At 34.3% G+C, this 288,358-nt stretch overlaps 27 protein-coding genes and 3 long non-coding RNA genes across 53 annotated transcripts; 15 read left to right on the forward strand and 15 right to left on the reverse strand.

Moving 5' to 3' along the window:
• The first annotated feature begins 1,599 nt into the window (after positions 1-1,599).
• LOC140813828 (adoMet-dependent rRNA methyltransferase spb1-like) lies at positions 1,600-7,221 on the forward strand. Of its 2 annotated transcripts, XR_012114013.1 has the most exons (12): positions 1,600-2,123; positions 2,619-2,666; positions 2,732-2,887; positions 3,017-3,063; positions 3,373-3,529; positions 3,636-3,697; positions 3,797-3,980; positions 4,397-4,486; positions 4,800-4,942; positions 5,029-5,155; positions 5,236-6,502; positions 7,152-7,221. XR_012114013.1 is itself a non-coding variant. In XM_073172579.1 (11 exons), the coding sequence occupies exons 1-11, from the start codon at positions 1,650-1,652 to the stop codon at positions 6,238-6,240; spliced, it is 2,493 nt and encodes an 830-aa protein (XP_073028680.1). In that variant the 5' UTR covers positions 1,600-1,649; the 3' UTR covers positions 6,241-6,514. The 2 variants fall into 2 exon arrangements, 1 of the variants encoding a protein (XP_073028680.1); XM_073172579.1 differs by lacking the exon at positions 7,152-7,221 and having other exon boundaries at positions 5,236-6,514.
• Positions 7,222-7,378: 157 nt separating this feature from the next.
• Positions 7,379-9,484, reverse strand: LOC140813639 (probable pinoresinol-lariciresinol reductase 3). Its single transcript, XM_073172247.1, has 5 exons — positions 9,236-9,484; positions 9,027-9,161; positions 8,356-8,593; positions 7,903-8,106; positions 7,379-7,613 (listed from the first exon to the last, which is right to left on the reverse strand). Exons 1-5 carry the CDS (start codon positions 9,413-9,415, stop codon positions 7,447-7,449), a joined length of 924 nt encoding a protein of 307 aa, XP_073028348.1. The 5' UTR covers positions 9,416-9,484; the 3' UTR covers positions 7,379-7,446.
• Positions 9,485-10,503: 1,019 nt separating this feature from the next.
• Positions 10,504-12,145, forward strand: LOC140814163 (syntaxin-112-like). The gene is made up of 2 exons (XM_073173046.1): positions 10,504-10,684; positions 11,189-12,145. The coding sequence occupies exon 2, from the start codon at positions 11,202-11,204 to the stop codon at positions 12,090-12,092; it is 891 nt and encodes a 296-aa protein (XP_073029147.1). The 5' UTR covers positions 10,504-10,684; positions 11,189-11,201; the 3' UTR covers positions 12,093-12,145.
• Positions 12,146-16,259: 4,114 nt separating this feature from the next.
• LOC140814823 (transcription factor bHLH63-like) lies at positions 16,260-19,003 on the reverse strand. Of its 2 annotated transcripts, none has more exons than XM_073173915.1 (7): positions 18,308-19,003; positions 17,923-18,168; positions 17,652-17,786; positions 17,494-17,565; positions 17,200-17,400; positions 17,021-17,120; positions 16,260-16,505 (listed from the first exon to the last, which is right to left on the reverse strand). In XM_073173915.1, the coding sequence occupies exons 1-7, from the start codon at positions 18,701-18,703 to the stop codon at positions 16,468-16,470; spliced, it is 1,188 nt and encodes a 395-aa protein (XP_073030016.1). In that variant the 5' UTR covers positions 18,704-19,003; the 3' UTR covers positions 16,260-16,467. The 2 variants fall into 2 exon arrangements, with proteins under 2 accessions (XP_073030016.1, XP_073030015.1); XM_073173914.1 differs by having other exon boundaries at positions 17,200-17,409; positions 18,308-19,000.
• A 22,702-nt stretch (positions 19,004-41,705) lies between these two features.
• Positions 41,706-42,776, forward strand: LOC140814537 (protein RADIALIS-like 4). The gene is made up of 2 exons (XM_073173558.1): positions 41,706-42,044; positions 42,597-42,776. Exon 1 carries the CDS (start codon positions 41,790-41,792, stop codon positions 42,015-42,017), a length of 228 nt encoding a protein of 75 aa, XP_073029659.1. The 5' UTR covers positions 41,706-41,789; the 3' UTR covers positions 42,018-42,044; positions 42,597-42,776.
• Positions 42,777-46,634: 3,858 nt separating this feature from the next.
• On the reverse strand, positions 46,635-48,244 carry LOC140814461 (transcription factor RADIALIS-like). Its single transcript, XM_073173459.1, has 2 exons — positions 47,899-48,244; positions 46,635-46,914 (listed from the first exon to the last, which is right to left on the reverse strand). The coding sequence occupies exons 1-2, from the start codon at positions 48,156-48,158 to the stop codon at positions 46,890-46,892; spliced, it is 285 nt and encodes a 94-aa protein (XP_073029560.1). The 5' UTR covers positions 48,159-48,244; the 3' UTR covers positions 46,635-46,889.
• An 11,868-nt stretch (positions 48,245-60,112) lies between these two features.
• On the reverse strand, positions 60,113-61,110 carry LOC140815121 (glycine-rich RNA-binding protein-like). 2 transcript variants are annotated; one of them, XM_073174233.1, is made up of 3 exons: positions 60,893-61,110; positions 60,457-60,655; positions 60,113-60,402 (listed from the first exon to the last, which is right to left on the reverse strand). In XM_073174233.1, exons 1-3 carry the CDS (start codon positions 60,998-61,000, stop codon positions 60,299-60,301), a joined length of 411 nt encoding a protein of 136 aa, XP_073030334.1. In that variant the 5' UTR covers positions 61,001-61,110; the 3' UTR covers positions 60,113-60,298. The 2 variants fall into 2 exon arrangements, with proteins under 2 accessions (XP_073030334.1, XP_073030333.1); XM_073174232.1 differs by having other exon boundaries at positions 60,113-60,655.
• Positions 61,111-63,131: 2,021 nt separating this feature from the next.
• LOC140813837 (phenylalanine--tRNA ligase alpha subunit, cytoplasmic) lies at positions 63,132-71,484 on the reverse strand. 3 transcript variants are annotated; one of them, XM_073172592.1, is made up of 19 exons: positions 71,356-71,484; positions 70,526-70,786; positions 69,850-69,972; positions 69,386-69,475; positions 69,186-69,242; positions 68,685-68,740; positions 68,440-68,532; positions 67,470-67,560; positions 66,929-66,966; positions 66,801-66,839; positions 66,064-66,140; positions 65,903-65,987; positions 65,730-65,826; positions 65,164-65,260; positions 64,716-64,787; positions 64,225-64,291; positions 64,027-64,152; positions 63,798-63,852; positions 63,132-63,366 (listed from the first exon to the last, which is right to left on the reverse strand). In XM_073172592.1, the coding sequence occupies exons 2-19, from the start codon at positions 70,670-70,672 to the stop codon at positions 63,316-63,318; spliced, it is 1,461 nt and encodes a 486-aa protein (XP_073028693.1). In that variant the 5' UTR covers positions 70,673-70,786; positions 71,356-71,484; the 3' UTR covers positions 63,132-63,315. The 3 variants fall into 3 exon arrangements, with proteins under 3 accessions (XP_073028693.1, XP_073028694.1, XP_073028692.1); XM_073172593.1 differs by having other exon boundaries at positions 70,526-70,764; positions 71,352-71,483; XM_073172591.1 differs by having other exon boundaries at positions 71,352-71,483.
• Positions 71,485-72,928: 1,444 nt separating this feature from the next.
• LOC140814398 (NADH dehydrogenase [ubiquinone] iron-sulfur protein 8-B, mitochondrial) lies at positions 72,929-76,747 on the reverse strand. The gene is made up of 7 exons (XM_073173360.1): positions 76,600-76,747; positions 74,774-74,827; positions 74,584-74,675; positions 74,253-74,366; positions 73,639-73,706; positions 73,453-73,564; positions 72,929-73,366 (listed from the first exon to the last, which is right to left on the reverse strand). Exons 1-7 carry the CDS (start codon positions 76,655-76,657, stop codon positions 73,271-73,273), a joined length of 594 nt encoding a protein of 197 aa, XP_073029461.1. The 5' UTR covers positions 76,658-76,747; the 3' UTR covers positions 72,929-73,270.
• A 12,817-nt stretch (positions 76,748-89,564) lies between these two features.
• Positions 89,565-93,114, forward strand: LOC140815046 (probable receptor-like serine/threonine-protein kinase At4g34500). Its single transcript, XM_073174152.1, has 7 exons — positions 89,565-90,215; positions 91,411-91,515; positions 91,596-91,718; positions 92,017-92,187; positions 92,268-92,397; positions 92,473-92,682; positions 92,877-93,114. Exons 1-7 carry the CDS (start codon positions 89,638-89,640, stop codon positions 92,994-92,996), a joined length of 1,437 nt encoding a protein of 478 aa, XP_073030253.1. The 5' UTR covers positions 89,565-89,637; the 3' UTR covers positions 92,997-93,114.
• Positions 93,115-94,968: 1,854 nt separating this feature from the next.
• Positions 94,969-98,466, forward strand: LOC140815017 (glucan endo-1,3-beta-glucosidase 7-like). Of its 4 annotated transcripts, none has more exons than XM_073174111.1 (7): positions 94,969-95,180; positions 95,571-95,945; positions 96,023-96,306; positions 96,777-97,100; positions 97,449-97,644; positions 97,910-97,968; positions 98,275-98,466. In XM_073174111.1, the coding sequence occupies exons 1-7, from the start codon at positions 95,114-95,116 to the stop codon at positions 98,464-98,466; spliced, it is 1,497 nt and encodes a 498-aa protein (XP_073030212.1). In that variant the 5' UTR covers positions 94,969-95,113. The 4 variants fall into 4 exon arrangements, with proteins under 4 accessions (XP_073030212.1, XP_073030213.1, XP_073030214.1 ...); XM_073174112.1 differs by having other exon boundaries at positions 97,449-97,629; positions 97,913-97,968; XM_073174113.1 differs by having other exon boundaries at positions 94,970-95,180; positions 97,910-97,982; positions 98,288-98,457.
• Positions 98,467-101,357: 2,891 nt separating this feature from the next.
• On the forward strand, positions 101,358-105,538 carry LOC140814314 (ras-related protein Rab7-like). Its single transcript, XM_073173258.1, has 7 exons — positions 101,358-101,558; positions 102,288-102,314; positions 102,450-102,549; positions 103,327-103,473; positions 104,035-104,115; positions 104,474-104,619; positions 105,308-105,538. The coding sequence occupies exons 1-7, from the start codon at positions 101,506-101,508 to the stop codon at positions 105,372-105,374; spliced, it is 621 nt and encodes a 206-aa protein (XP_073029359.1). The 5' UTR covers positions 101,358-101,505; the 3' UTR covers positions 105,375-105,538.
• Positions 105,539-105,778: 240 nt separating this feature from the next.
• On the reverse strand, positions 105,779-111,518 carry LOC140814313 (SWI/SNF complex subunit SWI3D-like). 3 transcript variants are annotated; one of them, XM_073173256.1, is made up of 7 exons: positions 110,984-111,518; positions 109,872-110,419; positions 108,437-109,042; positions 108,101-108,267; positions 107,605-108,026; positions 107,026-107,216; positions 105,779-106,438 (listed from the first exon to the last, which is right to left on the reverse strand). In XM_073173256.1, exons 1-7 carry the CDS (start codon positions 111,420-111,422, stop codon positions 106,133-106,135), a joined length of 2,679 nt encoding a protein of 892 aa, XP_073029357.1. In that variant the 5' UTR covers positions 111,423-111,518; the 3' UTR covers positions 105,779-106,132. The 3 variants fall into 3 exon arrangements, with proteins under 3 accessions (XP_073029357.1, XP_073029358.1, XP_073029356.1); XM_073173257.1 differs by having other exon boundaries at positions 105,779-106,443; XM_073173255.1 differs by having other exon boundaries at positions 105,779-106,510; positions 110,984-111,516.
• A 6,108-nt stretch (positions 111,519-117,626) lies between these two features.
• LOC140814400 (uncharacterized) lies at positions 117,627-119,517 on the forward strand. The gene is made up of 2 exons (XM_073173362.1): positions 117,627-119,243; positions 119,389-119,517. Exons 1-2 carry the CDS (start codon positions 117,627-117,629, stop codon positions 119,515-119,517), a joined length of 1,746 nt encoding a protein of 581 aa, XP_073029463.1.
• Positions 119,518-121,693: 2,176 nt separating this feature from the next.
• LOC140814111 (mediator of RNA polymerase II transcription subunit 32-like) lies at positions 121,694-123,230 on the reverse strand. Of its 4 annotated transcripts, XM_073172987.1 has the most exons (3): positions 123,118-123,230; positions 122,762-122,872; positions 121,694-122,339 (listed from the first exon to the last, which is right to left on the reverse strand). In XM_073172987.1, coding segments are annotated over exons 2-3 (465 nt in total). In that variant the 5' UTR covers positions 122,764-122,872; positions 123,118-123,230; the 3' UTR covers positions 121,694-121,876. The 4 variants fall into 4 exon arrangements, with proteins under 4 accessions (XP_073029088.1, XP_073029089.1, XP_073029086.1 ...); XM_073172988.1 differs by lacking the exon at positions 122,762-122,872 and having other exon boundaries at positions 123,118-123,228; XM_073172985.1 differs by lacking the exons at positions 122,762-122,872; positions 123,118-123,230 and adding an exon at positions 123,027-123,048.
• Positions 123,231-127,322: 4,092 nt separating this feature from the next.
• LOC140815170 (uncharacterized) lies at positions 127,323-128,418 on the forward strand. Its single transcript, XM_073174282.1, has one exon. It carries the CDS (start codon positions 127,332-127,334, stop codon positions 128,253-128,255), a length of 924 nt encoding a protein of 307 aa, XP_073030383.1. The 5' UTR covers positions 127,323-127,331; the 3' UTR covers positions 128,256-128,418.
• Positions 128,419-136,533: 8,115 nt separating this feature from the next.
• On the forward strand, positions 136,534-140,393 carry LOC140814190 (ABC transporter I family member 10). The gene is made up of 6 exons (XM_073173090.1): positions 136,534-136,897; positions 137,235-137,321; positions 138,146-138,271; positions 138,360-138,482; positions 139,224-140,202; positions 140,351-140,393. Exons 1-5 carry the CDS (start codon positions 136,646-136,648, stop codon positions 139,434-139,436), a joined length of 801 nt encoding a protein of 266 aa, XP_073029191.1. The 5' UTR covers positions 136,534-136,645; the 3' UTR covers positions 139,437-140,202; positions 140,351-140,393.
• On the forward strand, positions 139,960-142,667 carry LOC140814192 (NADH dehydrogenase [ubiquinone] 1 beta subcomplex subunit 9-like). Of its 4 annotated transcripts, none has more exons than XM_073173094.1 (6): positions 139,960-140,202; positions 140,351-140,392; positions 140,763-140,844; positions 141,356-141,411; positions 141,976-142,063; positions 142,369-142,667. In XM_073173094.1, exons 1-5 carry the CDS (start codon positions 140,074-140,076, stop codon positions 142,015-142,017), a joined length of 351 nt encoding a protein of 116 aa, XP_073029195.1. In that variant the 5' UTR covers positions 139,960-140,073; the 3' UTR covers positions 142,018-142,063; positions 142,369-142,667. The 4 variants fall into 4 exon arrangements, with proteins under 4 accessions (XP_073029195.1, XP_073029193.1, XP_073029194.1 ...); XM_073173092.1 differs by having other exon boundaries at positions 142,476-142,667; XM_073173093.1 differs by having other exon boundaries at positions 141,976-142,049.
• An 815-nt stretch (positions 142,668-143,482) lies between these two features.
• LOC140814336 (small ribosomal subunit protein bTHXm) lies at positions 143,483-144,040 on the reverse strand. The gene has a single exon (XM_073173286.1). It carries the CDS (start codon positions 143,931-143,933, stop codon positions 143,658-143,660), a length of 276 nt encoding a protein of 91 aa, XP_073029387.1. The 5' UTR covers positions 143,934-144,040; the 3' UTR covers positions 143,483-143,657.
• An 890-nt stretch (positions 144,041-144,930) lies between these two features.
• LOC140814492 (epimerase family protein SDR39U1 homolog, chloroplastic-like) lies at positions 144,931-147,538 on the forward strand. 3 transcript variants are annotated; one of them, XM_073173502.1, is made up of 4 exons: positions 144,931-145,081; positions 145,856-145,931; positions 146,200-146,267; positions 146,776-147,032. In XM_073173502.1, exons 1-4 carry the CDS (start codon positions 145,013-145,015, stop codon positions 146,800-146,802), a joined length of 240 nt encoding a protein of 79 aa, XP_073029603.1. In that variant the 5' UTR covers positions 144,931-145,012; the 3' UTR covers positions 146,803-147,032. The 3 variants fall into 3 exon arrangements, 2 of the variants coding, with proteins under 2 accessions (XP_073029603.1, XP_073029602.1); XM_073173501.1 differs by having other exon boundaries at positions 146,200-146,259; positions 146,776-147,030; XR_012114117.1 differs by lacking the exon at positions 146,200-146,267 and having other exon boundaries at positions 144,931-145,931; positions 146,847-147,538.
• Positions 147,539-156,614: 9,076 nt separating this feature from the next.
• On the reverse strand, positions 156,615-159,439 carry LOC140815059 (arginine decarboxylase-like). The gene has a single exon (XM_073174162.1). It carries the CDS (start codon positions 158,990-158,992, stop codon positions 156,839-156,841), a length of 2,154 nt encoding a protein of 717 aa, XP_073030263.1. The 5' UTR covers positions 158,993-159,439; the 3' UTR covers positions 156,615-156,838.
• Positions 159,440-168,432: 8,993 nt separating this feature from the next.
• On the reverse strand, positions 168,433-170,021 carry LOC140815158 (uncharacterized). Its single transcript, XR_012114276.1, has 3 exons — positions 169,765-170,021; positions 169,337-169,394; positions 168,433-168,638 (listed from the first exon to the last, which is right to left on the reverse strand). It is a non-coding gene; the product is annotated as an uncharacterized lncRNA (long non-coding RNA).
• Positions 170,022-174,208: 4,187 nt separating this feature from the next.
• LOC140815269 (uncharacterized) lies at positions 174,209-175,707 on the reverse strand. The gene is made up of 3 exons (XR_012114317.1): positions 175,570-175,707; positions 175,142-175,199; positions 174,209-174,443 (listed from the first exon to the last, which is right to left on the reverse strand). It is a non-coding gene; the product is annotated as an uncharacterized lncRNA (long non-coding RNA).
• A 10,502-nt stretch (positions 175,708-186,209) lies between these two features.
• Positions 186,210-191,880, reverse strand: LOC140814371 (protein XAP5 CIRCADIAN TIMEKEEPER). Its single transcript, XM_073173320.1, has 12 exons — positions 191,618-191,880; positions 190,683-190,748; positions 190,545-190,609; positions 190,343-190,452; positions 189,442-189,520; positions 189,266-189,342; positions 189,112-189,173; positions 188,862-188,993; positions 188,675-188,728; positions 187,761-187,826; positions 187,152-187,226; positions 186,210-186,497 (listed from the first exon to the last, which is right to left on the reverse strand). The coding sequence occupies exons 1-12, from the start codon at positions 191,786-191,788 to the stop codon at positions 186,447-186,449; spliced, it is 1,008 nt and encodes a 335-aa protein (XP_073029421.1). The 5' UTR covers positions 191,789-191,880; the 3' UTR covers positions 186,210-186,446.
• Positions 191,881-192,540: 660 nt separating this feature from the next.
• Positions 192,541-196,013, forward strand: LOC140814038 (transcription factor bHLH121). The gene is made up of 6 exons (XM_073172895.1): positions 192,541-192,815; positions 194,201-194,316; positions 194,787-194,914; positions 194,996-195,475; positions 195,559-195,716; positions 195,833-196,013. The coding sequence occupies exons 1-5, from the start codon at positions 192,574-192,576 to the stop codon at positions 195,709-195,711; spliced, it is 1,119 nt and encodes a 372-aa protein (XP_073028996.1). The 5' UTR covers positions 192,541-192,573; the 3' UTR covers positions 195,712-195,716; positions 195,833-196,013.
• A 1,229-nt stretch (positions 196,014-197,242) lies between these two features.
• On the reverse strand, positions 197,243-199,824 carry LOC140814402 (zinc finger BED domain-containing protein RICESLEEPER 2-like). The gene is made up of 4 exons (XM_073173363.1): positions 198,699-199,824; positions 197,776-198,633; positions 197,611-197,690; positions 197,243-197,380 (listed from the first exon to the last, which is right to left on the reverse strand). Exons 1-3 carry the CDS (start codon positions 199,822-199,824, stop codon positions 197,629-197,631), a joined length of 2,046 nt encoding a protein of 681 aa, XP_073029464.1. The 3' UTR covers positions 197,243-197,380; positions 197,611-197,628.
• A 2,705-nt stretch (positions 199,825-202,529) lies between these two features.
• Positions 202,530-204,643, forward strand: LOC140814039 (uncharacterized). 4 transcript variants are annotated; one of them, XR_012114062.1, is made up of 5 exons: positions 202,530-203,333; positions 203,529-203,613; positions 203,765-203,934; positions 204,059-204,255; positions 204,421-204,643. It is a non-coding gene; the product is annotated as an uncharacterized lncRNA (long non-coding RNA). The 4 variants fall into 4 exon arrangements; XR_012114060.1 differs by having other exon boundaries at positions 204,082-204,255; XR_012114061.1 differs by having other exon boundaries at positions 202,530-202,728; positions 203,211-203,333; positions 203,765-204,255.
• Positions 204,644-211,305: 6,662 nt separating this feature from the next.
• Positions 211,306-214,327, reverse strand: LOC140815107 (type III polyketide synthase B-like). The gene is made up of 2 exons (XM_073174219.1): positions 213,120-214,327; positions 211,306-212,796 (listed from the first exon to the last, which is right to left on the reverse strand). The coding sequence occupies exons 1-2, from the start codon at positions 213,295-213,297 to the stop codon at positions 211,799-211,801; spliced, it is 1,176 nt and encodes a 391-aa protein (XP_073030320.1). The 5' UTR covers positions 213,298-214,327; the 3' UTR covers positions 211,306-211,798.
• Positions 214,328-253,666: 39,339 nt separating this feature from the next.
• LOC140814486 (flavonoid 4'-O-methyltransferase 3-like) lies at positions 253,667-254,999 on the forward strand. The gene is made up of 2 exons (XM_073173493.1): positions 253,667-254,469; positions 254,575-254,999. The coding sequence occupies exons 1-2, from the start codon at positions 253,699-253,701 to the stop codon at positions 254,872-254,874; spliced, it is 1,071 nt and encodes a 356-aa protein (XP_073029594.1). The 5' UTR covers positions 253,667-253,698; the 3' UTR covers positions 254,875-254,999.
• Positions 255,000-267,247: 12,248 nt separating this feature from the next.
• On the forward strand, positions 267,248-269,729 carry LOC140814560 (uncharacterized). 3 transcript variants are annotated; one of them, XM_073173583.1, is made up of 6 exons: positions 267,410-267,683; positions 268,346-268,437; positions 268,528-268,635; positions 268,735-268,998; positions 269,103-269,216; positions 269,310-269,729. In XM_073173583.1, exons 2-6 carry the CDS (start codon positions 268,399-268,401, stop codon positions 269,598-269,600), a joined length of 816 nt encoding a protein of 271 aa, XP_073029684.1. In that variant the 5' UTR covers positions 267,410-267,683; positions 268,346-268,398; the 3' UTR covers positions 269,601-269,729. The 3 variants fall into 3 exon arrangements, with proteins under 3 accessions (XP_073029682.1, XP_073029683.1, XP_073029684.1); XM_073173581.1 differs by lacking the exons at positions 268,346-268,437; positions 268,528-268,635 and adding an exon at positions 267,248-267,391 and having other exon boundaries at positions 267,471-267,683; XM_073173582.1 differs by lacking the exons at positions 268,346-268,437; positions 268,528-268,635; positions 269,103-269,216 and adding an exon at positions 267,248-267,391 and having other exon boundaries at positions 267,471-267,683.
• The last annotated feature ends 18,629 nt before the right edge of the window (positions 269,730-288,358 follow it).

Here is a 288,358-nt window from a genome sequence, read left to right on the forward strand (position 1 = left end):
CTGATAGATTTTAAAATCTAATGACTTGTGTAAACTGATCGACTGAAATACTGGGAATCAGTTATGACTTTTATCAGTTCAGCTATGGACAGAACTGAACTGATATCAACTGAAATGTTGAACTGATCAAATCGTTTAAGAAACACAGTTGAACATTTAATACACAAAACATGTTTATGGATGTTCGGAGACTTAAACTGCTCATACGTCACCCCTTCTACCACCTCAGGTATGATCCAATAAAAGACTTTGATTTTTACAACACCTTGTACAAACTCACCCAGCTTAAGACTTACCCACTGCCTAACTGAACTTCTAGTCTAGACCGAAGGCATCACCTTCTAGCCAACACTTATTTAACGTCTATGTATCAAAGATTACATACACAAGTTTTACGTCTTTGTGCAAGACGGTATTTGAGTGGAGGTGAGTATGTGTGTGAAAACTGATATCTAAAAATAACCCGTAAGGTGTTCTCACATACTGAGAGAAATAAGATTCTACACTAAACTGATATAACTTTGAAGTGTTCAATTGACTGGGCTGATTGCTTCTTTGTAAGTTGATATGCAATAAGCGTGTCTTTCTTCTCTCTCTTGCTTTTCACCTCGTTCATGTGTTTGTTGATGGTATTGGTCTGTATTTATAGCAGTAATGCGACCGTACATCAAGACTCATCACATGTGATCGTTGCAGCTTGAATGCGTTCTTGAAATTTGTGTATCGACTTTTCCGACAACCATTCTTTGTGCACAACTGAATCTCATTGAATAAGTTTGTCAAGTCCTGCAACTGATTGATTTTAACTGATGTTCTGAACTGTTAAGTAACCAGTGAGGTGAAATCAGTTGACTCGTCAGCTGAACTGATTTCACTGATTCAGTTGAATTGGTAAGTTGGGTTCTTTATCAGTTGAACACTCCATCAGCTGGCCGGGCATCTGAAGGTCTTCTGCTGAATCTCTTATCAACTGGACAATCAATTAAATTGATCTTGATAATTCAGTTGTACTGATGCAGTTCGATCAATCAGTTGACACTTTCAGTTGCATTCTTCGATAGCTTCAGTTTTGGCTTGATAACTGACTGCGCACTGAGGTAAAACATTAGAAACAAAATAAAAAGTTTTGTTAACATTAAAATCATGATTACAACATGAAATGTTCCATATATATATATATATATATATATATATATATATATATATATATGTGAAATAAACTAACTCGATCTATATTTATAATGAAAAATAATATTTTTGACTTAACAAATAAAGATCGGGTTGGAAATATATCTCACAAAATTAATATATAAAACGATTATAATCTTCTAATTATATATATATATATATATATATATATATATATATATATATTAAATTATCATCCGTATATTTTGTCTTTGTCACATATTTTCTTTAAACCAAACGGTTGTATTTGTGTGTCGGAAATATTACAGTGTGTGTGCAACATTACAATTGCTAATAAATAATTTGTAATGGCAAGATTCAAACCGGTCTAATAAAATGCCTTTAGATTCAAACCCGAAACGCAACCCACCAAAACGACCCAACCCGCTCTACCCACCCGTTCAAATTCAATAAACCCCCTGGAAAACCCTAATTTGAGACCACAGCAGAAAGGCCCGACCATGGGGAAAGTGAAGGGAAAACACAGGCTAGACAAGTACTACCACTTAGCCAAAGAGCACGGATACAGATCACGTGCCGCCTGGAAACTCGTCCAGCTCGAGTCCAAGTTCAGCTTCCTCCGCTCGGCTCGTTCGGTGCTCGACCTCTGCGCCGCGCCGGGGGGATGGATGCAAGTGTGTGTCGAGCGAGTTCCCATCGGGAGCCTTGTTATCGGCGTCGACCTGGATCCTATCCGACCTGTACGTGGCGCTGTTTCATTGCAGGAGGATATTACCGAGCCGAAGTGCCGAGCCTCCGTTAAGCGGATAATGGCTGAGAATGGATGCCGGGCGTTTGATTTGATATTACATGATGGATCGCCCAATGTTGGTGGCGCGTGGGCAAAGGAGGCTACTAATCAGAATGCGTTGGTTATTGATTCGGTAAAGCTTGCTACGGAGTTATTGGCTCCTAAAGGAACATTTGTTACTAAGGTGTGGATTTTACTTTGAACTAGATTGCACCGATGTTTATGCTAAGGAATTGCTATATTTTCCATGAATTTGTACCTGAGTTCTCTCCACAAATCGAGGCTTTAGAATCGATGGGTAAAACATTAAGTTGAAATGGATTGTTCTTTGTTAATTTTAATTCAGAGGGCATGACTGCTGCTATAAAATCTGGCATCATGTTTAGCTTGTGCATTGGGAAACCATTGTGGTGCTGAAGGACCATAAAAGATGGAAATTTTGGCAGTTTTTATTGCTTATTTTGGTTCTGCATTTTAGAATGTTTGTTTGGTGTCTATTCAATAATCAAACTATTTTTCATTGATCAATTCCTGACCATTTTGTTGCTTACGCTGTATTTTTACCATCTGAATCATGTTGTACCCTCTCTACCTCTATTGGGATATCTGTGCAGGTAGCCCTGTTTTGAAATAATGAATAAACTGGATATTAGCTTCATTATGAGCTGTTTACTTGTAGGTTTTCAGGTCCCAAGACTACACCGCAGTTCTATATTGTCTTAGACAGGTAACTATTATTTTGTTGGAACAATTCCAAACGAGGCATTTTCTGAGCTCCGAGTCTCTATGCAGCTCTTTGAAAAGGTTGAAGTAGACAAACCACAAGCTAGTCGATCAACGTCAGCTGAAATTTATATTATTGGATTGAAGTATAAAGCACCTGCAAAGATTGACCCTCGTCTTCTGGATGTAAAGCATCTATTTCAAGGAGGAAAAGAACCTCCAAAGGTAATTTGACATATCTCAGAACTTCTTTCTTTTTTTTCTTTGTATAAAAAACTTCTTTACATCTTCATATGTTCGGGTATGCATATAATTTTTGTGCCAGACTCATGTTTGTGGTATTGAAATCAACAGGTTGTGGATGTATTAAGAGGAACAAAGCAAAAGCGTCATCGTGATGGGTACTTATTCCAAACAAGCTTTTGGGTTTGCTTATTAAAGAAAAAATAAGCAAATGCTGTATTATTATGCTAAACACCCTGATTTTGTTAGATAATTTTTATTTTTTCTCAAAAAATGTAGAATATAATAATTCTCAATCCGGTACTGATTATGTTACCTGGTATTTTGTCATGTTTGTATGTATCAAGTCTATTCTTTATGTTATTATTCTTGATTATTTAGGACCACTTCTTGACACACACGAGAATTATTTTAACTTTTTTCCATTTCTTTTGTTCCTAAATTTGTGTATGTGGTTTTGTTCAAAGGTACGAGGATGGAGACACAACTCTGAGAAAGCTGTGCTCAGCATCGGAGTTTATTTGGTCCAACTCTCCTCTTGAGATTCTTGGTTCAGTCACTTCTATAACATTTGATGATCCTGCATGTTCACCAGTGAAGGAACATACTTTGACGACAGAGGAGGTATACCGCCTGATTATTTGTGAGATGATTTAATCTTTTAAGACAACTATTACCTGGTATCTTGTTCAATAATTTTCCAGCCTGTATTCTTTAAATTGTGTGACAGGTTAAAGCTCTATGTGATGATCTTCGTGTTCTGGGAAAGCAAGATTTCAAGCATCTTCTAAAGTGAGATTTTAATGAATAGATAACATATCAGAAATTGTACAACAATTGTGTCCCTTGATAGTTGTTCAATTCCATTAATTCTTCTCTTTTGTCTATCAGGTGGCGTATGCATATCAGGAAGGCATTGTCTCCTTCAGAGAAGAGCACATCTACCACTCCTCCTGAACAGGAAAAAAAGGAAGACGAAGATGAGAGAGTTCTCAATGAAATGGAGGAGCTAACAAATGCCATGGATCGTAAGAAGAAACGAGCAAAGAAACTGCTAGCTAAAAGACAAGCCAAGGTAATATACCTAGTTATATAAGTTTTCCCCCTTCTTTCTTCTATTCTCTTTTTGATGAAAAATGAGAGTTATGATGGATGTCCCGTGTCATTATTGGGAAGGTTTCCCAACGAATCAGGATACACTGATTGCGCCATTACATTTTTACTCTGCACTCACTTTCTTCACACAGCTTTCTTATGCCAGCTTTTGTATTTCCACTCAAATCTTTTGATCTTGTTTATATGATATTAACTATGCTGAGGTTCTCTATAGTGTATCCATTGCATCATCTCATAATCATTTTTGTGCAACATGTGTTGCACTTTCACAAGATCTTTACATTATCCTTGAATATATAATGTCATTTGAATGATTTACCCGTAGTGCTCAAACGTGCTGTTGATTTGGCTGATTTTTATTTCAAAAATTTTAAGGACAAAGCTCGTAAAGCATTGGGCAATCAGACAGATGCAATGGATGACGGTTACATTGATCAGGAGTTGTTTTCTCTGACTTCCATGAAGGTACATTCTACAATTTGTTATTTCAGTACCGTTTTGGGTAGTGATATTGTTTTCCTTGTTTCAGCCTTTGCCTCATCTTTTATTTTATTTCCATACTTTGATATTCTGTTTTTACTTCCTCGCCCTTTAAACAATTGCATATCTTAGTGACACGGTCTCACCCTTTAAACCAATGCATATCTCAGTGACACGGTCAAGCAGCGAATTCAACTCCTTTGCCTCACCCAAAGGGAAAATGAAATGGAAAGAAAATCATGTATGGATTGGATGTGCGATTGAATAGACAAACATTTTATTTTAAATTTTTCCTCAGGGAAAGAAAGATCTTGTGGCTGTTGAAAATAATGAATATGAAGATGATATCGAGGAGGTCAGGAATTCTGAAAGTGAAGAAAGCCGCGATGAAGCTGAAGGGTACACATCCAGTGATGTGGACTCTGAAGAAGATCGTAAACGGTAAGCTTTTTATGTTTCTGTGAACTTGGGCGATTTGACAGAGGTTTTTGTGCTTAAATAATTGAATGGATCCATCTTATATTCAGGTACAATGAGCACGTGGACGAATTACTTGATGAAGCATATGAAAGGTTTGTGGCTAAAAAAGAAGGAAGTACAAAACAGAGGAAAAGGTCGAAGCAGACTTACTCAAATGATGACCAACTTTTGAAGGTACAGTCATTATTAGGAAAACTGTAGCACAAAATCTAAGCAGATTTACTCGGCCACAAATAATTGGTGTAGTATTACAGGGTGATGATAGCATGGTTCACTCTGATCAAGATTCAGACAATGAAAAGAATGAAAGTGAAGCAAATCCACTGGTGTTGCCACTGAAGCAATATGTGCCTACTCAAGAAGAAATTGCATCACAATGGTTCAGTCAAGATGTCTTCGTGGATGGAGATGAACTCGAAGAGCTGGAGAAGGATGATTCCGAGGATGAAATACCGATAGATAAGCCAATCGAACATCATAGGGTTCCTGGGAAGAAAATTGAAGACTCATTTGAAGAACCCATTGGTCAGACAAAGAGGGGCCGATCCCAGATGACCCAATCATCCAAGGTAGAAGATGGTTTTGAAATAGTTCCTGCTCCAGAAACGGATTCAAGTGATTCATCGTCTGAGGATGACTCAGATAATGATAGCATTGATACAAAAGCAGAAATATTGGCATGCGCGAAAAAAATGCTGACGAAAAAGCAGAGAGAAGACATGCTTGATGATGCATATAACAAATATATGTTTCACGATGAGGGGCTACCTAAGTGGTTCTTGGACGAAGAAAAAAAACATCGCCAGCCAATTAAGCCGGTGACAAAAGAGGAAGTAGATGCAATGAAGGCACAGTTTAAAGAAATCGATGCACGTCCTGCTAAGAAGGTGGCACAAGCCAAAGCCCGAAAGAAACGGGCAACCTTTAGACAGCTAGAGAAGGTTCGGAAAAAGGCGAATTCCATATCAGACCAGACAGAAATCTCAGATCGTTCAAAGAGGAAGATGATCGAACAGCTTTACAAGAAAGCGGCACCCAAGAAACCTGAAAAGGAGTACGTTGTGGCTAAGAAAGGGGTCCAAGTGAGGGCTGGTAAAGGGAAAGTACTCGTGGATCCAAGGATGAAAAAGGATGCTAGAAAACATGGAATGAGCAAAAAAGGGCAAGGGAAAGGGAAGAATGGAAAGCAAAAGGGTAAAGGATCTGTAAAAAGTTCTGGAACAGGCAAGGGAAAGGGAGGAAAGAAAGGGGCCAAGTAGAGGGGGTCAAAATGAATTTCCAACTGGAAGTTTGAGGTTGAAACATTGATTATTTTTGGGTTTGTTCTATGGTCAAATCATTTGATGCAATACTGGGTGTATTTATCTTGCGTATTTTTTTGTGTAAGATTTTAAAATATTTTGCTTCATATAATTAGTAATATGTATTGTAAACTTCATTCGTGAAGCATAGAATGCATCAACAGTCAAATGGTGATGGAACTACACGGATGATCATATTTTTTCAGATTTTTATGGTTATGTTATTTTCAACCATTAATTTTATTTTGGTGCAAGTTTTGCGTTAAAATAGTTGAATTTTTGCACCAAATTCATCATGCAATTCATTTATTTCAAATCTTATAATAAAAAGAATATTCGAAATATTTTTTTTATTTTATATATATTAATCGTTATATTTGGTATTTATATTTGTATCAAAATTAACATTTCCTATTGTTATTTTGTATTTTTACAAATCATATTATTACATTAAATTTTTTAAAAAGTATTGAGTTATTATATCATTTATTAATAATTAAACCAGACCATTAATTAAATATTTTTAGTTAATATAAATAAATAAATATTATTTAAAAATCTATTTATAAATCTATTTGATTAAATATTTAAATTTTTATGTTTAGATATCTCATTATTAAAATAATAAAATTAATATTTTATTATTATTTACATAATATTTATATTTAAAAATAAATAATATTTACATAATATTTATATTTAAAAATAAATAATAAAATTAATACATATTTATAATAATTAAAACAAAAAAATTTAAAAAAATTAAACATAGGTGCCTCTGCGCCAAATGTGGAGGTCAAAATAGCACAAACTCCATTGGAGCCAATCTTTGCACACCATTCTGGTGCAAAGTATAGAGATGTCCTTAGTTCTTGAAGTGCTGAATGGTATTCCACATTAAGAATTATGTGGTAATGGATTTGAAGTTTTTAGTTTTCATCAGTTTTTTTAATATTTGCTTCAAATTTATAAGCACAATGATTACCCAATTAATTTTTAGCAAAAATTTGTGTGAAACGGTCTCACGGATCGTATTTGTGAGACGGATTTTTTATTTGGGTCACCAATGAAAAAATATTACTTTTTATGCTAAGAGAATTACTTTTATTGTGAATATTAGTCGAGAAATTACAACAGGTCCATAGATTTTCTGTAAAAATTACCTTACACTAGGGTATCCAGGTACTCGCTTATGGTTGTGTACTGGATATTTGGATACAACTGCGACCCTTCCACGTTGCCAGACGAGTTTATGTCGAAGTATGTTTGATCTCCCTTAACAAATACAGAGTATATGAAAACCAACTCCATGTTGTCCGGGTATGGAGTTTCTGAAACACAACGTAAGATGGTAAACAAAATCACTTAGAATATGGATGAAAGTCGTAGATAAATATATTATGCAAGAAAAAAAGAGAGAAATTCACAAGCCGAGGTTGGATTTAAGTTTTGTCAAGAAGCGAAGCCAGCAGAATCATTATATCATTATATCGCACGACCCAAAATATTCAACTCAATACATAGCAAGGCAATAAGGTTCCATACTTAAAAGAAAGAAGTGAAATTATGGTATATTTTCTTGAGAAGCTCAACACATAGCAAGGCAATAAGGTTCCATACCGTGAATTTTCTTGAGAAGCTCTTCCTTTGTGATGCAAATCCTCTCAAGTTTTGTCCCAATTTTATCCTCCCAAATATCAATGAGCTCATTCATGGAAATAGTATTTCCAGGTGGTCTCAGGTATAGCACCTTGTTCAAGGTCCGTGGATCATCCACCGTGCTTATAGTGAAGGCAGCAACATCCTTTTCCTTCATGAATACACCTGTGGAAACAAGAAACCCAAATGATTTTTTGGGTGATTTTTAGTAAAAACGTAATTTTTGCCCCAGTTTCCAATCGCTTCCCTCAACTAAGTAGAACCAAAGCTGTCATGGCCAACTGTACATCCATTGTCAACTAACAGCTGATCCTGAGCCAGTCCACGCGATGCAAGAGGAATTGCGCATTGATTTTCTATTTCATTTCCAGAAAACAAGCTAAATTCAGTAAAGAAGAGGTTTAACAGTGAAACCTTTGACATTTCCATCTCCGAATACACTAACTCTATCTCTTGGTGGTAATTTCAAGCCAGGCTGAATGAGGGAAGGGAGCAAGTAGCTCATGTAAAAGTTGCAGCAAATGTAGGTGTATGGAATGGCTTCTGCTTCTACAAGACGCCTTACTTCAGATTTCCTCAAATAAAATCCATGATCCAGGTCAGACACACGCATTTTGTCAGGATCCGCTCCAAATTCAGACGGAAAAAACCTCTGCACCATCCCAAATTGCCATTAAAACAGAGTACACCCCCACTCATACAGGGCATTTAATAATTTTTCCGGATAAACAAGATTCACCAACCTATCACACTCTATTTCATCAGTTTTGTTGAATTCACCAAGTCCCCTGGACTTGAAACTAAAAAGAAAACCAGTTTCCATCAAATTTGCTTTCCTTTTCGCTATATTTTAAAAGTATTATCCACAAAATCTTGAAATGAATGGATGAAAGGTTAAAACATAGAGATAACAATTTTATCTACTTAGTATTAAAAAACAATAAGCTTAGTCATCTCTGCAAGTAAAGTTCTAAATTACAATCTTGTGCACTCACATTTTTATGCATACTCACATTCATAGCTACATCAAATTAATTAAAATTATTGTGAAAGAAGTGCAATGAAAATAACTAAATAAAAAATACCTTGATGCAGCCGGCGCGTCTGATTGCGGAAATAAGAGGCTTCTGATCTAGTACTTGCTTCGAAGAAACGGCACAAATTACAACATCCACTTGCTTCAAAGCTTCCACTAAACTAATTTCATCTTGCAATGAACCCTATGTGCAGAACAATCAAATCAACAATCAGATGCAAACCTTTTGAGGGAAAAAAAAATTACTGTTTTGCATGCCTTGAAGATTTGGAGACCAGCATCGGAGAGGAAACGAATTTTTCGAACTTTGTCCGGATCAGAAAACGCAGAATCTCTGACGAGACCGAATGTTTGATACGATGCGCTTAAACTGGCTTTCGCGAGCTCGAATCCTAGGTTTCCGGTCACGCCGATCACCAGTATTTTGCTTTTCGCCATTGATTTTTTTGACCAGATTCAACCAGAGTTCAAAGCTTGAATTATTAATACGTGTCTATTTGACAAAGGTGAATTAATTGAATTGGATTGGATTTATAGGAAATCATCAAATCTAATTATAACAAATCTCTTTTATCTATTAAAATGAAAATGTTTTTTTTAATAGAAAATAAATTGTGAATGAAATTAAATTTTTTTTTATAATTTTAATTATAGGATAATCAATCGAAGACAAAACTTGAATGAGACGGTCTCACGGATCATATTTTATGAGATAGATATTTTATTTAGGTCATCCATGAAAAAATATTATTTTTTATGCAAAAAGTATTACTTTTATTGTGACTATCGGTAGGTTTGATCCGTCTCACAGATAAGGATTCGTGAGACCATCTCACAAGAGATATACTCTATGTTTTTTTTAAGAATCATACTGATATATTTGATTATTTTGAAACAATATATTTGAAACATAGATTATTTCATAAAAAAAAAAAAGAGTGGATCTCATGTGAGACCGTCTTACGGATCCTAATTTATGAGACGGGTCAACCATACCGATATTCAAAATAAAAAGTAATACTCTTTGCATAAAAAGTAACACTTTTTCATGGATGACCCAAATAATAGAGTCGTCTCACAAATAAGACTCGTGAGACCGTCTCACACAAGTTTTTGTCCAAAAAAAAAGTGAGATTATTATAATTTTAGATTAAAAAAATTGTTTTTTTTTAAATTTATATTCTTATTCGATATAGAACAATATACTTGAAATTGTATATTTCATAATTATAAAAACAAAAAAAAAACTCTTGAAAGACCATCTCATATGTATATTTGGGAGAAAGATCTCCCATCCAACTCAACTCATAAAAAATATCATTTTATGTCCACATATTATATTTCAGTCTCTCGTGATATCGTTTCACAAATGATTTGATTTTATAAAAATTCTTACTATCTGTCATGTTATTTTAATTTTATGAAATATTATAAAGAGATCAAAATTTTCGAAATAAAATATGTACATATTTAACGGTCACATTAAATAATAACACCTTTTTCCAAATTTAAATTTAAAATCAAACACAACAAAAAAACTCAACGGCCATAAAGGAAAAAAAGAAAAGAAAAGAGAGAAGGATCATTCCTTTCAACCCTCCTCCGTTTTTCCAATCAACACACTCACTGCCGGAATATATTTCAGATCAAGAAGAGGAAAACCCTTTCCTTCCTTCGCCCTTTGTTCGGCATCCCCGTTTCTTCAAGGTTTTCTTTTCTTCTCTTTTTTCTGCCGGTCTTTGTTTCATACTATGTTGATTCCAAATTATTCATTTGTTGTGAAGATATCGAGTGTTGATGATGATGGAGTTTTGTTTCTTTTTTATCCCAATTGATATATTTGTGACACTTTCATCTGTGATATGATAGCTGTACAATAATCGATTGGTTTTAGTAATGTTGAAAAATTCTTTTCACTGTGCTGTTACATTTACTGTGTTTTAGATTTTGAAGAAGTGGTAGGTTGCTTTGGATTTATTTTCAGACTTGTACGGATTTATTTGCATAGATTTTCTTTTACATGATTAAATTTTCATTGTCTCACGAGGGGTGTGAGGGTTTTTGTTGGATTTGTCTATGATTGGCATATGATTTATTTTAATGTGTGTGATTGGCATATGATTTATTTTAATGTGTGTTTCTTATCATATGATTGGATTTTTTTATGACAAGGGCTGATTTTTGTTTTTATTTGATTGTTGGTATTGCAAGACTCTGCGCCAAGATGAACGATCTTATGACAAAATCGTTTCTAAGTTATGTTGATCTCAAGAAACAGGCAATTAAGGATCTCGAGGCAGGGCCAGATATTGAAATGGGGCAGCTCAACCCTGAAGATAAAAATAATCTATCGAAATTTTTCGAAGAAGTGGGCACTATCAAGGCTGATATGGAAGAGATCACCAATCTGCTTCTTGATCTTCAAGACCTCAATGAAGGGACAAAATCCTCTCAAAGTTCCAAGGTTCTTCGAGGATTAAGGGACCAGTTAAATTCCGATATGGTCACCGTTCTTAGAAAGGCCAAAATCATCAAAACAAGATTGGAAGTACTGGACAAGTCCAATGTGGCTAATCGTAGCATCTCTGCTGCGTATGGAGAAGGAAGCCCAATAGATCGCACAAGAATCTCAGTGACTCATGGACTTAGAGTCAAGTTGAAAGATATGATGAATGATTTTCAGTGTTTGAGGGAAAAAATTGTTTCTGATCACAAAGAAGGGCTCAAGAGGAGGTACTATAGTGCCACGGGGGAACAACCGAGTGAGGCAGTGGTTGAAAAGATGATATCGGGCGGTGGGCTCGAAGGGCTTTTCGAGGGGAAGGGAGATTTAATGTTGGAGAACCATGAAAGGCATGAGGCAGTGAGGGAAATACAGAGAAGCTTGGTTGAACTACATCAAGTGTTTCTTGATATGGCTGTTATGGTTGAAACACAGGGAGAACAAATGAATAATATTGAACAAAATGTGGTGAATGCTGGAGCGTATATCAGTGGTGGTACAAAAGAGCTTGACCGTGCTAAACAAATGAAGAACAAGAGGACTTGGGCCTTTTGGGTCGGTATAGTGGTGCTTGTGTTCATATTGATATGCCTTATTGCAGTTTTATTCTGAAAACTCTGAACGAAAAACTTCTCAAGATTTATGATGATGGTTATTAATGATCATTTGTTTCAAATAAGGAAATGGTTTAATTGTTTATTTGGAGTGCAGTAGGCTTGAGGATATTCTAGTATCATTGCTTGATCGCATTTGAGCAATATGTTGAGTTAAATACGTTTGTGGTTTGTGATGTGCTAATTCTCACTATCCTTTAATTTTTGTCTTGTGAAGAAAGTGCTTGTTAAGAGGTTAGGACATTTTGGTTTTTGGCCCTTAAGTCTACTAATATTCTGCTGCATTTAGTGTTGAATTCTATGTGGGGTTCATTCCTTCTGTTGTTTTGGAAACTCTTCTTCTATATCTATGCTGCGTAAAAGGCAGATGGCGAGTATCCACTTTAACACATTACATACTTTAAATTGCCCTTCATAAAATCTGTACAGCAATCGGTGGGAGTTTTGGTGGAATTCTACACCATGCTAGCAAATATATAGGACTGCAAGGGATCTGAGCCTCTTGTGCTAGTTCACAAGCACCTTGATCAAAGCTCGACTTGAAATCGGTTTTAATTGGATTCAAGAAATCTGGTTATCATTCCGAGTCGAATTGTATCATACTAGCATTGTTGTACCACACTCGAGTGATTGATCCATCATTGATGATGACCGGATGAATCGGGTGCGAGCTTAGTGGGCGATTACACCGGGTCGGGTTGATGAGCTGGACACCTGGACACCTGCACTCTTAAGGAAGTCAATGATGACCTTGTTATCAGTGGCTACTTACTAATTATGGCAAGATGATTGCTTATATCCTACTTTCTGATATCTGATACGCCAAATCTATGTGATTCTGATAGTAATGATTACCAAATATAAGGTATCTCATACTTGTGCACTCGAGTGCGGTACTACTATCGAGGTAGTCCGAGTAGAAAGCTATCACCCGGGAGCTAGTAGCCCGGGGAGATGATGTCTCGGATTGGTCCAAAACTTTTCCTAACCTGATCCGTGACCCGGGATCATCTGATACCAATTTGTCAAATGCAGTTGAGGATCGGGATTATTCCTTCTTCCGAACCGGCTTTGACAAATGCCAAGAGCAACTTGAAGAGGCCGGGCTTCTCCCGAAAGATAGGGAAGACTTTCCCAATTTTGGTCGAGTCATAGCGTCCCTTCCCAAGGAGGCTGAAGAGAAGAAGTACGCCATTTCTCCTTAGAGTACGGCCAGGGCACTCTCAGCAGCCGCCGCCCTTGTAAAGTCTTCTCGGATAAAAAACGATTCTCTGATTCCAAGATAGAGACACGCCCTTCTAAAGTCTCCTCCAGGACGAGTCCGGCATCCACGTCTTCTCTGGTTTTTGCCTGGTCCATTTGGGTCATTGGACAGTTCTCATTGAAGTTGCTCGTAAAGCTCTTGGGTGGCCCGGGCACGAGCGCCTTCTTTAGTGGCCACCGCGGCTACCTCTTCAGGACAAAATCAGCATTTGAACACCCTGTTCAGCAGGAGTTAATTAAAAAAAAGAGGAAGCAAGAGTAGAACTTACAGAAAGGACCCAGTTAGTTCCTTCAAAAAGCTCTCCTCAGATGTGCCTCTTCAGCAAGCATGACCTCAGTAGGAGAAGCTCCTTCCAAAAAGTAGTGAAATCATGGGGAGGCTTATCGGCCCTATTAGAGGGGACGAGAATCAAAATAGGGAAAGAAGAATGGATGAAACCAAGAGCCCGGAGCTCTTTATTTGTAAGGGGGTACTATTCTAAAATTTGATTGAATATCTAAAATTAAGGGTCACACCCAAATTTAATAATTGAATAGAAATTTATTAATCTATACATAATTTTTAGATAAACTAATGCATCGACGCACATGTTATGTACATGTAGAATATTTTTTTATAATTAATTTGGGTTATATTTAAATAAATATCAAAATGTAATTATAAGAAATAACGAGGAACTACACTGTAATTTTGATATATGAATTAAAAAAATAAATAAAAAAAAGAAAGAAAAAAATCAAAGTAGGAATTGAACCTACTTGATGCTTAGGAAACAAAGACTGTAACCAAATAATACTAAACAATTAACACGAAATATTTTTAATTTAGAAGAGTTTTTCGATTTAAAAGGGAATTTTTGTTTAGATTTTTTTCTATGTTAAATATGAAGTGACTTGAGGAGATTTTTAATAGGGTAGTAAGGGTAATTATGAAATTAAATATTTTGATGTCTTCTAAGGGTCTCACATTTAATGGGGATGATCTATTTTGGGAGTTGACATTCTTGAGATGCTCATTACCAAGAGAAGCAAAATAGGCCATTGATTTACTGAATTACTTGAGAAAATGGATGAGTGTTTCCCAAATGCTCATATTGCTTATAAAATCTTTTTGACTGACCCGCCTAATAGTTTTAGAGCTAAAATTAATAATTAAGTCTGTATATTGTCTTTAACGTAAGGGTCTCACACTTAATGGGGATGATCTATTTTCGGAGTTGACATTCTTGAGATGCTCATTACCAAGAGAAGCAAATAGGCCATTGATTTACTGAATTACTTGAAGAAAATGGATGAGTGTTTCCCAAATGCTCATATTGCTTATAAAATCTTTTTGACTGTCCCGGTCACAGTAGCAAGTGCAGAGCGAAGTTTCTCAAAGTTAAACCTAATCAAAACTTTTCTCCGATCAACCATGTCACAAGAAAGATTGAATGGATTGGCTATATTATCGATTGAGAAAGAAATTACTGAACAACTTGATTATACAGACTTAATTATTAATTTTAGCTCTAAAACTATTAGGCGGGTTGTTTTTTAGTGATCATTTTGGATATGTTTGATCTTTTTATTCATTTAGTTTCTTATATTGTCTTTAATGTATTGATTTAATTTGAAAAATTGTTGTGGAACTAAAAACAATATGAACACACATTATGATTCAGATACCTCTTTTTAAAAGTTAGATGCGGGCCCAAATATTGTTAGGACCGGCCCTCGTGCCCGGGCAACCATCTCCAGCTCATCAACTCGGCCCGGTGTAATCGCCCACTAAGCTCGCACCCGATTCATCCGGTCATCATTAATCATCTATCCAGTCACAATACATCCTATACACACTAATTATGTTAAAACTATTTTAGGACGTTAGCTTTATCTGGAGATTGTTGCTATGATTAATTATTCAAACATTGAGGGCGATAGATCAATAGATGTAATTTTAATTTTATAGGCATGTAATTAATTTTTTTGGCTAGGACTAGCATGATATAAATAACATAATCGAATGGCTGACACCTGGTTCTTAATGCTATAGGCTGGTAGGCATATTTTGTTCATCTCAATGAAAAACAATTTAGATTTTTTCGTGCTTTATTTTTCATAGATTTCGAGTTTCAACACCCTCACTTGAACCTATGATTCGACTTCGTGCTCGTGAACTTGCGTCCGCGTCGAATCAAACATGCAACTTATTATACATTTGATTCTAAAAAGGAAATGGGAGTCAGAAATTTTTGTGGTGATAATTGATGGCATCAACATTTTTCTCTTGCTGGGAAAAAAGTGACTTGTTAGTTTTGCCTTTCTTGAAGTTCATCATTGAATTATGATGCTCAAAAGACTGCAACTCGTACCGTTTTGTCAACCATTTACATCATTGCTTGGAAACTAGTCCTGGTATTCATGATGTTTCCAAGATTCCTTGTCCTTTTAGCAAATGACCAATTTGAACCTCATCATCACCTCCTAGAAACATAACTATTTGATGTCATTAATGTTTAAAGTTCTTGGGCTGGTGGAGCTTTTACTTGGATTGGATCTTGACTGTTTTAGAGTGTCAAAATTTACAATTTAGAAAAATTGTGTGTATAATTCGAATGAAATTCCTTGTAAAAGATGCCAGATATTTTATTAAATGATATTATGAAGTCCTGATAAAATGACAGGTCTCGTGTTAATCTTGCAATAGTAAACATCTATGTTTTACAGGTTGGCTAGTCTTGTCTTCTTATCTTCCATAGATTGCTTTCAGATTTAATATTGTGGATAACTTTTGCAATCTGATGATGATGTTTCGCTTATTTGTTATCTGCTGCATCTATCATTGTTAATTTTTTGGGGGCTGATTTGAAAAGTTGGGGAGTGTGTGTGAGTGAAGGCAGATGCAAATTGACAGGGATGATTGACAGTAAATTTTGGCTACTTTCTCATTATCTTTTGCTCATCATTGCCATCATGCATATTTCTCGACTGCTAGTATACACAAGATACACACGGCATGTATTTCTGGATAACCAAAAGAGATCGTCATGGTACGAATCAGGGTTCTGGCTCGGGCTTGAGCTCGAGTTCGAGCTCGTTCTGGGACGTCTCTCGTTAGTAGTGGTAACTCACATCTCCTGTTTCACATGGCTGGCATCGATGAAACCTGCAAAATTATTTATAGTTTCAATATTCAAATTTTACTTAAAAACGAAAACATGATTTGGGTCTTAGAATTAGAACATTATCTTTAGTTCTATGGTATAAATTTTGAGAATATTTATGGTTGATGCAGGAATTAGTTGGCCACAATGTGTCAATTCTGTATCAGAACTCTTGCCGGAACTGCTTGTATATTTTACAGCATTGTGTTTGTGAATTATTGACATTGAAAAGCCAGGTGTCTTTGATCATTGATTCATTTAATGTGGTAGACAAAAGGCAAACCACCTAATACACTACTTTATTCATGAGGACCACCTGAGGGGGAATGGCATTTTTAATAACGTATATTTCACTGTTTTTTTGGGTTTCAAGAAAAAATGAAAAAAAAAAAAAGAAAAGAAAAGAACGCATAATATAATGTGATTATATCCTTACATTTGTGGGATTTTCTGTTTCTTTAAATTATAAAAAAAAAAAAAAACAGTGATCAAAGTCTGAATGAACTCTGAAGAATACCTGAAAACGGCTGAGAAACAAATGATGTTGATCTTCCTTGTTGGTATTCCATACCGTATAGATTTTGTAACTCGGCAGCCCAAGTTAACGGCTGAATTTGCTGCATATTGAAGTTGGTTTTTAGGAAATATGCTTAAAAAATTATCTACAACCAAGAATTAGATGGACAAAATACTTACATTCAAACAGGATGAGTCGAAAAGGGTATCTGGAATTGATACAGGAGCACTGATCGTTCTCCGAAGTGTGGCATCCGGAGGATTTGCTCCCATTTCTAGGCCACAACTTGAAACTCCTTGTCCTAATCCATTGAACTGAAGATGAGTAGGATTGACAGATTCCGACGATGACCCAATTGCCGGAATGCTAGATGCACAAACCTGAAACATCTGTTTCATCCAAATAATGCATGTCAAAATCGATCGTGAGACGACTTAAGGGGTATGTATGGGATTGGAAAGCATGCTCTATACCTCTTTAGCTAAATAGTTGTCAGTTTCAAAATCCAATCTTGGATTCATCACCGCCAGTTTCATGGATAAGAACTGTCATAATATCGACTGATTAAATTCATCTTTAGAGGCGCAAATAATTGTTAAATTTGGTAACAAACGGCTCTGGTTTTATGTACCTCTACTTGTCTCTGAAGGGATTGGACATAGTTGATTATCTCGTCCAGCATCCCGGCTTTCCCAGTGATCTTGTTGCATCCCGGAACTAAATCTTGTAGGTACTTCATTCTTTCACTGATTTTTTCCCTCCGAACCTGCCAGCATTATGTAAAAAACCATCAAAACTGATTCTTACAGGTGACAGGTTGAAAAAGAAGAAGCTATTACTGGGTTTTCTGGCAGAGGAATCTCCACTCGAAAGCCCGATAAATAGGGTTTTAGTGTTCTTACCCTTTCCGCCAAGCTGTGGCTGTCCGTGGCTTGCCCACGTCGAGCTCGAACATGTATATAATCTGGCTTTGGAGCCTCGGAGGGCTTCGAATTTTCCTTTAAATTTTCGTCACAAGTTCCTTTGGTGTTATTGTCGTTGACAGTAGTGATGGTGCTCTTGCTGTTGCTGTTTTGTTCTGTGATCTTCGTGTCCTCTTCTGTACTCCCCTTCGTCTTTTTGTCCTGGGATTTTTCTTCCGCCGCTACCTGAATATATCCCAAAAACCCATATTTCATATCCCAAATTTACATCACAACACTCTCAAATTATAGGAAGATTGCGAATAAAAACTTAAATCCTTTAACCATCATCCCCTGCAGCTATAGAATTAAACTACGAACTCACCTCAGTACTATGATTTTTATCAGCCTTTCTCTTCTTGAAGCTCTCTTTTCCGGTGGCAGAGCTCAAAGCAGCCTCCTTTCCTTTGCCACCACTAGCCGCCACCGCCGGCGGGCAGCTAGCAGTCCTTGGAAGAGCGCAACTCATTTCAAACTCGGACCCATTCCCATAATTCAAACCATTCCACCCGTCTTCGAAACCCGGGTCGGGCTTCATCGGTCTGCCCATCAGCAGCTCACCAAAACCTTGATCGCCATTTCCCATCAAGAAAGCACCATCAAAATGCTCGTTCTCGTTGAAATAAGTAAAGGGATGGTGTTGGATCAAGTTCTCTTGCTGCCAACTGAGACGTGCCCGTTGCCGCTCGAGCACACTCATTTCTGCATTCCCAGAAAACATTTCCGATGAATTTTCGCAAGAACCTTTTCAAGAATTCAGCAGATAGTGCAAAGTGTGCTTTAAGTCCAACTTCAAGCACTTTTCTTGGCCTAATAAATGAGTAAATTCACATCAAGTGTCCGTTTTCTTGTTTTGTGGAAGTAGTGGCCAAGTTTCGAACTTTATTTGGAGTGGAGAGAATCGAAAAGTTTTTGGGAAAAAATGGTAATTTTAAGGATTATAAGGATCGAGGAAATGTCGGGTATAAATATACTTTTGGGGAAAGAATTGCCGGGAAAATCTGAAAAAGAGAGCCGGAAAAAATAAGAGAGAGACTCGAATTTGGTGTGGGGCAAATGGAAAATTATTTAACGGAGCTATGGTCAGAGGCCATGGTGTGTGGGCCCATTAAGCATGACTAGCCACGTGGGCGTGTCTGAGGGGCCAGGCCCATATTCGTTTTGGGCCTTTATTTTATTAGATATTAGGTGGATTTTTACCTCATCTATCCATTTATGTTTGCATTTTGTGATATATTTGTATGTTTTATTTTTTATATTTATTTATTACTGTTATATTAATCCATAGACTTTTATACTAGAGTGGGTGAGTCAAATCTACTCATATTCACAATAAAAAGTAATACTTTTAGCATAAAAATTAATATTTTTTCATGAGTGACCAAATAAGAGATCCGTCTCACAAATATGACCCGTGAGACCGTCTCACACAAGTTTTTGCTTTCATACTAACATAATTTAGTGTGATTCTATTATACCAATTGATTTTTACAAAAATATTCTCGTCATTTCAAAAAGACAAAAACTTGTGTGAGACGGTCTCACGGGTCGTATTTGTGAGACGGATCTCTTATACGGGTCATCCATGAAAAGGTATTACTTTTTATACTAAGAATATTACTTCTTATTGTGAAAATGGGTAGGGTTGACCCGTCTCACAAATTAAGATCCGTGAGACGGTCTCATGTATTCGGAAAAATACTATCTTTCATTTAATATACATTTTATAATTTTAAAAAACTCACACATTATCTCCTACGTATTACATATTTAATATAATTGTATTTAGGGATATAATCAAGTCAAGTCTAGCCGAACACTTGAATGTTTGAATTTGAATAATTTATAATTGATCAGAGATCGATCTTTATTTAATAAATATATTTATATCTCACGAGCTTTATCGAGACTAAAAGAACTTAATAAATATAAATGAAAATTTTAAATATTCATTAAACTCATTAAAAACTAAATTATATATTTATAGAAAAAAATAACTTTCTTATTAAAATTTATAATTTTATTCTAATAAATAAATTTAGTATATTTTTCTACATTTTTCATAAGTAAATGTAAAATCTATAAATCAAATATCAAAAATATTATCTTTCATCTACAAATGCTTGACTCATAAGTCTATCAACGAACATTGTAAGAACTAACGAGACAGATCTTGTAAAACTCAAGCTTAGTTTGTTTATCTTAATAAGCCTCATTAAACGAGCTCAAACGAGTTTCGAATAGCTCACGAACGGCTTAGCTCATGTACGTCCCTAGTTGTGTCATTGTTGTTCAAATAATAACTGAAACTATAACAAAATAATTATAAATCGCAACTCGTAATATAAAAAAAATGAGCATCGGGACTGAAAGATGCTTAGGGCATTCGACTGGTGGACCACGGGGTAGTTTCTACACATTCCTTGTCATGGGACAAGAATGATCCAGTGTAGATATCTTTTCTTTTTTAATTAATTATTTTATTTATTTTTATATGTCAGTCACCTTTTAAATGGAAGATGACTCCTAATATTATATATATTTTTAAGACAAAAATTTGTGTGATATAGTCTCACTAGTCGTATTTTGTGAGATAAATTTCTTATTTGAGTTATCCATGAAAAAATATTGCTTTTTATGCTAAGAGTATTACTTTTTATTGTGAATATCAGTAGGGTTGAGTCGTCTCACAGATAAAGATTCGTGAGACCGTCTCACAAGAGACCTACTCTATTTTTAGTTGTGATTATTCTTAATATCAAATGTTTCGATGTTTGCTATTTGGATTGCATTTTAATTCTATATCCTAATTTCATTTATTTAGTTAAAATTGATGTCAATGAATGGCTTTACTTGATATAAAAACATATATAAAAAAAAACTCATATGAGACTATCTTACAGTTCAATTCCGTGAGATGAATACCTGGTCCCATCCGACCTTACTAATGAAAAATATTAATTTTTCATGTCGAGAATTTTTTTTTCATTACAGATATGAATCGAGTCGTCTCTCTCACATATATAGATTCATAAAATGGTATATACTCAAAAAGTCACTTTACAAGTTGTAATTGATATATCTAAACTTGGGAGGACTAAGCTGACTTAAGCAAGAAATTAAATATCCTAGGTTAAGAAAAAGACATTTCTTAAGCTGTCCTAATGATAATATGCAATTTATCTGTTGAATATCCATAATGCTAGTAATTTCTTTTCTCTTGTTAATTATTAATGATTAGGTTATAAAAATTAGTCTCTTAAATTTCATTTTAAGCAGTAACTAACAAATGAGATAAGTTACCGAGGATGTAATATTATGAATTATTATCGTGACATTGTGTCGATCCGATTCATAATTATAATGAAAAATAACAATTTTACCATAAAATATAATAAATTTTTTACTATTTGAGTTAGAACGGCAATATGTCTCACAAAATTGAATCTTAGTACAGAAGTAAACGATTGATTTTGCGTACATGTCTAAAGATGGCAATTAAAGTCACATGAACGATACTAAGTACAATGTGCCTATGGTTTAGAAAATTTCGTAGTAAATTTATATGTGACTTGACATCAAACGAAGATTGTTCAAAATATTTTACACTACTTGAATTTATACGTTATATCATCGCTATATCATCTCTTTCGATCGCATTTTGTAAATATATTTTTCATTAGTTTTTATTTCTATTTCGTCATAATATTGATATGATGCTGTAAAATATCGTCTTACCGTGTTATTAAATAACGATTAATTAGACTCGATTCAGATAATAATAATAATTTAACTTTTTGAAAATATAGGAAAATGATTGGCAAACAATTATACATGACCCTATGCAAAAAAGAAATGTCCGATTGGGGACGTTGTATTTCCTCAATTTCCTCAATTTCTTGAATTAAATTTATCTGTGGGCTACAGAAAATTCAGTAGGAAAACTAATATCTCTGTGCCACTAGTTTTATTCTATTAATTTTCTATTATTTTTCTATATTCAAATTCTATGTACAATGAACTCATCACAAGTTCCATATATGCCACATTATTATATTATTGTTTAAATTAATTATATTTTTAAAAAAATTAAAAAAATTCACAACCCTACTCCACCACCCCTGATTGATACGTCTTTTCATCTACTTTATCAGTAATGAAAATTTTCCTTTATTTAATTATAATAGATTGTGTTTGAATGGAAATATTCGGATTCGAGAAATTATTTGAACTTAAATTTGAAGTTATGGGATGAATTTAATTCACCGCAATTACTCAAAAAATAACTATTTGATTTGAAATTTATTGTCAAGTGGATTTACCTAAACAAACCACTAGATTTGTTATTATAAATTTGAAATTCCGAACTTCCTATCAATTAATCCAAATACAACATGGATGTACAATCCTAATCAAATCTCACACACACATATATGTTACAATTTTTGGAGTAATAATTATTTTAATCCGGATATCAAAAGTGAGAAAAAAAATATGTTCTTCTTGTTTTTCCGACTTATATATTGCACATGTATTTGATTTGGATGTAAAAAGTTGATTTGAATTATAAATTTCAGGAAAAAACTTATGTGAAACGGTATCACATGTCGTATTTGTGAGACAGACATCTTATTTGGGTCATCCATGGAAAAATATTATTTTTATGCTAAAAATATTACTTTTTATTGTGAATATATGTAGTGTTAACTCGTCTCACAGATAAAGATTCGTCAAACCGTATCACAAGAGATCTACTCATCAAGTATTTAGTGGAAGTTAATCTTGTTTTTTTGTTTGGGGCTTGGTGGGAGTATTATTATATTACATGAGAGTATATCTCTTATAAGACGGTCTGATATATTTCTTTGAGATGGATGTCGAGTCTATCTAAATTTATATTGAAAAGCAATAGTTTTAATATAAAAATAATATTTTTTATTGATAAGATCATATAGGAGATATGTTTTATGAAATTGACACGTCAGACGGTAGAATCTTTTGATGGCAAAAACTTGTGCGAGACGGTCTCACGGGTCGTATTTTGTGAGACGTATCTTTAATTATTTGGGTCATCCATGAAAAAGTATTACTTTTTATGCTGAGAGTGTAACTTTTTATTGTGAATATGGATAGAGTTGACCCGTCTCAGAGATTAAGATCCGTGAGACGGTCTCACATGAGAGTCATTCTTTTTTAATATATGTATATATTATATTTGTATAATTATATTGGTTCATGCAAAAGCTTTGAGAAATATCAGTCCTTTCATTTATTGCAGGTGATAATATATTAATTATAATATGTAAAAGAAAAACTGAATGCCAACAATTGATAATGTTACTTTATTTGCGATTCTCCTATCTTATCGTCTTGGGATAAAATCATAAAATGAAGGGCAGTACTCTATTAGAATAATAAGAAAATAAAAAAAAGTGATGGCATTGCTGGAAAACAAGGGAAATTAGGGATATACTAAATATTAATAAATACATTTTCTTTGACTGAATTTACATTCACAGTGAAATATTTCATCTATATCAAATAAAAATACTTGTTTTTTTTTTTTTTTGTACATGTACACTTCATGAAAAATAAAATTAATTATACATATTTGCAAGTTAATTTAAGATGCTCCTTATTTTTTTTAATTTTTTGTTTACAAATTTGGTCATGCGTGTTTACTTATTTGCAATTTTGACCTTTTATATTATCAAATTTCGGTCATGTATATTTTTATTTTAGATAATTTTAGTCATTTTTATCGAAAATATTCATGTGACACTACATAAATGAAAATCACATAAAAAATGATAAAAATTTATGTGAGACGGTCTTACGGGTCGTATTTTGTGAGACATATCTCTTATTTGGGTCTTTCATGAAAAAATATTAATTTTTGTGCTAAGAGTATTACTTTTTAATGTGATTATCGGTAGAGTTGATCTGTCTCACAAATAAAGATTCGTTAGACCGTCTCACAATATAGACATACTCCAAAAGAATTAAAGAAACTAAGATTAAAATTTCACGGATCCAAACTTTATCATATTGCTTTTCATCATTTCCAATCATTAAAGTAAAGTAAAAAGCTCAAAATTTCATGTGCTTGTATATTTTAATAAATAAATTGGTTTGGTGGTTATGTTATCTATCTGGAAACCTGCACTCTTTCGGGGTTTCTTTCCATTTATAGATCAAATCTGCCAACCTATTTTATTACCCAATTGAATGGATTCTTTTGATTGTTATTTTGGATCTATTTATTTAAAAAAATGTGATTTTTATATTATATTTTAATATACTTTTTTTTTAAAAAAAAATGGATTCCCAGGTTAAGTATGGGCACTGAAATCAATTTTTAAATCAAGGTGGAAACTGGACAAGTATTTAATCAGGTTGGGTTTGGTTCAGGTGATTAGCCTGTATTGATTATTTTATCCTACCTAGTCAGCTGTTTGGTTCGCGTGATTATTAAACCAACTCAATCCCTCATATGAATGATTAGGTTATATTAGGTAGGTTAAAATAATACCTCCTCACCCCCTAGGATTATTTATCCCACTCTTAATACCTCCTATTTTTCCAATTTTACCCTTCTCCTAAATTCAAACTCACTACCATTTCCCGCCACCGACCGCCGCCTCCACTACCGCCGCCGGCCGACCACCGACGGACCGCCGACCGCGGCCGATCACCGGCAGACCGGCGACGAACTACCGATTGCCGGCCGAACACTGGCCGACAGCCGGTTAGCGACGGTTTGCAAAAAATCCGTCGCAAAATGTCAAATTTTTAGTAATTAAAATAATTCAAAACAAGATCGGCGACAGTTTCTCAGGAAAACCGTCGCTATTAGCGACGGTTTTTCAGAATCCGTCGGTAATTTCCGGTCTTTTCCGGGGGGAAGGGCAATTTCGTCTGTTGATCAAAAAATTCAAAATTATCCTACACTTAAAAATCTTACCAAACATAATATTATTTTACACCATATATTACAATCATACCACAATCATTTTCTTTATCATTTACATATTAATCATTAGTTTATCCTATCTTTCCAACCAAACGTAGCCTCAGGTGCGTGAATTCATTGGATACATAATATTGACTAGTCGGCTCTGTCCCAACCAAGATACATAATGCTTTTTTTTTCTTTTTTTTTATCATGTAAATTAAAAGTCGAGAAAATTGTAATTTTTGCCCTCTGTTTTTTTTTTAAAAATCTTTTTATTTTTATGATATATGCGGTCAAATTATAATTTTAGTCGTATTTTTTTTCAATTTTTTTTATAATTTTAACTATTATTTTAACAGAAGTGATAATGTGGTAATGCACACGTCAGCGTTATAACTACATCGGAGCCAAATCAACATCATGTCGGAGGAGGAACAAAAATTTTTTTTAAAAAAAAAACTAATTGATTAAGATTAAAATTTTACGATACAGATTATCAAAATCTAAAAAAACAATTATATATGACCAAAAATATAATTTTCTCTTCATAGTAAAAAAAACGGTGGATACATATTTTTGTGTCATTCATGCAAAGATTAATTACTCCTCGAAAAAAATCAAGAATAATTATATAATTTGAAAAAACCAATTTTCACAATTATGCCTGTGATTTTAATTAATGGTTATCAAATTTAATTTTTTTTTAAAAAAATAAAATTACTTGTACCGATAAAAGATGACAAAAAAATTTGTTGGGATAGACAGAATATTTGGTGAAAGATATAAAAACTAAGGGAATCTCCTCTTAGGCTTCAGCGTTGAGCTACGTACACTTTGTTATTTCCAAAACTCAACCGAATGCAACCTCAATACCAATTATTGAATTCAAGTTGACGATTTGATTTTTATTTTTTAGATTTAGATTTTAATCTTAATTATACGAAGATAAAATGATTCAACCAAAATATTTAAAGGTAAAAATCTGTGTGAGATAGTCTAACGAATCGTATTTTGTGAGACAGATATCTTAATTGGGTTATCAATGAAAAAAATTACTTTTTATTGTGAATATCGGTAGGGTTGATCTGTTTCACCGATAAAGATTCGTGAGACCGTCTCATAAGAGACCTACTCATGTTTATATATATATATATATATATATATATATATATATATATATATATATATATATATATATATATATATATATATATATATATGAGTTTAGTTTGAGAATTGAGCATAAGATTTCGTTATATTTCTACCATTTAGTACTGTTTTGGTAGTAAAATTGTAGGATTTTGTGGAAATTCATATATTAAACGAGTAAATTGAAAGGAAATTTTATTTGTGGCGTCTCGCCCTTGTTTTATGTAAAATTTGTTCTAATGGGATTTTTTTATAATATATATATATATATATATTTCTCATATTTAAATAAGTCCAGGTGTACGTAAATGAATTTTAGTTGTCCAAATTATTAAATGACAAGTGAAAGCACTGCAATGAATGGAAGATTTTTTTTTTCTCTGAGGACATAGTAAATGAAAATTTTAAATATTAAATTTCCAATCCAAAAATATTCATAGTATTAATTCGAAAAATATATATATAACAGAATGTGGGAAAATTCATCTAAAAATCCACTTGATAAATTTATAGACATAAAAACCTACATCTCATTTAAATTATTTATGTGATTTTTTTATGAAATTGATTAAATTTCGGAAATATGAATTTTAAAAAATTTAGTAAGAAAATACTAGATTTTGACCAAACGGGTTTTATATTAAACTTATTAGTGGGTAATTTTTCTTTTATATACAAAGATTACTATCTCACGGATCATTTTTTTGAGAAAAATCTATTATCTAATCCGATCCGTGAAATATTATTATTATTTATGTTAAAAATATTACTTTTCATTCCAAATATAGACAACTTCAACTCGTCTTAGCGATATTCATCCACAAAAAACAATAGGCTACATAACAATATACGCAGCTGTCTTCGATCCTAAACCTTAAAAACACATAAAAAAGACAGAGAAATTTGCCTTTAAAAAAATAAAAAAAATAAAGAAATTACAGATGTGAAGCAAATTAGCGTGAAAGTGGATAAACATGAAATGGGCCTCACATTTGTTGGAGTCAACATTCTCATTTTTATATTATATTTGTAGGCCCAATCCTAACTGACTAAGAAAGGGATTGAATTATTATTATTATTATTATTATTATTATTATTATTATTATTATTATTATTTGAAGATATTAAATGCATATGTGATATCAAAATATTTAAATAAAATAGTGTTATTTAGATTCATTTTTATATATTAGATATTGAATTATATACAAAAAATATGATGAAAAATTATTTTGTACATGACAAAATGGTTATAATAGTATTAATATTTTTATATGGGGTCTATGAGTTTTTTTTTTTTTTATTTTAAAAAACATATGAAGTTGAACGTCTATTTATTTTTCACAGTGATTATTAACTCTTTCAAGATTTCACATTCTTGGATATCGTAACATTGTTTATAACAATATATATCAAAATAATATAAGTATAACACAAAGATAATTAAAAATACGGTGATAATTATTAACTATACACAAATGAACACACTTGTGAGATGACTCAAGCAAAATAATCAGGTAAAAATTTGTGTGAGACGATTTCACGGGTCGTATTTGTGAGACGGATCTCTTATTTGGGTCATCCATGAAAAAATATTACTTTCTATGCTAAGAATATTATTTTCCATTGTGAATATCCGTAGGGTTGATCCGTATCACATATTAAGATCCGTGAGATGGTCTCACATGAGACCCACCCGAATAATCATTAGAAAAGAAATTGAGTTCACAAAAACAATGTTAACGAAAGAATGAAAATTAACTATATTTCTTTAACAAGACAAGAAAATAATCGCATCCTAAAAACTCAATAACAAACATAACCAAAACACAAAAATACAAATCTATATAGCCGAAATTCGGAGCAATAAAACAATTTTTCAATCGACACTCCGTATGAGCGTTGTCTTAAAATTTTTTCAACACGTCACGACAATACAATAAAATTACGATGCTTCGTCTTTGCGAGTTCTTCAGAAAATTATTCCATGTATTGCTTGTCTCGCTTCTCTAGCACCTTTATTGTGCATCAATTATTATTGGATATATACAGATTTGTGTTGATATTATTCCTACAAGATAATAAAAATAGTCTTTTATTATGAAACATATTATTTTAAATATCAAAGAGAAACTCGATATCCTATAATACAAATTTTTATACAAAATCTTATAAAAAAAAAATAAATTTAAGAGATAAATTTATGTATGGCAAGACAATGCACGTTTCCTTTCAAATACTAATTATGACGTCCAGTTAAAAAACTTTTGAATATTAAATAAATTCAAACTTCCATATGTTACAAATATATCACCACCTACCTAGCTTATCCTCAACAATAGGATAATTAAATTATATTTTACACAATTTATTATATTAATCACATAAATTAATATTTTGAAACAAAACTCACAAGATAGACAAAAACTTGTGTGAGACGGTCTCACGGATCATATATTGTAAGACATATATCTTATTTGAGTAATTCATGAAAAAATATTACTTTTTATGCTAAGAATATTACTTTTTATTGTAAACATCGATAGAGTTGACCTGTCTCATATATAAAAATTTGTGAGACCGTCTTATAAGAGATATACTCCACAAGATAATGGTTGTTTTTTAATCATGGTTTGAAGACAAGTAGTGGAGAACCATAATTAATTTTTAATGGGGAAACAGTTGTTGGGGAGACCATAATCACTCGGGTGTTTCATGAAGTATTGACATATCCAATAAATCAAAATACATAATTTAAACCTAAATTCACTATTAATATATATCATATAATTATAACATGAATTTGTTCCCAATCTTTCAACACATGATTCATTTTCCTATATTATATGACTTTGTAATTTAGTAAGGATACATCATTACGACAAAGTCTCATGAATATGTTTTACATGTATTGTGTGCAATAATTATCTGTGTCGTATAGAACAATTGAAACATGGTGTTTAAACTCATGTACATTTTAAAATATTAATTGAGTTGCATCGTTATCATAAACTATAGTTTTTGGTAAAGCGACAAACATTCGGTCTTATAATTGGTATCAGAGTTAATGCCACTTGTTCGGTTCTCATTGATTACAACATATGTAATTATAAGAAAGATTGTTGGGTGTAATAATTGTCTCTGTTAGGTAGAACAATTGAAATGTGTTGTTTGAACCGCTGCACAATTTAAAATCTTCGAGTTGCACCGTTACCACCAACTATAACTTTTGGTAAAATTACAAATACTCGATCAGCACGGTTATGGCTTCTTATTTCATCAACCAGAAATTGTGACCAAATCCTCGATTTTAAATCATTTTGGAATCGAAACCAATAATCTTCTTGGGAGATGATTTCAATATCGACCCATGACTCAAAATAAAAGCCACACCGAGTTATGGGCCGATATTTACGCATCCAGTAAATGGGCCTTCTATCCAACACAATTTGGGCTCGAAATATTATAGCATGTTGAAAATTCCTTCCACAGTGGTTATAGAGAGCCGATTCAAATTCTTAAATCAATTTTATTATGTATATTCTAAAAAATTATTAAGTTAAATATTTTAAATTTTAAATTTTCTCATTTTTTTTCATTTTTTTTTTCATATTTTAATTCTTAAATCAATTTTAATTTTTTTTTTGAAACCTACTTATTTTTCGTGAAAAAGACCGCTTATTTAAAACACACGAGAAGTCTATTGACCATAATTTCTTCATTAAAATTTTGTTCCGGAGTTTGCCTATCTCAACGGAAATATTTACGAAATTCTTAGCCATACATTTGATCTAAATTTTTCATAACATATATTTTGGTTAATCTAAGTTTTGTGTTTATTTGTATTCACACAAAAATTGGGATAACACTTAGCTTCGAAATTAATGAAGAGGATTCCATTGGGTTGGCGTAGACAAGGCATACGTCTCTCAACCAATCCTAAAGCAACGTACGACATTTATTTATTTTTGTGAGCATTAATTAAATCAATTTTAGATTTCACAATTTTTTTTTTTTTTAAATTTGGATCAAAACATTTTGTTGAAAAACAACTCTTTTATTAAAAAAAAAATATTCTCTCCGTCCCAAATATACATTTATTTACAAACTAAAAAATAATAAGTGTAGGTCTCTTGTGACACGGTCTCACGAATTTTTATCTGTGAGATGAGTCAACCTTACCGATATTCACAACAAAAAGTAATACTATTAACATAAAAAATAATACTTTTTCATGGATGACCCAAATAAAAGATCCGTCTCATACAATATAACTCGTGTGACTCTCTCGCAGAAGTTTTTACCACATAATAATTAGAAAAACAAAAGTTACCAATAGACTTCATGTTTTGTATTTAGTTAATTCATTATAAAATTGTTTACACTTTTTCCAATGCTTAGTTAATTCATTATAAAATTGTTTACACTTTTTCCAATACTTAGTTAATAAATGTATATTAGTAAAAATAAGAAAAAATATAATAAATGAAGAAACATGAGTATACATATTTGGGATAACAAGAAAATAGAATATTTTTTTATATAGTTGAGAATTTGAGACGGATGCAGCAACTATAATTTAATATTCAAGAATTTCAAATTCTCGAACATAAAAATCACATCACCCAAATAATTAGAGTTGATTATTATATTTAGTTATATAATATTGTTCTTGTGCTGGCCTAAAAATGGGAGGGACCCAAGAATTGTGGTGGGCCTATTTTGGGGGGTAGGAATCCAAAAAGTGGAAAATGTTAAGTTTATGACCCAATGATATAATAAATGAGAGTAGCAATCGAATCCTCCAAAAATCTTTGGCCTTTAATTCTTTTTAAGCAAAAACTTATGTAAGACGATTTTACGGGTCGTATTTTATGAGATAGATATCTTATTTGGGTTATCTATGAAAAATTATTACTTTTTATTGTGAATATCGATAGATAAGCGAGGAGACCACGATCATCTAAATTCGTGAGACAGTAGTCACAAGAGACCTACTCTTCTTTTTAACCCCAAAAGTTGCTAAAATAAAAAGCTTTTCTTATGCTCACAACTCACACTCTCTCATTCATTCCCTAGAGGTACTACCAAAATAGACCGATGGATATAATAAATTAAGACATAGAAGATCAATAGATAAGCGAGGAGACCACGACCATCTAAATATTTTCCATTTTAAGTGAAAAATAACGGCGTCCGCTCGCCCCTCGTTGGATCGCTACGACATCGTCCACACCTCATGAACTTGCATGGTATTTTGTGAAGACAACAAGGAGAAGGGAAAACCATATGAAATCGGGCCACCCTTTTTGTTCCACCTTTTCTTTGATCTTTATCAACTTTATCAAGATGAAGATCTTGATCAATGATGATCATTAATTGGACCACACACACTAGCTATATTTAATGTATATATATATACTAACTGCATTCATATTTTTGGGCCATTCTTGTATTCCAAAAGGTGGGCAAGGTCTTGTTCAAACCCGTACAACTTTCTTAATATATTATTGTTATTAAATAAAGTTACGTGGGATATTAAGTTTGCTCCAAATGTGTAGCCTGTATATCTTTTTTGTGCTATCCACAAGCCCTCAAATTCAACACTTTAGGCTCCCCTTGTTACAATAGTTTTTGGTGTCACGTCAGCGTTTAAGACATCATATCAGTATTTCTCGGTGTTATGTCAACATTCTGAATAAATATGATAACTAAAAGGAAAAAGAACAATAACAGATCAAAGGAAAGGAAAAACACACGAGTTTATGCGGAAAACACTTTTAAGAGTAAAATTAATACCACAAACATAAGAGAACTTATTGTAAAGGGTCCATAGTGGACTATATGATTGAGCCCTATCAACATAGATCTTCAAAATATTCTACTAATAAAAGTTATACCACATACATTGCACCATGAATTTTTGGGGACGTACCCAAGTTTCCAGCTTCTAAAACGGAATCTCCAATCAAGATTACTCAAAAGTGTAAATTAGCCAAGTGTAGGGACTTTAAGTGGATTATCATACTTAAATCAGGATTTTTTTTCAGTCACTTCTCTTGTATGTACTATATTGAGGGGTATTTTGTTTTTTAACCTTTGTCAACTATAATACACACGAGGAGGTCATTTGTTTTGTTGGGTGCAATAATTATCCATGTTTGGTAGAACGATCGAACCGTGATGTTTGAGCTGCTGCGTGGTTTAAAAGATTTGAGTTGCACCATTACCACTAGCTATAGCTTTTGGTAAAACGACAAGCGCTCGGTCCTACAATTGGTATCAGAGTCAAGGTCACGGGTTCGACTCCTATTGATTGCAAGAAGTGCAATTATTGGGAGGGAGATTGTTGGGTGTAATAATTGTCTCTACTTGGTAGAGCGATCGAACCGTGGTGCTTGAACTGCTGTGTGGTTTAAAAGATTTGAGTTGCACCATTACCACCAGCTATAGTTTTTGGTAAAGCCGTAAGCACTCGGTCCTACATATTTAATTAAATAGTTGATCGAAGTTATTTTACAAATTTTCTCCTATATTAACACTTACATCCACTATCAAGTACAAAAATTATAACATAGAAATGAATATAGAAGAAGTTAAGGTGAAACAAAACTCTGTTTAGATCTCTAACACTGTCGTAATTAAAATAATATGTAACACTTATCGAATTTAAATGCCATTGTACAATATCTCGATGAAACTTCTCATTCTGTAAATGCAAGATTGTTGGACAAATGGATGACAATTGAATCATGTATCTTATCATGTTTCAACTATATATGAATCACTAATTTCGTTATAAAATTCTAGTTGATTTGTGGGATTGTTTCCTATTGGGATAAGTGGTCCTAAACCCAATTATTAATAAGAAAATGACATCTAATTCTATCCAAAAAATTAAATTTCTGGATAATAAAACTAGGAAAAAATTCTGGAAAATGTTTTAACCTTATAAAAACTTATGGTACAATCTCCGCCTTCGAAATCTGATATTTCATTCTTCTTGTGACTGTTAATGGATGAACCCATATCTGCTGACACAGAAATTAGTTGTGAAAGCTAATTGGACCATCTGAGAGGATAGATTCAAATTTAAATTTTGAGCAAAATTTGTGATTTACGTATATATATATATGACAAAAACTTGTGTGAGACGGTCTCACGGGTCGTATTTGTGAGACAGATATCTTATTTGAGTCAACCAGGAAAAAATATTATTTTTTATTCTAAGAGTATTATTTTTTTATTGTGAATATAAGTAGGGTTGACCCGTCTCACAGATTAAGATCAGTGAGACGGTCTCACATGAGACCCACTCTATATATAATAGGTATAAAAAAATTTAATATATCAACAGCTTGATGTACGAAAGTAAAATCACTCATCACAATATTTTTCTCGCAAAAACATATTTAACCGAAAAATATATTATTTTAATTAAATCTTAAGTGTTAGATTTTTTGGTTTGAAATTAAGTAATATTTTAAAATTTGAAAATGTGTTGGTTCATGTAATATTTACAAACAAAGAGTACTCCTTTAATGCTGCCTTGCTAGAAAAAAGTCCAAAATCCCAATTTCAAACATCTATTCCATGAAAAAGTATAATCATATATTTGTCGCGAGAAAAAGATGAATATTTTCTGTATTTTTAACCCATTATATTACTAAATATAAACTGATGAAAAAAAAACAAAATTAATTCATTTATTAGTAAAAAAAGAAGGAAGCTAGACATCAGATAAATTAATTAATATATTGACAAAAAATTATGTGAGACGGTCTCACAAGTCGTATTTTATGAGATAGATCTTTTTTATTTGGGTTATCCATGAAAAATTATTATTTTTTATTGTGAATATTGGTAGGATTGATCCGTCTCACAGATAAAGATTCGTGAGAGATCGTTTACAAAAGACCTACTATAATATATTATGGCTTTAACTGTATTACCTGACAGGTAAATTTAAGATTCCTAAATAAATAATAATTCTGCTCGATCATTTATTTCAGAAGAAACCTGCACGGACGATTGTCTATTTGTCTTTATCGGCCACTGTAAAAATAGATAACAGATCAGATTTGTTCTTGACTTATAATTTGAATTTCACATGCATGCAGTTGGAAATAGGTAATTTTTAAAAAGAAAAACTAAGATTTATTGTAATAACTCATGGGTTTTTGGACGACTGCGTGTAGCTCTTAACCCCTAGCTCTGGACTGCAACAAAGAAATTCGTCTGCCCACTATTCAATTTCCAATAAAAGGACAAGCGAAAGATTTTGGATTCTCAAACACATTTCCCAACACAAAATCTATTTTGTGTCAAATTTTACATTAAAATAGTTCGATTTTTATATCAAATACAACATCAATATCCAGTTCATTTACTTCAAATCTTACATCAAAAAGAATTTTAACGAAATATTCTTTTTATTTTACATATATTAATTATTATATTTTATTTAATATATTTTTAAATATGACTAAAGTTTTATTATTATTAAATTTAAATATTAATATTTAAGTTTATAATTTAATTATTATATTTAATATATTTTTAAATATGACTAAAGTTTTATTATTATTAAATTTAAATAATAATATTTAAGTTTATAATTTAATTATTATATATAAATTAAATTATATATAATAAGAATTAATATACGAAAATTATTTAAATTGAAAATTATGAATACACGTTCAAACATAATACAAATACAACTTCAAATATAATAAGAATACAACTTCAAACATTTGAATGATTATATTCATCCCACAAATGATCAATTAAAGCATTTCGTAGTGTGAAGTGAGCATATTTGTCTTTTATTCTTTTATATAGATTGAAATATTCTTGAAATTTGATATGCTCATCAACATCCATTTCTACGTTCAGAGTTGGTGCTTCTCTCGCATCTTGAATGGGTGCATAGAGGTCACGTTCATCTTCGATAATCATATTATGCATTACGATACATGATTTGATTATGTCATGTAAATGTCGTTTCTTCCAACCACGTGCTGGAGATGGCACAATTGCAAATCGTGATTGAAAAACGCCAAATGCTCGTTCCGCATCTACAACTACGTAACAAAAGATTACTGCAGTGTCGCATCAAAGTTGTACTCCGTCACATTGGAAGATTAAGAGGATGCATTAATCGCCAAATTGAAACTTTTAAACCCAGTAATGTATCTGAAGAGGATATTGTAAGTATTTTTTATATAGATTATTTTCTTTAATAGTTTAAACTCTTATAAGAGTCGTGTATTTTCGTGCAATTCAATAAAGCAAAATATCTGTTCATGCAATATTCTAACTATAGTAAAGGATTCAAATTTGATCACATGTGACCTATTATGAAAGATATTGAAAAATTCTCCAGCGACATCAATCCATCGAGTCCAGTACCTAAAATTCATGTCACAAACTTGGATTCGTCACAGTCATAAACTCAGACACCAGAGACTCCGATATTAGGTTCTCTTGGATTGCATTCTTTTTCAATTAATTTAAGCAATGATGAAAATGCAACTGACACTTTATCCGAGCGACCTATTGAGTTAAAAAAGCTAAATTAAAGAAAAAAAGATGACAATGTTTCAGAATTATTATTTACGATGAAACAAGGACATCACAATCTTATGAATATACTAGAAAAGAGCTTCACTGAACTTCAATAATATTATAATATTCAAATGCTAAAATTGCAAAATGATAAATTGAAATTGGAAAATCAACAAAAGAAAATTGAAACTAGACAACAGAAAATGACATTGGCTGCCCTTCAAGAGAAGAATAGAGTTCTGTACATGGATTTAAGCATAATTGACGATCCAGAAATGCGTGAAATAGTTCTAATTGAACGAGCAAAAATTATGAAAAAAAGAAAAAGACACAAACAACAAGATGTTGACACGTTTGGAAAATATATAGGTGATTTTGGAGGATCCAGATCAAATTTATCAGATTATTGATTATCTAGTTTATTTATCTTTAAATGTATTTTCCTTTCGATTATTGCATTTGTATTTCAATTATTTTTTTCAATTTATTTATGATTTGTATTGTTATATTAATTTTTTGCATTTGTATTAAATTATATTAATTATAAATCATTAATCAAATGATTCATTAATTATCAATAATTTTATAAATAATAAATATTTTAAAATCAACAATTATTATTTTTAAATTTTTATGATTAAATATCTAATTATTAAAATAAATATTATACAACTATTTAAATAGTATTTATAATAAATACAAATATTTATAATAAATACAAAAAAAAATTTAAATTTTTTTTAAAAAAATGGTGACGCAGAGGTCTGTGGCCATTAGAGGAAGATCTGTTGTGCATTCTTGGAGATGGCCTCAAAATAGGACAATCTAATTTTGTCGTGCATGTTTATTTATTGTTTACGTATGTTTATATTAGTCTTCTTGCTAGCTATCTTTGTTTTTGTGTATGTGATAATTTTAGTCATTTTTCGACGTGGTATTGATGTAGATTGTGTCATATTAATATTCTCGATGAAAAATTAGTATAATTACAAAAAATCGAAATATGCATGAATAAAACAAAAATTTGATAATAGGATAACAAAAATCACAAAGAAACATAAATACAAAACCAAAAATATAATTTTCTCCTTCTTTATGTTCTCTTATTTTCTATATAAGCTTTTTCCAAACGTGCACTTTGTTAACAAAATAAGATGTGCAAGAATTGATTTTCATTGAGATGATTTATTGAATAATTCAACAAGCTTAAATAGAAAACTACACCAGATATCCTACGTGCATCAGAATATGCACTAACCAACTAAGTAAAACAACTAAACCACTTATTCCTTAAAAACAGCAACTACTACGACCCATCATTATTAACCAATTTTCCTAAATATTAGGACGACATAGACTGAGTAAAACTAAATAATAATAATATTTCTTAACACCCTCCCATAAACTAAATGTTCATCAAACATTCAGTTTAATTATTTAGCTCTGTAGTGGTCTCCTTCAAAGTGCACACACCAAGTAGCTTTCGTAACTTCAAGAAGGTAGCTAATTTGAGGGGTTTTGTCAGCACATCAGCAACTTGGTCTTCGCTTTTGCAGTAGACGAGATCAATAAGTCCATCATTTGTCATATCTCTCAAGAAATGGTACCTCACGTCTATATGTTTGCTTCGGCCATGAAGAACGGGATTTTTTGAAAGTTTAATTGCCGAACTATTGTCACAGAAAATGGTTGTAGCTCCATGTTGCTTGAACTGTAGTTCTTCAAGAATTTTCTTCAACCAACTAGCTTGACAGGCACAAGAAGTCGCAGCTATGAATTCTGCTTCGGTAGTCGACAAGGTGACTATCGATTGTTTCTTAGATGACCATGACACGGCTGTTGAACCCAGCATAAAGACATACCCAGAGGTACTTTTTCGATCGTCTTGATCGCCCGCATAGTCGCTGTCGGTGAACCCAATCAGACCTGATTCGTCTTCTTTTTTGTAAAACAATCCAAATTCTGTGGTACCTCGCACATACCGAAGGATCCTCTTTGCAGCAAGAAGATGCATCTCTGTTGGGTTCTCCATATATCTACTGATTAGACTTACAGAGAACATTATATCTGGCCTTGTACCTGTTAAATACATCAAACTTCCCACAATTTGTTTGAAAAATGTGTTGTCAATTTTCTGCCCTTCATGATCTGTAGTTAACTTCAAACCAAATTCAACTGGTGTATTAGCAGAGTTTGAATTTTCCATTCGAAACCTGCTTAATATATCATTGGCATACTTCTTTTGAGACACAAATATTCCAGCAGAGGTTCGAACAATTTCTAAACCAAGAAAGTAATGTAGCAAACCAAGATCAGACATATCAAACTCATCCATCATAGACTTCTTGAATTTTTCAAACATATCAACATCATTCCCTGTATAGATCAAGTCATCCACATAAACACACACAAATAACATTTTTCTTTCATCTCCAATCTTGATAAAGAGTGTATGTTCATATGGACACTTCCTGAAACCTTCCTTCAAAAAATAAGCTTCTATACGACTGTACCAAGCCCTTGGAGCTTGTTTTAATCCATATAAAGCCTTCTTTAATTTATAAACTTTATTCTCACTACCAAACTTCACATAACCAGGAGGTTGATCAATAAATACCTGCTCTTGTAAGTCTCCATGTAAAAATGCTGACTTTACATCCAATTGAAAGATGGGCCAACTATCTTGAGCTGCCAGTCCTATAACCAATCTGATGCTATCATGTCTTACGACAGGAGCAAAAACTTCTTTGTAGTCCACTCCAAACTCTTGCTTGTACCCCTTAGCCACCAAGCGTGCTTTGTACTTGTCAACTTCGCCATTTTCTTTCAACTTTGTTTTGTAAACCCACTTGACTCCAATCTTCTTTTGCCCTTTAGGAAGTTCAGTTAATTCCCAAGTATGGTTGCGTTCAATAGCTGCAATTTCATCATTCATGGCATTCTTCCATTTTGTTTCTTTGACAGCAACTTCAAAATCTATGGGATCACAATCTGAAAATAAGGCAAAGTGAGTAAGTGGGTCTTCAATTACACTCACCTCATAATCTTCCATCCATGCTGGTCTTCTTCTTCTTCGTTGAGAATGTGAGCTGCTTACTAAACCTGCTGGTGGTTCTCTTGGCAATGCATTTGTTGTAGTATTATGTGGCGTCATGGGTTGTTGCTCAATATGTACAAGCTGGTTGTTTTTTTCAGCAACATCATCATCATTATCGTAGCTTGTTGGAAATTGTTGAGTGATTGCATTCTCTTCCCATGACCAGAATCTGTCTTCATCAAAAATCACATCGCGACTAATGATGATTTTTTTTGTGATAGGGTTGTATAGCTTGTAAGCTTTAGATTGCTCACTAACACCGAGAAAAATACATTTTTCTCCTTTATCATCAAGCTTTCTTCTCTTCTCTTCCGGAATGCGGGCATAGGTTACACATCCGAAAATTCTAAAGTAATCAACGCTTGGCCTGCGACCATTCCAAGCTTCTTGAGGTGTCATATTTTGAACAGAAAATGTGGGACTTCTATTCAAAATATGAACACTCCAATTCACTGCTTCGGGCCAAAAACTTTTGGGAACACCACTCATCGTCAATATGCTTCGCACCATGTTGAGGATTGTTCGATTTTTCCGTTCAGAAACGCCATTTTGTTGTGGTGTGTATGCAGCTGTTAATTGCCTTTGGATCCCTTGTGTTTCACAAAAATTCGCAAATTCATGTGAGTTGAATTCTCCACCACGATCCGTGCGGAAAACTTTTATAGTGCAGCCTGCTTGCTTTTCAACAAATGATTTGAAGGATTTGAAAACTGAAAAGGCTTCAGATTTCTCCTGCAAAAAATAGGTCCAAGTTTTCCGGCTATAATCATCGATGAACGTTATAAAATAACGTTTACCTTCATTTGATATTGGATTAATTGGGCCGCAAATGTCGGAATGGACTAATTCAAGTACTGCCTTTGCTCTCCATGCTTTTCTTTGTGGGAAATGGTCGCGGTGTTGTTTGCTAACAATGCATTCTTCACATACTTGTGTAGGAACATCAATATGTGGAAGACCAGCCACCATATTTTTTTGTTGCAATGTCTTTAATCCACCAAAATTAAGATGCCCATACCGAAAATGCCAAAGCCATGTTGTATCTTTAATCTTGGCAGAGAAGCACGAATGAGTGGTATTGTGGAGATGCAGAGGAAACATTCGATTTGTTGTCATGCTAGCTTGAGCAATTAAGCCTTTCTTTGAATCTTATATCCGGCAAACACCATCTTTAATGACAAACTCGTATCCCTTCTCTTGAAGTTGTCCAATGCTTAGTAGATTTGCTTTCAAGTCTGGAACAAAAAAGACATTAGAAATAGTGTGGATAGAGTCTTCTTTGGCCTGGATTGTTACTTTTCCTTTACCCATCACATGAACTGTAGAGTTGTCACCAAACTTTACAGTACTTCGAAAGGATTCGTCCAACTCTGAAAAAACAGATTTGTCTCCACACATGTGATTGCTGTATCCTGTATCTAAATACCACATGTTTGTGTGTGTTTCTTCTGTACCATGACAAGCCATCAGAAGAGAAACATCTTCTTCGATCTCTGCAAAGTTTGATTGTTGACCATGCTTCTTATTCATATTTGTGCGACATTCATATTGGTAATGACCATACCTGTGGCATCTATAGCATTCAATATTTGACTTGTCGACATTCTTTGGCCTGTAACCATTAGCTTGATTATTGTCTCGCCCTCTCCATCTCCCTTGTGAAGTTTCATTCTTTTGTTCTTCTGGTTTCTTGTATGGATTTTTCCAATTTTCTCGATCATCATTTGATGTTGAAATCGGATTGTTGGTGGTGGCTTGCAAGGCTTTTTCTTCCTTTTCTTGTTTGTCTTCTTCCTGACCCATCTTCTGTTCATGCACCATCAATGAACCCTGTAACTCATCAAGAGAAAGAGTGTCTAAATCATGTGCTTCCTCAATCGAACAAACGACATAATTAAATCTTTTTGCCATTGACCGAAGGATCTTTTCGACAACGAAGGTGTCTTCTATCTTCTCGCCATGGATACGCATCTTGTTGACAATCGTCAAAGTTCGTGAGAAGTAATCAAAAACGGACTCAGTATTCTTCATACGAAGGTTCTCAAATTCAGTGCGAAGAGCTTGAAGTTGCTGCCGCTTTGCTTTTGCCGAGCCTTGAAATTTTTTCTTCATGGAATCCCATATCTGTTTGGATGTATCTTTATGGAGAATTGTTTCCAGAATAGAACGGTCTATTGCTTGAAAAAGATAATTCTTCGCTTTGAGATCTTTAAGCTTCAACTCTTCTAAAGTCTTTCTCTGAGCATCTGTAAATGAAGCTTCACCTGCAGGTTCAGCTACTCCACCATCAATGACTCGCCAATACTCTTTTGATCTCAAGAAATTCTCCATCAGCATGCTCCAATAATCGTAATGTCCATCGAAACGAGGAATCGCCGCTTGCACAAAACTTTCAGAAGCCATCTGCAATAGTGCTCTGATACCAAATGTTAACAAAATAAGATGTGCAAGAATTGATTTTCATTGAGATGATTTATTGAATAATTCAACAAGCTTAAATAGAAAACTACACCAGATATCCTACGTGCATCAGAATATGCACTAACCAACTAAGTAAAACAACTAAACCACTTATTCCTTAAAAACAGCAACTACTAAGACCCATCATTATTAACCAATTTTCCTAAATATTAGGACGACATAGACTGAGTAAAACTAAATAATAATAATATTTCTTAACACACTTTGGTTTTCCAACTTGATATACGCCAAAAAAAAATAAAAAATAAACAATATTGCGTTACAAAAATCGCTAAGGATCCACTTTCCCCATTCTATCCAGCTGAACCTTGTGGTTCCAATGCAAACAAGTCATTCAATTCAATTTTGCCAATTAAAATATATCAAATCCACCCACACCCCCCCCCCCCCCCCCCCCCCCCCCCCCCCCCTCTCTCACCTCACTCTATATACATATATATTCACTTGCATGCAAACTATTTTCACATAATCGAACACACATCCGATTGATATTTCTGTAGATCTTCAATTTAATTTATTGATTTTAAGGGGAAAAAATCATCACAATTTTCAGGCATGACTTCAAGGTCATTGAGTTCATGGACACCCCTAGAGAACAAGCTCTTCGAGAAGGCATTGGCTCGATTCCACAAGGACACCCCCGACCGGTGGCAGAATGTGGCTCGGGCAGTTGGTGGCGGGAAATCGACGGAGGAAGTGAAGAGGCATTTCGAGATTCTGATCGAGGATCTCCACCGGATCGAATCCGGCCGTATTCCAATTCCTAATTACAGAAACTACTAGTTCTATGTGGAAGAACAAAAAGAAAAGGTATTGCTATTAATATGTGTATATTAATTTGTTAAATTAATTATTATCATATTATGGTTATGGTTCTGAATATATATATATATATATATATACATATATATATATATATATATATATATATATTATGTACTTTAATTTATTTTAGGGCCTATCTCTTTTGGAATCAAAGGGTTCTGTTTCTTTCTTCTTCTCCTTTTTTTTTTTAATCTCACATTCGTTCATGCATGCCAAGGAATATTTTATGTCGCTATTGTGCATTATCCCATGGAAGAAAAACTCACTACATATTCCTTTTTTGTCCCTTTGAAATTATTTTTTTTTTTTTGTCTTTTGGCGTTTATATTTTATTTTTGCTGACCAAATTTCCCTTGCTTTATGTATTTTCCATGTGTCGGGCTCAAATGGAAAATCAACTTGAAAGTGCATGTGTGGAAATCAATTATATATATATATATATATATATATATATATATATATATATATATATCACTGTATGTTATTATTATTATTTAGTTTTTTCCTTGTAATAATTAGTTTTTGGTTATTTGGCAGTTCTCTGAAATTTCTCCACATGCAAGGAATCAAGGGCGGATGAGGAAGTCATAGGTTGCAAGAAACAGCTTTTCTTCATCGTCCTTTAATTTTGCTTTCGTTTTTCATTTTTTTTTTATTTTTTATTATAATTAAAATTGGTGTAATTAATCTCGAATAGCAGATCAGTATCGTCTGGTAATTTTCGTTGCATTATTAATGAAAATATATGTTCTTAATTGTCTTCTAAAATTTTTTCGATAAAAATATGATCAAATATTCTCGAAAGATCTAAGGAATCCGAACTACGCGTACAATATTTATTATATTCCCCGGGGATCTTAAAGTCGGAGTAAACGTACGAGACGAATGGCTTAATTTAATCTGAAAATATAAGTTCATTTTTCCAAAAAATTCTTGACAACAATTAGGCAATGTGTAAAATTAATTACATTAAAAACCTCGTGTTTTTAAAAATCGAGCACATAACCCTTTACAAATGGGTTGAATCCAATACAGGGATTAAAATACTTGATTTTTAAAATACATTTAAATAAAGCACAATATCTTTTAATTTTGGAGCTAAAGCAATAGCATCCCTTAAAATAATATTTCTCCGACGGGAAAAAATAAAGACATGCATGGTAAATTATAAGGAAGCTGATGTATTGAATATCCATATTTAATAAAAAGTGGGTCTCATGTGAGACCGTGTCAACCATACTCATATTCACAATAAAAAGTAATACTTTTAGCATAAGAAATAATACTTTTTCATGGATAACTCAAATAAGAGATCCGTCTCACAAATACGACCCGTGAGACCGTCTCACACAAGTTTTTGTCTTTAATAAAATAGTTCTTTTAATTACCTTAAATTTAAGATTTTGGATTATAAAGAATATGTGGTGGATGCCCTAATATTCGGCCTTACCCCCTAATTAACGCCCCAACTAGACAATTCAACCATAACTTAAGTTTCACACCAGCGTTGTTCAACAATCACAGAAAACGAAAAGCAACTAGCATCGTGGTACAGTATAGACGAAAGCTGGTTTATTTCATAAATCCCAAACAAATCCTTAGCGATATTAATATGGTGTTTCGAACCCCTCGATACAAACTGATATAGCCTACAAGATTTTGTCAACGTGATCATTTAATTCAAAATGTTCAAGAACTTGAAATTGATGTACTTAAGACTTTAAAACAAATAGAATAACAATGCGTATATTTCGAAGTGTCACCATCCATCCGAATTTATATATAACTAGAGAAACCTTTCTGTTTAATTTGCTAATACAAATCTTGCTATAGCTAGATATTTATCAAGTTACTCACTTGATAGAAGATGTACACAAACTTCTCTTCATAAATTACAAAAAGTGCCAATTAAATTTGTCATATTGTGATCCTCTTAGTCTCTAAAACAAGTTAAATTTTCAGAGGTCATGGGAGATAGAGTTGTGGTGGTGTGTTAATGCATATGCTTGTTTCTTATAGGGGTAGATCTCTACTTAGAAATTCCTTGGTGACTAACTGCATGATCGGTTTCTGGTGAGGAAAGAAGGGCGATGGGTTTGGGGAAGAAAAGTGGCTACGAGATTGAGTTTTGGGGAAATAGTGTTGGCTTCTCTTATCTTTTTTACTTCATTAAAACTACTCTGTCCAAGAAAAATATTACGAAAAATCAGAAGTGAAGCTCTTGTTTTTTAAATTTTGAAGTAAAAAATAATGTTTTACTTCGCCGGTGTTATTAAAGAAGTTGATTGTTATATAATACTTCATATTAATAATCGCCGAAGTAATCGGTGGCGAAGTAAAAACCAAAAATTCTACTTGAATACAATTATACACATTATAAGGGTATAATATTAGTAAAAAAAAGTTTATTAAACGTGAAAAGCGGACTATATATCAGTAACATACGAAAAAGGAAACATTTACGGCCGGAGGGAGTGATCTTAAATATATAAATTTACTATTATTACAAATATTAAATTCAGAATCTAATTAACTCTCAGTTAATCTGATTATTTTCGGAATAAATTTTTTTTTCCTGGCATGCATGCAATGATGCAACGAATGTGTCTCGGCCGGCGGCTCGTCAAGAGAATAAAAGATGTATGCCCATTCTATATTATCACTAGCAACATGCCCCCAGGGGCATAAGCTGTGTGATAAGAGTTTGGAGTGAAGGATACTTTAATCCATGTTGGTGAGGGATCGAGTCTCGACTCTCCTTTTATGGAGAATTTCTCCTGCCAACCTCTCCTCTTTGTACCTGCTGTCGGTGCATAATCCTGATTTCCCTCCTTTCATGTCGGGGCTTGGGGCGGCTCTGTTTGGGGCCCTCGGGGGTGGGGTTCACCCTTTACATTATCACTAGCAACATAACTCTGCGTAGCCGAAAGTGTACGATATATTTCGCCAAAAGAAGTTTAAACTAGAGCCACACCAATTCCAATTGTGGTCCTTTTTGAAACTTTATTTATATCGAATATTATTTCTTTTGACTGATATTTGAAACAATTTCAAGCACCGATTCAATGTCCCGACATTTATATATGTGTCTTTTGTTCGACCATTAGTCGTTTGTGACTTCGTGTACACTTGTATTTTCATTCACGTCATCGATTTTCTAAGGTTTTCCATTCCTCGTTTGGTCCATTTAATTACTGACTAATTAATATATATTTGGTGTTCATTTAAATTAATTGGTTAACAATTAATTAATAGTTGACATTTCCCTTCATGTCCTTTAAGTCGTCACTCAATCATTTAATCATGTCATAGAACGACAAAGCATTATGATTAATTCAGGTTTATCATCTTTGAAATATGAGCCAAACCAAGAATTGTAATTGAGGGGGCTAATTTATATTTCTACACAAAACTTGCAACTTTTCTTGGTTATATGTTGGGAAACAATACTTGCTTATGGTAAAAAAGAGTGATCAAATTTTGACATTTGAGTTGTTGTACGTAGTTTTGTTAGAATCGATGAAATGTTTAGACAGATGGTATGAATAAACACTTCAAACTTCAAAAATTTCTACTTCTGAAAAGTCAGTTTTTGAAATGTTTTAAAAAATCAGAAGCTGGTCTAGTTTATGAAAAGTGCAGGAGACTAATTTGATAAGTGCGAAATTAATCTACAATACTTTCATGAAATAAATGCAGTAGAAGTCATTGAGATACATAATTTGTTTTTGGAAGTATGAAGGACAAAATCTTTCTACGTTTCTCTTTCTTTTGTTTCCAAAAAGTATCACTAGAAGATTTTGATTAATACACACTTGTACAAACCCAATTCAATAGTTCTTACTTCCTACTAAAACTCCTAGTACTACAATAAACACTTAGTAGATTTAATTGTGGGGAAGACTCTATCACCAGATTATAAATACTTCACACTCTACAGTAGTTAAAACAATGAATGTGTATAAACAAAGATAACACAAATGATCGTCTGAAAATGATAAAGCTATAAAACATGTGTTGGTTATCTGAGGGTTTGAAAAGCTATAGTATTTTTAACATATTCACGGTAAAAATCAGAGTTCAACGGTCGGAGGGATTCTTTGTGAATCTTCAATAGATAATTATATAATTGATCTTTAACGTTCAAGAAAGAACTATTCGTTTTTTGTTAATCGTACCTGAATCCAATAGAATTTGTTAAAAGAGAATAATAAATAATTTTGTACATACATTAATTCAAGTGTACAAAAAGTCATATTAAATAGGAAAAGTCCATTTAATTTACACAAAATATTATTATATTATTAAGTTAATTTAGTTTTTAAGTCAGGTTTCATGCCATGCATGGTAAACTCATTAATTTTATCGTACTTGTTAATATAATACTCGAAAATTTACTTCTTGGAAAATTCAAACAATAAATAGATAAACTATTTAACATAGTCACACACACACACACACACACACACACACACACACACACACACATATATATATATATATATATATATATATATATATATATATATATAAATATAATGTTAATAGAAAAAGATGCAATATAGATAATTCACGTACACTCTAATTAACGATGCTTTATTTATGAGTGAGGACTACAATTTGGGAGGGTTTCGAATGTTTCCTCCGTAGCTCAAATTAGCAGCACATATATATAATTGACGATAGTAGAAACAAACTAAATTGACAGACAAATTAAATAATTACTTGGATAAATTATCCAATTTGTCTTGTACGTTATTATTATTGAATAATATATAAATATTAATCTCAGTTAGGCAACGCAGTACGATGAATCTTTTCCAAGCCAATTCACCGGAAATTCAGACTCCTCATCCTGCATGGTAATAACATTCCATAATTAACGAATTAAGACAATAATATGACTATGTGGTCATTAAATAAAAATATAATCATACGTCGATTATGTCATATATATATATATATATATATATATATATATATATATATATATATATATATATATATATATATATATATATTGCCCACCAACTGTGTTCACCAATTATGTTGCGCTCACCTATTACACGTGATGAATCAAATCAAAATAGTAATTATCATTTTATTGATTGACATGATTGATGAACAACGTAACAAAATTACGTATATATTCAAAACTGCTTTAGCTCCTATATGTTGATGCAACCCAAAAAATTGTTCAATTGCACGTGAAAAGTGCAAGTGTAACAGTGGGTATAAGAATGATTTATATAAACTATAGGAGCAGCACAAAATTCCAAATCAGAGATTTAAAATCATAGAAAACCTCCCGCGGATAAAGGCTTTTGTGGCCATATGACCCGCGATAGGGACCATATAAGTAAATATATAGAAATTTTATTACAAGATTTATCGTTACTGTCGAATCGCTCGTAGTATGATCTTCTACGTCCTAGTAGATTTTTCTATATATATATATTTCATAACTAATTTCAACAATATATTTTTTTTCCCTTTACTGTAAGAAATTTGATTCATCTCTTGTTCATTTAACTTATAATTCTTTTAGCAAAATGAATCTTAATTTACTCAATTTTTAGACAGACCTTGGAAAATTCAGGGGGTTTTGATTTCCACTTAGAGAAATCTAGTATAAAAACTTTTATACTACACCAATAGTAAGGAAATAAAATTTAGGCAGATTCGACGAAAGCGAGTCGTCGACGACTCGAATGAGATAAAAGCTTCTATATGATTTGTTTTCGGCACATTGTGACGCTGAAAAGTATTGTCGCAAACATCAGATCGAAACATAAAACATCAGTATATATATTTTAATTAATTTATATATATATTATACCTTTGCTCCTGATCTGATCTCATGTTAGCAGGTCCAGTGGTCCTGTAGTTAGGGAATGGCACTCTACCACTCTCAATGTAGTTGATATCCTCCAAAAGGACTTCGTAGTGCCTCTTGACTTCTTCCGGCGTACGACCTCCGATGCTCTTCGCCACATTGTCCCAACGGTCCGATGTGTCCTTGTCGAACACCGCCAATGCCTTCTCGAAGGCCTTGTTTTCCTTGGCTGTCCAGGAGCGAGTCATCGAGGTCGACGCCATTGGGAATTCAAGAAAGGTAGGGTGATATATGATATTAAGCAAGAAGTGAGGCCTCAACTCTCTACAAGTCGAGAGTAGTATGGATCGGAAGGGCTGATCAAGAAATTTGGGGAATTGCTACTTCTTTTATAAGCTCAGGTCTAGGGGGGTGACGTAGATCCGTGGGGTCAGTACTCTTCTATTCTTTGATATTGGATTCGATGCTGCACACACACACACACACACACACAGACGTCTAACTTTGCAAGTTAGTGTGCAAACTTGCCACATGTTCTATAATTTTTAGTGATTTGTCTCCTTAAGAACCACACTTGGAGGAGGACCAAGTGTAGTGTGTGTGTGTGTGTGTGTGTGAAGAATCGTAAATATTAATGGTACAATTTATTGATCAGAAACACTCTACAAATTAATGAATCTACACAAACTCTATCTTTTAGACTGCTTTTAAAGGATATTAATTAAATTGTACAATAATGCAAAAAAAAAAAAAAAAAAAAAAAACTCATCTTTAACAATAATTGTTCACATGTTTGGTATAATATATATGGCAAATAATGGTATTTTATCATTAGAAAAAACGGCAATATTAGTTCTATATATTTGTATTTATTCGATTTTAGCCATTTTAAATCAACAGTTAAAAATGATTAAAATTATCGAAAAATACCAGAGTAAAACTAAAAGTAGACGATATAAATTATCAAAAACAATGATTCAAAAGTTCTCACGAGAATTACAAATTCGCTTTGTACTTGAATGGAAAGATTTCTGGTTAGCATGCCCATAAAATTTCAGTCCGTCCATTGAATCGTTAGGTATTTATATTCATCACAATTTTTTTTTTACGATAAATAAATACTTGTTTTTTTTTTTCTATAAAAAATTAACGACGTGACATTTATGTTGGAATAGGTCTCTTGTGAGACGGTCTCACAAATCTTTATCTGTGAGACGAGTCAACCTTACCGATATTATCAATAAAAAATAATATTCTTAGCATAAAAAATATTATTTTTTATTAATGACCCAAATAAGATATCTGTCTAACAAAATACGACCCGTGAGATCGTCTCACACAAGTTTTTACTTTTCTTTTGACATGGTTGCACTTTAGAATATCTAAAAATTTAAATCAAGAATTTCTATATTATTATAATTTGAAGAATAAATTTAAACCTTGTTTTTTTTAAAAAAACATACAATTGTTTGGAAGCCAGCTTTCATGGTCAAATGAGTATTAAACTGTAACTCACAAATTAAATAAAATCTTTTTTATTTTTCCCGTACGTATCTCATATTAATTTTTAAGAGTTTTCAAATAAATTACACTTTACAATATTAAAAACTTTCATTTTCGATTTTCGAAAAAATTCGATTTCTTCGTTTAAGCTATCGAGGTCGTCTCAAATGGTCTCCGTCGAAGATCATCGTGTTCTCGGCGACATAGCAAACGGTATCGAAAAAACAATTAAGAATCGAACTCAATTGTGTGCCATAACTTTATTTTATGCTTTTGAGATTACAAAAGATTACATTTGTGTAGTTTGAGTCGATTTGGCCTTAACATTCCATGGGATTCTTGGGCATGGAATCTTGAAAGATAATGAATATATGGGCTTTGTATATTTTCTGCGACGGGGGCTGCTTCCTCTTGTAATAATTAATGAATATTCAATTTCAATACTATGCTACCATATAATTTTTCTATTATTTTATTAAATTTCACAAACCTAATATTCTAAAGGCAAAAACTTGTGTAAGACGGTCTCACGTGTCGTATCTTGTGAGACGGATATCTTATTTGCGTCATCCATGAAAAAATATTACTTTTTATGCCAAGAATATTACTTTTTGTTGTGAATATCAGTTGGGTTGACATGCTTTACAGATAAAGATTTGTGATACCGTATCACAAGAGACCTATTGAAATGTGGAGAATCGAAAGAGCCCATAAGCGTATGGTCACTTGTGGTGAATATATATATAAAAATATCTACTAGAAAAAGAAGCCTTTTGGATGCAACAAAAGTTCAAAGAAGGGAAAAAAAAAAAAAACAAAACAAAAGTTCAAAGAATTTGCGTGTGATCGATCACTTAATATAGCTACAAGTTGGCTGGAGTACCCCAAATCAATGGTCCTAAAACTTAGCTCAAAATCTTGAACTCATATGATATTTAGTCATTTCGGAGATATTTTTATAGTAAGTCTTAATTTAAATTTTCTTAAAGAAGAATAATGTTTTTGGTCATATAAACACACATGCATGTTTCATTTTTTATCGGTCAATTCATTGTAGTCCAGTAATTTTTGTTTTACTCGTTTTTCATCAAAATGTAACATGACATCGTACACGTTAATCAATATTATCCGAATCTCACATCAGTAGTTTTGGTGCCATATGTGTAATTATTTTTATGTGTCATATCAGCATTCCGATGAAAAAAAAGATTAAAATTGAAAAAAAATACAAATTAATTAATTAGAATTGAAAACAATATAAAAATGGAAAATGTGAAAGTAAGAGAATATTCTTTCTTATATTCAACTTCTTCGAGTCAACGTGGGGTCTCTTCAAATCACCATGATTAATTTATAGCCATTGTATTTAAAAATTAAAAAGGATGGAAAAGAAAATTCACTTCAAAACACCAAAATAGGTAGTATGAGTATCTTGCTTTGCATATATTGATTTATCGATTTATATTTAAATGATAATCAAAATATAATTATAAAAAATAGTGAGAGACTTCGTTACAACTTTGATATATGAATTAAAAAAATTAAATAAAAAAAGAAAGAAAGAAAAACTCAAATAGGAAATAACCTACAACTTGATAGTTAGGAAACAAAAATTTTGTCCACTAAAATACATGTGACTTGCATTAAAGTTTTAATATTTCATTAATATATATATAATTATTAAACAGACTATGACACCAAAAATTAATTACTATATTTAAATGTGCTAGCGTAATTGAGACGTGGCAAAATACATACAATAAAATCGTGGATTAATTAGAGTCTCTCGCAAATGATTATTTGAAAGCTACGTCTTGATGAAGAATATCTTCCATAAATGAAAGACACTTGTGAGTCTTTGAGCCCATATACATATATATATATATATATATATATATATATATATATATATATATATATATATATAGTGTGTGTGTGAGTCTCATGTTAGTCCGTCTCACGGGTTTTAATTTGTGAGATGGGTCAACCCTACCCATATGCACAATAAAAAGTAATACTCTTAGCATAAAAAGTAATACTTTTTCATGGGTCACCCAAATAAGAGATCCGTCTCACAAATACGACCCATGAGACCGTCTCACACAAATTTTTGCATATATATATATATATATATATATATATATATATATATATATATGTCACACTCACGATTTATAGAGTGGCCCTCTATCTAGCTACTCACAAGTTGGAGTAGATGAGGGACCTTCATTTTATGCCTAAAAAAAATATTGGAGGGATAGATATTCAAGGCTACCCAAATTGCCATATATTCTTAGAATCAGAATCAAATATTTATCGAATCACTCGTAAAGTTTAGTTATAGTCAAATTCGAGTAAAATATTACATGTTGTGTTCTAACAGATAATGATAAACCCTTAAATTGTATTATTTGATCTGATTTAATGCCACTGAAAAAATTATATTAATTATCCCTTTTGTGGTTTGCAAATTACGATAAATAAACTTTGCTTCAAATCTGGCAATAAAAGAGAAGGGGGCAATGGAACCTTTATCATATGAGTACGTTTCTTGTGAGACAATCTCAACAGGCCAATTCAATCGATATTCACAAAGTAATACTCTTAGCATAAAAAGTAATAATTTTCCATGAATGACTCAAATAAGAGATCTGTCTCACAAAATACGACCTGCGAAACTGTCTCACACAAATTTTTACTTTTTAATATATATAGTATCGTGGATGTTTCTTTTCGTTTCATTTATGTGTGATCCCGAGAGAAGGGACGAGGGGATCGGAAAAAAATAATAAACTATTATGTGATCCCATTGTTAATTAATCGTATTCGATCAACCATTCAAGTCCAATTTAAAATTGATGAAAAACAAATATATAATTAGGGGACGTGTTTTATATAGAATATCATGACATAGACATATTTTTTTTTCCCCCGGAAAGAGTTATCATCAGGCAATAATTGATCTTGTGCAACAATATCCCGTGGTTTGTCTTGGAGTATTGTTCCTTGGAATTTTAAAAATTTTGGGTATTTTTGAGTCTAGTATGATTTAAAATTATTTATAGGATATTTAGATTTGGTTTACTCTTGTGTATTTAACGCTGACTCCAACTACCCCGATGATTAGGTGATAATAGATCTTGTAAATACCTATGAACTTGCTTCAATTTTCTAATCAGATTCACAATTAGAAACTTGTTCATCTCTTATATTGCACTAGAAAATTAAGAGAAATTTGCTTAGAAATGATTGTCGGAATTTTCAGAAACATTCTCATACGATATTTAATATTCTTGAAAACACTATGCATTGTCAACTCTTGATAATAAATATATATATATATATATATATATATATATATATATATTAAATAAATAATTATTAAATCATAATAACTCAGACTGAAGACCAGACAGCGTCGATGTATTGAATATAAAAATCTCGTTCATACAATGGAAAATCAAATCGAAATTTTCACGGATCAATTTTTTGCAGCGACCAATTTTTTGAACTCCTTCACTAAAATAGACAGTTATGCTCTCTTTATTTAATTAGCAGTTAAGCTAAATTTCACAACTTCTAATAATTAATTCTACACATAAACACATTTATAAGTAATCTGTTTGATCTATATCAAACTACACTTGTCAAATTCAACTATTTGAATTCAACTATTTCAATAGAAATACAGAATCCAATACTTATCTGACCCTGAATGGTTCAGAAATGGATTCATAACTTCATATGATTTAGAACATCATTTGTTCATATTCGAACTTACTTTAATTAACATCATTATTTTCATCAAGCCCTTGAGCAAGAACGTCATCACTCAAATCTGATTCCACAAATTATATCTTGATAAGAGCATCTAGTAGCATTACCCCAAGTTTCCCTGGATATGACTGATAATATATGTAAGAATCAGTAAGTTATAGTTAGCATACATTACGATCAATTCAACTCATACATCCGATCAAATCTGTGATCATTGATACATTGAGAAATGCAAATGAATGTGATAACGATGTGATGTAACTTTTAGTAATAATAGTGACATCATAGCACCTAGTGCAACAACAAGCACCGGTTTTACTTGGGTTTGATGATCTAGTAGCAGTGGGATGTGCAACTAGGAAAACACCTTTCTATAAAGCACATGTCTTGATCTGACAGAGATTTTCTCATATTATGAACTCATCAGATCACATAGGATATCTTCACTCTTAAGCGAGCAATGAATCTCCAACTACAATGTATTGGCTCGTAGGTATTTCAAAACTACACCCAACATCGTCACTTGATGACCCTCTATGGAGTTGTTAAACGGATCAAAGTACATGCTAACATGCAAAGCCTCTATGTCGTCTCGGGTCAAAGGATTAATGGTGTACAACCATAACGGTAGACTATTTCACTCGATAGGTGATAACTACTTGGAGATTCCGATGGAAGGTTGTTCAGTGGATCATCAAATGATAAGTCATGTGTAAAATGAACATCCTCGTGTCCTTACCAGTGAAAGATGGTGTTTACATCACATATGCAAGTCTCAAAAGACTTTTATCCTTGTTTTAGACGAATGAATCGACTATGAATATATTTAAAATATACAATACACTTTTTAATGAGTTTCATGATCCACTAGACTCGTGGGCCTCATGATACTTATACTATATTCAAGTACTTTATCTATGCAGCTCACATTAATATATATAAAAAATAAATATCATAATTGTATAAAAACATAAAATAATATTATTAAAATAAATATTATTTTTACATACGAGCCAATAAATATAAAACCACAAGTTGGCTCGCTGAACACCCACTCTAACAATATCTCACTTGCCCTGTAACCAACTACCAATAGATCTTAGACCCATTGTTTCACGATACATCTCAATCAATGGTTCTCGTGGGGGCTTAGTTAGTGGATCAATAACGTTATCTGCAGAGATGATTCTCTCTGCTGATATGTCTCATCTTCTTTCAATCTCGTACATTATGTGGGATTTTCTCAGTATATGGTTATATCGCTGATGAGACCTTAGATCATTTGCTTGCGCAACGACACCAGTGTTGTAGCGGTAGGCCGAGCCAATGAAAAATACATATGGAATGCAATTCATTGTTTCTACCTCATTATCAGTCTTAGGGCACATAGACTTGGATAGAGTTACACCATGACACATTGAGTAATATCTTCTCTTATACTCTTCCATAAAGAATCTCCTCAGTATGATATCAATATAACTGGATTTGGTGAGCCTTATCATCCTCTTTGATCTATCTCTATAGATCTGTATTCCTAACACATAGGATGCTCCACTCATATCTTTCATGAATATTTTACTAGCTTATCATATTTTAGTTGATTGCAACATCCCTACATCATTCTCAATGAGTAATATGTCATCAACATAAAATTTTAAGAATTTCAATGCACTACTACTAACCTTCTTGTATACATAAGGTTCCTCAAGATTTTCAACAAAGTCAAACTCTTCAATAATGTTGTTAAATATGATGTTCCAACTCCGCGATATCTGTTTGAGTCCATAAATGAATATTTGAAGTTTGCAGATTTTACGCTCGCTTCCTACTTATGTGAACCTTTCAAGTTGAACATATAAATCTCTTACTTAATGTCATCACTAAGAAATGTTGTCTTCACATTTATCTGTTATATTTTATAGTCATATATTGCTATTATGATTAGCAGTATCCTATAGATTTGAACATCGAGATTGGAGAAAATGTTTCTTCATAGTAAATAACTTGTCTTTGATTATATATTTTTCCTACCAATATAGCCTTAAAGGTCGTTGATAATGCCAAATCTTGCAAATATTTTATGGATTTAATTTTATAACATTTGCCCTTATCTAATATTTTTATCCCTAATTATGAGCTTAATTGAATTAATAATTTTAGATTTGAATAAAAGTGAAAAGTGTTTAAATTGAGATATAAAATAAATTTACTAGATTTCAAAGGAAACAAAATATCAAAAGAAGGGAAATAAAATATTTTTATTCCTTGATGATATTGAAATCTTGAAAAATCTATGTAAATCTTGATAAATATCTTATCTATACTTTCTTTACTTGACATGGGCTTAGAAGGAAAGAAAGTAGGAGGCCCATTGAGTAAGAATAAAAAGGAGAAGAGTCAGAGACATGAGGGGGAGGCGCAAAACAAAAGAAAAAACCAGCGCGGAAGGTACAGAACAGAGAAGCAAGGAGGAAGAGAGAGGCAGAAGCGTACAGAGACGTGAACAGTGAGAGAAAAGAAGAGAGAGGTAGAGGAAAGAGAGGAAAGTAAAGAGAACGGAAGTGAACAGAAGGAAGGAGATCCGTAACAGCAGAGGAGAGAAGACAGAAGTGCATAACAGAAGACTATACGGAATACATCACCAGGGAGGAAGAAGAGAAAAGAAACAGGGAGGAAGACAGAAGCAAAAGCTGGAGGAATTCCTCATCACACACCAATCACTAATCCTTTCACTCATTCTTAATTTTGTTTTCTTCTAGGAACTTAAATATGTGTTTTCACTTCTGTTTTGAATTCATGGAATAATTTTATTTAGACTAAGACCACGATAGGGCCAAACAATATTTTATTTGATATTTGTTTTATTTTCATTATATTATTTTTCTAGATTTTAATTATTGATTGATGTTGGTTTAATATTTCTTGTTAATAGCCTGATCAACTATTTACATGTCTATTGATTAATCACGAATCGGAAGATGATTGGTTAAATATAGCAACAAAGACGTCATCAACACATGGTTAAACTGACTAGAAATAGTATTCGGTTTCAGTGTGCGGTTTTAGGTGAAAACTGAAATTTCACGAAGATTTAATGCATTTAGATCTAATTAAATTCAATTAGAAATAATTGGACTGTTAAATTTAAATAGGTTTATTAACTCGAGGAATCGTTTAATAAATAAAATTGAGGATTTCACCGTGATTGTCAAGAATTAAATAATTAATTGGATTTTAACATACGTCTACATAGTAGAGTTTGGTACCGTTGTGTGTCTTAGTTATTTATTTGAATTTGAATCCCTCCTTGATATTTGAATCCCTCATTTTTAATTGCAATTATTTTATTTAAAGTTTAGATTAATAATCCACATATCATCTTTTTATTTATTTTGTCTAGCTTAAGTTAAGTGATATAAATTCTAGTAATTAATATTAGTCTATGTGGGATCGATACTTGGACTCATCATCCATTTATTATAACTTGACCTAGTCCGCTTGCTAGATTATTCTCAACCGAAATCGTCGGTCAGTCGTTACCTTCTCATTCGCTCCAATACTTCCATTTTTAAATCAATTGCATCATATAGAAACAAATCCCTTGGAGTCTATCTCGGACTGTGTGACTTCCAACCATTTAGATGAATCGGCACAGAAGAAACAAAAAAATGATGAGCAAAGAGCAGAAGGCATGCCCATGCACGATTAATTGGAAATCAAGTACTAACAACGCTCACAAATACCCAGCAATTCTTTCGAAAATATGGGGGAAAGAACGAATGCTGCAGTGTGCAATAATAAATTTTTATCCCCTAAACCTTGATTTTCATACCTGTTGTCATGCACACATACAAAACAAGACAACAGCCGGATAACTCCGGTGAGATATAAATATCCCAGTATAAACAATGTAAACATGCAGTCATATAAAAACATATACGAAAGCATATAAGAATTATTCATAACATGTCTCAAATCAGAAACATAAATCCATATCAAACATTCAATAATCATGAATGGCATAAATAATGTAAATCAACATGTCATATCAGACTTAACTCAACCGACGCATCGTCTCAGACTCGACTCCACTGACGCGTCGTCTCAGACTCGACTCAACTCTATCCTAGGGATCCCGATGTCTGAATAATAATAATTATACCGAATCTCAGTCGATAGGAATGAATCAATCCTAAGGCATCGATATAATTCATATATCCAGTGTCTGGGCGAATCAGCCGCAGAATTGACGACTCAGTCAATAACCCGACGAATCAGCCGGTAATTAGGCGAATCAGCCAACAACCAGACACCTCAGCCTGTAATTAAGCGAATCAGCTTAAGTTTAGACGAATCAGTCAATCATCAGACGAATCAGCCGGTGACTAGACGAATCAGCCTACGACTCAACGACTCAGTAGTCAATACATGCATTCAGTATCTAAGCAAATCAGTCAATGACTAGCGAATCAGCAGTCATCACATGCAGTGGCTATAAATCAATAGACAACAAACATCAATCTCATCAATTACAAGAATCGATGTAATAAACTAAGTATGTGATTTAGGGAAACTCGATTCAAACCTTACTCGAGTTATGCAATCCCAAATCAACATTAATTTATACCTTTCTTTCTGATACTCTGACCCTGTCGAAGTCTCGAACTCAAAGCCTGTCAATACTCAATCTGACAATCACAATATCGAGGGTACAATATCAATACACCACTCAATCAATACTGGATATAATCAGAATCCAATCAAATTCTGTTTCAACGGCATAATATCATAATCTCAATATCCAGCAATACCATATCAGGCAGATATCAATTCTAACATCTCATAATCAATAATCACTCAATCTGGATATCAATTCTTATTCAATCTTATTCTGAAAATCATAACAAGTTCATATTCAGTCTGTTTCTTAATCTGACTTCGATTCTACGCTGTCTAACATGTCAAGAACAACATATATGACGTGTATTCAATTCTAACAACACCATAATTTCAAGACATGTCAAAACGTAATAAAACTTACGTCCTGTCGTAGCCTATGTTGCTAGGAACTCGATACCGAAGTCGGATTCAAAATCAAACGGACAGATTTCTCGCAAAAGGCGTAAGGATTTTCTGTGCCAAAGCTTCGACCATTTCTCTGAATTCTTCCGGAAATGAACGAGCAATTCTTACACATATATATATATATCAAAATTGCATGCAAGAAACGTGTCTCATTTTCCATGCTGCACGTCACACCGCGGGTGCGCTCTATCTTGCACCGCGGGTGCGCTCATGCTTCGGCAAAACTGACCAAGTTTCTGTCCATGCAGTTGGTTTGTGACAAGAAAGAAGAATTCATCTGGGAATATTAGAGGGTTATTACGTGAGGTAATGAAGGTGACTGGGGAAGAAAATGAAAATTAAACACAAATATTGGCAATTATATATTATTGCCCTCCATGTGACTCTACCTGTAGGGACCAATTTTCATTGGAAAATATAGGGACGGTTTTGGCACAAGAAATACATTAGGACTAATTAACCGGGATATATAGGAGAAACAATACTCAAATGGATAAGGGGAAAAAAACTAATTTGCCGGGATCAAAATTTTAATTTTAAAAGTTATTAAATCAGTTGAGGATGTAATCAAAAAGTCTTTATTTTACTAATTTAAATTGAATTAAAAAAATTACAAAGCACCAGTATTTTAAAAATCAGCTGCTCCCAAATTGATTTATTTATTTATTAAATGAATAATCCTTTAGATTTGCGGTAAAAGTGGAACTCTTTCTCTCGGAGAACATTGTCCTTCTCAGGATGCGAGAAATTCAAATTTTAAGTGTGTGTGAATTCTTTGTCGACATAAGAAGGAAACGCGAGAAAATTATATGTAAAATTGCAGCGAAATGCGATACAATGAATATGGGAGAAATTGGAAGTCTTTCTCTATATTTCTAAAAGTTGTAATGTCATTTCATGAATATATGCGACTCTTTCGCCTATCAAATTCGATTCATTCTGTCTTCATTTGGTGATCCAAATATTATGGGGCGATGCTTCTATCAGTTCATTTGCCATCAACTAGTCCGGAATATTCTTTGACGAGAAGGTCCACTACATGCATTCATTTTAGACAAAAACTTGTGTGAGACGATTTTACAGTTCGTATTTTGTGAGACATATGTCTTATTTGGATCATCCATAAAAAAATATTACTTTTTATGTTAATAGTATTACTTTTTATTGTGAATATTGGTAGAATTGATCCGTCTCATAAATAAATATTCGTGATACCATCTCACAATAGACTTACTCTTCATTTTAAGTAGCGTTTTGCAAATACTTAAAAAAAATTTGATTACGAACTTTTCTTTTACAAAATCTTACAAAATTGTAAAGACAAAATCCACTATCATCGTCTTTTAAAACCATTTGCAAATACTGTTTAAATCAATTAGTCTTGACTGTATCTATTCATGCACTTTTCACGCAGACTTGGATCTGATCAACATGTTCTTTGATCCAAGTGTTCCAATTTCAATTCACACACAATCCTCGTCACCTATTTCGATCCAATCACACTCCTTGACCAAATGGTTTCTTTTGTGACCAATTTATAAAATCCCCGTCCTACATTCAATTGTGTTTTGATTGTCGTCTTTAAATTTGGGCAAAAACTTATGTAAAACATTCTCACGGATCGTATTTTATGAGACGGATCTCTTATTTGGGTCATCCATGAAAAAATATTCATAGATAAAGATTCGTGAAACTGTCTCGCAAAAAACCTACTCTTAAATCTGATGTAAAGTCGAGGATAAACAAATTTTATTACAAGATATAGGACCTTTTCTTTTCTAAAAACATGGCAATGACTTTAATTTTATATCATTCAAAATATATTCAGTGCCTAATCATTCAAAAACTGGGATTGGTCAATAATGGTTATCAAATGAAGGAGTAAAATGCTAGTACATAATAGGGTCCGATACAATATGAAATATCTTTTATGATCAATCACCTTAGTTCCTCCATCCAATCCAACGGTAGAAAAGCAGTAACTCAAATCGACGGTCAAAACACAATAATTCAAACGCACTTTGCCAAATGTCGGAGCCTAATTCCTCCAGCTTCCATCAGAAGCGCCGCCGTTCCTCGAGTACCCACGGCCACCACCACCGCGGCCACCTCCATAACCACCCTCGCGACGGGCATAGCCTCCTCCACCTCCACCTCCGCCTCCACCATAACCACCCTCGCGACGGCCATATCCACCCCCACCACCTCCATCACGGCGAGGTCCACGGAAACCGCCTCCACCTCCGCCTCGGGACTGAGCTTCGTTAACCGTGATGTTGCGGCCGTCAAGGTCCTGACCGTTCATACCCTCGATGGCGTCTCTCATTGACTGCTCGTCCTTAAACGTCACGAATCCAAAACCCCTGGATCTTCCAGTCTCGCGATCGTTGATGATCTTCATACACAAATCACAAACCAAAACCATCAGATCCAAACAAAACAAAACAAAACAAAAAAAACTGAAAAGCGATGATTCGATCTTTGCCTCCGCGAAAAAGAGGTAGACAGAACGTACCGTTTCAGGGCAAAAAAGTAACAGAAACAGTAACACAGTAGAAATTCAGTAGTAACAGTAACAGTAACGAGATTTTAGAACGAATCGGTTGAATCCCGATCTCTGTTGCAAACGGACCTTCGAATCGATTACATCTCCGAATTGACCGAAGGCATGCTCTAGGCTTTGATCGGTGGTAGCCCAAGCTAAACCACCGACGAAGCATCTGAATTCTGAATCTGCCATTGATTTTGTAGAACGAATATTAGGATGGAGAGCGGGCGGAAAAGGGTATTTATACTGCTCAAGCTAGCCAGGTTTCGCGGGGCGCGTGGGTTTGGAAGGATCTCGAATTTATGTATATATTGTTATGTAAAAGATGATTATATGTAATTTTAATTTAAAATTCTAAAAAGTTGAAATAATTAAAATTGACCGAAACATGTGTGAAACGATTTAACGGGTCGTATTTTGTGAGATAGATATCTTATTTAGGTCATCCATGAAAAATTATTATTTTTTATGTTAAGAGTATTAATTTTTATTATGAATATTGGTAGGACATGATTGACATGTCTCACAGATAAAGATTTGTGAGACATTCTCACATGAGACCTACTATGATGATTTTAATAAAATTTTGAGGAAAAACACTCAAATAATTCAACGGTGAAAAATAGAAAGGAATCAATCGTTGTGGAAGGAATATTTGGCTCCCATACAAAGTTTAGGGAATAATTCTTTTCTTTTTACTTTTGTATAATATTATATAATATATATATGGAACAATTCTAGTTCTTTATATCTATACTATATTCGCATAATAAAGCAAAAGTATATGATAGTAACTATATTTTGGTGAATTTTTCTTCTTAATTTCAAAATTGTTATTCACACATCTTAGTAATAAAATAAAATAATAATACGTACAATTTGTTCTTAAACTTGATCTTATTAAAGGTAAAAACTTGTGTGAGACGATCTCACGGGTTATATTTTATGATACAGATCTCTTATTTGGATTATCTATGAAAAAATATTACTTTTTATGCTAATAATATTACTTTTTATTGTAATATCGATAGGATTGACCCGTCTCACAGATAAAGATTCGTGAGACCGTCTCACAAGAGACCTACTCCTTATTAAAAATGGCAAAATCGTCTTTCATAAGATCTTATCATGTTATAATTTGTATGATAGGAGTGTTATTTTACACTTAAAAATATGTTAACAACACATCACGCTAACTATAAGAGAGTGCTTGAATTTTTCATATTTTAAATTTATAAAAATAATTTTCATAAATTTCATTTTATATTTGATTTAGTTTATAGAATATTATAATAAAATCAAGAACTTTAAGAACAAAATATATATAAACCATAATATTCATATAATTAAGCTACACAAAAATCGTATGCATTCGTACTACTTATATTATTAAAGATAAGAAGGTTAGAATAACCAATTTTAATGTCTGATTCGTTTTTTTAATAAACCAAAAAAAAAATTATCTAATCAAATTATAAATATCGTTTTTTCAAAAAAATATTAATTATTATAATCTCCGATTATTATATTAAAAAAATTATTTAACATAAAAAATATTAATATACATGAATGTGCCACGTGCCAAGGACAGTATATATATAGGATGAGTGAGTCTCATGTGAGACCGTCTCACGGATCATAATCTGTGAGACGGGTCAACCCTACCCATATTCACAATAAAAAGTAATACTCTTAGCACAAAAAGTGATACTTTTTCATGGGTGACCCAAATAAGAGATCCGTCTCACAAATAAGATCCGTGAGACCGTCTCACACAAGTTTTTGCCATATAGGATATTATTTGCCAAAAAAAATTGATTGTCTTAAAATAATAATTTCTAAGAACCTATCACTCATATTTTTAAAGAGAATATGTATATATAATTATTTATAAAATTATATTCTAAATAAATCATAATATTTTAATTTTATTTTAATTTCTTTCCATATGTAAAAATGATCCTTTTTTTCTTTGCACACGGAACTTGTGTAATTAAATGCTAAGTATATATATTGAATCATTAAATTTTAAGCAATCTTTTTATTCAAATATCAAAACTTTAATCTAGTCAAATCCTCAACCACGCTTTCTCGAATAAGTGATAATCAAACGGGGAAAAACCCATAAGCCGAGACCAATTATAGGGAAAATTTCATAAATCTCTCCACTATCATGTCGAACATCAAAGAAGCTCGAATATAAATATCCATAATATATGGATCATTTGAGATATCAGAATTGATAATATTACAAGAAAACAAATAAGGATCCTTTTTAATCTTTAGGAAGATTTTGTTTTTAATTGTTAAAAATATATGGGAAGATAAAAGAACAAAAGTGTAATTTCTCGAAATTTTAACGAAGTGTGTGTTTCTCAAGAACAAGGAAACAATATTTCTTTAATGCATGGATCCATTTTAATCTGGCAAATAAGAATCTAAGCAGCAATAGCATTAGATAGAAACTGACATGAACTCAATGGGTAAACAAAGGAGGAGCGAGCGTCTTAAATACCAAGGCGACACAATGGATTTCTCTTGATCAGACTAAGATCCACCTGCAAAATCAAATATATATTCGTATTACCAAGAAACTGCAAAATCACCCCAAGTCTCATTCTTATCACTACCGGGGTTGTGTCGGATGAGGTCTAATTTGACAGACAATGTGATCTTAATCTTGCTACATAAAATACATTTGTCAAACATCAGCAGTATTGTTCTAATAAATGGCACTATAGCAAATTAATTACGCATGATTTGGCAAATAATCTACGGGTTTAATTTGGCGAGAATTTTTCTAGACACACAAACACACAGAGATAGTGATATATATATATATATATATATATATATATATATATATATATATATATATATATATGTATGTATATATATATGTATGTATGAAGTTTCACCCTTCTAATTTTGGATTCACCCCACGGTAAATTTCTGGCTCAAACATAGAGCAAAAGACGGTTTTACGCACCTTGTGGCCGAAGAGATCTCTGATGTTATCAATTCCATACAGAATCATTGTGGGTCTGTTAAAAAAAAATGATCCGAAAGTATTAAGACAGCAAAACTTACATGATAAGAATTGACTATTCAAAAAAGTGCAATTGAATTAGAAAACAAAACACGACGAATAATAAGAAAACGATGACATAACATCATTTCGAAAAAAAGAAAACGTGAGGCTGTATAAAAATTCCTACCTTTCAAGGGAAAGACCCCATGCGATGACCTGGACATCTTCTGGAAGCCCCATAGGAAGAAGCATCTCTGGTCTAAACATGCCCGAGTTTCCAATTTCGACCCATTTCTGTAACCCTTCATGATAACTGAGAAACAATTTTAGTTAGAGTATGTTACAAGGTAAAGATTTAGCCATTTGCTGATGCTTTGTTTCTGACCTGAAGATTTCCATGCTGGGTTCGGTATATGGATTATATGCAGGTTTGAATTTAAGCTTGGACATACCTGAAATGGAGAGATGGAAGATCATAGTCAGCAATCTTGAATGGAGAGGCTCTTAACAAAACAACACATTTTTCAGATATAAAGCTTGTTTATAAGAAATGATGTTTGATTGTATTGTTCCTTCTAAAAAACATGTAAAAAAGCCAAAGTCAAGAAGCCAAAATAATTGGCATTTGCTCCTCTTTAAATTATTTAAAAAATCGCTATCATATACAAAGCATAAAAAACGACTACTGATTTTCAAAAGGAACCCATTTAAAATGTTCTGCTTCATGATTGTTTTTAAAGTCAAGTACTTCAGTACACAAACTCGCTCTTATTATGTACACTAAACGTTAAGCAACTTTTATCTGAGTCAAATCTTTACTTCAGTGTTGATACAAGATCCTATTAAGCTCAAGTCCAATGAACACTAGGTATTTACCAAGACGAGAAAAAAAGTCGTGGAGAACTCCTATCAAATGCCCAAGAGTAAGTCCACGATCACATATTAAGCCTGCCAACCATAAGACAGTTTCATGTAAGCATAGAAAAAAGTGAAAACCACCATTCAGCCAAAAGAAACAAACATTAGCTATAAACGAATACACTCCGGACAGCAAACATAACTGGTCACAATTCCCATTGCAGGTCAAAGAAAATACAATCTAACCGGATAGCAACGCTATCAGTTACAAAGAAAGGGAAGGTTCTAGTTCACAAAGAATCCATAGAACCAAAGAAAAATTGTGTGTGTGTGTGTTGGCAATAACAAACCTATCATCTTTTAAAGGTCACACTACTGCAACCAGATCACCTTTATGTTTCCTCTGCAGCTAGCAAATGATTAACATCATTAACAAGGTGTGGCTTCTTTATAGAAAGTGGGATACCTTCTATCTGGTGGAATTCAGCAAGGTGAGTTCGATCTACAGCTTCATTTCTGAAGACCCGATCTATTGAATAGTAACTTTTCGGAGCAAATGTTCCCTGCAAAAAAAATGATCAATCAAGAAATAGAAACATGTAGCAACTAAGAGAATAACGTGTATGGACAGATCAAGCTACAGAAAAGGTATACCGCAGAAGCGACGAAAGGAAAGGGAAAATAAAACCTTGATGGAAACATATATAAGTCGGTATCTAAATAACTTGTATCAAAAAAATTTACCCAACATCTCAAGGAATAACTTATTAGGCAGTCCTATGAAGTAAGAACAAAGTACTTCACCAAAAAAAACTGGTGCCAGAAACTAGCCGGTAACCAATTGATAATTTTTTTCTAATTTTTTAGATCAAACATCAAATTTTACCCAAGGGTTCATGAAGGCTCAGCAAAAAAAACAAATATGTTGAGGTATCATAGTCTTGCAGTATACACAAGTAAAAAGGAACGAAATAGAATCATCCAGCATAGGTGAAACTTTAGAATGCCATGCCAGGTAAAATAATGGTTAACCTGCGCAAGTGCATAAAGCATCCGAGAGGAAACAGCAGTAGTATGAGTTCGAAGAAGATTCTTATTGGCTTCTTCTCTCTTCCACTCATAGCCATACCTAGTGACAACAGTTGCATTTGTTACTCACATTAAAAGATGAAACCAGAAAAAGGTTAATGATATGCATAACCTACCCCCTGGATCCATAACCACCAGATTCATGAACTTGTTTAACCCGCTCGACGTAATCTTCAGGTAGTGTTCTAGTGGTTGAGGGCTCTGTAAAACATCAACTACTGTCAGAAAACTTAAATGGATTGCTGCTGCTAATATAAAGATGAAATTCTGAGCAAACCTTTCAGAAAGAATGTATCGTGTGAATCACGAGCAGGATGTTGTTGTGGTTGGAAAAGAGCATCAAAGTTCCAGAAGCTGCAAGCTCAAGCAAGTACTTATGAAATGTTACAGCACATGAATTAAGAGAAATAATGCAAGCAGAAACAGCAAGCTCAAGCAGTACTTATCAAATGTTACTGCACATGAATTAAGAGAAATAATGCAAGCAGAAACAGCTCCGTTTTTCTGATAGATGATGCAATTAAAGTCTGAATTTATTTACACCAAAAAAAAATGGAAGTGCAAAAGCAAATTGCCATCCAATTTTTTCAATTTTCTCAAACAGTGATGATGGCAAAAATATACAAGCTACAACAATCTAAATTGATTTTTCTAAGGGGAAACCAGCATTGATTTTATAATATCAATTGTCAAGCGGAAAGGGATGGAACAAAAATAGTGTGATGGCTTCGTTGTTTTCTACTTTTACACGGATTGCTTTTTTAAAATTCAACAATCCCAAAGATTTGGTTCAGTTTAAGCTTTGGAAGATGAGTAGAACTGTTGCCATGTGGCAGCACCAACTATCGCAACCTCGTCTGAATGAAAACTGATAAAGCATCCTAGACAACAGTAAACAGGATTCAACTTCTCTTTTAAGCTCTCTAATTTATGATTTTTAAAAGCACGGATATAGATATAAAATTGAGCTTCGCTAGGAGCCTGCAATAGAATCAGAAGATTGAGGTCTTGCACCTGCTCTCTACAAAATTGTTTGTCGGCATCTCTTCAAACCTGCAAGCCAAGAATGCCATATCAGTAACAGTCGCCAAATTAGAGGATTTTGCATCAAACTAATTAATCAAAAAATATCACCAACTTACCCCATTTGAAGAAATATCATCTGAATTTGGCGCCGTACCTTCAAGAAAATGATATTAAATAACAATCAATAAAGTAATGACATATCAGCGAAATACTAGATTCACGAAACATCGTCAGATAAACTCATCATCAAAAATGGCGAAATCACGTAAGCAGCAGATAATTACACCATTTCCAAAACATTATTAATGATAAAAATCTATTAAAAAATATGTATAAACTTATATATAATTCCAACTTCTTCCATTCAAGTGCCTTCCAAAGGAAGACAAGGCCAACAAAAATTGAAAACAAAGCTCAAAACTGGCTTTGTCAGCTGCACGAGCTTAACACTAGTCTCCGTGTAAAAAAAAAGTAAACGAGAAAAACATGACTCAAATAAAAGTAAACCGCGAACCTAGCCTTTATTGAATCAAAATGCATGTGAACTAGCAGAAATGAATTAACTTATGACACTTTTACTTATTACGCAGCCTATAAATTAGCAGGTCACTAAAATGAGTGCAAAAGAACATAAAACAAAAGGTACTGTAACCATGCCTTAAGTAACGGATGGAGACAGCCACCTTCAGTTGGCTGACCCTTTGCAAGGAAGTTATATTCTTTAAACTCAATCTCTTTCCAGTCGCCCCTTCAAAGAGAAGAAATAAATATCAGATAATAAAATTAAGAGTGAAATATAGTCAGTTCAAAATAATGCAACAATAAGAATAAGGACAACATTACATATTCAATTTTTCTACGATAAGCAAGAATGTAAATGGCGGGAGGCGGTGGCGGGGCGGTCGGTGACCGCCTACCGCCTCAGCCGCCTAGGCGGTGCCCAAGCGGCGTCTAGGCGGTTGAATTTTTTTAAGTAATTTTTTTATAGATAATCATGCAATATAATCATTTTTATATAAAATGTACAATTAAATAATGTTTAAGCACAAAATATAATATCATCTAGATAATGTGCAATTAATAAAGATTCATCATCATATTAATGCTATTATGCTAACAAAGTAATATAATTATTTTTACCAAAAAACTAAGTTTAATTTTTTTAATTATTTTTCTGACCGTGAGGCAGTGGGCAGATTGTGTGTGGTTGTTGAGAGTTAAGAATTGAGAGTGAAAAACAAAAATAAAATAGAGAAAGTGAGGTGTGTTAGGGTTTTAATATTTAAAATTAGTTTACTTTGACTAGGTTTTTAAAATTGTTGACTACAACTTAAAATCTTGACTGCCTCGTCCGCCTGCTCGCCGCCTCGCCAACGCCGTATAGCTTGGGCCGCCTAAAACACCCGCCTCATGCATAGGCGGTGCGGTCGAGGGCCGCCTACCGCCTAGGCGGTGCCTAGGCGGCCGCCTCGACCGCCATTTAGAACACTGACGATAAGAAGCATCCATAATCATTTTTCAATAAGAAACTGTCTGGATATCAAGATAGCATAAACATGCAGGAGACCATAAAAAAGTAGTCCTGTACATAACAACAGCCTGGAAATGCACGAAGTAGATTAATTACCTCAGTAGATTCTCACGAGTTAAGTCAGTGGCCACTTTTTTCCTTTTTGGAGTGTACTTGGGACCTTTCTTTACAGAATAGCCTTTCCAGATTCTTGTATCAGGAAAATAGTTGTAAATCAATGATAACAAAAATAAAATCTTCCATATTTGGAAAGTCTGTAGTCCAAATAACATGAGTCACATATTTATACTAAAAATGGTAATACCAAAAGTGAACGAGAAATACAAAACAAACATATTTACTGAGAACTAATGAGCTTTCTCCGTTTGAGAGCATCAATATCGTCAGAGCCGATTGCCTGCAATTTAATTAATGGGTTATAAAATTAGACCTTAATGAACTCAATTTTGTTTCAGTTTTATGCATTTAAGCCTAATAAGTGAAGCAGAGCAAGAAATAGAGTCAAAAATTGTCTCATCAGAAGCCCGCTAAATGAGAGAATGCTTATATATTTAAAGCTCAACATCAGGGGGAAATATATTTTCAGACTAAGCAACCTCACAAAACTTTAATGATAGGATGCAAGAGGAAATACAATTGCAAGGTCATACATCCATAGATACGCATAAGCATACATGATTTGTGCAGGTCCACAAACTTGTGAAGTTTAATCAACGGCTTGGAATCCACAAGTTTGGGAATACATTAAAAAACACATGCAGTCATATATGCAAGCCAGATGTTAATATACAGGAGTAAAAGGGACAAAGAAGATTTAAACACTTAAAAAATTGTTAACTCACCTCACCGTTTTGAATTTGTATAAGAAAATCCCTCACTTTGTCATCGACATGGTCGACCTAAAACAAATCGCCAAAGCAAGAATAGTTCAGCATGACAAGAACTATCATTTGTTTTCAGAAATAAATAAGGTCTCAATTGCACAAAGTCACATCTATTTGTCTAAAATAATTCTAAAAGCTCAGTTTTGGTGTAGTATTACCTTTCGTGACACCTGCAACTTTCCCATCTCTATCCATTTGTTTTTAATGGCCTGTTGGGTGCCTATTTTGTAAATTGAGGGCTTCAATTTCTGCATTTGGGAAATAAAAAATATTCAAAATCACCAGAATTTCTTCCAAGTGTGAAAATTATGTTGATGGTAGCGACTAGTGAAACACATCCACGGCCAGCAGGAAAGGGAGAAATGATTGAAGTAATTACGCAACTGAAGCCATAAAATACTTCCAAGAACCAGTAAAATTTATTACTACGTGCAATCAGAACTTCAACTCAGTTTAAAAAATATTTGAAATTTTGGAAGTAATCTACTAAGTACCACATTGAAAGAAACAAATAATTGCATGACTTTTGATAGTGTAAAGGTTTTTTGTTCAAAGACAAGTTAGTTATTGAATGCCAGTCAGCCAGAGTGCCAAATATTTGATTGTTCCATACTTCCATTACCTGTAAATCTTCCCGAGCAATGCCCTCAGGTGGCACTGCTAAAAAGAGTTGTACTTCTGGAGACCCGTCCTTGGCATACGATTCCCCCTCTTGGGTGAGAACCCATCTTTCCTTCTTGATATCCTGCATAATTTTTCAAAAGCGAACATCTTGAGAAAATTCCAATGATTTCCAACAAAACCACCAGTCCCAGGACCCACGCTGCAACTGACATAACATACATATCCCTAGCTTGAACTTCATGTTATTAAAAAGATGTTAGAAAATGTTGCTTCCAAGAAATCAGCTACATTTCACGAGACAGTTAGCATGCATACATATCAACCTGTACATAATCCAAACAGTTCCAACATCATAAACAAGAAACGCAATACTAAATTGAAGGACCAAGCATCGTGCAGTCCTTGAAAATTCCCACTAGGAAAATAGGTTGTTGAACAGAATCCCTTAATCTAGATTTGACTAAATCTTACGAGATATCACACATAGACCTCTTCCTTTCCTTTGATTTCACAGGCCTTCACATATACAAAGAACTAAAGCCTTAATAAACATTGACTACAGCTAACATAATGACTAGGCATTGAGCTCTTGATAATCAAGCCAATTGTGTACTGTTCTAAAAGTAAATAAATTGTCACAGAAAACAATAGAATATGAGGTTAAAAAGCCTGACCTGAGCATCAAGGAGACGGAAACCGTTCAGACTTTTGATAACATTAACAATCTCATCATGACTGATTCCTTTTTCCTCAGCAAATTTCCCAGAATCTAAAATTTCCTCATTCTTTTCCAGGTATCCTAACACGGCTTCTTCTGCCATCGCTTCTCAAGTAATTGCCCGCGACGGCAGAAGAATGATTATCACTTGTGCTGCTGCAGCTCGTACAATGATAGGACAGATTGACAAGTCCCCTGTTTGGTACGATGGGATTTCCTAAGATTTCAGGATATTTAGAAGAAAGATGGTTGTAAAGGATTTTGTGGGATTTTGAGACAAATAAACGAAATCCGATTAAAATTTAGTTTAAGTTTACCCTTCAAGCTCTTTACTCTTCATGACGAATTTTATAAAGCATCATTTGTTGAAATTATAATGCTATCTCGCTTGGTAAAATTTTCCATTGCCTTTAAATAAGCTTCTAATGTTAAAATAAATACATACTTTAACATTACAATAGGACTTTATGTTATTTTCTATACTTGTTGCATACTGATCAAGATAAATGACTTCCTTGAAAATAATGCTGCCAATACATAAATCACTATTTCATCAGTTAAAAACATTAATTCACATCCTATCAATTAATTTGAGGAAAGAACTATAAAATTACTGGGGAGGGAGGACGAAAACCTGTCAACTTTCCAAAAAAATGCTCGATTTTTGGGATATCATACAGCAAAATTCTGTTATTTGATCAAAGCATTCTTTGTTCGTAGAGTATGCAATGAATAGCTATTTCAGCTAAAAAATAAGAATTAAGAAAAAACGGTGCGCTAACCAACCGCCGCCGTCCTGCTGCTGCCGCCAGAGCACGCTCCCGTTGTTGAAGATGAACTGGCGAGCGTAGTTTCTTGCCAACCACTTAACCCTTGACGGCCAATTGGGCCTTGTGGGCTTTTACTGCAGCAAGCATACCCAATCACAAAATAAGAATAATAATCAATATGTACAACTAAATTTGTATAATAATTTTTATAATATAAAAAATTTTATATAAAAATTCTATTTATCAATATTTTATGATAAATTCAATGCAAAATATTACTATATAATAACATCTCACAGTTACGATATTTCAGTACTTTTATCATTACCAAGGTTGCTCAAAAAAAATTTATAAATAAAAAATAATTATTAATAATGAATGAATTCCATGTATTTTTTCTTCCTCGAATAACAAGTATTTATAAAATATATTTTATAAAAGTTTTTACTAAAAAATTATTAAAAGATTTAGGTTATTTTAAGAAAAAATATGTGTTTGAACAAAGTAACACTATTTTATAAAAAAAATAATTAAAATATGTCTGAACAACGATTTAAAAAAAATTATATTTGAACAATTATTCTAAAAAAAATATTTTATGGAATATCAAGATATATTTTAGTATATAATCACTGCCATATGTGGATAAAAAGCAATTCACCCCCATTGTATAAAAAAAAAAAATCTCACTTGCTGATATTTTGAGATGAATAATAAAAATAACCTGGTTTATTTTATTTGCAATTATAAGACTTTATAATTTTAATTTCAGTGTGATGTAAGTATAGTTAATTTTTTTTTACTTTCTTACGTTCACTTACAATCATTTATATACAAATAACTTGACTCACTCGTATCCTAATGTGATACATGGAAATCATCCTAGTCTACATTAATCTAAGTCAATTGGGTAATTTTTAAATCCATTTATTTCAAATCCATTTTCTTTAATTTAATATATTCTTGCAATCAAATTAAGACATTCCAAATTCCCAATTATTAAAATAATTTTAAATCCCGAAATCAATTATTCGTCCATCAAAATCTTATTTGATGACCATAATTTAAACGTAGATGAATAGCTCGCTTTCAAGGGACTCATTGTAGACATGTGGGATAATATACCAGACCGTATCGAAAATTATTATATCATATATCGTACGGAAAATTTCAGTATAAGAAAATTTATATCGATATCATACTGAAATTTTTGGTATACCGAAAATCGATATATTGAAATTTCGATACATATTACTAGAATACCGATTATATGAAATTGTACGATATATCGAAAATTCGATATATATCGTTTTATACCAAAAAAAACATTATATTTTTAAAAATTTATAAATTTATTGTTTTAAAATATTATATATTTTAAAAAATTTATATATTTTTTAGATATTTCGATATTTTGGTATATATCGAAATTTTCCAATTGCATATCGTTACCATACCGAAAAATTCGATCTAGTTAGCGTATGGAAAGTCGACATTTTTCGATAAATATACTGAAAATTCGATATTTTTTCTCTATCTCTGTTAGACATGGTCTAATTACCACTATTCAACAGAAAATGAGACCTATGTCCATCCACCCGTAGGCCGCAGTACGCAAACTTTATTGGGCCTTGGTAGATTTATATTTGAAAACAAAATTACAGAACAAGGTCGGTCTGGGGGCAATGTTGAAGAAACAAAAAAACTAAAACATCCCACACAATGTTAACACGATAACAAGAAAATCCCCTCGACCGTAGAATCCCATATCAGGCCAGTTTAGAGTATGTTTATGGGAATGACGTTCGCTAGCTGGTGGGCGATGCATGATGCAGGAGAGTAAATAATTTTCCTTTATTAGACAGTTTTTCGAAAACTTCAATATCCTTCTGCACGTCCATGTTTTGGAGATGATGGAAATGAAAACTAAATCAACGGTATAGGCTTTCGGATCGGAGATTCTCAGCAATCTCGGTCTCCCAGCGGTCACCATTTTCTAAGAGCTTTTCCTTGTCATATAGAAGTTCCTATTATTACATTCAAAGAATTATGGTGTGATTAGTGTTGTGCTCCGATATGTAGTCAAACCGAAATTAAAGTTAGAATTTCAGACCTCATGAGTTTCAGTAGCGAATTCAAAGTTGGGCCCTTCAACAATTGCATCGACAGGGCATGCTTCTTGGCAAAACCCACAGTAAATGCACTTCGTCATATCAATGTCGTACCTGCAGATCAAAACTTGTATGAGTGTGATCCATAAGTAGTAGTCCGTGCACACAAATACAAGATACAAGCATACCTGGTTGTCCGTCTGCTCCCATCTTCTCTTTCCTCAGCTTCAATGGTGATTGCTTGAGCAGGGCATATCTGTACAAGAATGGATATTTCATGAACTAAAATTGTAATCAGCGACAAGACTATATAAACATAACTGCATCAGAAGCCCCCAATGTATAAAATGAGTTGGAACTGAGAATATTTCCAGTAATGTAGATGATTTAGAAATATGACAATCAAGCAACAGACTGACAGAAGCCACGTGGAAGTCCAGAATCCCTATGCAGATATACATGGCATCTCCCCAAAGTTTATGAATAACAAAATATGAGTTACATGAGTATTTTTTTGAAAAAATAATGTTTGGATCAAGAATCTATTTTAGAAGAGCGTACAAGCAAGGTAGAAATAATAAAAAATGTGATTTTAGACGTCTGAATTTAGCCTCTTTAAAAAATGATGAGATAGCTCTTTTTCACTATTACATCTAAAAACAGAACAGCTTCCTTGTTTTTAAAAGTAAACCATTAAACAAAAGTTAACTTCAAAAGTGTTTCTTAAACTAATTATAAATGACCCTAGAATACCACGATTAAATAAACTTGAGCAAAGGGAGCGATATAATCTACTACTAACAGCTTCACATAGTTTACAAGCAATGCAGCGTTCCTCTCCAGTTGGATAACGCCGCAGGGCATGTTCTCCACGAAAACGAGGACTCAGAGGACCCTTCTCAAAAGGATAATTAATCTGCAGAAGAAAAGTAATCTCAGGCATTTATCTATCGACTAGAAATACCAAGAGCCAAGGCCTATTTTGTAAGAGACCCTGCCCTGTTAATACACAATAATATGCTTTTCCTGTTCAAAGCCCAAAATCCCCAGCAATGCGCTTTAGCCAAATACTTTAAAACAACGAACCTGAAACCTTCCCGTGATAGAAAGAGGATGAAAAAGAAAACACCTACAGTTACTTTCTGATCAAAGAAGTATTTGAGTGTCAGCGACAGACCTCGAACCATCTCAGTGAGAAATAGAGTATTTATACTCCTCTCAAAAACTACAAGTAGGTGGCAAGGAGACAAACTTTAAGATTTTCCGGTAAATATTCAAAAAAAATGAACCAAATATAGATAAAAGATGTAAAACTTTGTTAACCAGAACTCCAGTCCTTTGATATCTCCTTTGCAAGTTTCTCTCTCTCTTCATCATCTGTAGGTTAAAGAGCCCAAATCAAATTAAAAATCAAAATGTGAAACTGTCACTGTTCTTTTACATATATTTAGCGTTAATCAGCAAATATCACGAGTATCTTATGACTTGAACTTGATGAAGATAAAACCGCATACTGAATCAATTGTTTACGAATTGTATGTAATCTGACATTTACAAGAGAATATGCACAGCCGAAAGCTACTGTATCACCACTGTCACTGTTCTTTTACATATATTTAGGGTTACTCAGCAAAATATCATAGAGAATCTTATGACTTGAACTCGAAGAAGATAACCTGCATGCATGTGTTTGAGATGACATTTACAAGAGAATATGCACAGCCAAAAGCTACTGTATCACCAGATTGCTATTTGTTCTATACTGATCTAAAGCAAAATGAAAATGGCAACAAGAATGACATTCACAAGGAATTACTTTTCCTTTCATGTACAAGAGATCAGAGAACAAAATTGTAATAATAATTCCATGTGTAAATGCACAAAGGACCATGACAAAAGCACTTTCACCCTGTTCAGTAGCACCATTTAATATTTCCCATTCATATCTCAGTATACAATCATTTGTTCAAGTGTAGTATACACAAAAAGCAAAAGTTAATTCAATGCAGGAAATGATTCAATATTTTTTTTATTGTAAAATGATTCAGATTTTTTCGTAATACAAACCTTTATCAGTAGAAGAATGACTGCTTTTGTGGCAACGAGCGCTCATGTATGTTGCTCAGAGCAGTTGGTTCCTTTCAATGTTTGCACTGCCAAAGCCATAGTTTCGAACCCCAAATATATTAAGAAAATACAAAAATATAAAATCTTTAGTATAACATCCTCCTTACTGATGAAGTTATCATGATAGAAGGTTTGGCTATGAATGCAACTCTAGTTAAGACTTTTTGGGGCACAGACTAGAGAGATAGTGTGAGCAGGGACGGAGCCACCCAAAGGTGGGGTGGGCTCCAGCCCAGTCTACTTTTTTGGGTCTACTTAGTAATATGGATTGAGTTTTCTTTTTTTAAAATTTTAGCCTTGTATTTTTCAATTTTTAGCCCAATATTTAGCCTATTTCCTGAGGGTTTATTTCACAGCCGTCCCCCCAAAATGGAAACAAGACGATGAGAGCTGCCTAGTCTCCTGCTGGTTTCAGCCAAGGATGAAAATATTTCTGGCTACGTCCTGAGTATGAGCCAGCATTATTAACCTTCTAAAGAAGATCATGCAAAACAACCAGCCACAAATTTAACAACAATTGTATACAAAGGGTAGGCAAGGTTAGAACACTTGCAATGGAGGAATAAAAGATTTTCCCGTCCATCAAAATAAATAGCTAAAAAAATTCCATGAACTGCAAAATCCAAAAAAATGAAATTCCCAATCCAGCTGAGATGCAAGCAAAATACTTACATACTAAACCCAAACTACCCGTTTTTAATGACCACGTACTAATTTTAATCCTAATAACAGCAATTCCAGACAAATGAGTTAAACTAAACTGATCAGAGCACTGGGGCTATATCAAATCGAATACGAGGATCAGAAATCGGAATTATAATTTAACCAAAGAAATCAAGTGAAAAATGTACAACGATCAGCTAGCTCGTACTGAGTTAATTCCTTAAACAATAGAAACGGCATCGGAATAAACGAAATCAAATCGAAGCAAAACTCAGCCCTACAGAATGACTCGAATCAAAAAGCAAAACGACATCTTCTCATCAACGAAATTCGAAACTGTAAGGTAACACGACAGAGACTTACAAAGTGACGAGCGCGAAAAGCGGACACGGATTTACGAGCCAAGGAGGAGGCCATATCTCTAGGCGAAACGAAATTTGGCTAGCTCCTGTTCGTCTCGGTTACGGGCGGTGAAGGCTCACCTTCTTTTTCTTTTTGTTAAATTAGTAAAAAATATTTTGATACATAAATGATTGATGAACTGTTATATGAATTATTATAAATAAATTAATTAGAAAATAATATTTTTTTATTTTTCAATTATATTATAATTATATTGTTAGATTAATAAACATAAGCCATCTTAATTTTGATTATGTAGATTAATAACATAAGTAATCTTAATTTGATTATATAAACTTTATTTGAATTTTAATATATCAACTCAAGTGCAAAGTTGTTATCTTAAGTTAGAAGGTAAAACTCGAAATCAACGAAATTAAAAATCTGACGAACTACAATGTTTCGATTATATCTCACAGTTCGATGATACAAATCACAAAATATCAAAAAAAATTAATAGAAAACACGATTTTACATAAGTCGTGTTCCACAACATCTTAGTTGGTTTCTAGCATTATTTAGGCGAAATATTAGTCGTAAGATTGAGCTGATGGAAACATAAACAACAATCAATTTGAATGGAACAGTTCTGGTATTTTGGTCATATTTCTCAGCTCCATATTTCAAATAGAACGATTCAATATGAATTACAAAGCTAAGAGATCAATCTACAAATCATCTTTATAAGTCATATCTGAATTGGATAAGAAGAAGTGATAAATTATGATGAAATTGCTGGTTATGCGCATGATAAAAAACAAATTCCATATTGTTACCAGCATGATATGTCAAACATATCTTTCTAATACAAACTTGAAATTGATTGATTATGATTGCATGGAAATCGAAGAGAAAGTGCTGCAACTTTCATCCTTAACACTTTTGCCAAATATCGACGAATCGATAGCTATAATAAAGCAAAACCAACATGCTCAACTTGCACTAGCTGGCAACAACTCACGTGCAACAGGGCAGATCAAGCCAACAGCTCAAACTCATAACAGATCAGCTCGATCTAATAACAACTCAATTACAGATAATGGCCAGAAACATGAATTATACCGTTGCAATGTCAGAATCTGTACACAAAATTTCCGAACAATCGTATTCTTGTGTCTAAATAGACTATATATACAACATATTGCAAATTAAATACAAGCTTTAGAAGATGATTCAAAGAATGAGCAGTCTACATGAAAAAATTAGTTAGAATGAGAACAAACTCAAATGTGAGGATACATTTGATAAATACATACAAGGTACACACGACTACTCACATACACACACACACACACACACACACACACACACACACATATATATATATGAGAATTGAGCTTCAAAGTTTAGCGAGTGCGTCTTCACAAAAAGATATTAAAGATCGTGTTTGTAGTATTGACATAGACACGTTAAACATTATGTTGTTTATGAGGTTGTAGCCTACAATCGAATGTGCTAAGAGTTTCAATTAGACAATATATATAAATCATAAGTTGAAATGAGTTTGTACAAGGAGTTTTATAAACCAAATTATTCTAGTAAATCATTCTTAGATGGAAGAAGGGGTGATATATGAGTTTTAAATCTCCGAACATCCATAAATAAATTCGTTTTTTTTTATTTATTACATTTAATTATTCCTATTGTTTTTATTATTGAAACATTTTATGTGTTTTTCAAATACTCAAAATATTGCATATCAAGTGCTGATAAAATGATTCCACAAAAAAACATTTTACATATTCAACTTACATATCTTTTAAATGTTTTTTAAAATGTTTAACATGAGAGATTATTTTGAGCGTCTTGTACTTGGTTTAAAAATCAAACCCGATTTAATTTTTTGATATTCAATATTTCAAAAATCGAGCTATTGTAATTCAATGTTTGCCCCAAACGATCCTATCACATATATTAATAAAATTACAGCTCAATAAAAAAAACCATATATACGATTGAAATATAATAAAATAAATATATTTTAGGAGCATGGAGACATTATTAGCAAACGATCGAAATAACCCTAATAATAAAAAAATTGAAATTCGTATTGATTTTTTAAGAATTTGAAAAAGTGTTTGATAAGAAAGTTGTTAACCATTAAAAACCAACAAACAAACAAATCTCCGGGAAAAAAAAACGATATGAAAATGTGAGAATATTTCGGAGCACAGACACTACCGGTTATCTCAATTTGTGTAATCTATGATTAAAATTTTATGCACTTGATTTAAGAATTTTGTTTAAATTTAGTTGTTTTTCAAATTGTACTATAATTTGAATATAAAAAAATATTTATTTTATTATATTTTTATCAATATATTAAAATACATTTGTACTATTTTATATAATTGATTTATTGAGTTTTACTTTTATTGATATATAATCATAATACTATAATATAGAGGACAAATATCATTTTAATATATATTTATAAATATTTTTAAAATATATTATGATTCAATATATAAATTATTATTAATAATTCTAACATTTGTATATAAAAAATATGATATTTATTTATTATAATATAATTTTAATTTATTTTTAAAAAATAAAATGTATATTGAGTTGAATTCAATCACATTAATTGGACTTAAATTCAATTTTGGGTAAAATTGACTTTTAATCCGTACACATTATCAATTACTCATTAATTATGATTAAATGCAAAAATTTGTGTGAGACGTTCTCACGATCATATTTTGTGAGACAGATCTCTTATTTGGGTAATCGATAAAAAATATTACTTTGTATGTTAAGAGTATTACTTTTTATTATGAATATCGGTAGGGTTGACTCGTCTCACAGATAAAGATTCGTGAGACCGTCTCACAAGAGACCTACTCATTATTAAATGTTTATCATTAGGCTAAAAGTTATAGATGTTATCAAAGATGTAACTTTATTTTTTATCATTGTGGTAGCTAGGACCGTACCGTACCGAACTACGGTACCGTATATCGTACCAAAAATTCGGTATGAAATTTTTACATATCGATAACGGAAATTCGGTATATCGCACATTTGGTATACCGAATTTTCGGTATGAAAAAAGTTCATACCGGTATCGTATCGACACCGAAAATTTTGTCGGTATACCCAAAAATTTTCGGTATACGGAAAATGTTTTCGGTATACCGACAATTTTTTCGGTATATCGAACTTAAATTTAAAAAAATAATAATAAAAAATTATTTTCGATATATACCGAAATACCGAAAAAAAATATTCTGTATCGATACTGATACCGAAAATTTCGGTACCACAAAGCTCACCTACTTGGGTGTTAATGAGCCAAAGTGCCAAACTATTAGGCTCATGAGTCCGAGAATATGCATGTCTATCTACTGATTGTGTCTCATATCCTAGAGATCAGTCATATTTTTTCCTTATCGACGGTCTTATCTCAGCAGAGACAATTTTACCATTAAGATCTTACGTAAAAAAATTTTACGACTCACCTAGCCAACCGTATCAAGCGGCGCAACATCGACATCTTGACGCACGAAAACTTTTTAATTGATCACTCATCTCAATACTACTCTCATTCATACACATTTAGCCTAACATCAATTGTAATAGTTTGTGTATATATTAATTTATCACAAGTAACTGAAATAGAATTGTTTGACAATCCGTGAGTGCTTGAATAGTGGGACAGTTCAATTTCTCATATCAATATTTTTCGGGATAAGCCTATGGACTAAATGCAAAATTTCTTCAACAAATTAATAAGGTATTGAAATTTTTAAAAAATAGCTGTATCGCTTCATTTTCCGTGAAAACTTTGATCTGGAATAATCAAATTTATAAGGTATTAATTTTTTATAAAAAAAAATAGCTGCATCGCTTCATCTATTTATTGCTAAAAAAAATATTTAATTTAATTTATTTTATATTACATTTATATATTAGGGAAAGAAAAGGGTCACAAGAAACAATACCTGTCAGATACGCTCTTCCATTCATTGTTAAAGATTTTTAAATTGGATTTTTATATATTATTAAAAAAGGATCTTTATATCCAAACCTCATTTAAAATAATATATACTTATGCAATAATGTAATGTGTCTCAAAAACGACCTTACAAGTTACATCCTACCCGAAATTCAATTTGTTGGAATACATGAGTATTCGACAAATTAACATATTTCGATTTCTTCCGGCAAAATCTTCCCGATAGAGCCATTACAACTTACCTAGGTTCTAAAAAACGTGAAGTGTCCTGAAGCGAGGATGTCGCGCTCCAAACTTTTCAAACTTAAACGAGATTAACACAAGTTTAAAAGTGAAAAAACGTTTTTTATCTTTGGTGTAATTGTAATTATTTCAAACCAATAAATAGATAAAATAATACATAAATATGATAAATTTAAATGTGATGCATTAATTCTCATATTTATAAAAGCATAAAAATCTTAAAATTACAATCTTTATTTATTTTTGCAACTAGACCACATTAAAAAAACGTTAAATATTTGTCAAATCATTATCAGACACGCTTAATCATAATTAAAATTAAAAAATAAACATATAAATTATAAACTTAATTTATTATTTTAAAATAAAAAAAAACATACTTTCAAAATAATAAAAAATAAAAAATAAACATATGCGATTAATTGTACTTAAGCACACTTAATTACGCTTAATTTGGTCAAAATACGGTTTGACCGTTTTTTTCCGTTTTTCTCCGAAGTAGGGAGTTTTTGTCGAACTTCAAGCTTAAGCGGACTTTTTAGAACACTGCTGAATATATAAATATATATATATATATATATATATATATATATATAAACACACACACACATATACATCCTCAAGTGCATTATTAATCCCCCCTGCCCTCCAAGCAATAATAACGTAGGGTTGTCCGCATGAGCTTAGCTCAGTTGGTCAGCAGCAGTAAATCTTGGAGCAATGATCAGGGGTTGAGTCTCGCAAGCGGCAGTATGGGAGTTAAATTCCTTCCAATGAGCGGGAGCTCCTTGTGTGCGGCGTAACATAAGATCTAGCTGCTGGTGGTTGGCTGAGTCACCATGATTTACCTCCTCTCACAATCCTGTCGGACCGAAGGTGAGGAGCGCCTAAAGTGAGCGATTTCATCTTTTGGAGCAATAATAACGTATGGTTCCTGACTTTTTTTCTCATAGTTTGTTTGGATTTAGTGAATGGGCCAAAAATATTAACAAGTGAGGAAATTTCAAAATTACACTCGGAAGTTTGAATTTGAAATTATTTTATATATTTTATCAAGAGCTATATTTTAAAACTATATTGATAAATTTGTAAATAATTATGACATAATAATTGTCCCGGTCCTCCTCCATTGATCCACTCGTTTTAAATAAAATTATTTTATAATTATTAATAAGAAATTTTAGAGCATTATCTATGATTTAGCTTATAATAAATCGAGATAAAAACTAATTATATTATATATTTACTGAATTTTCAAAATATACAAGAAAATTTCCTCAGCCAAAGATGTCATTTGAATATATAAATTTGGAGAATATTTTATTTCTAAAGGTTATGTATTTGTTTGGAACATATTTCTAAAAATTATGTTATTTGTCTTGTTGTGTGTCATAAATTTGTAATGGACATAAACTAGATAAATCTTTTATAAAATTATTTTACATGCATATTTTTGAATATCGTGTCACGACGTTAATAAATTGATTTGACTATTTTTCATAGTTTATTTGTCAAATTTTTTAATAATGTTAGATCATATATTCTAGATTTGAAACTTTATTATAAAAAATATCAAATAAACGATAAAACTATGTCGATTTTATTTAATAATTTAATCTTGTTCGTTGTAAATTTACGTTGGACGTGACTTTTGTCATTTTATCAAAAATTATAATTATTAATAACAATACAAATCAAAATTTTTTTAAATTGCATAGCAGTTCAAGTACGACATTTTGATTGCTCTACCTAACAAAAACAATTATTTCACTCAACAATGCTTAAATAGAGAATATATTTGTTGTGTGCAATGGTTGTCCCTACTTATTCGAGCGATCGAACCGTGGTGCTTGATCTGCTGTGTGGTTTAAAAGATTTGAGTTGAACCATTACCACCAACTATAGTTTTTGGTAAAGCGGTATGCACTCGGTCCTACAATTGGTATCAGAGCCAATGTCACGTGTTCGATTCTCATTGATTGCAAAGAGTGATATTATTGGGAGGGAGATTGTTGTGCGCAATAATTGTCCCTGCTTGGTAGAGCGATCGAACCGTGGTGCTTGAGCTGCTGTGCGGTTTAAAAGATTTGAGTTGCACCATTGCCATCGTCCACTAACTATAGCTTTTGGTAAAGCGGTAAGCACTCAGTTCTACGATCTTTATAGCCAAATCGATGAATAATTTGTGGTTTTTTGACTCCCAAAATGTTAAACCTGTATTTTCAAAATCCTCTTCGTTTAAAAATACAATCATTTTCTAAGTTTACCCCTGCATTTTAAAAACTCGTAATCTCTAAAATATTGTATGCTTAAAGAAAAAAGATTTAAAAAAAATTGGCCTACCTGTAATATCTGTCAAATTAAAGGCCTAACATGTACATGTCCCAGCACCAAGACCATACATTAATAGGAGCGTAAATCCCTTTTTGGTACATGAACGATAAATATTGGTGGGATATGTTCACTACAAGAAATTTGATCAATAATGACAAAAAAATAATGAGGATACACAAAAATGGTCATTACAAGAGTTTTTTTAATAAAAAAATCGCTAAATATAGCGACGGATTAATCACCGTCGCTATATTTAGCGACGGTGTTATCAAAACCGTCGCATCTATAAACATTAGCGACGGTAAATTAACACCGTCGCAAATATAGCAACGGTTTTTTAAAGCTGTCGCTAAATATAGCGACGGTTTTTTCAAAGCTGTCACTAAATATAGCGACGGTTTGACTTTAATCTGTCGCAAAATTTAAATTAGCGACAGTCGAATAATAACCATCGCTAAAATGAGCGACGTTTTTTAAATTTGCGACAGTATTTTGTCAAACCGTTGCTACTAGCGACGGTTTAACCAAAAACCGTCGCACCATTTCTATAAATACCGCCATTTCCCTCTACAACACTTCACAACACTTAAAATTTTCTTTCTCACACAAATTTACCTCTTCATAAAACACTTAAAATTTTTCTCTATTACACAATTTTACCATATCACTTTAATTTTTTTTCACCACTTAATAACACTTAAAATTTTTTACTTTTACATAATTTTACTACTTAACAATACTTAAAATTTTTCTTTTTTACAAAATTTTAGTTTCTATTTTTTGTTTTATTAGATTTATTAAATTAATAAAATTATTATTTTTTATTTTACGAAACAAATTAGCGACGGATAACATAAACAAAACCGTTGCGAAAATTAGCAACGGTCTTCAAAGGTAATCGTCGCTAAAATTAGCGACGGATTATAAAACTGTCGCTTATTTGGCGACGGATTAGAAATCCGTCGCTACCTTTAGTGACGGGACATCATTCCCTCATTAATTACCTTTACCTACGAGGGCAATAACGACGGTCCATGACGGGAAATTTCCCGTCATTAAAAAGTATTTAATGACGGGATTTGATTATGTAGTGATGATATTTCCCGTCACTAAAGGTCCATTTTCTTGTAGTGTACGTATTTGACGTTTCTTATGTTTGTATGATTTAAAATATTATAGTTATATTTGATTGTAGAGATTGGTAAAGTGTTGGATCGAAAATAATTGTAACATATTTAGTACACATTAATTAGAAATTGAAGGAAAAGAAAAATGTTATTGGTGTCCTTGATCTCATTAAAATAATTATCAAATATGGTAAGTTTAATTTTCTAAATATTTCTATATGATATACGATTTTTGGAAAAATCACTAAATTCATGCATCATACAGCTCGAAGTACATTACATTTTTTTTATATACCAGATAAAAGTTACAAATCGGTGTAATTAATATTCAAGGTAATTTATTTAGATAATTTATCGAAAAAATGAGTAATAATCTATTTGGTTGTGTTTGCAAAAGATGTGTTTTTGTATAAGCAATTAAAATAAATATGAAGTCTCTTGTGAGATAGTCTCGCATATATTTATTCATGAGATATATCAATCATGCTCATATTTGGTATAAAAGTAATACTTTTATGAATAAAAAATAATATTTTTTCACAGATAACTCAAATAAAATACATGATTTTACAAAATTAACTTGTGAGATCGTCTTAATGAGTTTTGTGTTAAATTTATAGATTATGAAGAAGTGAAAAAAAAAAAAAACAGAAGTGAGTAGTATTTGAAAACAAAAGTAATAAAAAACTGAAAATCATAAGTGAGTAATGTTTGATATATAAGTAATTATAATACAAATTTTTTACGATAATCACTTTTATAGAAGAAAAATCAGCATCTCGCCTTATTTTGGATTTCAATTAAGTAAAAGCTAACTTAGAAAATGGATTTAAACAATACAAAAAACTGATTTTAAGTCAAAAACCAAAAATAACTTTGCAGTCAATAAAAAAGTTATTTTAATCTCATAACTGTTTTTTAGAGATGACAAATAGTCCCTTTGTATTTATGTGACAATCGATTTTCCAGGCCAAAATGATGTTGTAAGTTCTTAATAACACATTCGTAGATTAATAATTATTTGAAGTGTATATTTATATACAACATCTTTTATTAAAATTTGCAAAGAAATTGATTAAACTGTGTATAGATACTTCTAAATATAAATATGCTTAGATATTTTTAAATCAACTTGTTTTTAATAAAAAATTTGCAACACACAATACAGTTTTTACACCGCAAATAAAAATCAGATTTATTGTAAAAAATTAATTATGCAGCAGATTTTATTGCCCTGATGATTAATGATAAAATCAATTCATTATTTTATATTGGATAAATTTGAAGATTAACGAATCAAATTAAGCTAAGAAGTATATAAAACTCCAAACGGATTGTACTATGCGCCAAAGGAGGTGTTGAGGCGTCTGGAAGGGGCCCCTTGGCGTTCCAAATACGGTGTGGAACAATCCAGGCTATAGGGAATTTTCTAGTGAGTAAGACGCCCGACGCACTATTTTACAAGAATTACGAGTTTTCATAGGATTTTTGTCTTCAAAAGATATATTTTGGTCATATTTTCGAGATTTCTGACTTATTTATCAATCTACATGAATGAATAAAAAAATGAAGAGACGAAATAACATCAACTTTGAAAGATTAAAAAAAAGTATTTACATTTATATTAAACTCGTCTTCTTCTTCTTTCTTCTCAAAAAGGAATTTGCTTCATTTTTTGGTCACAGAACTCGTGATTTGTAGTGCTACTATTATAATTTAGATGTCGTTGTATCTTGGGAGATTATTGTCATATCACGTGAGCAACATGTGGCGCAAATTCATCTTAAGGATAAAGAGTTGTCTCTTGTCTCGACTTCAAATTTGCTAACACATTTTCCTGAATCTTTTTATCTTCAAGTTGCGGAATGTTCTATAGAAATCCTCACCAATAATATTTAGACTAATTTTGTTTTTGTTTTTTGTTTTTGCTATTTGAAGATATGTTAACTATGAATATGAACAACTTCAAATTATACAGTCTCACGAAAATAAGATGAATTGTGAATCATTGAATTTCAAATATCAGTTTTTGAAATTTTCATTGCTTATTTTTGTTATACTTCTTAAATTAGATGTTATTTCAAATTTTTTGATTGAATAAATAAAGTTTTTTTGCAATGTGAAAAAATTGTAAATTATGAATCACAATAATTATGCAAAACATAATATGAATATGATATGACATTCAAATAGTTTCTTGGCTAAAAAATTCAATACTTTGTGTACTGATTTTATGAAGATTTTTGAAAGAAAAAACAATCGGAATAAGACTCAAAATCTTAGATTTAGACTATGGATTGAAAAAAGATAATCAATTATATGTCTAAAATTTCACGGCATCAAACGATATATACGTTAGAAATATAAACGATCTCAATCTATTTATTCGAAGTTTATATGGCTCCTTAAATATGAGAAAATAATATTTCATCATATTCATTATGACAGTACAAGACATGAGATGTTATCTTGCGAAATGAAAGATGGAGCTTTAGTAGCTCCTGATGGACATAAGAATGATGTATCAATTATATAAACTATGTATATGTTGTGACAAATTGTCTTAATATCCGATGTTTGATTCTAGTCATTTTTTAAGTTGTGTACGCTTGAACTTTGAATTTACAATATATTAAATGTTGAGTTAAGTTTTATAAGCTTTTTGCACTTAAAATTCAAATTTTCAATAGAATTCGAGATTCCAAGTTTTAAATTTTGTGAAAAACCATGCTTAAACATAAATTTGCAAGATATTTAAAATCTTTAATTTAGATTTATAAGTTATAATGCTTAAAATTTGGAAAACTTGGAAGTTTCAATGTCAATCAAATGATAAGTTAAGTGATAGATATGAAGAATACAATGTTGTCAACTTTGAGAATAATGTATAAAGTTTGAATTTTTTAAGCGAGAACGATTAAGTCCAAACTTAACAAGATATTAAATATTGAATATGTATTTTTAAGTTCATTTTGTTTAGAATTTGATAAAGTCTTGGTTTTTTAAACAATCACGCTTAAATCCAAATTTAACAACATACTGAAATCTTGAATTTGGATTTTTAACTTTATTTGAACTTTTAAGACTTTAAATTCTTTAAGCAAGTAGCTTGAATCCAAATTTAACAAGATATAAAATATTGAATTTAAATTTAGAAGTTATGTCTCTTAAAATCGATAAAGTTATGCTTACCCAAATTTGTGTGTTGATACGAGATGTCTTTGAAAACTGTAATTAAGTTACATCCTTTTCTTTTATTTTGTCCTTGCTAATTTAGTGTTACACACAAATTTTAAAAGCATTCGTGATTAAAATCCAAAATTTACAATATATAAACTTTGGAGTTTGGATTTTCCAAGTTGTGCGCTTAAAATTCGAATTTTAGAATTGTATTAGACAATTGTTTCGAATTCTTTAAAAAATTGTAATTACATCCAAGTTTGCAAAAAAAAGTAATTTGTGGGTTTGGATTTATAAGTTTTAATGTTTAGAATTCATGTTTAATAGCGGTATATACATTTCAAAGTTTTGTAACTAAAAAAAATCATAATTTCCTATAAATAACTCGAAATATGTGAGTGTCGTAGAAATATCATGTTAAAATATAACAAAAAAAATTAAATGAATGATGACAACTATGAACATGTACGTCAATACATAATATCATGCTAAACTTTATCTCCAGTGGTGTTATCAATTTTGATTGAGTGAAATCATAAGATAACTTGACATATTCATAATAAAAACTTTGGATGAACATCAAATATATACCTCATCTATAGGAATGAACTTCAAATCTACATAATAAAGTTTTCATACTGACAACCAAATCTTATTGATTGGAGATCCCAAGATCTTGGTTAAATGAGACAACTAAATTATAAGAATTTGTACTAATACTTGATAATTATTCTATTCTCATTCCTATGACGAAAAGTATTGTTTCTACAAATGTAGTGAAAATAAGTTTTGTACTTTTCTACTATTTGTTTACTCGTAAAGGGTGGATTGTGGTATGATACTCTTCAAAAAGGAGACAACCTATGTATGTGTGATAACAGACCGCCCAAATGAAGCACTAATGAAGTCAATATGTGCTTTATGACCAAAATGGGCACAACCGAAATACCAAAAGAAAATGATAGGAAAATTACCGTGTAGGTATTGTAGTCTAGTTTTACACAAACTGTCAAGAAGTTGAAGACATCATGTTCACTTCGTGACCTAGTAAATCTGATAGTATTCTAGTAAGCAATGTTCATAGCAAAATGCTAGCTCTCCTTATCGATGATTTCCGTGTAAGCTCTCTTTTAAACTAGGTTCATTCGAGTGGGGGATTTTGTTTAGGCGCTTGGAAGGGGAGCCTCAGTGCCCTAAGTGCAGCCTAGAACAACCAAGGCTGTAGGGGGCGCCTCTTGTTGCACAGAGGAGGTGCCTTCCATGTGCCCTGAACCATGGGAGAGGAACCTAGACACCGGTAAAGTGGCGCCTAGGCGTCTGACGATGTTGTTTGATAAGAGTTGCGAGTTTTTATGGAACTTCACCTCTAATTTGTGTCTTTTGATCACATTTTCGAGATTTGTGACTTATATATCAATCCACATGAATGAATTTAAAAAGGAAGACACAAAATAACATCAACTTTGAGAGAATCAAACAATGTAAGATCATTTGCATTCATATTGAGCTCATTCTTCTTTCCAGTTTTCTTTCTGGTCATGAAACTCGTCATTTGTAGAGCTACTATCACAAGTTGATAGTCGTAGTATATCGGGAAACAAACGTCATATCCGTGAGCACTATGTGCGAAGCAAATTCGTCTTGAGGATAAATAATTCTCTTTGCCTCGACTTCGAATTTGGTAACATAATATGTTGAGTCTTATTATCTTCAGCTTGCAGTTCTCGTGAAAGTATTTTTTTTCACTATATCATATAATTTTTAAAAAAATTAGATACATTCTAATATACTATAAAATTATATGGATCTAATCAATATCAATAAAAAATATAGTTGCTAACATATTTTTATTTAGAAGGTCCGATCGACTTATTACTTAAATTTTAGGTACTATCTATCGATAACACAATATTTCATAAATTTACTATTCGATACCCCCAATGAATTTTTCCACGTCGATTATATTCTCGTTTCCACCCTTGTTTCCTTATTTATTATTATTGTAGTCCTCCGACCCACCTTTTCAATTTATTATTATTTTAATAGAACGACATTTACTCCCGTTTGGCCTCTTAAATTCAAAAGCGGTAGCCATTCTTCATGTTCACGCAAAATCTCTCATTCCAATTCATTCTACCTCGCCGGTATTTATGGCGGTTCCCGGCGATTCTTCCGGCGACAGCATTTTCACCTCGGAGACTTCGATCTTCGGCCAGAAACTCTACGTCGTCATAATCACTACAGTTGTACTTATTCTCGTCGTTTTCCTTTTGATCCTCCTAATGCTTCGCCGGAATCGGAATTCGAGACGACGCTGCATTGCGGTCAGACACAGTTCAGGACTATTGCCTTTGGTCTCTAAAGAGATCAGAGAATTTAAAGAGTCCAATCAAGGACAAGCCATTGAAGTTGGCAAAGTGTTTGTTCAAGGAGAAACGGATAAAGTTGGTAGAGATAGAGACAAAGTGATTTTGATTGAAGATGTGGTTAAGGAAACGGAAATTGACTCGGTTAGGATTAAAAGGAGTTCGGAAAGCAATGAATCTAGCTCCAGTGACGGTTTGGGTAACTTCGGCTGGGGACGGTGGTTTAGCCTGAGCGAGCTTCAAATTGCGACGGATCAGTTCACCACTAAGAATGTGATCGGTGAAGGAGGCTATGGTATTGTTTATCGAGGTGTCTTACCGGATGGATCTTTAGTTGCTGTAAAAAATCTTCGAAACAACAAGTAAGTTCATAGAGGAATTGTTTCCGTGATTTTCAAAGCTCTTGTTTACTTGAATTATACAAAAACAGGAAGTTAGAATTATATGAAGTTTGATTAATGATAATAATTTCACTCAAGGTAGTCCATGTGATGCATGTCAGTGGCAGTAGTTATTATCACGCGAAGCAATTGCATTACCATACTTGTGTATGTTGTAAATAGTACATTCCGTTAATGCGGTTATTTTGGTTGTTAGACGCAAATGATTTCCTGTTTAAGTCACAGATGATTTCGTGTTTAAGTTCTAATTGACAATTTCGTGATAGAGATTTTTGTTTAAAGTGCTCATCTGATGCATGTGGAATTAGTTGAAGTAATATTGTACGTATGCGTGTTTGGTGAGGATTTTTTGGATGGAATTTAAAACGAATCAAAGCTTCTCAGATCTAAATTTTATTGAATTGAGTGCTTGATCGTTCGCTTTTGTCTCTTTTGACCAGGGATTGAATAAAAACAAAGTAAATGGTTACTTTTTGATTCTTTATCTCTTCTTGTTCTTCCAGGATGAAATTTAACCCACCATTTTACCTTTTAATAATAGTAATAATCATTAATATTTGTGCTGTCGCAATATCACTCTTTTTACTTTATCTTCATTTTACTTTATCCTTTTACATATATTGCTCTTTTAAAGTCTGAACATCTTCCAATTTTTCATCTTCCAATTGGTGGAAATTGGCTTTTGTCGCTCCAGAAATGATACTAACTGTTCTACAGAATTTCATGACGAAAAAGTTACATCACTGAAATGTTAGACCACGACTTGTTTGCTATTACAAGTCTCTGGTGGGGAATGACCGCATGTTACTTCCATTTTAGTGCAAGTCATCATTTCCCCCCAGAAGGCGCTTTGGTCTAATAAAAAGTTTGTTTCACCCTACAGTGCCTGCACGGACAATGAACGGGTAAATTTGAAATTGAACAGTTACGTATAAAGCAAAATACGAGGTAACGGTCGTTATGTCTCTCAATAGAAAAGTCCTCGTGATGTGGATAAATTAGCTGAATTACTGGAAGACATGAGAGAATGAAAGTTGTACATGATATTTATTTTTCTTCAAGAGATTGACAAATGAACTCTAGAAAATGATACCTGATGTCTTTATTGTACTGGGCAAAGTATCAACTTGATGGTGTCTGATCTGATTGTCCACAGGGGCCAGGCAGAGAAGGAGTTTAAGGTGGAAGTTGAAGTCATAGGCAAAGCAAGACACAAGAATCTAGTAGGTCTGATAGGTTACTGTGCAGAAGGTGCTCAAAGGTACCTAACTAGCCCTCGTTTCACTGTAGGTATAACATGCCTGCTTGAATTCTCAGTACAATTTCTTTTTCTCTCACCAGGTTCCTTGTCTACGAGTACATCGAGAATGGCAATTTGGATCAGTGGTTACATGGTGATGTCGGGCCAATTAGCCCTTTAGGTTGGGAGATCAGGATGAAAATTGCTGTAGGGACGGCAAGAGGGTGAGACATCATACTTCTTGTCGCAAGTATTCCTTGTGTATAACCAAAAGGTGTTTCTGTTTCCCATTTTAGTGTACAATTGATCATTGCATTTTATTGAAACGATCTTTAGGATATTACTTTGTTTCCTTCAGAACTTTTGAAAGTTAAGCTAAATTATAGCGGAGAGAGTCCACCATTGGCAACTACTAGACATCACAAAATTTATCCAAGTCCACGGCCGTTTCATTCCTGCTCTTTACCCATATCATTACCTTTTTATTTCTACTAATACATAGATTTGAAAATGCTATGACAGATTGGCATACTTACATGAAGGTTTGGAACCCAAAGTTGTTCATCGTGATGTGAAATCCAGCAACATTCTCTTGGACAGGAAATGGAACCCGAAAGTATCAGACTTTGGACTTGCCAAACTGTTGGGTTCTGAGAAAAGCCATGTTACTACACGCGTGATGGGAACATTTGGGTTCGTCCTTCTCTGGTATTTAGTATGTGCTTCTGCATCGAATAAAAGCACATCATCAACTTTTCAGTTATTTTTCACAGTTATGTTTCCCCTGACTACGCAAGCACGGGTATGCTCAACGAGGGGAATGATGTATACGGCTTTGGAGTTCTACTCATGGAATTAATTACTGGGAGGAGTCCAATAGACTATTCAAGACCTCCAGGAGAGGTTCTTTCCATTCCAACTTTTCCAACCCATCAAACTTACGTAATTGCACTAATACACTCTTTCTTTAAATTTCAGATGAACTTGGTAGAATGGTTCAAAGGAATGGTAGGGAGTCGTCGTGGCGAAGAGTTGGTAGACCCATTGATTAAAGTTCCTCCTCCCCCAAGATCTTTGAAGAGATTACTATTAGTTTGCCTTCGCTGCATAGATATGGATGCCAGCAAACGTCCAAAGATGGGGCAAATAGCACACATGCTTGAGGCTGATGAATTTCCTTACTCTGCTGTGAGCACTATCCTCTGCAATGCATTTTCTCACATTTTAGTCACCGCTCATATACTGCAGGCACTAAGCACTGGCTAGATATTATTTTTAGATCAAACTGTTACATGGTTATGTTAATCTATTATACATATATATATATATCTTTGGCTATTTTGTGTAAATTTTTATTGTAAAAATAACTATTTGTTTCACAGGAGCCATGTTCTGTTCGCGATACAACCCCGCTGCATCCCCAAGCACCTGGCAACTATAATATTAGATCACTTCGTAAGGAAGTGGGGAATGATGATGAAGAAAGAACGAGGTGTAGATGAACATATATTTTATCATGATCGATGCACTAAAAAATGTAAACATTTTCCAGACTTTATAGCCATATTTGGTGAATGGTGATGCTACTGAAATTGTAATGACCCGTGTGTAATGATAATTAATAAGAGACGATATACACCCCTGATTGGTGACAAGCCCAGACTATAATTTCTGGCAATTCTTTCAGCCGGCAAAAGCATGAAAACACAAGCAAATATATAATTAAGTGGATGTCTTGTATTTTCCCATAAGTCAAAACATTATCCGTTAGATTTTAGTAGATTCGTTCAGATTTTATCTTATGTTAATTAGGAGGCCAGGAGTTCGGAGACATAAAACATTTACCTATTCGGGTAACTGGGACGACTCCTCAAAACTCCTGGGGTCGGGAGGCCGGTTCACTGTCGAGTCGAACCTGGATGAATAACTTCGATATGATAATTTCCGTCCAATGTATCGAATAGTACGTAGATGTTCTAGATGTTAGTCACTCAACACATGATGTCTCGAATTTCCACCCTCACGGTCCGATGTCACAACCTATCAATGTCTTCATTCGCAGAAACATAAGGTAACCTACTTGAAAAATAAAAAGCAAGACTCGGATGTCTCATTCCAGAGGCTATCGGCCATCTGGCGGCAGGTGCTTTCGTCTTTCTTTCCAAAAGTCTCGAGGCTGCTTTTTATTAAAATTTGATCTATTATTATGATAATGAAATTCATATTGATAGCTTTTGGATTGTTGCTTTATTGTGCATCTTAATTATATATCATGTTGAGTTCGTGTTTTAAAGTGGTTGAATTGTATTATATTATTGTGATTGAGAACATGGTTTTGTTCCAACTTTAACTTCTTTTTGTAAAGTTGTTTAATTTGTGACTGTAGGGTGTTCGATCGAGTTATGTGTTCATAGAGGCGTGTGTCTATATTTACTCTATTTCAACGTGATTTTATTTTTTATTTTGTTTTTATCAGTTTAAATAATTGTTCTGTCATACCTTGTTTTTACACCAAATGTTCATCATTTTCTTATTAAATCATTGTTGCATGCTGGCTCATTTGAAAATTTAATAGTAGTGGAACTTGTATGTATTTTTCTAAAATGAGTGGAGTATAGCACTGGGGAATGAAACGTACATTTAACGACCTTTCTAAAGATTGAAGTTGAAATATACATATTTAATTGATATATAGTTTCATCACATCTAATAAGAATGCGACACTTTATTGGTGCTCATTTATATAACCATCAATTGTGTACACTCAGCAAAATTGTGTATATATATATATATATATATATATATATATATATATATATATATATATGTTTATGTCCTTAGCAGTTTGACTTTATGACACCAATTGATTTGTACGAAAATACCCTAAAAAATACCTTATCGGTCTAGATAAATAATATTTTTCATATCATTTACTCTTAACTACAATATTTAATCCACTTAAAAATTCAAAAATTTACATATTATTTTTACAAAATTACGTATTTAATATAATTTCATAATTGTTATCCAAATAATTATTAAAAACTATAGCAAAATCTTATGAATCAACTTGATCTATCAATGATCATGACCATTACCAGATGAATTCATATACGTAAATCATTGTTCGCTAGTTATATATAAAGGTTGACGCTATTAGTAGTCCAACTTTGTGACATCAATTAACATTTACGAATATATTATATCCATTCAGTTAATTAATGTTTTTCGTATAATTTTCTCGTAACTATAATATCTAATTCATTTTATAGATTTACATATTGTATTTACAAAACACATACTTAATATAATTTCATTATCGTTATCATTATATATGTAATACTTAAACACTATTATTAATAAAATTTTAGAAATCAATGATCATAATTTATATATATATATAATAATAATTACTTAAAAACAGTTTAAATAAATTAAGTTGATGTACTGTTGCATAGGACAGACACCTAAATTCTCACACCCCACGTTTCCAATTCTTTTAAAACCCTCCCAGCTCCCTACTTTATCATCATTATTATTCCTGAAATCAATAAGGTTACCGTTGTAGGCTTCTTCTTCGATTCACACTTCTCCATCTCTACATATCGTTTTTTCAAAGATGCAGAGATCTTCGTGTACAGTACTATTAATTCTTTCCTTGTTCCGGTTGTGTTTTTTCTCCGCTGGTATGTCTCTAGTTAGCCAATTATTTCGTTTTCTCGATTTCTTGTTTGATTTCGCACCTCAAGATTTCTTGGGTTGCTTTTCATCTTGATCTATACATTCTTGTTATGTTCTTTTTATCCTCCTTTTTCATCCAAGAATTCGGAATTTGATGAGTTTGAAGTTCTCTTTACGGCGCTCTGTTGTACATGCCTTTCTTTACCTTAGCACTGAAGCAAGCTTGCTTTTTTTTTTGCACTTTAATTCTTTAATGGTTTTAAGTTTGATTCTTGTTCAGGAAGCAAACTCAGCAACCCATTTGTTTTTCTTCCGTATATCTGTTGAAATTCTTGAAGAAAGATACTTTTGCAAAAAAAAAAAAAAATTTAAAAGGTTTTCTGTTAAATTTGCAGATTCCGAGTCTTTTATCGGAGTCAATTACGGGGAAGTCGCGGACAATCTCCCGCCGCCGGAGTCTACGGCGAAGCTCTTGCAATCTACGAGCATAGAGAAAGTGCGCCTGTACGGCGCCGATCCTAGAATCATCAAGGCGCTCGCGGGCTCCGGAATCGGGATCGTCATCGGCGCCGCCAATGGGGACATTCCGGCGTTGGCGTCCGACCCGGATTTCGCGGGTAATTGGGTCAATTCGAATGTGCTAGCTTATTATCCGGCCAGCAAGATAATTGTCGTTACCGTTGGTAACGAGGTGGTGACGTTAAATGATCCGAATCTGGTCTCCAAGCTGCTGCCCGCCATGCAAAATGTTCAAAACGCCCTCAATGCAGGTAAGAACTTAGTGCTTCAACTCTTGAATTCTAGATTATCAAAGTACGTTATGATCATGATATGAACTTGATTGCAGCCTCTCTGGGTGGGAAAATTAAGGTCTCAACTGTGAATTCGATGGCTGTTTTGGCTCAATCAGAGCCTCCTTCATCCGGAGCTTTCGGCTATGGTGACACAATGAAAGCATTGCTAGAGTTCCACAGCACGAATGGGTCGCCTTTTATGATCAATCCATACCCTTTCTTCGCATATCAAACCGATCCAAGGCCTGAAACTCTGGCCTTCTGTTTGTTCCAGCCTAATCCGGGACGTGTGGATGCAGGAACCGGCATCAAGTACATGAACATGTTTGATGCCCAGGTAATTAATTTGTACTGTCTAAGATATTGTAATATTTGAGTAGTAATGTAGTGTGACTTGTAAAATTGAGGTAGGGACACTTCAGGAATTCGGGAGAGGGCTGAATATAGGAATTCTAGTGAATGAGTGAACTTGAGGAGACTGAACTTGCAATTTTAGAAAAATTATGCATAAAATGTCTTTTTGTCAAACAAGTTGGGAGGGTTATATGCTGATCTTCTGGATTTATGGCATATGTTGATGCAATTGTTTAGATTGTATAGTGGCTTAAAAAATTGACAGGTTTGGATGTAAACTCTGATCTAGGCTAATGTGCTTACAGTTTTCTCGATTGCATTAACGCAACTAGAGCAAGGAGACTTGCATTTATTACATGTATATCTGTAAATTTCGCATGGATTCTTTACTTCTTGTGAGTTGTGACAAGTTTTGCAGGAAATTTTTCTGATTTTCAAATTTTGATTTGTAAGGTTGACGCAGTACACTCTGCCTTGAAAGCAATAGGATTTAAGGACGTTGAAATTGTGGTTGCTGAAACAGGTTGGCCTTATAAAGGAGATCCGAATGAAGTTGGCCCGAGTTTGGACAATGCAAAAGCCTATAATGGGAACTTGGTGAGCCATCTTAGGTCGATGGTTGGTACGCCACTTATGCCCGGAAAATCCGTTGATACGTATATATTTGCACTTTATGACGAGGATTTGAAACCTGGTCCTACCTCGGAGAGATCTTTTGGGATATATAAGCCTGATCTTTCCATGACTTATGATGCCGGTCTCTCGAAGAGTGTACTGGTGAGACAACTCCATCGTTCTTTTATGTTTTGGAAAATAAAAGTAATTATGAGTTTAAATTCCAATCTTCTGTGACTTATGAACGATTTTAGAGCGTTCTCCAGAAACATGGTGTACAGAGGATCATAAAAATGTCGACTTTGATAATCAATGTCGGAATTGTTCATCATAAATTCTTCATATTCATGATTCTTGAATCTAGATTTTTTCCTTGAAGAACACATGGCGAAAGCTTATGAATTTTTTGAAATAATACACGTTTTATAAATTCATGTCTCTGCTATACGTTTATTAAAAGCGCAGTTGACTGCATTATCACATATTAACACAAATTGTTGGTTTGCCTAGACGCCAGCCCCAACTCCAGCGACTCCCGCACCAGCTCCAGCAAACCCTGTTCCTCCCACTCCATTGATTCCGGCTCCGGCAACTTCTGCTCCTGCAACACCTGCAATTCCAAATACCTTGAATCCGGCTCCAGCTACTCCCACGATTCCTAACACGATCCCACTAACTCCAGTGACACAAGGTCCGCCACAAATAACAAGGTTGGTGGCTTGGAATATCATTGTAGCATTGAATACTTGCTATTATACCAAAAGTCAATAGCTGGTGATAATATTAAGCTCATTTCAATCATTATGCCATATAGATAGCCACACAGGACGACGACAATGACAATTATTTCTTCGAACAATCAAATTCCTAAGCAACCTGAAAATTGTGATATTGCCATATCTACTTCTGTTGGATTTATGTAGGCTAATTGCTTCTGATGCAATGAACCTCATTTCTTCTCAATCTGGTGGCAGGAACTAATGGAGCCACAGCTTCCAGCAGACCGTTACACTCGCTACTACTGTTCATGGTAACTAATACACAGTTTCATGAGCAAACCTTGTATTATGGATTTGTTTTCATTGCATGTTATCATAAATCAAAATCAACTTGTTACCCCTGAGGAATCAAATATAAAAGGGAGACACGAGTCATTTCGCAGAATGGTCAGGCATAAAAATTTAGTTGGTACGAGTCGAATTAGTCATGCATGAAAGCAGCCAAAGATGCACATTCTTCGAAATCGAGTGACTCTCCACACTCAGCTCGCATTGGATATATGATTGTATCTTTGTTTCTTCTGTGATTAACGTGACAATTGTTCCTTGTGTTGTAGGTCACAATGCTAGCATTTACATCAATGGGGGAATACATGAAGAAAAATAGGAATGTTTTCTGTACAAATTCAATGTATTTTATTATATCAGAAAATGTAAAGATTTGTTGTGGTGTAAATTCTTTTACAAATGTCTGTATGGACTGTTTGCCCATAATAATGAATAATAATGATTTTAGTTCACACTCGTAATTTTTGTGTATCCCTTCGGTTTCATTTATTTTTATTTGTAAAGAGAAGGTTTCATAATTAATTGTGTATATACTAATTGACAAAAACTTGTGTGAGACGGTCTCACGGGTATTATTTGTGAGACGGGTCTCTTATTTGGGTCACCCATGAAAAAGTATCACTTTTTATGCTAAGAGTATTACTTTTTATTGTGAATATGAGTAGGGTTGACCCGTCTCACAGATTATGATCCGTGAGACGGTCTCACATGAGACTCACTCATACTAATTTTGTGATATCCAATGATTGAAGGAATTATTAGACTTTTGAGTAAATGTATATTTTTAGGATGTATTTGAGGAGATATATTTGAAATTCACGAATTTCGATAAATTCAGAATTTATTTATTTGTATATTATTCACACAAAGTAGAAATAATTTCAAATATCTTTTATTTTTTAGTTAATTTGAATTCATCTTAATTTACATAAAACACTATATAAACATGGAAGCGGTTGATTTGAAATTCATGATTTTGTTTATCTAAATAAAAATAATAATGTTTAAATATATTCGGAATTTATCAATCTATATATAATCTTAAATAATTTATATCGATGGCTTGTTGTTGCATGTTAACTCAAAAAACTAAATTCAAATTTGAATACTTGCAAAATCAAAACTCAAAATAGAAAAACTTGAATGAACATTTTAGCTTTTTACCCTAGAACTAATATATTTGAGGATAAAATGCCAAAAGGCATAACGTTTAGAACATCAACTAGGTTTAAAATAAAACGATTCAATTAATTCAGAACATGGCTGATCCCAAATATAATCATTTGGAATGGATATAATATTTGATTTTATTGAGTGTTGTATCCAAATCTATAAATATAGGATCTTGTAAATCAGTTAGGCTATTTGGAATCATTGCATAAATTCAAATATTCAAGATTTTAATACCTCCTTTCAAGACTTCTTAGTACACGCTTAAATATTATATCAGATCATTAATGATCAGTTTGTGCTTAATATCTTTCACTTCGAAAATTTGTAAACTGGCAATTAATGTATTTTCCGGTGTTTTTTAAGTAAGTAAACTAAACTAAGAGTTTCAGCTAGGTCGTGAAAACTTTACGGAATCTTTTTTTTTTTTTTTTTTACAAAAGTTGTAATTTTTAAAGTTTTTTACTGAACATTCTTCCCAGAAGGAAGAAGATGTGACGTTTGAGTAATTCAAATATCATAACATCCAGAAACATCTTTATGATATTTATATTTCAGTCAGTCTACTCTTGATAACACAACTGTTTTTCTTACTTGGCCATTTTTTAGTGTTCAATTAGTCAGCTAATTAACTTTCTTCCGTATCTGATTAGCTAACTGACATTTACTTGACGATAATTACAAAATTCAAAATTATTCCAACCGAATTTCGAAAAAGTAGTGTGATTGTTGATTGAACCCTCTCATAATCAATCACCCGATCTTAACAAATATATATAAATTAATGTTCTATTTTTTTAAAGTTAAAATAGTTTTTCGAATTACATACTAATGGATTGTCCTACTTTGGACTATACAGATGATTATCGTATTTTGGCGTGCAAGTGAATCAAGTTACTGATGAACGGCTAAGTTAAAACTTGACTTCAGTTGATTTGGCCGAGTTAAGTGATTCAAATATTTATTCGAGTCGAGTTTGAATTTTAGTTATTTTAAGTGAGTAGCTCGAGCTACCCGATCAACTACATATTTGCTTGATTATTTTATTTAAATGATATAAAATTTAATAAATATTTTTGTCAATTTATACTTGAAATTTGAATCCCGAACTTTTTTGATAATATGACATGAATATTTACAAACACGAGCTCAAATACCTCAACATGTAAATGAGTCAAGCTCGAATTTGAAATTAGAAACTTGATTGAGTTCGAATTCAAGAGTATAGAATTGGGTTCATATTAAAATTTCGACAAGCTAATATATAATTTTTAATCAGGATATATGAGTTAAAAATAATACTATATATTCTTATTATGATCGAACATTAATCTCACAAATACTATAAAGTTAATCAATCATTGAATAATAATAATAAGACAAATAAAAGACACTCACGTGAAAGACTTAAGACATGGCAAAGCGGGAAGGTTCGATCATGGGTATGGGTGCAGTGCTATACCCAGGATCAAGGGTTGAGATTCATATCATGGGGAATAAAAAAATTAAAAAAAAAATTGGTGAAATAATCCAAGCGAATCCCTTAACTAAACCAAGCTCCCATTTGTCTCAATAATAATAATAATAATAATAATAAAATTACCCGATCATATTTTATTTTAAACCAATTATATCCGACTTATTAATGAAAATACTTTATAAAAAATATCATAAAAATTTATATGATATTGTCTCATCGTTCACGAGTCAATTTGTGATACAAATATCTGATTCAATTTATAAAAAAATATATTATTTTTTATGTTAAAATTATTAATTATATATAAACTATTTTATAAAAGATTTATTTTAAAAAAATATATGACGAAATTATAAATGTTATCTAATTTTTTTTAGCAATTTATTTGATTATAAAATAAAATTTTAATAAAACATGCATTTCCAATATAATAAATTGGAAATTTGTGTGAGACGGTTTCACAGGTCGTATTTGTGAGACATATTTTTTATTTGGGTAATCCATGAAAAATTATTATTTTTTATACTAAAGTATTACTTTTTATTGTGCATATGGGTAGGGTTGACTCGTCTCACAAATTACGATCCGTGAGACGGTCTCACATGATATTTACTCTAATAAATTTATATTATAATTAGAGATTTCGTCTCAAAAAATCCAGAAGCCGCCAGCTGGAAACATACGCAGCAGACTGACAAAAAAAAATGACTCGTAAATCAAACATCGAGAATTTGCACACAAAAAAAAAAATTAAAGAAAGAAATCGAGAAGCTCGCTCTTTCTTCTTCCTCGACTTTTACGATCCGGAATCTGAGATCGGGTCGTCCGTATCCAACCCGAAATCTAAGCGATGCCATCTCGTAGAAGAGCGCTTCTCAAAGTCATCATTCTCGGCGACAGCGGGCAAGTGGTTATTGCGATTATACGTTCTTATTTTTTTCTGTTACAAATGTTTGGATACATGTGTTGCAGTGTTGGATGTTTTGATTTGGCTGTTGTGGAATGTGAGTCTTTAATTTCTAGGATTTTGAATTGGTATTTTGTTTAATGTTTGACGAGCTGATAAGATCTACGACTAGATCATGGAGTAGAGGTGAAAGAAGATGCCAAATAATCGATTTTTTTCCGAAAAATAGTTTATTTCGAGGTTTTAAGCATCAAATTCCTCTTTTATCATGTAGTTTAGTGGTATCGTTATGTGAAAAGATGTGTTATCTATTGAGTATAATATTTTACGTTATTATTTCTTTTTAAATCAATTCAGATTTTTGATACAGTATGTTTGAGGTTTTGACCTTATCATGGACAACAGGGAAGAAACATTTTGACATTCATTATTTTACAAGACATTGGCGTTGTTATGATCTCAAAGTTTGATCGTTCGGCCAAACAGAAAATTGTTAATTGTTTTTTTACTTTCATACGGATTATCAATGGTCCAAATGGATGTTGAAACCAAAGAAAAGGGGGGAATATTGCGTGTCTTCCGTGATCACTAAGATCCGATGATATTTCGTATATCCATTTTTTTAATCTGAATTTTCTGGTGTATAGAAAAGCACTGTACCACCACTTATGCGAATGCGAATGTTGATTAACCTGTGTGAAATTGTGTTGTGTGCGATCTTGCAGGGTGGGAAAGACCTCTTTGATGAATCAGTATCCTTGAAAATTTATTCATATATGATGGGATAATTGCTCTCACTTAAAGCTACACTCCACCGGTACATTTCTCCTTGACAAAGAACTATTTCTAGTTTCTATTGTGGTGTTTTCTTGACCTGTCATTTAAAGGTATGTAAATAAGAAATTTAGCAACCAATACAAGGCCACTATTGGGGCAGATTTTCTGACCAAGGAAGTTCAGTTTGAGGACCGACTCTTCACTTTACAGGTATGTTGGGAACGTATTCGATTCATGATAGCTATCATAAAATGCTGCTGTTAATGTTGGATCTTCGCGTGCTTTGAGTTTTTTATACGTAAAGGTTTTTGTTATATTTATACATACACAAGGTTTTCAATTAAAGTGAGAGGAATTATCAAGGAACTGTTTGCTCATTTAGCAACTTATTTTTCCATAAAGTTAGCAAGAAGATCACAAGTTCTTAGGAGTGTGGATCACTGTGAGATACTGCAAAAAGATGTGGTACCCCATGTGTGTGAGCATCATGATATAGAACTTTTTAGGACCTTAGATCACTGAGAGATGCTACAAAAAGATGTGGCATCCCATGTGATCAGATGGTGTTTGGGAATCATGATATAGAAGATTTCAAGCCAAGGCGAGACACATTTTCACCCATACTTGTTTCACAAGTATCATCCCTATGAATAACTTATCTTCATTGCCAAAAATTCTCGTATAATATTTATGCTAGTTTCAAAGACCCACTATTGTCACTCTGCTAGATCTGGGTCTCAAAAGTTCATCTGGATGACAACTTTCGAAGATACGTTTTGGATATATTCTTACTTTTAAACTTTTTCGTTTTTAAATTTGGACATCTGAACAGATACATGTCTTAGTTAAGCTGTCGCACTGGGATCCTTTTGAGTTGAAAAACGTGATCAGAAAACTGAAATGGTGTAATAAATTATTTGCATTCCATGTACATCGAATATCTGTCGCATTTATCAAGATCTTGTACTGACTCCTATCCTGAATTAGATATGGGATACAGCTGGCCAAGAAAGATTTCAAAGTCTTGGGGTTGCTTTTTACCGTGGTGCTGATTGCTGTGTGCTTGTCTATGATGTCAATGTAATGAAATCATTTGATAATCTTAACAACTGGAGAGAAGAATTTCTTATTCAGGTACTTGTGCTGTTCTTTTTGTCTTCTGGCCTGGCTTCAGTTATCTGTACTATTCATTCTTAATTATTGTGAAACTAGTATATTATTTTTCTTTGGTCTCATTCTTTTACCGTGTTTCTGTAAGGGCAAGCAACTGCTCTTTCGTCGTTCCTCAAACTGACATTTGACTTTTATGTGCATCTCTTTTTATAATGGACAGAAAAGTTACCTACCACTCTCTGCCTCTTGCTTTAAAAGAAGTTGATTAGATGAGATTAAGTACAAAACATCTAAGGAATAACCATTGTAGTATAAAAATATAATTTTTTTATACTGCTCTTTTTTTCACTTTTGTCTGTGCTGGGTAACAAGAGCATGAGGATGGTCTTTATATGTTTTAGTTATAATGTGCTAGGATAGTCTGAACTTTTTTTGGTCTTGTTAATGTTTAAAATATATTCCTTTGTGCTATTTATTCAGTTTCTTGAGAACAAAGTTTTGTCATTTGTGTTATCAACCCCATTTCTTTATAATTTAGTTGGAGAAATGAAAATACTAATAAAATGGGAAATTTTTCTGCAGGCAAGTCCATCAGATCCAGAAAATTTTCCATTTGTTGTGATTGGCAATAAGATCGATGTGGATGGTGGAAATAGCAGAGTGGTAAGCTTCCTTCTGTATGCTTTTCCTTTTCTTTTTCCCTTTCTTCGGTGAAGCCTCTTTTCCCTGCGATGCATGGGTACTTCCAAAAAGGTCAATATGATCTCAAGACACATGTATGGCTCTCACTCTAGGAATGCCCCATTGTTGGAAAAAAAAATTGAACATATATGGTATAGTATTTTTGGAGGTGGTGACACACTTTGGAAACTGATTATGTTTGTTGATCTTATTGGTTTATTGGAGGACTTGCGATGCTGATATTTATACTACTAATGTCTGTCATAATTTTCAGTTCTTGAACCCGTGAACCTTTCTTTGTGGTTGAGAATGTTGTGCTAACTCAATTGCACTGTTGCAGGTATCTGAGAAAAAGGCTCGGGCTTGGTGTGCCTCGAAAGGGAACATTCCCTACTTTGAGACTTCTGCCAAGGAAGGCACCAATATTGAAGAGGCTTTCCAGGCCATTGCGAAGAATGCAGTGAAGAGTGGTGAAGAAGAAGAAATGTGAGTAACTAAACAAAAAACTCTATTCTTTTCTCCCAAATCTGGTTCAAATAGATTCATTGGTAATGCACATCAACATCATATAGTTTGCTGTCTTACATCGTGACGTGTTTTGGGTGAGGCTGTAATCGATCCAAACTGCTTGGAACCAGCTCAATAAGAACTCCACTCAAGTTCAGCATTGACTGAATCAAAGTTGAGTTCAAATAGCTCGTCTGCTGTCTCGTCAAGGTTGAGTGCCGCCATCTCATTCTGGAGTACTCGTTAAGATTCGAGCCAATATTTTATTTTTTCCCAAATATTATTAAAATTATTGTGGCCCTCTTATTTTCGTCGTATAAACCAGAGTTATAAATTATTTTTAGTAAAAGGGTTATATAATTGTCAAACTTGTGCAAAATCGATACTCCAACAAATCGAGCTCTTCAAAAGCTCGAACTTGATAACCTCTACTGAGTAGGGCTTGGGTTGGCCTCAAGTATTGGAAATTTTTCTAGTTGAGCCTCGAGTATAATGACCAGGACACCCTGAGTTTAGGATTCGAAATTGATAAGTTGAAAAAAGGTAATGCAATTTACATTAGGTTCCATTGTGGCTGGGTGAGAGTCCAGATGCATCTTAACCTAATAAAATGCGATACCTTCTCCATTGTTTTCTAAATTTGGAGAAAATTTTTGTTGCTTCGAAGGTACTTACCCGACACGATCGACGTTGTGAGTGGCAGTCAGCAGAGGTCGGGTGGATGCGAGTGCTGAACAAAAACTGTTTTATGTACACTACTAAATGCTTTTTTGTTGTTCGTATTGGTTGAATGTCCGTGTTCAATCTTCGATTTTGGCAAGAGTTGCCGAGGATTTCGTGCAAACGTTGTTTGTAACAATACTGTTTATCAACTCTTAATTTTGTCCAATTTGTACTAGCTCTTTACTGTTCCGTAATAAATTAATTTGTCCGTCTCTAAATTGGCTTGCCCCTCTGTTTCTTATGTAAAATGCAGATATAATCTTCCTTTCAGTTCTAGTTTCATCTTTTATTACTTCAATGTATGTTGGCAGCGACAGCAGATTAGAAAGAATGCTGGTAACCCATTTGATTAAATATTGGATTTCACCCTTTGCCCAACATTGGCCTAAAAGTGGAAAGAGCCAGTGCATGAATATAAAGGAAAAATCAGTTATATTTATTGAGCAAAATACGTGAAAAACTAGCTCAAGTATGGGTTTATGAATACATAAATTGTACCTGGAATTGCCTAGCACAACTAATACAATAATTTTGGGTCATTTAATCTATACGTAACTAGTACAAAGGTTGTAAGCAGAATCAATCATTCTGTCCTTGACTCGAAGGAATTCACGGCTTTTTCCTATTCTTTCTTCGCGGGTATGAGACAATATTGTTGCTATCGCAAACTTCGAATAAAATACATGCTAAGAATTCTACAATCAAGAACTTCTCGGCGCATGTGATAGTAACATTGCTAGGAAAGATTTCTCCAAACATGCTTAAGCAACTACTTTGAGCCAAATGAAGAGAACTTATCTGAATTGGGATGCATCCAACTTCCTGCAGCATTTATGGGCATTGAAGGGCTTGAAGCAGGATTTGGGGCCATTATTGGTCGTGAAATAGGTGGTCTTAGAGTGTTCGTTCCCATCAAGGGTCTTAATGTCTGGTTTGGAAAATTAGCCGCCGGTGCCGGTGCTCTGTTAGGAGGTAAGTGGTGCGAAGTAGGACGAGCAGCAGATGCTGGCATCCCAAGCCGTGTCGCAATAATCTGTGCTCTCTCCTGGAAAAGCCTCTGTTTTGACCTATCCAACTGTTCTTTAACACGCAAAACCACATTTTCCAAGTCACCAAAGAAAGCCAATTTTGTTTCAAGTTTGTGCAACTGCGAATAAGGAAGTCTGAGCAATCAACGGAAGCATAGAAATATGTGTATAAAAGCAGTGAGAGAGATCCTGCAGAGCTCAAGAAGTTTATTGTGCCAAACTTTATCACAGATCACAGAAACGAAAAAATGAAGCTCAAATCCCAAATACAAAGTCATGTCTCAAGAATATTTTATTGACTCCAATCCTAAGCTTTGACCGTCTTTTGGAGTAACAATAAGCGAGTTCGAAAAATGAACTTGTTAAATTAAAATACATGCATATCTTCAATCATGTTCATAATAGAGCTCTAAATTGAAAGTTCAACGAGTAGCTATGAAGCACAACTTTCCATAACAAATGATTAATGCAAGCTTTAAATTCCACTCACGAATAAATCAAGTTTGTTTGGACTCTTGCACAACAACTTCGTGAACTACAAAAGTGTGAATGATCCAAGATATGACTCAAATTATTAAATCCATTTGCAGCTCCATCAGCAGGATACTAGTGTATATATTAGTGGCTATAATACCTGTTTTTCTACCAGCAATATGGCAAGCTGACGAATTTGGCTTTCCTCTTCATCTGCTAGAAGCTTTGCTTTCACTGCTGCAGCTGAAAGGGCAGTCACCGCAGCACGGTTTAATTTGTTGATATCAAGATCATTTTTAGTAACCAGGGAATTCTTCTTTCCACCAACATGCTCTTTAACTTCTTCATCACCTGCATTAGCATTCGATTGAAGGCATCCAATAAGATTCTCCCAGAAAAATATGCTAACAAGCCTTCTTTTATAGGTTACCGCATGTTCTCGGCGAAAAATCCAGGTTATTCATTTATGTGCCGTTGTGCAACTTAAGATACACGCACACAAAAAAAAAAATCCCCGTTTTTTGCCGAAAATCAAAGTGTAGCCTCGTAATGTAACATATTATGGAGATGAATTTCAGCATACAGCAATTAATAACTAACTGGTTTTTGCAATATTAATTTCCAGTTCACTCGTTAAGGAATAGGTGATAAATAGAAATTATTTCCATAAATTTACTCGTGAGACTCCAAAACCTTCTTGCAAATGAGGAAGAGTGCTAAATAGAATTTTGAATTGCACCTGTGCTTTTTTCTTTTTTCGTCACTGAATTTGACATAAAAAAAAGCTCAGTATTTTTATTTTTCGGAGGAGCTTCAGACTGACACAACTCCACAGCTGAACTTCCATTTTCTGATTCTTTCACATGATTGAAATTAAGATGGATATGTGACGCTGAAACACTGGATGCTTCAGCATCTTTTAGAGACTGTTTCCTTGGAAATTCAGATTTGTCACTACTGGTAGAAACAACGAGTTTCTGTCCAGAGGAAGCATCCTTTTTTCCTTTATGTTCTTGAGAGGTAGATTCCTTATTTTCTTCCTTGCCATCATCTTGAATCCTGATACCCTCAACAGCTGAATCAGGTGTTTCCTCATTCTGCTTTTCAACATGTTCATTCCTATCTTTTAGAATTTCATCCTCAACAGTTTCAGTAGCAGCACTGCAAATTTTTTCGATTGAAATCAATAATAGTATGCATATTCTAAGGAATGACAAGAATAGGGATTCACAAACCCTTCAGAGTCTGCCAGCTTTTTCTTGTCATCTGGTGGGTCTTCCAAAGGTAAACAGTGTCTAGCAGCGAGTTGATCGCTGGAATGTTTGGCAGATAAAGCTTTTAAAAAGCTATGAACTGAGGCACTTGCATTACTAGGTTCCACCAATCGCACTAGAAATGCTGCCTAGAAAAGAAAATAGACCGGGTTGGGAGCAAACGAAAAAAGATGTAGGATTTACAGAATATAAGCTAACTGCAGCCAGTTTTGTGTTCAAATAAGTAGTTCATACACCAAAGCAAATACATGAAAAGTTAACTCAATTTGAGAGAGAAGGAAAATATAATCCACATACCAATACCATCACTGGATTACCCGCCTCAGCAAATGATAGCTTATTCCCTGGTGAAGAAAGAGAACCCACAGCTTCGAATGCGTCCTTAAGGGCTTTCTGTGTAAAGTTTTCCATAAATTCAAGACTCTTATGTGAATCATCAACTTCTTCTGATTTTGGGATTTCCATTGGGCTGGATGAGGCCTGGTTGTCAGTGGCATCACCCTCATTTTCTGTTTTCTCAGTGACATCTTTAATATCAGTATCTATGTCGTGGTCAGCTTTAGGAGATGAATTTTCGATAGTAATGGAAAATGGTAATCCACTTTCTTTAGGAACCACATTGTTTTCATCATCACTATTGAAGAACACATCTCCGATTGGCATTTGGACAAAGTGCAGTATACACTGAGCTTTTGTCTTTGTGGCCACATGCTCAGCAATCTCACTCCAGTTATCTCTGAATAACTCTATCGCTTCAAGGAGTAAAAGTGTCTCTTGATCTGTCCATTTGCCTCCACTCACCCCGCCGGCTTCAGCTGATTCCATGAGAATGAAATCCGACACGGACATGTCCGAGCCGAACTTTCCATTGTTGAAGCATTCCGCACATAAATCAAAATCTGCCTGTGCTCAGTTGGGTTCAGCAGTCATGTAAGTTACCGTGAAAGATGTAGGGGAAGAAACAATCAACCTTGGATAAATAAAACCAGAAAGAATTTTGGAGGTATGAATAAATGGCAACGACTATAAAAATAAGGGGAGCCAACAAAAGAAGGTCCAAATGAAATATTAAAGAACAATCTAAGAGTTGCCTAAAAGACAGATGAAGAGGTTATAAATGCTTGAAAAAAGTTCACAACTTCCATAAATAGTCACAAGAGTAGAAAATCGGTAACCACATAGCAATTGTCGATTCTCCTAACATGCAAATAATATTCATAAACTTCCTTCCATCTATTGTTGATTAATAAGTAAGCAAAAAAGTGATTCCCTTGGAATCCAACAATGTTTGCCAATATACAAGACAAAATAGAAATGCCCAGAAGAAACCATAACTGTCCTGCATTTGCACCTCTTCTAAATTTCAGCTAAATTACAGCCTCGTCTCGATGGAGGCAAAAACGAGAAGTCGGTGATTATTAATATGACAAAATAAACCCCTATTCTCTTCTCTCTAGAGAGAGAATCTGTTTGACACATCAGGAGTCCTGATGGGTAAAATTTGAATAAAAGTCCATACAGGAACAAGCTTGCCATCATCTTCTCCTAAAAACAATTATTTGCATTTTGATTGTCGAGCATACATATGACTAGACGAACACACAAACCTTTAAATTTCCGAATAAGATTAATTTGCGCTTATAAGTTATAACAAATAAAAGCATGACACAAAATATCGAACTGCCAGAGCAAACTTTCAACACAAAGAAAGAGCAGCGCCAGAGACAGAAACCTGCTTCTGGCAATGATAACGTTTCCGGGAACAATCCGTTGAACAAGAATTGCAATGGTACCCAACAGAAGGTCCCTCAGACTTATTCAATTCTTCAGCAATGAAAGATTCAGGTAACAATCCAGATGACATGGAAGGCATCTCCATATTTGTCCTAGTAACAACAGGAGTCCATGATTCCACTGTTTCAAACTGAAATAGTTTATCAACCAAAGAGTCCTTTTTACTTGCTTCGTCGTCGTCGTCGTCATCGTTATCATCAACAGTAGCATCGGTGAAAGGTTCATTCTTTGGGAACGGATGATAATTGATCAGACCCCAGTAGTCTAGAAACTCCATCACCTCTTGCCTAGCATCCAAATCTCCAACTGTGAGCTCGGAAAGTTGTTCCAACTCGATTTGAGAATTTGGATTAAAATGGAACTTCTTCATTATCCAATTGCGTATCTCCATGTATATTTCTGGAGTCCTACTCTCCAATTTCCCATTGAAGAAAGAAGGCATCATCCTCTCCTCCAGTGTGTGGATTTTGTTCCAAGAAAACCAACCTAGAACATACAAAGTGACCTATATTAACAATACTGAACTTTTTTTTAAAAAAAAGTTACCTTCACTTAGAAATGGACAGAACATTCTCACGGGTACCCAGTACTTTTTCTGCACAACCGACCAGGTAATCAAACAAGAAAAAACGTTTATCCAACAGTTCAACATGTTTTCCTAAGCAAAACCTAACTAAATTAAATAAACAAATTCAAGTCCACCGTCCAGTGTCCACACACACAAAGATTTGCATTTCAAGATTCTGTGATAACAGATATGAATTTAACAACCTTGCCCAATTTTCTGAAACCATAAGTCCCCAAGACCAGAAAACTAAGCTTCAGAAGTGAACATACTTCACTGTACGTGCCAAATATAGTTCAGTCATTGCATTTTCTCAAATTCACCAAAGTAACACTTCACTCCCCTTAATCCGACAATTAAGCAGTTTCAAAAAACCAAATTCTTTGAAAAACATCTTCAATCGCACAAACATGCGCAGCTCCATAAGTCCAAACAAAAGGTTGAAGCTAAAATAATTATTCGTGCAAACATCGTCACTCACTCACCGGCATGAATAGGTACCACATGGGCATTCGCGTCTCTCGATATAATAGCTTCGTATTCAGCCTCAATCTCTGCCTCCAACTCCTCCCAATTTTCACTAGCTCTCCTCAACTCCTCCGCCTTCGCCTCCGATTCGACCTTCCCATCCGCCACCTCCAGAGATAAACAATCACCGTTGTTAGGCTGAACTCGAGCCCTAGTGCAAGGTCCATTTAGGTGGATCTGAAGAAAAGGCTCCACGGGAGGCTTTTCCCGAGCCTGTCTCTTAGAGGACGCCGCTTGAGGATCTGTGCCACCGCCGCCGCTATTGATGGAGGCCGATTTTCGTTTTTGTGCACCACCTCTTCTCCGAGACGACGTCAAAGGCTCCGCAACCGGAGCATGACCATCTATTGCCGGCGTCGGCGGGGTTCCGGTGGAATCTCTTCGGTCTTCCTCCATGGACGCTGAACACTTTTCCAGCCGCCGCTCGACTCGAGTGTATCTCTATTTATTTTTTTTATTCTGCGGCGCAGCCTCACGGTAATCCGGTGCAACCGGCGTTAACTCTTGATCTTCACCGTCCATTTGATCTCAATTATTGAGATCTGCTGACAAAAATAGCTTCACAGAGTTGCTACTTTCTAGAGCGCTTTTGACTTAATGAAAAAATAATAAAAAATATTCATTTTTCAAAAAACTTTAATATTTTCGAATTTATATTGAAAATATTATATTTAAAAATGGGAAATTCTAAAATCATTATATTTACTCTAAAAATACATTTGATTATATTCTTCTTTGTAAAATTCTTTTACATGAAATAATTTAATTCTGTTAAAATAATATCAATTCACAAAAAAATAGTTTAAAGTTATCTTTTTAATTGATGTTCACGTTACTTTAATATTTAATCAAAAAAGCTTTCTATCGAATAATTAATTTTAAATATTTTGAAAGACCAAAATATCTTTACACATTTTATTATTTCCTAAATATATCGTCCCAAAGTTCAATGATATAAATAACAAAATATATACTGATACCCTATGGGCCCACTGGCTCAGACCACATGTAGGGCTCTTAGCTCATCTCCAACCAAGGTGGAAAGTCCATATATCAAGTTTGGGTGTCTCAATCATTCATTCAATATATTATTTTTCAGCAGCAATCTTAGTTGTTCTTCTTTATATCCTCAATCTCTGATTTGAGCGTCGGAGAGGCTACGTCGAGACAATCATATACAAAAATATTTTTAAAAAAATTATTTTACAGTATTATATCATTTATCCAGTTATGATGATAAAAGCTTAAAAATGTCTTGTAATACCAAAAATACTTACATATATGATCTTCGTTGTCTTATTTTATCCAAAGATTTTTAACTATTTATTTTTCAAATAAAACCACACAACATTACAACTTATGACATAAAAGTGAAAATCTATATTGTACTATTTTTTGTACACATATAAAGATGGAACTCGCATTCGCTCACATTCGATACTTACCATATTGTTATTGTTATGGTTGAAAATTTTAAAATAACTAACTTTGATATCACATATATAATTTTTAAATTACTAAAAAGTTTGTCTCTTGTGACTGTGAGACGGGTCAATCCTTACTGATATTCACAATAAAAAGTTACTCTTACGTAAAAAGTAATATTTTTTTATTGATGACCCACATAAGATATCTGTCTCACAAAATACGACCCGTGAGACTGTCCTACACAAGTTTTTTTCAGTACCAAATATAACTCTCTCGGAAAAGGAAAAAAAAAACAAACCCATTTTTATTTGATAAAAAAATATCATAAAATATATTTTACTGTATACGTAGGTTTAAAAAAATAAATAAATACTATATGGGGCGGGTTTGAGCATACTTAATGGGTTATGGGACGAGTTTCGGGTCTAATTTTTCAGACTCATCCGATAGAGAGCGGATCATGGGTCCTATAATACGCGTCTCGTACTCGCCCCACATATGTGGATATAAATATTCTACGGTTTTGGTTTTATTAATTTTCATTTTTTTAGTAGCTCACCTCAACCATAACGGTCTTAGTTATTCCAATGTCAACTGTTGTATAAGAATCTGATTTTAGCAATAGTGAAATAATAGTTGGTCCTCATCTCACTAGACTTAATCCAACGACTTTGGAGGCATTAATGTGCTCGTGAAGATGGTCGTGAGGTGAGGTGAAAGGTAAATAAATCACAGTTTTATTTTGTTATTGTACTTTCATTTTAAATTACATTTTTATTTTTTTAATGTACTTTCTCTCTTTAATTTTGTATTTAATTCCTAAAGTAGTTTACCAACTTGCACCACCATTCTTGACGAAGAGAAAGATGATCCCGAAGAATATGTTGAATATTGTCTACTATCTGATTTTATATTGTTGTTTAAGTTATTTTATGACTTATTTTTGGAGATGTCAATATTTTTTTAGAGAGCTAGTAACTCTTTTTTTATCTAATTCATTATGTCGTGAAAATACTCCGTTTGTTATTATTAAGTGTGGTCGAAGACATGAATTGGTTTTATATTGTGTTGTATTTAGAGGGTTGTCTGTTTCATAAGTCAGTCATGTGAAAATAAAATTATTGTTTTTATTTTTTAAAAATTCGGGTCTCACGGGTATATCAGGCCCCGTTTCGTATTCGAGATGGGACAGATGAATATTTAATCGGGGTGGAGCAGGTAATAGGTAAAAAAATTCTTCTGGAGTGGGTCTTGGATTTAGTCATACCCGTCTCATATCCACCTCATTGACATTTCTAATCTTTATCTAGATTTTTAGTTTTAATTTACAATCAATCTACATAAAAAAAATAAGAAATTAATTTAACACCACGAACATTTATACATTTATTTATAATATTTAGATCACCAAATCTCACGGTCAATCAACAAAGCTAACACGAAACCATACAAATTTAGAGCACGGAAGTGAAAATCCCACAAATTTTTTTTAGATGCATGAAAACATATGGAATCCACAATTTTACATACATGAAAACATATGTCGTAACAATATTTAATTTATCGGACTCAAACTCGGACTTGAACACACTTCAATGATTTGGTTCTTGAACGTGATATATTATAAAAACAAGATCGTCGTCGAACTCTTGTCACAAAACAATTTGCGTGGATTTTCTCGGGATCCAATTTATCCAACTCGAACTCGGACTCGGACTCGGACTCAAATACACTTCAAGGACTTGGTTCTTGTGCGTGATATACTATGAAACTAGGGTCGTTGTCAAACTCTCTGACGAAACGATTTGCGTGGATTTTCTTGGGATCCAATTCAGAATCTCGATTAACTAGGTCTTTGATTGCTTTAGGCGCAGGCTCGCCGTTCATCATTTTTTTCCAGTAATCTCCACCGTCTTTTCTCGCATCACTCAAACAACACTGAAAAACAAGAAAATAAAATCAAAATCAAAATAATAAAACAAACAAACCGAATTTTATCGAACATTCATCCGTTATATCGAATTTTTATTATGAGTATTAAGTGATTAGAGGAATATTTAGAAAGCTTACCGATATAAGGAAGAGAAGGAAGAAGGGCAAAAAGGCTCTGATTCTCATATTGAATACAAAAAACTTGCCTTATTCTTGGTTTAATTTTTGCTGTAAATTTCACAAACTCTGACCTAAGTTTATATAGAGATAGAGAGCAACTCGTGTGCATATTCAATGTTTCAAAGTCAACACCCCCACGTTGCAATATATATATATATATATATATATATATATATATATATATATATATATATATATATATATATATATATATATATTTTGATATGCTGTACACCTACCGTGCACACCTATGTGAGCACCGATGAGGTGTCACTCACCCATTGGATGAGCAATTTTTCTATATTTCATCACATCCAATTGATGAGTGACACTTCATCGGTGCTCACATAGATGTGCACGGTAGGTGTACAACATATCAAAACTATATATATATATATATATGTATGTATGTATGTATGTCTCTAGACTTCCCATGAATTTTGCTGTCTTTTGACTTTTAGATGATTAGTCATTAGATCCAATGAATTGTGGGTGTATCCAATAATATTCCATATTTATTCTTATATATGAGATCTATGACCCTATATATAATAATGAATACGGATTATTTGGAGTGTTTTTCGACTCTAAAAATTAAATCCAATCGAGTTGAATCCTGGCCACGAGTTTTTTTTGTCAACGCTCGAAGTATCGAGATGTTTTATACCCTCCATATGTAATATATATAAAAGTCAAATTGATGCAAATCTATCATTTAAAGCATTAATTGAGTTATCCAAAGAAAAAAAAAACAATTATAACAATAAACCATATATATATATATATATATACGATGACATAGAGTATATATAAATAATATATTATATATATATATATAATATATTATTTATATATATATAATAGAATGATATATTTACTCTGTGTCATCGTAAAAATTTGAATTTTACTTTTATTTCCCTATATATATTTATGTAGGTTACATAGAATGTAGAATAACTGGAAAAAAATCGTTATTTTAGAGTAAATCGTAACCGAACGTTTTGTGTTTTACCAAAAGTTATATATGGTAGTAATAGAGTAAATCAAATCTTTACCAAAACTAAAACTTTTGATAAAACGACGATCCGTCGATCATACATTTTGTTTATCTAGAATGGTTCCATTTTATGATTTCAAAAGAACTGTGATCAGTGAACAATTTTTGATAATACGAATTTTTACAACGCCCTAGTTAAGACAAATAATCACATCGATCGCAATGTGAAATTTCGTCAAAAGGAATTAGACGGAACAAATTAAGGGGATAATTTTACAAGTTTAAGTTCATTAAAACCTAATTTTGTTTTTCTAAACTAAAATTATGTATGAAAATTAGGAAACCATTCAGTTGAGAGAGACGATTGTTATGTCTCATCTATACTCTCGTAAATTGTAGGGGTGATAAAAAAAATAATGAATTTTCGGTATAAAACGATATATATCAATAACGTACCGAAATTTCGATATACAATACAATTTCGATATAGTTGATATACTAATTATATGTACTATAATTTTTTTTATAGGATATATAATATATAATATAATTTTTGATACCATATATTATAATTTTTTATACGATACGATATATAATTTTCGATATGATATAACATCCGACGTAAATTGTCGTTAGGGTGGCATCGAATTTTCGTATCCACGAGATGTTGTCATTTATTGTAATTAATAATCTATCTATTGTGGTGTTGACTTCAAAATGTCGCTTTAATTTCTCAAATGTACCCTTTACAAAAAGTACAATGTCTAGATCAACATGTACTTGCTAATACATTTTCTTTAAATAAATATATGTATATTTATAAGTCACATATTCATAGGAAAATCACACCGTTTCTCGCCAGATAGAATTCTAATATATTTATTTATGCTTTAAATGCATATAAATCTAATTTTTTTAAGATAAAACTCGTAACTTTATTGATTCAAATCATCTATTACAAGATTAATCAATCAAAAAAGAAATTCACCATTCAACCAAACAAAAGATGAAGGTGAAGAAAAAGCAAAACAAGCAATATTGTGAGCAACATTATTCGACGATCGATAGACATAAATGCAATCATATGTCACAGGTTTCTTCAAACGCTATCTAATAGCTGTTGCACAAAGTCCAATATAGCCAAGATCTTCTTGTTCGATAGTGACTGCTTGCACTGTCAATAGAGAATCAGATGCTACTTGTACATCAGTAAAATCTTTATCGTAGATAAGAAGAATTCTTTCCCGGATCGCCAGCAATTCACCATGTACGACTGATAAAGGTTGGTTTATCTGTTTTGTGAGACAAATCTCTTATTTAGATCATAATGAAAAAGTATTTACTCAATATTGACTAAAAACAAAGTCAGCATTCACACACACACATGTGTGTGTATGTGTTTTATTTTTATGATGATAATATAAAGAAAGATACAGTTGTCATTGCCCTCGTCATGGATACTGCTAAATTTTTGCAAGTTGAGTTGTAATTTAATTCATGGATGATCGTTGCTATTCCCAGTTTAAAAAATCAATTTGATTAGAGTTGGATATCGGAACCATAGGAGCAATCTTAGCCAAAAAAAAATAAAATTTGACCGACCAACATAACACCTTGCCAGATGTATTTATCGTTTAGTCAATCTTAATGATTTACTCAATACACACAGAAAAACCAATATATACATACGCATATGCACGCACGCGTATACGCGAGCGCAGAGACGGATTGATATAAGGGCTGTACTGGGCTGTAGCCCACCCCATTTTCAAAAATTTAGCGACGGTTTTTCAAACCGTCGCTAATATTTGCGACGGTTTGTACAACCGTCGCCGATGGGGATCGGCGACTGTTTTAATTATACCGTCGCTACTAGCGACGGTTTATTCAAATGTGAATAAAAACAGTCGCTATTAGCGACGGTTTTTCAAAAAACAGTCGCTAATGACGACGGTTGTTCCAAAAACCGTCGTACATCCGTCCAATCAAGTACTGACCATTTATAAGGATGAGACCAAATACATTTTATTCTTGTTTAAGATTATAACTTGAACTATTTGAAAATGGAACATCAATCTGCTGCAAAGAAAGGAAAAACATTGATATCTTCTTTCTTTAAGAAGAGAGATCGTCAAGCTAGTGAAGATACTTCAATTCATACGGTCCTTACAATGCAACATCAATCCAGTGAAAGTCTTCTATTTCCCAATATCCAAATTCCTTCATGTTCCTCTCCTAGAGACGATCATCAGTCTTCGTCTACTTTTATTGAACGAGATCCGGGAAAAAGAAAACAGATATGTGAATATCATGTTAATGTACGAGATGAGATAAGACGTTCATATCTAAATATGGGGCCTTATCAACCAGATATGTTGGAGTATCCAGGTACGAAATTTGGAAGCCAGAATCGTCGTTTTCAGAAAAAATGGTTTCAGAAATTTTATTGGTTGGAGTATTCGCCTTCAACAAATAAGGCATATTGTTTCTATTGCTTTCTTTTCCTGAATGATGTTAATTCATCTAATATCTCGGCATTGGTCAATGAAGGATTTGACAATTGGAAAAGGGTAAACCAAGGAAAAACATGTGCTTTTCTTTCCCATATTGGTTCTGCAGCTTCTTCACCTCATACTATGTGTGAGAGAAGGGCTGAAAATTTGATGAGGCCCTCACAACATATTGATAAAGTGATGCATGCACAATCTAAAGAGGAAAAAGAGAAAAATCGTCTGCGTTTGAGCACCTCAATTGTAGCTGTTCGTTGGCTAGCACTTCAAGGTTGTGCTTTTAGAGGTAACGATGAATCTCTATCTTCATCTAATCGTGGAAATTTTCTTGAATTGGTGAAGGCTTTTGCAAAAATGAATATAGAAATTGATGAAGTTGTGCTTGAGAATGCTCCAAAAAATGCCCAATATATCGCTCCAGAAATTCAGAAAGAGATTTTACATATTATGGCCAATAGAGTACGAAAGATGGTTCGTGAAGAAGTTGGAGATAAATACTTTTGTATTCTTGTTGATGAAGCCCGAGATATATCTAAACGAGAGCAAATGGCCATTATATTGAGGTTTGTGAACAATCATGGGATTTTGACAGAAAGATTTTTTGCCATCAAAAGTGTTAGTGACACTACCTCAATGAATTTGAAAAATGAGATATCAAATGTTCTTGTTCATCATGATCTCCATGTTAAGAAAATCAGAGGCCAAGGATATGATGGTGCTAGCAATATGCGTGGAGCCTGGAATGGACTTCAAGCATTATTTCTCAAAGATTGTCCCTATGCATACTATGTCCACTGTTTTGCACATCGTTTACAACTGACATTGGTTTCTGCAGCTAAGGATGTTAGTGTTATTTGGGAATTCTTTTCTCATTTGGACAATATTGTTAATATTGTCACTTCTTCTACTAAGCGCATTGCTGAATTACATACTGCACAAAGAAATGAAATTGAGTATATGTTGTCAATTGGAGAACGTGATTCTGGAAGTGGTGCAAACCAGATTGGTAATTTGCAACGAGCAGGAGCTACTCGTTGGAGTTCTCACTATGATTCGGTAAAAAGCTTGATAGGTATGTACACTGCAACTTGCAAAGTTTTTGAAGTTCTCAGTGATCATTCTCCAAATGGAAGAGCTAAGGCTGAAGTTCGGGGGATTTACAGAAACATGGCAAGCTTTGAATTTGTGTTTATTTTGCACTTAATGCATAAAATTATGAGAACAACAGATACTCTTTGTCAAATTCTTCAAAAAAAATCTCAAGACATTTTGACTGCTATCACATTTGTCACTACTACCAAAACTTGCCTTCAAGAATTTAGAGAATGTGGGTGGAATGAATTTCTTCAGGAAGTTAAAGTTTTTTGCTCAAGAAATGAAATTGATGTGCCTGATCTTGATTGTCTATATAAGATTGGACGTTCCTGTCGGCAAACTACAATAGAACATCATTACCACTTTGATGTTTTTAATGCAGCAATAGATTTCATTTTGATGGAGTTAAATACTCGGTTCAATGAGTCATCGGTGGAACTTCTTTCTCTTAGTACAGCTTTAGATCCTAAAAATTCATTTGACTCATTTAACAGTGATGATATTTGCAAGCTTGCGAAGAAGTTTTATCCTGGAGATTTCACAGATCAAGAAATTGTTACTTTGGAGTATGAATTGATACATTATAAACTTGATGTGATGCAGAATTTAAAGGTTTCTACACTTGTTGAGTTGTGTCAGCAATTGACCGAGAGTGGACGGTCAAGTGTTTATGTTATGTTGACTAGATTGATTCATCTTGTTTTGACATTACCTGTGTCTACTGCCACTACTGAGCGAGCTTTTTCAGCAATGAAGCATGTGAAGACGGCACTTCGCAATAAAATGGAGGATGACTTTCTTGCCGATTGTTTGACACTCTATATTGAACGAGATTTAGCTAAACATATTGATGTAAATTCTATTATTGATGAATTTTATGTTTTAAAATCTCGTAGGGCACAACTTTGTTGAACGATATAATGTATTTTTTTTAATAATATATAACTTATCATATTGAGTTCAAGCCCCCCTCAACTTTTATTCCTGGATCCGTCCCTGCGCGAGCGCACGTGCACACACACACACATATATATATATATATAATGCGTGTGTTATATAAAAATCATAATTACGTATATATATTATTAAGTGTAATAGTTTGGATAAAAAATATTAGAAAATTCAAGAATTTGGATGTGTTGATCAAATATATGGTGGCTCATATAAAACATAATGGATAAATGATAGCGGATGGTATATTATGGGAGATAAGTTTGAGGGAAAATTGTTAGGACCAATAGAATCCAGATATCTCCACACTGGTATGATATTGTCCACTTTGGGTTTTAACCCTCATGGTTTTGCTTTTGGAACCACCCAAAAGGCCTCATACCAATGGAGATATCAATCCATCTTTATTAACACATGATCTTTCTCTAGATCTTCCAATGTGGGACTTTGGTTGCATCCCAACAATCCTCCCCTCAAACGAAGTTCCACCATTATTCTCATGGTCCGAGCCTCCCCTCAAGCCTTATTCATCCTCCAATCGAGGTTACTCCACTTCATTGCGTTGGAGCGCACGTCTTACATGAATACCGGGAGCATCAACCACATCGAGAGTTTAATGAAGGATTTTTACCGAGAGCTCTCACCTCCTTCGTTTAGGTATCGAGGATTCCACCCACACGGTTCGATCTAGACCATGGCTCCTCTGATACCACTTGTTAGGACCAATGGAATCCATATATCTCCACACTGGTATGATATTGTCCACTTTGGGTTTTAACCCTCATGGTTTTGCTTTTGGAACCACTCAAAAGGTCTCATACCAATGAAGATATCAATCCATCTTTATTAACACATCACCCATGATCTTTCTCTAGATCTTCCAATGTGGGACTTTGGTTGCATCCCAACAAAAATAAAATAAAAAGGATTTGAGAGTATTTCTTAAAATTAATTAAGGCTTCACCAAAGTGATTGTAAATTAGTTAGTAAAAGAGGTAAATTTTTAATTGAATAGTAAGATATATATTGTGTTTGGAATGATAGATTTCAAATATGTTTTTGTTGTCTAGAGAAGATAAGACCATAAACTTCGAATTCATCATTTACATGTTTATATAATATTTTATGTTAATTATGATAAATTTCAAGTTCACCTGATCATTGTGTCATTTGAAATACAGTATACGATATATTACTAATGTGTTAATAAGTAAGGATCTAAATTTATGATTTGATTTGTTGTTTCCATGTAAACAATAAAACTATAATCGAAATCCATGAATTTTTTCAAATTCATTTATTCAAGTACACCCCCAAGTGAATTTAAAATCTACTAAGGTTTAACTTGGCTCATGAGATGACACGATAAAATATTTATAACAAGAAAACAAAAAAATGCATACTTGTGTTAAGAATATTGGGGCTAAGAAAAAATATTAATATTCAGCAATGCACGTCATTGCAATAGAAATAGGTTGAAACTGAAAGGAGATGAGAGCAAGGGTTATCTCGAAAATTATTGTCGATGTTATAAATATTGTATTCTTCTCAAATATATAAACAATGAAATGCAAAATTATCATTTAAAATCCAATTGCAACTAAATGTTACTTTCATAAATTGAAGGATGCTAAGCAACTTTCCATCTGAGAACAGAACAAACATTTCGTACAAGATATCAAGCCGATTATATGCGATCACAACAGATTCATAAATAAGAAAGCCTAACAAGTAGTGTAATGATCAAATCGGATTACCTATTGAGTCGCGTCTTCGGTAAATCTAGCATCAAAGGGAGCAGCAGCATTGTGATGTGATGAACCACCTCCGATTCCTGATCCCTGTTGCAGTTCAATCACTAACCACCGAACAGCTTTGCTCATTTGTTCCAATCGTACAGCACTTATAGGCAGAAGACCACTTTGGACGGTCTGTCCTGCTTTACTAGCAACAAATCCAGTGGCCTCATCAACAAGGCACTCGGACCCTATTCTTTGCTTCACAGATTCTACAAATTCTTCTGCTTGATCACAATAAACTCTGAACATTTCCCACCGCTGCTTAAAGTTTTCGAGCGCAGCATCAGTGGCTGGAGTTTTTTGGCCACTAGAACTTTCTTTTGCCTCCAAAGCACCCGCAGCTGCAGCAATAAACTCCTGATATGCACTACTCAGAGAATCTACAATGCTGTCCATGTAAATTCTGCAGAGCCAAGTCGTCCTGAAAAGTGAAACTATATAAGCAACTGCATGTCCAATTCACGTACACCGCCAACTAATGGAAATAGCGTTCCAAACAAAACACAAGATGGTTCACACCGTAGAAACAGACTCCTGTATGGAAGCCTAAACAACATTCACATACAAACAACAAAAGTCTCTCCTCTTTCAAGGCAACACAGCAATTCGACACAACCCGTAGTTTACATACGAAAAACTCTAAAATAAACACATACACTCGATTACATGGTGGAATCGGAAATATCTTTTGTCAGTAACATCAACATATGAAGCAAGGAGAGCATCATATTTTTCAAAATATAGACCATAGCCGTAGGTACCTAATTCTCAACAAAAAAGTTCAAGTTGATAAGCAGTTAACAGATGATTTATCCATATGCTTGAGAAATACCATGTTCTTACATCTAAATCGTGCTGAAATTTTAGTAAATATTAACTAATTGCCAAAATCTCACTTGTCTCCAAGTAAACAACAACCCAAAATGCCAATATCTGCATTTTCAGCAAATCTAACTGCAACAAAAAACAAGGAAAAGCGTTCGGGTATATAAATTATGAAACCTTCAAACTACAAACTATAGCAGAATCCAACTCCTCGTGATTACACTATTTTGGCTAAGTTACCTTTTTTTAAAAAAAATAACAAATTAGATACACAACCAATTACCGCATTACGATTTAGGGCTTCGAATTGGGGAAAATAGGCCTCAACCAACTACTTGAGATAAACAGCAGAAAATCGGCTTCGAAGTGTTTACCTGCTCCTGAACCGGAGAACAAACAAGATTGAATAGAGACATCTGGTTGCCCAAGTAGAGAGCTCAAGTCTTGCCAGGAAAGAAAAAAGTGTTGTGGTTCAAATAGGTAAAAGTATCCAAAAGATTAAAGACAAGTCCCTGTTTACAAATGTGTCGGATTTGTGTTCCGAGCGAGAGCGAGCATTCGGTTGGTTCGATAGAAACCATGGTTCAAACCGAATTAACAAAAAAAAAATTGGACCGAATCGAACCCACTGAATTGTTTTAGAACTTGATACATATTTATAGTGTAAATTAATATTTTAGGTACAAGAAATAATATCAAGTGGAACAGAAGATCGGTCTCACAAATTGTTCGGTTAGACAATCGTATAGAAGTTTTTGTCTTTTAAAAAATGAAGGAAAATGAACTGATTTATAACTCGGATTTCCCGATTTTTATTTACAAAATAAGAGAAAAGATCGTATAAAAATGACGTCATCATTTAGCATTTCCGGATCCCAATTGGTAGTACATTGCTCGCGGGCACGGGAAGGAGAAAAAAATCGATGTTTTTTTTATACAGTGAGTCAATATCGGCTGTCCAACTCCAACACAGTGAATCAGTGAAAATTACAATCATCAAGATTTTCAATAATTTTTTTTAAAAATAAAATTGTTGATTCTGTTTATCTACATTGTTATAATAATAATCAGAATCAAATTTATTTTTAAAAAAAAAAATTAAAATAGATTTTTCAAATTAACTGAATCGAATTTTCGAAATAATTCGATTTGGTCGGATAATTTTCGGTTTAAGTGAGTCTTTCCTTACACATAATCCACACACTCAGACATAATCTACACACATTAGGGTACAGTCGAGTGGAGTTGATTCAAGTTCGAGTATCATATTACTCGAGCTCGACCAAACATAAATTTAGTGTGCTCAAATCCAATCAAGTATTAGTTTTCAAGTTCGATAACATATCGAGTTAATCGAGTCTGCGGTCAAAAAGCTCACACTCACACCCCTGATGTTGGTTGTAGTCTTGGTTCGATACAGTATACAGTATCAAAATTTATGTTATACCGAAAAATGAGTACCAAAATTTCGGTACGACATAAATTCCATATTGTTATTAACAAAAAAAATTCGATGTATCGAAATTTTGGTATGATATCAATATAATACTGTCTATACCAATTTTTTTTTTAAAAAAATTGATATTATTCATATCGAAATACCGAAATTTTTAGTTATTCTACTGAACTTCCGACATCACACGAGAAAATTTGATGATGTGTCTAAATACCAACGGGGAATTAAAAAACGGGGAATTAAAAAAAAGTAATGAAGTAATGCTAAAAAATGATGAGTTGTATATGACGTTAGGTTATTACACCAATGCCAAAGTTTGATGATAAATTAATGAAGTAAAACCTAAAATGAGGTACGTTAGTGGCAAAAAAAACTTATTTTTTCCTCAAATAATGTAATAGATTATTGTTATGCACAGGGATGAGAAAAAATACCGAATTTTCAGTATATCGAAGATTTTGGTATGATACGATAACGATACCGAATTTTTCGTTACGATAATGGTATGAAATTTGAAAATTTCGATATATACCAGAATACCGAAAAAATATAAAAAAACTTTTAAAATATACAATAAATTTATAAAATTAAAAATTGTAAAGTTTTTCAGTATTAAACGATATATACCGATATCGTACCAAAATATTGGAATATCATACAATTTCGCTATAATCGATATACTAGTTACATGCACCCAAATTTTCGGTGTACCCATTTTTCTTATACCGTAGTTATCGATATGATATAAGGTATATAATTTTGGTACGGTACCATATATCACTCCTAGTTATGCATTAATTGTTAACTAAAATTAAAAAATGGAAGTAAATAGATAGCCGATAAACTTATCATATTCATGGAATTGGGACTGTGTTAGGGGGACGAATAAACGTTCAATACTTCGATAAAAGACAGGTTCGCATTGAAAACTCATACATGCACAATTTTTTTCATTAATTAATAGTGTCTTTGAATCATTCAAGTAAATTAATTAGGAGTGAGTCTCATGTGAGACCGTCTCACGGATATTAATCTGTGAGACGGGTCAACCCTACCCATATTCACAATAAAAAGTAGTACTCTTAGCATAAAAAATAATACTTTTTTATGGATAACCCAAATAAGAGATCAGTCTCACAAATATGACCCGTGAGACCGTCTCACATAAGTTTTTGTAATTAATTAGAAAATGGCTGCCTGTGTAATGTACGTATTATCATTCCACAATAAATCCTATTCAAACATTAGATACGGCAATAATTTGCATCCATGAATCATTAATTCTTTTCGCACATGTTTTTCTTTTAAGACGTGGGAATTTACGATGCATACGAGTAAACCACTTAACTGACACAGTAATCTGTAAACCACACTGATAAGTTCAACCGCGCCGAATAAATGTTTTTTGAACATGTTTTATTATTTATAGATAATTGACCATATACATATACTTCAACAAAATATTTACGTAAAAATTTATTGAAAAACACAAATATATAGTGGGTTGGAGTGAAACGTTGAATTGAGACAAACACCATTATAATTAAGCTAATAATCCCTCATTTATAAATTATAGTACTGGTGTAGACGAGTTTCTTCGATCCTGTTATTGTCACTATAAATAACATACACGACACTTTTAGTTGTCATTATAAATGATTTTAACTGACATATAAATTTGTTACTATAATAACAAGGCATCTATAAATGTATTTAAATATGAGTTTTCCTGACATTTTTAATTGTCATTATATGAATTATTAGTAACACGTATGAAGTTGTCATTAACATCTTATAATGACATTAAAAAATGTCAGTAAGTTTAAGACGACATTAGAATAGATGACATTTGTTGGAGGTGTCACTAAAACTTAAATGCCACTAAATATTGAATATGATTACATTTATGAATGTCACCATAAGCATTTTTTCTTGTAGTGAGTATTACTTTTTATTGTGAATATGAGTAGGGTTGATCCGTCTCACAGATTAAGATCCGTGAGACGGTCTCACATGAGATCTACTCTTTAGGTTTTATCTTACGAAACAATATACCTCTTTGTCTTGCTTTTCTTTATATACATATATATCTATATATATATATATATATATATATATATATATATATATATATATATATATTAAGAAGTGAATAATTGGAAAAATTTAAAATTGTAGATCATAACTACGTATATAGTTCATAGGCAGTGGCGGAGCCACATGTATTGATATCCGGGCTAAAATTTTGGATTAAGATGATATTAGCTCGGGTGAATCAATTTAAAATATTAAAAGATTCTAGAATTTAAAATTCTAGCTCGAACATAGTCATATTTCTGGCTCCGCCGCTATTCGTAGTCTTGGTTTAAGATAAGTAATCTCCGATAAAATGTCATTTATCTAAATTTTTTTCAAGTAAATCATAGTTCGACGTGTAAGATAAAGATGACTATAAATTTACGATACATATATGATAAATCAATATAGATGATTTATATTGAACTTGATCCAAAAATTGGACCAAACATATACGTAATAAAGTAGCAAATTAGGATTATTAGAAAATTTTCGGGTCATCTTTTTTGCCTCTAGTATCTAATCTAGTCTCTATATTCATTTCAATTAGCCTCTCGCCAACTGTAACTTTCTTTAATTACTAACAATACTTAGAATCCACACGAGATGTGATATTTAAATGAGATTTGCATGGAATTTTGTTCTTATCCTGATTTCAAAAAAATAAATTGTTAGAGAAGTTGGGGGGAGTATACGTACGGGATGAGTGGAGCACCTGACTGCGCGCGCTACAGTGTCAGGTGCTCGCTCTAATATATAGTATAGATACAGACATGCATGCTATGTATCTATCTATTTATACGTATTTTGTATTAATTATTGTAACTGAAACCCTTCATTTCCAAAATTCATTGGTTTTCAAATATCAGATACCCATTTTATCTACAATTTTGATATTTAAATTTCAAATAAAATGGAATATTTTTTTTTTATCTTTTAATAATCAAACAGACCGACCACTCCCCTCATATCTCTAACAAACTTTTCTCCATTTGTCTTCTTCTTTCATATAAACCCTAGCTGGTTCTTGCTTCATTTCTTCTTCTTCTTTCGGCCATGGCTAGTGACCAAGAGATCACCAGAAAGAGGAAGATCAACGTCCAGGATTTTCCCAGCCCCAGGATTTTCCCTTCGGTTCCTCGTGATCAAGAAAAGGAAGAGAGTGAAAATGATCTGTTGGCTCTTTCTTTGTCCTCTTTCCCTCGCCAGAGCAGTGGTAAGCTCTCCACTCCGCAGCATCAACCACCTCCTCCCCCGCCGCCGTCGTCGCTGTGGCAGTCTCTGCCGCAGCGTCCATGGCAGCAGCCTCCGGTTTCACCGCATCTTTCACCTGCCCCGCTTTCATTCTTCACCAATCCACCGACTATTATAATCCCTTCGGAGACCATTTCTCCTCATTTCACAAGCGGAGCTTCCGGTGGGACTACCGGCCCATCGAGGACCCGCGCGAGGCGCAGCAGTACTTCCCAGTACTCCCCCCGAGAAGGGAAGAGCGAGATAGTCCCGCCGCAATACCCCTGGGCCACAAACCGCCGCGCCACTGTGTACAGCCTCGGTTACCTCCTCTCCAAGCAAATCTCCTCCATCAGCGGCGACGTGCACTGCAAGAGATGCGAGCGCCAGTACTCCATGGAGTACGATCTGCGGCAGAAATTCATGGAGATCGGGACTTTCATCGCCGAAAACAAATCCCTTATGCACGATCGAGCCCCTAAAATCTGGATGAACCCCACACTACCCACTTGCAGGTACTGCGAACAAGAGAACTGCGTGAAACCCATAATCGCAGACAAGAAGAAATCCATCAATTGGCTGTTCTTGCTTCTGGGTCAGTTGCTGGGTTGCTGCGCTCTGGAACAGCTCAAATATTTCTGCAAACACACAAAGAACCATCGCACCGGCGCTAAAGATCGTGTGCTCTATCTCACTTATCTGGGTTTGTGCAAACAGCTCGATCCAAACGGACCCTTTGATCGATGAACGATCACACAGTGTACCCATTGCAATCAAATTTATTTCTGCATTTAGTTTATTATTGGGATCGTTTGATATTGTTAGTATTTTTATTGCCGATTTCCATGCAGCCTGATAATATATATGTGATGGGTATGCAAATTGGGGTGGCATCAATTAAATTCTTCTGGTTATTGATTTCTAGGGCTTGGATTTTTGAATTTGACAAATGTAATTTAGTAGATCTTGTGTGTGAAATGGGGAGAAACTTTGCTGTTTGTTTCCTTTAAGTAGCAAACCTTGTTTTGCATTTAATTCGTCCTTTTGATTTCGTACAGATTTAATTATTTGAATGACTGCCAATATTATAATATGGCATTTTGTCACTCTGCCACTTACTGCTGGCAATATAGTTTGTTTGTTTGTTTTGGGTTAGCCGACTTTTATTCTCGTATGTTTGATGAAATATATATATATATATATATATATATATATATATATATATATATATATATATATATATATAATTTTGATATATTATTCATCAAACATACGAAAATATATATATATAAAATGTACAAATAGTATCATGAATTTAATGGTAGTTGAGTATCATATACTAATTATTTCAGGTATTGTTTTAATTTTGAATTACCTAAAGCACTCTTCGATCTTCCTTATATCGATTGTCCCATCTCATAATATAACGCTAACATTTTCCGCTCCAAACAAACTCCATGTTATTTTTGGTTCCTCACAAATAATGACACTCATTTTTGTTTTCCAACTTTTACAAGCGACTATCAGCGAAGTTTGTTTAATAAACTGTCGCTAATTTAAAAATTACGACGGTTTTATTAAAACCGTTGCTAAATATATCCGTCATATATTTAAAAATGCAACGGTTTATATTTAACGACGTTTTTGATATATCAACAGTTTGAGATAATCGTTGTTGTTTGTCCCAAAAACACGCTAATCTACAACGGTTTTCTAAAATCTTTGTCGTTTGACCCCAAAAACCGCTAAATGACAATGGTTTTTAGAAAATCGTTGTCGTAGACACATCAAAGACAACTGTTTTTAAAAAACTATGTGTTGTTTATGAGTGGATTTTTTTAAGCTACGACAACGATTTTTGTTGAAATCGTTATTAAAAGAAAAAACATATGTTGTTGAAGACATATTTTCTTGTAGTGACATATTGATAAAACTTATAATACTTTCTTATTTGCAAGTCTGATTAATTTTGTTTTATATATAAAGTTGTGTGTGTCTCGACGACTAGAATTAAATATTCAGACGGATATAATGACTTATAGGTCTAATAATGTTGGTCTCACGTGCGGAATTTGAGATAGTAAAAACCGGAAAATAAAAAATAAACTGGACACCGAGATTTACGTGGAAAACCCCTAAAAATAATTAGGGTAAAAACCACGGGCAAGATGAAAAGATTTCCACTATAATATTTTGTGGTGTACAACTCACTCACTGTGTTTCCAAAGAGACACACACTCTCTTAATACAAGAGAACAAACACCTCACAAATAATATAGAACTAAGCACTCAAATGCTTATAAGATGAGAGAAAACTCGAAGAAGGGATAATTTCAGAATGAAGGAGTGAGATCTATTTATAGAGCCCCTTGTCCGTGTGAACACGCGTTAAAAACGCGTTATCTCCGTCCAACTTGCCAACCACGTTTTATTTATTTGGCCACCAAAAAAGTTAATGATTAGCCTGCCTCCTTTGACTTTTCATAGCGACATTTCTCCCACTTGGAGATTTGATTGAGAATCAAACACATCTCCACACATCCTTTCAATCTTGCCATTACATGCTGCTTACGTTTCTGCTAGACCACTTGAGAATCTACATCACTCAAACTTTTCAATGTTTAATGGCTTGGTCAGAAAATCAGCTATGTTTTCCTTTGTATGGATCTTTTGCATATCAACGCTTCTTTCTTCTACTACTTCCCGCACAAAGTGAAATTGTATTCCTATGTGTTTCGTCCTGGAATGAAAGGCTGGATTCCTTGCAATGTGCAAGGCACTCTGACTGTCACAAAACAAAGGAACATTCTCTTGTTTGTGCCCGATCTCCGCCAATAACCTTTTAATCTATATTGCCTCCTTGCAACCTTGAGTAGCTGCCATGTATTCTGCCTCTGTTGTAGATAACGCCACAACTGTCTGCAGTTTTGAAACCCAGCTTACTGCTCCTCCTGCAAGTGTAAACACATAACCAGTAGTAGATTTCCTCTTATCAGGATCACCTGCATAATCTGAATCGACATAGCCCCTGAGTGTAAAATCCGATCCTCCATAACATAATGCAGCATCCGAGATACCCTTAATGTATATAAGGATCCTCTTAACAGTGCTCCAATGCTCTCGTCCAGGATTCGCCATATACCGACTAACTGCTCCCACTGCTTGAGCAATGTCCGGTCTTGTACAAATCATGGCGAACATCAAACTCCCCACTGCTGATGCATATGGTACTCGAGACATCTCCATCCTCTCTGCTTCACTGCTAGGACACATCTCGGAGGATAACTTGAAGTTAACAGGAAGAGGGGTCGATATTGACTTACTATCTTGCATGTTGAAGCGTTGCAAGACTTTCTTCAAATAATTTTTCTGGGAAAGCCAAATCTTTCTGTTACTTCTATCTCGGTGAACTTGCATCCCTAAAATCTTGTTTGCTGGTCCCAAGTCCTTCTTATCAAATTCCCTAGCCAACTGTGCCTTCAATTCTTGAACCTGATCTTTGTTGGGGCCTGCTACCAACATGTCGTCCACATACAACAGCAAAATGATATAATCATCACCAGACCTCTTGAAATACGTACAAGGGTCTGCACTCAGTCTGTTGTATCCAAGGCTCATGATATAGGAATCAAATCTCTTGTACCAACACCTCGGCGCCTGTTTGAGACCGTACAGAGATTTCTTCAACCTGCAAACCAAGTTCTCTTTGCCTTTTTCCGCAAAACCTTCTGGCTGGAGCATATAGATTTCTTCTTCAAGATCTCCATGAAGAAATGCCGTTTTCACATCTAGCTGTTCTAGATGTAGGTCAAACACCGCACACAATGTCAGCACCACTCTGACTGTTGTAAGCCGAACCACAGGAGAAAATATCTCATTGAAGTCATTGCCTTCTTTCTGAGCATACCCTTTTACCACCAACCTAGCACGATACCGCTCCACTTGGTTATTGCCATCACGCTTGATCTTATAGACCCATCTGTTTCCAATGGCTTTCCTCCCTCGTGGTTGTGTAACAAGATCCCAAGTTTTATTTCTGTCTAATGCCTCCAACTCTTCTTGCATTGCTATCATCCACAAGGATACATCTGAGCTTTGAGTAGCCTCGTGGAAACTCGATGGCTCACCATCCTCTGATAATAGACAATATGCAATGTTGCTTTCAGTGACATAATTTGAAAGCCAACCTGGTGGTCTTCTGTCTCGAGTTGACTGCCTCACATTGGAAACCTCAGACTCAACATGTTCTTGTTCTTCGCGCTCTGGTACTGCTTCACAAGAAACTTGACCTTCGTCTGTCTTATTTTCCACTTGAAAAATAGTAGTTTCTGAATTCAGTGTGCCTTTGTCTCCCTTTACTTTATCTTCCTCGAAGATAACATCCCTGCTGATGACAAGCTTGTGAACAGTAGGATCCCACAAGCGAAATCCCTTTACTCCATCAGCATAACCCAAGAAGATACATTTTTCTGGATTTTGAATCCAACTTTGATCTTTCTTGCTCATTGTACAGAACGTACACCGGACTTCCAAATGTATGCAAATGAGAATAATCTGTCGGCTTCCCGGTCCACATCTCCATTGAAGTCTTTAGATCAATCGCCACTGAAGGAGAACGATTGATAATATAACAAGCAGTTTTGACTGCTTCCGCCCAAAATTACTTTTCTAGACCCGCAGTCCTCAACATAGCTCTTGTTCTGTCCAACAAGGTCTTGTTCATCCGCTCCGCCACTCCATTCTGTTGAGGTGTGTAAGTCGTCGTGAATTGTCTTTTGATGCCCTCATGTTGACAAAATACATCAAACTCGTCACTGGTATATTCTCCTCCATTGTCAGTCCTCAGACACTTGATTTTCTTTTCAGAATCAAGTTCAACCCGCGCTTTGAAATCTTTGAAGATCTGACAAACATCTGATTTCTTCTTGATTGGATACACCCAACATCTCCTAGAGAAATCATCAATGAACGAGACAAAGTATCTCGCTCCTCCTAGGAATACAACCGGTGCTTGCCAAACACCCGAATGAATCACTCCAATATGCTTTTGCTCCTGGCAGTAGAAGTGCCAAACTTTAATCTGTGTTGTTTACTGGTAACACAGTGCTCACAAAAGGGTAGTGACACTTTTGTAAGTCCCGGCAGCAGCTTCCGTTCTGAGAGAATTTTCAACCCCCGTTCTGATATATGCCCGAGCTTTCTATGCCATAACACTGTTAATTCTTCTCCTGAACCAATTGATGCAACATCTAATTCTGCCTCCTTGTGTGTTTTCCCCAAAAATACATACAGATTTGCAGCAACGTTTTCCGCCTTCATAACCACAAGCGCGCCTTTCACAATTTTCATGATCTCGTTCTCGATACGAGTTTTGCACCCGATGTCATCCAATTGCCCCAAGGACAAAAGATTTTTCGTCAGTCCTTTCACATGTCGTACCTCCTGTATGGTGCGAATGGTTCCATCAAACATTTTTATTTTGATAGTACCGACTCCAGCGATTTCCAAGGCATGATCACTTCCCATGAATACAGATCCTCCTGAGACTTGTTCATAATGATCAAACCATTCTCTCCGAGACGTCATGTGCCACGTCGCACCTGAATCCATAATCCATGTGTCACAAAATTTGTGCCTGCCTTTCGCAACTGTTGCCGCTTCCCTGAATAATATTTCACCACTGCCTGAAGTACTGGCCACATTTCCTTGAGAACTTTTATCGATACTCGTACACTCTTTCTTGAAGTGCCCTTTACCGCCACATTTAAAGCAGTAAATAGTTTTCTTCTTACTTCTCGACTTTGATCTACCTCGTCTTTGGCTCCCACTGGAGTCACGGTCCATAAATCTTCCTCTTATCATCGGTAACGCCTCTGCCTGCTTCGAGGATACCAACCTATCTTCCTTATTCTTGCGCCGGCTTTTCTTCTCCGAGAACCGCAGTTAAGACATCGTCGAATCTTAGAAAGCCCATAAGAATATTGTTGGTTATGTTGATGATAAGTTGATCATATGAATCTGGTAGATTTTGAAGTAGAAGCTCCGCACGTTCATTTTCTCCTATTTTATGCCCCATGGAAGTGAGTTGGGCAAATAGAGTATTTAATGTATTGATATGGTCGGTCATCGATGAGGATTCCGTCATCCGAAGAGTATAAAGCTTTCTCTTTAAGAAAATCATGTTGTGTAGCGACTTGACCTCGTACATCTTTGTCAGAGTATCCCAGATAACTTTGGCTGTTTTTATCTCAGAGATACTTGACAAAACTTCGTCAGCTATAGCCAAGTGTAAATTGGCAACAGCATTATCATTCATCTCGTTCCACTTTCCATCATCCGCAATCTCCACGGGTCTATCTCCAATAGCCGCCAAGCAATTCTCCTTTCTTAAAACTGCTTGTATCTTTATTTTTCACTGCATAAAATTGCTTCCATTGAACTTTGCTATCTCGTACCTTCCCGCCATTATGTCTACAATAATTTTAGTAGACCGGACAAAATAATCCCGCCTTAAATAAAAAATCTCAAAAAATCTTTTCTGATGTGGAAGATCAGTCTAGGCTGCAACCACAGAGCATACTCAGAATTTTAAGAAATTTTAAACCTAGGCTCTGATACCACTTGTTGGTCCCACGTGCGTAATTTGAGATAGTAAAAACCGGAAAATAAAGAATAAACTGGACACCGAGATTTACGTGGAAAACCCCTAAAAATAATTAGGATAAAAACCACGGGCAAGATGAAAAGATTTCCACTATAATATTTTGTGGTGTACAACTCACTCACTGTGTTTCCAAAGAGACACACACTCTCTTAATACAGGAGAACAAACAACTCACAAATAATATAGAACTAAGCACTCAAATGCTTATAAGATGAGAGAAAACTCGAAGAAGGGATAATTTCAGAATGAAGGAGTGAGATCTATTTATAGAGCCCCTTGTCCGTGTGAACACGCGTTAAAAACGCGTTATCTCCATCCAACTTGCCAACCACGTTTTATTTATTTGGCCACCAAAAAAGTTAATGATTAGCCTGCCTCCTTTGACTTTTCATACCGACATAATAACGATCACAAGACAACGAACAAAAGCCAATAGACTATTCCATAAAACATGACAAGATCACGAGGTTGGGCAATCTCGAATCATCGCGAATGATTTTGACGCAAATGTCTGAACTTAATCTTGAGTTGATTATCTAGTTACTAGATCACTAGCCAACTTTTTATTGAAATTAGCATAATTGTAGCGTCTTTTTTTTTATTCTTATTACTCAAGTTATCTTCTAGTCGTGTATATGTAGGGGTGGGAAAAAATACCGAAATATCGCACCGAAAAAATACCGAACTTACCAAAAAAATCGGTGATATCGTACCGAAAGTTTCGGTATCGGTATCAGTATGGAATATTTTTTTTCGGTACCGAAATACCGAAAATAATTTATTATTATTATTTTTTTAAATTTAAGTTCGGTATACCGACAAAAATTTCGGTGTCGGTACGGTACCGGTATGAACTTTTTTTATACCGAAAATTCGGTATACCGAGTGCGCGATATACCGAATTTTCGGTATCGGTTGATATTTTCGGTACGGTATACGATACCATAGTTCGGTACGGTATACTGTACCGTACCCACTCTATGTATATGTTGGTATTATCAAGTCCTAATCATATATTTAGGTATAGTTTGGTACATAGGATAAGAGAGAGATTGATAAATAATCATCTCTTATCCCATGTTTGGTACATTATTAGAAACCTCATGATATTGTCATGAGCCAGTGATAAATAATTTTATATAGGGATAAAGTATCCCTTTTATGAGATGTGATAATTTTAGTCTAATGACAAAAACACCACAAATGACTTAATTGCCCTCAATATATAAAAATCATAAACCCTATTGTTCTCTCATTTTACTTGTAGGTAGATTAAAATTAAATAAATATTTTTATTTATTTTTATATATTATATAATATGATAAATATATAAATGAACTCGAGATAATTATATAAATGATTTGTATCAATCTCAATAAAATTATTAGTATCACTCGATTAACCTTAAAAATTTATATTTGACTTGGCTCACAAAATTAAGGGCTCAATTATCATATTATATAATATATAAAATTAGATAAAATAAAAATAAATCATGCAAACACTGTCGACACATGAACAAATAAGAAATATGAACGCAAACAACAAATTTGAAATTATAAAATTTATTATGATAAGGTTAATTTTGTCATTACAATCTAATATATAAATTTAATCACTCTTATTAAAATCATATCAAATATTAAATATAATATCCTACATCTTATTTATCATTAACTTATCATTATATTATATATCACATGTTTATCCTATCATGTGTACCAAACTATGCCTTAATGTTGGATACCTACTAATAAATTTTAATTACCATAATTAAAACATTAATTGCAAAATCTAAATACAAATTTGTGAATTAATTATTAAACTAGATACTGAAACTAAAGACCAGACCATTACCTCAAATTCCTTGACTCCATGTTTTTTTTCATATACAAGGGAGGGGTGAAAGATTTGAATCTACCACGATTTTTTGACATCATTTATGAATCTATGGCAGGTATTTGATCAGACGGTCTCACGGATCTTAATTCGTGAGATGAGTCAACGTTCTCATATTTACAATAAAAATAATATTTTTGAAATTAAAAGTAATATTTTTTTATTGTTGATCCAAATAGAACATCTGTATATAAAATTGATCCGTAAGACCATTTTTAATGAATTTTTGTGTGAAAAAAATCTCGTGTCTCAATATTACTTTGTATTCGATTTTGATTTATTTTTATTTTATAACATAATAAATAAGTAACAGAAAAAATTATAAATATTTCTCATTGTAGTTATATAAATTTAAAATTCAATATAATTTGCTTTGAAATTATTTTATTTTTACCAGACAACAAATAGGATTTTTTTCTAATAAAAAAAATAACACCAAATAGGATTTTCGTTACCCTTTTCCAAATCCAAATTAATTTTTGTTTGGTTGCCAAACAGCGCGTTACCGGAACAAACTGGTAAATCATCATTTAGTTTGCGGCCTCAATCGCTTCATTTTTTCAAGAATTTTTGAATGAATCCCAGCGCTGTTGTTCGCGCCTGCGCTATCAATCTCCCCATCCTCCGTTCTCACTCGTCTGGGAACCTCGACGCCGCTACAAGCTCCGATAATTACGCTATTCATTGCCGGAATCTCACCTACTCTGTTAAAACTCGGCACGGAACAGTAATACCCATTCTCAAAGATTGCTCACTCACTATCCCTTCTGGACAGTTCTGGATGCTCCTTGGCCCTAATGGCTGCGGCAAATCAACCCTTTTGAAAGTATTCAACCTATTCTTTTCAAAATTTCGAGTGTTTTGTTATCCTGTTTACAGTTTTTGATATTGTTATTTTCTAGCGAAATTAATCGCTTTCGGAGAAAATTTTTATACTGTATGGTTTGTGCATCAGTTATTTTACTGGTTTTGCCTCTCATATTCGAATTTGATATACTGTTTAATCTAGTATTATAATGTTTACTTTAGTATTATGCTTGGTGCCTAATTATCTTACATCTGAGTTATTGTTTTGTGCATTATTCTGCTTTCTATGGCTTCCGAGCCTGTAATTTTTGTGGATCGGAATTAGGTGTTATATTTGTTTTCCGTAATTTATGCAGATTTTAGGTGGATTATTGAATCCAAGTGGTGGGTTTTTGCTGGTGAACAAGCCAAGGAGCTTTGTGTTTCAGAATCCTGACCACCAGGTTTGCTTTATTTAGCTGTCACCAGTGTTTGGATCGCTGTTTGCGATTTAGTTCAAGGTTTCTTTTATATTTCGTACTGTTATATACAAATTTCATGTTAAGCTTATCTGGGCATTTTTTGCTACATTTCATGTTCATTTTTCTTCTGATGAATCCAATGTAATTGTCATATAATTAGTTAATTTATAGAATCTAGTTTTTAAAGTGACTGGATTGTTTGATATATGTGTGGTTGAATTGTGGAATTTATCTGCTCTGCCTCGAAATCAAGAAGTTTTGGTGTCGATGATATCTGATCTCATTGCTTAAAGCTATCTAAAGGAGATACTTGATTCTCCGATAAATTTTTAATCAATGTTGTACTGGTGTTACATATAGTTGATAGCTGATCCTGCAGCGAAATGTTCCAAAATAGTGAATAAATAGCTGGGAAATTCTTAACAAAGAGCTGCTATTGACTTCAGAAAAGATGTCTGTTTACTGAAGATATTGTGGGCGGTTTAACATGACAGGCTTTGGCTCAGTGTGCAATGTACATGACTTCAATTTATTTAAATACTTGTGTTCTTTACACCTGTAATCATCATTCTCTGACAATTTGTGGCAGTGGGACAAGATAATAATTTTATGGTTTTTTCGTATTGATGCACCCCTTCTGCAATTCAACACAACTATGTTGTAAAGAAAACTCCGTATGGGTTTGCTTTCACCATGCTGAAGATTTATCAACTCTTTATGTTGAATTATGTTCCCAGTTCAACCAGTAACTGGAAGTACAATCTTTTATTATAAACATGCGGGAGACATGGCCTTTTTATTTCCAGGTGGTGATGCCTACTGTGGAAGCAGACGTGGCATTTGGTCTTGGAAAATTGAATTTAACAAATGAAGAGATCGTGTCTAGAGTAGCCAATGCTTTGGATGCTGTAGGCATGTATGACTACTTGCAAGTATGTCAAGTAGTATTTCTGATTAACATTTACGGTCGGTTTTAAATTGGATATTTTTACATATGTTTATCTGACTATTTCACTTTAGAGACCGGTTCAAACACTTAGTGGTGGTCAGAAACAAAGGGTTGCCATTGCTGGTGCTCTGGCAGAAGCATGTAAAGTATTGCTACTAGATGAACTTACATCATTCTTGGATGAAAATGACCAGGTATGGATGGCTTACTTTTATGTGCTTCCTTTCCTGCCTTAGACAGGTACCAGCTGGATTCAAGAAAATCTTTTTTCCAAGTATTGCTATTTGAAGTACAAAGTGTTTAGAAGTGAAATGCCGATGATTTTGCCAGATCAAATTTTATGTCTAGAATTGCAAGTTTAACTCCCAAATTTGATTACGATGATTCTTAAAAGAGGTAGAGAGGGTCCCCCTAGTTATTTTCTGTTAACATCCCTATAGAAATGCAACCTCTGTTTGTTACTTGACTATTCTTAAAATCGTCTCCAGTTCTTAGGAGACAGACGGCACTCCAGAAAAAGTTGATGAATCGTTTTATAATTGTTGTTTAGATCGATATACTTTGATTACATAATAGTATGGTGGCCTCTCAATTGGGGCCGATCGGGGAAATGGGATAGGGGCGACTTGGTTAGGGTACAATTTCATACTTTTGGAAGGAGAAACTTGTATCTGCAGAAAAATTACACATTTTATTATTTTTTTAAATCAATTTTCCAAATGGAGGTGACCACCTCTTCCATGCCGGATCCATCCTCCATCTGAAGTGCCATTCGTTAAAACTAAAGCAATTCTCTGTGCTAACGCTTTGTCTCTTCTTTGCTGTACCATGACTGACTTGCAGTTGGTTTTTCCTTTCTCACTTCCTTGGATGTCTTATTGGCTTGATTTGCACCGTGCTACGTCGTCACATAATCATTTGTTGCTCTGTGCTAGAATGGGGTTATTCGAGCAGTGAAAAACTCCCTGGCTAGTTCGAAAGGAACTACAGCCATATGGGTGACCCATAGACTCGAAGAACTCGAGCATGCTGATGGAGCAATCTACATGGAAGATGGCAGGGTTGTTTTACAAGACAATGCCTCAAGAGTAAAGGATTTTGTTGATACTCGACAAGCCTCTTACATTAATCAAATTTACTCGGGATGATGAAGTTTTTATAGGGCTATGAACTAGAAACTTCTCTAGTCCATGTATAATATATATTCACATCATTTTAGGATATGAAAAACAAGAAAAAGAAAGTTCTCAAATGTCTTCTAAGCCTTTCATCTCCCTTTAATTTCATTTTTTTTTATCATTTGTAGTACTAGTCCATTTTGTTCAAGTATAAATAAGCACAAACAATTTTGGTAGACGATGCCAATACATGTTTGCATTTATATTAAATTTTGATATAAAATATGATTTTGTATGGAAAACGTCACGAGTTTGTTAACTTGTATAAAAGGATAACCCGAGACGTGGAAATTGGAATACGCCAAATCCTTGCTAGGATAATATAATTAATTTATATTTTCATATATTTTAAAATGTATAATTTTTTGGGTTAAAGAAAATATTTTTATTTTTAGAATGAGGTTATTGAACGAGTTATCATGTAGGCTTTAGCCCACTAAATCTATGGATATTATATTATATCAGAGGCCCAAATATGAATAGCGGAAAAAATGTTCACGACGGAAACGACGTCGTATCAAAGGAAGACAATCCCATCGTCCCGACAGCGACGGAAACCCCCTGGTAGATCACTGATAGCACAAAATACCAGAGAGATTGAGGAAAAATGAGCGTGGCTACGGCGTCGTATCTTGCCCGGCGAGCGACGCAGAAGGAGAGAGTAAGGATCCTCTACCGGCGAACGCTGAAGGATACTCTCAATTGGGCCGTCCATCGCCACCTCTTTTACCCCGATGTAACTATTCATTTCTCTTTCTAGATTTGATTCGTATATTTGATCTTGATCTACGCATTAAATTGGTTGGATGCTGTTTGAATATATGCAACAAACCTAATTTCCTTGAAGATTGAGAGGGTTTCCTCTGTTTTTGTTGTCTTTCCAGGCTGATGCCCTGAGAGAGAAGTTTGAAGCTAACAGACAAGTGGTTTGTTTATCTTCTCTGATCGAATTTGATGTTTTTGTGCCGATTTCATTGTTTTAATTGTTGGCATATATTTCATAATATAATCCCTCAGCGAACAGGTTAGCCGTTTGATTTGTTAGGTGAATGTAAAGAAATTGTGGTAGTAGCGATTTATGCGGCATACTTTGATTTGAACATTGTGTTTGATACTTAAAAAGTGCATTTGATCTTTTAATTTTTTTGGGTTTAACTTTCACTGCATTGATCATGCTGTCAGGTAATCTTGCTGATAAAGATTTTTTTTGGGGAGAATGCAGAAAAACTGAAATAATGTTAATTGCATCTTGTTGACTTCTCTTTTCTTGTTTTTGTGGTGTCCGCGGGTCTTCAGGAAGATATTGAACTTATTGATAGAATGATTGTTGCTGGTGAAGCGAAGCACAATAAATGGCGGCACCCTGACCCATACATTGGTAAGTTTTAGGTCAGCATCTTAATTCGTTATATAATGAATACAAAGAGAAAGCAAGTCAGACTGATGAGGATAACAAGAAGTTTGGGTCTTTAAGGAAACTATACTAACTGGCTAGTTGTGTACGTATGAATGCATCTTTTAAGGATTGAGAAATAGAGTTTTAGTGTTTTTATCTACTGTATTCAGATTTTAAAGACATAAATAGGTTAAGTAACAGAGCACTTAACAATCATGTTTAATCTTGCTTTAAGTACATCAATCATGTGCGACAGGCAGATATGTTGACTAACATAAAAAGATGTAGATTAACCCTTTTCGATCTTCTGCAAGTTTAATGTGTTGAAGCATGTTTCTATTTCTTGAACTTTTCTTGTTCTTGTGTTTTCTCTTCTGAAACTTGATTTTGACTAGTTTTGCTTTCAAATTGAGAATTACTCACTGCGTGAGTTGTACCATCGGATCAGGGATTATTATTTATATTTTGGCTTACTACATTTTTATTTCAACAGTTCCATGGGCTCCTGGTGGCAGCAAATTTTGCCGGAACCCAACACCACCTTCCGAGGTAATTTATCGAAAATTATCATGTTCTTGAATCAACTGTTTTAAATATTTCATTTTCTATACTACCCACTTTTTTCTGTTTTTACTTTATTGGTTCCTCAGAAAACTCACCAACCGCCTCTCTTTACAAAGTTGAAGTGTACATTTTATCTTTATACGACTGTTTGCATCAATCTGATCTCCTTTCTTTTTGTTACTCTTTGGCACCAGAGTAAAATGGTTTCCGAAAATTGAGTATGATTGGTTTAAACTTTTAACAAGTAGATCAACCTTTTTTGTCCATGTTTGTTTTCTCTTTGTTTCTTGGGAACGATTCACTATCCTGCCTTTTTTTCCTGGCAACCATATCTTTGTGTGGCTAAGTAATACGAAAAAATGAATTACGTACTATTCCTTTCCTTTAAGCGTGTGAGAATTAATGTTCCCAATATTCTGCATGTACTTGTTTCCTATAAATCCAATACCGTGAAGTATTGATAGTTGTTTTATCTTTGTGTTGCGCAATTGGCTCCAAGCGATAATCCTTTCCATCTGATTTTGAACTTATAATGTTCCATTGCTACAGATTGAGATTATTTATGACTATGGTCGTGAAGATAATAACTGATCTACAACCTCATCCTTGGAAATAAATAAAAGGTTAGCGGTGTGATGTCAATATATTCTCCTACTGTTTCTTATGTGGGAGGGGCTTATAAAAATCATTTTGGGTGACGACTGGCCAATGATATAATTCTAAAACTACTACCTATCACCTGAATGTTAAAAAAATATTTGTTTCATATTATTAATCTGTGCAATGAATATGATAATTATGTAAAAGATAATTCAGCTTTTTCAAGGGTAATGAATAACTTATGTGCTAAAACTTGGTGAAGTACTGATTGATAAATTTATCGTTCGCCAAAATATTTTGTAACAAAAATACATTTTAGTGATAATATAATCTATTTTGAAGATTGAAGGGCAGCAAGAATTAGCAGGGTACCTCAACCTTGTGATCGCTTTTAGCTGATTTTACTGTCTTTCCATAAATTTCACCTTGTTCTTTCTCTCTGAACACAGATGGACAAGGTGCACTTCACTTTTCAAGGGAGCAGATTGTATTCAATCTAGTTTCAGTTTGTTTCAAGTTGAGTATATTTCAGACCTTTTGGATCGGAAATGTTGATCTTTAATTTGTTTGATGTATCAAGCATATTCACTCTCAAAATCAGTTTCTCAATGAAAATGGTCGAGTTACGAGCTTGATGGATATTGATAGAGTCTCATCGTGTCGTCCTTACATAATACTGGCCGTCGGATTGATTTGAATACTGTACAATATATCTGTAACAAACATAGGGTAAATTTTATGTTTGTTTTTTTTTATCAGCTCTTACTTCTAAAGTCTTGCGGTTGATGCAAGTATAAGATGCATAGGCATCGGCAAATTTTGCATTAGAGATTTTAATCCGTTGCAAACGATCTAAGAAAACATTCACCCACCAGATTTTAAAAAAAGAAGAAGATGAGGTCAACTACATTGGCACACAAAATACCAATCATCATACTTGCTATTAATATTGCAACTAAAATGTTCCAAATTTGATGTTTTGAACCTTAAGCCACCACAAGATTCAGATCCACATCCGCTGGTATGCCATCATATAACAAGAATCTATGTTGCGTAAGATCGGCCTGAAATCTTTCTTTTTCTCTTTACATGACTTGAGAACTTGCCGTCGCTCGGTGTAGAACCTTTCGTAGATTTGGTAGATTTAATGACTTTCAATGACTTTTTTTAAATGATAGATTTTCGTAGATTTGGTAGATTTTTATTGACTCTCGTAGAATATCACAGATTTGTAATCAGAATTCCATGGACTTTTATAGACTTTTAGCAAGATTTTGATAGACTTTTTACAAGAATTTGATAGATATTTACAAATATTTTGAACTAATAATTAAATTTCCAATATTCAATACACCATCCTTTGGCTTTTCGCTGGTATCTGTTCTGATTTTTAATTCCAGTGGAGAAAATTTTCAAATAAAATGTAATTTACAGATCAAGTAGATACAACAAAATGTTTAAACTAAACAGAATGCCGATGTATTCGAAATTGAAAACGAAATGAATTTCACTAAGAATCAGTGACTGCTTTCGAATAACATAGAGTGAAGGAGGAATGGATTCCTTTTTCCCAGATATGAAGCAGCCTCAGAATTGGGATGGATTACAAGTACAATAACAAAGAAAATAGTTTATATCAATTTGAAAGGAAGAGGCCATGGAGTGGACCTGGGCACTTCAATCTTATCCTTGATCCTTTCAATTTTCTTCTCCTTTTTGGGTCTCGCGTTCCCGTACGATCCTTTAAATCTCTTCCCTTTCTTGGTCCTCTTGTCCCCACGCCCGCACAGGATCGGCGCCGCCGTAGGTGATGCACTCGATGTCGCGAGGGATGAAAATGCCGCCCGTTGTTCCACGGCTGCGGTCATCCGCCTGGACGCCGCGCTGCAAAATCGAATCACGCTCATTTTGCGGCGAGGTTGGTTGGTTGATTGATTGATTGATTGATCAGTGCTTCGTTTTCCCTAATTCTTAAAACCCTAAAAAGTCAGTACAAAGGGAGTGCTCTTTAATTGTTTCGACAGTTGGGGTTTTATAGGATATATTCGTGTTAATACTTTGATATTTCACTTTTGACCCCTAAGGATTTTGAAATTACAGTTTAGACTTTGTTCATTTAATTTTTTCTTAATAAACCCATTAACAACTTCAATTTATGTCAAATATATTTATTTTTATTTTCTAAACAATTGTACTCCTTTGTTGATTGTTTTTTTGTAAGTTGGTTGATATCCTTAATTACTCGAAAACATTGTAAAACATTTGATAGTGTCCATAAATAGAGAAAAAGCACATTATTAAATTAAAAATATTTTCATTATATCGACAACTATTTTGTTTAATCTTAATTTTTTATTTCTAATATTTTTAAATCAAGTGATGTTTAATTCTTGATTTTTATATTTTATCTAATGTCTTATGATTTTTTTTAACTTAAATAATTTAATTTTTTAAATCAACCATAATATATAATTAAGAGACAATGGTTACTAATCACGTACATGGTTATTTTGAACGCAATGTTGTTCATCAAATATATTGTTCTTATTTTCTTAAAAATGTTTTTCATTAAAAAAAAATCATGTATATAAAGTGAAAGTCCCATATTTCTATGTACTTTGTTAGAAAAAAAAAGTACCTCCCTACTAAAGCTTGAGATATTTTATCAAACAAAGTAAAATTTGAGAAAAAAGTTAGATTATTTTGTTATTTTTTGAATAACTAAGGATAAATAACTAACTAACTAAAAAACTAATAATGCTAGCTTCTCTCATTCTCTTGTGATTCTAACAAAGTGTGTGTCAAGCTTTCTCAATGGAGCTTAGCGGGTCCACGGCCATTTCATGGGCAAATTCCATATCGAACATTTTCAATATGTTAATTAATTTGTAATCTATGGAGAAGTTTTGGTCTTTTGTGTGAATCATTCAGTTTTGAGTATTTGATTATCCCTTGGTATTCTTATTTATTCCTGTTGGTTTTGTAGATGTTCAGGTTTAAGAAGGTGAGAATTTTATGTGCCAGCAGTGGGAATGATTATGTGAAGTCTCAGAAGGTAATGTCATTCAAATTCTGTTGCACATTTTCTTTTTGTACGAACCCTGAAGTTTAGTTGAGCCGAATTGTGGATTCTCAAACTTACACGTTTTGAGATTTCTTTGCTAAAATCTGAAATGTGTTGGTCTTAACAAACACCCTTTGTTGATAAATGTTGTTCTAGGTTTGTAGCTTGCGTAACTGAGAATTTTGAAATATTGATTCAGAGGAAAGGTAGAAGCATAATTGATGCTTGAGCTGCTTATTTTTGGTGTTCGATGTTATGGTCCTATAGATGCCATGCAGAATTGGCAGCAAATGGTTTTCATGTGTGGCATTGTCTCTACTGAGCTGGAAATTAGATTTCTTACAGTTTTAGTTTGAAATTCAATGAAGAATATTTGATAAATGATATACTTGCAGATGTAAATAGATTTTGTGAGTTCACTCTTGCTTCATATGTGTGTTCTCCAAATTCCTTCCAGCTCATCCTATCAAATCCAAAGCCGAGATTTCTGCGCTTGACTTCGTTTGTTACCACAAATGTATTCATATGTTCTACATTGAAGTTTAGCATTATAGCCTCTTTGCACGTTGTTATACATCTGCTAAAGATGCAACTCACTATTAGCATCCCAAATCTGAGAGAAAGTTCTGTTTGAGTAATTTGTATCAAAAGTCATGCCTTGACATTTGAGCAATCAAGTACCTTCTAGCCCTTAAAGTTGTGTGTACAATATTCTTTTCCATTATCTGGGCAGATTTACTTGCTCTTTTTTCTCCTTTGTGGCAGCAAAATGAGATGATTGTTTCAATAACTGGAGCCACAGGGCTTATAGGTAAAAGATTGGTGCAAAGATTGCATGCAGGTATTTTCAATTCTTATCCGTTTTCACCATGATCTCTGAGCTGGAAAACAACACTAAACTCGACAAATGCTTATCCTATACTCGAAAGAAATTGGAAATTGAACTGATAACTGAACATATGTTTTTTAAAACATATCTATGTGTGTGATACCTTGAATTTTTATCTACTGTAAATTAATTTGTTACGGATGATGATTGCATTTCTTTCGCACAGCTAGTGCATCACACTTTTATGGTTTTAGAGTGTTCTGTCTTATCTGTTTGTTAGATAATCATCGTGTGCGGGTCTTGACAAGATCTAGGCCAAAGGCGCTGTCAAGTTTCCCTGGTAAGAAGGTAATTAACCAGTAATTCAATGAATTTTCCTATCTATCTTTATATTCAGATGACTCGTATTAAAAATTGGTCGTATTACCCGGAAATATGTGCTTTTTTTTCTAGAAAAAACTCTCCTCGGTAGAAAATGAGAGAGGAGAATGTAAAAATGAGACTTTTCAAAACAAAAAATTTCTATTCCGAGTTTTTTTTTCTTTCATTCTTGGTATAATGAGGTAAAGAACAAATTTTTTGTCTGAGTTTGCAACGAAGTAAAATGGAGACTTCTCAAAACAGAGAATCAATTATTCACCCAACTTGAGTTCTTCAAATCTTCCCCCCTTTTCATGACACTTTATGTACTTGTTGCTTTCAATCAATAATACTTTCTTGATACAAATGTCGAATATTTTATTTATTTCTTTCCTTTCTTCCTTCCATTTTTTTTCTATTCTGAGTTCTTTCTCTGCTTGCTGATACAAACTAAGTTCTCTCTCTTTTCTATTATAAATTTCTTTACATGTTGCAGTCAAGGATTTTCCTAGAATTGAAATAGCAGTGGAGCAAGAGTGGAAAACTACATTCAAGGTTCAACAGCAGTCGTAAATTTGGCTGGGACGCCTGTAAGTCAGAGAAGGTCTCCTGAGGTACATTGCAAAATTTTTTGAGATTTATTATATCTTTTCATGTAATTATATCTTTAAATTTTAAAGAGTGTGATGCCTTGAGGTAAGCCCTTATGTTCATATTTGAAATAATCTTGAAATAAAGATATCAAGAACAGTAGGGTTAAAGTCACTACAAAGGTTTTCCTCACGATTGAACTATATGGTGTAAGAAATTTGACACATGTTAAAGGAAGACGTATCGTGTAGGAGTTGGTGACGGCCAAGAAGCCTACAACTTTTGACGAAAAGTTGCGTACGCCGACTCAACTTCAGAAACTGAGATGCGTACACGATTATTCTTTTGAAAATAATGCTCCCAAAATTTCTCGTTGATGGTATGAGATGCCTATAAATAGCAACGATTGAGGTCCCTAAGCACACATACCTCATAAGAAATATACACCATCTAAAGAGATAGTGCAGTGCTTAGAAGGCTTCAACCGAGAAGAAAATCAGAGAAATCAAAACTTTCAATGGCCGGAGGTAATACTCGATTTAAGCTTCCGCATATAGTTTTTCATGTATACGAAACATGATTTTAAGAAAACTCTTACATTTGTTATCAGAGCAACGATACCTCTGCCTTGAAATTTCTTTTATGTAAGAAGCTTGAAGTTTGGATATGAATTTTAAAGTTTACGTACCTGAAAATTTCTTCATATTATACTTCGGAGCTCTCGGATGAAAGGCTTCTGAAAAAAATTCTGAAATGAAGTCTCGGTTGCTAAAGTTGCACGATAATATTGTTCAATCATGCAATACAATGAGTAACAAAGACCCACAAATTGAATTGCACTTGCAGGCTGTCGGATATCATTCAAAAAGTTTTATTTATTTATTATCTTTTTTTTTTAAAAAAATAATAATTAATGGAGTGGGACCCACGTCAATTTGTGCAATGTCGTTGATGGAGTTTTGTGTTTCATTATTATTTTATTGGTGGTGAAAAATCGATTTTGGAATTACACTTTCGATTTTTAGAGATAAAATTTGCATGTTGGATAATGTGTCACATATTATGGATATTTAAATATATGTGTAAATATATATTTATTTATTTTATTATTTTTTAATAATAATAATAATAATAAATAAATAAATAATAATGTGTTATTAAGTTATATGTATAATTCAGTATACATATAGCATTTGGTTAAATAATATGTACACATTAAAAATATTTTCAAATTCAGTGCAATTTTCAATACATGTTTAGAAATTATTTTTGCATGTTAGATAATGTCAAATATTACGGATAAGTGTTTGATTTGAACATGCAAATTTAATATTATTTTTGCATTTATTTTTTAAGTTTTTTAAATGCAAATTGTATTGAAAAAATATTTTGGAAAAACAATATTCACATTGTGTTCATATCAAATTATATTAAGTTGTTTATAATTTGAAATGAACATATCAAGTAAGATGTAAATATAATAAAATATTTCAGATATTCACAAATGAACAAAAATCCTCACTTTATCACTACTCTGATAAAAGAGAAAAACTGATGAGGAGCCCACATTTTATGTAAATGTGATCCTCACTTTATCACTACTCTGATTGAAGAGAAAAACTGATTGAGAATGTAATTGTTCATATTAAGTAAAAATGTGAATATAAATTATTTAATATGAAAAATTTTGGCTTATAAAGATTCACATAAATGTGGATAATTAAGTTGAATAATAATTATAAGGTGTCGTAAGAAAACATGATCCGAGGGAGTTCTTCATAGATCGGTTTAAACTGCCTTGACTAGCCACTGGTCTCCCTGATGAACATTGCTCTGTCTAGGAGTTGGGTATTTAAAGGGCCTTAGCACTACCTATCTTTCCTGGGAGCACTCTTGGAAAGTGTTGATTGCGAAAAAATTATTATATAAAGCATTAAGTAAAGCCAAAATTTTGTCCAGTGAACCGTATAATTTTAAATAATTGAGGAATAGCCACAGCATCCTTAATTATGAAAAATTATGCATTAAATGGATTTGGATCACATAATGGACATAAATTGTAATTAATTATATAAACATAATAAAATTTACCCCACAGGGATTTTTATTATATTTATATAACTAATTAGGTTAAAATATTAAATTATATTTTTTTTAATTTACCCACGGGAGTTAAGGAAAATACATTTTGATAGTTTTATCATAAAGTTACAGAAAAATCATATTGAATTAAAATTTTATCCCACAGGCAAATTTTATGTCACTAGATTTTTAAAACATGAATTACATTGGTAAAACATGATATTGTCTCAAAATTTTAAGCATGTGATATTTTATGCAGTTATGCAACCTGCGACTTTTTCTGATATGAAATGTGACATTCCCGATCTAAAGGGCGATAATTATAAGATATGGAAAGAAAGAATTCTTCTTCAATTAGGGTGGATGGATATTGATTATGCTATACGGAAAGACGAACCATCTGCTATCACTGAAACCAACATTTCTGATGATGTTGATCTTTATGAAAAATGGGAGCGATCTAATCGACTCTGTGTAATGTTCATAAAGACCAAAATCTCTGCTGGTATGCGTGGTTCTGTCGATCAGCATAATAATGTCAAAGAATTACTGAAGGCTATTGATGAACAGTTTCAGTCTTCAGATAAGGCTCTTGCAAGCACCCTAATTATGGAATTCTCTTCATTAAGGCTCACTAGTGTGAGAGGTGTGCGAGAGCACATAATGAAAATGCGGGATATAGCGGCTCGGCTAAAGACACTTGAAGTGGAAATGTCTGAAACTTTTCTTGTGCACTATATTTTATGCACTCTTCCACAACAATATGGACCCTTCAAAATTTCCTACAACACACATAAGGATAAATGGTCGATTAATGAATTAATGACCATGTGTGTTCAAGAGGAAGGAAGGTTGTTGATGGAAACAAGTGATAATGTTTTTATGACCACACAAGGAAAGTATAAAAAGCAAGCCAAAGTCAAGGGAAAAGGGGAAGGAATAATTCCACCGCAACCTGACATTAAGAAAGAATCCAAGTGTTTCTTCTGTAAAAAGACGGGACACATAAAGAAGGATTGCAATAAATTTAAAGATTGGCTTGAAAAGAAAGGTATTCCTACTTCATTTGTATGTTATGAATCTAATATGGTTAATATGATTTATAACACATGATGGATTGATTATGGTTCTACAATCCATGTTACAAATACCTTGCAGGGTATGCAAAACTTAAGGAAGCCAATAGAAAATGAGCGAAACATCTATTCAGGAAACAAGATGTCTTCGCATGTGGAGGCTATTGGGACTTGCTGCCTAGCGTTGAATAGTGGTTATATTTTAAAATTGGAAAAGACCTTTTATGTTCCTAGTTTTTCTAGGAATTTAATTTCAGTATCAAAACTTGTACCTTTTGGTTATTCCTTTCAGTTTTTGGATAAATCAATAAATTTGTTTTATAAATCAAATCTTATTGGAAATGGTATAATGGTTGATGGTCTTTTCTCTATTTCTTTACAAAATAATAACACCACTATGTATGTTCAAGGAGGTATTAAAAGATGTGTTATAAATGAAGATTCTTCTATATTGTGGCACAGGAGATTGGGACACATCTCCATAGAGAGAATTAAAAGATTAGTAAATGATGGAGTACTCAGTACTTTAGATTTTACTGATTTTGAGACTTGTGTGGACTGCATTAAGAGAAAGCAGACCAATAAGTCTAAAAAGGATGCCAAGAGGAGTACAAAAATATTAGAAATCATACATTCAGATATTTGTTGTCCAGATATGGACATGCAAAGTCCGAAATACTTCATCTCCTTCATTGATGAGTATTCACGATACATGTATATCTACATGCTTCATAATAAAAACGAAGCACTAGAAGCCTTTAAGGTTTTTAAGGCTGAAGTGGAGAAGCAATGTGGAAAACATATTAAGATCGTGAGAACTGATAGAGGTGGAGAATATTATGGTAGATACACTGAGAATGGACAAGCACCTGGTCCATTTGCGAAGTTTCTCCAGGAACATGGGATTGTTGCCCAATATACTATGCCTGGTTCTCCTGACCAGAATGGCGTAGCTGAGAGGAGAAACCGAACATTATTGGACATGGTGAGGAGCATGTTAAGTAGCTCAAAACTTCCTAAATCCTTGTGGACTGAAGCTCTTAAGACAGCTGTGTATATATTAAACCGAGTTCCAACTAAGGCTGTCCCAAAGACGCCATTTGAGTTATTTAAAGGTTGGAAACCGAGTTTGCAACATATACGCGTTTGGTGTTGTCCTTCAGAAATAAGAGTTTACAACCCACATGAAAAGAAACTGGACCCAAGAACTATAAGTGGATATTTCATTGGGTATGCCGAAAAATCCAAAGGGTATAGATTCTATTATCCATCTCACAACACTAGAATTGTGGAATCAAGAAATGCAAAATTTCTTGAGAATGATTTGATTAGTGGGAGTGATCATTCAAATGACATAATTATTGAGAATGATCACATTAATGACCAACTCTCTTATTCAAATGACAGATTGGTCATTATTCACACCCCTCAAGACCAAATGGGTGTTAGACAACCTGTTACTGAAGTTCCACAAATTGCTGATGAAAATCTAGTAGATCAAGTTGTTATTGAAGAACAACATGAAATTGTTGATCAACCAAACAACCTAAGGAGATCTACTCGAATAAGAAGATCAGCAATATCTAGTGATTATGTTGTGTATTTACAAGAATCGGATTTTAACATCGGAGCCGAAAGTGATCCTGAAACGTTTTCACAAGCTATGAGTTGTAATGAGTCAAAACTATGGTTTAATGCTATGAAAGAAGAGATGAATTCTATGGCAGTTAACGGAGTCTGGGATCTTGTTCAGTTGCCTGATGGTGTAAAAGCCATTGGATGTAAATAGGTCTTCAAAACAAAGAAAAACTCATTAGGTAACATTGAAAGGTATAAAGCAAGACTCGTTGCTAAAGGATTCACTCAGCAGGAAGGAATCGATTATAAGGAGACTTTTTCTCCTGTATCTAAGAAAGATTCGCTTCGTATCATTCTAGCATTAGTTGCACATTTTGACTTAGATTTACAACAAATGGATGTGAAAACAGCTTTTCTCAATGGAGAACTAGAGGAAGAGGTTTATATGAAACAACCTGAAGGATTCTTCTCTAGTAATGGTGAGCAATTGGTTTGTAAGCTTAAGAAACCTATATATGGATTGAAACAAGCCTCCCGCCAATGGTATTTAAAATTTCATGATGTTATCTCTTCATTCGGATTCGTTGAGAACCCCATGGATCAATGTATATACCAGAAGGTCAGTGGGAGCAAGATTTGTTTCCTTATTCTATATGTGGATGATATATTACTTGCAACCAATGATAAGGGTTTGTTATATGAGGTGAAACAATTCCTCTCTAAAAACTTTGATATGAAGGATATGGGTGATGCATCTTATGTCATTGGCATTAAGATACATAGAGACAGAATTCGAGGTATTATAGGTCTGTCTCAAGAAACCTATATAAACAAAGTTTTAGAGAGATATCGGATGAAAGATTGTTCACCAAGTATAGCTCCCGTTGTCAAAGGCGATAAATTCAATTTAAGCCAATGCCCAAAGAATGATCTAGAGCGGGAACAAATGAAAAACATTCCTTATGCTTCTGCTGTCGGAAGCTTAATGTATGCTCAGGTTTGCACTAGACCTGACATTGCATTTATTGTTGGGATGTTGGGAAGATATCAGAGTAATCCAGGTTTAGACCATTGGAAAGCTGCAAAGAAAGTCATGAGGTACCTTCAAGGGACCAAAGATTATATGCTTATGTTCAGACGAACTGAGAATTTGGAAGTAATTGGCTACTCTGATTCAGACTACGCTGGCTGCATTGATTCAAGAAAATCCACTTCAGGATATATTTTCATGCTAGCTGGTGGAGCTGTATCTTGAAGAAGTGCAAAGCAGACATTGACTGCTACTTCCACTATGGAAGCTGAGTTCGTAGCTTGTTTTGAGGCAACCTCACATGGTGTATGGTTGAAGAGTTTCATTTCAGGGCTTAGAATTATGGATTCTATATCTAGGCCATTAAGAATATATTGTGACAATTCAGCTGCTGTTTTTATGGCTAAAAATAACAAAAGTGGTAGTCGAAGCAAGCACATCGACATTAAGTATTTAGCCATAAGAGAACGTGTTAAAGATAAGAAGTTACTTATCGAGCACATTAGCACTGAATTGATGATTGCGGATCCTTTGACTAAGGGCATGCCACCATTGAAATTTAAGGATCATACAGAAAGAATGGGACTTGATTCCTTTATGTAATTTTGTTGTAAGAACAAATTAATGAAACTATGATGTGATATTTTCTCTTATTTGTTGTGCGCATATTCATTAATTCGAGAAATATCAATAAAGTTGGACCTCGAATAAACATTGAGTTTATTCATTAAGTTATACAGATTTGAGAGACATAATGCATTGTAATACATGGAAGATAATATTCGTTTTTAAGATGACCTATCGTCATGATTCATGTATTTTGTTTTCTCCTATGGTAAATGAGATATATGTGTCAAGTGGGAGAATGTAAGAAATTTGACACATGTTAAAGGAAGACGTACCGTGTAGGAGTTGGCGACGGCCAAGAAGCCTACAACTTTTGACGAAAAGTTGCGTACGCCGACTCAACTTCAGAAACTGAGATGCGTACACGATTATTCTTTTGAAAATAATGCTCCCAAAATTTCTCGTTGATGGTATGAGATGCCTATAAATAGCAACGATTGAGGTCCCTAAGCACACACACCTCATAAGAAATATACACCATCTAAAGAGATTGTGCAGTGCTTAGAAGGCTTCAACCGAGAAGAAAATCAGAGAAATCAAAACTTTAATGGCCGGAGGTAATACTCGATTTAAGCTTCCGCATATAGTTTTTCATGTATACGAAACATGATTTTAAGAAAACTCTTACATATGGGTTGTAGAGTTAATATACGATTCACCTGATGAATTATGTCCCAATGTTTTGATCAGTTCATTTGCCGTTGGATTTCTTATTGTGCCATTTTGCTTGTCTTGGATATAACATTTTACAGTCTCAAATACTAGGTATTATAAACTGCACGGCGCCAAATCCAGTTCGCCTTTCAGAGATGTGTGGCGTGCTAGGATCTGTCCTGGGACAACCCTACATTGCACTTAAATCTGTTCTTGGAGAAGGTGCTTGTGTGGTGAGTAAGATCATCTAGTCCTTTTAATTCTTACATTGATCTTCATGCACTGGTTCTGAGTATAAGTGGTCTCACGATTCAAACTCTCTACGCGAACACTGTAACTCAACCCTATGAAAATAGATGTTACATTCCAGATGGCTAATTGCAGGTTCTTGAAGGACAAAAAGTGGTTCGGAAGAAGGCAAATGAATTGGGTTTTCCTTCAAATATGCTTATGTTACAGACGCTCTTAGAGCCATCATGTCTTGTGAAAAAGATGAAGAATGTGGAAATCTATTTAGCACACTGATGATTCTTTGTTCTTTTATTTTGGAGCTCCCAATACACAATTTTTTTGTGATCGTTTTCTATTATTTTCTTCTCTTTATTTCTTCCGGCATGTGTGTCCGAAATCGTTGATCAAACTCATGTCCTTGAGATACCGATGATTTATAATGAACTCAATTTACAAAATGATGATATGAGGTGAATCGGGTGAGCTGGGTGCAATCCACCGGATGATAATACAATGTTTAGGGAAAATGAGTAAGGAAGAAAATATATGTTATGAAGATATTTCTCTGTGAGATGGCTTCTGCAACTATGACCTACGAACAAGAGAATGAACTCGTGAATGGGTATCGGAGGGGTGTTCGACGTGGTCACTCCGATTCTTAAGTCAGCAGGTGAAGAAGAAGGATTAAAACTGGATATGTGAGTTATACATGAATGCTTAAGAAAATCTCATGATTACCTAGTTTTCAGTGTCCACATGCTAAATATGATAAGGCGGCTGCCCATATCCTGCTTCTGTTGACTTCTTTGACACGTCAAACTCCTGTAGTTCTGACAACAATGATTGTGAAGCACAAGGTAGCTTATACTGATACACTTGAGTGAGGTGCGCTTCTCGATATAGCCCGGGTAAAAAGTTCCCGAGAGCCTGTATGATAGCCCGGGTTCCTGATTGACCGGGGAGAAAATGTCTCGGGCGTCTCCCTGTCCGGCTGCTGAAAAAAGCATTCTGCACATTGACTCTGATTTGGGCTACTCATTTATTATCCTAGGTCATCCATGACCCGAGCTTTTACGGGAGTATCACCACAAAAGTTGAAGGACTTGATTTGTATATAGAGTATACTTGCGTACTCGATTTATTCTTTTCTGCATTGAAAAGAGGAAGATTGGTAAAATTTTGCATTTATTGTATAATATTTAAATGAATTAATTTGGACATTTAATATTTTGCGAAGTGCAAGATAGCCTGTATTGATATATGTCCACGGAAAAAAAATATGGACTTCTTGTATTCATAAATATTCATATTTAGTTCTTAGATGCACTCTTAAATAGTAACATCTCATTATTCAGATCAGATAATGTCAAGTAAATTGGACAAAGTTGGAGAGTTTGTAATTTAAAAAAAAAATTGAATTTTCACTTTTCATTTAAAAAATCGAGTTTTTATGGTTTTAAACCGAATTTTGTTTTTACTTTTGCTCGGTTTAGTTCAAATCCTGAAGTTGTCGGCCTCTTACATATTCTTATTTTTCCAAAGTAATTTAAGTATTTTGGAGATAAATAATTTTTTTAACATTATTGCATTCAATATTATTGTCTAATCTAAAATTATCATGTCTTATTTTTGTTTAAACACTTAAAGTTAATTTTGGTATTTTACTAAAAGAAAAACTAACAATAGAATAATTTATTTATCCAACACCCAAACTTTAAAAAAACATTAGTTTCACATTTGAATCTTTTCCCCACTTTTTCACAATCTATAAATGTAACCCATCCTCTAAAAACATAATTATCTTCTGTCTATAAAGGATTCTTATGTGATTCAACTTTTAAAAAATGATAAAAAAAAATATTAAGCTATATTCTTCACACAAGATCTTGCATTTTCAAATCAAAATATAAAAGAAAACAGTATATAGAAATATTTTCCATACTTTGTAATTTTTTCAATTTTTACATGTCCATTAATAATTTTATTTTAATACTTAAAACACAAAATATCCTTTAGTTTAATGAAAACTATAAAAAAAATTCATTTTATAATTTTTAGAAAAATATTTTAGAACTATAAAATTATTAGATTGGATGATTTGTAACATAATAGAGTAAATTTAGTTTTTTAAAAAATAATTACATGGAGAGATGTGAAAAAATACTTTCAAATCGAATTTATCTTTATGTCTGGTTTTTTTTTACTACATTGATTTGGCTGTCACCTAAGATCGATCCTTCCCTGTCTGGAAAACAAGGGCAAAGATATGTGTAATGTACCCGACAGGTCTTAAAGTTTGATTTGAACATTAAAGGGTGGTGAATCCAATCCACTAAAGTTTATATCGGTATTCACCTCAAAAATGGCCACCCAGAGCCAACCTTGATTGAATTCCAATCAACCATGACTTCAAAACAAAGCACAATTTGTCTTAGTGATACCATATATGCAATGAAAAACACCAAAAAAAAAAACAAGAATCTTATTAAAAAGAGTTCATAATATAGAATTAGACAAGGATTACAAGAAGAAAGGCTGAATTTCGCATCAAGCGAAATGGAGGATGGACACCATAAAAACAAGAAACAACTAACAATACCCAACAAAGATGAACTCGAACGGGAACCAAAATGATCGAAAAAAGACACCTTAACCATAAGAACTTAGAACCATGGGAGAACATAATCAACTCAAGCAACACAATAAGACCACTGTTCCTCCTCAGAAGTAACCGAGTCTGCGGCTGCGGCGGCGGCGGTAGTAAAATTCTCGTCCATTAGGTAATAGTAGCTGTTATTACCTGAATTCGCTGCGGTAAGGCTGCAAGAGGATGTTGCCGAAAGATAAGGCATGCTATCGAAAGAGCAAGCAAGGCCATTGGCGATTGCCAGGCTATTGCTATAGTCGAATTCCTCAGCACGGTGCCTGAGGGTCTCGAACATGATCTTGGGCTCATGCTGCATCATCCGAAGAATGTCTCCGCACGATGGACCAGGCACAGCACGCGTCACCGCGAAGCTATGAGGGCCATCACTCTGCGAGACACGCACCATGCTCGGACCACCAAATAGGTTGTGAACTCCACCGAGCGCTTCCTCATATGCCCCGCCCAAGAACATCCCCAAGTAGTAAGCCCCACCGTTACCATTTAAACTGCCGTTTCCATCCAATTCATGGAGAAGCAAACTGGACTCGCCTCCTATGAATTGATCGATTTTTCCATCACTGTCGCATGTTAAGTCAGACAAAATTCCCCTCACTGCGGGCCTCTCATTGAGCCTGTGGATGGGAATGATTGGAAACAACTGGCCAATGCCCCAGAAATCCGGGATCGAGGTGAAAATCGAGAGGTTCACATTGTAAACTTGGACGGGATCAGAAACCCCGATAGATTTCGATACCAATTCGCAAAGGCCATCGACTGCAGCAAGTTGTTCCATCTCCAAAGACCCTTCTTTGAACTGCTCAACACACCTCTGTTTCAGCTGCTCCGCATAAAGCAAACAGGTATCATACTCGCCACGAACCACGGCAGTTGATAGATTCTTGTAATCAGTAAGCGCCTCATCAGCCAGCTTCTGCACGAGGTGCTGAAGACCCAGAGAAGATATTCGAGGAGAATCACGGGAACTTGATGAAACTGCTTCAAAAACTAAAATGGAGTGGTGAGAAACAATTGCACGGCCGCTTTCACTGCAAATTACAGGATGTTTAACTCCTTTCTGATTGGACACGGATCGAACAGCTTGAACAACAGCTGAGGCATATTCTTGGAGGCTGTAGCTAACAGAAATATCAGAATCTTGAGAATTGGAGCCATCATAATCGATTCCTAAGCCTCCTCCTATATCAATGACTTTCATGCCAGCACCAAGACGAACCAATTCACAGTAAATCTGAGCAGCCTCGCGAACCCCATCAGCAAGTAAAGAAGTAGAAGGGATCTGTGATCCGATATGGAAATGCAGCAGCTGCATACAATCCAGCATCTCATGCTGCTGCAGTTTCTTGACGACGCGAAGGATTTGGGTTGTTGTCAGACCGAATTTTCCTTTCTCACCTGAGGTAGAACCGAAATGACCCGAATGCTTGGTACGGAGCTTAGCACGGACTCCAACAACGGGCCGAACACCAAGTTTCCTGCTGGCATCAATCACTAAATCAAGCTCTTCCTCTTGTTCAAGAACAATGACAGTGTTCAAATGTAGCTTTCTTGCAACAATGGCAAGAGATATGTATTCCACATCCTTGAATCCATTGCATACCAAAAGGGCCTCAGGGCTTCCGTTACAGAGACAACTCATGGCCAATAGAAGCTCCGGTTTGGAGCCAGCTTCCAGCCCGAACCGGAAACCAGACCCGAATTTCACAATATCTTCGACCACTAACTTATCCTGATTGCATTTGACAGGATACACACCCTGGTAGTGAGCCTCGTACCCTTGCGATTGAATAGCAAGATTGAAAGAATCATGCAGGGACTCGAGGCGATTTTTCAGTACATCGGGGAAGCGAACAACAAGAGGCAGCTGAAGCCCGAGCCCGCCTGAATTTTTCGGGTCAGAAGCCTTCTTCACTACCTTGAGAAGATCGATTTCTTGGTGGTCCAGGGTGTTGACGCCGTGAGGGCGAACGGAAACATTGCCGTTAGCGTTAACGGTGAAGTAAGGAGCACCCCACCCATCAACCCGGTAAAGCAACGCCGAGTGGGCAGATGACCAAGCGGCGGCGACGGAAACAGCACTAGCGTCGGCAGAGGTGTTCGAAGGTGGAGGTGCAGGTACAGTGGTGACAGCGTACGGAGGAGCATCGCCGACGTCTGCGAAACAAGTAAGGGTAGGCATCTCTTCCCGGATCTACGAGTTCTTTTCGTCGGAATAGAAAGAAAAAGAATCAAAGAATGTAAAATTGGCCGATGTTGTAAAGGTGGGGGCTTTGACACCCGCCGAGGCCGGAGCCCCGGCTACCCCCTCAAAAGAAGCAAAAATGGATCTGGGTCACAACAAAACGGAAGCCACTCGCACGCCTACAAGAGCCCGATATCCCCACGCCTACCCCTCAGAAGAAGGGAATTTCAGAGCACGATATACATAAACGGATGCTAGAAACAGATCGGCGACAATTCTAGATCCCGTGAGCGAATCCCAACATACAGATTAATGATCGGAGAGCAAAGAACTCGAAAGAGGGGAGAGATTGGAGAGGATAAATGGACGGAAACCTAACGGAATGCTAGGGTTTCAGCCTCCGTATCTCATGAAGGAGAATTTGTGAAATGAGCGAGAAATGCATGAGAGGCAAAGCGGCGTTTTATAGGGAAATTCAAGGTCGGGGACTTTGAGGCGTTGGGGCCCACAATTAAATTAATTTATTTTTCCTACATTACTTAAATAAAAAAACTAATTTACAACATTTTTTATAAATAAATAAAAAATAAGATTGTATAAATTTGAGTTCGACTTATTTTAATATTTTTAGTATTAGTTTTTATTATACAAATATATATTTTCAGATAATTATTTTTATTTAAAATGATTGTAATTTTTCGATACTCCTGAAATTTTACGAGATGATGATGAATCATTTTCGAGTTGCCGCGTGGCAGAATGATAAATGGGGCCCACTTTCCCTCACTCTGTAAGTCAGTGTTTTCCAACGAATTTTACTATTTATAAATAAATTTCACTTAATTAATCCCTCTGTAAATTGTATTATACTTTTTATTATTTATTATATACCAATTTAAAAAAATTAAATTTAAAATATATTATTTTATATTATATAACAAAGTTTCAATTCGATCTATCGATTAAAATTTTACTTTAAAATAGATTGATTTGATCATCGGTTTGATTATGAATCGTATCTGATGTCGTATCAACAATCCGATATATAAAAATAATAATCTCATTTAATCAATATTGTGGTTTAAAGTAGAGTTGTTATATTTGTCATTTTCAAAACTTACATTTAGATTGAGCTTTGTATGATTAACGCTTCCCACCATGGAAAGTGCTAGGAAGTTTCTGATGAATTTGGGATTTCTAAAAAAAATATAAATTTTTCAGAGGAAATATTTACTATAATTAGATCAAGAGGTTTGATTTTTCCAAGTCACTATTATAATTTCAAGATGACATTTTATTTTTTCCAAGAAAAAATATATGGTAAAAATTTGTGTGAGACGATTTCACTGGTCATATTTTGTGAGACATATCTTTTATTCAAGTCATTAATGAAAAAATATTACTTTTTATAATAATAATATTATTTTTTATTGTGAATATCAGTAAGGTTGACTCGTATTACAGATAAAAATTCGTGAGACCGTCTCGTAAGAGATCTAGTCAAAAATATAAAATGGATTGGTAAAAAAAAAACGTGGAAACTCCGTGTGTGCCTTATAAGTTTGAATGTATAATTGGATTCACGTCCACAAAAGGTGGCTCCTTGGTCCTAAAGGGTCTTTTAAGACTATATGTACTCGAAACAAATTTGTAGACAAAAATAAAAAAATTAGTCACTTGAATACCTATAATGCCCTTCCAATTCATTTTTAAAAATAAAAATAAGAAAAATTATATTTTCTATTTATTTAGGGTTATTTGCATTGTCTCCTTAAACTATAGCATATACACATTCACCCCCCTCAATTATTGATTCTATTGATTTTACACCCTCAAGTTATACATATATGCATACCTTACCTCTTAGCCATTAATTAAAATATTATAATTGGAAAAAAGTTGGTGTTGTGTTTCACATTTTACACTTTTGTTGACTAATATTAGGTAAGTTCTTCCCCAAACAAGCTTATTTATTAATTTGTTTATTTATATTTGACCTTCTACATCTAAGGTCATATTCAGAAAACTTGCCAATTTTTTCGACATTTCATTAATTTTCACGACGTCGCTAAATTTTGATAAAATGAACGATCTAGCTATATTTTATTTACTACGATGGGGCGAAGAGTTTTATTTTAACGTAGATTCGAAGACACATGTATCTTTTATTTGGAGATGTTTTTGTCAGTACATCGGAAGAGGGTGGATATTTTGTGAGACGGTTTCACGAATCTTTATCTGAGAGACGGGTCAATCTTACCTGATATTCACGATAAAAAGTAATACTTTTAGGATAAAAAGTAATACTTTTTCATTGATGACTCAAAAAAGAGATATGTCTCATAAAATACGACTCGTGAAATCGTCTCGCATAAGTTTTTGTCATCACAAGAATGTAAGAGGATTTAATTATATATTATATATGTTTTAAAAAAACATTGAACTCTGTTTTTGGATAACGATTAAATTTTGAATTTTTGTGGAATTATTTTTGTCAAATCTGTGGGACCTAAAATGATGCATATGGAGTTGACCTATTTGATGACAATCCTTATCAAATTTATAAGGTTATATTTAGATCTATTATTTGAGTTCGAAGGAATGATTTGGAGTCTAATTATTTGAAATTAATGGATTCAAAATAATAAATAGTTGGTTGTTGTTTCAACTCTTTCCAAAATACAATGAAAGAAGAAGAAGAAATTTCCATTAAAAGCTCTAAATTTTTTACGTAATTTATTTAAAACATATATCAACTCATCTCCGACTCGATCAATTCCCTTGTCGCAATGTTTGGATTTTCACACGTGATATTCACAGGAAATTTAGGGTCCGATTTTAGCAAGTATCACCAGTCCAGACGCAGGTTTCAAAATTAGCCCGAGCATGAAATCACGAATAAGACCGTTAGAAAGGGGGTACGGAGGATGTCCTGACATAGTCCCTCCGACGCTCAAGTCAGATACTGAGGATATGAGTGGAGAGCAGCTAAGGGTGCTGCTGAAAAACAATATAGTGAATGAATATCATATGCTCAAACATGATATTTATAAAAGAATATATGTGCCCTTGATGTGCATGTCTTCTATTTGGGCTAGAGATGTGCCAAAGGTAGTGGGCTCATACATAAGATATCAACTCGGATATGTCATCTTCTTTTAATTTTTATAGACAAATAATGGTTTGAAGAATTGTAAAACAAATTAATGAGACAACTCGAATATTGAAACTGAACATTGATTTGAAAATTAGATATTTAAAGGGGGCTAGGTTTGTCAATTAGTATGTGATTATGGTCAAATTCTTTGTTTGAGCACGTCACATGTGGATGTTGATCCCTCGTGTATTCTTGTCTACATATCAATGCGTGTGTGTTCTTTGATTAGGGCATTCACCAATTAATAGGGTAGATATGCCTAACGAATAACACACGTATTTGAAATATTATCTTTATTTCACGAAAAAATGACATATCTGTATTTATATATAGATATATATAATTTTGATATGTTGATCACATAAGTGATCAACCAGTAGATGTATATGTATATGTCGTATTAAATTGACACTGATATGAACATGATTGATGAACAATATATCAAAATTATATCATCGACCTATTTGACATAGATTTCATTTTCGGGGCGAAACTCAAATATGTGCAAAGTTATGTTTGCACAATGCATTTTTTTTTAAAATGATATAATTTTATTAATATCCTTTCACTTTGTTGTGAAATAAATGATATGTAGAGATGTCAATTATTAAAGTTAGGTGCCTTATAATAACTAATGTTTATGTCATGATTTTTTTTTAATAAATCAGAAAATAACCCTCTTCTGAAATTATAGAAATATTACAAAATCCTATTTTAGTAAACTTGTGCCAAATCTATAACTAATATATCCTAATAATTTTTTTTTTTTATCATTATTACTTTTTGAATTTTTAAACGATCACGCCACTCATAACATCAAAAAAATATTATAAAAAATCACTTTTAAAAACTTTGAATTTTGTTACAATACAGTAAAACATTGATAAATTAATACTTGATAAATCAATAATCTCTTCAAAATAATATTTTTTCTTGGTCCTTACTTAGGGTCAGTGTCCTAAATAATGATTATTTTTTTTAATGAAATTTAATTATATTGTACTTCTTTTTATATGGTAAATTATATTTGATTAGTCAATACAATGAATATTATTGAAGTAATAAAACCATTGAATATAATTTACTTATTTTTGTTAGTCAATACAATGAATATTATTGAAGTAATAAAACCATTGGATATAATTTACTTATTTTTATAAACATACATGTACAATGATTTTTTATTTATACTAGTAAAATATGAACACAATTTTGCATGTGTTATTATTATTTTTAATTTGATCTAATAATTATAAGCAATTAAAACAAAATTATTTTCAATTTAAAATAGAGGTTTGATTTAAAATGGAATTTTTGTTTAGATTTTTTTTAATGTAAAATATGAAGTGACTTGAAGAGTTTATTAGTAGGGTACGAAGAGTAATTATAGAATTAAATATTTTGTTGTTCTCTAATGTAGTTAATTTAAGAGTCTCACACTTAATAATATAATATAGATTAATTCATAAAAAATGATGCATAAATTGATTTAACGCAATGAATTTTTATATAATTAAATTTATATTTGTTGAATAAAAAAATTCCTTTCAAATAATAAATAATTAATTCATCGATTAACTTATATCTCTTTAAATTAAAAAAAATTCATAATTTAAACGTTATTAATTTATAAAGATTTTCTGTCTATAGATTTTTCACACAAATTTTGACATGTCTACATGCATTGAAAGGCCAAACAAATGGTCACTACTTTGACTAATATGGACAAGATGTAATTGACTACCTTTCAATTGTCTTATTGTCTTATTTTGACTCATGTCCGATCATTTAACTATAAAATATTGTTTGGTATCTTGGATAAGAGAAATATTAATAAATAATCATTTTTATCTCAAGTTTGTTACTTTTTAGAAATCCCGTGATTAATTTTATATAAGAATAAAATATTTCTTTTATGAGAAGTGATGATTTTAATTTAGTGATAAAAAAAACACCACAAATGACTTGATTGTCCTCAATATATAAAAATCCTAAACAATTATCGAATATTTTTATTTATTTTTATATATTTTCAAAATAATGATGTTTTCAACTCAAGATAATTATATAAATAATTTTTATAAATATTTAAAATTTACTCTTGTAAAAAGCTCGTGCCTTTCGACCTTAATATAAAATTAAAATCAAATAAATATTTTAATTTATTTTTATATATTATATAATATGATAATTATATAAATGAAATCGAGATAATTATATAAATGATTTTTATAAATCTCAATAAAATTATTAGTATCACTTGATTAATCTTAAAAATTGATATTTGAGTTGATTCACAAAATCAATTGCTCAATTATCATATTTATATAATATATAAAATTAGATAAAAATAAATAAATAATACAAACACTGTCGGCTCATTAACAGATAAGAAATATGAACTCAAGCAATAACTTTGAAATTATAAAATTTATTATGATAAAGTTAATTTTGTCATTACAATTTTATATATATATATATATATATATATATATATATATATATATATATATATATATATATAATCACTCTTATTAAAATCATGAGTGACTCTCATTTGAGACCGTCTCACGGATCATAATCTGTGAGACTGGTCAACCCTATCCATATTCACAATAAAAATAATACTCTTAGCATAAAAAATAATACCTTTTCATGGGTGACCCAAATAAAAGATCCGTCTCACAAATACGACCCGTGAGACCGTCTCACACAAATTTTTGCCTAAAATCATACCAAACATTAAATTTAATATCCTACAGCTTATTTACCCTTAACTTATCCTTATATTATATATCATATATTTATCATATCGTGTGTACCAAACTCTGAGTATGTCTCTTGTGAGACGATCTCACGAATCTTTATCTATGAGATATGTCAACCATACCGATATTAATAATAAAAAGTAATACTCTTAGCATAAAAAAGTAATAATTTTTAATGGATGACCCAAATAAGAAATCTGTCTTACAAAAAACGACCCGTGAAACCGTCTCACACAAATTTTTGCCCCAAACTATGCCTTAAATCGATAATGGATTATTTAGATTTCCATTATGGGTGGTGAAATATTCTTGATTGAGTCGAGGAGTGTTCTTAATATTAAATTTTTTTTTTAAGTTTTGACTTAAAAAAAATCAATTTTGTGCGTTTTAAAACTCAGATTATATGTTATATTCTGCTTAATTTAAGTATAATCTTAAAATTGATGTGATGTTGATTCTATTTCTTTATCAAACATGACTCAATTTTATTTTCAGTTTTTCAATTTTTTTTAAACCATCGGCAAAAATTTGTGTGAGACGGTCTCACGGGTCGTATTTGTGAGACGGATATCTTGTTTGGGTCATCCATGAAAAAATATTATTTTTTATGCTAAGGATATTACTTTTTATTGTGAATATGAGTAAGGTTGACCGTCTCACAGATTAGGATCCATGAGACGGTCTCACATGAGACCAACTCATCGTACTTTTATTTTTTTATTTACTTTTTCATAACCTATAAATTTAATTATTTTTACAAAAATATATTTTTTTGATTTGACGCTCACGACCCTAGTCAGTACAGGTAGCATGGATTATATGGTGGAAAAAAATACGATAAATCGAGTTGACGATTTAGTGAAACTTGAACAACAAAAATACAAAAAAAAAAGTACAAATATACAAAAAATATATAAATATCTTTCATAAGATTATATCATTCGTGAGATACCTTCGGACACCGATAAAATAAAATAATTGAAGTTGTGTGTCCGAAGTATGTACGAATATGTTGAAATTTCTTTGAAAGCAATCCACTCGATGACTTGCATGCATACGCTACAATTACTTGTCAAGATTTTCTGCTAAACATTTATAGGAAAATGGACAACATGTTTCTTAGTAAGACAACTTGACATGAAATCTTCGATAGTAGACCACCTCAAATTTTCCAAACGAATAAGATTTCTTTTCTTTAGATGGGTTTTTTTTCTTCTTTTTAGTAGGTCGAAGATAAAAAAAAATAAAAATAAATCTTATAACTTTTAATTAGCTATAAATTATACTATATCATCATATATTAAACCACGAGTATGTGTCATGCGATACAGTCACACATATCTATATCCGTGAAATCATCGTCTCAATTCATATATAGAGTTGGAAATAATACTTTTGATATAAAAAAATAATATTTTTTCAATAGTCGCACCAAATAAAAGATTTGTCTCACAAAATTTACTCGTGAAATGATTTTATAAGAGTTTTTATGTTAAATTCACTATTTATTTTTGGGTATGATCAGATTATATGTACAAAGTACAATTACCATCATTCCCCACTTTTTTGGTTTTTTGAATATTTTAAAAATTCAAAAAACTTACTAAAATTTAAAATTTAACTTATAATTTTGTTTAACAATAATACTTATAAAATAAATCATCTATACAAACATGTAACACGTGTAACGAGATATTACTATATATTAAACAATAGCCATTTCAAATTATTGTATTTTGTTTCCAAAGTAAATATCTCTCCAATCCTATATTCATTTATTTTCCTTTGATTTGTCCTAATTTTGATATATTTTTATTTTTAAAATAACACTTTTCTAAATATGTTGAATTATTACTTTTCATAAAATAATGACGTTGATACATACACGGCATCAAATTCAGATATCTTAGAATATGATATATTTAAGATATTTTAAAGTTTCAACTGTTTTAATCAAACACAAAACTCTTATAAAATCGTCTTACATATACATATCTCCTATCAATCTATATTATGGATATAAATACGTGAGACGTTTACAAGAGATCTATTATCAAGCAAATCCTCTCGATATTGATGCGATACATGAAAAAATAATAATAATAAATAGTTAAATCAAAATATATGCATAATCGAAACTGTGAAATTACATATCCTTTTGTGGGGAAAGTGTGAAAGGGGGGAACTTTGTTGGGTTTTTTTTGCAATTTCTTATCTCACAGTTGGATCCCGGGGAATCTTCCGTTAAAAGATGGGGCCCCGATTCAGTGGCGGTTATTCCGGAATTTCGTATATCCGAAGGGTCCACAGAAAAGGCTTAATTAATGGCTTAACACGACACGTGCTTTTCTCACTATATAAATTGTTTTCAAAAGTTTATAATTATATATTTTTTTCAATGTAAGTAAAAATAAATAATATATATTTACATATATATATATATATATTTATTATTCAATATAAGTAAAAATATAATTATATTATTAATAATATATATTTACATATATATATATATATGCATATAACGACAGAACGAGTCCACTAAATCGGAGACACGTCTTAGACATGTTTGTGGAACTGTTTCACCATATCTAACCCATCCCACTTTGGCAAAAAATTATGTGAAACGGTCCCATATGCCGTATTTTGTTAGACAAATATTTTATTTGGGTCATCTATGAAAAAATATTAATTTTTATGCTAAGAGTATTATTTTTTATTGTAAATATCGATAGAGTTGATCCGTCTTACAGATAAAGATTAGTGAGACCGTCTCACAAGAGATATACTTTCCCACTTTTAATAAGGAGCAGGGTTTGAATCCAATATATTGCCAACCTTGCACAAGGAGCTCACAATATTTGAATGAAAAAACACACAAATGTGCCAAGTGTATAGTTTCGATATAAAAAAAACTCGAGAAAGCAAAATTATTAAATAAAAAATTAATAAATTTCTTGTGAGATGATATCACATATATATATATATATATATATATATATATATATATATATATATATATATAATATAAGTGAAATGAATCGACCGGATCCATATTTACAATGAAAAGTAATATTTTTGACATAAAAAATAATATTTTTTTAATGGTTTGAGTTGAAAATTCGTCTTATAAAATTGATACGTAAGACGATTTATAGGAGTTCATGTGATAAAGAATATAAAAACACGATACAATTATACTATTTAAAAGTCATATTGGAAAATGGGTTGAATATTAAACTTTTAACCCAATTTAATGAGGCAAAAACTTGTATGAGACGGTCTCACGGGTCGCATTCGTGAGACGGATCTCTTATTTGGATCATCCATTAAAAAGTATAACTTTTTATGCTAAGAGTATTACTTTTGATTGTGAATATGGGTAGGGTTGACCCGTCTCCCAGATTAAGATCCGTGAGACGGTCTGTGGGGACCCGGACGCTAATCATTTTCTTAATCGTCATTGGGACTAATTAATCAATTATAAAACAGGGTCTAAAATTTTTTTCTTTTTAAAGTGCGGAACGTAGTGAAATCAAACTAATATACATATCAGTATAAAATACAATACAAGTCCTGTACTGCATACATTCAACTAAACTAAGGTTTAACAACTAATGTCAAGTGTTCCAACCCTATTATACATCATACTCAAAGTCCGGAATCTCCACTCTAATCACGATCTTTCTTCATCTTCTCAACCCTGTACCTGTCCCACCTGTTGTCATGTACACATACAGACAAGACAACAGCCGGATAACTCCGGTGAGAATATAATCCCAGTATAAATCAACGAAACATGCAATCATATAAACAAATATAAAGCATGTAATCAGGTAACAGATATATGTAACAAAGTCTGAAACATAATCAATATCAAACTGTCGACAATACTCGTAGATCTACAGTTCAGACTAGACGCAATCCTAGTCTAGGGATCCCGGTTTCCAGATGTGGTATTCCTATATCGAATTCCGTAAAGGATGGAACCATAATCTCTATTACTCGATATAACCAGTGCCCCGGTATTCCTATATCGAATTCCGTAATAGAAGAATTCCAACCCCTTTACTCGATATAACCAAATATGGTGTTCCTATATCGAATTCCGTAATAAATTCCATTACTCGATATAACCATACATCCAGTGTCCTGACCTAACCGTCATGGACTGTAGCTCTATCGCTAGCATCCTATCTTGTGACATCGTGCAATGTGCCGTGGCGATACCACCACTATCCGTCACAGTGTGTCACAAGACAATTCGACCAATACCTGTTGTCTAAATATCAAGAGAACAAGTATATTAATCAAATCAATGCAATATATCCATGCAATAAAGTAAAGTATGTGATTTAGGGAAACCCAAGTCTAAACCGACTCAAGTCCATCTCCCAATACCACATTGACTTATACCTTCCTTTTCTTCGGGTTTTGAAGCTACGATCTCAAGTCCGAATCTTCTTCACCAATTCTGAACAAGCACAATTCGAACTTCACATTATCAACATCAAACTCAACTCAAGACATGAAATTGATTAACTTCATTCTATATCAAATTCGGCGACATAACTACGCAATTTCGGTATCTCGATAACTCAGACAACAATCTACTAACATCAACAACTCAATATCCACAACAATACCAATCCAAAACACAATAATTCAGCACTATATAATTTCGGCCAACATGCTGAATTTTTCAACAATTGCATACGACATCCGATAACCAATCCGTTTACGGCGTTATGATCTCTAGCTACTCAAGAATACATATCCATAATAAAATCACAATTCCTCCAACATCTAGATTTCGAAACATGCTGGAATTCAATGAAACTTACATCCTCCAGTAGCTCTTGATGAGAGGAGCGCGAAACTATGCTCGGATCAAAAATCGGATGGCCGGATCTTGCAAAATCAATTTTTTTTTTAAGATACAAGAAAGCTTGGAGGTGTCAACCATGGAGATTTCGGTTTTCATGGCTGAAAATTGTGACAAGGATGAAGGGTTACACGTTCTCAAGCTTGGCAAGACAAGTGTCCAACCAAAGTTTCCATATTTGCACTTTAGTCCCTCAACTTTCCAATATTTGCAATTTGGCCCCTATTCAATCTTTTCGATTCAATTTCAATCCTAAATAAGTTCAAACATCTTGGAATATAATTCAACACTCCATAATTCTCTAATTCAATAATCTCGGTTTAAAATAATATCATTTCTATAATCTCGGACCTTACAATTCTCCCCCTCTAAGATATGATTTCGTCCTCGAAATCACAGGTAATCAAGTCCGATATCAACACGAAACGTATACAAGAGGTAAATCAGAAAACTTATCTCAATGAATCAATTCTGAAATTCAATCTCATATCAGATTCTGTCTTTCAGATATTCTCATTGACCTACTGACAATCTTACTGTGTTTTCAACAACAGGATAATCTTCATTCTGAATTCTCTTACTTCTACTGATTCTGATTCCAATCTGGAATACGAATTCACTAAGTACAAGGTCATAATACTTCTCCAATCTTTCTGACAGAATCAATCTCGTATTACTGGCTATACAACGTTCGTATAAACCAATCCACAGCTCATCACATATCAGGACCATCAGCTATTATCAAATCTGTTTATCTCAATCAAGGACATATACTGTCTTTAGCTTCAAATACCAATCGTCATCATCCGACGTTGGTTTCTTAAATCTGTCCATTCTGAACTGTCTTAATAATTATTGTCATACAGGAATTCATACAGTGACAATAATTCATAACAACTAGTGCTAACATCCAGTACTAAAGCTGTATAGTGCTAATATCCAGCACAAAGCTGTACCAAAATCTTCCAATATCTGGCTAGTACATTCTGACTGTCTGTCAATCTGTAAAACAATCTAAGAGAAAACTCCTGATATACTCTATTACAAGTACCAAATCAATCAAAAGTCACAATCTGATAGAATCTACTGTGGCATTCTGATTTTTCTGACCACTTTTCTGACATCGATCTGTGTCAGTTGGTCATGTTTGTACGTTATCTGGTACAAACTAATAGCTATAGATTGAACAATCTGTCAATCATAATCATAGCATATCATATCTGGAAAGTATTGAAGTAATCTCATTATGAAATTCATCGAATTATACTCCCCATTTCTCGTCAGAACTATACAATTTCTGTAATAAATCTTCTGATTTCTATCTTTCTGTCTTTTCTGTTATCGATTCAGACATATCAATACAATTTCTGTCAACATTTCAATACAAATTCTGTCATAGCTGATCTAATCTGTCTATATCAACTCTATCTGTTCGAATATCATACATTCTCAATCATCAAACTGAACACTGAATTCATTACTGTAAGTTTCTGACAATATCTGTTCTTTCTGATCCGAACTATTTGATATACACAAATCAGTTAATAACATAAATTAAAGAGGAAATACTTACCTGATATTCGGCTCTGACTATCAATATCAAGCTTTGCTGTACAATTCTGATACGTCTGACATCACAGAATAATCAATCTTATACAAAATACAAAATCACATATCTGTTACATTCTGATCACATTCTGAACTGCTGTAACTCTCGAATTTAACTCTGATTCGGTTGAAACTGTATATACTCCCTCAAGTTCACACTAATCTGTAGCATATACGGATTCAAAACACAGTAATATCAACTCAGACACGAAATATCAATATCCTATACAGATCTAGTGAGTTCAGTGAACTCATAAAACAAGGATTTCTGATAAATATCTTCATGTCATTCTGATCAACTGGTATATCTCATCTGCAAATAGAATATGCTCCCCAAAACAATATAAGATGTCTCAAATACTGATTTAGAGTAATCACAATACACAAGCAGATACAAAACAACAGTTGAATGAGGTAATTTGCCAAATCAGACAAAATACATTTCTGCCAATTCTGCACTTTCTGGTTTTTCTGATATCGGTTTCTTATCAATCTCTGATCGAAATCTCAACTGTATCAAGATCAATCGGTATACTAACTGCAGGTATCGCATATTCTGAATACAATCTGTTTCAAGCAGGATTCATATCTGAATAATTTATGTATACAATAATCCTTATTCTCAGAATAATCAATACAGTCTTCCGATAGTCGATTCGATCAATCAAATGCTGCAATTATATCAAAATCTCATAGATATAACAAGCATAGAATTATCAGAACATCTCTGAAGATACTGACACATGCCAAAGAGAAACACTAAATCAGATGTAACTCCTGGTCAGTACTCTTCTACTGATCTTTCAATTTATTCTGTATCATTATGTACATACAATATTATTCGGTACTGAATTCTAAAACAACAATCAGTATCTGATCTGTATTCAATTCTGAAATCTATCTTTCTGATATAAAGCAAATCTAAAATCTTATCTAGGCAAACATCTGTCAACTCGTATATCACTGGCAAATCTGCCAATTTTAAGCTCGATTTCAGTACATCTACTGAGTACATAAGGATACCATCTGTTCCTTTCTGTGACAATCGAGTCATATACGAAAATATCAAAGGAATTCTAAATCTAGAATCCTTATTGCAAAATCTCTACTCATTAGCTATCTCTAATCTGAATCTTACCATGTCTGGAACAGATTCTACAATATTTCTGTCTTTCTGTACTTGATCATTATATCACCAATATCAGTAATGCAGTCAAATCAGACAATACAAGTACACCATACTCTGTCTCGATTCTCCTTCTCATCTTACTGTAGTATACAATATATCACAGAAATCTCTGAGATCAATCTTTCTTTCCCCAGAAGGTACAAAGATTAATACTACAGCAATACAGACCCAACAGATAATGCATATCTCCATGCAACTCATTCCAGGATAATCTTAAGAAATGCATTAGTATATAGCAATACATATGCAACATAATCATAAAAGGTCAGTACATGTCACTATGTCATCAAGTGTGCCCTGGGTCTGTTCCTCAATCACATATCCAAATGGTCTAGCCCTCTAAGATCTTCGGGGACCTCTTTGTGGACAAACCTTAGAAAAAGGCCCTGGTTGTTTACAGATATTGCAACGACCAAGCACTCCTTGGCAATGTCCTGTGGGATGTCTTCCTCCGCAAGTTCTGCAGTACACTCCAGTGTAACTCGAACTAGAATCACTAGAACTAGAGGAACCACTCCCTAACTTCTTGAATGACTTCTTTTGAGCTTTCAGAAGATCTTGCTTTCCACTCGTGTTGCCACGATCAACTCGAAGAGGGGATTGCTGTGTCTGGGGTTGCTTCACACACAACCTTGTTAAATGTCTAATCAAACTCGCCTCCGCTCTCTTCGCTCTACTCAAGACATCAGCAAAATGGTGAGGTCGCTGTATGTTCATCAATGCAACTATCTCCGAATTCAATCCTCTGATGAACTGATCCGCTACAGCTTCATCATTCCCAATTACATTCCGAGCAAAACGCAGTAGAGTAGAGAATTTAGCAACATATTCTTCAATATTAAGTTGACCTTGTCTCAAATTCTCAAACTCTGCTTTCTTGTCCTCTCGGTACGAAAATGAGAAAAATCTTCGATAAAATTCAGTTCTGAATATTTCCCACGAAATCACTGTACCTCTCTGTTCTAACAGTCTTTTAATGGTAATCCACCAACTCCTGGCAGTCTCTCGTAACTGGTGAAATATCAGTTTAATTCTCTGTTCATCTGAATAATCAAGTAAACCAAACAGTATTTCTATGTCATCAAATCAGTTCTCACACTCTTTAGACGTCTCGATACCACTCAGAATCGGCGACTGAAATAACTGAAACTCTTTCAACTACATTTCTATCTGAATTTTCTGATGCATCTATCTGTTCAGACGAAATACTACCCCTTTCTGGAATTCTCCGCGGAGGTATATCTGATTACCAAAACATTAGTAACCCAAATACAACAAATCTGTTGCAATCTTTTTCTGATCATCTTACTGCTGATCATGAATCAGATCTGATTCATACTCAATAATACATAGTACCAATTCAAATCATATACTCAGGTAACATGTATTTTAAAGCAGTAACACATAGTGTCATGCTAGAATACACAATATCAGTCAACATTATAATAAATCTCATGCTAGCAAACACATGCAAGGTAAGAAAACTCAATCTACCCCGCTCATTCTCTTCTATCTCAGTCTAAAGGATCTATCGCTCTGATACCACCTGTTGTGGGGACCCGGACGCTAATCATTTTCTTAATCGTCATTGGGACTAATTAATCAATTATAAAACAGGGTCTAAAATTTTTTTCTTTTTAAAGTGCGGAACGTAGTGAAATCAAACTAATATACATATCAGTATAAAATACAATACAAGTCCTGTACTGCATACATTCAACTAAACTAAGGTTTAACAACTAATGTCAAGTGTTCCACCTATTATACATCATACTCAAAGTCCGGAATCTCCACTCTAATCACGATCTTTCTTCATCTTCTCAACCCTGTACCTGTCCCACCTGTTGTCATGTACACATACAGACAAGACAACAGCCGGATAACTCCGGTGAGAATATAATCCCAGTATAAATCAACGAAACATGCAATCATATAAACAAATATAAAGCATGTAATCAGGTAACAGATATATGTAACAAAGTCTGAAACATAATCAATATCAAACTGTCGACAATACTCGTAGATCTACAGTTCAGACTAGACGCAATCCTAGTCTAGGGATCCCGGTTTCCAGATGTGGTATTCCTATATCGAATTCCGTAAAGGATGGAACCATAATCTCTATTACTCGCTATAACCAGTGCCCCGGTATTCCTATATCGAATTCCGTAATAGAAGAATTCCAACCCCTTTACTCGATATAACCAAATATGGTGTTCCTATATCGAATTCCGTAATAAATTCCATTACTCGATATAACCATACATCCAGTGTCCTGACCTAACCGTCATGGACTGTAGCTCTATCGCTAGCATCCTATCTTGTGACATCGTGCAATGTGTCGTGGCGATACCACCACTATCCGTCACAGTGTGTCACAAGACAATTCGACCAATACCTGTTGTCTAAATATCAAGAGAACAAGTATATTAATCAAATCAATGCAATATATCCATGCAATAAAGTAAAGTATGTGATTTAGGGAAACCCAAGTCTAAACCGACTCAAGTCCATCTCCCAATACCACATTGACTTATACCTTCCTTTTCTTCGGGTTTTGAAGCTACGATCTCAAGTCCGAATCTTCTTCACCAATTCTGAACAAGCACAATTCGAACTTCACATTATCAATATCAAACTCAACTCAAGACATGAAATTGATTAACTTCATTCTATATCAAATTCGGCGACATAACTACGCAATTTCGGTATCTCGATAACTCAGACAACAATCTACTAACATCAACAACTCAATATCCACAACAATACCAATCCAAAACACAATAATTCAGCACTATATAATTTCGGCCAACATGCTGAATTTTTCAACAATTGCATACGACATCCGATAACCAATCCGTTTACGGCGTTATGATCTCTAGCTACTCAAGAATACATATCCATAATAAAATCACAATTCCTCCAACATCTAGATTTCGAAACATGCTGGAATTCAATGAAACTTACATCCTCCAGTAGCTCTTGATGAGAGGAGCGCGAAACTATGCTCGGATCAAAAATCGGATGGCCGGATCTTGCAAAATCAATTTTTTTTTAAGATACAAGAAAGCTTGGAGGTGTCAACCATGGAGATTTCGGTTTTCATGGCTGAAAATTGTGACAAGGATGAAGGGTTACACATTCTCAAGCTTGGCAAGACAAGTGTCCAACCAAAGTTTCCATATTTGCACTTTAGTCCCTCAACTTTCCAATATTTGCAATTTGGCCCCTATTCAATCTTTTCGATTCAATTTCAATCCTAAATAAGTTCAAACATCTTGGAATATAATTCAACACTCCATAATTCTCTAATTCAATAATCTCGGTTTAAAATAATATCATTTCTATAATCTCGGACCTTACACGGTCTCACATGAGACTCACTCATTTAATGAAGACCGTGAGATTGTGCTTTAGTTGACGACTTTGAAATTATGTATTTCAAATTTATGGACTAATTTGGATGGATAAACTAAACATAAAACCACTTATCAATATACCATGCCAAAACTCTGTTAAAGAAAAAAATCATATTTATTGTCTTTAAACATCCGGAAGTCAGAAAACATAGAGTAAACGAACCAAAATGAGTCAAATATAACGAAAATTTCGAAACTCAAATTCTAGATGAAATACATATTTTCGATCCAACTCAAAAAAATCGTAAATCAATTCGATATATTTATGCACAAAGCCAGTCCTCTTTCCAATCAACTAAACATTTAACGGGGCTCCACCAGATAATAGCTCCACCAGCAACGATTATACAATGTAGCATAGAGTTTTCAACTTTCAACGGACAAATAATGATTTTCCGTTGTTCCATATAATCAATAAATCCTACTATATTTGTTATAGTTTTGTATCGTTTCGTGTAAAAAATAGATTCAACGTCTTTATATTATCGGTGTTTGATTAAAATTTTAAAATAATCAGAGTTAAAAAATAATTAAGTTTCTTCTAAAAACTTCTGGTACTTCTTGGAGCCCAAACCCTAAGGATGTAAATGAACCAAACCATTTGTGAGCTATTCGAAGCTCGATTCGATAGAAGCTCGTTTGAGCCGTTTAATGAGGCTCGTTAAGATAAACAAACCAAACTCAAGCTTTACCGTCTTCGGCTCGTTAGCTCGTGAACATGTTCGTTGGTAAGTTCATGAGTAATCTTTTAGATGAAAAAATAATAGTTTGATATTTGATTTATTGATTTTGCATATTATTTATGAAATATATAAAAAAATTATTAAATTTATTTATTATAATAAATTTATAAAATTTAATAAGAATAATATATTTTTCTTTAAAAATATAATTTACTTTTTAATTAATTTAATGAAAATTTAAATGTATAATTCATATTTATTAAGTTTGTTTAGGCTCGATAAATGCTTGAATAAGCTCGTGAGCCATGCATATATTCGTTAAATAAAGCTCGAGCTCGGCTCGATTATAAACGAACCAAACTCAAACATTCAAGAGTTCGGCTCGACTTGATTACATCCCTACCAAACCCTTAACTCAAACTTGGAGCTTATAAGAGAGACTAAACTTGGATAAATGAAGAGAAAAGAAGAGTGAAGAGTGGTGAATGAAAAAGAGAATAAGAGTTGTCCCATATTGAAAAAATAGTCAAGTTTAGTTATAAGCTCCAAGTTTGAGTTAAGGGTTTGGGCTCCAAGAAGTACCAGAAGTTTTTAGAAGGGGGAAGACTCTGATAGACTGTGTCTCGGTGAAACACACATGCGCAGCCGGCCAATGTGGCGCGGTGCGGCGCGGCCAATATTAATCTTTTTGGACCAAATTTATTTGGAAAATAATTTTGTTAACAGTAGCATCCGCGCTGGTGCGCGCCATAAACGCAATACAACGCGCACAAGCTGTCCAGGATGCATCCGAACAGGCCTCCTGTTGGAACAGTGTGCGCAGCACGGAACCAGGCGCACTGCTCCGCATCTTGTCGCGCAGTGTGTGCGTCCCTTCTCGAAAGTTGCATTTGATCCAGGCTACTGTTTGCACCAAACAATTTGTCCCTTCACTACTTGCAGAGAGTTGTGACTCTTCTACGTATCCGGTGATCAATTATAAATAATCTCTCTCATACATCACTCAGAATCCTTTGCCATTTTTGATGCATCACACATTCTTTTCGTCCTTGAAAGTTGTTGCGTCTTTTTGTTCGCTGCTTTCGAGAGTTTGTAGTGCTGTAATATCTCGACTCGAAGTCATTGTATTTTAGAGACGATTGTATGCAACATATAATATTTTGATACGAACAATTTCGTTTTGCGGACAAATGAACATCCTTGTCTCGACTTGCTGTTTATGCAATTTATTCAGAACCAATAGAAATATCAACAACAAATCTTTGTTTACTAAAATAAGAACAGATCCATCTTGAATTATTTATGGTGTTTGGCGCTTTGCACTGAATCGGTTGCATTTTTTTAATTAAAACTTATGTGCACATATTCTGAAACCATGTTCAGGGTTCCTATACTCCAAACAAGAAATTGCCAAATTCTCCAATTCCCACTTCTTTTGGGACCACTATTCCCACATTCTGACCACATTTTTAAACATGCGCCGCACGTAATACATTATCGTATAACTACATAATTCAATTATGTGAACCATAAAAAAACTACGTCCTTGGTTCTGATACCAAAAGACTGTTCGAACGATTATCATTTCACCAAAATATATAATTACGGTAATTACGTGACTGAAATATTTTAATAATCATACTGATCCTTCTTTCTTTTTTCTTTCATGCAATATTGTCATCGTTAATTTCCTTAACAATAACTCCCCAAAAAACAATATATATGACTCACGACATTCACTATCAGCATATATGTGAGTACTTTTGAGGCGACGTTCATCTATTACATATGAAATTATATGTCAAATAGATGTACACGACTTCAACGATTTTCACATAGATGTCAACAATAAGTGTTCAAAAAATCAGTTATGAATATAATATCTATCACGTCGTCGTAGAACTAGAAGTATCCTCCAGAAATTGAGATATGACCCAAGATTTTTTTTTTATAACTTCTAACGTTGAAAATTATGAAATACCCTTATTTTTTTTCTTCATATTTTTCTTTTATTGTGTTATTTATTAACTTTTGTATCGAATAAGAAAATTCGAAGGAAAGATGGATGCCCGTAAATAAATAAATCGGTGGCCCCTTTTTATAATGACCTATGGTATATTATCCATTGTCTCAACCGTTTCCTCTTTCACGCATTTATGTAATCATAACCTAATTCATGAGCCATCCATGTTCTCTCACATGCCAATTTTTTGGATGTAATAAATAATTAAAATGATTTAAATTGATTAATATTTATAATAATATTTAATATTATTGACATAAAAAATAATATTTTTCATAAATGATTCAAATATGAGATCTGTCTCATAAAATCGACTCGTAAAATTTTCTCATAAAATCGACTCATATATATATAAATATTTTTCATTTTTTTCGTTTTCCTTTTTAAGTCGGATTGTAGTGCAGTTGTGTTTTAGGCATAATAATACTCTATATGGTCCTTATTTCTTGTCAAAACACCCTTACTTATTAATTAATATTCAGATAATAACCTTTTTTTGTGCAAGAAAGTATTTCTTTTAATTAATAATAGTATAATTATAAAAATGTAAAATAATTTCTAGCGAAGTGGGCCGGACAAATAAAGGAAAGGAGAACATATATATTAAAAAAAAGGTATAGATGCTGTGTGTTTCTTTAGAAATACAAAATACATCATCAACTCAATCATTTGAAATACTCTCATGTTTCATTTAGCCAATCTAGCAACATAAAAAAAAAAAAACTCATCTCAAATTATCTTACACGTCAATTTTATAAGAAAGATCTTCAAACCGATCCGATTCATGAAAAATACTATTTTTCATTTTAAATATGAATCATAATGACTCGTTTCACAGAAATAGATTCGCGTAACCGTCCCACGAATGATCTACTCATTCAAAAAATACTGCAGATTATACACATTTATCGTTTTATCATAAGTTATTAATTGATAATAATTATATAATTCAAATTTTGTAAACCTTACAACATGTTAATCATCATGTTTCTATCACTATCATTATTGCTATTCAATACATGTTTATTAGAATTAGAATTTTCGAGTATAGTAAATTAAAACTTAAAAAATTAGTTTAAAAATAATTCTTGATTTTTAAAATGAGGGGATTTAAGAACGTATATGGTCTTATTATTTTAGGCAAAAACTTGTGTGAGACAGTCTCACGTATCGTATTTTATGAGACATATCTTTTATTTGAGTCATCTATGAAAATATATTACTTTTTATGCTAAGAATATTATTTTTTATTGTGAATATCGGTAGGATTGACCCGTCTCACAGATAAAGATTCGTGAGATCATCTCACAAGAGATCTACTCGTTATTTTATTGGGCAAAAGATAATGACAAGATCTTGATTGGCTTCATAACATGGCCTAATTTCTCGCACAAAGCACATGAGATGCTGCTCTACACGGAAATCATTAGCAATTTCTATGGGCTCCATCTACTCAAAATATGACCTAATTAATTTATCCACCTCATTCCTTTGTCCTCAACCTAATCTTATAATAAGTAATAAATAACCTCTTCAGCTTCCGAGCCGTGTCCGATCTCGACCATCTAACACATTTTCAGACGAACTTGTCGCACAATAATTGTCCAATATAATTTATCTGACTAGCAAGTGATTCTGAAACGAGCTTGGTCCGTATGCGGAGATTAATGGTTGGAGATGCAATTTAATGTCAAGGTTAAAATAGTTGTATATTTCATGACCTACCCAAGTGAAGTTAGATAGATTAGAGTTTTATAATTAGCGATGTGGATATTGATGACAGGAATCTCTTTGCATGGATTCACGACTTTATCATTTAAAATAAAAAACAAGAAGAAGTCGTGCTTTCTATTTAATTATTTCAACCATGACCTACTCGTCTAACCTCATCAAGAAAATAAACGACACAAAGACAAAAACAGTGACATACATAACTTTGAAAAAAATACATGTAAAGCGACTGAATCTATTTTGCTCAAATATATTTATTTTCAGACATAATCCTCAAATCGAAAAAATAAAAGATGATAAGCTCAACCAAATCGTAAATTTCAAATTCAAATTGAAATGGAAACTCATTCCATATGTTTTGGAGTGCAACACTATTATCATCAGCTATAACTTTCAGTAAAAAAACAAACATTTGATAATACTCTATAAAATGATATTTACGGTACGATTTATGCTATACACGGACCATATATATATATATATATATATATATATATATATATATATATATATATATATATATATATATATATATATATATATATATATATATATGCATATACTCATGTCGAACATGGCACTTCGGACCTGTAAACTAAAATCAAATTTCAAACCGTGGTTCTGTAATCGGAGTTAGAACCAAGTACTCTGGTTCGATTTAGTTCGGTTCGATTTCAATCCCAAGGAATGAAAAACTGAAGTAGTATGGAATAGAAATTGTGTCTGTAAACTAGTCTTAAATTAAATAAATTTTCTTGATGAGGTTCGACCACCAAATTCCAATTTTACCATCCAAAACCATCAATTTAAGCACATGAATATAATTGAAAGTAAAGCCTAAGCATTCAAAAATTTGTCGAAAATTATTCATAAATTTGGATAAAGCTTTATTCGAACACTTTTTTTTTAATAAAAAAATTAAATAAAATGGATCTAGAGGTACGCAACACAATTTTCACCCTGACCCAAACATTAGGGACCTACCACGTTCATGACGAGTCGTAACCATAATGATGATTAATTATCATATTGTAAAAAAAAAGACAATATTATATGGGTAAATTTACTTTAAATTATTACACGCAAACTTAAATTTGCATTTAGTCTCTGTTATAAAAATTATGATCAATTTTTATTATTATTTTTTTAAAAAAAAACAAATGAAAAAATAACACACAATGTGAGACATTAAGGAGAGGGCTATTAGCCCAGTTGATCCGAAAAACTGGGCCTGAATTACTCATAACGATTTAGGCCTCCTTATCATAAATTTGATTTGACCCTAACAAATAAAGGAGTGTCTCTCAGACGGTCTCACGAATCTTTATATGTGAAATGAGTCAATCTTACCGATATTCACAATAAAAAATAATACTCTTAGCATAAAAAGTAATTATTTTCCATGGATGACTCCATTTCCATGTGTCTTCGTTTCTTGGTTAGCAAATTTGCCACGAGTATAAATGTTAAGCCCTATATGATTCATTGCAGAAGACAATGTTACGTTCCTAAAATCTTGGAAAGAGATCGGTATAGGGATGTTAAAGAAGAGAGATCTTCTCCATGCAATCTTGTGATTGAAGTTGAAGATTTTGAGTGACCACACATAATAAAAGTGTTGGGATATCGAATTCTCGCATCTAAGACGTAGCGGAAGTTTAAAAATTTTGCGTCTCGACAATCAAAATGTTGCTTGGGTGCCGTGTGTTAAAAAAAATTAATTCATAGGGAGTTTAGAATTTATACATGCGCGTATAGATAGTCCTTCTTGTAATTCTTTATATACGGAACTCGACTTATATCGTTTAATTGGGTCCATGATCGAATACCGTCTTCTTCGCTTGGATTGCAGTAGAGATCGCAAGCAATTTGCACGTTGAGACTATAACCTCCAAATTTTCAAAATCCAGAGACGAAGCAACGACGACTGTACGGCGTAGAAGAACAAGGTAGGACCGAAATTTGTTTTTCAAAATTCTTCAAGTGGCTGAACCTTGATGTTCAAAGGATAGTGTTTTGCCAATTTTTTGTGTGCAAAATTGTGAGAAAACATTTCTGTACAAATTATGACCATGCATAGTGTATACTAGTAAAAGATGCACATGCAATGCATGTGCTGTTATTATTTTTAATTTGATCAAATAATATTAAAAAATAACATAAAATTATTTGTCGATTTAGAAAAGTTGTTCGATTTAAAAGTGAAGTTTTATTTTGATTTTTTTCTATTTAAAATATGGAGTGACTTGAAAAGGTTTTTTGTATGGTAAGAAGGGTAATTATGGAATTAAATATTTTGGTGTCTCAAAGATAGTTATTCTAAGGCCCTCACACTTAATATAATAGTATAGATATAGAGTGAGACTCATTCCCACAACTAGTCTTTTGTTGTGCTAGAAATCTTATATTCCATTATCTTAAAACTCTCATATAATTAATATATAATATATTTATTAACTTTTAATAATACATGATAAATTAATACCATATATATATATATATATATATATATATATATATATATATACACACACATATTTTAAATATATATGTATATTAATTAAATTAAATAAATATTATTTAATTTTAAAATTAACTTATTAATTAATTTAATTCTAGACTCCTCTAGAACATTTATAGGAATTTGTGCATGTTAGTAGTCACCACTACTAGCACAATAAATTATTTAGTAAATTCTCAATTCACTAAATAAATGATTTCAAACTCATTATAACCCCGATTGACGATCCGAGAACATCGATTATCAAAGATATAAATCTTGTACATATAATGAAAATGAAATTTAGAAGATCAAAATTTTCACTTACCATATTGGGAAGCTGCCAGTTCAGTTAACTTCTACATCAAAACTGATAGTTCCACTCTCATTCCTTAATTAACAATTAAGCTAACTTTTATTTCTTCCATCATATGTAAACAACTTATAAACTCTTCTATAAGCTTCATGTTTGATTTCCGTCAAACTACAAGTCATCAAATTTAACTCCTTGAATTTTGACTTTCTCAATGGGAACACAGAGTCTGATAATTGTATGACTCTCAATGGTTCAAGGATGCTGTTAGCCGTGAGTTCGCATATCTATATGATTCATAATAACATTTATTCTTATTCGGGCTTACCCTAGTTTTCTCCATTATTTTTATCAACTCCGTGATCAAGAATGTCAAAACTCATTTCTGATTGCACTTATCAGATCATGGTAAAAGCGTCTAGCAGCACATCCTCATGATCTCAGGTATCGCTGATAGTGCCTGCAAGAATTTTAAGTCATGGTTAGCGTACAATACAGTCTCTTAACACATATATCTCAATCGAATCTGCAACTATTGGTATATCGAGAGTTGCATATGAATTCGATAACGATTCTATTTATCTTTGAGTACTAATAGTGACATGATATGTGCAACTAGAAAAACACATCAGATCACATAGCACATTTATTGCTCTAGCCAAAGACTTCTTTAACTATTAACTCATCAGATCACATACGATATCTTCACCCGTAAGAAAAAGGTGAATCCCCAACTATAATGTATTTGCTCCTACGTATTTCGAAACTACACTCAATCTTGTCGCCTGATGATCCTCAATGGAGTCGGTAAACGGATCAAAGTGCATGCTAGTACGTATAACCCCTACATTGCCTTGGGTTAAAATGACTAATATTGTACAACCATAACAGCGGACTATTCCACTTGATAAGTGAGAACCACTTGGACAGTCCGATGGAGGGTTGTTCAGTGTATCATCATATGATCACCCATCTGTGAATGGACATCTCCATGCCTTTGTCAATGAAACACTGCGTTTACATAACAGATGTTAGTCTCGAGTTCAAACGACATTTATCCTTGTTTTAGGCGGCTGATTCGAGTGGGAACCTGTTTAGAATATACGATACACTTTCTAATGATTTTCATGATCTTATGTTGAGAGACATACCTCATGGTACCTATTGTATATGTTGGGTGCAATAATTGTCCATGTTTGGTAGAGCGATCGAACCGTGTTGTTTGGGCTGCTATGTGGTTTAAAAGATTTGAGTTGCATCATTAACACCAGCTATAACTTTTGGTAAAACGGTAAGTACTCGTTCATACAATTGATATCAGAGCCAAGGTCACGGGTTCGATTCTCATTGCTTGCAAATAGTGCAATTATTGGGAGAGAGATTGTTGAGTGCAATAATTGTCCCTTCTTGGTAGAACGATCGAACTGTGGTGCTTGAGCTGCTTTAAAAAATTTGAGTTGCACAATTACCACCGCCTATAGCTTTTGGTAAAGCGATAAACACTCGTTCCTACAATATATTGAAAGACTTTATCTATGCAGCTTGCATAAGTATACAAATAAATGATAATGACATAATTGAATAATATTGTAAAATATTATTAAAATAAAAAATGTTTTACATTAGAATCAATAAAAGCCCGAGCCACACGTTGTCTTGCTGGACACCTACTCTAACAAAAAATATATCATCAAACATTGGACATAAAACATAATATTTAATCATAAAAATATTATTCTACATGCAAGCATTTGACGACGAGGCGATCTTGTTTGTCAAATTTTTTTAAAAAAATAAAAATTTGGGAGGTATTTCTCTTCAAAACACCATAAATCAACCTTTTCTCTTGCATCACTTGCCCCGCGAAAGCTTACCTAAAGATGGTTTCTTTTTGCGTTCTCCGCAATGTACGAGTCCAACTACCTTAACCCTCACGTTGTTGCCTTGACAGAAGCTTAGAGCTAACAGTAACAAGACCCAAATGATCGTAAGCTACAGTACTCGGACCGCCGATACTTCCGAATTCTGATGTAAAGCTTAGCCATTTTCAGTAACCATTGAAGCATAGCAATGAATTCGAGCTACTTTTCTCGACTGCAAGTGTAATCCAGTTCGTAGGTGTCATGGCTACCTTTGTTCACTTGAAATGAATAGCATGTTCTATAAGGTGAATACACAAAGAAACAATAAAATAAACAAGAAATTAAAATATGAATGTCTGATTAAAAGCTTAAATTAATTGGAATTTGTTTTTATCGGACATTCATGGATAAAACAAATAAACGTAAAGAAATAATAATTCTAATAGTTTTTAATCGTGAAACAAGAAAGATGGCATCGAAACACCTTAGTCTCTTGAAGCCTTTTGGCCCCATATTCTCTTCCATGTGAATATTCGACCATACCTTTAGATAATATATTAAATATTGATCCAATGGGTGTCAAAGAACATGTATTTTTTTCACGTACGTTGCATAAAATGAATTTTTTTATCTCATGATAAGGGCATTCCTATCTTGTGGACAGGTACCTCAGAATCAATCAATAATGGTCAGTATTGCCAATCCACTTCGGACTGGGGAAATCTGCGAAGAAGCTGGGGAAATCTGCGAAGAAGCTACCCTATCAAGACAACAAGCCCTCTCTAACCGTGAAAAGTGGTGTGCCCACTAACGGCCATTCTTGGCATGGCTCCGATAACGCAAACTAAGCCATTCCCTCGGGACCTACAAAGGGTAGTACAGAAATATTCACCTATTGTCCATCGACCACGTCTTTTGACCTACTTCCTTGGCTTTGAAATTTTTTTTTCCATTTCAACTTTTTCCCAATTAAACTTATTTTGCACGAATTTTGATTTCGCAAAAGATAAAAAAATGGCTATTACAAATCTGTTCTTGGGCCTACATCATGCAAGAACAAAAGCGCAAGGATCGTGTACTAAAGCCAATTGCATGTTGAAAGAATAAAAAAAACACGGTTCTTCCAGTACAAGTGAATCTCTTTCAACAAACCACAGTTCTTCCCGTACAAGTGAATCGTTTAAGTTCAATGCTTCTTTTAAGTAGTTTACCATTAACACTCCATGATGATCACCAACTTATAACTGATGTCACGGTTCAAGAAGAGGAAAAATAGCCCATTTTAGTTTACCGTATACACCAAGACATAGATATCAATCCCCGTGAATCGTGTATCGCTCCCATTTCTTTGTTGGATCATATATCTGCCAAGGACGCAACCAGAATTAGATAACTGGGGAAATGGTCTATTCATGATACAAAATAAAGCGTTCGACATAAATTGTGACACAAACAGCAAACTCACAAGAGTTTCTTCTTTCAGAAAAACGTTTTCTAGGTTGGATTTAATGACGGATTTTGTTTAGATGGAGGGACTTAATTGGAAAAAATTCCAAACCTTGATATCAAATGACTAAGATCTTGGACGTATTCAAAACGCATCACAATTATTAATTATTGATATAAGTTTTAAGTTGATAGTGGATAAATTTGACATTCTAAATGAAATGAAATCACATATTTGGGATCCATTATTTCAAATTCTTCGCTCCAAACACAATCTTTGGTAAATTTCAAGATATACCAACTAAAGAAGACAACGCAGGATCGTAATGAAAGAATGCCACATTTATATGACTTCAGCATTCTTATTTTCAGTCAAGACTCGACAAGTCTTACATGACAAGGAGCTTATACAATGATGTCTGTAATCGTTCAACATTTTAGAAGAAGAGTAAAAAAGAGACTTCTTGGCAGTTATTTTAGCCAAATGCTATAAGCTATTACATCTAGTTTTATCAAAACGAATTAGAATCATCTTCAAATATTATACAGAGCGTAAAAGTGGAGAGATTTACCTCCCATCTTGAAGCTGGAAATATGTGCTTATTCTTCTCATACCAATGTCTCTCCACAACTTTACCAGCATGTGACTATTGAACAAGAGGGATCCATTAATCAGTAAACTGGTTTACAACTACCAAAAGGGCCACTGAAAAAAAATAAAAAAAAAAAAAAAATAGAGTGAATCGTGAAATGCTGAATTTCTAGATCTAAAAAAACTCAGAATACCACGTGGCCATGTAATAAACATTATGCAAATGCTATTTGTGGAGTGAGATGAGAAGGAATGGGGTTGAAAATTCAGTACTGAAGATGATTGATAAAACGTGTTTCAAAATCGATTGCTTACTTCAGAAAAACTCGAACGGGATTTATGCTGAATAATGAACATTACCTTCATATACCCGGATATAGATGTGAAGCATGTAAAATACAAATATGATTTATCCCAACATGCTGCTGGCGCTTTTCATGTTAGTTATATGGGACCATTCACGAGGAAAATTCTCAGGCATACATACAATCTTATAAACCATGATACTAAGATGCATACCTGAGGCTGATTGAACATACATTTATATCTTCTAATAAGAAAAACTCACAAGTATGCTAATATTTATTACCTCATCCTTCTCGATTGTAGCATCAGCAATGGTTCGAACATCCTCATGAACATCAAAGTGGAAAAGCTGTATAACAAATGCAAAAGGCAAAACACACTTGGAGGTTTTCACAAGCTAGGCCAATTTTATTTATTTATATATTTATATAATATATAAAAATATAGAAAGGTTCGAATAACATGCATAATGAAGTAGTAAACACAAGATATGCAGAGCGAACAAGCAAATTAAATACACATGAAAGTTCAAAACATAATGAATGAAGTTGACCAACAACAAGAACAATTGCAGAAATGAGGCCTCCGATTCTGAATTTTTTTTAGCATGTCTCACAACTAAATGCTGAATACTGCAAAAAGGGAAAAAAATGAAATAGAAAAGGAGGAAGAAAGAGAAAGAAGAGGGTACGGAGAGAGGGAAAGATTCTTGTCACTGTTTTAGAGATATTATATCATATGATGCAAACGTATAGATCCCTAAACTAGAGAATGACCTAAAGGCTAAAACATAAAAAAAACACCAACTGTTCATTTGTTCCTGTGCTCGTAACTTCCGTCTCACAAACTTTCTTGGGACACCAATTAATTTAGCCGGTTATTCAACATCAATAATCATCCGGTTATTTAACATCGATAATGGGAATAATCTGTTACCTAACAGATTGCTTTGTCAATAAAGTCTGTTACCTAAGCAGTTCTTTAAATAAAGTTTCTCATGATATTGCTTTGTCAATAAATGATTTAAATGAAATTTAACACATCACTGATCACACAAATCATGATTTGCCACAAAGGACACCAATCATTACACGGTGACATCCACTAAGCAGAAACAAATGTAGTACAAGTACAAATCTGACAAGGTTTGTAATCCTTGAAGTTGTGATATTGATTTAAGCCTGAAGACGACATTACCGGTCCACTTTTCCCTCTAGCCTTGTTCACGATCAGATCATAGAAACTGTGTTGCTGCAACAACGAAAAAATATTTTTACAAGCGTAGCAAGATGCACAAAACACTTGCTTGTGGTTACTTTGCTCTTTTATTTTCAGATCTAATGTGGAGATTGGAGATTTCGTTGTCTTTAGCTGAAGATCTTACATGTGGGATGATGAGATCTTCTTTCACATAAAGCAAATTCTCCACTGAGGTAGTCCGAACCTCTCGAAATTCAGGTGCAAGCTGCTGCTGAACAGAGCGAAGAAACTCCCCAATTGTATCACCTTTCCGAACCTATATTGGTGCAATGATAATACCAGTAGACAAAGTAAAGAAAAAACTGCACGAGGATAAAATTCCACCAACATGTAGGAGGGAATGGAATGAAAGAAGAGAAAAAGTAAATCTCAACCTGAATCACTCGTCTATGGCCAGTACCATCCCAATAGCTGTAAGTAATTTCAAGAGGCTCATCTAACACAAAAAACAGAAAGCAAACACGAGAATCAGAAAAACAATCCTTAGCACATCAACACTCATTAGAGCTATAGGACTTCTAGACAAACTTTTGATCTGCTGTTGTTCTCGAACCCACTGTTTCCGCAACCTTTCACGCTCAGCTTGTTCCTCAGCCTCCCTCTCACTGAAAGAGTATGCTTCAAACTCCAAAGGCCAAGGATAAGTAAAGAACCAAAAAGCAACAGAAGGTTGCGGTTATTTGTATGAGGGAACGATAGCTCACCTATCCGGTAAAAAGCTAGTTTCAACTGTAGGGTCTTTGCCAAATTTTCTATGTGCAGGCCTTTCAAAGTCTTCATTGTCTTCAGACAGAAGGTAAATTTTTTTTTTGACAGGAAACAATCAGACAGAAGGTAAATGATGTATCAAAAGTAATACAAATGCATAAGAATGCTCAACTTTATCCCAACGATAACGATGGGAAATTTCAATTTTCCCTAGCTGCAATGAAATATCTTACATGCCTAACTCCATAAATACTTCATAGAGGTAACACCATTTATATAACTGCCCTACATACTTGGAAAGGGAGTTCCGGTTTTATAGCACCTATTTTCAAGCAGATGCATACTATATTTTCAATATTCCACCAAAATAGCTTCAGACAACACAACTAAGCAAAATGTGGCCTTTTAAGATAAGATTTTGATCTTCATCTTGACAAACAGACCAGAAAAGACATAGATAAAGCAAAAAAGATAATTACAAACAACCTGTTCCAACAAGAGACAGAATATCAATGAAATCATGACCAAAATAAAGAAAAAAAGATGCAAAGACAAATCTAAAAAATATGTAAAACAACCAGGGGCAAGTAACAATGACCAAAAGACTAACTTTGTATAGCCATCCAAGAGAAACAAAGGCAGTAACCACAAATCAGCAAAAAAAATACAAAGACCATTGAAACATGAGAAAAAGGCAACAAAATCATGGATTTCAGTTTACTTCCAACAACAATTATACTACAGCGCACTGTCCAAAAGATCGAATCATGGGAACATAAAGTGGCTCTTGGAAAATTTAAAAGGAGCTATCAAACCTTAGTTGTAATAAAATTCGATTCAAGGAACACCAGTAGCAGAGATAAATAGTGCAAAAGGTTCTAAACTGATAATACTCACTGTTTTCCTCGTCTTCCTCTGCGCTGTTCTCAAAATCATCAGCAAAAGATAATCGAGGGTCTGCCTTTATTTTCCTCTTCTTCAGTTTCTGCAGCTGAAGCTCCTCCTCTCTATACAAAGAAGAAATGATAGAAAACAATTATATAAAACGGGAGCCTAAGACCAAAATGTCAAATATTCACCAGGCAGAAAATTCACTCACTCTTGCTGTAATTTTAGGAGTTTTTCCTTCTCTTCCTCTTCTATTTTGTTCTTAATATTCACTCTCTGAAGCAGGAAGCATCATTTCAACAAGTAACAACCCAAAAATCCAAAAAAACGGGGAAAGAAAGTAATGCACCTTCTCAACATATTGCTCCCGTGTGACCAAACCAACAGTTTCCTTCTTGAATGCAGTCTCAAGAATCTGGGCCAAATGACAGTGGTTCTCCAATTAAATACAGAAGAATAACAAATAACAGGATAACAGGCATTTATAAAAACTAAACTGAAAATTGGACATATTTTCTCGTTCACTATTTTAACTTTTTTTTTACCTGCCATTGTACTTGGAATCATGTCCAAGCTTGATTTAATTGTTTATTGAGCTAGAATCAAGTTTATCTCAGTAACTACATAATTATACACAGCACAAACGCAGATTTGGCTTTTGAACATGAAACTAAAATTCAATCATGACTTGAATATTTCCATCAAGAACTTTACTATGGTTAAGCCTGATTTAATAGATAGCAAGCCTAACATGAGAAAACAGTGTGGTTCGGTCTTTTCCAAACATAAAAAATGAATTACAATGCACTTTCTGAGCTTGATCAAATTACTTTTAGGACCTGTGATAGTACTTGAACTTGGCTAGATTGTTTAAGGATCCGAAATAACTTTTTGAGATCAATATCTTTTTTCCACACAAAAAACCCCAGCTTCAGGTCCTTCTTTGATACGCTTGACCCGATTTGATAGTTTGAATACATTGAATTTTCAATCCCATTTTATACAAGTTAAAATAATACTTCATAAAATTATAATATATAAATTAGAAGGCTTTGATCATATTACACAAACATTAAAGCTTGGCAATACCTTAATCGAGCATATTATATTCTAGCTAAATTTGATTAAATGTGGAGTGAAACCCACTTCAAAGCAGGAAAAACTCGAATTTCAAGCAACTATAACAATCCTCCATAAAAAAGTATTGAACGGAAACGCGATAAGAAGCCAATTTTAATTGTGAAAACGCCACGGTAAATTCTTCAAACGTTGGTAATAGGATACCTCGGAAGTGCTGGAGCCGAACTGGAGGAGACCCGGTTGGCCTTCAGAAGCGGCAGTTTTCTTCTTGAGCTCTTGGATCTTACGGCGCTCGGCTTCTCTCTGCTTCTCCAGTCGGCGGATCCGAACCGCATCCTGCGCCGTGCCCACGTACCCGTCACCCATACCCGCCATGATGATTCCCTCCTTCCACACAATCAACCCTAGGGCTTGATTTTATTTATTTTTTGAACCAAGATTTGATTTTTCTCAGCTGCCACGGCTGCTGGTGTATATTTATTTAACTGCCCCGTTTCTCCACTACCTATTATATTATCTTATGTTAAAATAATATATCATTTTAGCCCAAATGTTAGAACTAAATTTAAAATTGACCCAAGATTTATATAAACCACGAGATTCTCATACAATTTAATTATAAATAATGTTCTCTTTTTATAATAATAATGAAATTCTCATTCATTTCAAAGGGAAAAAATTTCTCATTTACATTTAAGTATTTAGTGAATTTTCAATCTTTAAATATGTTTTGTATAATTATATCCATCCCAAAATACATTAATCAATGATAAGATGCCGAATGAGCATGCAAAACTAACTTAAAATTTGAAAAAACAAATGTTAAAAAACTATTAAGAGACAATATAATAACTAATAGGTCACGGTTAGAGAAATCATACAATAAAGAGTAAGTCTCTTGTGAGACGGTCTCACGAATCTTTATCTGTGAGGCGGGTCAATCTTACCGATATTCACAATAAAAAATAATATTCTTAGCATAAAAAATAATATATATTAAATTAATATTAGTCACGGATATAGATTCGTGAAATCGTAGCACAAAAAAGTCCAGATTTGTGTTTTTAGTTGGTTGGTTTAACAAAAAGGACTCTAAGGTAGGCGTTTTGTGAAAGATGTGCGAATTATGAAGGGGACAACTCCAATAAGGTCCTAATTCAATGCGTAGTCGTATAGGCAAAGCATTAGTCTCAGAAATTGGGAATCCCACGAGGTCTGCATTATCCGTTTTCTATGAATTCCCCCATTCCAGATTCCACCCAACAAGCTACTCTCAATTTTCCTTGCCTATGATGGATCAGTTGCAGTCCGATTCAAATTTTCCACCACTTCTGGACGCCAACAATTTCCAGCCTTCGCCCGATGTGCTAGTGCCGTCCACACGTCCCCACGCCGATTGCAGGTCTGAACCTTTTGATTTTTCTTGCGTTGCGTTTTTTCATTCATTTTTCGATGATCATGTGCTTAGTGCTTACCTAGAGAATGTCGTGACTGTAAGTACACAGATAAGGTGTAGTGATAGAGATAATTTATTATACTATTGTTGCGGCTGTCACAAAAGAAATCCCAGCTTTTTTCTAGTATATGCTTCCAACTCCGATTCCGAAACAATCAGTTAAAACAGAAAATGTGAAGGGAGAGGCTAAACACCCTGGTCCTTTTATGTAATAATAAGTGGGATTAAGGCACCGCCACCTAGTGGACCATGATCTGCTCCTTGCTATTCCCCACAATTGATACCGTTATTATATAGGTGCGATCACGGCTTACTGAATTTTGTCCTCGAGGGGACTTTGATTTCTTTGCACAGACTGGATGAGAGATGATTAGTGGTGGTGACCGCTCTATCTTTTTCCTCTTTATTTTGTCACGAGAGCTGGTTTTTTTTTTAATGGACTTAAGTATACGCATTGAAAGGAAAGAGATGGTTATTTTACACGAAGTGAATTTGTCTAAATAGCATAAGAACAACATTTATTGTATGTGAAGATAAAGAATGCATCTTTTGTGAAATATTGTGCATCTTATTGAGGTAAGCATTGAGCGTTTGATTATATCAAAGATAGCCAGCAAATTTTTAAATGTCTGACCAAATTTCTGAAAGTGATAGCTTCGCCTTCCAAATAACACTGATTTACAAGTTTCGCTATCCAGATTGCATCAATGGCCTCTACCTAATTGAGTTCCTGACTCGATATGAGACTTCAATAATGATTAAATATTATCAAACTTGTGTTCTCTTCAGAAAAAAGCTTTTTGAGCCGTGTATGTTCTGTAGACCATGAAAATCTGTCACATATTGCTATGAATTGGAAACTAAGGAAATGGGGTAAATCTGTTGTGTGAATTTAAATGATATTTCATCGAGTTTTAACAACAAGTTTACCCTTAGTCCAAGCACTATCAAGTTGTTAGTGCTCGTACTGTGTGCATTTTTGCATGAATTTGTTGTCTTCATGCTAGTTGCAACCACACACTATACTGAATAGGACTTCGGTGGTTTCACAGTATTTTATAGCTAACCTTCTTTAAGTTGTTTTTAGTTATAATTCGAGGAAGTGAATATCTCTTATCTTAACGGTTGTTAGTTGTTACTGGGTTTCCTTGAGCTTTTTATAGTCATTATGTTAATTGTTATGTATAGGTTCTATGAAGAAATATTCATGTGGTATGTTCATGCCATAAATTTATTAGTTCAACTTCAGAGCTGCTTTTGGAGAATTTGTTTTCTAATCACATGAAACTAGGTTCTTCATCATCTTATCGTGTATGTGACTTTGACTGAAGGATGGAAGCAGAAACCAAGGACTCTACTAATGCGAGAAAAGTCCAAAAGGCTGATCGTGAGAAATTAAGGAGAGATCGTTTGAATGAGCAATTCACAGAGTTGGGGAACACTCTTGGTAAACCCATGTGTGTGTGTTCAATAAATTATATACAAAAAAATTTGATTTTCCCGAGCAGGTCATGCTAACTGCAAAAAACCCAATGCACAATTTTGTTTACTAGATTTGATACACAATTGAAGAACTTGCAAGACTGGCCTCTTAGAGCACACTGATTTCTTTTCCATCGAGCACATGGAGCTCCGGAGAAGCTAACTTTGCTTGGCTAATAGGAAAGAACAGATAAATGTTGACACGGTTTCCCGACTAAAATTTTATTGTTCAGTATTTTAAAAAATTTGCGAGTTGCGAAATTTGTTTGTACCCCGGTCTTTTCTTGGTTAAAGCATGTTGATTTATTTTATACCAGCCCATTGCGTGGAGCAATTATTTTATACCAGCCCATTGCATGGAGCAATTTTTGAACTTGCATTAAATTTCATGCAAAAATGTGAAAATATTTTGTTACGGGTGACCATTATTTGCAGATCCAGATAGACCTAAAAACGACAAAGCTTCTATACTCACGGATACCATTCAAATACTGAAGGACTTGGCTTCTCAAGTTGACAGACTGAAAGCTGAGTACGCAGCACTTACCGAAGAATCCCGTGAGGTACTCGTTGTTAAGATTTTACTTTCTGCAATGAGACGATTGAAACATGATTTGTGCCTTCCATTTTTTTTTTCCAAACAGTTAACTCAGGAGAAGAATGACCTCAGAGAAGAGAAGACATCTCTTAAATCTGATATCGATGGCCTCAATTCCCAGTATCAACAGAGAATGAGGGTCATGTATCCATGGGCTGGAATGGATCATTCTGTTGTCATGCATCCACCTTCCTATCCTTTTCCTATGCCAGTCCCAATACCAACTGGACCGATCCCTTTACATCCATCATTGCAGCCATACCCGTTTTACGGGAATCAAAATCCCACAGTTCCTAACCCATGCTCAACATACGTACCTTATATGGCCCATAATTCCATGTTGGAACAGCAGTCCACGATCTTAGCGTCGCAAGTCATGCAGCAAGGTAGCGTTTCTCATAATTCAAGCAAACAAGACCCTAGAAACAAGTCGCCGGATGGAGAGAGTAGAATAGAGAAAAGTGATGACTCAAATGACATTGCCACAAATCTAGAGCTTAAAACACCTGGATCTGCGTCAGAGCAAGTAAGTACAAGCCATGTATGCTTGATAGTGAACAATGAGAATGTTTTTGAGTTCTTTGAAACTAATTGTAATGATAATATCAGGATTCCTCGTCGAAGCAAAGAAAAACCAAGAAAATTTTAAGGAAGGAAACCAGCCTCACGGATGTTAGTTCTTCCAGCGGATGTTCTTCCACTCACAGTGTGCAGCCCTCCTCATGTGACAGTATTGCCGGTGGCAAAAAAGTAGATTCATGATAAAGGTAAAGGAACTATAATAGGATGTGTAGAGTTTCCTTTCTTCTGGAACAACATCAACCCCAACTGTTTTCGTTTTCGTTTACTTAACGTGTCTTCTCTTCTATGGACTGGCATACAGGCTTCAACGAAAAGGGTTGGGATGATAGCGTTTGACGGGACTTAAATGGATTCCTTAGCTGATGATTCTGGGGATTTATCTGTAACTTTTTTATTCTGTGATAGCTAAGAATCTTGTATTTCTTGTATATTTGATGATTGTGTTTTTTCAAGCGCCAAGCTGTAGCTCTGTTTAAAGGTTATTATAATTGTCATTAGATTTAATTATAAAATGAAGCCTACTTTTTCCTTCCAACTGCGCTTGCCTCAAACCATGGAGGTTTTTTTTTCCTTTTTTTTTTTAAAAAATATTATTATAAATTCTTTAAAATTTTAAATTCATAATATAATTACATATTTATTATCATTATTTTGTAACTAATTTAATTTATATAAATAATTGTAATATATTAATGATGTCATTGTTATTTATAATAACTATGTCGTAGTTAAAATCCTTTTTACTGTCATATTGGGAAATTGCAAGTGTATCCCGACAACGGTTTTTTCTATATTTATAATAATAAGTAAAAATATTAATTTTTATGAGTCATTCAAAAAATATTTTTATCACAAATTTGAACTGTGAGATTATTTCACAAAGATTCATGTGGTTGAGAAATGATTTAATAAAAAATATTGTTACAAATTTTTTTTTTTAAAAAAAAAAACAAGTTTGAACATTTTAATTAATTACTATTAATTTGTATCTGCTATATTAATTTCACGCTCCTGTGTAGGGGTGGGCGTCGGTCGGTTCGGTCCGGTTTTTCTCTACCATGGTTCGGTTTTTCGGTTTTCGGTTTTGAATATTTCTAGTCCAAAACCAAACCATTTTATTACGGTTCGGTTCGGTTTTTTCGTATTACGGTTCGGTTTAGACGGTCGGTTACGTACGGTTAGCTAAAATTTTGTTAATAAATAAAATTATACGTCACTTTATGCCTCTAAAACCTAAATCATAGTATTTGTCAAACATTTGATTTGAGACTTAATCATATATATATATATATATATATATATATATATATATATATATATATGTATATATATATATATAATGTGTTGTGTGCAAACATGTCATGTGAATATAATAACAATATATCACTAATTAACTATGTAAACACCGAAATGCTTGAATCCAACTGAATATTCAGTAATAGGAAAATGAAATATAACAAAGTGTCAACAAGATCGAATGGAACTCCACGTCTGACAATCCCAAAATAGTTCATATGGTCATCTACTCATCTCCTTCAAAATATTTGAACTTCCAATTCTCAAATTCCAAAATCCTGTTTAGCAAAAAAAAAAAGACATTAAATTCATTACAATTATAAAGTGATTATGAATCACAATTTTGAAACAATAACTTAAACTTATTGAAATTAATTGCAAAGATCTTTCACAAAGTCATAAAAAAAATCCTTTTTTTATGGAAAAAAACAATAAATTCATTACAACTAATAACAATAAGTGAAAATGCTTAAATCTAAAAATGCATTATCTTACCTTCCTATAATGATATTGATCCCAACCAGCCTTGCTTCTACTTGTGTACCAGAAGATCCTGTGCTTAAAAGTATCCTTTAATATGAATAGTTCAGAGTTAGGTAGAACCTCACAAACAATAATTTTTTGAAACACAGTAGCTTGGTGGAATTGTAGTATTAGTGTGAAATTGTAGTTCTGGACCAAAGCTACACAAGGCATCTTCATCTTTCAAAATAAAATGGAAGCTTATTGGCTTAGCAATTTAATGCACCAAACACAAGATACATTAAGTGAAATTTAACTTACAATATTTCATGGAAATGTTTATATATTGGTTATGCAAGAATCTCTTCCAATGCAAGAATCCCTTCCAATATTGATCAAATCTAAAAAAAGTAAGAAAATTATTGCCAACATTAAATAACAAAATAATTTTAAAATAAAACATAAAAAAATACACAATTTTATTACCAGATTCAATCTCTTCAAGATTATCCAAGTCTTCTTCTACTTTAATGGGAGAAGATTTTTTCCGGAACCAATCTTGAAGACAAATGAGAGCTTGCACTAATCGAGGTGTTAATGAACTTCTAAATGAATCTAGAACACGTCCCCCGGTGCTAAAAGCACTTTCCGACGCCACAGTAGAAATAGGAATCGCTAACACATCACGAGCCATCTCAGCCAGAGTAGGAAATTTGGAAGAATTAACTTTCCACCAAAGCAAAATATCAAAATGTTCATTTGCAACGTCGACATCTTCATCGAGATACCTATCTAACTCAGTCTTAGCATCCATATTTCCACTTTCAGCCTTATGCCTCAAGTATTCTTGTTGTATTAGTGTTCTTTTATGAATATTTCCTATGTTTATACCCGATGGCTCAACTTTACTAGTGGATGATCCTTGAGACATTTTTGAAGTGACCTTCCTATATCCTTCAAACAAAGAAGTCATGTACAACTTTATTTCAACTCTTAATTGCTCCCCTTTCTCTTGCCCATACATCTTCGAAAGCCCAAAACCCACATAATCAAATTTGAAACGAGGATCAAGCACACATGCAATAAAAATCATCTTATTCATTTTTTCTGGAGCACCCCAATATTTGTCAAATTTAAATTTCATCCTTTTTGCCATCGTAGCCAAAACATTGTCATCACTCTCTACCAACAACTTTAAAACACAAGAAAGCTCGCCAATTTCATGAAAGTGGATATTTGAAGTAACATATGACGAACCTGAAACTCTCAACGTAAGATTATAAAAAGCTTCAAGAAACTTCTCCATTTTTCTCACATTTTCCCAATCACCACTTGTCAATGCACCTACATCTTTCCATCTTCACAAACATGGGTAAGAAGATGATCCAACAATCCATGATCATGAATACCATAACTTACAAAAGCATTTTCAAATTCCAAAGCAACTTTCAACATCAAGTAAGTAGAATTCCACCTAGTAACAACATCCAAACACAATGACTTCTTACTTGTTATCTTTTCAAGTTCACAACAATCTTTGAATTTTTTAATCCTTGCAGGAGATTGTCTAATATATCTTATAGCTTGTCTAACTCGTCTCACAGAATCTCCAACTTCTTTCAAGCCATCTTGAACAATGAGATTGATTATATGAGCCACACACCTCACATGAAGGTGTTTACCATCCATCCAATTACTTCCCCATTTACTTAATTGGTTTGACATCTCTTTCACTGTAGTATCATTCGAACTAGCATTATCGACTGTGATAGTGAAGACCTTATCCAAACCCCAATCAAGCAAACATTTAGTGATAACAATTGCCATATCATCGCCTTTATGGCTAGATATTGGAGAAAAATTTAATATTCTTTTTTGCAAATTCCAGTTTTTGTCAATAAAATGAGCAGTAAGACACATATAATTAATTCTCTGTATTGAAGTCCATGTGTCTGTTGTGAGACAAACTCTTAGACGTGTCTCCTTGAAAAAAAGCTTAAGATTTTTCTTTTCTTCCAAGAAAAGTTCAAAGCAATCCCTTGTAATAGTCCTACGAGAAGGAATTCTAAATGATGGTTGTATCACATTTATAAAGTGTCTAAATCCTTCCATTTCCACAAAACTAAAAGGTAATTCATCGACAAGTATCATCTTGGCCAAAGCTTTCCTACAACCTTCTTGATCAAATCTCCAAGCATTGATTGTTATATGATCTTTTGAAATGTTTTGAAAGGCTATTTTTGCTTGTTTAGTTTCCACATTACATGGATATTTTTTACACTTTTTCAAATGAGCACCCAACGATGAAGTACCATTTAAACTTGAATCGGCAGCATAACTTGCACCACAATAATTACATTTTGCTCTACGTGTCCCATTAGAATCCTCATATTTCTCAAAATGTTCCCAAATAAGAGATCTAGGTCTTACAGATTTTTGCTTTTTCCCAACATCAACCGAATCTACAGATGACGAATTAGGAGCGTTATCATTTGAACTCTTGCTTTCATCGACCATACCCTCCTTTTCTGCCATCTATAAAAAATGAAACAAATTAACCAGTCAAGAAACAATAATGATAAACATTGCATGTGTGCCCTTGCAAAATCAAACGAGAAGTACTCCAAATAAAAAATTTAATTGCTGAATCAATATACAAACAATATTCTAGATTAGCTCACTGAACAATATTCTAATTGCTAATTGCTAAAAAAACTTTAATTGCTGAATCAATATAAAAAAAGAGCAATAATGTATCAATATATATGTATATGGAATGGACAGTAGGTATTGGCACCCATTTTCACAATAGGTATTGGCACCCATTTTAACAATACAGTAACCATTATTGTCATTCCGAATCACATCAAATATAATCCAACAATTTTTGTGCGCATATAGACAAAAATCAGATTCACCCGTCCAAAATTTATGCTCCCCTGCCAGCGCACCCCCCCCCCCCCCCTCCCACACCCTTGGAGTTTCAGAATATGGCATGGGTACTGGAGGAGGAGAATAGAGCCAAAACCATGTTATTAAAAACGAAATTCGAAACAATAAAATAACTCATTTGATAATATAACTCATTCGAAACAATAAAATATGTTGGAATTTGAGAATAAACGATTGCAATTTGAGAACTTGAGAATATTCCAAAATAACTCATTGCAATTTTAATATAATGTAATAAATAAATTGTAATATCATAGATGTCAACTGTAATATTGTGGGGACCCGGGCTCTAATTCTTTTTCTTGGGATTAAATGGATCATTATTCTAAAATGTGGGTCAATTATTCGCTTTTTACATCAAATCAAATGTAACTAAACAAGCATAAGTTCTTTATTTATTGTACAACATACAACAACAGATACATGTCTTATTCTATATACAACTAGTGTTCACTACCATCTATAAACAAAAGATGATCCAAAGCTAATAAAAAGACCACTAGTCCTCTGCTGCGCCCGTGATCTCCACGCTAACCCGATCATCTCTGTCTCGACCCAGATCCTGCTCCACCTGTTGTTATGCACACATACAGACATAACAACAGCCGGAAAACCGGTGAGAACAAATCCCAGTATAAACATGTAACATGCATATAAACAATCTAAACATGAAACATGCTGATATGAATGTCATTCATATAAAATCATGCAATGTGAATCTACTCATGTCTAGACTCGACTCGACTAGAACTCTAGGGATCCCGTTGTGAATAAGACGTCACTGGCTGTCACCTACCCTACCAATCGAGGTGCTGTACGTCTTATTCCTAGACTTCGGCCTGATCTGTATCCACGTCTACAAAGGGGCGGTGATCTTCCCCTAAGCTGAGATATCGCCGAACATCTAGTAGTCTGCCTGATCTCCAGACTGCCCTATCTTAATGCATGAATACAAAATCTGCAAACAAGCATAACGCAATGCTACACGATCTGTAAACAATGCATAGCAAGATCTGCATACAAGTTCTATAAACCAATCTATAACAATCATTATCATATCAAGGTATGAACAATCAAACAAGTATGTGATTTTGGTTGGGAAACTCAAATGTAATCTCATTTGAGTCGTGATTCCCCAAACAAAACATGTACTATACCTTTCGTCGTAGAATCGCTGTCACGGTCGCCAATACGAATCTGAAATGGAAATGTGAATACGTACTCTATCAATTTCTAATCTAAATCAACATATATCCAAGTCACTACGTGATCTCAATACATTTCGATGGCATAACGACGTAATTCTCGATACCGGTCAATCAAATTCTCAACAGATATCAACACTATCTTATTCTCAATCATAATCCAATACAATATCCATCCAAAACACAATAATTCTGCCCCAATAATTCATAAACCATATTGAAATTCATAGGAACTACATATGATATCATTTCTTTGATCCGTTTACAAATATATCATGCTCAATACGTCAAGAACACAATATAACTATCATATTCTAATTTCCCAAGCATCTGAATTTCGAAACCTGTTGAAATTACATAAAACTTACATCACTTTGTAGCTAGTAACGAGAGGAGCTCAAAACCGCAGTCGGATTTAAATTTGGATATGTAAATCTTGCACAAGCTAATCTCCAAGTGAAAGAATCTTCCCTCTCCTTTATTCCTCACTTTCTCTCGGCCATCAGCTGAGTGAGGAGGGAAATCAAGACACATCTATATATATATTGCATGGTTTAGGACAAATGGCTTGTTCTTTGATGTACACGTCTCGCGCATATGCGCGGCATTACTCGCGCATGTGCGCGAGACCTACGGTCTCAACAATTTAACAGCTCGCGCATATGCGCCATTCTTTCCGCGCATATGCGCCCAAGCTTCTGGACAGACCGCGCATATGCGCCAATAAACTCGCGCATGTGCGCCACAGTTGCTGGAAGTTTCGCGCATATACGCCGCTTTATTCCGCGCATGTGCGCCAATGTTTCTGGACATGTCGCGCATGTGCGCCACTTTCTTCGCGCATATGCGCCGATGCTACTGTAATTCTCATGCATATGCGCGCATTTCTTCGCGCATATGCGCCATAGCTTCGGCCCTTTACATTTATTCTTCACCTTTCTTTCTTTCTAGTCCAATAAAATACATCTACAATTTGTAGATGTATTTTATTGGACTAGAAAGAAAGAAAGGGACTACAATCATCTTAATTATCAACAAATCCATCTGATTATGATAACTAAATCTTCGAGCCTTACAAATATTTTTCTCCTATCTTCCTTGGAGTATTTCATAGTCATATAAGTGAGGTCTGATGAATCATTTGTGTTTATGTATCTTTGCCTTCCCTTTTTTCTCAGTTAATTTACTTGTTTCTTGAAACTTTACTTTAGAATGGGACCAGTGAAGTCTATAAGCAAGCTGGTTTCTGATATAAACACTGGAACATTGGAGTCTGATGTTGGTGAGTTCTCCTTGTTAATATCTCATGTCATGTCATGTCATAAAGACAAATTCGGAGGGTTTTATGTTGTCTTTAATTTTTCCATTAGTCACTTAAGTTTGAGGTTCTCCATTTCACTGGATAGGCTTCTGGAAAGTTAACTTCTGTCTCAAACTTTTAGCTATGTTTGATTGCAATGTAGTTCTAAGAATATCATCGTGTGTTTCCTTCTGATTTGCGAAAAAGATAACTTGGTTCTCTCACTTTTCCATACTTATTTCCTTCGAAAATCTTCATCTTGGATATAACATTTTCCCCATGGTTTAATGTGGCGAATCACCACGAAAGCTTATAGGCATGGTTTAAGCTTAACCTGCTGTTTCTGATATGAATTGCAACCATATCAACTGAGAAGAATTCCAATCCCTTAGGTTGCGTTTGGATTGGCGGATTTCAAATATATTCAAATTGATCTTACTGTTTTTTGCTTTTGCCCTTCATAGATGTTGTTTAGCACCTCCTTTTGTCTACATCGATCAAGTAAAGAACACACAATCTGATCGTGTAGAGATAGCTGCTCAGAATTGTTGGATTGGTAAAGCTGGTGCTTTTATGGGAGAGATCAGGTGTGTGCCACACTTTCTACGTGCAATGATTATGATATTATTTTTTGGTTTTAAGACACAAAGAGTAGTCTTGTTTGTGACCGAAAGCCCTTTTCAAATTTAATCTGTTTATTGAAGGACTATGGATGATGATTTTGATGTTTCATAAATGTCATACATTTTTGGGATGTATTATGTGTTAACATAATTGCGCAGTGCGGAACAAATAAATGACCTTGGGTGCACGTGGGTTGTTCTGGGGCATTCTGAAGGGAGACATGTAATTGGAGAAGACAATTAAGTAAAAGCAAATGGAAGATCTTTTAATTTTGTCAGACTTATTAAAAGCGAAAAGATGAAAGGAGTTCATTGCGTTAAAGTTCACCATTTCCAATTCTTGCTAACTCTGCTCCATTTTAAAAAGCCTTCTCCAAAGTCCAAACCATATGCAGATGCAGTTCATTGAGAAGAAGGCTGCGTATGTCTTGAGCCAGAATGTAGGAGTAATCGCATGCATCGGGGAGTTGTTGGAAGAAAGGGCAGCAGGAAAAACTTTTGATGTTTGTTACCAGCAGCTGAAGGCTTTTGCCGGCATGTTTAGACTCTTTCTCTCTGTTTCTTGGTGTGTGAAAGTTGAAACAGGAATTTCTTTCGAAAACATATTGTTTAATCTGTTTTCAGTCTTTTTGTGTGAGAAGTTGAAACAGGAATTTCGTGCGAAAATATATTGTTTAATCTGTTTTCAGTCTTTTGCTTTTATAAACTGCAGATGCCGGTCCAGACTGGGATAAAATTGTGATTGCACTTGAGCCTGTATGGGCAACTGGAACTGGCAAAGCGGCTACACTAGATCAAGCACAGGAAGTTCATGTAGCTGTTCGGGATTGGCTCAGTAAGAACGTGTCTGCTGAGTTGTTTCTAAAACTCAGGATTACATATGGAGGTACATTATTGTCAGTTTAAAAGCTTCCATGAAAAAGAAAATTTGTATTTTTCCTGCTATTACTCAGATTATTTAATTTCAAACTTCCTATCTGCCATATGCTCAGAAAGCTAGTATAAAACTAAATATACATTGTTTGTATGTTCTGAATGAGTTTTTTGTCAGGTTCGGTCAATGGAAGCAACTGTGCCGAGCTTGCAGAGCAAGAAGATATTGATGGATTTCTTGTGGGTGGTGCTTCCCTAAAGGTGACACTTCTATGCTTCAAGAACTGATTTTACCTTTGATAATCGACATGCAAGAAAAAAATTATGATAAAAAGTTTTTTGGTGATGGGAGACACTTCTTTTTGGTTTTTACTTTTGGCTTTTTAATCTCTTGATATTGAGATATCATAATCATTCATTAAAAAATATTACTTTTATATCAAAAATATTAATTATTACTTAATAAATTACAAGATTTAAGCTGTAAAAAAAAATATACATAAACATAGTTGACTCGTCTCACGGATCCGTAAAACTTCTCACAAGATATATATTAATTCAATTACTATATTATAATACTTGAGAAACCTAGAATAACTAATTTTGAGATCATAATATAATTTTTTATAAATAAAAAATACCTTTATAAAAGTACAAAAATACCTCATTTCCGTTTAATCAAAAAAATATCATAAAAAATTATTTTAGTAATTCTTTGTTTATATTTAATTATCGTATCTCCATAAAATATTCACTTATATTTATCTGTAATTTTGAATTTTTAAATTACCACATTACCTTTAACATAGAAACATATTGTGAAAACTATTTTAAATTTTCGTCTTTTGATATGATCTCTAAACTTTATGAAAAATGAGTAGGTCTCTTGTGAGACGATTTTACAAATTTTTGTATGTGAGAAATGTCAACCATACCGATATTCACAATAAAAAGTAATAGTATTTTTTCATGGATGACTCAAACAATAGATCCGTCTCACAAAATACGACTCATGAGATCGTTTACTACAAGTTTTTGCCAAAAAAAAAAATTAATGGCAAAATAATTTAACAAGTATATATGCATCCCGTACCAAGAGATGTTAATAATAATAATAATAATAGGCATTTATGGCGTGTCAAAAGATGATGATGATGATGATGAAATCAAAAAAATGTTTTTTTTTATAGAAAAACTCATGAAATATTCAACCATTTTTCGAATATTTTTAAAAAAATCCCCCTTCGACTATATTTAATGATTAGTTGAATTTATTCGATGAACATATCATTAGTTTTGGAAATTATTTAAAATTTTGAAAAATTAAACTAACTTAATTAAATATTATAATTTTTTAATATGAGAATTCAAGGGATACAACTTAGTACATGAAGTATTATAAATAATTTAATTGCTACATAATCCAATTAAAAAGTCAATTTTACTCATATTCTAAATTGTTTTTAAGTTCAATTTTAACTATTGCATTTTTTTTATACAATAATTTACAAATTTCAAATTTAAAAGTTCAGTTGTACATATATGAATTTAATAATAATAATTGAACTTTAATTTTTTAAATTGAATCATATATCAATTAAGTTATTTACAATAATTCATACACAAATTTATTAAGTTATCAATAGTTCATACCAAAATACTTTTTAATCATTAAAAAAACATGTGATCGTTTAAAATATTAAATTTGTTTGATGATCGATTCTTTTAAATCTAAAGCATTTTTCATTTTTTTTTTGAAATCCTAATCTAGAGGTAGGAGGATTCGAATCTGAGTCATTACAAGAGAAAAACAAGACGAGACTATTAGATGTAAAACTCGATCTCAAGCCTTTTTCATTATAGAGAGTACTAAAATCATCTATCTTGCGGGTTGAATTGGTTGGAGAGGAGTTGTCCTCGTTTCTTTCATCATGTCATATTTTATGTACTACATAAATTAAAATCAAATAATGAATTTATATTTGAAAATTTATTTCAGAAAGAACCTTCACTGGGTTTTTTTTTTACTTTTATGAATCACAAAAATTCATGTAAAACGGTATTATATATCAATTTTATATGACAAATATTCTATTTGAGTCATCTATAAAAATTATTATTTTTATTATAAATATAGATAGATTTGATCCGTTTAATGAATAAAGATCTATGATACTATTTCACAATAGATTTACCATTTATGAATTATGCATTTAGGGTCGCCTTTCTAAAGGGAATACGTTTATCTTTGTTTCTTTTATATTACGAGAGTAAATGTTTACTATTATAAGTCTCGAACTCGAGATTTGTTCTTTTTTATTGAGATGTTAACGTTATTAGGCCACTATACTTGTGAGTTGTGATAAAAGGTCTTATATTTCTTTTTAATTTGGAAAAGTTTGTTATAATTTGAAATAGAGTAACGTTACATGTACAATCAAATTTGTACAATAATTCTTATAACACAAAAAATTCAATACAAAATTTTCATTTATCAACATCTAATGAAAAATTCAATGCAAAATCTAACGATATAATAACAAAATCTCATGATTTAATTGTAATAAGAGTGAGTCTCATGTGAGACTGTCTCACGGATCCTAAGTTGTGAGACGATCAATCCTACCAATATCCAGCATAAAAAGTAATATTCTTAGTATAAAAAGTAATACTTTTTCATAGATGATCCAAATAAAGATTCGTCTCACAAAATACGATCCGTGAGACTGTCTCACACAAGTTTTTGTCTTGTTATAAATATTGTTGTACGACATTTTAATCGTACTTTTAATATTATTATTTGAAATATGGTCGTAAACTTGAAATCTTGATAGCAGTAAACGGTTGGAAAAAGGCCTTCATTTGATTGGCAAAAATTTGTGTGAGACGGTCTCACGGATCTTATTTGTGAGACAGATCTTTTATTTGGGCTATCCAAGAAAAAATATTATTTTTTATGCTAAGAGTATTATTTTTTATTGTGAATATGAGTAGGGTTGACCCGTCTTACATATTAAGATCCGTGAGACGGTCTCATACTGACTCCAACTCTATTTGATGTAAGCTAACATTTGTGAAAAGCGCAATAATTGCAATAAGGTAATTTGTACAACGTACATCAAAATATTTATGTGAATGTTCTCTCTCTAGATTGGATAGACTTCCAGAAAGAATACAGCTGTGAGACAACCAAGCCAATTATCCTCTTTAAATTTATCATATCCATCATATACACAAGGGTATTAGTATTCAGTTCTCATCGGATCAATTTTTTTTTTCTTTTTAATTTATGCACTACTTATGTTCACATGTGTTTTTTTTTCTTAAAAAACATTGAAAATTTGAAATTAATATATGATATTTGAATAGTGATTTTATATAAAAATATAAAATTTGAGTATAGAAGTAAAACAACTATATTATATTAATACTTGTTTGTGTACTCAAATATTTCATATTAGTACCAGATCCTAAAAAGTTGATACTGAAATATTATACATAGTACCACTTTTTTTAATGTTTTGTATTCATTTTAATCGGAAAAAAGACATGCGTCAGTAATATCAATGACTGTTATACATGTTTGCGTACTCAAAAATCATATATCATTATTTGAGAAAAGACGTGTCATTAATACTACTTATACATGATCGAATACTCAAAATCATATATTAATGTCAGATCTGAAACATTTTATAATCAAATGAAGATTCTGAAGAGGGGACCCTACAGAATTTCAGGGATATACTATGCTCCTTTTAGTGATGTTTAATTTAATTGACTTTGTTGGTGGAACATGTCTTTATTGAAAAAGAAAATTATATATAATTTTTTGAAAGGGTATTGAAAATATTTTTTAAGAGACTTGAAACCTTAGCTATAGATATTATTATATAGCCCATTTTTTGTTTTTTTTTTTCTTTTTTCCCCCATATTAGCAACGTATTATAAGCACGCGTGTTATAAATTATTTGGTGTTTACCAAAATAATGATGAATTAGAGTGATAATTCAAAACAACAATACAAAAAACAAATTAAAATTAAAGTTAAAAAACACTATTTATAATTAAAAAAATTAAGATTATTTTTGTGAATACACAATATATAGATAGATCATGATGGACCTCTATGACCTTGTTCTAAAATATAGAACATAGATAAAGATATGACAAAAACTTGTGTAGACAGTTTCATAGGTCGTATTTTGTGAGATATATATCTTATTTATGTCATCCATGAAAAAATATTACTTTTTATGCTAAGCGTATTACTTTTTATTGTGAATATCGATAGGGTTAACGCGTCTTACAAATAAAGATTCTTGAGACCTTCTCATAGAGACCTATTCTAAACATATATACACTACATTTAATGAAAATAGATTATTTTACAATTAAACATTTTGTTTAATTGTGGAACATGATTTTATTATACAATAAGGCTGCGTTTGGCTGGAAGGATAGGATAAACTAATGATTAGTACGTAAATGATAAAGAAAATGATTTTGGTAGGATTGTAATATATAGTGTAAAATAATATTATGTTTGGTAAGATTTTAAGTGTAGGATAATTTTGAATTTTTGGATGAAAAGACGAAATTGCCCTTCCTCTTCGCGACGGCGGCGGCCGGTCGGAAATGGTGGTAGTTTCCGGAAAATTAGCGACGGATTTTAAAAACCGTCGCTATTAGCGACGGTTTTTGAGAAACCGTCGCCGATCTGGTTTTGAATTATTTTAGTTACTAAAAAATTTGACATTTAGCGACCGTTTGAAAACAAACCGTCGCTATTTGCGACGGTTTTTTACAAACCGTCGCTAAACAGCTGTCGGCCGGCGGTCCGTCGCCTGTCGGCCGGTGCTCGGCCGCGGTTGGCGGTCCGTCGGCGGTTGTGGAGGCGGCAATCGGTGGCGGGAAGTGGTGGTAAATTTGATTTTAGGCGGGAAGTGGTGGTGAGTTTGAATTTAGGAGAAGGGTAAAATTGGAAAAATAAGAGGTATTAAGAGTGGGATAAATAATCCTAGGGGGTGAGGAGGTATTATTTTAACCTACCTAATATAACCCAATCATTCATAGGAGGGATTGACTTGGTTAAATAATCACCCCAACCAAACGCCCGGATAGAGTAGGATAAAATTATCTATCCTACCCAATCACCCCAACCAAACGTTACCTAAGAGTATGACCGGTTAATTGAGTGTATTCACTGACTCGTGAGGTGTGATAATTAATGACATATTTTATAATATTGATAAATCAATGTATATGAATAACAAAACGACTTATTTGCAGAAATTAAGTCAAACATTGAATAACTCAAATATGTTAATCATTTATATATCATCTTTCCCGCCGAGCAATCTTGTTTTAAATACATTCATCTATACATCATTTTTCGCACCAAACAATCTTATTATAAATAAATAAATATGATTTTTTCAAATAATATAATACGAAGAGTAGGTCTCTTGTGAGACGATCTCATGAATCTTTATCTGTGAGACGGATCAACCCTACCGATATTCACAATAAAAAGTAATACTATTAGCATAAAAAGTAATACTTTTTCATGGATGACCCAAATAAGAGATCTGTCTCACAAAATGCGACCCGTGAGAGTCCCAGATAAGTTTTTGTCTAATATGAATGCAAATAATCCTGGTTCAAAATGTATATCATGTGGTCCAACTACAACTATTATGTACTTTTTTTGGTGAGTGAAATGGGTCAAAAGGTCCTCCAAAACAATCTGCTATTTGCTTCTTCTTTCTACACTAATTATATGGTAAAGTAGACCCTACCCGTGTGAGCACTGCCCGCAGGATAGATCTAACGACTCGGAAAAATCCGAGCCAATTTTTTTTTTTTAATACATGGTGGTGGGCCCGGATCACTCATGTGGAGTGATCCGGGCCGTTCCCTTCCCGTGCAGGCAGCACGGGCAGGGTGAAATAATCCCTAATTATATCTCATCGACCAATTTAAAGCTATTATTAATATTTGTAGGTGAGTAGGCCACAATGCCAGCCTGCTTCGGTGCCTACAGAATTTGTTCACTTGCATGCATGCACTTTCCATCTACTCTCTCTCTCTTATTGCCTTTTCTATCTACATAAATTTTATATGTTTTAAAAATCAAATTTATAAATATATCTTCTATAAATAGGGTTCTTGTATCTCATTCAACAATCAAATTCCAATAAATAAAACCCAATATTTGAATAAAGTTTCTGGTTTCAATGGCTGTTTCCAAAGCTCTTATCGCCTTAATCCTTTTATGCTTTGTTCTTGTCCATCAAGTTCAATCACAAGGGGTAGCTAACTCATGATCATGCCATTTTTGTATGATTCAGTTTCTCGATAAGTTGATGTCTTTAACTTATAGGTAATAATATTATCGTTGCAATCTTCTTGCAGAGCACTAGCAATGGAGGTGTAGGAGGTTCCAACATTCCAAGAATAAGTAATATATCATTCTCTTCTCTTTTACCTCTATCTTGCCCGGCCGGAAATAACAGTTTCATCTCGTGTCGTGGTCGTGCGGTCTTGGACTTTGCAAGCACATTATATGTAGACAGTTTTCTATTAAATTTTCTCAAATTGTAAGGTTCAAAATTTTATAGTAGAGCCTAAGTAATGGTAGACTCGGTTTACGTTTCACTATATTTGGGCTGGTGCTGCAAGTGAGTTGAGCTGCTAAGCCAAAATTCAATATATATGATATTGGTTAAGAGTCCGAGTACAAGTCGAGCACGAGTAGCAACTCTAGCATGACAACTATGGCGTGTGTGCAGATTTTAGATAAGTGGGAAGCCCCTGATCGTGAAATTCGTCTTTGCTCTATTCATACATCTAAATATGGTGTGTGTGCAGATTGTGGTGAAGCTTGTGCAGCTCGGTGCCAACTATCGAAAAGGCCAAATCTGTGCCGAAGAATATGTGGGACGTGCTGCTTCCGGTGCAACTGCGTGCCACCGGGGACTTATGGAAATTTTGCAGCCTGCCCTTGCTACGCTAGTCTCACTACTCGGAACAACAAACGCAAATGCCCATAAATTACAATAGGAATCTGTTTATTTCTTTCTTTCTTTTCTCCGGCAGAGTCCATTTATCAGCTGGCATAAATGGATTCTTGAATAACATTATGTTTTAAAGATCTGTACAACAATTCTTGTGCTGAGCTACCTTTGTCCTGTCTCTAGCTATTTTCGGTTGCTTGTGGAGGCCTCTTAATTATGTTTTTTTTTTTTTAAATTATGTTTGGCACTTAAAATACTGTTTGGTGCAGTAATAATTCTCTTCCTATTAATCTTGCCTTGTTCTTATTTTCACGTTCTAATGGGAAGGGCAAGATTCTACTCTATTAGAGATCCTGATTAAATCTAGCAACTTGTAAGTAATTTAAAATGGTTCACAAGAAAATATACTGGTTTACAAAGAGCTAAAACATAACACTTGCTAATACATTTAATAACAGAAACATAACAAGTATGAAACTACATACATATCACCCCATTTCTTGTTTCCTTGCAGCAGATTTCAAACTTTTACACAGTTCACACAGTGAGATTTTTTGCAAGAATCCCCTCAAATGTGATTCCAGGGCCAAAAGCCAAGATCAATCCCCATTTGTTATCCCCTTTTTCTTCTTCTTTCTTAACATTTTTGGCTTCTTCTAACATATACTCCAGCACATAGACAATTGTATTGCTACTAGCATTTCCATAATCTGCCAGAGCCCTTCTACTGGAATTCAGTTTGTCTGGAAAAAGCTCCAACTTCTTCTCCAACCGATTTAAAATCGCGGGTCCTCCCGGGTGAACGGCCCAAAACAATTTGTTGTAGTCGTTTTCAGAAAATCCAGCAAATCCCATCAGTTCGATACAGAAATCTTGAATATTATCTTCAATTATCTGAGGGAGCTCCCTTTCCAGCTTGAAACTTATTCCTTCTTCCGTGAGTCTCCCATCAATAACCTTCTCTGTATCTGGTAGAAAATGTTGCATCGATGTATGAAGTTCAAAAAGTGGTTTTTCGAGATTTAGAGTCGGGTTCGAGCCGATGATCATGGCTCCGGCCCCATCACCAAACAAAGCAACTCCAACCAAATCGTATGGCCTTTCGGCACTTGGTGGCTTGTATCCAATAATGGTAGTTTCTGAGGTTGCAAGCAGGACGCGACTTCCGGGATTGTTCTCAACAATGTCTTTGGCTACTCGAAGACCAGCCACTCCACCTGAGCATCCTGAGAAGTAGAGCATGACCCTGCGAGTTTCCGGCCTGAGACCCAGCCCTTTTGCAATGTATATATCGCCACCCGGCATCCGGGCTTCGCTGGAGGAGACGTAGACTAAGTGGGTTATGTCTGACACTGACCTGCCCCATTTCTTGATGCAAGATTGTGAGGCCTCGATCGCCATTTTCGTTACGGCTGAGTTGCAAATGTCCAGCCTTTGCCTGACTGTTGGAACCCCTTCAGTGGCTAGTTCAGGATACTTTTTAAGGATTTCTTCTGACATTACTACATATCTGGTCTTAACTGTGGTTGTCTTGCCTGTTGAGTCAATGTCAATGTAAACTAGTCAGTATTAATCATCACACAGTAATATTTAACTAGACAAAAAAACACCTGACGATAAAGCATTGTCAATCTGATGTTACTCAGGAAATCATCTTCTTGGTCTGACTGATAAAATGAATTTGGGATTTGCTAAGGATCACTATTTTTAACGGGGCCGGATTCAACAGGGGGCGATGGCAGATGGCAGACGATCGCTCCCGTCTAAGATGAAAAGACTCATAATCTTAGGCCTAAACTAGTCCCTGATTTCAAGCCAAAAAAAGGAAAGTTACAAAATATGCGAAGAGAGAGCTTACAGAGCCGAGTGAGCTTCTGCTTTAGGTCGGGGTCATCACAGTTGTTGTTTTTGAAATAGCCATCAACCAGAAACTCTTGCATCACCAGCTGGTGAGGAAAGGCTTTTCCAATGGCTAGAATCACCGCTTTTCCGGGACCGGCATTCTTCAGGTATTGCTTCATCTCTTCACTTCCCATGACTCTTTCGATCAATGACAACTTCAAAATGCTTACAGAAACTTTGTTTTCTTACAAAGTAGATGGCATAATTTGCTTCTATATATACACCAGTAATGCACAGCTTCTTATGGTTGAAAAGATATGAAAAATAGTTTAACCATTGCAGGAACAAAATGATGGAAGAGTGAAACAATTTTTTACATAATCTAAGTAGAATTAGTTTAGGGGTGATAAATACATGACCTCTGATAGGTGGAGGTTCGGTTTAGGAACCAAGAGCAAATAAAAATTCCACCATCAGTTTCCTTCTTACACAAATGAATGTAAAATTTCATGCTGCCGTTGGGGCTTGGATGCATCATTGAGGCAATGTCAGAAAGGTTGCATCTCTGTGAAGACATGACCCAAGAGCAGCCCACGAACTTCAGAGTTTCAGCCCATAAACTCAAGCATTGACAGCCCATGAATTTGAAACTTTGAACTCAACGTATCAGCTAATTTCTCACCTTTGTAACAGCTCCTATTAATGTATTCAAGCCACTTCAATTCTTAAATTTAAACACCATTGACCCTCATCTTGTAACAGCCTTGTAATGGTTGATTAAGACACTTCAATAAGCTATGAGAGCCTTCAAACGGCAGTCTCTTCAGCTCACCTCTCTTAGCCTATATACATTCCCACGTACAGCATCAGAAACTCATCCCAAACCATGTATCAAAGCTTCTATATTCCACCTAAAGTTCTGCTAAAATACTCAGAACATTCCAGCAACTATTTGGTCCATTTCAACAACAAAATTATGCTAGTTTTTGAGCAGAATCTGTCTCTTTTAAAAAACAAATTCTGCTCAAATTTGACCACTTGTTGCACGTATTCGATGCAAGCTCTCTGTCCAAAAATCAAAGCCCCCGTAGCAGTCCATTTCCTATCTCATTCTCGTGAGCTTTCGACGCTGATTTCTGCCCATTTTCGAAGCAACCATTCGCAAGAAAATTTTGTTGTCCATATCGAAGACCTGTAGCTGCCTAGATTATGTCCAAACTTTGAAGAGTCTGCAGCAATCCTTTGAAACCTTAGCAGCTGTTGGATCTGGTTTTCTACACGCCCAAACGCAGCGGAAGATTTAAAATTTTTATTTTATTTTGAAAAACAAAATAATATTGCTTTGGACGTTCGTATGATTTAACAAAAATTCATAGGGTGTTAGAAATTTATACCTTTGTGAATAGATCACTTGGCTCCAACTGATCCGATATAAACAGATCTAGCTCTTGATGATTCCCTACGAACTTTCTTCAATAATCTCCTTGTTTTATCCTCCTATCAAGTCCACGACTACATTGTTTGATCCCCTTCTAATTTGCACTAGAAAAGTAGAAGAGATTTTACGTAGGATAGAAATAATTGAGAGACGGTTCACAAATCCTTTTCCCTTTTGAAGCAGCCGAATTTTTTCCCTTTTTGAGAAGGTGTTCTCGTGAGATATAATTGTAGTGGGGCTAGGGTTTGACTTTCAAGTATTATTTATAATTAACTTAAACCCTAATTACATAATTAACATTAATGGGCTTGATTTAATTAATTGGGCTAGTCCAACTAGTTTAATTAATTTAATCAAAGTCCATTAAAACTTTAATTATTTATTATGTTGGACTTGTACTCCTACAAGCCCATTAAACATAATACCCACCATATTTAATTTATTAATTAATCAACTCAACTTTTGAGCTTAATAAATTAAATACATTATAAATTCAACATTTGAATTTATTATTTAAATTATAAATTCAACTCTTTGAATTTTTATCACCTCCAAAATTTAATATTTAATAAACCCAACATTTGAGTTTAATAAATTAAATTATCACATTTTATAAATTCAACTACTTGAATTTATTCTCTCAAAATTTATTTATCATAAATTCAACTCCTTGAATTTACTATATAATTAAATTCAACTTCTTGAATTTATTCTCTCTACGGGAACAAACAATTCAGTACTTGTGTGACCCTCAATGGTTCAGGGATACAGCTAGCCGTGGGTTCACAACTCTTTGTGATTCAGGACAGAATCCTTTATTCGGGCTTACCCTAGTTAGCCCCATTCTTTTCATCAACACCTTGATCAAGAATGTCAGAACTCATTTCTGATTGCACCCATCGGATCATGGTAAGAGCGTCTAGTAGCATCGCCCCATGATCCCCTAGGTATCACTGATAGTGCCTGCAAGAACCAGTCGATTATGATTAACGTACAGTACGGTCCCTTCATCTCATATATCCCGATCGAATCTGCAACTATTGGTTCATCGAGAGTTGCATATTAATTCGATAACTATGTGATAACTATAATAGTGGCATCACGTGTACTATTTGGAGAACTCTTTCTCCAACGTACATCTCGTACTCTGGCCAGAGATTCCATGCACTATTATTTCATATGATCACATAGGATATCCACACCCGTAGGTGAGCGGTGAATCCCCGACTACAATGCACTGGCTCCTATATGTGTCGCAACTGTACCCAACCTCGCCACCTGATGACTCTCCTGGAGCCGGTAAACGAGTCAAAGCACAGCCCTAGCATATAGAGCCTCAGTGTTGTCCCGGGTCATAAGGACTAATGGTGTACAATCATAACCACGGACTTATCCTCTCGATGAATGATAACCACTTGGAAAGTCCGAGGGAGGGTTGTTCGGTATAATCATCATATGACTACCCATCTGTATGTTTGGACATCTCTATGCCCTTACCAAGAAACGCAGTACACAACATCACAGATGCTAGTCTCGAGCTCAAGCGACCTTTATCCATTTTTTAGGCGGCTGAATCGACTAGGAACGAATTTAGAATATGCAGTGTTTACAAATGAGTTTCAACATCGAATTACGATTCATTTGTATTAAAGCATAATCAAGGACTTTATCTATGCTGATTGCATGGGTATACAGATAAAGTATAACGAAACCATTAAAAGTTAAATTATATTAAAATAAAGATTGTTTATTTCACTTGAGTCAATAAATTCCCTAGCCAACCGTTGGCTTACAGGGCATCTACTCTAACAATCTCCCACTTGCCCTAGAGCCAACTACCCTTAACTTTAATCTCATTGTTTCGCGATGCTTCTGAAACAATGGTCCTGGCAAGGGCTATGTAAGTGGATCAGCAACATTATCTGCAGAGGGGACTCTTTCGACTGATATGTCTCCTCTTCCCACAATCTCCCGTATGATGTGGAACTTCCTCAGTACATGTTTGGATCGCTGATGAGACCTTGGTTCCTTTGCTTGCGCAACGGCACCAGTGCTGTCCCAGTACAACGGGACTGGATCAACTCAATTAGGAATAACGCCCAACTCTTGGACAAAATTCCTCATCCAAACTACCTCTTTGACTGCATCAGATGCAACAATGTATTCAGCTTCAGTGGTGGAATCCGCAACGGTGTCTTGCTTGGAACCTTTCCAAGAGAAAGCCGCACCATATAGCATGAATACAAAACTAGAGGTCGATTTCGAATCATCTACGTCACATTGGAAGCTAGAATCAGTGTAGCCTTCCAATTTCAATTCTCCACCCCATAGACCATGAACAAGTTCTTAGTCCTTCTCAAGTACTTAAGAATATCTTTCACAGCCTTCCAATGCATTGGATCAGGGTTTGCCTGATATCTGCTTGTAACACTCAGAGCGCAAACAACATCAGGACGTGTCTATATCAGACCATACATGATACTACCAATGGCAGACGCATATGGAATACGTGTCATCATCTCTATCTCTTCATCAGTTTTGGGACACATAGCTTTAGATAGAGTAGTACCATGACACATTGGTAAGTATCCTCTCTTGGACTCTTCCATAGAGAATCTATTTAGAATGATATCGATATAAATCGCTTGGGTGAGCCCCAACATCCTTTTGATCTATCTCTATAGATTTGTATTCTCAATACATAGGATGGTTCACCCATGTCTTTCATGGAGAATTTACTTACTAACCATACTTTAGTTGATTGCAGTAATCCTACATCATTCCTAATGAGCAGGATATCATCAACATAAAGTACTAGGAATGTCACTACACTCCCACTAACTTTCTTGTACACACATGGTTCCTCTGGATTCTTAGCAAAACCAAACTCTTTGATAGTGCTATCAAATCTGAGGTTCCATCTCCTTGACGTCAGCTTGAGACCATATATTGATATCTGAAGTTTGCATACCTTATGCTCACTTCCTACTGATGTGTATCCCTCAGGTTGAGACATATAAATTTCTTCTTTGATGTCTCCATTGAGGAATGCAGTCTTTACATCCATTTGCCATATCTCATAGTCATACTATGCTGGTATGGCTAGTAGTATTCTAATGAACTTAAACATAGCAACTAGTGAAAAAGTTTTCTCATAGTCAACTCCTTGCCTTTGAGTATAATCATTTTCAACCAACCTTGCTTTGAAGGTCACTACCTTCCCATTCGTTCCAAGCTTTCTTTTGTAGATCCATTTGCACCCTATGGGAACGATTCCCTCAGGTTGATCCACCAATGTCCAGACTTGGTTTGAATACATAGAGTCCATTTCTGACTGCATGACTTCAAGCCATTTGGTTGAATCAGTATAAGATATTGCTTCTTTGAAATTCATTGGATCACATCCAACACAATGCTCATCGTGACTTTGTTCATGAAGAAGCGTATATCTTGCAGGCGGTCTAATAACCCTATCAGACCTTCTAGGAGCTTGTACTTCAACTACTGGTTGTTGGGGATTAGGTTCAACTACTATAGTTGAGGGAGTATGTAGTGACCCGTTCCAGAATCACCTACTAATCAGAACTTAAGCATGCAAAATTAACATTTAAAACTGAATCAGGTAAACAGCGGAAAAAATAGTAATACAACCCAATCGAATCTGTAAGTACAAAATACTTAAACAACCAGATCGAACTAAATACCAAGAACAAATACCAACAACTACAGGTCAACCTCTGCCAGCTCCCTGTCCACTCCCTCCTGGACCGTCCAACCTGAGACCTGCCCCATCGAATAGGGTGTCCAAAACAGAGATAAACCGAGGACGTGAGCATAAAACTCTCAGCACCGAAAGCATGAGTATACAAGACTATGACATGCATGTATGCAAAATGTACTGGATACCAGGATCTGGGTATATCGAAATACTGCTCAGGTAAATGACGTCAAGGTATGTAGCACTCTGCGCCGTCGCACCAGGAGGTGGCTCCCATACCAAAATAAACCTGTGGATATACCGGTGACCTGACCACCGTCGGCCAACGGGGTCCAACCATCCACAACAAACGAGGGCTGAGCACCCTCTCAACAGGCTATCTCAAAAATAGTCAGGCTCAACATGATTATGCAAATGCCGCATAATAAACCATGCATCATATGACAGATAATAATGCAACATATAAACATGCAACACATAGTAAAGCATACTCAATCCTGCTATCTCGGATAGTACTTTCGTACCTCAAAACAGTAGATCCTAGCAATCAGCCCTAGAATCAAGCCTGCGTCCGTAGTCAGCCCACTGATGCCGCTAGCTCCCAACTAGAGCACAGCTCCGCTACAAGACTAGTAGCTCCCCGCTAGTGCCTAAACCTCGGGAAAAGACTAGAAACCCATCAGAAACGACTAAAACGCTCTGGAACACTCGGAATTGGCGAGTAAAAAGTGAAACCTCGCGCCTCTATTTATAGACAACGATCGGAAGATCCGATCCACTTCGGAAGATCCGATCCGGCACACTTCGGACGATCCGAACTCCGATCGGACGATCCGAACCTTGCATGTCTTCCACGTGTCCAGACACCTGTCTTCGGACGATCCGAACCCTGATCGGACGATCTGAACTCTGCATGTCTTCCACGTGTCCAGCCACCTGTCTTCGGACGATTCGAACTCTCTTCGGACGATCCGAACCCGCTTCGGACGATCCGAACTCTGTTCGGTCCTTCCGATCCCACCGAAATATAATTAATCCAATAATTAACTCAAATTAGACATCGGGATACTACATTCTCCCCCCCTAAAAAGGATTTCGTCCGCGAAATCGAGTTTGAAGAATGACAATTCTGAACAACAATACATTCAACTTAAGAATGAATTACAACTGAAAGCACAACTGAAATTACAATCATAACTGAAAATACTACAACTAGAACAATTCTGGATGCTCTGACCGCATGCGACTCTCTAGTTCCCAAGTAGCTTCTTCAGTACCTCGGCGCTGCCACTGCACTAAGACAAGAGGAATAGTCTTATTCCGCAGTACCTTATCCTTCCGGTCTAAGATCGAAACCGGTCTTTCCACAAAAGACAAATCCGGATTCAGCTGAATTTCTGTCGGATGCAAAACATGAGACTCATCCGCTACGTATCGTCTCAACAAGGACACATGAAACACATTGTGAACACTAGACAGATACGGTGGCAAAGCTAATCTGTAGGCCAAATCTCCCACACATTCTAAGATCTCAAAAGGACCAATGAATCTCGGAGATAGCTTACCCTTGAGTCCAAATCTCAGAATCCTCCGAAAAGGTGATACCTTGAGAAACACTTTCTCGCCTGCATCAAAATGAAGAGGTCTGCGCTTGGTGTTCGCATAACTCGCTTGTCGATCCTGAGCAGTCTTAATCCGCTGTTTGGTCACAAGAACTTTGTCCATGGCCTGCTGAATCAATTCTGGACCCTCGACCTGTCGTTCTCCGACTTCTTCCCAGAACAGAGGAGTACGACAACGTCGACCATACAATGCTTCAAACGGAGACATACCAATACTCCTATGAAAACTGTTGTTGTATGCAAACTCTATCAGCGGCAGATGATCCTGCCAAGCTGGCCCGAAATCCATCACACAAGATCTCAACATATCCTCAAGAGTACGAATAGTCCTCTCTGACTGACCGTCAGTCTCTGGGTGATATGCAGTACTCAAACTCAAGGTAGTGCCCAAAGCTTGCTGAAAGCTGCCCCAAAATCTAGATGTAAATCGAGGATCTCTGTCACTAACGATACTCACGGGCACACCATGAAACCGTACAATCTCCTGAATGTACAACCGCGCCATCCGATCGAAAGTGAAATCTCTGTTATACGGAAGAAAATGGGCAGACTTAGTAAGTCGATCCACTACCACCCAGATAGCATCTCTATTCCCCACAGACATAGGCAAGTGAGTCACGAAGTCCATCGTGATATGCTCCCACTTCCACTCCGGAATAGGAAGATTCTGTAACAAACCTCCAGGTCGTCGATACTCAGCCTTCACCTGCTGACAGACAAGGCACTTGGAGACATACTGATAAACATTACGTTTCATACCTTTCCACCAAAATCGAGTCCTCAAATCCTTATACATCTTGTTGCTCCCTGGATGAACACTCAACTTGCTACGATGAGCCTGGGACAAAATCTCTTCCCTCAAAGTGTCATCTTCCGGTACAACAACACGACCAGATAAGCACAAAAGACCCTCGGACTGATAGTGGAAACCAGAAGTATTATCTCCATCAGCCAACCGAGCTAATTTCTGAATCTTAGAATCAGACATCTGAGCATCTCTAATCCGAGAATACAAAACTGGCTCGGACAAAATAGTAGCTATACGGATACTCTCTGTTCCCTTCCGATGCTTACAATTGAATCCCATCGAACAGAAATCCTGAATAATCCCAGATACAGCACAAGTCTGAAGAGCAGATAACCTCACCTTGCGACTAAGAGCATCGGCCGTGAGATTCGCAGATCCTGGATGATACTTGATCTCACAATCGTAATCTTTGAGTAGATCCATCCAATGACGCTGACGCATGTTCAACTCAGCCTGAGTGAACAGATACTTCAAACTCTTATGATCAGTGAAGATCTCAAATCGCTCACCATACAAATAATGGCGCCAGATTTTCAAAGCAAAAACGATCGCTGCTAATTCCAGATCATGAACAGGATAGTTTTCCTCATGAGGCTTTAACTGTCTCGACGCATAAGCAATCACATGCTCATTCTGCATCAGAACACACCCTAGTCCCTGTAAAGAGGCATCGGTGTAAACACTGAAACCACCAGATCCAGACGGTAAAGCCAAAACAGGCGCAGATGTCAAACGTCTGCGAAGTTCCAAGAAACTCTCTTCGCACTCTGATGTCCATTCAAATGAAACATCTTTCCGAGTGAGCTGAGTGAGTGGCTTAGCAATCTGAGAGAAGTTGACAATGAAACGGCGATAATACCCAGCCAATCCCAGAAAACTGCGGATCTCGGCTACTGTCGTCGGACGCGACCAGTTCAATACCGCTTCCACCTTACTTGGGTCAACTGAAACTCCCTTGCTAGAAATGACATGACCAAGGAAAACAACCCTGTCACTCCAAAACTCACATTTACTCAACTTCGCATAAAGCTGATTCTCGCGAAGTGTCTGTAAAATAATCCTTAAGTGTTGTGCGTGTTCTTGCTGATCATGCGAATAGATTAAGATATCATCTATAAACACCACAACAAACTTATCCAAGAATTCCCGAAAAACCCGATTCATCAGATCCATAAAAACTGCTGGTGCATTCGTCACCCCAAAAGGCATAACCAGAAACTCATAATGCCCATATCGGGTCCTGAATGCAGTCTTCGATATATCTCCCTGATGAACCCGAAGCTGATGATAACCAGACCTTAAATCAATCTTGGAATACACAGAGGTACCTTGCAGTTGATCAAATAAATCATCAATCCGTGGCAACGGATACTTATTCTTTATCGTCGCACGATTCAACTGCCGATAATCTATGCAGAGCCGCATAGAACCATCCTTCTTTTTGACAAAAAGAACTGGTGCTCCCCACGGGGACACACTGGGTCGAATATACCCCTTGTCAAGAAGATCCTGCAACTGCTGTTTCAATTCTTGCATCTCCGATGGAGCTAAACGATAAGGAGCTCTAGAGATTGGTGCCGTGCCTGGCACTAAATCAATGCCGAAATCCACTTCCCGAACGGGAGGAAAACCAGGAATCTCCTCGGGAAAAACATCCGGAAAATCGCAAACCACTGGAATGTCACTGATACCGACACTATCTGCGGACGAATCAATAGCATAGATAAGGTAGCCTTCCCCGCCCGACTCTAAAGCACGACAGGCTTTCAGAGCAGAAACCACATGCATCGGGGGTCGCGCTCCCTCTCCATAGAAAAACCAACTGTCGCCCTCCACTGGACGAAACTGCACAAACTTCTGATAACAGTCCACAGTAGCTCTAAACATAGTCAGCACATCTATTCCCAGGATGCAATCAAAATCCTCCATCACAAGAATCATCAAATTAGCAGTTAAAACATTACCCTCAAACTCTAGAGGACAACCCAAAACTAGACGTTTAGTTAGCACCGAATGACCCATCGGTGTGGAAACAGATACCACAACGTCCAAAGAAGTGAAAGGTAATGCATGACGCTTAGCAAATCTCGCAGATATGAATGAATGAGATGCACCAGTGTCAATGAGAACGTAAGCAGGTAATCCACATAATAAAAATAAACCTGCGATAACTCTCTCGTTCTCCTCAGCAGCCTGATCCTGGTTAAGAGCAAAGACCTGCCCTTGAGTACGCGGTCGGAGGTTAGAACCCTGAGTAGACTGTCCCTGCTGTGGCCTCTGATGAACTGAAGCCTGAGAACCAGATCCTGATCCTCCGCCCATCTGTGGACAATCTCTCTTCATGTGGCCCATCTCACCGCACTTGTAACAAGCACCCGCAACCTTGCGACAACGCTCCGTCGGATGATCCTTCCCGCAGTGCTGACACGGGCCCCTCTTCTTCCCAAAATGGTGAACTCCTCCAGATCCAGAGGAAGAAGAAGTAGATCCAGCCTTCTTAAATGCTTGGACGCGGGGACCCAAAGAACTAGTAGGACGAGCAGACTGCATGGCTCGACCTCTCAACAAACTGCCCTCAGCCTGGCGACAACGATTTACAAGGCCCTCATACGATGTCGGATCATCGCAGACAACAACCCGATTATAAATCTCCTGATTGAGGCCCTGAAGAAAATGGTTATACTTGGCCATAGCATTGTCACTGACATGCGGAACATACGGAAGCAACTCAAAGAACTTCTGCTGATACTCATCAACAGACAAACTTCCCTGCTTCAGATTGATCAACTCAATCGCCTTGGTCTGCAGAAGAGCTGGCGGAAAGTAAAGCAGCATGAAAGCGGCTCGGAAATCGGCCCAAAGAACTCGACCCTGTCGCTGAACTATCGGTGCAGAGGTAGACCTCCACCACTTGCGCGCACCACCCTCCAGCAAGAAATCAAGGGTATCAATCTGCTGCTCCGCCGAGCACTGAAAAGTCTTGAAGCAGCTCTCCATCCTCTCAAGCCAGTTCTCCGCAACATCCGGGGTCTCACCGCCTGAAAGAGGTTTCGGCCCCATCTGCAAGAACCGATGCATACTAAAACTCCGAGGCTCATCACGACGGTGCTGACGACGTTCTCGATGCTCTCGACGACGCTCCCGATCGTCGCGGTCTCCCCAGCGTCCAACGCTGCCATGACTACTAGCATCGTCGTCAAAACCAGACATCTCTTAGCTACAAAAGTTACCAGAGATTAAACCCAAAAGAACAGTTCTAAATCCTAAAATCTTAATGCATGCTCTGATACCATAAATGTAGTGACCCGTTCCAGAATCACCTACTAATCAGAACTTAAGCATGCAAAATTAACATTTAAAACTGAATCAGGTAAACAGCGGAAAAAATAGTAATACAACCCAATCGAATCTGTAAGTACAAAATACTTAAACAACCAGATCGAACTAAATACCAAGAACAAATACCAACAACTACAGGTCAACCTCTGCCAGCTCCCTGTCCACTCCCTCCTGGACCGTCCAACCTGAGACCTGCCCCATCGAATAGGGTGTCCAAAACAGAGATAAACCGAGGACGTGAGCATAAAACGCTCAGCACCGAAAGCATGAGTATACAAGACTATGACATGCATGTATGCAAAATGTACTGGATACCAGAATCTGGGTATATCGAAATACTGCACAGGTAAATGACGTCAAGGTATGTAGCACTCTGCGCCGTCGCACCAGGAGGTGGCTCCCATACCAAAATAAACCTGTGGATATACCGGTGACCTGACCACCGTCGGCCAACGGGGTCCAACCATCCACAACAAACGAGGGCTGAGCACCCTCTCAACAGGCTATCTCAAAAATAGTCAGGCTCAACATGATTATGCAAATGCCGCATAATAAACCATGCATCATATGACAGATAATAATGCAACATATAAACATGCAACACATAGTAAAGCATACTCAATCCTGCTATCTCGGATAGTACTTTCGTACCTCAAAACAGTAGATCCTAGCAATCAGCCCTAGAATCAAGCCTGCGTCCGTAGTCAGCCCACTGATGCCGCTAGCTCCCAACTAGAGCACAGCTCCGCTACAAGACTAGTAGCTCCCCGCTAGTGCCTAAACCTCGGGAAAAGACTAGAAACCCATCAGAAACGACTAAAACGCTCTGGAACACTCGGAATTGGCGAGTAAAAAGTGAAACCTCGCGCCTCTATTTATAGACAACGATCGGAAGATCCGATCCACTTCGGAAGATCCGATCCGGCACACTTCGGACGATCCGAACTCCGATCGGACGATCCGAACCTTGCATGTCTTCCACGTGTCCAGACACCTGTCTTCGGACGATCCGAACCCTGATCGGACGATCCGAACTCTGCATGTCTTCCACGTGTCCAGCCACCTGTCTTCGGACGATTCGAACTCTCTTCGGACGATCCGAACCCGCTTCGGACGATCCGAACTCTGTTCGGTCCTTCCGATCCCACCGAAATATAATTAATCCAATAATTAACTCAAATTAGACATCGGGATACTACAGAGTACCTTGAATTTCTTCAAGTTCTATCATCTTGTCTTTTCTATCTAATAGAAACCCCTTTTCCAAAAAGGTGACATTTCTTGAAACAAACACTTTTGCTTCATTGGGATGATAGAAATAATATCCAACAGAGTTCTTTGGATATCCTACAAAGTAGCACAAAGTGGATCTACTATTCAATTTGTCTCCCACTGTCTGCTTCACGTAAGCAGGACATCCCCATATTCTCTCGTAAGAATATTTGGGAGTTTTTTTTCATCCATATCTCATATGGTGTTTTATCCACTGCTTTAATATGAATAATATTCAACAACATTGCCTCGGTTTCAAGCGCAAAGCCCCAAAACAATGTAGGTAATTCAGTGAATCCCATCATCGATCGAACCATGTCAAACAAGGTTCGCTTACGACGTTCAGAAACACCATTCAATTGTGGTGTTGCTGGTGGAGTCCACCGTGAGAGAAGATCAGATCGAAGTGCTTTAATACTTCTTTCTAGCTAATTTTCTACTTCAAATATGAATTCTTTGAACTTTTCAAATGTTTCAGATTTGTGTTTCATAAACATACCCATACTTTGTGCTAACGCTTAGCGAGCCACAAACGTCCGCGTGGATCAAATCCAGTAGACCATGTGCACGTTCCACGTTTCCATCGAATGGAGTCTTGGTCATTTTTCTTTTCAGACAGAACTCACGGGTAAGTAGAGAATTTATGTCTGACAAGTCAAACATGCATTCTCCCACTAGCTTGTGAATCCTTCTTTGAGAAAGGTGACCTAGTCTAGCGTGCCATATTTGTGCGGGATTTAGATCATCTAACTTTCTTTTGTTCATTGTTGAAATGCTGTTTACTTTAGACATTCACTTATCATTCCCAAAATATTTTGGCCCAGATAATTTCTTATGTCCATTTTTTCTTGCAGTGAAACAAATGTGTTCTGACTTATCGGGCTTTGTGGACCCTTTAAGTGTCTTTCGGAGTTTGCCTCTTATTGGGTTTTCTTGTGGGGGGCAGAACATTTCTTTCCCTTACCTTGTGGGCCATTTTTCGTCTGAAGAGAGGCCCATTAGAAAAACAACAATTACTTGTTTTATGGTGATCTCATAATTCATAAGCATATTGACTAGCTCTTCAAGGCTATCATCTATCTTATTCAAATTAAAGTTCACCATAACCCCGTCAAATGAGGAAGATAAAGACAACAAATTGATGTTATCTAGTAACTCGTTAGGAATCACATATTCCAGACCCACCACATTCTTAATAAGCCCAGTCATACGTACACCACGCTCATGGGCCAAAGCCATATCTTGCATGCGTGTAGTCATGAGCTCCTTGAAAGTGGTGTGCATAGTTTCATGCACCATGTAACTCTTGCACGTGCATTCGAATGTCAGCAGCATTCAAAATTTCCTCAAACTGTCTCTACAGTTCATTTGACAAAGAAGCGAGCATCTTACACTTTAGCTTGTATACTATGGTCCTACCATCTTGCATGCTTTGTCAGTTCAGCAGAACTGACATTAGTGTGTATGCCATTTTCTCTGAATTCAGAACAATTTTCCCAACCAGTCTTAAAATTAAATTCGGTTAACTTGTTAATAACAGAAATGTATTACGTGACGAAATCAAAAATGTACTGATATGGAACAGAATAATTGTTGCTGATTATTTTAAAATAATTTTAAGATATAAAATATGGATTTTAATTTTATAAATCTCCCTCCCACTATTTTGACATTTCCACCACCCTCTGATGAAAAAGGGAAATCGTATTTCTTTAGTGGGCACGTAGAGTCCAATTAGCCAATTATAATCCCGAATAATATCAGCCAATTATAATTTCTAAAAGGTAGAATCCAATTGCATCCCTATGCAACCTCCGCGTGTTTTGCCTCACGTTTAATAAGGACCCAATAATATGACGCCGTTTATTTTCGCGTGTCAAACCGACCCATCAATATTGAATTGTAGTAGACGGTCGCCATGAGTTCCCCCAATAATATGAGCCGAAGTCATGGGAGTTCCACTCAATTCACATCATATGTCCGGTGGAAGTCACAGCTTTCCGGCGTACAGGCCTCCCCAATAATATGAGCCAGACACTGTCCGCGGGTAGCGATCAACATGCAACCACGGTTGATGGAAGGCAAGGAAAAATTAAACTCTTTTAATTTTTACTTTTTCGGTTTGATATAAATTTTGAATCATATTCAAAATGAGGGATTTTAATTTTAAAATTGTCTCATCATTTTAATTTAAAAAACACGTGCCACGAGTTTGTATGTTTGCCGGACTCATGCAACTATATTATCTAATAATATACATACATGCATACTACTATATATCACATATATCATAATATGACATTCAACAATAAATAAGGATGATCGATCACCAACACTAATAGATCCATGTGAGCCAAACATGGATCCAGGTTCAAACTTAGGTGAATGCAGGGATGCAAATGCAACTATTACAAGAGCTTCCAATATTTTACATGTTTTCATCTCGTTCATCGGGCCCACCATCTTCCAGTCTTGATCTCCCACTATTTCTAATAATTACATTTAAATAGCCATGGCACATAAGGGATACATCTCATGGGGGTGGGAACGGGCCATAAACCAGGCCCACTTTAATAATATCAAATATTAAAAAACGAATAAAACAGTAAAATATCCTAACATACACCTAACACATTGGTTAAGGCTCTCGATCATCCTTCATGCATTTAATATCAAATATTAATTTCAATTAAATTAAACAATTTAATTAATTGATCAATCATATATCTAATAATTTTATCACTAACCACCACAATTATTAAAAGATTTAATAAATTAAATAAACTCCTTTATTTAATTTCCAATTAAATCAATAATAACTGATTTCTTGTAAAAACTCATTTTTACCATAAATAATTAAAATCATATTCTAATTATTTATTTCACAAGAAAATTATTAATTTTTCACAAATTAATTTCCAAAATAAAAATCGAACCAATTTTCAAAAATATCAATTTTACCCAAAAATTTGAAAAATCAGAAAATCGCACCATATGCCCAAACTATTCAAGCTCATTATTCAGCGCTTCCCGAGACGCTCCCGGTCAGCCGCCCGCTGCCCGAACGTTTCGGGCAGCGGCAGCGGCCTTGTGCGCGCAGAACGCGCACAGGCGCGCCGACGCCGCACGCAGGCGTCGGACGCCTGCGCTAGCGCGGTGCCGCAGGCGTCCGGCGCCTGCGCGCGCGCGGTGCCGCAGGCGTCCGACGCCTGCGCGCAAGCTGCGCGCTGCCGTGCGCGGCCCTGCGCGCACGGACTGCCCGGAACAGTTCCGGGCAGATTTAATTTTTTTTTTTATTTCGAAAATCTGGAAAAATAAATTTTCGTGGTGCATCAATTTTCTGAAAAATTTTCTTGTGTGGTTAGAAATAAATTATTCAATATCAAACCATACGATTTAGAAAAACCTGGCTCTGATACCACTGTTGGATCTGGTTTTCTACACGCCCAAACGCAGCGGAAGATTTAAAATTTTTATTTTATTTTGAAAAACAAAATAATATTGCTTTGGACGTTCGTATGATTTAACAAAAATTCATAGGGTGTTAGAAATTTATACCTTTGTGAATAGATCACTTGGCTCCAACTGATCCGATATAAACAGATCTAGCTCTTGATGATTCCCTACGAACTTTCTTCAATAATCTCCTTGTTTTATCCTCCTATCAAGTCTACGACTAGATTGTTTGATCCTCTTCTAATTTGCACTAGAAAAGTAGAAGAGATTTTACGTAGGAGAGAAATAATTGAGAGACGGTTCACAAATCCTTTTCCCTTTTGAAGCAACCGAATTTTTTCCCTTTTTGAGAAGGTGTTCTCGTGAGATATAATTGTAGTGGGGCTAGGGTTTGACTTTCAAGTATTATTTATAATTAACTTAAACCCTAATTACATAATTAACATTAATGGGCTTGATTTAATTAATTGGGCTAGTCCAACTAGTTTAATTAATTTAATCAAAGTCCATTAAAACTTTAATTATTTATTATGTTGGACTTGTACTCCTACAAGCCCATTAAACATAATACCCACCATATTTAATTTATTAATTAATCAACTCAACTTTTGAGCTTAATAAATTAAATACATTATAAATTCAACATTTGAATTTATTATTTAAATTATAAATTCAACTCTTTGAATTTTTATCACCTCCAAAATTTAATATTTAATAAACCCAACATTTGAGTTTAATAAATTAAATTATCACATTTTATAAATTCAACTACTTGAATTTATTCTCTCAAAATTTATTTATCATAAATTCAACTCCTTGAATTTACTATATAATATAAATTAATTTATTCTCTCTACGGGAACAAACAATCCAGTACTTGTGTGACCCTCAATGGTTCAGGGATACAACTAGCCGTGGGTTCACAACTCTTTGTGATTCAGGACAGAATCCTTTATTCGGGCTTACCCTAGTTAGCCCCATTCTTTTCATCAACACCTTGATCAAGAATGTCAGAACTCATTTCTGATTGCACCCATCGGATCATGGTAAGAGCGTCTAGTAGCATCACCCCATGATCCCCTAGGTATCACTGATAGTGCCTGCAAGAACCAGTCGATTATGATTAACGTACAGTACGGTCCCTTCATCTCATATATCCCGATCGAATCTGCAACTATTGGTTCATCGAGAGTTGCATATTAATTCGATAACTATGTGATAACTATAATAGTGGCATCGCGTGTACTATTTGGAGAACTCTTTCTCCAACGTACATCTCGTACTCTGGCCAGAGATTCCATGCACTATTATTTCATATGATCACATAGGATATCCACACCCGTAGGTGAGCGGTGAATCCCCGACTACAATGCACTGGCTCCTATATGTGTCGCAACTGTACCCAACCTCGCCACCTGATGACTCTCCTGGAGCCGGTAAACGAGTCAAAGCACAGCCCTAGCATATAGAGCCTCAGTGTTGTCCCGGGTCATAAGGACTAATGGTGTACAATCATAACCACGGACTTATCCTCTCGATGAATGATAACCACTTGGAAAGTCCGAGGGAGGGTTGTTCGGTATAATCATCATATGACTACCCATCTGTATGTTTGGACATCTCTATGCCCTTACCAAGAAACGCAGTACACAACATCACAGATGCTAGTCTCGAGCTCAAGCGACCTTTATCCATTTTTTAGGCGGCTGAATCGACTAGGAACGAATTTAGAATATGCAGTGTTTACAAATGAGTTTCAACATCGAATTACGATTCATTTGTATTAAAGCATAATCAAGGACTTTATCTATGCTGATTGCATGGGTATACAGATAAAGTATAACGAAACCATTAAAAGTTAAATTATATTAAAATAAAGATTGTTTATTTCACTTGAGTCAATAAATTCCCTAGCCAACCGTTGGCTTACAGGGCATCTTGTAGTAGCCCGAATTCCAAATTGGGTAATTAACGGATTAATGGTGATTAAGAAGGTTTAATGTGTATTTTTGACCGTGATCATGATCGGACGGACCGAAGATGGTTCGGTAGCACCGAAGAGTTCGGACGATCCGAAGTGGGTTCGGTGGATCCGATCATGAGGTGTCAAGAGTTGATCGACACGTCAGTTTACATGCAAGTTCGGATGATCCGAAGTGTAGGTTCGGTGGATCCGATCATGAGGTGTCAAGAGCCGATGGACACGTAGGAGTTCGGACGTTCCGAAGTGGGTTCGGTGGATCCGAACATAGCCTATAAATAGTGCTCGGATTTCCTCATTTTGCATTGCAAATTCTTGAGTTGTGTCTCATATTTGAGAGGTTTGGAAGGTTTCTAGGGTTAGTTGTCGGTCGAGCGATAGCCAAGAGCTGCCAGGATTAGTAGCGTAGCGACGCCTGAGTTACGAGGCAATCGACATCAAAGGGCTGTCGACGGACGAAGGTAAACCCTAAACCTTTGGTAGTACTGGTTTTGCTAGTCGAGCATGGTAGTATTGTTCATTGGGTATGCTTTTGATGCGTAGGCTTGTTCTAGACCTGATTAGCGGTGTTGCGTAAGGCTAGTCTTGCTGTGATAGAGGTACGGAAGTACTATCCGAGATATCCTGGTCGAGTATACATCCTTATATGTGTTGCATGATTATGTGGTGCATTGATATATGTCATATGATGCATGCTATTATGTCAAGTTTTATGATGCATGTTGCATTTCATGTTGAGCCGTATCTCCTTCGAGATAGCCTTTACTGTTGAGCTGTATCTCTTTCGAGATAAGCTATATCTTGTGGGGCCGCTCAACCCTGTCTTGTCTTGTGGACGTATGGACACCGAGAGTACACAGTGGCCGACGGGTCCGGAGGGCTTCGGTGATCCGGGACATTTTAGGTCCACGTCTGTTCTTGTAGTGGATGCAGTGACCCAGAGGAGTACCGCGCGGCACTATCCACTTGGCGCCTCTAGACTGAGCATTTTGAGATCCTTTGTTACTCCTGTTTCTTGACTACCCTGGTATCATATCATAGCATGTGCATTTCATATAGGCTTGTATACTCATGCTTTTGTACTGGGCGTTCTTATCGCTCACGTCCTCGGTTTTGTTTATCTTGGACACCCCATTCCCACGGGGCAGGCCTCAGGTTGGATGGCTCAGGAAGAGCAGGAGGAGGACAGTGAGTAGCTGGTTGGTTTAGTTTTCAGTACTATTCTATTCGATATGGTTGTACCGAATATATTTTGAGTTGTTCTGATTTCGATTGGGTTGTATAACTGTCGTCGGCCATATTTCCGCTGTTATCTCTTATTATTATTAATTAAGTTATTTGCATGCTTAGTTCTTGATTAGTAGGTGATTCTGGAACGGGTCACTACATTTATGGTATCAGAGCATGCTTACGATTTTGGGATATAGATTCTGTTTTGGGATTTTCGTTGACCATTTTACCATTTTCCCCATTCTATCTTGTAGCGATGGCTGACCACTTTGGTGATGAGAGTAGTCAGGGAAGTGTAGGTCGTTGGGGTGACCAGGACGATCGTAGGCGTCATCGTGAACATCGTCATCGTCAGGATGGTCCTAGGCGTTTTGATTTGCACCGTTTCATTCAGATGGGGCCTAAACCTTTAGTCGGCGGTGAGACTCCCGATGATGCTGAGGATTGGTTAGAGCGCATGGAGAGTTGTTTCCGTGCATTCCAGTGCACCGAGGAGCAGAGGAAGGAGACCCTTAGTTTTCTTCTCGAGGGCCGTGCGCGCAAGTGGTGGCGATCGACTTCTGCGCCGATAGTCCAGTCTCAGGGTAGGGTGACTTGGGCCGATTTCCGTGCAGCTTTCATGCAGCTGTATTTTCCTCCAGCCCTTCGCCAGGCAAAGACGATTGAGCTCCTGAATCTTAAGCAGGGGAGTATGTCTGTTGATGAATATCAGCAGAAGTTCTTCGAGTTGTTACCCTTTGCCCCTCATATCAGTGGCAGTTCTGAGGCCAAGTATGACCATTTCCTCCAGGGTCTTAACCAGGAGATTTTTGATCGAGTCACTGTCTGTGATAATCCTACTTCTTATGATGGGTTAGTGAACCGGTGTCGCCAGGCAGAGATCAGTCTCCAGCGTGGTAGGGCTATTCTTTCTTCTAGACCTCCGAGTACTTTGAGCCCTCGATCTCAGTCTTTCAAGAAATCTGGTTCTTCTTCTTCTGGATCTGGATCACGGTCTAGCGGTGTTTTCCGCTTTGGTAAGAAGAAGGTTTCTTGTGTGCATTGTGGGAAGAACCATCCATCGGAGCAATGCCGATCAGCCGCGGGAGCTTGTTTTCAGTGCGGAGAGATGGGTCATCTCAAGAAGAATTGTCCTCAGTTGCGAGGTGGAGCAGGATCTGGTTCCGGATCTCAGACGACTGTTCAGCAGAGGAGGCAGGGTCAGGCAGTGGGTAGTTCAAATCTTCGACCTCGTGCCCAAGGTCAGGTTTTTGCGCTGAACCAGGATCAGGCTGCAGATGAAACGGAGAGAGTCATAGCAGGTACTTTTCGTTTATGCGGTATTCCTGCTTTTGTTCTTATTGATACCGGAGCATCACATTCATTCATTTCTGCACGATTTGTTAAGCGTCATAAGTTACCGTATGTTTCTCTAGACGTCATTCTTTCTGTTTCTACTCCGATGGGTCATTCAGTGTTAGCGAAGCGTCTAGTGATGGGTTGTCCCTTAGATTTTGAGGGTAACGAATTGATTGCGAATCTTATGATCCTGGAGATGGAAGATTTTGATTGTATTCTAGGTATAGACCTATTGACTACCTACCGAGCTACCGTGGATTGTTACCAGAAGCTTGTTCAGTTTCGTACGACTGAGAGCTCTAGTTGGTTTTTTTATGGTGAGGGAGCGCGACCTCCGATGCCAGTGGTATCTGCTCTGAAAGCCTGTCGTGCTTTAGAGGCGGGCGGGGAAGGCTACCTCATCTATGCGATTGATTCATCCACAGATAGTGTTGGTCTAGATGATCTTCCAGTGGTTTGTGAATTTCCTGATGTTTTCCCAGATGAGGTTCCTGGTTTTCCTCCGGTTAGAGAGGTGGAATTTGGCATTGAGTTAATGCCAGGGACTGCACCGATTTCTCGTGCCCCCTATCGTCTTGCTCCGTCAGAGATGAGAGAATTGAAGCAGCAATTGCAGGATCTTCTTGATAAAGGTTATATTCGCCCGAGTGTTTCACCTTGGGGAGCTCCAGTCTTGTTTGTCAAGAAGAAAGATGGATCTATGCGATTGTGCATTGATTATCGCCAGCTGAATCGTGTGACGATCAAAAACAAGTTTCCATTACCTCGTATCGATGATTTGTTCGATCAGCTTCAGGGTACCTCTGTTTACTCCAAGATTGACTTGCGATCGGGTTATCATCAGATGAGAGTTAGAGATGATGATATTTCCAAGACTGCATTTCGTACTCGATATGGGCATTACGAGTTTCTAGTTATGCCATTTGGATTGACGAATGCGCCAGCGGTGTTCATGGATCTGATGAATCGAGTCTTTCGGGATTTTCTAGATCAGTTTGTTGTGGTTTTCATCGACGATATCTTGATTTATTCTCACAGTGTGGAAGAGCATATCCAGCACTTGAGGATTGTGTTGCAGATTCTTCGCGAGAAGCAATTGTATGCTAAGCTGAGTAAGTGCGAGTTCTGGATTGATCGTGTAGTATTTCTTGGTCATGTGATTTCCAAGGAAGGAATTTCTGTGGATCCTAGCAAGATTGAGGCAGTGCTGAATTGGTCACGTCCGACGACGGTGGCTGAGATCCGTAGTTTTCTAGGTCTGGCAGGGTATTATCGTCGCTTCATCGTGAATTTCTCTCAGGTAGCTAGACCATTGACGCAACTTACTCGGAAGGATGTTCCATTTGAGTGGTCATCTGAGTGCGAAGATAGTTTCAGAGAGCTTCGTCGACTTCTGACTTCTGCACCTGTTTTGGCGTTACCGTCAGGATCTGATGGTTTCAGTGTTTACACCGATGCTTCTTTTCAAGGCTTAGGGGGTGTGTTGACGCAGAATGGTCATGTGATCGCTTATGCTTCCAGACAGTTGAAACCTCACGAGGAAAAGTATCCTATTCATGATTTAGAATTAGCTGCTATTGTGTTCGCGCTGAAGATCTGGCGTCATTACTTGTACGGGGTTAAGTTTGAAATTTTTACTGATCATAAGAGTCTGAAGTATCTGTTCACTCAGGCTGAGATGAACATGAGACAACGTCGTTGGATGGATCTACTTAAAGATTATGACTGCGAGATCAAATACCATCCAGGTTCTGCGAATCTCACAGCCGATGCTCTTAGTCGCAAGGTGAGAGCCTCTGCACTTCAGACCAGTGCTATGATTAGTACTATCCAGGATTGTTGTTCATTGGGATTTAATTTCAAACATCGGAAAGGTATGGAGAGCATTCGTGTTGCTACCATTTTATCTGAGCCAGCTTTGTTCGCTCGGATTCGAGATGCACAGATGTCTGATCTCAAGACTCAGAGATTAGCCCGATTGGTTGGTGGAGATAGCAATTTCCATTATCAGTCTAATGGTCTTCTGTGTTTGTCTAATCGGGTTGTGGTACCAGAGGATGATACTTTGAGGGAAGAGATCTTGGCTCAGGCTCATCGAAGCAAGTTGAGTGTCCATCCGGGAAGCAACAAGATGTATAAAGATTTGAGGACACGATTTTGGTGGAAAGGGATGAAGCGCAGCGTTTATCAGTTTGTTTCCAAGTGTCTTGTTTGTCAGCAGGTTAAGGCAGAGCACCGTCGACCGGGAGGATTATTGTTGAACTTACCTATTCCCGAATGGAAGTGGGAGCATATCGCGATGGACTTCATTACTCACTTACCATTGTCTTCGAGGAATAGTGATGCTATTTGGGTAGTGGTGGATCGACTCACCAAGTCTGCTCATTTTCTGCCATATAACCGTGATTTCACTTTCGATCGTATGGCTCGATTGTACATTCAAGAGATTGTACGTTTGCATGGGGTGCCAGTTAGTATTGTCAGTGACAGAGATCCTCGTTTTACCTCACGATTTTGGGGTAGTTTCCAGGCGGTATTGGGTACGTCCCTAAGTTTAAGTACAGCTTATCATCCAGAGACCGACGGTCAGACGGAGAGGACTATCCGTACACTTGAGGATATGATGCGAGCTTGTGTGATGGATTTCGGAACCGCTTGGCAGGATCATTTGCCTTTGATTGAGTTCGCGTACAACAACAGCTATCATCGTAGTATTGGTATGGCACCATTTGAGGCGTTGTATGGGCGACGTTGTCGTACTCCATTATTTTGGGATGAAGTTGGGGAACGACATGTTGAGGGACCGGAGTTAGTCCAGCAGGCTATTGATAAGGTTGCAATAATCAAGAAACGGATTAAGATCGCTCAGGATCGACAGGCTAGTTATGCGAACACCAAGCGGCGACCTCTTTATTTTCAGCCAGGTGAGAAAGTGTTTCTCCGAGTTTCGCCTTTTCGCAGGATTTTGAGATTTGGTCTCAAGGGTAAGCTGTCTCCGGGATTTATTGGTCCATTTGAAATATTGGAAAGCGTGGGAGATTTGGCTTACAGACTTGCATTGCCGCCGTACCTATCAAGTATTCATGATGTGTTCCACGTATCTTTGTTGAGACGATACGTAGCAGATGAGTCTCACATTTTGCATCCCTCTGAAGTTCAACTAAATTCAGATTTGTCTTACGTGGAACGACCAGTGCGGATCCTCGATCGCAAAGACAAGGTGTTGCGGAATAAGATCATTCCTCTTGTCTTAGTTCAGTGGCAGCGCAGAGGCACTGAAGAAGCCACTTGGGAGCTAGAGAGTCGTATGCGTTCGGAGCATCCAGAGCTCTTTTGAGTTATGCTTTGTATATGTTTGTGTTTTCAGTTGTAATCGAAATATCAGTTGTATTCAACAACAATTGAGATGTAATAACGATGTTGTTATTTCGTTTTGTTCCTCCTCTAAGCCTGATTTCGAGGACGAAATCTTTTAAGGGGGGGAGAATGTAGTAGCCCGAATTCCAAATTGGGTAATTAACGGATTAATGGTGATTAAGAAGGTTTAATGTGTATTTTTGACCGTGATCATGATCGGACGGACCGAAGATGGTTCGGTAGCACCGAAGAGTTCGGACGATCCGAAGTGGGTTCGGTGGATCCGATCATGAGGTGTCAAGAGTTGATCGACACGTCAGTTTACATGCAAGTTCGGATGATCCGAAGTGTAGGTTCGGTGGATCCGATCATGAGGTGTCAAGAGCCGATGGACACGTAGGAGTTCGGACGTTCCGAAGTGGGTTCGGTGGATCCGAACATAGCCTATAAATAGTGCTCGGATTTCCTCATTTTGCATTGCAAATTCTTGAGTTGTGTCTCATATTTGAGAGGTTTGGAAGGTTTCTAGGGTTAGTTGTCGGTCGAGCGATAGCCAAGAGCTGCCAGGATTAGTAGCGTAGCGACGCCTGAGTTACGAGGCAATCGACATCAAAGGGCTGTCGACGGACGAAGGTAAACCCTAAACCTTTGGTAGTACTGGTTTTGCTAGTCGAGCATGGTAGTATTGTTCATTGGGTATGCTTTTGATGCGTAGGCTTGTTCTAGACCTGATTAGCGGTGTTGCGTAAGGCTAGTCTTGCTGTGATAGAGGTACGAAAGTACTATCCGAGATATCCTGGTCGAGTATACATCCTTATATGTGTTGCATGATTATGTGGTGCATTGATATATGTCATATGATGCATGCTATTATGTCAAGTTTTATGATGCATGTTGCATTTCATGTTGAGCCGTATCTCTTTCGAGATAGCCTTTACTGTTGAGCTGTATCTCTTTCGAGATAAGCTATATCTTGTGGGGCCGCTCAGCCCTGTCTTGTCTTGTGGACGTATGGACACCGAGAGTACACAGTGGCCGACGGGTCCGGAGGGCTTCGGTGATCCGGGACATTTTAGGTCCACGTCTGTTCTTGTAGTGGATGCAGTGACCCAGAGGAGTACCGCGCGGCACTATCCACTTGGCGCCTCTAGACTGAGCATTTTGAGATCCTTTGTTACTCCTGTTTCTTGACTACCCTGGTATCATATCATAGCATGTGCATTTCATATAGGCTTGTATACTCATGCTTTTGTACTGGGCGTTCTTATCGCTCACGTCCTCGGTTTTGTTTATCTTGGACACCCCATTCCCACGGGGCAGGCCTCAGGTTGGATGGCTCAGGAAGAGTAGGAGGAGGACAGTGAGTAGCTGGTTGGTTTAGTTTTCAGTACTATTCTATTCGATATGGTTGTACCGAATATATTTTGAGTTGTTCTGATTTCGATTGGGTTGTATAACTGTCGTCGGCCATATTTCCGCTGTTATCTCTTATTATTATTAATTAAGTTATTTGCATGCTTAGTTCTTGATTAGTAGGTGATTCTGGAACGGGTCACTACACATCTACTCTAACAGCAGCAACATTTCCAAGCCAGAACTCTGCCTAAAGTTCAATCAAGAAGCAGCCCGAAAATCCAAGAAAAAAGGCTGTATACTTCTGCAAAACCGAGCAGCCTTCCTCCCCAAGGTGTTGATCAAAGCTTGGACCAAGTTCGATAATTCCTTATCCAAGTTCAAAGCTTTCCTACACGATTTTCTTAGGATCAATATCAGGTAAGTGGGCTTATATATATGGTTTAAAATAATGATGCTCTTGTTTTTGAAACTCAACTGTACACTAATCGTTTCATGTCATCTGATTTCGAATATTTTTCCTTCCACATGATTCTTTTGCTATGCTAAGAAATATTGAAAATGCTGTGTTATGATTCGAATTAAAAGTGGTAAAGAAATTTCCGAAACATGGTAAGATAAAACAAGGCCGGATGTGATGGGTTATAATAACCGATATATAAGATCGTCTCTTTAGAAAAGTAATAATTAGAAACTGATCAGTATACTATAGATAAAGAAACGAATAACAATACCTTGTATAAGTTTATGCTTCAGTTATGATATGCTTTGATGCCTTGTTTCGAATTCAGTTTGCCTCATGTCTTGATTCATGTTGCGACATGTTCTGCGACATGTCATATTTGATCTCGTATTATATGTATATTTTGATATTCTTGTATACGATTGACCCCCAAATGCTGAATACTTCTCCAAACACTCACTCTCTTATTTCTCTCCTCATATAAGGGCGAAGATCAATTGGAAGAGAATGACAACATATGTTTTGGGATTGGTGATCAAGTTTTAGACACGAAGTTTTAAGCATCCATTTTAGTTTTAATTTCTATTACGTTATCGCTTCCGCATTTATGCTATACACTGTAAAAATAGTCATGATTTATGTAATAGATTGACTTTTAGCTATTTTATGTACTACGTGAATTGTTGTTTCACAATTTTAAATTGTTAAAAACGCCGATGACACGTCTCGATCTCGGAGCATGGCAATCTCAGAACCTCAAATATGAGCCAAAGTTGCTATTGTATTAAGCGTGGATCTGGAACCAGATGAAAATATGTAATAACATTAGAAATGGAATTTTTGGAGTCTCTCCAAATCAAATAATATAATCATTAGACAAAAATGTAAGGTCCGATTAGCTCACTTACATGAGTACATCTGGCGATCATAACAATTTTTGGGTTTGAGTATAAATTTTAAAAAAATGCCCTTAAATCATACCTTGTGTTCATATTATTTCAGTTTTTGTTAGGATAAAAAATTGATTTATATGGGATGAACGAATAATCTCAACAAATTCAAAAATTATTTCGATTGGGCTTAACAATACTGAAATGGAATTCTATTAAGTTGCGTATCAATAAGCTAGCAGTTATGTATTGTGAGAACCTGAAATTCCAGCAGTAGCAACAGCTGGCCAAATTCAGCAGAAGCCAACGATTCCAGCAGCAACTCATATTTCAGAAGATGACATTTTCCAGCAGACAAAATCCAGCAGACCGAATCCAGCAGACAATTTCCAGCAGCAGAAGAGCGAATTCCAGCAGACAGTTACTGATTCAGCTTAGACTTGTAACTGTTTATCACGGAATAAAGGTGGTTAATGGCAGATTATGGCCATTAAATGGGAAGCTAACAGTCAGAATATTTGCCTATAAATAGCACCCTCAACCTCTGAATTGGTGTTACATAAATCTTGAGTTATCACTTGAAATTAGAGCTAAGAGAGTGCATTTTCGAAGCTGTAAGATCCAGTAGCAAGACAAGCAGATTTCCAGACCTCAACCGAAACCATATCAGCAAATTACGGTAAGTGGGCTTATGTATAAATATCTTGAAAACTGTTTGATGATTTCTGTTTTAAAGCAAAGTATATTCTTGAATCTTGTTATCTGATTTCGAAGCACTGAAACTTAGTGAACTAATGGTAGGAATATATATTCTGAACATTACTGATTACTGATTACTGGCCTCACCCCTTAGAGGAGAGAACATATAGGGGACTGATATCAGTTTAGCCATGAAATTCACGAATGTGCTCAGTGCTTATTTGATAAACTTCTGATTTCCGACTACTGAATACCGATTACTGATTTCTGAACACTGAACACTGAACACTGATTTCTGTTATGAAAATAAGAAATTCTGTATATTTTCGTATTACTGTTCTGTATGAAAATGATTTCGAAAACTGGGAGTTATTTCCGCCCCTGCTTACTGAGTGACAATCATATCACTCACCCACCAAACCCATCTCAGATAAGAGTACTGAAGAAATGTTAGAAGAGGAAGAGCAGATCCAGTTCTGGGGCTGGTGAAGAAGACTGTTATTATCAGTTTTAAATTATATTTTCCGCTGCATCTATAGAATCAATGTTTTGTCTGTTTTACATTTCCGCTGTAAAACATTTATCTTTGAGTTGTATCAGACAAAGAATTATTTCGTATTATGAATAAAAGACTGGTTTCTGAAATTTTGTACTTCTGAGGCTTGTTGTTTTCGAATATAAATTTGAGAGCAACGCCGGTGTCAACCAACCCCCGTCCTGGGGCGTGACATGTATTGTGCGAAATAAAACTTACTGATACGGTTTGAACACAATAAATTTCTTGGGTATGAAATAGTTAGGATAAAAAATGAAAGCTAAAAGCAGACAGACTGAAATTAAAATTGCAAGGATTTGTTTTTAGATGTTCAAATACTTGAATAACTCGTATGTCATCCATTCTTTCTAACGAAAGTATTTCACTAAAAGACTTTGATAATTACAATTATTTGCAACTGTCCACTTCAGCAGGACTTACCGATGCCTAACTGAAACTCTTAGTGTCTTAAAAACTTAACACAAAGTGATCAGTAAGACTTCTTACTGTCATATTTCAAGTATTTTAGAATGAAAACACTACGCACAATTGATCATTGATGATCTAATAAAATCTTTAAATGCGTGCTTCTGAAATTCTCAGTTTGTTTTCTTCTTGATAGCTTGAGAATAATAGATGCTTTTTTAAGGTAGAGAGAAAGAGACTAATTGCTCACTTTCTCTATTTATATGCTTCGATCTAACAGTCAGAAAATGAAATCTGATATCCAGTCCAAATGAGGTAGTCGTTTGTCACGTCACTTTCCACGTCACTTTCTTTTCTAAAAATCGTACATTGTGGGTAGTGCTTGTAGAATTCTACATTTACATGTAATTAGAGATGTGCAGAAAATTTTATCCGATAAATCAGCTGGATCCTGATCCTCAAAAGAGTAAATTGATAGTTTTCAGGGAATTTCTTCTGACGAACCTGACTGATTCATTTGAGTAAGGTTAGCAGTTGGCCTGAGTGAAGGTTGCTCTCAATCATTTGATTTCGTCAGTTTTTTAAGCGTAGGCTTTTTGATTTTTTTTCGCACGTGTCATTTTTTTAGTAAACTTCAGCACGATTATGCTATTGTTAATCATCTATGATATCCCGAGATGTCCTGGGTAATGGGTAAGACCGGGATGTCCTGGGTCATTGATAAGCATACCCTTGGACGGTGCTCGGGCCAGGATGGAACGTTCTCGGGTCTGCAGCATAACAATAGGGATTAACGCCCCGAGTCATAGAGCTGCTCAGGACGAGGAGAGTTCGACTTAGAAAAATCATGAAGTGGGTAGTCATTCAATAGGCCGGGCCATTGGATCACCCGGGGCGTGACTTCCCCAAGACGAAGAATGGCCGAGCTCTTACATAATTACCCGAGAAGCGTTGTACTTGGCCATCTCGACCTGAGTGAAGCATTTAATACCGCCGATAAATACAATGTATGCGACCGACCTATCTTTGACAACAGTGCAAGTGGTGGATAAAATCAGATGAGCTGGATGTGACTAGCATAAGATTTGACATGCCAGAACAGTAGGGTATAATCAGCCATCATACTACAATTAATACTTAAACACGAAAAACGAGGTCTTCATTGCATCCTCTACTATAAATACCATGTTCTTTTACTTGCATTAAATTCTCTATTTAGTCAATACTTCTCACATTTAATACTCTCATTTACTCCCTACACCAATCATACAGTCATCACTTGGATACATTGGTTTCATTGCTTGAGTACTCTGCTGACTTATGCATCGGAGTGGTCACGCCGGACCTCCCTCCGACGCCCATTCACGTTGTTGTCTTCTTGTTCGCAGATCTCTTAAATCATTCAAGGAATCACGAAACTCAAACCAGACGTCCAACTCATTTCCTTCGATATTTGATAGCAAACTCGGCAGAGTTCCTGACCCGACTCATCAGTTTTGCCCGGGTTGCATCAATCTAAAACCTAATTAATTAAACAAGTTTCATAAAAACTTTTTAAGTTAAATTAACACATTAAAGATTATAAAAAACTAAAAAACATCATAACACTTCTCTGAAGAAATAAGAGAAAAAATAGAGTTTTATGAAATAGGAGTGAGTTTTGAATATTTTTTTCTGCAAGTGAATCTTTGTCCTGTGAGCGTACTGAAGAAGAAGATAAAAATTTATTTTTTGCACTTTGTTTGGGGCATTGTGAGTTGTGATACATAGGACAAAACATAAATAATAAATTTATATTTTTAGAAAATTAAAAATTATAAAAAAAATTAAAAATTAGATACAATTTTACTTAACATCATACTTAAAGATTTTAAAAACATGATAATGTTTTTTCTCAATATTTGAAAATATAAGGAATTGATATATCATTTTTTCCATGGAGCATTTTTAATTAGCAATCTCGAGTTTTCATTGTGTGTTTGTAATTAATCAAAAAATACAAATATGGAAATGAATATTAAGAGAAGAAAAATTTGTTGTTTATGTATTTTTCAATCTTAGGTCATGCAATAAAATTTATATAGTTACATATATGTATAATAGTATGATATTGTCAACTTTGACTCTAAACTCCGGTGTTTTTGGAATTTCTTGTGGCTCGAGGTCAATGAGATTCTCTAGTTAATATGAAATTGAAGGAAGTTCGAAAGGTTGAAACTCTCATCTGGTTGAGTTATCGCTATCAGTATCAATTCTCCAACAAAACTCAATGATAATCGGACTGGCTCTACTAATTAACAGCTAGATCAACACTGGGCCTCACACATCTAGGGGAAGATCCAGGATAGACGACCAAATCTCATGGGGATAATCGTTCTTTTTAGGTTAGGGAAGGACTGGGTTTACCCACGATTGGTAATGGATGTTGTTGTAATAAGTTTTGACTTGATTGTTGGAGAAATAACCTAAAATAGGCTATCCCTTTTACTACCTTTCCGGGGAAATGCCACAGGCCCACATGCTCCAACTCTTGTATTTGACTTCAAGTTGGGATTTAAAATGTATAAAAATTCGCAATTAGAATGTTTCGATGGATTCTAAATGACGAAACATATAAATTGTACAAATATTTTCATTTTCCTGATGATACGATCTATTCGTTCGTAGAACTATTTACTATTAGGAAACAAGACCTTCATTTTGGGCTTTCTTTTGAATTTGATGTAAGCCAAACATATCAATTAGTCAATCAAGGCCGAAAAATAAACACACGTCACTTTTTCTGATTTCTCAAGTTTCATACTTTCATTCTCAAGTTTCATCTCGATTTTTCTCTTCCCTATTGCCATAACCTTTATTTTTAAATCGAAAAAAAGCAGAAAATCTACACCAATAGACGAGAAATTGATGCTTGTGAGATGTAAATCCCCTTTTTCTGTTTTGATTCTTGTTATTTTCCAATGTTCATAAGTTTATTTAAAAAATGAGTACATAATACATAAGAACGATTGATCGATTCACTTGATTTATGGTATTCGTAATTGGAACGAAGACATGAGTTAAGATTAAACTTTGATTAAGAAATCGAAGTTAGTGGAATTCTTGTAGAAGTTCGATGGATGTATATGTTCACCTACCCGTTTCTTCTTTCCAAAAAAATTAGATTAGAGGATTTTGAAAATTTGAGAGACTGCAAAAAATAAAAATAAAAATAACATTACTAGTGGATATCTGATAAAATTAGCTATAATTTTCTGGGTATAGATGAAAGTTAAATGTTGTATTGTGATTTCCATGTGTGGAATGACAAATGGATTTTGGAAAGTGAATATTTTTGGAGATTTTCTTGAAAACAGCTGTCCTAAGTCCTAACCCACAACTACAAGAACATTATTGGATTGGATTAACTATCCACTCTATGTTTGGTAGTCATGATAAGGGATTGATTATTAAATAATCATTCCTTATCTTGTGTTTGGTTCATTTTTTATTTAGTTTTCAAGTCCTTGATTATGATTGAAAGCCTTCACAAATAATCATTCCTTATCTTCTGTTTGGTTCATTTTTTATTTAGTTTTCAAGTCCTTGATTATGATTGAAAGCCTTCACTAATCATGTTATTTTTGTGATTAAATATCTCTTCTCAAATGTGTAATAATGTATAATTTTTGAATAATGATCATGATAAGATTGTATATTGACCATAATACCCTTGAATTGTCTTCTTCAATATAATATGAAAATTAAATTAGTGAAAATTTAATAATTAATATAATATTTAAATTTATATTATATTTTTTTATAAATTAATTTCATATATTTTTATTATTTTTAATTATTTTAAAAAACAATAATATTGTAATTATCACTAAAATTTATTTAACAATAAAATTAATATTTAAAATATTATTACTATTTTAATTATTAAAGTAAATGCATATTTAAAAATTTATTTCTAATAAATATATTTAAATTAATTTTAATAAATGTAAATTATAATTATAAATATTTAATTATCTATCCAATTATTTTAAGAACATATATTTAATTAGCATTTGGGGCATTTTGATCATTACAATAAAATTTACAAAATTAATCCATCATTTTAAAATCATACCAAACATCATGTTATTTATCAAACCATACTATTAATCCATATGTCTCATTTTTTAATCACTCTTATTATTAATCATTTACTTATCCTATCACACGTACCAAATGGAGCCTTGGGGTATGTTTGATGTATATGGTATGATAACTAATTGGATTGACGACAAAACTCAAGGCAATGATATATAATGTGTTATTGTTGTGATGAAGTTTTTTTTGTTGGTAAGATTTTAATGAGTATGATAAATTTTACATATCTTGTTGTTGAGATAAAAATACCCTAAACTAGCATTGATGACAATTTGGCATATAAAATGATATTTGTAGCAATTTGTAATTTATGTTATATTTTAGGAAGTAGATTGTCAATCCACACAAAACAAATTGATGTTTTTTCAACCAAGTAGGGTTTTTGTACACGAGCTTCTTGATTAATTGGACTCATAAAAAATGAGACAAACACGGGTTTAACAATCTATCCTTTACTTATCACCCACACCAAACATACCCTTGAAGTCTTGGAGTATGCCAAAAATTTGCATAATGGGTTTCTTAATGCTTGGATACCTTATAAAATATTATTAACCACCCCTGTTACAGTGGCTTATGCTGAATGAAGTTTATCAAAACTGAAGGTTATAAAGAACTATCTCCGATCAACTATATCACATGATAGATTGGATGGTTTTAACATATTGTCAATTGTAAAAAAGATGGTAGCTAAGCTTAATTACGATGATTTAGTTGACAATTTTGCAAAACAAAAACGTAAAAAAGTAGGAGCATTTTGCCATTAGATTTATTTATATATGTCATTTCATATAATCTATATCTATCTAAATATATGAATGTAAATTGTGAATTTACATAAATGTCCTTACCTTTATTTAATAATAATCATTAATACACGTTTATTTTTTGTGAATTTACACACTCCATTTTTATTTTTATTTTTTTGTTTTCCATGTTTTTCATCTATTAATTAATGAAATTTAAAATAAATTGAAGAGAAATGAAATTTAGTCCTTTCCAATCTATTATCTATATATATTTTATATCTATCTAAATATATGAATGTGAATTGTGAATTTACATAAATGTCCGTACCGTCATTTAATAATAATCATTAATATATGTTTATTTTTTTGTGAATTTATACACTCCATTTTTTCTTTTTCTTTTTTTGTTTTTCCATGTTTTTCATCTATTAATTAATGAAATTTATAATAAATTGAAGAGAAATGAATTTCAGTCTTTTTCAATCTATTAATTAATGAAATAAAGTGAAGAGGAATGAAATTTAGCCTTATTTTTTGTTGTAATGAAATTTGCACTCTATTTTTTAAATTTTACGTTAGAACTGATACATAATTTACATAAATGTCCTTATCTTCATTTAATTATAATAATTAATACATGTTTATTTTTTTAATCATCATTTTTTATGATGAAATTTGTAATCCATTTAAAAAAAAAACATATATTTAATGAAATTCGAAATGATAATATTAATAAAAAAAATTTGTTTATTTTATATCAGCTATTAATGACTTCTAAAATAAATTGAAAAAAATGAAATTTAACCACCATTTTTTGGAATAAAATTTATCTTTCATTTTTTGAAATGAAATTTACACTCAATTTTTTTTTAAAAATATATCGTTAATGAAATTTAAATTAAATAAAAGAATAATGAAATTTGCATTTTTGTTAGATTTCTATTTTTTATTAATTAAGCAATTTTAAAATAAATCGAATAAAAATGAAGTTTACACCATTGTTAAAAATTTTATAGTTCTCCAATTTTTAGTAGATTTTATGTGAAACAGTTTCATTGTTATATAGCCCTGAGAAGGGCTGACCCAGTTATTTCAGGAGTGAAAAATAATTTTTTTTCACGATTTAATTCGGATATGAGACATGTTTCACAAAATTCACTCGTGAAACAACCTCATAGGAGTTTCTGTGTCAATTTCATTTTTAACTTAAATAAATTAACATCTATGAATAACGTAAATAATAATAATTAATACACCTCTCTTCGCTTGTTTGTTTTTTCCATCTATTATTTAATAAATTTAGAATAAAAGTTAAATTAAGCCTCCATTTTTTGGAATGAAATTTACCCATCATTTTTTTTAAAAAAATAATATCTTTAATAAAATTTAAAATAATAATAAATACATATTCTATTGTTTGTTTTTTTCCCAACTATCAATTAATTCTAAATAAAACTGAATAAAATGAAATTTATCCACCATATTTTGAAATAGAATTTATATTTTATTTATTTTAAAAAAATACATCTTTAATATAATTTGAAATAAATATAAGAATAATAAAATTTACAATATATTTTCACAGAAAGAATTATATCTTTATTTTTAAAATAATTCTTTTTGTTTGACTTCTCTTTTTTTTTTTTTTTTTGATTTATGAATTTTTATATTTATCCAATTTTTGAATTGGTCTTAATTATATGAGCCGGTCTCATGGATATATCCTTAAAATGGGCCAACCGATCAATTTTCAGAGTGAAAAACAATGATTTTTCATGATTAGGGTATGATATGAGACATGTTCCCGTGAAACAGTCTCGTAGGAGTTTTTATGCAATTTTTATTTTAAACTTGAGTAAATTAACATCCATTAATAACGTAAATAATACACGACTAATAATTTGAAAACTCTAATAAAATTATGTGAATTTACATATATGTCCTTATTTTCGTTAAATAATATTAATAAATACATGATTTTTTTGTTCGTTTTCATGTATTAATGAATTTTATAATAATTGAAGAAAAATGAAATTTACAGATTTTTTTAATTAAAAAAAATTATATCTTTAATGAAATTTAAAATAAGCGACACAATGTCAGCAACTTAACTCACGAAAACTTCACAAGAGTTCACTCATCACAATACTACCCTCAGTCTTGCATGCTTAACCTAACAAAACTGAATAAGTGAAAGATTAATCTTTTAATTCGAATGTTGCTTAATCTTTATGTCAAAAGTTATATTTGGACCCACGACGCAAAATTTATTTCTTATGATTTTGATTTATCGTGCAAAACCGTATACTAAGCAAATGGTGAACATAATGAGGATTGCATTGACGTGGCTGTCAATTTGCCAAATTGTAAAACCATATGCATGACAAACACAAATAATCGTTTGGTACAATAAGAAGACACTTCATGAAGAATCAAAATGAGTTTAAATTAATTTTATGTATAATAATTAATCTTATATACATCAAATGCTAGAAAAAGAGAAATAAAAATGAATTCAAATCGTTTTTATGTAAAACAAATTATCAATACATAACTCAAGTTTTAGATGACACTAAAAAAAAGGTGATCATTACATTACTTCTTTATGTTACGGGTATAGAATAACAATCACAATTGAAGATGATAATGAGATGACAAGAATAACATTATTTGAAAAAATTGGAGCGTCTTTTGTTGGATGTTCTATTGAAGATTTCATTCAAATTCATGACCAAGTATAAGATAAAACAAACAAATGATTTTATATCTACATAAATATTGCATCTAACAATAAAAATTTTCAATGCAGAATTTACCAAATGACACATATAAAGATTCGCTAAATCAACCAAGCTCCGAGCTCCACAAATTCTTGTTCAAGTTGGATAATTTAGTGAAAAAACGTGATGAAGTGTTAAAAATTGTGACAGAAGCTATTGAGATATATGACAATCAGTGGCGGAGCCAGGAACTCGATCCTACCCGGGCTAGAATTTTAAACTCTAAAATCCATTAAAATTTTAAATTAACCTAACCGTGCTAATATCATATTTATCCAAAATTATAAAAAAATTTACATATAATTTTTTTTAAATTTTGAAGGAGGCTCTCCCTCCGCCCCTGATGACAATTATCCAACAAATGTCAATATCAAGAAACAGAGATCTCAGAAGATTATCAAGCCAACTAAACAAAGCAGTGTACCACCAAAGGTAGAAAAATCAAATGAAATAAACATCAACAAAAACATGAAGATCCGTGAAGACGAAGATGAAATAGAGATTCGAGATGAAGAACCAATTGCCGAGTACAAAAAAGAGATACGAAGATAAAAACCGACGGGTACAAAAAGATTGCAAGAGGTCTTCAAATCAAAGACAAGAAAATGTGATGATTTCATTTGTAACAAAATAATTAATTATTTATCAATTCAAAGTTATTCTTATTTCAAAAATAATTTAAACATATTTGAATAAAATTATCAAATACAAATTATCTCTATTTCTCAACGTGCAACGCACGTGTATTTATCTAGTTTAATAAATTTATGTAATATATTGGATATTGGTGATAATTATGTGAATTTAATTATCGTACATAATATTTATGTTTAATAAAAAAATTATATAGGACCTTATCCTAAAAATCAGTCTAGAGTCTGGAGAAAGCTCTGCATGAAATCCTTCGCATAAATAACCAAGAAACACCACAAAGTCAAGCATTTGATCAAAGCTTATCTTTAAACCAGTTGCTTCATAGTCACGCCCATTATTCTCATTTTAAGCCTAGCCATAGCCATAGCCATAGCCATAGCCAGGAAACTGAATCTATTCCTCTAGGATAGGGTGTGGCCGAAATATCGTAAGAAGATGCGAGCTATCTTGAAGGGAGCATCTCATTGACTGAAAATATAATTTTTGCGTAATTTTTTTATGTACAAGTTCGAAGAAATATGTTGTGCATTATCTTAGCTTTCTGAATTTACATGCTAACATATATAATTTCATCTTCTAGAGATTGTATGATATCATGTAATTTTTATATAACAATACCAAGCTTTTTAATTGAGAAAATAATTTTTTGATCTGTTAACTAATCTAAGTTTAGGTTTTAATCAATTAAGTTTGGTTTGTTACACTAAATTTTTATTTTCGACTATTTTGGTCCAATGATTGACGTGACATTTGATAAGTCTAAAAAATCTCGATATCACATCAGCTTTTTTGATGTCATGTCAGTATTTTTTATAACCATATCAGCAACTCTGAACCAAAATATCTGAATCTACATAATCAAGTACTACTCAGCTATTTCAAATTTATTTTAATTCGAATCCTAAACATCTTAAGCTATGTATGACTGCTCACGTACTCTTAATTTATTAACTCATGAAATATTAAACACATACTCACATACATCTTAAGCATGGACACTGTATTTTTTATTATATTTTTTTCTCATTTTTCGATTATTAATGGCCGTCCATTTCGTCAACTTTCACGTGAACGTTGGAATTTTGAAATTTCACATGAACGCTGGAGTTCTGAATTTTCACGTGATTGGAGTTCTGAATTTTCAAAACAAATTAAATAATTCAAAAATTTAAATAGTCTTCAACATTGTTGGTCTATATAATTGATGATAACTTTGACGAATGAGATATCAATTTCATCTTAATTTTTCTCTCAAATTTCATTGGCAAAATATCTAACATCGATGTACTCTTATATTTTGATGGTTATGTAGTTATCGATAATGGATCAGTTGAATATAGCATTCCATTTGTTAGACCAATACAGCATTATCTATTAATTTGTTGAATTGGATATGTTAGATGATCCACCAACTTTTCTATGATTGAAATAATCTAGAGATCAGACATGAAATCAAGTCATTCGTTGATTATGGTATTACAGTTATAATTGCAATATGAAAAATTATGCATGTGTTGTATTTATTTACGTGGAAGCAAATTCAATTGAGCATCATGTTGGATTTGATGATCATGAATCCTACGTTCCACATGCATCCGATTCAGGTTTCAATAACCAACCCGTACTTCTACATATGGTGGTTTCCAGGATCAAGAATCTTATGTTCCACATGTTACTGAAGGACTCGACACTATAAATTTCGATGATGTAAGTGGGTCTTGGGATCAATATATCAATGTTTCGTCGGAACAAAATCATGCTCCATATTGGCCGAATCCAACATTAGATATCGGTGATCGTTGTCCGGATCTGGCCACTTATGATGATATTTGGAGGACTGATTCAGACCCGATATGTCATATAGCGAGTGTGAAGAAGAAGAAGTAAATGATGATGATGAAATGAATACTTTTACAAATCCCGATGAGGGGACATCATCTCAACAACAACCTCGCACCACATTACAGAGGCAGACCGTACCATTTCTTTCAATCACTTCTGAAATGCCATTATTTTTCAATAATTTTTTTGGGGAAGAGCCTCCTGATTCTGTCAATGTACCTTCTGGAGTGCAAACAAGCTATTACAATCCGGATAGAGGTGAATTATGCGTTAATATGTTATTTAAAGATAAGAATGATCTTATTGCATATGTGAAGGATTATTCAGTCAGAGTGGTCAGACGTGAATACCGTGTCGTGGAAGATGTTGGTTGAAGAAGTTGTTTAAGATCAGCAGACTTGTCGTCTATTTGATCGAGTTGCAAATTAATTAGTTAGGAGTTGTCGTCTTGGCTGATGTTGAGTGTTTCTAGTAATAAAAAAATTACTAAATTTGAATAAGAAGTGCCTATAAAAGTGTGGATGAAATAAATTGTTCATCAACATACGTTATATATTATGATACTAGAACAATATTTTTGTAAAGCTGTTAAAATGAGAAAGACGTATGTGGAAAATCAATCAATTTTTTTTATTAGTTTTTCCCATTAATCTAATAATAAATAAAATAAGTGGAATAATTAATTGTTTTAATTCCTCTAATAGATTCTATTTTATTTAAGTATCCTCATAATTATATATTATCAAATAGTACTTAATTATAACAATAATTCCATGGCAATTTATTAGCATTTGTAGAGTTATTCTCATACACAAATATAAAGACGATTATATTGACAAAGAGGCAATCAAACATTAACTAAGCATATTAAATAAATAATTAATTTGAACAATATATTGTTGAATATGATTATTTTACATAACATTGTCTTCTTTTTGTTGTTCAAACATATACAAATTGTGATCGATATGAATTGTTGTTGAATAAGATAAATATGTGCAAATTTGTGTTGGAAGAATGTAACTAGAATAATTTGGTGTAGATTTTATTTAACTAATATGACAATTAATTGGTTTATAATTAAAGGATTATAAGTTAATTAGGAGAATATATGCATTAGGTTTTTTGATTAGGAGAGTATATGCATTATTTTTTAATTTATGATTATTTAATATTGTTAATGTGGATGTAAAATTTGGATACTATTAAATTTACATTTGACACTCCAGTTGTTATTGCATTGTATGTGTTTACTATTTAATTTACGTTATTTGTTTATTTTATATTTGTTATATTAAATTTATATTTTCATTTCATTATAATATAACTATTTTTCCTGAAAAATTAAATGTAATAATTATCACTTTAATTAACTTTAGTTGTTAAATTGTGAAAATCTCAAATCATCTACATAAATCGAAAGACTCCTTAGGGACATGTATTTAAAATTTTATTATCATATGACATATATGGAAATTGTATTCTATATAATTTTTATTTATTAACTTTAATTTTCTAACATAATTTATTCAGGTTGATGGGTCAATGACCCCGACTGTCAATAAATGCTAATATTAATCATGATTTAAATTTTCATAACCATTATTTCTATTTCTAATTTGTTTGAAACTCACAAAAACTATACCTTACTGCAATTGTTGTTTACAGTATTTGTAAATTGCGAAAGACTTAAGATCGAGAAGTTTGATATTTTCTTGAAATTGTATTTGGGATCATAGTTTTGGCTTCCAGTTTTTTTTCAAAGAATTGAACGTGGGTAACTGCAAAAGGAAGATAGATCAGTTTATTTAATTTACTTGTTCGGATTGTCGTTTTTTAATTTTTCAATGCTATGTCATCCATTTTTTTCTTAGTGTACTTATTATTTACTTCTATGATATATTTAGTGAGATGTTGCAATGATAGTAGATGATTGATGTCAAACTATAAATTTGAATTGGTATATGTTGTATTATCTATATATTCTGCGTGTCATTTCTTCTTCATCTAAATTATTATTATTATTGGTTACTTTTCCTAATGTATATATAGTGTATGGATGAATAAACATTTTTTGAGTATGTTTCAATCCATATTATTTTATATATGTTTTGTTTGTTATCATTTGCTAATAATACAAATTTTTCAGATTGAATTTAACATTACCAAAAATAAAAAATTGCAAATTGCAGGACTCTCCATAAACATAACCTATTTTTCTATTTATTGGCCGTTTGTATGTATTCATTTTCAAAGTTTATATATTATTTCTGAATAAAGAAAATAATAATAATTTCTTAGCCTCCAATAAAAAATCAAGATATACGTGAATAACTTTGGTTTTTTTCCTTTTTGAACAAATGTGTCAGACATAAATGTGTATTTTAGCTAGCCCACACACTTGAAAATAATAAATTGTGCGACTCTCCTTTACTTCACTTCTATTTATTGTGTGTTGGTTGCAGACATTTTCTTGCACACAGCAATAATAAAGAAATTTAAAGGATGGAATCCAAAGCCAAAAAACAATCACAACTCCAAGAAAAAGAAGCACTAGCTGCCCAGGTGGATATATGGAAGTATGTGTTTGCTTTCACTCCAATGGCAGTACTAAAATGTGCTATAGAACTCCAAATATCTGAAACCGTTGAATCACACGGCGGATCCATCACGCTCCCTGAGCTATCCGTCGCCTTGCACTGCTCCCCCTCTGCCCTCCACCGTATCATGAGATACTTGATTTATCACGGCTTCTTCAAGCAAATTCGGATCATTCGAGACCAAGAATCATCACTCTGCTACACCCAAACGCCACATTCTCGATTGCTTTTGAAAGATGGCATGGCTGCTTTCATCCTGCTCGAGAGCAGCCCCGTGATGCTCGCCCCGTGGCATGGCCTAAGCGGACGTGCTATGCTGAAAGGTGTTTCTCCGTTTGGGGCCGCACATGACGGGCTCGACTTATGGAAATATGCGGCAGCAAATCCTGATTATAGTAAATTAATCAACGATGCGATGGCATGCCATGCAAGGTTGGCTGTTTCAGCAATCGTTGATCAGTATCCTGAGGCGTTCGAGGGGATCAGTTCTTTGGTGGACGTTGGTGGTGGAGATGGGACGGCCCTTAACGCCTTGGTGAAGGCTTGTCCGTGGATTCGAGGGGTTAACTACGATCTCCCGCATGTCATTTCTGTCGCACCGCATCGTGAAGGCGTGGAGCATGTTGGTGGCGACATGTTCAAAATGGTTCCCAAGGGCGATGCCGCTTTTCTTATGGTACGTTTCTCCAACATATATATTTATTGATACAACATAACAAGTTGCATGTATGCATAAAATATAAATATAGGGGGTGCTACTTATTCTTGATTATATATATAGTGGGTGTTACACGATTGGAGCGACGAAGAATGCATTCAAATACTGCGAAATTGTATGGAAGCGATTCCTAGGGACAAGGGGAAGGTGATCATCATGGAGGCGGTGGTCGAAGAAGGCGAAGGGGCTGATGAGTATAGCGAGGTTCGTTTGGCGTTTGACATGGGGATGATGGCTCACACGGAGAAAGGAAAAGAAAGAACTTGGGAAGAATGGGAATGCTTGTTGAACGAGGTTGGCTTTACAAAATACACAGAGAAACGCATTGAAGGTGTTTTATCTGTTATAGAAGCTTACCCATGAATCATGATGGATCTTGAAACGGACATCCTCATTGTAAAATTTGGTCTAAATTGTGTGATGTCATAAATTGTATTGTTGTGGGGAATTCACATTCACGAAATGCAATAATTATGTTGTTATTCGTATGTTTTATTTTCTTAAAATAGCTTCTTCTTCTTAATTTATTTCCCTTTTAACGGTGAAATGCCACTAAATGTCAAAAATCACTTCGCGTTGTGCTCATGGTTTTCTATCTAAAATTAGTAAAGAGCATATTGATCAACACACCGTAAAAAAAATTCTTGCCTTCTGATCTTGTATATTTGTCTCATTGCAATTTTTGTCATATATGTTACGCCTTGGGTTTGGACCTGCGTGACTGCACAATGAGTCATTATAGTAATTACTTCGTTTTCATCATCGCTTTACAAAAATGATTAACCAAGTTGTTATAAAAGTCCATTGTAGCCCATTATAAACATATTTTAAATCTTTAATTTTTACCATGTGGGACAAGAGGTATCATAATCACCCTTCCTGAAGAACGCGACGTCCTCGTCGTGACCTGTCCCCTCGATCTCCAGCACCAAGAATCTAGAGGTGGCTCTTATAAGTTCACGAGGTGGCTCCCGTCATGTAGCACTTTGCTCCGCAGGTTCAAGAGGTGGATCACATGCACGTAGCACTTTGCCCCGCATAATATTTATTTCCCAGTGTTCTTTGCCGGGCCCGCGTGATTGTATGGATGATGACCCATCTCGAAGATTTGGAGTTGACATGGCATTACTTGCTGGGGATATATTGTTCACACACCCCAACTGATATGGTCCATGAGGCTCGCCTCATTCTGGTAATTGCTGAGATTGCAACAGCAGTTGGGTCCACTGGTATGACTTCCGGTCAGTTTATGGACCTCGAGGGTGGACCAAATGCAGTTGACTTTGTCCAAGAAAAGAAGTTTGGTGAGATGGTCAGTGCTCCGCAGTGTGTGGAGGCCTTTTAGCTGGTGCTTAATTCGGATTATGAGATTCAGCGATGTCGCCTGGCTGTGGGTGTTTTGTATCAATATTTAGTAATATTTCTTCTATTTTTTTCCTAATATACCTATATTTATTTTGACATATTGCGATTAATTAACTATTGGAATATAACAAGTCATTAATATATATAAAACTCATTAAATAAGAATAAAAATGAAAAATTGTTTATTTAATTGATATTTCCAATGAATTATTAAGTTAGATAAAAAAACAAGCTTATATAATTGAAAAAAAAGTAGTTTATAAAATAAGTTCTGTTGTGAAAAAGTAAAAATTTATGGTAAAAAGTAAAAATCTCAAACTCTCAAAATTTACCAAACTACACACTTTATAATATTTTTCTCTCTACTCAATTGTGATTTTCTTCACAAATGAGAGATCTATTTATAGAGTTTCATTACACATAATCCAAAAATAAAATACATCATTACCTACATCATCACACACAAATTTCTAACTTTACAACTCTTATTTTCAACATTCAAATATTCAACTATTACTTTTTCCATATTAAAATATATTATTTCAACACTTCCCCTTGTGATGATGATCATGATACGATGATGTCTTCATTACGTGTTTTGTACTGCCTCGTTAAAAACCTTACTTGGAAAAACCCATTGGGATAAAAACCATAGTAAGGGAAAAAGAGTGCAGTCACGTAAACTCCCCCTGATGTTGACATGAACAATTCTTCACAAATTTCGTAGATTGTGCATCCCAATATTATATATGTGCTTTCTGAATATTGACGTAGGAAGTGCTTTTGTGAAGAGATCTGATGGGTTTTCACTTGATTGAATGTGACGAACATCAATACATTTATTCTTCTCAAGCTCCTTGGTGAATGCGAAGAACTTAGGAGGAATATGTTTAGTTCTGTCGCTTTTTATGTATCCTTCTTTCATTTGAGCAACACATGCAGCATTATCTTCATATAGTATCACAGGCTTCTCATCGAATGATAATCCGCATGAAATTTGGATATGTTGGGTCATTGATTTTAACCACACACATTCACGACTTGCTTCATGTAGTGCAATAATCTCGGCATGATTTGATGAAGTTGTTACGAGCGTTTGTTTCTGTGAACGCCAAGATATTGCAGTGCCTCCACGAGTAAATACATATCCAGTTTGGGAACGTGCCTTGTGTGGATCAGATAAGTATCCAGCATCGGCATAACCAATTATACTTGGATTAGCATCTTTTGAATACAAAAGTCCCAAGTCTGTCGTTCCTCGTAGATAACGGAATATATGTTTAATTCCGTTCCAGTGTCTCTTTGTTGGATATGAGCTAAATCTTGCCAGCAGATTCACGGCAAAAGATATATCAGGTCTTGTACAATTTGTAAGGTACATAAGGGCACCGATGGCACTTAGATATGGTACTTCTGGACCAAGAATATCTTCATCATCTTCACATGGACGGAATGGATCCTTTTCTATGTTTAATGATCTAACAACCATTGGAGTACTTAAAGGATTTGCTTTATCCATATTAAAACGTTTAAGGATCTTTTCTGTATAATTTGTCTGGTGAACAAACATTCCACATTCTTTTTGTTCAATTTGTAAACCCAGACAATACTTGGTTTTTCCAAGATCTTTCATTTCAAATTCTTCCTTCAAGTATGACACAACTTCTTGAATTTCCTTATTCGTTCCAATGATGTTTAAATCATCAACATATACAGCAATAATTACGCATCCGGATGTTGTTTTCTTAATGAAAACACAAGGGCATATTGAATTATTTACATATCCCTTTTTCATCAAGTGATCACTTAGTCGATTATACCACATTCGACCTGATTGCTTTAACCCATATAATGATCTTTGTAATTTCACAGAATAACATTCTCTGGGTTTTGAACTTTGTGCTTCAGGCATCTTAAATCCTTCAGGGATTTTCATATATATATTACTATCAAGTGATCCATATAAGTAAGCTGTAACAACATCCATAAGACGCATTTCTAAATTTTCAGATACCGCCAAGCTAATCAAATACCGAAACGTAATTGCATCCATCACAGGAGAATACGTTTCTTCATAATCAATTCCAGGCCTTTGAGAAAAACCCTGTGCAACAAGTCGAGCTTTATATCTTACTATTTCATTTTTCTCATTTTGCTTTCGAATAAAAACCCATTTGTATCCAACAGGTTTTACACCTTCAGGTGTAAGGACTATAGGTCCAAAAACATTACGTTTATTTAGCGAATCCAATTCAACCTGGATGGCTTCTTTCCATTTTATCCAGTCCTGCCGATTTTTACATTCACCAAAAGATTTTGGTTCATGATCTTCATTATCATTTATGATGTCGATTGCCACATTATAAGAAAATATATCATCAATTTCATCTATATCTTTTCGGTTCCATATTTTTCCAGTATTAATGTAATTGATAGAGATTTCATGATTCTCGTCAGTTTGTGGTTCTGACAGAACATTTGCATCATCATGTGTTTCTTCAGGAACATCATTCTCTATTTTGTGATCATCATGTGTTTCTTCAGAAACATCATTCTTTATTTTGTGATCATCGTGTTTCTCTATGAATTTTCTTTTCCGAGGATTTTTATCCTTGGAACCGACTGGCCTTCCACGCTTCAGGCGTTTAATGACATCATGAGTATCTTCCATTTGTTTCTTTGGAATTTCAATTCGAGCAGGGGCATTTGCAGCATGTATATATGATTTAGTTACCCCTTTTGTGTCTGCAAATGCATCTGGTATTTGATTTGCTATTCTTTGCAAGTGTACAATTTGTTGTACATCTTTTTCACATTGTTTTGTTCTTGGATCCAGATGTAACAATGATGATACATACCATGTAATTTCTTTTTCGGTATGTTTTTGTTCTCCCCCTAACATTGGGAAGATTTCCTCATTAAAATGACAATCAGCAAAACGTGCTGTGAACACATCTCCTGTCTGAGGTTCAAGATATCGAATGATTGATGGACTATCATAACCGATATAAATTCCAACCTTTCTTTGAGGTCCCATTTTCTTTCGTTGTGGTGGTGCAATAGGCACATACACCATACATCCAAAAATTCTCAGATGAGAAATGTCTGGTTCTTTACCAAATGCAAGCTGCAATGGGGAGTATTTATGATATGCACTTGGTCTGATGCGAATTAATGAAGCAGCATGTGAAATTGCATGTCCCCATATAGAAATAGGGAGCTTTGTTTTCATAATCATTGGTCTAGCAATCATTTGCAGACGTTTAATCAATGATTCAGCCAATCCATTCTGTGTATGTACATGAGCAACAGGATGCTCAACAATGATTCCCATAGACATAAAATAATCATTGAAAGTCTGGGAAGTAAATTCACCAGCATTATCAAGTCTAATTTTCTTGATTGTATAATCGGGAAACTGATTCCTCAATTTTATTATTTGAGCAAGTAATCTTGCAAATGCAACATTTCGAGTTGACAATAAGCATACATGTGACCATCTGCTGGAGGCATCAATCAATACCATAAAGTATCTGAATTGTCCACATGGTGGATGGATTGGTCCACAAATATCACCCTGAATACGTTCAAGAAACATTGGTGATTCAGTTTGGATTTTGACTGGTGATGGTCTTATAATAAGTTTTCCAAGAGAACATGCTTTACATTGAAACTTATTATTCTGAAAGATCTTCTGCTCTTTCAGTGGATGACCATGTGTATTTTCTATAACTCTTCGCATCATTGTTGAACCAGGATGTCCCAATCGATCATGCCAATTGGTTAATATCGAAGAATTATCAACTACCATGTTTGATTCAATGGGACTTATATGTGTATAATGCAATCCAGTAGGGAGCATTGGTAGTTTTTCAATAACATATTTCTTTCCTGATTTATATGCGATAAGACACATATATTTCTCATTCCCTTCATTCATTGTTTGAGTATCATACCCATGGGAATATATATCATTAAAACTCAACAAATTTCTTTTCGATTGTGGTGAATATAAAGCATCATTGATCAAAAATTTTGTACCATTAGGTAACAAAAATTGTGCTTTACCACATCCTTTAATCAAGTCTACAGGACCTGATATTGTATTCACCGTTGTTTTTGTTGATTTTAGTTCAAAGAAATATCTTTTATCTCGGAGTATAGTGTGCGTTGTACCACTATCGGGTATGCAAACTTCAGCTTTGCTCATAGCATTTTCCATATTTGAACTTCAAAAAAATATGCAATGAAATAAAATTACTGACAATACATATATAAATATAACACATATCATAATTGTACAATAAAACATTATTATATGAATACATGAAAAACAAATTATTGTACATTTATATTCTACCACTATATTGTTCATTTTCAGAAAAATCATTGAGAAAATCTGCAGCATCAAAATTGTTCATTTCTATCCCACCAACATGTTGATCATTTCCAGAGAAATCATTCATAAAATCACCAGCATCAAGATGAGTTGAATCACTCAAACGGTCACTGCGTTCAGTGAAGTTGGTCTCCTTTTCTTTCCCCTTTAATGATTCTTTATAAAGTTTACAAAGGTGCTCAGGGGCTCGACAAACTTTGGACCAATGTCCTGGAGTACCACATCTGTAACAAGAACTTTCATATCTTTTTGAGTGATTCTCATTAACACTTGTATTCTCATGATGTCTTTTCTGTGGATGGTTTGGGACGCTCTTTTGAGATGAGTTATAAAAATAACTATCTCTATTATTTTCAAAACCACGGCCGCGTCCACGACCACGACCAATTCCACGTCCACGTCCACGTCCACGACCTCGACCTCGACCTCGACCAAAACCTTGTCTTTGAAATTGATTTTGGTTTCCAGGTATAAATTCATTTTTACTTACAGCATTTACTTCTGGAAATGCTGTTGATCCAGTGGGTCGGGACTGATGATTTCTCATTAATAGCTCGTTGTTCTTTTCCGCCACAAGAAGACAGGCGATGAGTTCAGAATATCTCGCAAATCCACGTACTCTATATTGTTGCTGTAGAGTAATATTTGATGCATGAAATGTGGAAAATGTTTTTTCAAGCATCTCAGATTCTGTGACCTCATGTCCACAAAATTTTAATTGCGAGATTATTCTATACATCGCCGAATTGTAATCACTGACTTTTTTAAAATCTTGGAATCTCAGTGTGTTCCATTCATCCTGGGCGGTCGGAAGCATAACTTCCCTTATATGTTCAAATCTTTCTTTTAATCCCTTCCACAAAGCCATGGGATTTTTTTCAGTCAGATATTCACATTTCAATCCATCGTCGAGATGTCGACGCAAAAATATCATGGCTCTTGCCTTTTCTTGTGACGTGCATATGCCATTTTCTTTAATGGTCTCGCTTAGACCCAATGACTCAAGATGCATTTCTACATCTAGAGTCCATGGCATATAATTCTTTCCCGTGATGTCGAGCGCAATAAATTCGAGCTTTGTTAAATTTGACATGGTGGTACTAAAAAAAATTACGATGCATTTTATTAGTTAATAAATATTGCAATACAAAGTAACGGATAAACAACAAGTACAAGTATTTGTAAAAATAAAGAAAACGCACGAGGAGGATATTCTCCGATAAATACAAGACTCGTGAGTATGATAACCAAAATAATTAAAAATATCCTTGAGAAAGCCATCTTCTTTTTTCTTCGAAAAATTTGATGATGAATAATTTTTAGAGAAGAAGAGAAAGTTGGAGTGATTGAATGTGTTTGTGAGATGATATTTATAGGGCAAAAACTAGCCGTTTGTTACCGTTTATGACCGTTGGTGTACAAAAAATAAATGTATGTATTTGTATAATTTTATGGTAATAATATGATGTATATAATATTAGACATGTTTAAATAATTATGTATATCATATCATAATATTATAATGAGTGTCATAATTTATTTTGTTTAAAAACCTTATAGGATTTTATACTTGTCGTATCCCTTACCGGGAGTGTGGGATGTCGTCTTAACATCCTCCCAGGATTTATAACAAGTTTATGAAAAATTTATTTTATTATTTCTAATAATAACATTATATTGTATATTAAATAAATACACAATAAATAAATAACAGTAAAATAAATATAATTATTTTTGTTACCTTTTTCTCCTGTTTGGAGCTTGGAAAAGTATGTAGGACTTTTAGAGCTTCGTGCTGATAACGTGTTGTGAAAAAGTAAAAATTTATGGTAAAAAGTAAAAATCTCAAACTCTCAAAATTTACCAAACTACACACTTTATAATATTTTTCTCTCTACTCAATTGTGATTTTCTTCACAAATGAGAGATCTATTTATAGAGTTTCATTACACATAATCCAAAAATAAAATACATCATTACCTACATCATCACACACAAATTTCTAACTTTACAACTCTTATTTTCAACATTCAAATATTCAACTATTACTTTTTCCATATTAAAATATATTATTTCAACAAGTTCAATTCTTTTCCTACTAACTTCCTAGTTATTATAACTTTTATGTTATATTTGTCATACAATAGCTTCTCATGATATTAAGAGCGATAACTTTTTGTGATTAGTAGAGTAATTAAAACATAGTGTTTCAGCTGTTGTATGATTTAAAAGATTTGAGTACACAATTACCATTAGCTATAAGCACTTGGTCCTACAATTGATATCAGAGTCAATGTCACATATTCGATTAACATTGATTGCAAGTGGTGCAATTATTGTGAGGGAGATTGTTGAGGTCCAACCTGACCCGGTTAACGAGAAAGTATTACTTTTATGTCAAAAGTATCATTTTTATTTGTAAATATAGTTCATATCAATCTATATCACAAATACATATATGTGAACCGTCTGAACTTTCTCATATTAGATATATGCATTCCGAAAGTATTTTTTATTTGTAAGGGATGACATTTTTTTTTACAAATTAATATTACAATACATGTACAACAACTCATGAAACCGATCATTATTCAGATATCGGATTGACCGTGGACAGAATTATGGAATACATACGAGTGTTTAGTTTCTGATCTTTTCATTTCCCATCATTTAATTATGTTGTTATTGTTTTAATAATGGATTGTTAATTTTTTTTAAGAAAATTCTCAAAAGAAGATATATATAATTGAGAATAATAGGTCTAACTTATAAATTTAATTGGGTATACGGATCGTATATGGGTAGGATTCTTTAAGTTCCGCCTCCGTCCACCTATCCGAAAATCATCATAGTTGATTGCTTATTTATTTAATCAGATAAAAAAATCCTCTTACACCCTCCTATATTCGGGTCATTGATGCAACTGAGATCAATTCGTGTTAGAATTAATCATTCAACATTTGATTTAATCTAGATAAACAAACACACGATTGTATTTAATCTAGTAACATGTTTCAATAAGAATTATATTTTCAAAACCAGAAAATAATTCATCTTAGTTGCTCTTAAAATTAGAGTGATTAAATAATTATGGATTTAAATCTAATTTAGCGTGCATGTTTTGTTACATACAATTTTAGTAAAGTTTGCCCATTGTAATGATAAAAAATGTTGGGTTTTGGCCCAATTTCTTCCAGCCCATTAACTTAACCTACTGTTCCTTCCTTATTTATACATGGGCTATAGGGCTTAAATTGAGCGACGCTCCTTCCACTTTCATTCTGCCAGCAGCCGAGTTATTCCTTCTTCCCAAGAGTGAGCAGCCGAGAGTTTTCTTCTCCTCCAAGAGTGAGCAGCCCGATTGAGAAAAGAGAGAACGTTACTTTGCTTGTGTGCGTCTTTCTTCGGTGACTGAGTGTCTTTGGTTCTTTGTGATTGTTTCTCTCTCGTTCTGTCTCGGGATAAATCTGTGTGTGTGTGAACCGCTGGCCGTGAGAGCTTTGAGCAGTGAGAGCGTGGGGAAACCTTTGTGGTCTTCGCCTTGGTTCACTGCGTATTTGGAGAGGCCGAATCAGTTTGTCTGAGCCTCGTTCAATTGCATATATCATATATACATGCTGCTGTATTTTTGTTGCTAGTTGGTTGCAGGTTGCTACGGAGCAGGAAGGCACGAGATAAACGATCGATACTCAACAGTGGTATCAGAGCCACAGGTTGCTGCTCGACTTGCTGCCCGACGTGCTGACCGCGTGCGCTGCCTTCGGTTCGTTGGAATTTGAAACTCTTACTTAGAGTTTCGCTCTGGTATATTGGCTGGAACCTCTTTTTACTGTTTTCGTAGCGTAACCGCTTGCCGCGGATTTATGTGCTGGGATTTGCTTGGTTACTGTTGTGTTTCCATTTTCGTGGCTAAAATATGTTTCCGCTGTGTTTGTTTTGATTTTGTGTGATTTAAATTTTTCTGTGTGAAAATTTGCTATTTTTGAGATTAACTGTTGTGTTTTTTGGAAATGGCTATGACTGGATATAATCTCGAACCTTTTAACGGAAAAACAGATTTTTCAATATGGCAACAGAAAATGAAAGGTATTTTGATACAACAAAAGGTTTTCAAAGCGATCGACCTTTCATATTCTGCTACCGAAACTGCTGAGAAAAAGGCTGAAAATGATGAGTTTGCTTATTCGTCTATAATTTTGAACTTGTCTGACTCTGTGTTAAGAAAAGTTGGTAAACTTAATTCTGCTAAGGAACTCTGGGAAAAATTAGAAGAACTTTATACTGAAACTTCGTTGCCCAGTAAATTGTTTTTGCTTGAGAAATTTTTCCGGTTCAAACTTGATTTAAACAAGGACATCGATGAGAACCTTGATGTGTTTACCAAATTAGTGCAAGACATTAAGCAAACCGGAGATGAACATATTGATGATTACACCCCTATTCTCCTTTTAAATGCTATACCTGATTCTTACAATGATGTTAAATCTGCCATTAAGTATGGTAGAGATAACATAAATTTAGAAACTGTTGTGAATGGTTTGAAAAGTAAAGAGATAGATTTAAAAACCAATAAGGGTGGTAATAATTCTGGTGAGGTTATGTTTGTTAGAGGAAGGTCTCAAAACAGATTTCAAAATCAAAAATCTTCAAACCAATCTTCTTTTAAAAATAAAGGTAAGAGTAAATCAAGATCCAAGTCGAGGCCCAAGAATAGAAAATGCTACAATTGTGGTGAAACTGGTCATTACATTAAAGATTGCTCTAGGCCTAAGCAAAATAAAAACCAAGATTTTAAAAATCAGCATGATGATCATGCTAATATGGCTTCTTGTAGTGAAAACATGGGTGACATTTTTATGGTGACTGAGATATGTGATGTGTCTATTGTGAATTCTGTGCATTCAAATTCTGTGTGTGAAAATGAATGGTTAGTTGATTCTGCATGTACTTTCCATATGTCCCCATTCAAAAATCTGTTTTCTAGTTATAAAGAAGTGAAGCATGGGTCTGTTTCAATGGCAAATCAAAAATTGTGTCAAGTTGCTGGTCTAGGTGATGTCTCTTTAAAATTTGATTCTGGTTATGTGTTAACTTTGAAAAATGTAAGGCATGTTCCCGATTTATGTCATAATTTGATTTCTTGTGCTGCATTGGAAGATGATGATTTGCAGGGTAGATGGGAAAATGGGGTTATGAAAATCATGAAAGGGTCTTTGGTGATTTTTAAAGCTGCTAAAAAGAAAAACTTGTATGTTTGCTATGCTGAATCTGAATCTTGTGTACAAAATTCTGTGAATGCTGTCTTAAGTGACAAAACTGATTTGTGGCATAAAAGATTAGGTCACATGAGTTCTAAAGGTCTTGAAATTTTGCACAAAGATGGTTATTTTGGTAGTGACAAATTGTCCTGTATGCCATTTTGTGATTCATGTGTTCTTGGTAAACAGTCTAGAGTGAAGTTTTCCAATTCCCCTGTTCCCAAACAATCTGTTACTTCTGAAATACTTGAGTATTTGCATGCTGATGTTTGGGGTCCTGCGAGTGTGCCCACACAAGGTGGAAATCGGTATTTTCTATCTGTCATTGATGATTTTTCAAGAAAAATTTGGGTGTTTTTAATGAAAAACAAATCTGATGTTTTTGAAAAGTTTAAAAACTGGAAAACTTTGATTGAAAATCAAACAGGTAAGAAAATTAAAATTCTAAGAACTGATAATGGTCTTGAATTTTGTAATCAATTGCTTGATAATTTGTGTGCTGAATCTGGTATTCAAAGGCATAGAACAGTCCCTTATACACCTCAGCAAAATGGTGTCGCTGAGCGTATGAATAGAACATTACTTGAAAGGGTGAGGTGTATGCTTGCAAGTTCTGGTCTTTCAAAAAAGTTCTGGGGTGAAGCTGTTTGTACTGCTGCTTATTTGATAAATAGGTCTCCTTCTGTGCCTTTGAATGGTAAATGTCCAGAATCTGTGTGGTCTGGTACTCAAATTAATTTATCAAACTTGAAAGTTTTTCGTTGTTCTGCTTTTGTGCATCAAAAAATTGACAAACTTGAACCAAAGTCTGTGAAATGTGTTTTTCTTGGCTATCCTGATGGGGTTAAAGGTTATAGATTGTGGCTAAGGGATCAATCTGGTTTTAAAGTGTTAATCAGTAGGGATGTTGTTTTCAATGAGTTTGAATTCCCCTGTTTATCTGCTCATTTACCTATTCCTGAACCTGCCACTGCTCCAAACAAGGTGGAGTATTTACTTGGTCCAAGTCATGATGCTGAAAATGTGCAAGATGTTCCTGTTGTGAATGATTTATCTGAAAATCTTTCTGAAACTGCTTCTGATAGTCAAGTTGATGCTGATGTGCATGAAGAAATTGCTGAAAATGTGCCTGAAACTGATATTAGTGACACTACAAGAAAAATGATTTTCCGCAGCACGTCATCAACAGCGTGCATTAAAAGCACGCTGCGAATAGTATTTTTAACAGCGTGCACTCATATGTGCGCTGTTAATATTGTTGCACTTGAAAGAAATAACGGCGTGCATTAAAAGCACGCTGCGGATAGTAATATTCGTAGCATGCATTTATGTGTGCTGTTAATAAATTATATAAACGACAGCGTGTAGTTATATATGAGCTGTTAATAACCTATACAATTTTTGCAGCTTATTATTAACAGCGCACAATAAAGGTATGCTGTAAATAATACACTACAACATTAACGGCGCACATTTAAAGCGTGCTGTTTATATTTTTATTCGCGGCGTGCACGTACATGCGTGCTGTTAATAATATTAGAAATCACTCAAACAATATTATTTGCAGCGTGCCCGTGTAGACACGCTGTTAATATTATTAGAACACACTCTATTGCAGCGTGCGATGCGTGCTATTAATAATAGTGAAATAAATTTGCGCCAATTTCCCAAATTACTTACGCATCTCCGCGCCTTCCTCTGTTTTTCTCGTAATGAGTTAGGACAGCCGATTGGAGATAATTCAATTACATACGCTTCTTTTTTAGGTTGCATGATAAAGGAATTTGTGCCATATACATTGGATGGATGGAATGACATAGATGAAGAAGTGAAGGATAGAATGTGGAGTTGTCTTCAGGTAATATCTTCAGTCACTTCATTTTTCGTTTCATTTTTTATTATATGTTGTAGAAATATTTTCGTGTTTCTATGTACAGATGAATTATAAAGTTGAGGATTGGGAAAAAAAATCAATTTTCCAAAAGTTAGCAAAATTGTGGCGTGATAGAAAATCCAAACTTCAAATACTTGTACGAGAAGCTAATACAAGTCGAGTGGCTTCACGAAATCTCAGTCTTTTGAAGCCCGAATTTATGGACCAAAATCAATGGGACTTATTTGTAAAGAGGACACTATCACCTACCTTTCAAGTAAGTACGAATTCACTTTTTTCCTTTTTTAAATCTAGAATTCAGGTTCTGTCTCTTTCTTTGCGTAAAATCACAGCCTCTCCTTTCTAATGGAAAGATTGAGTAATCGATCATGGGTTTCTTGGCTTTACTGTAGGGGTGATTGTAAAGAGTCACAAAAATTTTTCATGTGCTTCTGCAACTTTTTGTGTGCCCCTTGCATTGCTTTGGCCATGACCGTCCCGCGGCTTTCAGTCTAAGCTTACATAATTACGGGGTTTATGTGAATTGCTCAAAAAGTTAGCAGCATAGTACAATATAAAAACGACATTGTCATGTTTTTGACAATCATATATCGACATGTTATAATTTTTTATAGTTGATAAGTAAGATCGATGTCAAATATATAATTTATTTGTTCCAGAAACTGTTTATTCGATAAAAAATCAAACAATTGTGGTATTTATTTGTTCACTCCACCAGTGACACTCGCTGTATTTATTTGTTCTTCTTTTTTCCCTAGCCCAATATCTATATTTAATAACTACATTTGTAATGATTCCACCATTACAGGTTAGCAATTTATCATGATTGTTACTCTTGCTCGGGGTTACATTGCTTCTTTTTGTTGCAATTCACTTGATAATACTTGTAATTAATATCTTGGTTATGTTATATCTCAGGAAAAGAGTGCAAAATTTAGAACAATGAGGGAAAAAAAGACCACATTCACACAATGAGCCGGAGAGGTTATGCTCGTTTGACTCACATTATGGTAAATATAAATTTTTTATATTTTCTAATTTAAGTAATAAGTAATGGTATATATATACATCTTTTGAATTTATATATTTCTATATTTAAGGAGAAGACAACTCAGGGAGATGCAAAAATTACAAGATCACAAGTTTGGATTGAAGGGCACAAGAAAAAAAATGGGGAACCTATTATTGAAGCTGTTGGAGAGAAAATGGTAATAGAATTATATATGTCTTTTTTATTTGCATCAGATCCTAAGAAAAAATGACCAACATAAATTTGTTATTTTCTCAGAAATTATCTTTGTTTGCAGAAACAAATACAAGAATGTCCGCCTGAATCTCAAAACACAACTAACATTGCTGATGATGCAATTAGCCTTGTGTTTGGCAAGGAAACTCGGGGTAGAGTGCGTGGGATGGGCTTTGGAGTTACACCATCAAAAGTTGGAGCTTATGTACAACAAAATGGCACTGTTAAACAACTTCAAAATATGGTGCATAACCTTCAACAAGAAATACAAGAAATGAAGTCCATGTTTTTACAAAGTATGAGACAACAAAATCAACAAGAACAGGTTAGTAATTAAATAACATACCAAATCAGTTTGATATATTGTACACTTAAATGCTTTTGGATTATCATGAAGACATGCTTGGCACAATTTGTTTGTATACTTAGGTTGCTAGTGGTGGCATTGGTAGCAGTATTGGGAATGAAGTTGGTAGCAATAGTGATATCAATATTGGTGCAAAGAAAATTTGTAATGTTAAAAAACATCTTGCTACAGCTCAGGTAACTATCTTAAAATTATGTGTTTCTAAAATACAAGATTTTTACAAAATAGGAATTGTAAAATTAACAAATTTGTATTGTTTTTATTTGCAGTCAAATTTGAAGAAAGTGAGTTGTGGAGATATATGTCCTAACAGTAAATGTAAGTTGCTTGATTGGTCTGTTGATGAATTAGTTGTTGCAGAAGGTCGAATTGCATCTACAGATCCAAACACAAAAGTGCATCATGTTGTTCTTGGTAGATCTTGTTGGAAAGTTTGGATTGATAAGGTTTTGGTAGAGAAGGTGGATCTAATTCGACCAAATGATGAAATGCAGTTTCTCGATGACGCAATAGGAAGCACGGTCGCATGGTTATCTAAATTTGTAGTATTGTGTGATTGATATAGATTCTACATACTTCCATGGATTGAAAATTTAATTATTGGTATGTTCTAGCTATTTTGTGACAGATTTTGTATCTTGAGACTTTCAGTTTTGGTAAATATGATGAAAAAGAATGACTTTTATTAATTTTGTGTGTGGATATTATACTTAAATTTGCACAAAATATATTATTCGTTTCTGTGAAAAAATCGCGTTTTTCTGTTTTCCAAGCTCCGCGGCGCTAGGCAGATGAAATTGAATTTTTTCAACAGCGTGCAAACATACGCTGTCGATTCTTCTATCAACGACGTGATGTGCGCGCTGTTGATTCTTGCATATATTCGCAGCGTGCGATGCGAGCTGTCGATTTTATATATTCGCAGCGTGCGAGACCTGCTGTTGATTCTACTATGCACGACGTTTTTTCGCAGCGTGCAATCCGTGCTGTTGATTCCATATAGTCACAGCGTGCGAGACCTGCTGTTGATTCTACTATCCACGACGTTTTTTCGCAGCGTGCAATACGTGCTGTTGATTCCATATATTCGCAGCTCGCATTATACGCTGTCAATACATTATTCGCAGCTCGCATTATACGCTGTTAATACCTATGACTTTCGACAGCTTTTAACTATACAGCACGCAATGCGTGCTGCGGAAATCCCATTTGCACGCTGCGGAAAGTCATTTTTGTTGTAGTGTGATTTGAATGATTATCAATTGGCTAGGGATAGATCTAGAAGAAATACTAGGCAGCCACAACGCTTTGATGATTTTCATATGACTTCTCATGCATTTAGTGTGTTTGAGTCGATTGATAACCTTGAACCTAAGTCATATGAAGAGGCTTTAAAATCTGAAAATTCTGTGCAATGGTTAAATGCGATGAATGAAGAAATTAACTCTCTGCATGTTAACAACACTTGGATTCTTGTACCTAGACCTGATAATTGTTCTGTTGTGGACTGTAAGTTGTTATTTAAGGTCAAGAATGAATGTGAATCTGTTAGATTTAAAGCTAGGTTAGTGGCTAAGGGCTTTACTCAAAAGGAAGGGATAGACTATACTGAAATATTTGCTCCTGTTGTGAAATTTGCTACTGTGAGAATCATGCTTGCCCTTGTTGCTCAGTTTGATTGGGAGTTGAAACAATTAGATGTTAAAACTGCTTTTTTACATGGTGAACTTGATGAAAAAATTTGTATGAGGCAACCTGATGGTTTTGTTGATTCTAAGTATCCTCATCATGTTTGTTTGCTAAAGAAATCTTTGTATGGATTAAAGCAATCTCCTAGACAATGGAACAAAAAGTTTGATGAATGCATGCTCTCTATGAATTTTACTAGAAGTAATTATGATCATTGCTTGTATTTCAAACAAAATGTTAAAGTTCCTGTTTTCTTGCTTCTCTATGTGGATGATATGCTTTTGATTAGTTTTTGTGTGAAAACCATTGATCATGTTAAAAATTGCTTAAGTGCTAAATTTGATATGAAATTCTTAGGAGATGCTAAACGTATTCTTGGCATGAACATTTATAGAGATAGAAAACGTTCTGTCATTTTGTTGAATCAGGATACTTATGTTAAGAAAGTTTTGAGTAAATTTTCCATGTTAAATGCAAAACCAGTCAATGTGCCTTTAGCTGGTCATTTTGTTCTAAGTAAAGAGCAATCCCCTAAAACTGATTTTGATGTTAAAAACATGAAGAATGTGCCATATTCAAATGCTATAGGTTCTGTCATGTATTTAATGGTTAGCACGAGGCCTGATATTGCATATTCTGTGAGTTGTTTGAGTCGATACATGTCTAATCCTGGTGTTTACCATTGGCAAGCTGTCAAATGGCTTTTGAGATATCTGAATGGTTCTGTGAAGTATGGTTTAAAATTTTCAAAATCTGATGTTGGTGTTAAATTGATTGGATATGTGGATTCTAACTATGCAAATGATAAGGACAATAGAAAATCGACAACTTCTTATGTGTTTACATTGTGTGGTGCTTGCATTAGCTGGAAATCTCAATTACAACACATTGTTGCTCTTTCAACCACCGAATCTGAGTATGTTGCTGTCACTGAAGCTTTAAAAGAAGCTATTTGGTTGAAAGGTCTTATATCTGAAATTGGTTTTCTTGAAGGTGAAGTTGTTGTATTTTCTGACAGTCAGTCTAGTATACAATTGTGTAAGAATCCTGTTTTTCATGATAGAACTAAACATATTGATGTTAGATTCCACTACATTCGTGATGTGGTTGCAAAAGGCATAGTCTATCTTGAAAAAATTCCTTCTCAATTCAATCCTGCTGATATGGGAACTAAGTGTTTGTCTGTGGATAAATTCAGATCTTGTTTAAAAATTTTAAATTTTGATACTTCTGATTGATCTGTTCTGTTTCTGTTATTTGACGTAGCTTACTTAGTGTTTGCTACATATTGTTACTTGTACTAACTTTGTGTTTTCTGCAAGTGGGGCAATGATGATGGCTGTAGGTGACTCTCCTGACCACTTGAACCGGTGTTGGGCCAAAAGGTGGAGAAATGTTGGGTTTTGGCCCAATTTCCTCCAGCCCATTAACTTAACCTACTGTTCCTTCCTTATTTATACATGGGCTATAGGGCTTAAATTGAGCGACGCTCCTTCCACTTTCATTCTGCCAGCAGCCGAGTTATTCCTTCTTCCCAAGAGTGAGCAGCCGAGAGTTTTCTTCTCCTCCAAGAGTGAGCAGCCCGATTGAGAAAAGAGAGAACGTTACTTTGCTTGTGTGCGTCTTTCTTCGGTGACTGAGTGTCTTTGGTTCTTTGTGATTGTTTCTCTCTCGTTCTGTCTCGGGATAAATCTGTGTGTGTGTGAACCGCTGGCCGTGAGAGCTTTGAGCAGTGAGAGCGTTGGGAAACCTTTGTGGTCTTTGCCTTGGTTCACTGCGTATTTGGAGAGGCCGAATCAGTTTGTCTGAGCCTCGTTCAATTGCATATATCATATATACATGCTGCTGTATTTTTGTTGCTAGTTGGTTGCAGGTTGCTACGGAGCAGGAAGGCACGAGCTAGACGATCGATACTCAACAAAAAAAAACACAAGCATATACACTTGACATTCAAACAAAATCCATATAATGTAAACTTACTCAAATCTCATTATTCAATTACAAGCAAGACCATAATATTGAACCAAAAAATAAGGGTTAATTACTTACGTCATTCATGTGAAATATCGAGATTGCTAAAACCCGTAATATATCTATTGATCAATTTTGTGCTTTCAAATCTTCATACACTTGAAAATATGTACGAACAAGGGTGCACGTGCTTGAGATTTTGAAAACATGATAATGTTTGTTCTCAAGATTTGAAAACATAGGAAATTGATATATCAATATTTTTCATGGAACTTTTTTAATTAGCAATCTCGAGATTTCATTGAGGTTGTATATTTACAAATATGAAAGTGAATATTAATAGAAGAACAATTCGTTGTTTATGTATTCTTCAACCTTAATTAGGTCGTACAATTAAATTTACATAGTTACATATCTCTACAATAGTATGATATTATCAACTTTGACTCTAAACTCTCGTGAATTCTCGATTGTTCTCTTCCCTATTGCCATAACCCTTATTTTTAAATCGAAGAAAACAGAAAATACACACCATTAGATGAGAAATTGATGCTTGTGAGAGGTAAATACCATTTTTCTATTTTGATATCGTTATTTTTCAATGTTTGTAAGTTTATATTTGTTAGTCTCGGGCACGAAATATACAAAAGCTAGTCTCGGGCACTAACCAACCTCTGCCGCGATATTTTTTCATAGACTACTTTTCTGTCTGTTATCAAATCTTTCTAATTTTTGTGTGTGTTTTGTTATTGGTTGTTACCAGAAAAAGTGTGGATTGGTCCAGAATTATCAATATATTTTTTAGTATTTAAATTTTATTTTGTATTTGTTTTGTTAAATTTGCGTTATGAATTATGAAGAGAAAAATAAAATTTGAATCTGGAAGTTCAAAGAGAAAAAAAAGAAATTATTGGATTAGATTAACCAACTACTTGAAGTCTCGGAGTATGTAAAAATTTCCATCATGGGTTTCTTAATGCTTGGATAGCTTACAGTAACTTTTGCAGGAATAAGTTTATCAAAACTGAAGGTTATAAAAAACTATCTTCGATCAACTATGTCACATGATAGACATAATGATTTGAACATATTGTCAGTTGTAAAAAAGATGGTAGCTAAGCTTAATTACGGTTATTAAATTGACGATTTTGCACGACAAAACACTACAAAAAAACGGAAGGCTTAGCGACGTTTTTACGGAAACCATCGTATATTTAGCGACGGTTTCTTATAACCGTCGCCATATAGCGACGGTTTTTTAAAAACCCGTCGCAAAATAAAATAAGCGACGGTTTAATAAATATTGTCGCTTTTTTAGCCACGGTTTAAAACAAACCGTCGTTTTTTTAGCCACGGTTTACTATAAACCGTCGCTCTTTTAGCCACGATTTAATAAACCGTCGTAATATATTGCGACGGTTTTCATAAACAGTCGTCATATATTACGACGGTAAACCGTCGCTACTAAAATTAGGCGACGGTATAAACAAAACCGTCGTTTCTTAAGCCACGGTTTAAAACAACCGTCGCTTTTTTAGCCACGGTTTATTAAACCGTCGTAATATATTGCGACGCGTTTTAATAAACCGTTGCTACTTAAAACAAGCGACAGTTTACTAAAACCCGTCGCTTTATTTAGCAACAGTTTACCGTCAACCCGTCGCAATATACGGCGACACAAACCGTCTTAATATATATAGCGACGGTTTAGTATAAACCGTCGCCGATCCTGATCGGCGACGTGTTTTGGTAAACCGTCGCCGATATAGCGACGGTTATGACAAAACCGTCGCTATAAAAAGCAACAGTTGTACAAAAACCGTCGCTATTTATAGCGACGAGTTTGTAAAAATTGTCGCTAAATAGCGACGGTGGTCTTTAAATAAACCGTCGCTATTAAGCGACTTAATAGCGACGTGTGTTAAAAAACCGTCGTTTTGAGAAAGCGACGCTCACTTCTGTGTCGGACTTTCAAACCGTCGTTAAAACCGTCGCTTTACCCTTTTAGCGACGGTTTTAGCAAAGCGACGGTTTTAGCGACGGTTTGACAACAAAAAGCGCGGAAAATATTAACATTTTGTCATTATATTTAGTTTATATATTTCATATAATTTTAAAAATTTAAATAGCATATGGATATTGATGATAATTACGTGCATTTAAATATCAGATCGTATATAATATTTTATGTTTAATAACAAAATTGTATAGAACTTTATCCTAAAAATTAGCCTAGAGTCTCCAATTTTCTAGAAAAAGCTCAGCATGAGATCTTTAGCATAAATAACCAATAAACAACAAAAATTTGAGTATTTGATTAATGATTATCTTTAAACCAATTGGACCACAAAGTTAGGCATTTGATTAAAGATTATCTTAAACCAAAATTGGTTTAAGCATAGCCATAGCCATACCAGGAAAAGCTGAATCTATTCCACTAGGATAGGGCGTGGGTTTAGGCCGAAATATTGCAAGAAGATGTGAGCTATCTCGAGCACTACTATTTTTAATTGAGAAAATAATTTTTTGATCCATTATCTTATCTAATTTTAGGTCTTAATCAATTAAGTTTGGTTTTGATACAATAAATTTTTATTTTCGACTATTTTGATTCAATGATTGACGTGACATTTGACAAATCTAACAATTTTCGATATCACATTAACATTTTTCGATATCATGTCAGCATTTTTTATGACCATATCAGCAACTCTGAACCAAAACATCTGAATCTACATAATCAACTACTCATCTATTTCAAATTTATTTTGATTCGAATTTTAAACATCTTAAGCTATATATGACTGCTCACATACTCTTAATTTGTTTATATAAAAAAATCATAACTCATGAAATATTCAATATATTTTAATTAAATTATATTTCGTTATGTTTTATTTTCAGTGTCTTTAAGGCCATCTCCAATCCAAAACTCTATTTCAAAGCAACTCTACTTTAAAATAGTGCAATTTATGCACCAAATACAATATTCATCTACAAATAATCTACTTCAAATCTTCTTCTAAAAAAAGAATTTTCCCGAAATATTCTTTTTTATTATTAATTTTTTTATTAGTTATTAAATGTATATATTTTAAATTTAGTGATATAATTATAATTACATTTTATATTGGATATATTTAATATTATATTTTAATATTTGCGATAATATTACATAAATGATTAATTTAATTATTTTAAATATATTATTGAAATTTTCGGCCAACGACATTGCACCTATACTAGTATCGAAACAACTTGTCATAAATTTAGATTCATCACAGTCGGATACTCAATATCCAAAATCTCCAATATCAGTTCCCCTGCGGTAAATTCATTTTCAATTAATTTAAGCAGTGATGAAAATGCAAGCGGAACTCCATCTCAACGACCTCTTGGAGTGAAAAATTCCAAATTAAAGAAAAAAAGAGAAGAAAATGTTTCAAAATTAATTTCTACGATGAAGGAAGGACATCGCAAGCTTATCAATGTGTTGCAAAAGAGATCTATAGATATGCAACAAAATTATGATATTAAGCTGTTAGCATTGCAAAATGAGCAAAAAAAACTAGAATTCGACACAACAAATAGAATTGGATAAAATTCAGGAGGATAATAAAGTTTTGTATATGGATCTAAGCACAATTGGCGATCCAGAAATGCGTCAAATTGTTCAAAATTAAAGAGCAAGAATTATGCAAAAAAGAGATGCAGAACGTCATCAACATGATAGCAGTGCGTTTGGAAAAAATTTTGGTTATTTTGGAGGACCTGGATCTCGATCCGGATCCGGATCCCATTTTCCAAAGCCAAAAACAATTTGGCGCAGAAGGAATTGGAGTTGCGCTATTTTTCCCATTGGAGAATGGGGCTTTTTCACCGTTTACCACAAATTTCTTAAAATCTCAAAAAAAATAACGTAAAAAAAAATATTTAACAAAGTAAGGTATCACGCCTCTTGAAGAGGCGTGACTAACAAATTTTTTTTTTTAAAGGAAGTCACGCCTCTTCAAGAGGCGTGACTTGCATTCAATTTTTTTTAAAAAAAATTAGACCTACTTTAATGCAAAAGACGCGGACTCTTAATTGGTCAAAGGCTGAAAAGGCGTGAATTAAATTATTGAAAATTGGAGTGCAGTGAAAGCCATGTGCATTTGTTCTTTTTTGTTTTGGAAGCATCCCGATCATTTGCCTATATATGAGGAAGAGTTGTGTTTCAATTTTTCATCTTTCATCTTGAGTAAGTTCTCTTGATTCTTTTTATGTAACTTATTCATTTGATTTACTCTGATTTTGAGTTAATTTTTTTTTTTTGCAGGTAAATTTTGATTCAACTATTATAAGGTATGTATATTAAAATAATTATTTTTGTTAAATAATAAATTTATAGAATAAATTATTATTTATGTTGAAATATAATTTTTATGTTATGGTGATTTTTTTTAGTATAACTATAATTTTTATTTGTTTTTGTAATTATTATTAATTTTTCTAAAAATATTTAAATTTCATTTATATTACGAAAAACTTCTTATTATTAATAGGAATTGCAGATTAAATTTTTTATAAAGCCAATCATGTGAATTTATTAGAGAAGACTTGCTTAAATTTTATTAAAAAAAATATAAAAGCAAGTCACGCCGATGGACTCGGCGTGACTTGCTTATTTTTTTTTGAAAAAATAAATTTAAGAAAGTCACGCCGATGGACTCGGCGTGACTTGCTTAAATAATTTTTAAAAAAATGTATATAAGCAAGTCATGCCGAGTTCAACGGCGTGACTCGCTTAATTTTAAAAAAATATATATATATATATATATATATATATATATATATATATATAAGCAAGTCACGCCGAACTTAATATTAAAAAAAAATTAAAACCAAGTCATTTAAAAAAATATGTAAAAGCAAGTCACGCTTATGAACTCGGCATGACTTGCTTAATTTTAAAAATAAGAATATATAAAGCCAAGTCACGCCCATTGATTTGGCGTGACTTGCTTAAATTTTAATCTTACTAAATTTTTTAAAATCTGGGGCGTTATAGTTAAAAAAAACCTTGACTTTTAAATTTTTTTAAAAATAATAGTAAATTTTTTTAAATTATTTAATAAAATATGTATTTTAATAAAATACATTCTCCAATCGTTATTATTAATTACATTAATGTTATATTCAATTAATTGTTTAAGATAGATTCGAAAATTTAAATCTGTGTATGTATTAAAATAAATTAGTATTTCCAAAACTTGTAGAATGTAAGTATATTATTTTTAATGTATTTATTATTTTTTTCTTGTAGTTAATGTTTTATATTATAATTCTTTTGATAATTGATATTGTAGTTGTTTTTTGTTTATATAATACTGTGATAGATAATAATAATAATAATAATAATAATAATAATAATAATAATAATAATAATAATAATATATTCTTATTATTGATTATAGGATGTCGTTATATGCTGGACCTGTTGATCCTACGGTTCTTTATCAGCAACAAACACATATATCTAATTTTATTACGCCTAACAACTTGGATAACACTCTAAGAGTGCGTCGATCTGATAATTTAATTTGGGAATTGCGGAAAAGTGGTATACTACACCATCGTGTCCTATCATGTCTAAACGAAATGGGCTTTTATGGCATACTCTTATGTGGTGATTGTGTTTATGATAATCATTTGATAACCGCTCTTGTGGAACGATGGCGCCGAGAAACTCATACTTTTCACCTACGAATTGGCGAGGCCACAATCACGCTACAAGATGTTGCGTTAATTTGGGGGCTAAATGTTGATGGTGATCCTATCATCGGGACTGATGTATCTTGCAAGTTTAGTTTATGGCAGGATTATTGTTATGATTGGTTAGGTTTTATGCCACTTCAGATCCAATAGTTTAAAGTTGACTACTCTGTACGTACACTGTACACAAACAATAATTGATGACAACAGTACAGACGTAGAAGTGGCACAATACTCACGATGTGTTGCGATGTTGGTTATCGGTGGGTGTATGTTACCTGATTCTGAAGGTTGTGCGGTGAAACTGTTGTATTTGCATTTTCTGCAAGATATGCGTAAGGTTCGTAGTTATAGTTGGGCAAGTGCTGTACTGGCATATTTATACCACGAATTGTGTTCCGCCTCTGTGTCAGGAAAACAAGAAATCGCAGGCCCTTTATACATATTGCAAGTATATTTATTACAACTTTTTATTTCAATTTATACTCCTTTGTATACACATTTATTAAACTCAATTGTTTTGTAAATTTGGGCATGGTCAAGAATGATTTCTCTATGTCCTGACCGTTTAGGATACAACCTCATCGCTCGACCTAAAAATGAAAACAACGGTGATAATATTCTTCCAATTCCACCATACGGAGCAAGGTAATAAATACAACATATGATATAAAATTGATAACGTAATCTTTATTTTATAGTATTACGAATTTAATGTGCATACAGATGGAAAAATGTATTCACGTGGACACATACACCTACACATTCTGTGCGAATCATTCGTGATGTACTTGACAAGATGGGAGATTGTCAGGTGTTTACATTTCATTAAATATAAATTTCGTATATGTCATATATTATCGCTTGGGTACATGATTCGTTTTTTCATTACTTATAGTTCAAATGGGTTGTTACGACCTCGAAGCTGTGGATGTTTTGTCATTGCCCTTAGAATGTAGACATCCCACTCTCTGGTGAAGTGCATGCCCATTGATATGTTTTCACATTGTGGAGATGCATCGCCCAAATCGAGTTCTTCGGCAATTTGGAATGTCACAAAACATTCCAATATCAGCACTTGATGGAGATCATTTACATGAATGCTCGAGACGAGGACGCAAAAATTACGATTGGGTCAAACATCATAGACTGATGGTGGATGCGTGGGAAAATCGTCGTAATCTGATTGTTCAGAGTGATTTGGTTGAAAATTATAGCATGAGATATGATTATGAGACATGGTATGATTCTATAACTCGACGTTTCATATCTCCTATAGAGCCTCAACAAATCGATTACGGTTATCAGCCCGGAGATGCATATTTTAGACGTATTGTGGTAAGTGCTTAAATAAAACAACAACCATAATAATTACATTTATAAAAATAATTGTTACTCTAAATTAAAAAATCTTAAATTTTATTTTTATTTTACAAGTTAATAATAATACAAATATAATAAGTTTTCACAATATGCTTATAAAATAAATTAATAATAAAATTAATTAATTACACAAATTATTTTGTGTATAATACGTTAAGAACAAAAATATATATGTAACTTGTATAAAATAAACTAACTGTAATACTTGAACCTAAATAAAACAATAACATCAATACTAATTGTAAGGGATTGTTGTACAGGAAATAAATATAAAACATTATAATGTCTGTATTAGAAGTTAGTGTTGTGTCAGGTGTTGTCAACACTGTACACAACACGACAGCGGAAATTAAGTATTTAACACACAAATATAACTTTAATAAATTAACATCAGATTTAAATTATGCACAAGTACGAATACTTGTGCGATGCCTCATGGCAAAAAATTCACTAGAAAAATTATGTAAATCGTTTACACCAAAACAATACTAGTGAGAAAAAAAAACCAAATTCCTTGACACTCCAAGGAATTAAAAATGCATCAAAACAAACCACATAAAAACTAGATGCATAACATAAAAAGGCGTGTTGCTTAAAACCAAACGACGACACTCTTCGATCAACACTCTGCGTCAGTGTTGTTCTTGAGTGTTGGCAACACCAATCGGCAACACAGTATAACTGTGAATCAATCACACAAACTTTTCACAATCTAAACTCTGTATGTGCACTCCCGAAAAACCTCCAGCAGATCCTCTCCACAACAAAGTGATCACACAATCACACAAAAACGCCTCAACAAAATATAGGTTCGGCTTTTGTATTTTTCTTCTATGTATGCGCTCTTCTGTCGACCTCACGAAAGAGTCACAGCAAAGGACTCACACGAAAAGCTTCAACTCTCCAACTCTCTCCACAAAACTCTACTGCGGCCGTCCATCCTCTATGTATATATATCCAATGCTTGACCTTGAAACACTTCCATAAAAGAGTCCTAAAAAATATGGAAACAAGATTTCATTAGATATAAAACTCTTTTAAACAAAGATAAAATATCTTGGAGATAAAAATCATATTAAAACAAATCATATAATATCTATACATATATCAATCAAGATCTTATCATATAGAAATTAGTAATCCAATATATTATCAAGTAAAATCTTTTTAGTCTAGAAAGGCAAAATCTTAAATTGATATTATCAATTTAACAAAATAATAAAGGAATAAAATATTCCTTTCAATCTCCTCTTTTTGCCTTTCTGGACAAAACATCCAAAAATGATAATCTTGGTAAACATCACCGTCATTAAGCTCCCCCTGCCTTCTCCCCCTGAGTCAAGGTTCGTCTCCCCCTGAATTAAACATGTAAGAGCACTGATGTTGTTGACAGTGTTGTCAACACCATTATTGGAACACCTGAAAACATAAAGAATAAGAGCAACCCAAAAACAACATTAAAGACAGAGAATAAGTATTCATTCAATCTCAGCAACTCCAGATGCTTCATCATCATTGTTTTGCATTTTTGGTCCTCATACTCCCCCTTTTTGGCCAGAATGTAAGCCAACTTCCAAAAGCAGATTATACTCAGCTATGTGTAGAACGTGAGAGAAAATTATAAAGATATATCAGGAGTTAAGCACAGAAAGAAAACCACAAAGAAATCACGAGAGTAAGAAAGATTGTGAGGGTAAATGAGAACAAGCAAGAATAATTATCTGGCATTTAACAACAACAAAACATATTTACTCTTAGAAAAGAAAATCGATTCAATCCTTCAGCTCCAGAGAATTTGCACGGTGAAGGTAATATGTTCGAAATTTACCCAAAACACTAATTACGGTTCTATCCCAAAAACAAATAGAAAAATTGATTCAAACTCATGTTACGACGATTTCAAAAGAATATCCTGTGAAAACCCACGTCGATTATAACCCACTGACACAAGTAGTCACATAAATTCAAAATTTAGGTAATCAAGGTTTTCATCAACCGTCATGAGTCAATACTGATATGTCACTGCACATGATGAATTCACGAAACAAAAATCAATATGCATGTCCTAAATATGCCTCCATTATGATGAGATATCGGAATGTTAGACAGTGTATACATTGTGTTGTGTCTGAACTTGGTGTTGGCAACACCTCCAGGCAACACCACTGAGTTTTATTCAAACTTCCATAAAATTCTTTTGAATCAGAAATGGTAGCTCCCACACTAGAAGAACGGTCTTCAAAGGACTCCCCTATGTAGCTTTTTCCATTACTTTTTACTTAGAAGTGGTAGCTCCCACACTAGAAGAACGGTCTTCAATGGACTCCTCTAGGTAGCTTTTTCCATTTTATTCTAATTTTTTTTTATTTACCTCTTTCTGTTTTTCTCCTTTTGCTCACATTTTCCAAGTCATCTTTTCACTTTAGACAAGATCACGATTTTCATGAATGTCCTCAACTACTCAATGCCTTGGATTTGAGCAAAAACTATTTCTCAACATACGATTGGAAGTATGAACACTCAGATGGTACCTTTCAGAAATTTGCCTTCACTGTTCAGTCATTACACAAATAAATAGGATGATTATGCAGTATGCCTAACATCCTAAAAATAGTCATGCACAAACGGATGTTGTCTCTGGTATTGGCAACACCATGGACAACACTGAACAAATGTTTAAAGTACACACATGCTGAGAGATTTCCGAAGATTGAAAAATCTCTCAAAATCTAAAAGTTTCGTGAATATATCAGTCAGTTGATTCTCAGTCCTAACAAATTCCAGTCGAATTATGCCTTTTTCAACCAAATCTTGAATAAAGTGACGTCTTCTATCTATGTGTTTTGTTCGAGTGTGTTGAATAGGATTCTTAGAAATGTCTATAACACTTGAGTTGACACAATGTACCATCATTATTATTGTTGGGTTCAATTTGAGACACAAAATACGAGTGACTTACCTGGGAAAACGTGGAGCTCATGCATATTAAACCAATCATTTTGCGGTAGTCCACTGTAGTGCCCAAATTCAGTACACGTATAACCCATGCATTTATTTAATTATTAGATCATTTATATTTTTTTAAATGAGTTTTAGCCATGCATAATTTATGAAAATGCATTTTTTTAAATTATTCATGTTTATGGGATGCACGTTAAAATATCTTTTTCAAGTTTCATTTTTCAGGCGATTATTCGAGGCGGGATTGAGGAAAAGACCCGGTGACGATTTTGGCAAAATTAAAAATGTGGTAATTTTATTTTAAGGTTGAGGATGGGGCATTTTAAATGGTTTATTAAGTTTTAGCATTTTAAAGCCTAAATTAATTGTTTGGGAATTTTAGAGTTTAAAACTTTTAAAATTAGTATTTTATATGTTGTATTATAATTAAAGAAATTTTTAGTGAAGTTAGCATTTGATTAGTACTCTCTTTAATTTGTTAATTGAAGAGTTATTTTAAATTGGAGTGTATCAATTTAGATGATAATTGGTGTGGGTTAGTCTTTCTTTTTATGTATCCTTTTAATTACTCAATTAAGCTAATCCTAATCTCCTAATTAAACACAAAACACACGCACGCACACACTCTACACACACTAGAAACGTGAAAGCACCATACACACACACATTCACATTTTTATTTTCAGAAATTAACAAGAAAGAAACCTAGGGTTCTAAGAGAAAAGCAGCCGCCCCTTCCCCTTATCTTTCCATCGAGTTTTTGGTGGATTTTATTGCAAGAAAACGGTGCCACGTTCGTCCCGGATCAAGCCTCGCTCCATCTCCTCTTCGGTGTCGTCGTTGCGGTATCTTTAAATATCAAAAGGCACGTATATTCTGTTCTTTCTGCATCGATCTTGTCATAGTATGCGTTGTGTATTTTTATGCGTGAAAATCCATGTGTGACATTCGTCGTTTGAGCGGAAAATGGTTTGAATGCGTTTGAAATACATTTTAGATCTGAAAACTCGTAACTCACTGTTCTGTTGAAAACTGCGATTTTTCTGTCGGGAGTTTGAGAAAACTTTCAACTACAAAATTGTAGAACTTTTCGATGCCTTCGATTTGATATAAAATTCGAGATTTTTGGATGAAAATTGAGTGAGTTATGATGTTTTTCGTGGGACTGCTCAAACTGCGTTTTCAGAAAGTTATGATATTGATGTATTCTTGAAGTTTCAGTGTTGCAGGCTTCGTTGGAGATCGACGGGTGATCGTTGCTACGTCTAGGTATGATTAGTATGAGGTTGGGATGTTAGTTGATACGTCGTATAGTGTCGATAGGCGCTCGAATGCGTTAGGAGTCGTAGGAAACGAATTGGTGTCATTTGCCATGCTTTGAATTGTATGTGTTGTAAGGTGAACTCATTGATTTGGGTGTTTGTACGAATTTAGTTGATGTTATGGCATGCTAAGGTGAGTCTCGGGGTGTCGTTTCATAGTCCGTGCAACCGAGTCTAGAAAGTTGAGCGAAGCATGTACATAATTTTCGTAAGTTCGCGATTACAGTGGGTACACGGACCCAGTCACGGGGTCCGTGCCTTTGTTTTCTTCTCGGCGTCTTTTTCCAGTATCTAAACGGACCCCTACACGGATGAGGGCACGGGGTCCGTGCCTTTGGGTTTCATTTAGTGTATATTTCCAGTACCTACACGGACCCTCACCCGGACCCTGACACGGGGTCCGTACCTTTGCTTTCCTTCGGTGTCTATTTCCAGAGCCTACACGGACCCCTACACGGATGTAGGTACGGGGTCCGTGTCCTTTTTTTTGGGAAGAATAATTTAGTATGCTTTGAGGTTAGACGTCATGGTTTAGTGCAAGGATTATCAAGGTCGCGTCATGGGAAATTTTAGAATGTCCTAAGTAATGATTGAACTCGAGAGTAAGTATGATTTATACGTTAAGTTATGCAAGTTAAGTATGCAATTTCATGTTAGTATGTGCAGCAACGGCCCCAGTCGAAGTCCAACGAACCCCTCAACGCCAAGTAAGTATGTATGACGTGCAAAGAAAATATTTTAAGTTTTTGAGGTATGCTAATTGTCTTGTGACCAAATTATGAATGGGTTTGGAAGTCGGTGAACGTGGTCGAGGACCTCTCCGCCCCGTTAAATTATGAACGGGTTAGATCGTTGTTGGAAAGCGTTAAATTATGAACGGGGACCAACCAGCCCGTTAAATTATGAACGGGGATCTCATGTATGCGGCAGTGGATACGTCCCTGTCAGCCCAGTATTGTGGTGTGTCTGATCAGGCGTTTATTATGTATGGGTCACTTGCTTTGAAACATCCTCTACGAAAAATGATGAAGTCATGTATGTTTTAGTATGCTCAAGTATCCAGTTATGAATATGAAAGTTTCACGTTATGGCACGTCTATATATGTATGCAAGTTCAAGTTTATTATGCAAGCTCAAGTTTCAAGTTATGTACGTTCTATTTTTAAGATGCATGCGATTTTTATTACGTAGTACTTGTTATCCCAGTTTATACGTGTTGAGTCTTTAGACTCACTAGACTTGATCGATGCAGGTGACTATGTTGATGAGGAGACGGGAGGTGGCGACCAAGGGACAGGCTTGGACTGAGCGAGAGGCTAGACCCGAGGACCGCATACGCTATTTTAAGTTTTCAAGAAAATACATTTATACTCTGATTTTATGATTGGGTTGTGAGACTTTTCGAGACAGCTTCTCTTTTAGCAAATTTTAATTGTGATGGTTGATTTTAAAGATATTTTATGAATGATGAGTGACGACCGTGTGGATGTTTTTATTTAAGAAAATTTTTAATTTTTCCGCAAATGTTAAGTATGAAAAGTACGGTTCGTTACAGTTGGTATCAGAGCGGTGTTCTTGTAAAGGGTCACGCCTACTGCCAGTCGCAAGAAGCTCACGAAGTCACACATCAAGTCTGTAAGTTTAAAGTTTTGCATTATGTTATGTAGTAAGCATCAAGTTATGATTTCAGTATGTGCCTGTTTTAAGTTGATTTACGTGCATAATAAAATATTGATATGTGTTCATGCATATTGGGTTTACGTGTTGGGTGAATTATTGGAACAGTATGCCTTCTAGACGTTTGGTTGACCGAGAAACAAGGGATGAGAACAGAGAGCACCGAGTAGAGGACAGGGAACATCGAGATGAGGAGAGGGCCAATCCTCCACCACCTCCACCACCAGATATGCAGGCTCAGATGCTTGCTGGAATGACGCAGTTCTTCGCACAGTTTGCGGAGAACCAGGAAGCAGCAATGGGTGCAGGGGCGAGGCCCCAACCAGAGGCAGTATACGAGAGGTTCCGGAGGATGAGTCCGAAGGAGTTTTCGGGTACCACTGACCCGATGATAGCCGAGGGATGGATCAAGTCCATCGAAGTAATTTTCAACTTTATGGAGCTGACGGATGCTGACAGAGTCCGTTGTGCCACCTTCTTATTAACTGGAGACGCTAGGCTATGGTGGGAGAGTGCGTCAGTGACAGTCAATTTACAGGTGCTGCCTTGGAATGGTTTTAAGGAGGTTTTCTACTCCAAGTACTTCACTGAGGAAGTACGAACCAGACTCACCAACGAGTTTATGACGCGGCGACAGGGGGACAGTAGCGTGGCAGAATTTGTTAGGAAGTTTGAGAGGGGATGTCACTTCGTGCCCCTCATTGCTAATGATGTCCAGGCGAAGTTGAGGCACTTCTTAAATGGTTTGCGGCCGATCCTGCACCGTGACGTGAGGGTAGCTGGCCCTACTTCTTATGCAGTTGCTGTTTCTAGAGCTCTGGCTGCAGAGCAAGACCAGCGAGATATTGAGGCGGACAGGCAGGGCAAGAGGCCCTATCAGGCTCCACCGCAGCCACACCAACAGCAGCAGAATCAGCGACCCCACTTTAAGAAACCGTATCAGGGGCCGCCAGGAAAGAAACTTTTTCAGGGACCGCCGAAGGGCAAGGGTCCCGTTCAGCAGCAGGGGGCGCCACAAAGGCCCGATATTTTCCAATGTGTCCTAAGTGCAACCGCCAGCATCCAGGACAGTGCTTGTATGGGTCAGGCAAATGTTTTAAAAGTGGAGCTACGGATCACATGCTTAAGGAGTGCCCACAGTGGAAGCAGCCAACCCAGGGCAGGGTATTCGCCATGCATGCACAGGAGGCGGATCCAGACACCACCTTACTGACTGGTAAACTTTTCTACCTAAGCTCAGTATTACTTTGCCGTGCATGTGGATTTTGTTTGGAATTATTAGTATGCTAGTAATATTTTGTGCACCTTGAGTATTGGGTTCTTTTATGCTCGAGAGTGTTGGTAAGATTTTTTGGGATATAAGTTAGTTTGTGTTGTGCCTAACGCATCTCAGGAAGCATTTTTATTAAGAGACTATCCACAACCGTACTGATAGACCCAGGAGCCACTCACTCCTTCATATCGGAGACTTTTGCCAACCATTTGGACCTCAAGTCCATTGGCCTAGACGTGAACTTTTCAGTGACAGTCCCATCTGGGGAAGAGCTGTTAGCTACCAGTGTGGTCAGAGACATCGATCTAGAACTGCATGGCCACTTAGTGTATGCAGATTTAATCCTATTTCCGATGCCAGAATTCGATATCATTCTGGGAATGGACTGGCTGACAAGGAACAGAGTCTTAATAGATTTTCAGAAGAGGTCAGTTTTGGTTAGACCGCCAGGCATGGAGCAGTTTCTTTTTGAACCAGCCAGATGGAGAAGTTTCCCTCGCATGATTTCGTGCATGCAGGCGAGGAGACTGATTTCCAAGGGGTGCCAGGCCTTCTTGGCTAGTATTATTTCAGCACCTGATGCGCCTACTCCATCTCTAACTGAAGTGCCAGTAGTCAGTGAATTCCCAGACGTCTTCCCAGACGATGTTTCAGGTCTTCCACCAGATAGAGAGGTGGAGTTTGCTATTGATCTCATGCCAGGCACAGTGCCAATCTCTAAGGCACCGTACAGATTAGCTCCAGCGGAAATGTTAGAACTCAAACAGCAGATTCAGGAGCTCTTAGACAAGGAGTTTATCCGCCCGAGTTTCTCACCGTGGGGCGCACCGGTACTTTTTGTGAAAAAGAAAGACGGAAGCATGAGACTGTGCATCGATTACCGCGAACTGAACAAGGTAACGATCAAGAATAAGTACCCGTTGCCTAGAATCGAAGACTTGTTTGATCAATTGCAGGGAGCTACAGTGTTCTCTAAGATAGATCTTCGATCAGGGTACCATCAGCTGAAAGTGAAGGATGCAGATGTCCACAAGACAGCTTTCAGGACCAGATATGGGCATTACGAGTTCTTGGTGATGCCATTTGGATTGACTAATGCTCCAGCAATTTTCATGGACCTCATGAATCGGGTATTTCAGCCGTTCCTCGACCAATTCGTCATAGTATTTATTGACCGACATTCTAATATACTCGAAGAGCCATGAGGAGCACAACCAGCACTTGAGGACAGTATTATAGACTTTGCAGAGTCGCAAGTTATTTGCGAAATTCAGTAATTGTGAATTTT

The sequence above is a fragment of the Primulina eburnea genome, chromosome 15, assembly GCF_022965805.1.
Source record: "Primulina eburnea isolate SZY01 chromosome 15, ASM2296580v1, whole genome shotgun sequence".
Taxonomy (NCBI): Eukaryota; Viridiplantae; Streptophyta; class Magnoliopsida; order Lamiales; family Gesneriaceae; genus Primulina; species Primulina eburnea.

Bases quoted from the DNA above. Each gene is read 5' to 3' on its own strand.
- LOC140813828 (XM_073172579.1), top strand. From the start codon at position 1,650: ATGGGGAAAGTGAAGGGAAAACACAGGCTAGACAAGTACTACCACTTA. The intron at 3,698-3,796 runs GTGAGATTTTAA...TTTGTCTATCAG, and splicing joins GATTTCAAGCATCTTCTAAA to GTGGCGTATGCATATCAGGA. The intron at 4,487-4,799 runs GTACATTCTACA...ATTTTTCCTCAG, and splicing joins TTTCTCTGACTTCCATGAAG to GGAAAGAAAGATCTTGTGGC.
- LOC140813639 (XM_073172247.1), bottom strand. From the start codon at position 9,415: ATGGCGAAAAGCAAAATACTGGTGATCGGCGTGACCGGAAACCTAGGA. The intron at 8,594-9,026 runs GTATTTTTTATT...GGGATGGTGCAG, and splicing joins GACGCGCCGGCTGCATCAAG to AGGTTTTTTCCGTCTGAATT. The intron at 8,107-8,355 runs GTTTCACTGTTA...TTGTTTCCACAG, and splicing joins CGGAGATGGAAATGTCAAAG to GTGTATTCATGAAGGAAAAG.
- LOC140814163 (XM_073173046.1), top strand. From the start codon at position 11,202: ATGAACGATCTTATGACAAAATCGTTTCTAAGTTATGTTGATCTCAAG.
- LOC140814823 (XM_073173914.1), bottom strand. From the start codon at position 18,703: ATGTTTTCTGGGAATGCAGAAATGAGTGTGCTCGAGCGGCAACGGGCA. The intron at 17,787-17,922 runs GTAAGAACACTA...TAATGCTGGCAG, and splicing joins GCCACAGCTTGGCGGAAAGG to GTTCGGAGGGAAAAAATCAG. The intron at 17,566-17,651 runs GTACATAAAACC...ATATTATGACAG, and splicing joins CCCTTCAGAGACAAGTAGAG to TTCTTATCCATGAAACTGGC.
- LOC140814537 (XM_073173558.1), top strand. From the start codon at position 41,790: ATGACTTCAAGGTCATTGAGTTCATGGACACCCCTAGAGAACAAGCTC.
- LOC140814461 (XM_073173459.1), bottom strand. From the start codon at position 48,158: ATGGCGTCGACCTCGATGACTCGCTCCTGGACAGCCAAGGAAAACAAG. The intron at 46,915-47,898 runs GTATAATATATA...ATTACCATGCAG, and splicing joins AGATCAGATCAGGAGCAAAG to GATGAGGAGTCTGAATTTCC.
- LOC140815121 (XM_073174232.1), bottom strand. From the start codon at position 61,000: ATGGCAGATTCAGAATTCAGATGCTTCGTCGGTGGTTTAGCTTGGGCT. The intron at 60,656-60,892 runs GTCCGTTTGCAA...TTGTGTATGAAG, and splicing joins GAGATGTAATCGATTCGAAG to ATCATCAACGATCGCGAGAC.
- LOC140813837 (XM_073172592.1), bottom strand. From the start codon at position 70,672: ATGGCAGAAGAAGCCGTGTTAGGATACCTGGAAAAGAATGAGGAAATT. The intron at 68,533-68,684 runs GTAAATATGTTT...TCCTGATACAAG, and splicing joins AGAAAGCTCATTAGTTCTCA to AATCTGGAAAGGCTATTCTG. The intron at 63,853-64,026 runs GTAGGAATTTTT...TTTTTTTAACAG, and splicing joins TGGGGTCTTTCCCTTGAAAG to ACCCACAATGATTCTGTATG.
- LOC140814398 (XM_073173360.1), bottom strand. From the start codon at position 76,657: ATGGCCTCCTCCTTGGCTCGTAAATCCGTGTCCGCTTTTCGCGCTCGT. The intron at 74,828-76,599 runs GTCTCTGTCGTG...TTTAACCTACAG, and splicing joins TCGCGCTCGTCACTTTGTAA to ATGATGAAGAGAGAGAGAAA. The intron at 73,367-73,452 runs GTCTGAAATTCT...ATGTAATAATAG, and splicing joins TCGCTACTGAAACTCATGAG to GAACTTCTATATGACAAGGA.
- LOC140815046 (XM_073174152.1), top strand. From the start codon at position 89,638: ATGGCGGTTCCCGGCGATTCTTCCGGCGACAGCATTTTCACCTCGGAG. The intron at 90,216-91,410 runs GTAAGTTCATAG...GATTGTCCACAG, and splicing joins AAAAATCTTCGAAACAACAA to GGGCCAGGCAGAGAAGGAGT. The intron at 91,719-92,016 runs GTGAGACATCAT...ATGCTATGACAG, and splicing joins GCTGTAGGGACGGCAAGAGG to ATTGGCATACTTACATGAAG.
- LOC140815017 (XM_073174111.1), top strand. From the start codon at position 95,114: ATGCAGAGATCTTCGTGTACAGTACTATTAATTCTTTCCTTGTTCCGG. The intron at 97,645-97,909 runs CAAGGTTGGTGG...TCAATCTGGTGG, and splicing joins ACAAGGTCCGCCACAAATAA to CAGGAACTAATGGAGCCACA. The intron at 97,969-98,274 runs GTAACTAATACA...CTTGTGTTGTAG, and splicing joins ACTCGCTACTACTGTTCATG to GTCACAATGCTAGCATTTAC.
- LOC140814314 (XM_073173258.1), top strand. From the start codon at position 101,506: ATGCCATCTCGTAGAAGAGCGCTTCTCAAAGTCATCATTCTCGGCGAC. The intron at 102,550-103,326 runs GTATGTTGGGAA...ATCCTGAATTAG, and splicing joins ACCGACTCTTCACTTTACAG to ATATGGGATACAGCTGGCCA. The intron at 103,474-104,034 runs GTACTTGTGCTG...ATTTTTCTGCAG, and splicing joins GAGAAGAATTTCTTATTCAG to GCAAGTCCATCAGATCCAGA.
- LOC140814313 (XM_073173255.1), bottom strand. From the start codon at position 111,422: ATGGAGGAAGACCGAAGAGATTCCACCGGAACCCCGCCGACGCCGGCA. The intron at 108,027-108,100 runs GTTTGTGAATCC...AAAAATTTGCAG, and splicing joins AAGCTGGCAGACTCTGAAGG to TGCTGCTACTGAAACTGTTG. The intron at 107,217-107,604 runs GTGCAATTCAAA...ATGCTAATGCAG, and splicing joins GAAAAAAGAAAAAAGCACAG to GTGATGAAGAAGTTAAAGAG.
- LOC140814400 (XM_073173362.1), top strand. From the start codon at position 117,627: ATGGAACATCAATCTGCTGCAAAGAAAGGAAAAACATTGATATCTTCT. The intron at 119,244-119,388 runs GCAAGCTTTGAA...CTTGCCTTCAAG, and splicing joins GGGGGATTTACAGAAACATG to AATTTAGAGAATGTGGGTGG.
- LOC140815170 (XM_073174282.1), top strand. From the start codon at position 127,332: ATGGCTAGTGACCAAGAGATCACCAGAAAGAGGAAGATCAACGTCCAG.
- LOC140814190 (XM_073173090.1), top strand. From the start codon at position 136,646: ATGAATCCCAGCGCTGTTGTTCGCGCCTGCGCTATCAATCTCCCCATC. The intron at 138,272-138,359 runs GTATGTCAAGTA...ATTTCACTTTAG, and splicing joins GCATGTATGACTACTTGCAA to AGACCGGTTCAAACACTTAG. The intron at 138,483-139,223 runs GTATGGATGGCT...GCTCTGTGCTAG, and splicing joins TCTTGGATGAAAATGACCAG to AATGGGGTTATTCGAGCAGT.
- LOC140814192 (XM_073173094.1), top strand. From the start codon at position 140,074: ATGAGCGTGGCTACGGCGTCGTATCTTGCCCGGCGAGCGACGCAGAAG. The intron at 140,393-140,762 runs GTTTGTTTATCT...GCGGGTCTTCAG, and splicing joins TTGAAGCTAACAGACAAGTG to GAAGATATTGAACTTATTGA. The intron at 141,412-141,975 runs GTAATTTATCGA...CCATTGCTACAG, and splicing joins ACCCAACACCACCTTCCGAG to ATTGAGATTATTTATGACTA.
- LOC140814336 (XM_073173286.1), bottom strand. From the start codon at position 143,933: ATGAGCGTGATTCGATTTTGCAGCGCGGCGTCCAGGCGGATGACCGCA.
- LOC140814492 (XM_073173501.1), top strand. From the start codon at position 145,013: ATGTTCAGGTTTAAGAAGGTGAGAATTTTATGTGCCAGCAGTGGGAAT. The intron at 145,082-145,855 runs GTAATGTCATTC...CCTTTGTGGCAG, and splicing joins ATTATGTGAAGTCTCAGAAG to CAAAATGAGATGATTGTTTC. The intron at 146,260-146,775 runs GTAAGAAGGTAA...TACATGTTGCAG, and splicing joins GGCGCTGTCAAGTTTCCCTG to TCAAGGATTTTCCTAGAATT.
- LOC140815059 (XM_073174162.1), bottom strand. From the start codon at position 158,992: ATGCCTACCCTTACTTGTTTCGCAGACGTCGGCGATGCTCCTCCGTAC.
- LOC140814371 (XM_073173320.1), bottom strand. From the start codon at position 191,788: ATGGCGGGTATGGGTGACGGGTACGTGGGCACGGCGCAGGATGCGGTT. The intron at 190,453-190,544 runs GTGAGTGAATTT...TTCTTTGTATAG, and splicing joins CTCCTAAAATTACAGCAAGA to AGAGGAGGAGCTTCAGCTGC. The intron at 189,174-189,265 runs GTTTGTCTAGAA...TTTTTGTGTTAG, and splicing joins AGAACAACAGCAGATCAAAA to ATGAGCCTCTTGAAATTACT.
- LOC140814038 (XM_073172895.1), top strand. From the start codon at position 192,574: ATGCGTAGTCGTATAGGCAAAGCATTAGTCTCAGAAATTGGGAATCCC. The intron at 194,915-194,995 runs GTACTCGTTGTT...TTTTCCAAACAG, and splicing joins TTACCGAAGAATCCCGTGAG to TTAACTCAGGAGAAGAATGA. The intron at 195,476-195,558 runs GTAAGTACAAGC...TGATAATATCAG, and splicing joins CTGGATCTGCGTCAGAGCAA to GATTCCTCGTCGAAGCAAAG.
- LOC140814402 (XM_073173363.1), bottom strand. From the start codon at position 199,824: ATGGCAGAAAAGGAGGGTATGGTCGATGAAAGCAAGAGTTCAAATGAT. The intron at 198,634-198,698 runs GTATTCATGATC...GGAAAGATGTAG, and splicing joins AAATGCTTTTGTAAGTTATG to GTGCATTGACAAGTGGTGAT. The intron at 197,691-197,775 runs GTAATAAAATTG...TACTTTTTTTAG, and splicing joins TCTTGAAGAGATTGAATCTG to ATTTGATCAATATTGGAAGG.
- LOC140815107 (XM_073174219.1), bottom strand. From the start codon at position 213,297: ATGGGAAGTGAAGAGATGAAGCAATACCTGAAGAATGCCGGTCCCGGA. The intron at 212,797-213,119 runs GTAAGCTCTCTC...TTGACTCAACAG, and splicing joins GCAGAAGCTCACTCGGCTCT to GCAAGACAACCACAGTTAAG.
- LOC140814486 (XM_073173493.1), top strand. From the start codon at position 253,699: ATGGAATCCAAAGCCAAAAAACAATCACAACTCCAAGAAAAAGAAGCA. The intron at 254,470-254,574 runs GTACGTTTCTCC...TTATATATATAG, and splicing joins GCGATGCCGCTTTTCTTATG to TGGGTGTTACACGATTGGAG.
- LOC140814560 (XM_073173581.1), top strand. From the start codon at position 267,305: ATGATAAAGGAATTTGTGCCATATACATTGGATGGATGGAATGACATA. The intron at 268,999-269,102 runs GTTAGTAATTAA...TTGTATACTTAG, and splicing joins AACAAAATCAACAAGAACAG to GTTGCTAGTGGTGGCATTGG. The intron at 269,217-269,309 runs GTAACTATCTTA...TTTTATTTGCAG, and splicing joins AACATCTTGCTACAGCTCAG to TCAAATTTGAAGAAAGTGAG.